This window comes from Chlamydotis macqueenii, chromosome 4, assembly GCF_036417535.1.
Source record: "Chlamydotis macqueenii isolate bChlMac1 chromosome 4, bChlMac1.mat, whole genome shotgun sequence".
NCBI classification, from domain to species: Eukaryota; Metazoa; Chordata; class Aves; order Otidiformes; family Otididae; genus Chlamydotis; species Chlamydotis macqueenii.
The window spans coordinates 16,397,290-16,685,647 of record NC_141559.1 but is presented as its reverse complement, the minus strand read 5'-3'; the positions used below and the strand labels follow the sequence as shown (position 1 = coordinate 16,685,647).

The following is a 288,358-nucleotide window of genomic DNA, read 5'->3' as shown; positions in this document are numbered from 1 at the left end:
ATGTGAATTTTGGTGTTGGTTTGAACATAAACTGTGAAAGAAGCCACAAAATGAATGAAATAGAATACTTAAAGAAGTGTTAATACAGAGACTAAGTGGGGTAAAAGGAAGCTTAAAAAATTGGCATATGTTCACATTTTATTTTTATTTTATAGCTAAGCATAAGCAAGGAATATTATTTCCCCTAAAGTGTGGTTAAAAGTGACTGTAAAAATGGCATTGGAGTGCCTAATGTTCATATTTTATTTACTTCCAGGTATAACATTCTTTTCAGTTTATAAATAAAAAGGCTCCCTTTCTGAACTGTCAGCTTAGCAAGCACAAGCTGGTCTCTGAGAACTGAACATCCCCACCTCTGATCTAGCCAGAAATAAGTTATGTTTTATATCTCTAACCCCTGACACGCTACACTTTGCATGCCAGTTTTGGATAGAGGTGTGCGTTTAATGAGTGACTTGTATATGTAAATTTTGTTTTGTGCAAATAAAGGAGACCATCAACTGTACAAATAAACATGTGTATGCAAGTCCTCCTTGTGGAGCACTATGCCTTTGAATTTGTCAGCAGTTTGCAGAATATAATAAAAAAGACAATCCTGTCTGTTGTTTGCAGCAAGTATCTCAGGAAGGTGGTGTGATGACTTCCCTCATTTATTACCAGTGCAAGGCTCAGCCTGCCCCTAGCATATAAGGCCCCATCCAGACAAAATGTACAGGGAGGAGTTTCCAGGAACTAGTTTATTCCCTTTGTTGTCTGATATTCTGCCAGGTGACGTACACGGGGAGGGGTTCACAAAAACCTCACGAATAAGTGAGGCTAATCTCCCCCTCTCCCTCTGCAGTCACTCAAGAGGTAGATAGCCTCCTCGCTGGCCCAAGCGGGCATCAGCATCTTCCCACAAGGGAGCCCAGGAGCCCAGGGGCTTCCTCACTGGGCATGGCCAGTGACATTACTCGTAGCTCCCTCCCGCCCCATACACGAATGAAGAGGAGGCCCCAGGTAACAGCACCTGGTCGGTTTGCAGGGGTCCACGGGACAGATGGAGGTTTCAATATTTGAGCTGGCTTTGCCTTTGAAAATGCATCCATTGCACTTGAAGAAAACACTTTCTCAAAGTTGCTTGAAAGAGTCAAGAGTCATTAAAATATGTAAATTGTAAAATTGTACGTGGATAATAGTCTGATTACCATTTCAGCGACAGATGTTCTAACACAGAACCAGATTTTCAAAGGAGATCCGGGTTAAATTTTCAAGTATTCAGCCCCACATCTGGAGTTGAGTTTTCAGATGAGCTCACCTCTCGCTGAGGCACTAAGTGGGCAATTCTCTGTAAAGCCCTCGACACGTAGTTCCCATTGTGAGTTTAGTCAGATCCTTCTTAATTTTTTGATTGCAAAAGAAAAGTTGCAAGCAGCTGAACTTTGGAAATCTAGCCCCGGCTGTCAGTGCTGAACACTTGTGGAAATCCAGTTTCTCTGTACCTGAGCCTGATAGGCACCGGATGCCTCAGGCACCTTCTCCCAAGGGGTTTGTAGGGGACCTTGGTGCAGCAGAGCGGATTCCCTTGCCCCACTAAGGGTATTCAGCAATGGCCTGCTATACCCCATGCTATGCATCAGTCTCTCTAGAATGTCAGGGAAAGTCAAAGAAGAGGGTGAAATGAGAAAAGCCACACTGAAACCAAAGGCAGGCTTCCAAACGCTGCACACTAGGTGCCAGCATCTGATCTTGGTCGCAGCAGTTCAGTACTGGAACTAGTATCAAAGTCATGGCAAACTAACTGTGACTTGGAACTGGCTTTCTATATACATACACATATTGTCCAAACCATGACAGAACCTCCCAGGCAACCTCCATCTGTCTCCTTACAAAGTTTCAAGTTAAAAAAGGAGCTTGTAATGACAGCTAACTTCAGGAAGAGCATCACCACTTGACTTGCACACCATGCAGCATTTGCACTTAACGCACTTCCGTTCTGATGAAGTTACTACAGAGGGAAAACAGCATTACTGGGCTGAGCTACCATTGAGCACCTTTGCAAAGACAACTGTATCACTAAATCACACAGAGTGAAGCTACAACAGCTTAAACACTTCTAAGAATAATCATCATCAACATGCTGTTGCACCGGGGAGATGCTGCAAGGAAGGGCACAGAGAAGTCAGGCTGAAGCTCCTGGTAGGCACAGCCTCCTGGGAGGGCCCGGCACAGCCACCTGCCCCGTCAGCTCATATGGTGGAATTGCCACCTATAGAAAAATGAATTTATATGCATTTCTGCTATCAAAAATAGGCATCTTTTATCAATGTATGTAAATCGATTTAAGAGGGGGAAACATGTTCAAGTATGATGACTCATTTTCACATTCATATCTAAGAGTATACGACTAATACCGAAAGTACTGAAGCCGTTCCTGCACATTTGGTTTATTACATGTTCAGATTCTAGAGTGTACTAAACACTTTCGTAATCACTTAGTGTCTGATTTGGGTTTCCTTATTACTGTGAGGTGAAACTCGCCTGCTGCCCTCACTTAGTGTTTTGCACCACTGACCTTCACAGTACACTCGTAATAATGCTAAATTGGTATTCTGGGGGCAGGCAATTCCCCTGCCCTTCAGCTGCTGAGTTGGTTTGGTTTTTTTTTCATTGTAATTTAAGCATCTCCCAACAACTCGTTTGCTAAAACTCATGACTTTTTTTTTAACTATCATTTATTTCAAAGTGATACGTCAACAGGAAAAAAAATTATTTGGCAGGTACTCCCTCACAGCTTTCTGTATTTTGTCACCACCAGCCACTACTGGCTGCCTCATTTTAAAAGCGACACGTGTATTTTCTACAAGAAAATCAACAAGCTTTATTACTGCAGGATTATGACCATCCTTGCTCACCATTTGTGGAAGATTTGTTAATCTCAAATGTCATGAATTTTTAGCACCCAGGATCGTCCATCAAGAAGTTTCATGTTGGAAGGATTTAATTTTGAAAGTCTGCACTCATAACCCTTTACTATGCTGCAAAAGCAGAAGAAAATGTGTTTTATAAATGTTGCCTAGATCTAGTGGGAAGACACTTGGCAGTGAGGAGAGATGGCTAGTACCTGATGGTTAACATCTGCATAATGTTGATAGATCCAGTAAAATGTGACATTATTACAGGTCTTTATGACAAGCTGCTGGAGGAAGTCATCTGAAATGTGGCTAACCCAGCTTAAATTGGTTCTTACAGTTGGAGTCAATGACAGGGAAGTAGGAGCTAATTAAGATGTGGGATGGGGGAGAGATTAGAAAATTGTTCCAAAATTTTATAAAGGTAGATAATCAGCAACACAATGTCTCATTGCCAGAGTAATATACAAATGTCAATGAGAATCTTTTCCTCTCTTTCTTACTAAATAAAAACATTTCTTATTTTGGTAATACTTAGTTGCTGTATTTTGTTGATTTTATTTTTGCTATTAACTATTTCTATTAAAAGCTAAATCAAGGCAAGATTTATTTGTCAGTTCTAAGTAAGGTGAGATTAATAATCACTGTTACCTGCTGTGAGGTGAGTGTCATACTCTGCATTTAGCTACTGTCCCAGTCCATCCCTGGCATTCACAGACTTCCTGTTTTGGTTGAATGTTTTGCTATGTTAATGCATTTCCATGTTGTGAAAGGCTGTGATGGAAGCAAGTAAATTAAAAAAAATATATATTGCAAGTAGGGACACACCTGTGTCTGAGACTGTGCATTGATTTTAGATTTTAGCTTTAGTAATTATTGTCTTGGTGACGGTGGACTGATTTTTTATCTTAACTAGCAGCACTTTTTTCCTATAGTCTTTCCTATCCAGACTCACAGAATTTATTCAACTTTATTTAGCCATCCATCAGGAAGCCCAGACAAATGTTGCTACTCCATTTTGTAATTGTTTCTGAAGATTAAATGTGCAAAGTATCTATAATATATGTTGTTTCTTAAGTAGAAATCTCCACGTCTCAGTTAAAACGACTCTGCTGGGAGCCTGATAAGCATCGGTCACTTGCAAATCTACTCAGCAAAGCCTCAGCATGGTTAACAAGTCCCTGTAAAATGGGTTGTTTGTCACTGAGGCTGCTGTCAAACTGCACGATGCTTTTCCACTTTGTCCAAGCAGTTTGAGAAAAATTTGATCGTTCTGTGTCAGGCAGTATCAGGCTCAGTCAGAGAAAACTCATTCGGATCGACAGTAATCTGAGAAGGCACCGTTTGGTTAGAAAGACACTTTCTTCAAGACACGCGTTTAGGTGGAGAGAGTTTACCAGATGTCACAGCATAATCAATTGCATCCTGTTGAGGTGGTACGTGAGACAACCACCGGCTCTGGCAGAGTGCAGAGGACAGCTATGCTTCTGCAGCTGGGGCATCTATGTCTGGAAGCCCTCAGCACTGATGCGCAGGAAGTGATCCCCTAGGAAATCACATCTTTTCCTACCCATGAGAAGACCACAAAGTCACCACATGTACAATCCTCAGTTATCAGCATATGCTTGCATTTTCCCCAGATGCTGATATTACACTTCACAGAGCTCTGGAATGGAGATTAATCTACTGGATATGTCAGAGTGATGGAAAAACCTGGGGTCCTGCTCCGACAGGTTTCAGCCAGCTTTTGCAACATCAGAAGTGTGTATTTCCACATGTGCCACCACCAGGACACAGGGCTACCACCATATCAGAAACAAGCCCCAGGATAAAGGCAGCATCCTTGGTTCAGAGAGGAGGTGAGGCAGCCTGGCACACACGCTGGGTGTCCTGCCAAAGGGTTGCTGACACTGTTGGTGCCATTTTTATCTTTTTTTCTTTTATCTGAGGCGTATCACCAAGAGGCAAATAGCAGAGGGCAGTCCTACAGCTGATAGAGCAGTCCTGAGATGGCAAGTACTGAGGTGGGTGGCACCAGAGACCTCCTCTTTCCTGGTTCTGGCTCCGCCCCCGACGTGCTATGCTGCATGTCTCTCTTCCTCTCCTTCTTATGTTCCCCAGCCATAAAATATGGATAGGGCCTATTTAGCTCTTAGTCATGTTGTGAGCACTATTTTATGAGTGTGTTACAGTGCTTTGAAAACTAAAGTATTCTCCAAATTACTGTTTTAATGCTGTGCTAGAGATCAATGACATTGATAAACCCATTTGCCTTGTCATTAAGTCATACATCTGATGGGCACACCACTCAGCACAGAGCTGGGAGAGCGGTGAGCTCTCCTCTCCTTCATGCCATCACCAGAGCAAGAGGCTTACCCACATTTGCTGAATCATCTGCTGGAGCTGAACAATCAACCTGTTTGCTCTATGTACTATTTCCAGTGAAAATAACTGCTCATGAGGCCACACCTCACACTTCTAGTGAGATAAGCAGTTAACCATTGTCTTAACTAAAGATTGGCATGAAGCTGATAAAGCCACTAAGCTAACTGAGCAGTAACATCGTTAACTCCCTACATGCCAATTAACTGGGAAGTTTCACAAGATGACCAGAACCTAAGGCCACCTGAAATGCAGCAAAGGCCTCTCCAGCTGTTCCTGAGTGTTTGCTGAGTAAATCCGCTGTTACTGTGCAGGCCGTGCCAGCTTTAAAGCCTTACGCTCAGCTGTTTCAACTATCTTTGTAGGCATCTGCGTTTCACCCCGACTGTAGGTGTCCCTTCAGGCTCCCCAGACATCTGCCCTTCAAAAAAAGCCCCGTCCTCCAGTGCATGTAAACACACTTCCTTATCTTGCTTCCCGTCTCCTTTTTTCTCTCCTTCACAGGAAGAAAAGCACAGATCAGTTACGACATGGATGGGGTGCCACAGTGGACAAGACACAGTTAGAGTTGTGCAAGTCCTCAAGACTTCTGTCGCTGCGACCAAAATGAAAACATGGCACTTTTGCTTTTTTCCCCCTCCAGGTGCTCCATCCCAGCAGACTGCTTGCTGTAACCCTGGTGGGATGGAGACACTGCTGCCTGAAGAGCACGAAGAGCCTTGTCAAAACTCATTTGCTTTCAAGGCCCAAATCCAACTCTGCTTCTGGATATTCTACAGTTAGTTGTCTTTCAGCCTACATTTGGTGTCTTCTTGCTTTCAGCAGCTTTCTACAGAGCTGCAGTGGTAGCCCCTACCTGGGGCAGCCTCTCGCTGTTCACGCTGCCCTGCCTGCATGTCCCCTGCCCTGCCCCGCCAGCCCATCCATGCCCCTCCTCACCCCCTGACCCTCTGGCTGCCCAACAGCAGTTCAGCTAAACCTTTGAGATGGGATGGTTTAGAGGTTTGCGGTCTTACCACTGGCCCAGACGTAATTGTCAGGCTGGTCTGCTGTCTTCTCGGAAAACCATGGGCTGAGTGGACGTAACAGCTTCTCTGCCACAAGAGTTGTGTTTTTAGGTCAGGACTGAGGCACTTTGCCAGGATAGCATTAAAAAAAAAAAAAAAAGATAGAATAATAGAACAGTTAGGGTTGGAAAGGGCCTTTAAAGGTCACCTAGTCCAACCCCCCTGCAAGAAACTGGGACATCTCCAACCAGATCAGGTTGCTCAGAGCCTCATCCAACCTGGCCTTGAATGTTTCCTACACGGGGAAAGCTTTGAAAGTGCAGTCGAATCCCAAGATTCAAGTCTCTCTCCTGCAAAACCCTCAGTCTTTGCTGTGTAATCTGCTGAAGGTTGGAGGATGATGAATGGCAAGTTTCACTTTCTCAGACTGCTCATCCAGAGTTCCACACAGGGCCCCAAACCTGCAGTGTGCAACTTCTGCTGCTTAAAATATGGCACTTTTTTTTTTTTCCTCACAGACTTAAGAGCCTGAGAAACCACCTTGTATATATTGTAACAGTCTTGGATCTGTAGTAAGTCACCAATTGCAAAGAGAAAATATTTGATAGCTCCATCCTGTTGAGTAATCAACATCTTGCCCTTGGACTACATTGTAACATTTGTGGCATGCCTCTGCAAAACAGTCTGCAAAGGGATCCCTTTGTACTTGCTATTCATACATTGCTTTTGTCTTTCCTGCGGATGAAATCTGACTGAATCTTTCACACCCTAGGAGACAGGGCAGCATTTTTTGAAGCAAATTGCAAAGTAAGGAGTTCCTTACCAGAGCAATTATGGTTTATTGTTTCAGTCAGTAAATGTTTAAAAAAGCAGCCGTCCCTTAAGAACATACCATAAAATGTGATGTGCACACAAAGTGTAAATAAATAGAAATAATCGGTTGTGCTAGAAGATCCAGTCTGGGGCTGGTTTCAGTTCCTGGTACAGTTGCAAACTTTCTGTCCACCTATGAGCAAAGCAATTAATCTTCCCTGTATCTCATTTCCCTGTCAGTGCAATGAGGAGAGTACTTCCTCTGTCCAGTGGATGAGTTCTGTGGCTCAGCAGAGCCCCAGCATACGTATCCCCTGCCCCCAGGAGGACTTTAGCAGGATCAAAGTAAACACTTGCAGTGATTTTCCATATTCCTAGCCCCATGAGCTTAACGTGATTTTTAAAAAGAGAAAGGATTTCCAGCCAACCTGTGGTTCGACTGTTACCCATTTACACCAAAGAGCCCAGAAAGGGCTCAAGTTAAGGTGTGACTTGGTTAGTAGCATTTCTTTTCACAGTCAGTTACCTGATTGTCTGTTAACACCATCTCTGTCCAGAGGACCAAAGGAGAACCTCAGAAGCCAAGATTTATTTGAGGGGCACAGATTGCAGCTGCTCCCATAGCTCTTGAAACAAGAGCAATCAGATTAGTGCTTCAGTGATTTTTTTTTTTTTAATTCTTGCTCTATCAGTTAATACCGGCAATCATGCAGCACTGACAGTTAGAAGCAGTGCTTGTTTGCCTCCCGTTGTTATTACATCTAACCATCCTCCCACAATTAAAGTGCAGGGGCTCGTTGCCCCATTTCCTCACCCACTTCTAGGAACTATCTGAAAATCTTTGTCTCTATGGGGAGACACAATAAAGCCTCCTGCTTGTGTTTTTTCTGCAGACTTTTTCCTGCTGAGCTGGTGATCTTGTCATCTGTGTAGAAAACAAGACTTATTTTCAAGGAGAATGAAAAATGGATCTCTGCAATTATGAGGGACTCACCTCTGTGCTTCACTGGTACCTTGACTATCATGACAGTGGCTTCCTAGCAACCATGCCTTTTGACTCAAGCCAGCTTTATTTATATATATTTGTATTCCTACTGGCATGGGAGAAAGGTGGCCATAAAAATATTAATTTACTTGGACATGGTAAGATAAAGCATCTTCTTTCAGAAAATTTAAAACAATATTTCATCAGCAGCCTGAAGAAACACCGGTGGCTTGTTTGTTGGCATGGCAGATGTACCTGTTTAAGCTCGCTACTTAGACATGCTTCTTCCCAGGTTAGAGTGTGCAAAAAGTACTTACTCTAAAAAGCAAAAAACCAAATCAACAACAACAAACAAAAACAACCCTCCCCCCAAGCCCCTGAAAAACAAGACCTTACAGTTCTACAGGAGCAAGTCGCCTTCCTAATAATGCACAGTAGCAATTAACCCCCACCAGTGGGTGGTTTCTGGGCTTCCCTTAACATAAGAATTACTTAAGCTTTAAATTTATGTACTTAATGCTAGTTACTTTTTGCCCAGAAGACAGGGTGGAGTTAAGTGTGCTTGAGATTTGTAGACAGAGGCAATCTAAGGCAATAAATAAGCTATTTTGCCTCCCTTCTGTCTGAAGGCTGAACTAGGTTAACCTTATAAAGCTATATAATTGTTCTGGTTGTTTGTATTTTAGATCACTGCCCTCCCTTTCAGCCCTCTCTCCTCCCTCTCCATCATCTATGAAAAACAAAATTAAGCAGAAGCTGTAAATCACTGTGTGGAGCTTACCTAACTCATCCCTCCTGTAACTGACAAGAAATGAAACCTAGTGAATATAGTTCCTGCCCATTTTCACATGGCAACAGTTTTGGCAATTCATGGGACCAGATACCCTTCAAAAATGTTTAAATATGGCTCTATATTCCTCGCTGTCACCCTTCTGTTCCAAGCCGAAGCCTTGTGACAGTGCTCCTCTTCCTCGCTTTGTTCCAGCCTTCAGACTGGTGTATTAGGTTTTTATCCATTTCAGTGTTTCTTATTTAGCATTATCCCACTAACTTTGAGTTTTTCAGAGTATTTATTGATTAACCTTCACAAAATTTCTGTGAAGTAGCAAACTGCTCCTAGTCCAATTTAACATGTGAGGAATAGAGCACTACATTTAGTATTATAGAGTACTGGATAAATGTCCTGATTCTGCTGGAACTGGGTACTGTACAAGCAGACAGTATTCGGCCAACTGTTAGAAAGATTGAAACAGGAACAACCAGTAGGCAAATCAAAGGAAGGAGGGGAAAATTGTTTCCATAAAAGCAGACATAGTAATAAAGAGACGTTCAAATAAGCTAGAGCAGTTATATAGGGTATTGCAGAGTAACATGAACAGCCAGTATTTCTGAATATCAGGCTACGCATGCTGGATATTCAAGGTGTGAGTTCAACTTCAGGCTCCTACAGGAGCCTAATGGTTCTGTAACAGGTTCACAGTCAACAAATAAATGAAAAAAAAAAAAAAAAAAAGACTAAGTGAAATGTAGCCCCACATTAAGTGCTTGAACCCTTCAGATGCTCTGAGTAGGATCCAAAACAGGTGTCACTTTGAGTAGTGATGGAAAAGAAACTGAGATGTGAGAGGAGGGCCACTGTCTCCCGAAGTCTCAGATATCTCAGGTGAGGCTTTAAGAAGTCACTTCTATCCACCTGAAACCCACAGACCAGTGGACAGCTGGACTCTAGTACCTACAGGTAATTTTTTTTCTACATTTCACCTTGTGAATTTTAAAATTATGGATTAGATCTCAGGTCTTCACCACTAATGCCTTAGCCATGTAATATCAATTCCTGTGTGCCTTGGTGCTATCCAGCTGGATTACACCGGAAATCATTGTTTTACAAGAAGGGATGTGCCAGTGAGGCACCCAAAATGTCCTGTGGTCCTGCCTGCTTGAGATAAATTGAAGCATGGATTCTTGTTGAAAGGAGCTAAATCTTTTTTTAGACAAAAGTATTCACAATCCATTTAAATCCTACTGTAGGCAGAAGTTCTTGGTCAAGACATGTCTTTGACAGCTGATCCTATTGAGCCAAACGTGTCACTGCGTCAAGCCTACAAAAGCCTATAAGGTTGCATCACAAACTATGGCTCCATTTCTTTAACAGGTTGTGCAAAGGAGAGCAATGCCTTGCCTTTGCCACCCTTACTGCTTTCATTAGATCTGATATTAAACATGTTGGATGGAGAAAGGCAAAGGATCTCTGAGGCAAAGAGCAAGTTCAAGTCAACGTGAGTTGTATTCAGGGTCTGTAAGATGAGGATAATACCATTTGCCTAACTCACCGGAGAGCTAAAGTTTTCAAAGTGTTCTGGAGGTATCAGAAAAACTATAACAATCACCAATTAGAAAATGATCATTCAACTTAGTCTTTGATTTTAGGCATATTTCATCCTCTACCCTTTCTATTACAACTGTTGAATTGCGATTTCATTTATCTTCATTGTCTGCAGTTCTGAAGTAATGGGAAAAGTTCACAGTGAAGGCTTTGAGGTGTCTTCCTGTTATTGCAGATTCCTATTAAATATATTAAATTGATTTAAGCCGATTAATTTATCAAAAGAGCATAATCCTGTTCTTTAGCTTTCAAGGTAAAGCAGCAACTATCTCAGTTAATTACTGTTTCCTTGCTGGTACCCCAGACGAAGCAAATATTCCATGGTCCAAAGTAATTTGTAATGACTGGGAACAAACATGTGCGTATTGCTCCTACTAACTAATAAGGTTAATTGGAAAAACTGGGAAAAGTGTGGACTGTAAAATAACTGAATTTTCTTCACAAAAGAACATGAATCTTCCAGCTTACAGAAAACATATACATGTTTTACTTGGTGCTTATATAAAAAAAAACAGGTTATGAAAGATCCCTAAATGACATGGACGTGGAACATTTAAGACATCAGACAAATGCATCAAATGCAGACAAAACCAGTTTTGACAATATGTCAGCCATTTTCAGTACACAAGTGTAATGCAAAGCGTACGAGCATGCCTGCATAGGGACCAAAGAGGTTCAGCTGCCCACAGAGCCCACTCGCCCTCATCACAGGCAGCTTTAGGGCCCTTCTGAAGATCTTCTGTGCCATTTCACAGACAGCTCACCTGCATCATAACAGCCACATGATGCCATTGCATAGTGATGGTAAGTGTACAGCGGGAGTGGGGAGGGTGAGTTTGCCCTGGCCATGCCGTCCCAGAGGCATATTTAACTACGGAGGAGAAAGGAGCTGGTGCTTCCTCCCTGACGTGTGTGGTCCTGACACACCTCACCCTAGGTGGACGGAGGAAACACATCCTAGGGTGGTAGAGATGAACAGGACTGAAGGAACGGGAACGGGTGGACAAAGCAAGTTGGGTGCAGGGCAAGGCTGGTGGCGTGAGGGGAAACAATGCATTTCACCTCACATGGGTTTGAATCCAAGCTGGAGATTGCGATGAAGTAGAAAGCTTTCTGAAGTATATTTCAATAAATTTGCCCAGATTCTTAAGAGATTTCTAATAAAAGAGACCTGTCAACTCCAGTGAATCTTTGATTTATACCGACTGGGGATTTATCCTTCTGCTGGGGTATTTCTAAAGTACCTATAATTTTGTTATACTAGCGAGTCAGAGTTTTTCTGATATATCTATTATTGGTTATTATGGACTGTCATCAACCCTTCAGTCAGCTGGCCATGATTCATGGAAGAAAATCACTCCTAATTAAACATTCATCTAATTATTCTTGCCAGAAACAAATGAAATATGCAACCAATATGTTCCATAACTGCTTCAGAAAAGTACCACTAAGATTTGTGAAGCCAGATGATTGAATGCACAGAGAAGCTTTTCAGCACGTTACATGAGAAAAGGATCCATCCCTACCTTTTAACTGTCTTCTGAACATTTCAAGGAATATTTAATGTCAGACAAGATTTTGGAGCAAGGCACATTAATGACTACAGTAATTGCTCTTTGGGAGAACAGATTTGAGTGACAACACTTTCTCTAACCTCCAGGGTCTTTCTTTCCAACGAACAGCTTAACGTTTAAACAAACTGATTTCTCAATATTTTACAAAAAAAAAAAAAAAAAAAGGTTCCCTGCAGAGGCTCATGTAATTATTTTTCTGTATGTAATTAAAAAGAAAAGATCTAGCATAACATTTTTATTCGGTGTGTCACTGTATTGTTAGTCTGTTTCATGCATGCATATGCATCTAAGTAGTAGGATGTTGACCTCTACAGAATTACTTCAAAATGCCTAGAGCTTATCATTACCCCCATGTCTGAGAGTATAAATCTAATTACTGAGTGCCTGGAATAGTTTTGTGAGTCCTGCAAATTTCTTTCTTACCCTAACTTATCTCAGCTTACAAAATCTTGAATATGCAGTAGCTAAAGATTTTCTTCCCAATGCATGGACATATGTGATGCACATTGCTTATATACATTTGATTGAAATCAGTTGAACTTCCCTAATATTATAAACTAGTCTAACTGAAGAGAGAAACAGAAATGAGGTTTAGCAATATTTGCCTCATCAAAAGGGCAAACATATAAGATGAGTGCATGTTTCCACTTCAAATTCACCCCAAAAGTCTGGCCTTCATTTTTTTTATTTTTTTGTTACTGTATAATCCAATAATCATTAACAGAAGGGTTGGCAAAAGTTATATTCTGCCTTCTTAAATCTACAGTAATGCCATGAAATTCTCAGTACTTGTTCACAATTGCGATAAAATTATTTCTGTTAAGAAACCTTCTCCTTCTCAATCTTAGGAAAACATAGCATGAATTATAGAAAACTAAGTAGCAATTTGTGAGCTTTATGTTTTTGAAATATGTGGCAAAAGCCTGGAGATTCAGCAGGTTGCTTCTGATTCCGTCACATCTGCAGGCTATCAGGTTCTGGCATGCTATTTCTCTGTAATTATTTATTAAACAACCTAAAACGAATGTTTCAAAAGGATTTTCCAGAGTGGTTGGAGTTTGGGTTTGTTTCTCAATCCTTCCACAGCTTTTATGTGCAGGAAATTTAGAACCACACTAGTGGAAGCAGGTAGGTCCTGATGTCCCTTTGAAATCAAGACTTACAGATGTTCCTTATGAAATCAGTGGGAAGTAGATATCTAAGAAACTTCAAAAAACTAGCCTCTATGCTCTCTAGAATAACCTCTGATCAGAAGCAAGCAGTGCAATGCCTGATATGGCTTGGGATTTTAATGTACATTGATTATATTTTGGAGATTTCTTGAGATCAACTTGGCTTTTCATAGATATTCTATTGTTCCAAGGACTTCTTTCAGTAAACATAAAATATTCCAGTTTATCACTGAAAGACTTATATTTTGAACTCATAGAACTGACTGTTTAATCATATTTGGATTCCAAACACAATCTCTTCCGTATTTGCCAGAAACAGGTAATTCAGCAAGACAAGTGATCACTGTTGAGAACAATTATTGGAGTCAAACTGTTGAGTAGATATGGATGCTGCTGTTGTTTTATACAAGGTAAATATCCGTTCTTTGTGGTTCACAACAAGTGTGTTAAGATCTGGGACTCAAACAGTCCCCTCTCCAAGAGCCACATGTGCATCACCTGAAGCTGGCAGTCGCAGTACAGGCAGCACATTATTAATACGTTTTAATGCTATAGGAATATTTCATGACTCTTGAATGCTGCCATCAAAGCTTCCTCTTTCTTATTCTGAAAATACAGTCACTTTAGCTTTATGTTTCAGTTATCATAACCAGAGATTACTGCTGACCTTAATCCACAAATCATGTCTGCCTTACCACATTGACCAGATTAGTCATCAAATAGTCAGATCTGTAGTCATCTTTCTCTCTTGGGTTCCTTATTATCATTTTATTAGCTGCAAATTCCTGCGAAACCACACAGACTTCCTTTCCAAATCTGACTACCACTGCTCCCATAAGATGGAGGAGTATTTTAGCAAGCTGTGACCACAGGAGAACGGCAATTAAGATACTGCCACTATGGCTGCATCCTTCTGCGATTGCCAGCAGGCACCAGCGAAGCGCTATGGCATCTCCCAGAGCACCCAGTGTGAAGAGCAGAGGAAGTATCAAGGCAGTAAACCCCAGCAGACGGATGTACCAGGAGGCTGGAGGTGTGGGGTCCCTGGGAAACCTGCCCCACACAATAGCTCATGCAGCCAAAGCACCTGATTTGCTTCTCCCGCTGCCTCCTGCCGCTACCAGCATTGCAGAGCGTGGTTTCCCACAGGAGATTTCTGCTTTCACTTGTGCCGCAACATGTTAGCATTGAACTTGTGACTCACTCCTCACGCAGTGAGCGCAGCGCTCTCTCCTCCCCTTGCACCGCTGGCAGCGATGCCTGCCCTCCACATCAGCCCTCTTCTCACCACCCTCCTGCACGGCAGTGGGACCAGCCCTGGCTTCAGACCCCGAGGGAAGAGGGCTACCTCCACGGGTGCTGAGTCTCATGAGACGGACAATTTTAAAGCTGTGCCCTGTGCTCAGTGTTTCCAACTAGCAAGCTCTAGACAGGTCTCTGCTTAGCTATGAAGGGTTTTTTTACAAATCCTTTCGATGTGCCTGTGTGCTGTTCGAAGGGTCCAAGCACTTAACTTCAGATTTTTGCTTCTATTCTGGGGACCAGTTGGCTAAATATTCACTTTGCAGCATCTAAACATATGGGCATCTACATTCTCTATCACATGTAGCTAAGAGTCCACCAAGCAATAAGGAGACTTATTTGTGCTAACTGTTCATTTTACATTGTTTTTAATACTGCAAAATAAGGATTTAAATTTGTTTGCATACAGAAAGCAAATTATTTTTATGTTGTGCTGCCAGAGTGAAATTTTGCTGTATGCAGCTTTCCTCTTCTTTTCTAAGAAGCTATCTAAAAATAGCTGCTGTACACCTGCCTTGTCTCTGTATACCATCCAGTAACTTTAAAACTAAACATGTATGTGGCACTGTGATAAAAGCCTCAGGGAAGCCTGGAGAGGGAACTTCACATGCACTGCCTTTGCCAACAGTCTTATTTTCTTCCCACATCAGAGAGCTTAGACTGTCCTAGCCTAAGCTTCCCCCCCAAAACATGCTTTACTTTTTGGTCAGCCATGAAGTGGTCAGGCCGTTGGACTAGAAAATCATTGTAGGTCCCTTCCAAAGGAAATTTTCTATTCTGTTCTATTCTATTCTATTCTATTCTATTCTATTCTATTCTATTCTATTCTATTCTATTCGAAACCAAAAATCCATTTTCTTATTCTTTCATTTGTGGAGGTTTGCCTAATTTTTCTATTCAGTTTACTTTAGCCTGCATTCTCGCAGCTGTGCACCAGTAGATGTAGCAGTGCAAGGTCGATCACGACATGAACCAAAACAAAAAGCACATTCCAGTGCTGGGAAGGTCCTGCACCTCACACCACATCTCCCGCTGGCAACAGGCAGTCATGAGCCAAAACACTGCTGGCGCGCTAGCTTGTATGACAGACTTGTATGAATTGGCAAATCGTGGTTTCTGCTTCAGATTGGGCCTCAACAAGTCTTGCGCTGTAGGATACACCTCAATTTCAGGAATTTACGTCATCCAGATTTCTGTTTCGCACTAGCTATTTCTGTCTTCTGAAAGAAACGCTCTTGTTTTCACATTCTGGAAAACATTGTGACTGTTGTTATGTTGCTACAGCAATACACCATTGGCTAATAGCTATTTTTGAAATTCATGTCAGGTCTGCTCAACCATTTTTATTCTTCTCTCATCCATTATATTGGATCAGCATCCTGGGCTGCAGTCGCTTTCCCATTGATTTCTGGCCCATGCTAGTTAATGTAAAGTCCCCAAAATTTCATGGTAACCTCATCTTCTCCAAAGTTATACAGATGATCTGCTCACAAATCAAGCACATATAACTGGCTACAATGACATCTGTAAATCTAACACAAACTAAATGGATCTGCAACCTATAGCCAGGACCAATGAAGATCAATTAATCTTGCACTCTTCGCCATTGCTGAAGGATTTCAAGAAATAATGTGGAAAGAGCCATACTTCTTGACTTTAAGTTGCTTATTGCCTACTGCTTGGGGTACTGGAAATGGAATAAACTATGGTTTTCCATTTGCTGGCCTGAGCAGAGGACCATATGCATATTATATGAAAGTTCTAAAGTGGCGTTTTCCTCCTCCAGCGGTCCTTTACAAGCAAGGAGCAGCTCCTGTCGGATTTCACAGGAATGGATTCTCATGGCATGCGTACCCAGCCTCTGGGCTTCTGCAGATGGGACATCATCTCTGCAGCACAATCCAAAGAGTACTGAGGTCAATTGGCCAAATCAAAGCCTAAACTAAACTGGGGACCAACTAGTCTGATCTGACCCAGCTGTGTCCCACTGCTTTTGAAAGTGTAGAGATTAAAAGGCAAAAAAAAAAAAAAAGTAAATCTGAGAAAGGTTTTCCTACTGCATTGGATAACCAAACAAAGCACACTACTGACTTTAAAATCTGTTTTGGGGAAAAGTAGCGCTGTGGCTTGAATTAAAATTTATTTTACTTACACCTGTTACATTGAAATGACAAGTGTCAATCTCTTCCCTTTAGGACATAAAATGAGGTCAGAAAAAAATTCCTTGCAGATGAAAGATTTGCAAAATTGTGTCCAAAAAAAAAGGTACTGTAGAGTAATTTTCCCTTCTGCTGGAATACCTGTGAGTATCAGTGGAGACAAGTGATTGGACTAGTCACTGGTGTGTGGTGTTAAGATTCCTACAAAAATAATAACTGCAAAATTACTGAGAGACATGGTAGGTGCACACTGTCTTCACCTATGAAAATAAAAACGTTGTGAGTAGGCTATAGTATAAAACATGTAATTGCTATCAAATGAGCATGAAAAGGTTTATCTTTAACGATTATTGCCATTTTTAGATGAAATGTTTTGGGATAAGGAAATTCTTTTTGGCATTAATCATTCAGATGTTTTGGTTCCTGCGTCAAGAGCTCTGGAGGCACCAGTAATCGACAAATTCTTTATCCCAAAATGTGCCAGACAAAGAATTTTAGGAGACTCCACTAACCTGAATGGCTACAATAATTTGTCAAAAACAAGAATGGATCAGATAGATCCTGACATGCATTAAGTTACCAGAACAGTAGGGAAGAATATACCAGAATGCCCCATAAGCAACACAGATTCAGTCACCAGTCACTTGGTGCAGCTATCAGCTTCCAAAGCAGTTAAAGAGTTGTGCCCACAAGGAAAATAAATCAGTAATGTTGTCAGCATTTCAGAATGGTTTTGGACTGGAGTCTATACCATGCCAACACGCAACAATTTAATTAGGCTTCATTCTGCACTAAGTACCTCAAAGCCCTATCCTGTAGCTGGGGAAAATGCCCATGAAAGCCAAGAGGAAAGCGTGGAGCCCTTTAGTGTAAGGAGGGAAATACGGTTTGCTTTTTTAAACAAATCTACAAATATCCCAGCCAAGCTTGGAATGACGCAGGGAGACTGTTTCCTTCTTCCTACAGATTTGTCTTTCAGTGGAATAACACACTTCCTAATTTGAAATGGCCACTTCATGGCCATGAAATGGCTACATCACTCAGATGTAACAGGGTTACATCTGAGTGATAATCTTTCAGTTCTGGAATTAAAGAAGTAGAGGAAGTTTGCTTCAGACCAGATGCAGCAACTTTAAATTCCTTTCTCTCTTCTTTCCGTATGTCTCATTCTGTGGTATAGAGAGGGTGTTATTAAGCATTTTTAGACTACCATCATAAATACATCAACGTAGCACCAGCAGCTTTGAAAACGGTGTAAGTTTATAGCAGGTGAGGATGCAGCCTGCAGTTTGTGCTCATGTGTGGGCATGTGTGCACACTGAGGAGAAAAACACATGCACAAGCACAGATTTCTAGCTTTCTCCATTTGTTTATTTTTAGCAATTTCTCAGTTCAGCCACTGTTTAAAGTGTAAGCTGTTTCAAAGCTCTCTTTACAAGTCCTACCCTTTTTGAGGGACATCGGAGAATTTTGAAAATAACTGTGTCCCATGAAAGAGATTTGACCACTTTTCAGTTAACATATAATCAGTCATCTAATAAGATTTAATCCACTTAGGGGACCAACTAAGAAATTGTTCTGGGGGCAGCTCTTACAAATAAGGAACATATTTAGAAGAGTAGTAGTAATGGCGGTTTAGTAGTAGTAGTAAATGGTTTTTGACCCATTCACAATTTATTAAAGCCTTTCTCAACTTAATGTACATTCCAATCTGACACTAAAAAACTAAAATAGAAAATAAAATCTAATGTAACATCTTTTTGATGACATAGGAAATGAGAGTGGTATTTCTTCTTCTGTTGTTCAACACTTAAAAGTGCTATTAATTTGAAAAATTGAGAAAATAAATCTGTAGGACAGAGTAAGTACTGTATTTAAGATGAAAGAATAACAGTAGATTTCTTAAACTGATTAATTTCCCTTCCTATCTCACAAAAAGAGACTTCCATATTAAAACAAAATTGCATGTTTCTTACAGCATGAATTCTCTTTACCTAACTAAATAGAAGACTCTTCCAAGAGTGCTAAGGAAAATGTATTTATCCTTAGGCAGAATATAAGTACACATGGTTAAGAAGGTCAGCCTGGTTTCTAATCTGAGTGAAATATATGTACCATATTTAGCAGATGCATGTACAAGTATGCCCATACAAGAAGAGAGAGTGAGAAAAGCAATTATAATTGCTATTCTCCAAATATATCATGAATTCTCAGATTTTCATATTATGCTTTTACAGTCCAAGAACAAACCTTCACAGGTCTTGGAGGGAGCGGGGAAGGATAAGAGAAGTTTCAGCTTCTGGTAGGACTTTTTGCTTGGGTAAATGTTAAAAAAAAAAAAATTAAAACATCTTTAGGGAACTGCAATACTTTTGTGATGTTTCCAAAAATTATATTAATCCAAAAAGCAAATTTTATTCTAGGCAAAGTTGGATGGCAAAATTTTACTCTCAGTGCAACACTTTAGATGCCCACAAATTGCGTGAATCTGTCACTGGAAGTTGAATTTGATGCCAAATATCTGTATTTTCAGCATCTATTGACAGGCCTACAAATAACATATCTAACTAATCTGCTACAGAGAGAATCACCTGATCTTTGTACCTTAGGGAGCTTTTGTATTTAAACAGCATTAAGGAAAACAATTTGGCATAAAGATATTCGACTGTTTTATACATACATAAAAACGAAACATAATTGATTTCCTTTTTGATCACTATTGAAATGAAATCAAAGCAAATCCACAGTTCTCAGGTTTTTCAGGTTTAATACCTCTTTATAGACAAGCTAGGTCCTTTACCATGTACACCATCATTACAGCAATGTCCACGGCACGTGCCTTCCATGCTTTTTTACTTTGTGCTTTTGGGATATATGATAAACACAATTAGAAAAATAAGTACTGTTCATCAGAATTGTTCCTCCTTTTTACACAAATAGACTTTTACACATCTTGAAAGGGTGAAAAGTTAAGAAATTTTATGCAGGTACTAGAACAGCACAGCTGTCAAGGTCTGATCTCTCTTCCCTTTTTTAATTCTATTGTAGCACAGGAAGAGTACAAAAATTCAATAGAAAAGAATTAAAGTAAAATCATTACATTTGATATTGCAAATCATGACCAATTGTGTGGTGTCACTGAAGAGCATGAAGTGCAGTAAAATCTAAAAGCTGTAAGTGCCCCATTATTCATTTTTACTGAAAATATAAGAGGGCTTCTTGTAAACTCAAAATTTGTCATATGGCCCTTAACGTAGGCCTTTCAAGATTTCAAATAGTTGCTTCACTACTGACCTTCAGAACAGTGAGTTATTTCTGTATTTATGGGGTTCACAGCATTTATAAATGCCTAAAGTGCTGTATTAAGAATCAAAAACACAAAGTGAAAAGTGGATCTCTTTGGCTACCAACATAAAACTAAAACCAGTGTTCAAAATGTAAACATACAGAGATTGAGAAAATAATTCCATTTAAAGTGCTTCAGTGATTTTGTGTCTTCACTTCTAGCCTTTGCAAGGATTATACTTCTAAACCAAAACCTCTCAATATAATAACTGAAAGGAATTTCTTCAAAACCTGGGATAGCCTTTGGGATATACTTTGCAGCTTATTGTTCTCTGAAGTCAAAGATGCAAACAAAAAATAAAATAGTTACCAAAGTGGACTTCATAGTAACTGAATGCTGACTGCTTGGGAAGACACTGCATTAACATTCCCCACATTCCTCAACAGACAAATTGGTTTAGTTTGAAGTTTAAATTTGCTCACACAAAAAGAAATACTGCACAGGTGGAGAGAACAATGAAAGAGATCCTGTTCCAGACTCAGTTTATGCAGGAGGTAACATCTCTGAACAGCTTCTCACCACCTGATAGCTTTCCTTATTTCACTCCTTGTGCAAGTGCATCCGTATACCCTGTTTCAATATTTTTTCAGGATCTTTTTGTAATTCTTTAATCTTGCATAACCATCTACCACCTTATCACTCTTCACCTCAGTATTTAGGATATTTGGATCACATCTCTCTCAAGACCTTTGCTTCATAATACAAAACATCACTGACAGAAATTCCTGCTGCCTTGTGATGGATGTGTGTCGCCATCCCAGCATAGACCATTTCTTTCTGATCACAAGGCGTGCCTTTGCGGTTACTCTGCCTGCCCTACCCAGTGACTGCTTAACACGTGCCGCTAGCTGCCAGCACCAAGCCAGGCATTACGCTACACCCTGGTGCAAGTTTAGCTTCTGACCGCAAGCAGATGAAGCCATCTGGCTTGGTTCCTCATTGCTCGTAATGATGATGATGGACCTCAAGCATTAGCTCCTGGCTATGCCAAACTCCGACTTTTTTTTTTTTTCCCTCTCCATTCTGTAATAGGCAATTAAGAGCTGAAATTGCACCAAGTACATGACAAAATGCCTATGGAGAGCGATGCTTCTTAGGAAGGAAACTTACAGCCTCAGTACCAAGCAGCAGCAGCAGCCTGCGCCCATCCTGTATTCCACAATCTGTAATTTCAGCTACATATCTATTTATTCCAATGCTGCAGTATTCCATTTCTGAATGAGTTCCCACATCATGGTGACACATGCCTAGCATTATTGCATTTTAGACAGCCATCTGTACTGATATATTCAGCCAATAATTTGCCACCAGGAAATTGGTTCCTGGGAATATATTTTTTATGCAGAGTGCATGCATGTCTGTCTCTAATTTCTAAAATCCATATATCCTTGACGGATCTTGTAGGAAGCGGAAATCCTATGTCATTCTGAACTGGATGTAAAATATAACACTTGGTATTAATTAATGGGCAAGAAAATTTATGCCACAGCTCATCAGCAAAACCTTAGCACTAGCATAACAATCCCCGAAAGAGTAAGTAGAAGCATGGAGATGCCAGTCATCTAAATATAGCAAATGGCAGGGAAGAATGAAATAGGTCTAAAGGGACACAGATCCTGCAATTGATGAAAGATATGGGCTAAAAATATACCTCAGCACAGATAAGTATAGAATAATGATTGTAAGAAAAATAATCCAAACGTGGGTTGTAGCATTTAGTGGAGCGATCTTACAGTACCCTGAAAAAGAAAAGAGCCAGGTAGTTATTAATGAATAATCCTTCAGTACGTGATCAGACCAGCTTATAATACCCATATGTAGCGAGAAATGGCCACCTAACTTCAGATCAGTAAGTCCATTTCCCGTGACACGAGAACATAGTCCACCAGATGGGAGACACATGAAATATTAAAAAGATACTAAACATGTACTTTAACTTCGGGCAGAAAGCCAAGGGTAGTAGAAGCACGGGCAGGCAGCTCACAAGGGGGACTGAGGAGGTAACAGTTCCTCAACTGACAAGTATGGTTCAAATTATACACAATGCAATTTTTATATCTGCTAAAGTAGGCTTTTTTCCCTCTTTTTTTTTTTTTGGTGTATGTGTTTGTGTCTAGGGAGGGGTGAGAGAGGGAAAGAGAAATAAAAAAGGAAAGCTTTAAAGGGTCATTCAAAATGCTAAAAGAGAAAGAGAAATTCTATTGCTTTAAGCTAGGAGAGGCAGACTTATGGAAATAAAGATTTTTTTTTTAATTATTAGAGATTTTCTTGTCCTTGCACAGACACCAGGCTGCTAATCAGGGGCTTTCAAAGCAGTTAATTCCACTTTGAGTAGGATTAGCTTTAATATTTAAATAAATAATCTCCATGGCTTTGTGGGTTTTGGGTGACAGGAGTCTGGGGAGGAGAAAACTGGTAATAATGGGGAAAAATGAAGCCTCCGTCCTCCACCAGATCTGGACATTAAGCAGCAAAGTTGGGAGAATATCTCAAAGGTCTTCCACAGCCCCAGAGGAAATTTCAGTGGAACTAGTCAGCCAGTTGCAATAAATGTAACTCCAGTTTGTTCTTGGAGGAGAGAAGACATTCGTAAGTATCTCCAGTCTACTAAGTCTTTCCAAAGAGAATACTTGTTCGTAGTGAAGCAGCAGTCTCCGAAGTCTCTATGAAACCATACATAAATATTGGTTTTACTTATGCAAAACTGTCTTTGGTGTGGACTGATTTTAATTTTTTTTTGGCAAATTTACACGGCACTACAAAAATGCTACATTGTAATAGATGTCAGCCAGGTTTTGTATTTCAACAAATTATTTACTGTAAATTTAAATATTTTTATGAAAAAAATCACCTTAAGATTATTTGGGGTTTATTTCCTTCCTGTATGGAGGAACTTTTCACTTCTGCATGTTTTGAACTTCTACAGACCGTCATAACAGTGTTATCAGTACGTCATAGTCAGAAGTAGAAGTGTTGCTGCACGGTTGCCTTTTATAGTATACCGATATTTTATGTAATATCCTTTTTCAAACTCATGAGAAGGATTTTTAAGCCAGTTTGGAATTAGAAAGGATAACCCATTTTCTTGATTAATTGCAGCTTACACGTAAGAACAGGCTTTGAGAAGGAAATAACTTATGGTAGCAATTTAAAGAGATGGCAAGATTTTGCAATAGGAATCACATCTTAGAGATATTTTTTAAAACAAGCCTGTTAAATTAAAATAAAACATAAGCTATTGCAAGAAGGGAACAAAAAAAGCTACGTCAAGAGAAGTGACCAAGGCATATACTTACTCAGGGGTCATCTGTCATTAACTGTAAGATCACAGTTTTGTGAACATAGAATCATAGAATGGTTTGGGTTGGAAGGGGCCTTTAAAGGTCATCTAGTCCAACCCCCCTGCAAGGAGCAGGGACATCTCCCACCAGATCAGATTGCTCAGAGCCCCATTCAACCTGGCCTTGAATGCTTCCAGGGATGGGGCATCCACCACCTCTCTGGGCAACCTGTGCCAGTGTCCACTTTAAGCTGCCACCAGCCGCAAGCACTGGTGCAGCCTTGCATGGCCTCCAGGGACAGAGTCATTGCAGATTAACCTCCCCAAAACCTGCTCCTCACTGCATGGCCCCACACATCATTGACCACAGGAGACAGGCACCAGGGGTAAGGGGTACAGGTGAGGGCAAAGGTAGCCCTGCTTCTTCCACCAGCTTTGCCAGATTTTGCCTGGTTTGCATAGCTGCAATCTAATACGTGTTCTTAGGACAAAGGGTAAAATATTCAATTTTTTTTCTGTCTGCTTCAAGTAAAACTGAGAAAACATGGAGTGCTTCAAGCCTCTTAGCTCTCCAGGGCTGCAGATCCTGGGAGAATCATCCTAGAGGGAAAAATTCTCATTTTTACTGAAGTCCCTCTTGCAAGTACTTTGGGTAAGGAACCACAGAGTTGATGTCAGCTACAGTTAGATTGGCTCCAAGGCATTTCAGCATTGCTAGAATGAAGAAAAAAAAAGAAAGAAAGAAAGAAAAAAACAAACGCCCATGAGCTGACTTTTAGGTTGAAATTTGTTGCATATGTTCAAAAAATACAAGCGACATTTGCTCCCATGGATTGCAGGCAGTAGTAACAGAAATTTGACATGTCAAATAGAGTACATGCCACTTAATCTATCCAGCTTGAGATCTGGAACACAGTGTGTTACAAAGACCTGGGAAAAAAAAAAAAAGAAGCATTAAATATATGTGAAATGCTATGGAAAAAAAAAAAGTGTAAATTCTGTTTTTCAGCCCCCAGCTTCACAATTCTTCCTTTCTGATGTAAATAGCTTCCAACAGAAAGATTTGGGAGTGCAAATTTTTATGAAATGTTGGCAATTCAAAAAATAAAATGTTGAGAGGAATGACATAGTTTGTTTCCTTCAAAATTTCTAAAGTTCTTATTTTTTTTATGAAGCGTCAAGAGATATTTCATAACAGGTCAGAATTAAACTTCCCTGAAATGTTATATATTAGCTTTCTCTTCAGTCCTTCCACAAGACAATGTGTGGCAAAAGTCTAAAAAACCCTCTGTATTTAAAAAAAAAAAAAATTGAAACAGTAATTCAAAGAGTTAACAACCTCTGCAAATACATTTACTGCACTTCATTATAAAGTTAAAGTAAATGAAGCATTTAAAAAGAAATAACAGATGCCATCATCCTGGATGGATAATTAACAGCAGACTCTTTAACACTTATATTTAAATGGGACAGAAACATTTCAAAAAGATTTTTTTTCTGTTGCAAAACATTCAGATGTTAAAAAAAAGACCATTCTCCTCCAACAACCTCCATAGGGAAATGAACTTCTGAACAAAACTGAGAGAACACTTCAGCAGCCCAGGTTTCCACAATTCTCAAGAGGGGTGTGGGCAGCATGTTGAGTTCCCAGCTGTAGAAAAATAGGGAAGGCGATACCTAACCCACTACCATTCCTCTGGGACAAAGTGTTTACCCTTCTCAGCCTTGCAAACCCCCTGGAGCCCAGCTTCCCCACTTCTGGTGGGCTTTCCAAGGCACCTCTGGCTTGCCTGCACCAAAACAGGTGCTGATACAGAGCCAAGACTGTGCTATCCTCTTCCGCACCATCAGCTGCATGGAGGCATCACCCTTCCCCAGGTGCTTAATAATAAAAACAATAATACTTTTTTCCATATGCACTTTTCTTCCACCTTCACTTAAGCAACTCCGCTTTTTTTCCATCGCCCTGGTTTTGCAGAGATGCACCAAGCCAAGGTTTGCTCAAACCTATTCATCGCAAAACTACACCTAGTTTGCCGTCACTTGGCACCTTTTTTGGCTGCAACAGTAGAAAAACTGGCTGGCGCCGACAGAGAGGTTGGAACCCTCCTCTGTTTTCTAGAGGTGATCTCTCAAGGTAAGGATTAACACATTGTTCAGGCAGTCTGTGGGAACAAAGCTGCTTTTGCCGTTCTCTGTGTCATTTCAAGGCATTGGATAACACCTCTCACTTTAATTTTAAGGAATACAAAAGCCTTTGGAAGGACGCTGAAACCATCAGCTGCCAGGTTGTAAAACTGGCTCAAAGTTAGCTGCTCTGAATGTTGAGGTCAGTGTGCGATGCGTGGCTGTCCGGAGGCTGGATACACACCTGCTCAGGGTGGACAGGCACCCAGGCAGGACATTTCAGTCTCCTCCTAGGCCCCTTCAGCACGTGGCACGGTTCAACCATCAGCTGCTCCAATAAATCATTTCAGGCTCTAAGTGTAGGTTGCTTATAAAATACAGCCTTTCAGATAAACACAGGTTTCTCACTTTCCTTTTCTGTTTACCAGGCTGTATGTGTACAGATTATCTTCTGAACTGAAACACACAGATGCTCTCCTTATTAATGTGAGAAAATAATAGTGCCAAGGGGCATTATAGATCTGTTTATTCAGTAGGGGGAAAAAAAATTCGTACAATATGATGAAGTCAGACAAATACCAGGAAATTAAGGACAACTCCTCCCCTCAACTATTTACTTGTCAAACTGATTTTGAGTTTGAATATGCAATCTGCGTATGTAGTCTGTGTATTAACAGGTGCAAATTAATAATTGAGGCTTTTGACAATCCTAGTGCTAGAAACTTAATGTACAGCAACAGCAAAGCGTGTAGCGTGTTCATAGCTCAGTAAAAAAAAAAAACAAGCGGAGACGCTGAACAATAGAACAAAACAGGCTCTATCTCACAATCAGGAACAACTGCGTTTGCCTGTGCCTACATGGGAAGCAACCCTTCAGGAAGCGTGCAGAGAGTAACTGATGAATATGAACATCCACGAACGATTATGACAGGAAGTTTACATAATGGTAACAGTCTCTGTCATACTTTGTGATTCTCCCACATGTGATATCTGATGTCTGACAGTGACTCACGGGCCAGGGCTCTCCTGTGGCTGCTCAGTTAGGTATGACTAAAAGACAAACCCAGAATCATGCAAACAGCATGCACGTGCGCCCCAATGCTGACAGATAAGTGGGCGTTTATTGATGCTGGTGTCAGACACCTGTATGCATCATCAATATTTAGAGGAAGGCACATGGGCACTGAATTGCATCTTTTATAAAACTGTGATTTTGAGATGTCTGGGAAGAGAAGTGATACTCAGAGTCACAGTCCCCCCCCTCCTGATAAGTCAATAAGTTAGCATTTCTGTCTCATTTTAATTTTCCCAAACTTCCACGTGTATGAAATTGCTATAGGCAACTGCCCAATGCCTTTGCATCTGCTAGAGCTGTTAAGTAGCTGATGAGGTCTTTTGCACAAGATCTGGCTTTCATTTAATTATTTTTTTTTCAACTTCTGAAGATATAGAATCTGTTCCAGCAATATGGTGAGTGCAAATGCTCCTATTGGAGACTTGCTGATACTCAAGAAGATGTCTTAGTCCTGCTCATAAAATTATCTTTTGAGCATAAAGGTGTAAATAAGTACATATATATGTATGTGTAGAGAAAGGATATTAAGATATATACATTTCCAGTATCTGAGATTTGTCTATGGCTCCCATGAGAGACATTTATTTTAACGGAAATTGCTATAGGATAGTCAAGATCTTAATGATGTTAGTATTGAATATCAATATCTTCTGTGATACATAGAGAAGGTAATGGGCTATATTCAGTCCTTAGTGCATGGTAAAACTACCACTGAAATTAGAAACTGTTGACTACATACAAGTATGATTTTATACTTCAGTCAACTTGAAAAATCTTTTTTTTCTTTAGTTATTTGATTTGGTTTAATACTGTTCACAGCACTTCCATTACTGAAGGGCTTCCCAGGAGTCCTGCGAATGGTTAGTTTATAGATAACGTTTCACATATTTTTTCTTTCACAGGTTTAAGTTCCCTGAAATGCAGCATGACTTCACAAGTTCCTTCCTTGTAAACTTATTTGTGAAGGGAGGATCTCCGAAGTTCAATGGCTGTCTGCTGCGGTTGAAAGTGAGGCAAAGGACTGTAAAACAAATAAAAAAGGGAGGGGTAAGATCAAAGTACCTCATTAAGAGCTGTACATTACAGCCTTGTCCAACCTCTGCCTGCGGAGACTGTATACTGGTCTGTCCCCAATTAGCTGATAGCCTGTTTCTGCAGTGCCAGGGAGGGGCAGGAGGAGAGGCTGCGGGCAGGAGTGACACAGGTGATAAATTACCTGTGCTTACCCACAGGAGTTGTATTCTGAGCCATCCTTGCAGCGGTTCGACAAAGGGGGCCAACACCCTCACTTGATTTTTAAGCAAGTTGCGAGGATGTTTGCGACGGTCTGTAGCAGCCAAGTTGCATTTCCACTTGAGTGCTCCTGGAAATGTACAGCAGATATTTAATACTTATCTTAACAGAGGCTCCTAATTGTATTTGGCCATGTAGAGACACATTCTTACACCTCTTCTGACAACTGCATGTCAAGGAAAAGACCTTGGAGGAGAGACTTCTATATCTACATTTTTTCCCACCCAAGTCTGTGACTGAGCAAGAGTGGCCCAGCTCTGCCCTTGCCCTCACACTTTGGCTACCTCTCACTAATACCAATCCGTTCCCCAGCAGAGACGTTAGCCACATCTCGAACTTTCCATGAAGAGGGCCTCCTCAGCTGGGTATGAAGGTACGGCGTGCCTTTCCTTCTTCACGTTGCAGAGACAGGAGGACTTTGGACTCATACTTCCCACCTGACAACTGTTTTTCAGCTCTGAACAGGAGCCAGAAACTCTTCTGAGCTGACAACTCCTCCAAGGCCAGTTTCACACCCACTCCTTGGGAGTGCTCCTCCAGGCTGTCACGTGCCCCATGGAGCCCTTAGGAAGGAGGACGCATCCTTAGGATTGGAACCAGCTTTCCAGCAGTGTGGCAGGACTGGTCTAAGGGGTTCCAGGTGGCAGAGGCAAGTTGGGATTTGCTCCTCTGTTGAAGAGAAGTAATCGGAAGGGAAAGCAAGTGGTTTTCCATTTTGCTGTGTGAGCTAGCTTCTGTCTTTCCTCCTACCAGGCTGCTCTGCTGCCTGTTGAGACTCTCAGGCATTGCTACAAGTTATACGATGTGGTTAAGACCCAAAGGAAGTTGAGCAGTAAGTCGCCCTTGCCTCGACCTGCTTTCAGCAGCCACTGTGTGGCTGTATCAGTGGTGGCTCTGAGGCAGCTCAGGACACTTTGACTACTGTTTCGGGTGATACAGTAGTGCCGGAGCTGGAATACTCCGCAGCTTGAAAAGTATTTTTAAAGCCAAATGACTCTGTCGCACAGCTTACACTGGACACATTTGGTGCAATAAGTAGTGATCTTGCTTCCCTATGCCGGCCCAACCAGGTGTAGCCATCACGATCTCCTCTTACAGCTGCTCTGACAAGGAGGCAGGAGGCACCAGGGTCCTGTGAAGGGCTGGATACTAATTGCTATAATTTGCAATTCTCTGAGTCTTTCTTGGTATTTTGGATTTGACTGGAGAACTAGGGTAAAAGTCATGTAGTAATACTTACAAAACATCAAGAGATTTGAGACAGGGCAATCGGCTCCAGGGCTCAAATGTGGTAAGCTCCTTGCAACAGAGATTGCTCTTTGAGAAACACCCTTTTTCCATGTTATTTCTAGGGAAATGTGCTTGCTGGTCCATCTCAGAGGCTGAGGGGAAAGAGCCTGCTGCAGTATTTGGTCTCAGAGCACAACAGGTCGTGAAGCTGCAGCTGAAGCAGAGTCAAGTGCCTGAGTGTCCGCTCAGGTGGCATCAGCCCTGGCTACAAGTTGGCTCATGGGCCCAGGTACATTACCTCCCATGCTGCAGGTAGGCACAAGGGTACCTCAAATCCTCTCTGAAACACAAAATGCACGTGGTCTTGCCAAGAAGAAAAGGAAAGAATTTCACCACCACCGCAGCTGCTTGCTGACACATCCCAGGACACCTCCAGAACCCCATCCCAGAGATGTCCAGTGGGGCTCACTCCAGACCTCACAGGCGTGCGTATGAGTGGATTGCAAATGAGGAATTTAGAGGCCTAGAAACAGCAGGTGGATTGCCTCACAACCTGGCTGCTGATTAGGTGATTAAGCAGCCTTGGCTGTTTGACGCACGTGTAAGAGAGACACCTAGGCTTCTGTGTCTGAGTACTGGTGTGCTGCCCTCCTGCAGATGTAAGCTCGACACGTATTTAGACATCTAGCCTAGGGCCTGTGGTGACTATGGAAGTGAGAGAAGTCAAGGAAATAGATTCCTGACAAACACATGAATGACTAAGCAGCCTTAGATGCCTAAATTGTTAAGATTAATCATGTCCTTGAAGCTTCCTAGACATTTTGGTTGCACCTGCCCATGGCTCCTCATCAGAGGCTCAGCAGATAGGTAGGAAAGGGCCATCTTTTCATTTTACACACTACCTAAAACATCGGTAACCCAATCACTAGTGGTGCCTTGTAGATGATATTGTTATATAAATAACTACTAATAACAATAGTTCAAATATTTATCAAGCTATAAAAGTCTCCTGGCCACACCCATGAGAGTAAGATCTGATTCCACTGGAGTGAGATCTCACTTCTTAGCAATCACACCCTTAGCAGGTTTGCTCTGTGCCTCAGCAGCTGTTCACCTGACCTGCCTGCCCAATGAAGACCTTTATATCTCTGCAGCATGGACTCAAGGAAGTTCATAGTAAATTGTTTGGGGTTTGTTTTTTTTTTTAATTACTCACTAATTGCCAGCTAATAGGCTTACAAAAAATTCCATTGGTTCTTCTCCAGCTGGACAGATCAGTTTGTAATGCAACTTACAATAATTAGGTCTTCCATGAAAAATGGGAAAAACAGAAAGCAGCTCAGTTGTGGTCTCCAGCAAAGAATTTACAATGAGGTCGAACTCCACTTTTAGGGAACAGATCTATACTGAGGATGTTTGTGAATACATTCCCCTAAGTCATTCTCTTTCTTTTTTTCCTCTCCTGTCCTATGTCAATCCAACTCCTCCTAGGAGGCAGGAACGACTCTGGGGGCATCTTCACATCCTGGTGGAGGCTGTAGCGCAAGGTGGCACTGGAGTATTATTACACCTTTTGGGTGACTGCTGGTTTCCTTCCTATTAAACTAGGATTTTTCCCATAGGGAATACAAACAAATTAGTGTACCATATAAATAATTACCTTTATGTAAATGCATGTGATAAGATAAATGGAATCTGAAATGATTAACTAACCTTCCATTTAACAACATTTCTGACATTTGATTCAAGGAATGAAGTCCAACCAGCTTTCCCATGCCTTTTACTGTGGAATAGCAAGGATGTGTAGTGGCCATTAAAGCGACTCAGCCATGCTTTGATCTTCTTCCTCATGTAGGCTGAAAATATGAAAAATGAGGGGAAAACATTAATGAAGCAAAAGAGACAATTTTTAATGTCCGACTAGAGTCAGCTACCACTAGGGGAGGAGCACCTTCTTCTGCATGGCTTGCCTTCATCAATTTCATTTGACCTGTGCTTCAGGTTAGACTTAGGCTTACTTGGAGCCTTCAGTTCCAGCATCACTCAACCAGCACAGCATCGCACAGTGGCCAGCTGGGAAGCTGATGATCCAGCAGCATTTTCCCAGGGTTGTTCCCGAGCTTATTGAAGCTGCCTGACAGTAGCTTCATGCAAACGTGGCTGTTCTGGTTCAAGGTCTGGAGCTAGCTCATTCACTGTTCGTCTGGGGATTTCTGCACCACACCTCCCTGCCCAGTGTAGACATGTCCCAGGTCTATCATCATTTTCATCTGCCAGGCATTCAGACAAAATAATTAACTTAGCTTTGCTGGCACACAATCTTTACTCTAAATTATTTGTATCAAAGAGTATTATTTCAACAAAATCTTTATATTTAATTCATGAAAAATAAACATGAGAAGACTCAACACTAACAACACCGATTAAAAATGTAGAAAAACATGACTGTTTTCTGGCACAGAGAGATAATTAAGAGGATTTTTAAGGGTTTTCTCTGTAACAGGTAGAGATTTAGTGGTATTTTGTGTTAATCACCTCTAGGCTGCAGAGACAGTGCCACTGCATAGTGCAAAATAAATGACCAGAAGGCTTAATGTTTTTTGCATTTTCATTTATAGTTATTTCATATTACAAGCTCATGCCAAAAGGTTTATTTGTTTTTGAGTTTCTGGCTCTGAGGACTGTTATCCATGCTGTGAATGTACGACTGTTCGTCCACACAGTTATTGGAGTGCCTATGAATAGTTTCCAGGTGCCATTCAAGCTTCTCTCTTTTTTTGTCCCAAAAAATACTTTTGACAGCTACTGATCAGTCCATTTCAATTGCCTACAATGCTGTATCTGCTGTGATTATCACTGTGATTCACGAAAAAAAAAAAAAAAGTCTTTTATCAGGCTAGGAATATCTTTTGCATAAGAGCATACCTGCTGTAGGAGTGTTATACAACACCTCTTGCGGTGGAGGAGTCTTACCAGTCCCTTCCCTACACTGTGAATGAAGTCCTATATTGCTCATATAAGCTCATTTATAACCCACGGTTTTTTGAAGGAACCATTCTTGTTATGTTAACCAGCTCTTTTTTATCCAACTAGAGTTTCAGCCACTTGTTTACTTCTGGGCATTATGTTCCTATGCCAAGATTTGCCTTGATGCCTTTTGCCATGTGCCTCTTCTGTTGCAAAGTTCCCAAAGGGCAGCCTGAGATACCTTTGGGTAAGACTCACAAGATGACATCAGTTGCAGCCATCCTCAATGAATTCAGGTGATGTTTAAGGCTGTTGCAGCTGCAAAGTTTCCTCCACACATGCAAAGTGCTTGTCAAATATTTGGGAACCCAGAGTCTGGACATCTGGATGTGTCACATCCTACCCGCACCCCTCAGTAGCCCCCTTTTCTCTGAAAGGCAGCAAGAAACCGTGGCTCATCCGTCTGCTTTAAAGAGTGTTAGGAAAGGGGACACCAAAAGTTTTGGGGAGCTGAGAAGGGAAAGGGCTTGTGAATTACAGGTTACTTATTTCAAATCCTGCTGCTTGATGCCCTGCTTGTTATGCCAACTTTCCATAAACAAACTTTGGGAATCCGTGTTCTAATAGTATCTTTCCATCTTCTTAATGGTTATGTTTTTTCACTCCATATGGCCACTTCATCTGCATTAAGCCTCCTCACTTATAACAAAAAATCCTTCTGTCGTTTCTGTGTTTAGCCAGGTCTGTTGCTCAGATGGTGCAACCGCTGAATGGTTAAGCTGAGTCTGTGTGAAATGTTGTTTCTCTAGCTATAGGCAAGGGCAGAAATAAATATCTTTGGTACCATATCTATTTATCTGAAAATCTAACTAGACCTCCAAATCTGTGCATTTTGTCACATATGTTAGAAACAGATCCTCTATGAATTGATTTGTAATAGCCATTCCTACCGCCACCTCCTCCTCCTCCCCAGCAGCCTGACTGCTCTTGATTATATCCCGATTGTGTCCAAGGAAAATTATCTGAATTGAGTGAGGCTGAGAGAGAACTTGAATGTTGTTTTAACACCATAATACTTTGGCTGTGCTGGACAGGTCACTTTTCTCCAATACTAGCTGATAAGGAATGTGAGGAAAATAGGTAAGAGCAGAGGAGCAGAGTGAACATATCATGGTACTTTCCCATGCAATCTCCCTTACTCCAGGTACCTCTGCCCATTATAAGTTATACATAATGTTCTTGCACATGGTAGGTCTTTTCTTCTGTGAATTTGTCCAACCCTTTCTTGAGCACAGTGAAAGCTTTAGCATAAGCAGCATCCTATGATGAGCATATTTCAGCCATATTTTGCATGACCAAGTATTTCTTGTTTCTTTTGAATTTGCCAGATGACAATCTTATCATCTGGACTACCCTAATTCCTATCATATGTAGAACGATGATCAATCATTCCTGATTCACTTTTCCCATTGCCACTATTAATTTCACAGATCTCTACTGTATTTTAATTTGGGCCTTACTCTACTGAGTTATTTCTTACAGGACCTATCCCATGCCTTCTTTTGATCACTGTTATCCTTCTCTGTTTCTCTTCTAATTCTGCTTTATTCTTTTTGAGAGAGGGAGCAGCACTGCATATGGTAGCAAGAAGATGAGTTTAGAGAGTGGCAGAAAGACATTTCTCTTCTCTTCTCCTCTTCTCTCCACTTCTCTGTTCCTTTCCTATAAACTCTAAGGTAACTATGCTCATTGTCCTGGTTTCAGCCGGGATAGGACTAATTTTCTTCCTAGTAGCTGGTATAGTGCTGTGTTTCGGATTTAGTATTAGAATAATGTTGATAACACACTAATGTTTTAGTTGTTGCTAAGTGGTGCTTATACTAACTCAAGGACTTCTCAACTTCCTGTGCTCTGCCAGCGAGGAGGTGTAGAAGAAGCCGGGAGGGAGCATAGCCAGGACAGCTGACCCAAACTGGCCAAAGGGATATTCCATACCATACGTTGTCATGCTCGGTATATAAAATAGGGGGAGCTGGCCATGAGGTTATGATCACTGCTTGGGGATGGGCTGGGCGTCAGTCAGAGGGTGGTGAGCAATTGCACTGTGCATCACTCATTTTGTAGTATTATTATTATTATTATTATTATTATTATTATTTCCTTTGCTGTCCTATTAAATTGTCTTTATCTGAACCCACAAGTTTTACTTTTTTTTTTGATTCTCCTCCCCATCCCACTGTGGGGGAAAGGGAGTGGGGGGCAAATGAGCCAGTGGCTGCATGGTGCTTAGTTGCTGGCTGGGGTTAAACCATAACACTCATTAAAGATCTTATCCAAATCACCTTTTAGTCAAGAAAAAGATTACCATTAACTTTAGGTTGAATGAGGCGTTGGCTTTCCTACTGCCCGAAGATGGAACAACAGCAGTGCCAAAACATTCTTGCTGTGATCCAGTTGATCATATGCAGTATCATACTCACAATATTCTGCGTAAATCTCGTTATTAACACCACATAAAGCCCAATCCATAAATCTAACAAACACCCAAACCTGGCTTTTATGATGTTAACAAGAACGATGCCATTGATTTCAGTACGGACAGGCTCTGTCCTCCAGGTCTTTGTTTCTCTCTAAGAGCCAGTAGAATCATCCAATGCTGCAAAAGTACAAGACTGTGCTCAAGACAGCACCCTGGTTGCCTCAGTCTCCAGGTTACTGGACATGTTCTCCATCCCTGTAATGAAACCAGAATATTTTAAATTCACTGAGAGATTAGCTGTGACCAGACTGGTCATTTTGTTGTGACACTCAAAAACTTTTGCTAGGTAGGGTGAGAGGATATTTTTCTTTGAGACGATCAAAACAGATTGTCTCTACTGTTTAATCTTCCTCTTGGTCTTTTAAAATATTCTTACATCTTTGCTCCATCCAGGCTTTTTTTTGCCTAAAGTCTTACTCTAGACAACTATGTATCAAGATGAGCTATGAGACCTTTATTGGAAAAGGAAGCTGATTTAATTGGGGACTGGGAAGCTCTGGCAGTAGCTCGGCTGCTTCACACTCAGAATTCTTCTTTTGGTTTCTGGTGATGCATTATTTCTGAATTTCTCCTTGCATGCTTTCTCTTAACAATTCCATTTCCAGCATTAACTTGCACCTTTATTACTTCAAAGCTGTAAATATGTCTCCAGCAGCCTCTGTGGCAAAGTGCTGCTGTAAGGAACAATGCCTTTTTTTACTTTATCACTGTGCATGTCTTGAAAGTTTGCCTCTCTTTTCTACCCTTGCCTCCCCTCCTGTCAAGAAACCAGATTTTTCAATCAGAGTATCTGGGCAGCCAGTTCAAAGGCAGGCTAATTCTTCAGTAGCACTATAAATAAGCCTGTCTCTTTCTGCTCCTCCAGTTCAGCAGCTCAGGCCTCCTGGTACCATGAAAGTCTCTGTCACTGGGACCTTTGCTCTGTGACTGCACTTTTTGGGGCAATAGAGTATGTAACACACTTTTGAGTCTTCATATGCCAAGATGCAGAAAATCAATTTTAATGTCCCCACAAAAAAAAAAAAAACAACTAGTGAAGCAAAAGGCTATCAATATTGCCAGACACCCTCCTGCATTGGACGAATGAAGAGAAATGCTGCAAAAATAAAAAGAGGTTCAGCGCTTTTTTCAGCCAGATACTGTTGTGACAGTAATTAGCTGTACAACACACTGCAGGGGAATGGAAACAGAAAAGTGAGTGTCGTCTTTATAATTTTCTTAAGAAATGTTTATTTCAATAAAACAAAAAAAAAAATTGAAAGATTATTATTTCTTAGCTTGCCTATTAGCAGATCTTACTCTGTTCATGTCAGCACCGGATCAGAGATCAAATGAGAAAATCGAAAAGCAGCATCTAGAAACCTACAATACCTGAAGAGAAAGTGTTGAGAAAAAATTCCGAAGACAGAAGTAATTAAATAGTGAAGTAATGGTACTATAAAGATAATCTTGTTGTTTTAATTAAAATCTCTAGGTCGTATCACTCAGCAATAATTGCCTTTATCATATCTTTCTGCATCTGAGGCACAAAACGACCCATATCTTGATTTCTTAAGCCCTCATACTAGCTTCAAAATTTATAATGGTTGAACTCCACAGATTAAAAAATAGGAAAGTCAAAAGAGCAGAGAGAACAAATCAAAACAATCAATTCAAACCAAACTGTTTTTTAAAAAGCTGAACATTAAATGTCTTCAGAACATTTCATTTCAGGGTTTTGACAGAGGCAAATTCTAAAATCTTGGAATACATGGTAGAAAAAGAAGTCAACAGCTTTTGCCAGCAAGTAACACATAAACGGGAATTATTTCAATCATATGAGAATCTTAACCTTTACCACCATGCCTTTCTATGGATATTTTGAGTTGTGCATGAACTGACACCCTTTTGTAGGCTCATACAAGGCGTGTTCTTGTTCTTCCAGTTTCCTTTGCCATGTCTGCTGCCGCTAACCTCTTCCTTTCCAACTGCATCCAGAAACAATTTCTCAGCGCGCTCTGAGTGCTGCACATGGCTATCTATTGGTTTTATTTAGCAACAGGGAAGAGTTGTGTTGTGCAAGACTTCTCTGTTAATGTACAAATACTGGTACTGACACACAAAATAACAGCACAACATTTGGCACAGTGTTGGCTTTTTTTTTTTTCTTTTTTTTTTCTTTTTCTTTTTTTTTCTTTTTCTTTTTTTCTTTTCAGGTTGGCTACATACGAAAAATAAATGGATGTTCAACAGGTAGATTTAACTGGTGTTTTGTTTTCCTCTAAATATCCTCTTAATAACAGCATCATTTAAGCAACTTCAGAAAGAAACAATGCTGAATGCAAAGAGTCAAATATAATAAAGCTGTGAGAAATGTGTTCATACAGTGCATTTAAATATGTACTAGATTACAAACTAGGTAATTCCGTAGAAACATCTACAATAAAAAAAAAAAGTTTGTTTTGAATAGCTCTTTCTATTATGAACCAGCTGTTCGCAGAATTATCACTGTGCGACCCATTTAAAAAAAGAATAACATAGCTTGGGAAAGATTACGAAAGAACAAATTTAAGGAATTACATCAGAAAAAAAAATACTCAGGCACAAAAAAAATATTGTAAATACACCAGAAAGGGACTTACAGGCACTTAAAACTCAGTATCTTTTAGGGTAACAAACATACGGACATAGTATCAGAAAAAGGAGTTGGGCATTTTGAGTGCTGCATATGCTCAAAATATATAAATTTGAAAACAGATGTTCAATATAAAATGCAAAAAAAATTTCTGAATTATTACATCTATGCTGTTTTTCTCTGAGTGATGCTTGCTCCTAACAACTACTTCAATGAAGCTTTCTAAAAATGCTGCAATAGTCACAGCTTTTATGACATTATTTTATGCTGAAAGAATCATAACTTAGTGTGTTGCTGTGGCATGTGAAATAGTTTTGATATTTGTACCACCAAAAGACATGGTCAATGTTCTGCTACTAAAAATGGTTGCATTTTGTTAGAAATTCACTGATGGTAGGATGATTGGTGGGTTGTGAATGCATGTGTAAATAATGAACTCAGAGTGCATAGAGCTGTCAATTTTTAGAAAGAAATAAATCACATTCTGAGTTATTTTACTAAATGAAGGTGTGTACATCACTTCTATATATATAGTAATATTGTATTTCTATCTGAGATAGAGAAGATTTTCACAATATTGATTTTTTTTTTTAATATTGTAACACACATGTATAGCTGTGAAACACATGGAATACACACTCGGAGAAATTTGAGGCAGTTTGTTCTTCCCAACAGTAGGAAAAACACATATTCTGCAGATGATGTCTTTAAAAAGAAAATCCTAGGGGGGGAAATCATTCTGGGAAAATTAGATAGTTTTGGAAGTGAGTTAGAGGAGCTATCCATTCTCCCTCCACAGCGAGAAACAGGCAAAGCCTTGCTGGCAGCCAGGTCTGCCACCAGTGCCCCAGAGCAGCCCCTTTCTAGCCAGGAATCAGGAGTGCACCAGGACCCCCAGCCATGTGAGAGGCTGAGGGTGCCCGGGGGTCCCCCCAGCGCCTGCCACCAGCAGTATGCCCATCCCTTCGTGGGATCTGCAGTCATCACAGTGTGCATCCATCCGCTGGAGCTCAGCCTAGGCTCCAACAAAGGTTTAGCCTCTCTGCTTCCCAGAACAATTCCGTTTTGACAAACATGCGTTATTTCCAGTGGAAAGCCATTTTCCTGTAAAATTCCCAGCTGGCTGCAATCAGGAGTTACATCTCTTTCCTTCCAAGGTTTGTTGTTTTTTGGGGGTTTTTGTTGTTGTTGTTGTTGGTTTTGGTTTTTTTTTTTCAAAAACAAAGCAATACAGGTTGCAGCGCTTGTGAAAATATATCTTTAACGTCGACGGCATGCGAGGCAACTGCTTTTTACCGGTGCGTGCCAAGCTGTGCAGGATCAGGTGTTCATTCTTCTGCCACGTTTTAAAAGCTAGTGTGTGAGCTATTGCAAAACACACCCCTGTCACAAAATAATACAGTAACAATAAAAAGGGGTCACTGCCTTTCACATGGTATACTCCATCATTATTAGGTTTTGCTCATTGATGGAGCCAAACTAGTTTCTGATATAAATCCACAGACTTCCGTGGTGGGTGTTTTTCACATTAGGAAACAATTAATTTCATGGTGTTTACGAATGGTTAAAAATAACTATACTTATTTTTCTCTTTTCTACAGTCTCAATTTTCTGCAGAGGATATCACATGAAAATACAGTGGTATAAATCTAGCTGAACCTGCAGACACATTTATTCATGATGCATTTTAAGATCTTAAGACACAAATGCAATGCAGCTTGCTAGCTTTCCTTTCCATGGTCCTGAGGCCTTGATTATGTTTTTAATTCTTTCATAAATCCTGACGTTGTTTTACAAGAAACTTCAACATCAGCATTTAACTCTTTGTTTAGGCATATAGCAACATCTTCTTACACTGACGTTCTAAACAGTTTGCTTTTTGCCAGTTCTCAAAAATCAAGCTAGCCTATGTAACCAAAATTTAAATTATAACTTTTTGGTTCATGTCTCTTTATCTTTCTACTTGCGAAATGTATGTACTGCAACATACTTGCTCTACTCGCTTGGTATTTATTATCACTGTGAGCAGTTCTTACCCCATTTGTGTATTAATTTGGGTGACTGGCATAAACTGTACCTAGTATATTTTCAGGTGTTCAGTTCAGTTAGAAATTCATCCTGTAGAAATGCCTACCAGCACTAATCTCTTAGGGCACATATGTATGCAAGATTAAGGTGAGCTATTTTTTGACTCAGTGGCATCTGGCAGAGCATTTCTTGCAACTCCAAATATGCCTGCAAGACTAGTTTACATGTTAAAAGAACTGATCAAAGTGTAAGATTTTTGTTAGCCTCTAACTTAGCATCGGTTAGATGTTTCCAGAAGCCTAACCAAAGTTGGAACAAGCTGACTACTTGCATTTAACCAAAAAAAGTGCTGTGTCCTTTTCTGTTTTCTCCTCTCTGGTAGATCAAATATTATAATACACCATCAGTGAGAAATAGTGCCCATAATGTTGGCCTAAACAAGCAAGGGAAGAATTGGAAAAAGAGAGGAGGAGGAAATTTGGAGAGTGCAGAAGACACCTGAGCCCCATCACAAATACGGCAGCCTCTGCAGGCCGGTGAGGAAGGGAATGGATGGAAAATGGTTTCAATCCCAGCTCCCTTTCCTCCCCACTGACTTTCTTTTCAGTTTAAGAATCAAGAAAGAGGTCATTGTGCTTTATTCAAAGCTCTTCAAGTCATCAACCGTCTGTTTATCCATCAGGAGCCTCAATGCTCTGACAGAGAAGATCAGTTGAAAACAGACACGATTTTCCTGTTTCCTTCACAACCTGGTTTGAGAGCGTTCCTGATCAGAGGAGAAAAAAAAACAACCCTTTCTAAGTATTCTGAGTCACAAGCCTCCATTCAAATGACTCCCATCAAAGGTGTAGCAAGAGACTTTTCTCATTTGGAAAAAACTTCAGCTCCAGAAAGTGCTACAGAATACTCATCCCACATTGCTTTCTGAGTGGGAGTGTTTCAGCCCTATGGCCGTCACTGAGCCTGCAGGACCTGGGGTGCTGCAGGACAACGGCCAAAGGACAGTAAAAATCAGTCCAGTACAGGACAGTTACAGCACCCCTCCCTCTCTCCTACTCAGTATGGATACCTCTGCATCCTCTCCTGTGACTTATATTGTTAGAAAAATAAATATCTCCAAATAAGCTGTTATTTAGAATCATAGACTCATAGAATGGTTTGGGTAGGAAGGAACCTTTAAAGGTCATCTAGTCCTACCCTCCTGCAAACTTGCTGAGGGTGCACTCTAATCCACTGTCTATGTCATTGACGAAGATATTAAACACTATTGGTTCCAGTATGAACCCCTGAGGGACACCACTTGTCACCAATCTCCCTCAGCACATTGAGCCGCTGACCGCTACCCTCTGGATGTGAACATCTAATCAATTCCTCATTCACTGAACAGTCCACCCATCAAATCCTTATCTCTCCAATTTAGAGAAGGATGTTGTGGAGGACTGTGTCAAAGGCCGTACGGAATTCCATATAGACAACATCTGCTGATGTAGTCACCCCATTCTAGAAGGCCACTAGATTGGTGTCAGGCAGGACTTTCCCTTGGTGAAGCCATGCTGGCTGTCCTGAATCACCTTCCTGTCCTCCATATGCCTTAGCATAGGTTCTCAGAGGATCTGTTCCATGATCTTCTCTGGCATAGAGGATGAGGCTGACAGGGCGGTAGTTCCCAGGGTCCGCCTTTCTACCCTTTTTAAAAACGCATCCAATGTCTCCATGTTTCCAGTTCAAAACAGACTTCACCTGACTGCCATGACTTTTCAAATATTATGCGAAATGGCTTGGCAACTGCATCAGCCAATTCCCTCAGGACTCTGGGATGCATCTTGTTAGGTCCCATAGACTTGTCTATGTACAGGTTCCTCAAGTGGTCACAAACCTGATCTTCTCTCACAGTGAGAGGGACTTTGCTCCCCACGTCCCCATCCACAAGGTGTGAGAGACCTAGCTCAGCACAACAGGATAACTGCAAAGCAGTGCACAGAGGTACCAAGAACCCCAAGAATACACCATCCTGCAGACATGGTACAGCAAAGAGTCACTCACAAAGCACACAGGCCAGGCACTGCAAAGGCATAGGCTGTCCCCAGAGATCCTCGTGGCACTGCCACAGCTGGTGTGGTGTAGCAGGACTGCAAGTGTTTCCCAGGGAGAATTTTCTCCAACTGGGCAGCTGCCCCAACAGCGCCATGCTGGGTGTCTCCTCTTCCCACAGGCCCTTGCTCCAGAGGGCTGTACACAGGTGTTGTTTTTTACTTCCAAAGTTGAAACATTTCCTGAAATGTTGTCAAAACTTGTCATCACTAAATAGGTCAGACTGGCTGGAGCACTGCGTAGGCTCCCCCTGAAACCTCACCAATGCGTCTTAAGCAGTGTCATTTAACTCCTGGGGTTTTTTGCCTTGTCCAAACCCAAGCCATACTGACAAATAAAAGTTAACTCTGAAACTCACTCTAACTTTTGTCCTAATGCGGCTTTGAGCCAAAGGCAAAGAGTTAGTGCTTTAATCCACTTCACCATCTATCCCTCTGGGGGTTCATAACTCAGCCATGAATGTTTGTTTTGAGCTGAAACTTGCAGTGCAGGTTCTCCGCCAAAGAGCTGTGGCAGGGCGGCAGGCAGCCACTCTCCAGCAGGCACTGCGGCCCCGGCAGAGCGGGCGGTGGGGAAGCAGTGAGAGACATTGGGGAGAGGAAGGGCAGAGCCCCCTTGCAGGAAAAAAAGGCAGAGCCCCCTTGCAGGGAAACGTGGCAAGGTGCAGCCTGGAAAGGGAGGGAGGCAGGGAAAAATTACAAGACATATATATGATAACACCTTCATGTTTGGCTTGTGTATGCTTACTCTATTAAGGTCCGGCTGTCTTGACTTTTCACTCTGTGAGCAATTTGTGCAGACGGGGGTTTTCTCCTGATCTTGACTAGGCAGTGTTGGTCTCAGTATAATGTTCTGAACCATCATCATCAAAACTATAACAACATCAGTCCAACTGGTTCTTATTTCTAAAACTGACTATTTTTGTATTTGTGAGCTTACATTTTTACATCTTTGCAAGGTTTATGCAGATTTTTATAATGCAGAATAAGATTCAAGCAAACAATGCACTTTACCTGAGCTCCTAACACTGGGCTGCTTGCATGTCTCAGGCTTTAGGGTGTGGGTTTTGTTTTTTTTTTTTAATGCACTCGTGAAGTGTGGAAATGCTATCTCCATTTTAAAGAAGAGGAACTGAGGTACGGAGGAGCTAAATTGCTTCTCTGAGGCCAGGTAGGATGTCTCAAGCAAAGCAACAAATGGAAATGTTTCACAGAATCCAGATCGCTGACGTGGATTTCCAAGCATGCGGGCACTAAGAGGTGAACTATGACCTTTACGGGCTAAAAAATAAAATTAGACATCCTCTTACCAAAACACAAAGTACACTATATATGCCATGTTTACCGACAGTTTTCCTCAAATCTGATTTCTGGAGTTACATCTTTAATCTCTTTAATGCAAAGCTTGGTAGAATTAAGTCAATAATGGACCTAATGAAAGATTTTCCATTTCTAAAGTCCTTTTTCTGTTGACATGCGCCTTCAAAACACATCTTACTGAACAGCTCTCTTGTTTTGCTTACATAGCTACTTCTTTCTTCAGAAATCTTTCCATGGGTAAATTAGTTAATCTGAATTTTGAAACTCCAGAAGGAAAACAATCTTTATAACCTACTGTCATCTATATATAGGTATACACACCACTATGCCTGATCAAAGGTACACCATTGAAGATTGTTGTGGCTGTAACATATTTAACATGCTTAACATTTATTTAACAGGGGAACACTTATCCAAGCCATAAATCTGACAATTTTTTTTGATTGATCCAAGCTGCAGGGACCAAGTTTCAGTACAAAATTACATGGAAAAGCCATATTCTTTATCAACTACTGACGAGTCAGTGTAAGGATAGGCATGATTAAGCAAGTGCACAAACGTGAATAGATGAAAAATTGAGGTGTTCTTGGAAATACAGCTCTGGGTGCACAATGCTGCACAAAGATCTGCCCACTTAATTCTGGCTGAGAGAGCACTACATGATCAATCAACAGCTCACCCACACAGTCATTTACCTTCAATGGAACAAGGGACAGAGCTTGCATGGGAAGAAGAGCCACTTATTCAGACAGGCAGTTGCAGAAGCTGGAAACCCGAAGGATGAATAGGTCTGATGAGAAAAATACATCCTAGTTTCCCGTGGTACCTCAGTGTTGTCTGCAGCAAGCTGCATCAAACAGGATGATTGGCACAGCCTATGTAATTCTGCCTTATACAGGAAAATGGCCAGAAAAATGTGTCAAATGAACACAACAGCCGTAATCGACCACCTGCACAGGCTCTTGCAACAGAATATAATCACCAGGTTTGCAGTTGTCTTTATTGCAAGTCCACATCATGCTCCCATCAGTATGCAAATAGCAATGCTTCGTACGTGGCTACGCTGCTGTGGCATGTCTCTGGGCCATCCCACTGCATCTCTGACTTCCTGACATCAGCAAGCCCACTTTAGCCAAATATGTTGCACAAGAATGGCTTTTGCCAGATGCCATTTAGCAGATCAAAAACACAACAAGTGGTCACTCCTGCTTCTTGAGTTGCTGAGCCATTAACAGGAAAAACAGACAATGATTCACCAAATATGCATGAGATGGGCGCATTGCAGTAGCTATGGTATGTCTAGTAATCAGCTGTCATGCCACAAATAAAAGTCTTTGCATACTTTCCAAACAGTATTTCACGATATGCTAATGACATAAAAGGTTAGAAAGCTTACTGAGATACCACCATTGATGGCTACAAATCACCCACAAGTCTGAGATTCATGGATCCTTATGTACAGGTACTTTGCACCACAGGTACATACAACATTGATAAATGTAGATGTTCAACGAAGAGATGTAGGAGGGTCATATTAGGAAAATTAACTTAAACTTCTTGAAAGAAAAGCTCACATTTTGAGTGCATCTGATATCTGTGAATATAAAAATGATTTCTCTTGTACATCGTACTCTGTCCCATTCATGGCATTACAGAAAGCGGCTCAGCTTTGCTTTCTAATGCATGTCATTTCACAATCAACTGTCCAAATGAGAAACTGAGCCCACAGGCAGGCAGAATAAGACATTACTGAGGATTCCCTTTGAGAAAGAAAAATTAACAATCATTAAACCTAGTATTAATGCAGGACATCAAAAGATGCCTCAGCTGAGGTCATGCATCTTACCCACCTTCTCATTTCCAAAGCCAAATTAGCACAAACATTCTTTGAAGTACTAGTGTTTACCCAGGAGTCGTTAAATCATAGCTGGGTACTGGTGGAGATCTAATGACTAATCGAAAGCATTTTGCACCTCATTTCAACCTGCACACTCCTTTAAACAGGTGCTCTAGTCATGAAGCCTGCTCTAGTCTGCTAGTGCCCAGCTGCAGAAAAGGGCTTGTGGCACCAAAGGAAAGCCTGGCCTGGGTAAGCCTTCAGGCCACATGATCATGCTCTGGCAGTCACCACCTGCCTGTCAGCACAGGCAATGTGTCACAGACCTGCTCTGTCACCTGAGTTTATCTGGCAGTAGGTCTGCTTTACAGTACATGGCACAGGAGCAACACGAGTTCACCTCTTTGCACCCAGTTCTGGACTCCTCTGTCTAGTCCTTCTCCATCCTCATGTTCTCACAAAAGAAGCAGGAAAAAACCCAAACAAATAAACAAAACTACTTGATAGACAAGAAGATAGCTACTGGTGAAATATCCCAGCTCTCTGACTCCCAGGAACCGGCATTTGCTGTTCCCAATGGCCCTCTCTGAACGCAGCAGCATTGGTCAACATACAGTGGGACTTTGCGCTCTGGCTTTTTCGGTGTTATTCTCTTTCCTTTGGGTGATTATTAAATGTGTTCACTTCTCCAATATTTATCTCTTCAGTCTAGAAATAGCACAGAAATAATATTTCAGCTGAAAGAGAACACGCTGACTTCTGATGTTTTCCACAATAGATGGGTTGATGTGAATATGAAAGATGATGTACTTGATTTGCTTCATTTTTATGAACCTCTAGAGAGTTCAATCTATCCAGAAGTGTCTGTCTGATTTTTTTTTCCTATGTGACTGTCAGTTCATCATCTTGTAAGACAGAGTTATTCTAAAAACAAAGATGTAGAATTCATAAGGCAACTTGATGAGTTTTACTCATCTTATTTGTAGTCAACTTCCTCTATGAGATTATATTGAGATATGTTTAATTGGTCACACCTGGATTCAGTGCCTAAACTTTGAAAGAAAGAGTTTTTCTGTCTGCTTATCAATATTTACTGAATTGAAACTGTTGGATTCAGCTTTATAAAACTGGCCTAAAGCAGCACGTGTTTACTTCATGTTTACTTACAAATGTAAACCTAATTTGCATAGTCCCTAATATTTATTTTCACTCATTTTATTTCCCAAAGGAAAGAAGAAAAAAAATGCTTCCAACATCACACAACAGAAATATTTCTCAGGCCATGTTTTCTTATTTTTTATAAAGGTTTTTTTTTAAATCCTCACAGTACAGAAGTTATACACTGAATATAATTAATAAGGATGGTCTTGATTCACTGGCCTATGGGCATAAGTCTAACTAGCACAGAAAAAGCTGTAAAATGGTGCAGAACAAGGGATCTCTTGCTTGATGACCATCAGCAGCCAGATCCCTGAAAGCCACGGCATCTCCTTACACACAAGACCCCATCTTTTACTTGAGGAAGCACTCATTGCAACCATTCAGCTTTGAGGTTTTTCGTCAGCCAAAAAAGTAGAATAGAAATTTAGTTCCTGGTAGCTCTAGCTGAAATTCTGGTAAATACGGCCTTTCCCTGCTTTTAACGGACACACAAAGCCCCGAGTGACACAAAAATATGTAAGGGGATAAAACAAATGGATGTTGAACAAGAGCTTCTGCTTTTCTTCTCTAGTCATACAAGGATAAGGTGACATTCAATTACATTAAAAATTGGCAGCTTTGACCAAAGGAGGTCCTCTTTGACATAATTAACGGATGGAAGTCCTGGCCCCAGGATGTCATTGAAAAGAAGTGCTACTCCTTGACTCCAATGAATCTGCAGGGATCTGCACGCACTCCAAACCCAGCCCTGGAAATGCAGTCATCTCCCTGGACCTTCCCAGGATCAACAGTCTGCAAGATGCAAGAATGACTTTTTGAATGGATTTTATAGGAAATGAACTGGAAAAAAATATCTCCTTTGACATGTCACTCAATGTTTGCTACATATGACATCTGTACAACAATTGTGAAGATTTAATTCACCAGCAACAATTCATGGCACATGCAGTTTTTGACAACTAGTAGAGTACTGACAAATCTACTAGAGGTAGGGTCTTCATTGCTAATGATTTAAGAATTTAAGATGATTAATACTTTTAGACAACATTTATCAGCTACAAAAACTTAAGAAGATCTACATTTTCATTTCCACCATGGCTTTGATTATTCCATTGACTTTGGTGTTTATTTTGATGACTGAAAATCAGATCTGACACTTGCTTCAAGTAGCACATTGGCAAAATTAATAATAAAATAAACAAACATCTCCTGTTAGGTGGATATTTTTTGGAAGAAATACTGAGCATAACTTGTGACTAGGGATAATAGGTAAGTAGTTCTGGTTTCTTAGTTACTGGCAAATTTTTTGCCATGTTTTTTAACAAACATATTCAGTCACATGTAATTGCATGATAAAAATAACATCTTCAACAGGTTGGAAGTCACTCTTGAAGCTGTCCCATTTGGCTCCTCAAGACCTAGAGTGATAAAAATTGAATATGTTCTACAGCCACACAATTGTCTTTCATTTCAAGTTTTATTTATAACAGATGGAGATGCCTCAAGGACTGTTTGCATCTAGATAGCTAATGGGGGAAATGCAACACCAGGCAGAGCCAGTATCTGCCCAAATTGCAGCACAAGTGCACCAGAGTTTTTAACACCAAGTTCTTTTCACAGTATATGAAATATCAGACTAGAACTTAATTTTGTAGTTCAAATGACATGAAAGTTCAGTATAGTACAGGTTGACTAAGAAGAGGACCAGATTATGTTGGTTATCTGTGCTAGGTACTGCGCCCGTAAAAATTTAGGCATACAAACAGTTTTAGCAGGCAAGACCAAAGCTACATCTCACCCAAAGTCCTGTTTACAACAGCTGCCCTAGCAAATGCCCAGGGAAAAGTAAGACTCCTCTACCTAGTATAGACAGATCAAGCATAAAGATGTGCTAGCTTGACTTAAAAGACCAGCTCCTGAACTTCTGTACCTCAAAGCAAATATTGGAGCAGCAAGTTTAAGGACACTTTTTTCCTCAGAAATATTCATGAGAAGTAGATATATAAGAAGAGATGTCATTTCAATGCTGTAATCCAAATAATCTGAAATAAGTACGGTTGTACTGTTAGTGGTTGAAGCGGACACATGATTACTAAAAAAAAAATCAGCTTCACCAAACCATTTATCCCATTTTTTTTTCACTTCCAGAGGGTAAGATCATGATGGTACAATTTATCCCACAAGAGACAGGCAGTGCCATGCACCTCTCTCCTCACGCCTATGCCTCTCTGGGCTCTTTTGGGTGGGAGAGAAAACTGCACTCACCAGCGGAGAGGTGCATTGTGCTGCTACCCGACGTCAGCAGTGGGCACAGCCACAAAAAGCCACTAGGCAGCCCAAAACAAAGGCATTCTCAAAATTGTTGGTAAGTTGAACATGTTTGTCCCAATGGTCAGTGTACTCCAAATACCAACTCTGCAAGAGCCTTCAATCTTCATTAAAATCTTATGTGTATAAAAAGGGATGGATGATTTAGACAGAGCAGCTTAATATTATTTTAATTGATATTTGCCCTTCATATGGATTCAGTCCAGTGCCTGAAGTACTAAAATACCAAAACAGAATGCATGTGGTGGGGCCAAGTGCACCCAGTCAAGATAAGCACCTGAAAGTTAGGATTTCCATGTGAATTAAAGCACTTTATCTTTTCAGGTTTGGGTCTCACTACTTATAGCACAGCTAGGTGGGGCCTCGTTTTGCAGCCTTCATCCTATGAATAGTCCCATTCACCAGCACCAGGCAGGAGAAGGACTGTAACAGCATCTTTCACTGTCTCTTTCCCCATTAGCAACTGGAGCACCAAGGCTGCTGAGCAGATGCCATTATAACCCACAGCCTGATCCTGATCTGAGCTTATGGGTGGCAAATCACGGGTAAATCCACGGCAGTCACTGGCGTTACAGCAGGAGTAAACCAGCTGTGAGCCAAGTGGGATCATGGGATCAGGATCAGATCATCTGCTTACAGCCTCATATGCTTCCAAAACATTCTCTGATGGGGCTGAAATTTTCCAGGATTGATCTCTGGCCAAAGGCGACTCTTCTTCTTCTTTTTTTTTTTTATTTTTAAAATATAAGCAAACCTTCCATTTTCAAGAAGAGAGAAGGCATTGGAAAGAGGGCAGATCAGCCCCGTGAGGAACAATTCTGTACCCCACAGCCTTTTAGTTCAAGCCTTTACATGCCCATAGTGCAAAAACATGATATATTACTGTGAGATAGTTAATTGCTAAAAAAGGATGGAAAAAGTGCTATTGGACAAGAATACTTGTTTTGTCCCACTTCTTACTCAAACACAACTCCTGCATACATTTTTCCTGTAATTGTATGTATTGTGCAACAGTGGAAACTAGAAAGTAACCACTATACAGCTGTTTACAGAATGGGAACTAATAAACCTGACTATAAAACAAATAAATCTTTCTCTCTCTAGTTTCAAGAGCATAAAAGCATCCTCCTACTTTGCAGAGCCTGTGCAGAGGCCTAACCCGCTGGCCCCACATCCAGGAGAAAGAGCAAGCTCAAAGCTACTGATCGGCTCAGAAGCAAAGAGAGGGCCAGCTCATTTGCAAGTGAACAGTTTACATAAACACACCAAAAAGCACAGGCTCACTTAAAAAAAAAAAATTGTATTGCTGTTTAAAATAATTCTTTAAAAGCTATGAGTCTGTATTCTAGAGTTTCCTGCAGACTTTTGGATAAACTACCTCTTTACTAACTCAGAGCAGAAGATGGAGAGCCTGCTTTAGTTTCTCCAGGTTGTTTCCAGCTCAGTGGTTTCTGCCGGAGCGCAGCCCAGATTCCCCGCAAGGTCAGCAGCCATTCGAAATCGCTCCCACTCCCAAGGACCAGCCAAGCCTCATTACACTTCTGTGCAAACATCCTCCTGAAATCGCAGCTCCATGGACAAACAGTTTTGCACAGCAGAAAACAACAGGGTAAATCACACCGAGCTACATGTCGCCACTTCAGAGTTTCCAGTGAATCCATAAAAAGCATGTAACAACATAGCGTAGAGGCACAAAATCTTTAAACCAAGCAGTGCTGGTCAGGTCTGCGTGTTGGTCTAAGGAGGTGTTCCAGATCCATACAAGGGTCAATTTGATAACACTGTCACACATTTAACAATTTTCAAATGCACAAGATGAGGGCCCACCCCTGGCTCAACAGCAGCATGAGATGTACAGCAAAAAGATTGGTCTACAATGGGAATCTAACACAGAAGGGGAAAAAACCCACCTTACTCCACAACGGGAAGATACAGAGCTGCTTGAAGGGGAGGTCTCATTTCATAGAGAGGATGGTACACACTGCTCCCACCCCACACTTCCGCTGCCTCCAGCTCTCTCTGCAGGCCCCTGAGGTCTCCATGAGGTCACTTCTCCTTCCTGCACTGGGAAGAGGATTGATGGATTTTCTTGGATTTCGATTATTTACCATGCATATAGCCAAGGGTAGAAATCACTAAGTTATGTTCACCACAAATATAAGCGATGCGTGGCTGACTCCATAACACAAATATTATCATCTGGGAGGTACCAGTGAAGCAGCCACAAACCTGCCAAGCTACATTCTCAATCACAGACTGCCTGTGAAATCCTGGGAAAAACACTCACCTGCCTCACAGGACCAAGGAGCAGGATTCAGATACCTGTATCTCAAAATCCCTGCCTCACTGACTCTTTAGGTATTGCTGATGTCTCACTCCTTAACCTCGCACAAGCTTTTCCTCAGCTCCCCTGAAAGCCCAATTAGACACATTTCACATTTTAAAAGTTGTCTGAGAAGAGAGATCAAGCAAAATGAGGATTTCCTTCCCACCCCAGGATGCCATAAACACCAGGCTTCAGAGCCAACCTCACATAGAATCACAGATTCATAGATTGGTTTGGGTTGGAAGGGACCTTTAAAGCCCATCTAGTCCAACCCCCCTGCAAGGAGCAGGGACATCTCCAACCAGATCAGGTTGCTCAGAGCCCCATCCAACCTGGCCTTGTATGTTTCCAGGGATGGGACATTCACCACCTCTCTGGGCAGCATCTTTGTCTCTGCACTACGTTGCTTCTGCAACCTCCCCCAGAGCCTGCTGCCACTCTGCAGCCAGCTGGCCGGCCAAGGCTGGAGGTCTCGGCCCCATAAAGCACAGGATGCTCTGAGCCTGAGCCTTCCTCGTCAAGGAGGAGGGACACCCAAAGAGACTGGCTTTCTTCCCTAGTGAAAAGGAAAGAGCTGCTGAGTTTGGGGGTGCTAGGCAGATGGAGTGCTGCTCCTGTGGTGTGGGCTGCTGCTGGAGTCCCGAAATCATGTCCGGCCCTTGCTGCAGCAGTGACGCTGGGCAGTCCTGACTCATACGACTAATGCCAAGAGAGGGCTTTGGTTTATGATTCTGGATTTCATCAAGAGTTCTTCCTCAAGTCCAAATTTAAACCTCTGCCTTCTGTCGGCAAGCTGGGGTGAGCTGCCTCCCCTGCCGCAGGGACTGCGTGCAGAGAGCGGGTTAAGGCAGAGAGGCACAAAAATAGTGTGGCAACGGGTGACCACAGAAGCACCACAGTTAGACATGGCTTGTTCAGTGCCAGAAGTACGCAAGTCACTGCCAGACAAGAATCTTCCTCCCAGAGAGGCTCCCAAAGAGCCTATCATCAGTTTTTTAAAGTGTTTGCAGTTTGCTGGCTGAAGCTTTCTGCTGGAGTTGGTCTTGCCTAGGGGCTGTACACTTGCAGGGCTGGAAAACGTAGTGCTGATGTATGCTTGCCAAATTCAGCTTGTTCCTTGGATTGTTTCCTTTCTCTAATCACTGTTTATCTTTACATGGGCCAGATTGGCCCATTTCTTCCACTCTTTCACTAGTCTCTACAACAGATAGATGATCTCTGAAATTCTTCCTTGGCTGACCACAGTTCATTCATCAAGGAATAAATTTATCCCTTTGTTGGGCAATTAGCAAGCACTCCATGAATTTCCAAAGGCATTTCTAAGACCTCAGCCACCTTGGATTTCCAGGTGTCCCTATATGTGCCCAGGCTTTTCCCCTTTTAGCAAAGCATCTCCCACCAACAGCCCAGAAAAAGAGCTGTATCCCCAGCTCTCGGAGAGGAGACAGCTTCTCCCCACTCCCCTCCACTTAGGAAGGCAAGGAGAAAAAAGAGAGCTACCCAAAACCTGCCCTCAGCAGTTTTTCTAAGCAGGGATTTTCACTGAGCCAACTGTGTTGGTGGTTTCTACTCTCTTTCTCATGATATTTGTTTTGATTCTGTCTGTCTACCTCTGTCGCTTCTATACTCCCAGGCTCATTTGCTTAATGTTATCGTTGCTTACATTTCAGTGTATACTCTACTCTGAATAGGTAAGATAGATGAATAAAATATTACCATCCCTTTTTACAGGCAAGTGGGAGAGTGGAAAAATCAGGTTATTCCTTCACAGTCTGCAGCACAGTCAGAAGCAGAGCCTCAGACCCTCGAGTTCCGTACCCTGATCACAATCCCATAATTTTCCACCTGAATCCGTTCCAGCTCTTACTGATTCTGAAGGGCTGGAGGAACGTGCTTTAGCAGTACCTCTAGCTGCCTGGGACAGCAAAAGCAACACTGTTACACGGAAGAGAGGGGAAGTAACTGGCCACTAAAACACCAGGAGGCAGATTCAGCCCTTACATAAGTGAAAGCAGCTCCGTTTTTGCCAATTCCGAATTTTGCCTCTGGTATCCATAGCATTGCAATTTTTAAGTTCCTCTGGCCAGAATGAAAAGGGTTTTGGTCACCCAAAGAAATCATAAAGCCCAGCTCCGAACTGGCTATAACGCAGCCGGCTGCCATCTATGACAGCTGGAGATGGTTGGGCTGCGGACGCAGCGCCAGCACGCAGATCCATCACCCATTGCCCCCCGCAGGGATGCAAGGACCATCGCCAGACTATTCCCGTCTTGCAGCCAGAACCACGAGGCTGAAGCAGCTCTGCTGCCGTCTCACGCTGTGCTGCTTCTGGCCTGCCTCCGCCAAGAGCCCGCTCTCCACCACCGGGAGCGGAAGCCGGGGCTGAGCGCGGCAGTGATGCACAGGGCCCCGTGTGCTTCGCCGTGGGAATTTTCACACATTAGCCTCTGCAGAACTCCCACTTAGAAATAAAAATCGCAAGTTCAGGGCAAAAAGTATTTGCCAAGACTCCTTAATTGGATGAGTTTTTATTCAACTTCCCAGTGTCTGTGTAATATATTTATATACAATTTCTAACTTCTTTCCTCTCAAGCACATATTTAACATTTAGGTGTGCAGATCCTTATGGAAGAAAAGTGCTATGATTTTATAAAAGTCTTGTAAACATTGCCTGTGTAAGGGAGCACACAGGGTGGTGATGTCCAGGCAGCTGGCATAAGTGGGTAGATGCATGTCATTGCCAGAGTCATCTCTGTCAGCAATGAGTTATACTTCATTCAAAATGGTGACATCAGCTCACAGGCAGTGAAGACAACAAAGTTTTCTTGGAACATCCGAACATTCTGTCTTGAAATCCTTATGATATTTTGTGTTACCCTGACCTGTGCTTCTCTCCATCTAAGTAAAACAAGTAAACCTACTTTTTAAAATAATCTTCTTGCCCATTTCAAAATAAAAAAAAAAAGCTGAGTCTATTTTAAGAGCCTTCAAATAGCCCCCTTTCCATTTCACACTGAGGCACAAGTGCAGCACATACAAATGTGACAGCATTTACAAAACAGAAAGCTCCATCAAACACAAGACTGTAATCCAGACGGGAGAAATCAAAAAGAAGGATGCTGGGTCCTGGGATCCTGAGGCAGCAAAACCTCTCCTCTGACCTTAAGCGAGAAGTCCTTCCTGTCCTCTGCCCTACAGCAGCATCAGCCAAATTCAGAGATACCGCAGATGGCAACGTGCCCCTTGTCCACAACTCGTCACCAAAAGACTACACCCTTTTGTGGTCATAACTTCAGTGGCCAGCATGATACCTCAATTTAGGCTCTAGAGACCTGATGAAAATTGCACATGATGACTGCTGCGTGTAGGAGGAAGATTTGTATGCCCCATCTCCTCCCTAAAACACCTGCACTATGGAAAACTCTATAATACAAAGACCACTGTTTTATATACCCCCCCCCCCCCAAAAAAAAATCCAATAAACTTTTTCAAGAAATGGTCTAATCAGATTCAGCTCCTTCAGTGCTTGCTGGAATAATCATGATGAACTCTGTCAGTGTTAATGGGGGTGTTATAAGTATCTGTGTAGGACTGCCTCTGTAATTCAGCATTAATTAGCTGAATCATTATTTTAGAGTGTTACTGAATTATCTTATAATTACCACCTAACTTGGTGCTTGTAAATGAGGCAACAGAAGGAAATGGCAATTCTTTTAAATGTACTTAAAATTAAGAAGGCATAATAAACACTCCATTCTGTCCTTTTTGGAAGCTTTTTTATCTTCCACAAGATGTAAGGCTAGTACAACTGCTTTCATCTATGCCTTGTAGATTTATTACAGTCATTATAACAAATGGAAATGCATATTATTCAGGTTTATTACCCCATAGTATATCTTTATGAGCACACAGGAAACCATGTTGCTTCTTTATCAACTGCCTACGAAGACAAAGAAAAAATCCTGCCCAGGAAAACAGAGCATTGTGATTAAAAAAAAAGATCATTTGATTCTCCTAATATAACTATTTTGCTAATAACTTATCTGCTCTGATTCCCAACGCAATCAGACCTAATTGTTGCTCAGTAAGAAGCCTCATTACGGCCTGACTGGGAAGGTAGTTAGGAAATACCACGTACATTTTGTTGTCAGTGATTCTGCTCTGGAAGAGCTCATTCTGCGGTACAAAGTCTACTGCACCGTATCCCCGTGCCTGAAACGTGCAAAGGCAAGGCGGAAGAAAGGGAATGTGTTTGTCACTGGGCAAATCAGAGAAGCTTGTAACACCTCGCTGGTGCAGGTTCAGATGCTTGGGATCAGCTCTGGATGCTGCGGATGAGATACGATAGTCACACGTTCCCAAGAGACTATTCAGTATAATCTTTTGCAGGACTTTTTGATGGCACAGGCAGTTAATAAAATCATAAAGAAGTGCCCTAAGCAAATCTCTCCCTATTCTCAGGCTTTTACTGGAAAATACTTTTTGTAACTTCTCCGCTCAGACTACAAGAGATTGTCCAGGTCAACAGATTCGAGATCTGCTAGACCAAAGGGGAGTCAATGTTGTGCAACCTGTTGTACTAGCAACCAGACATTTCTTGCGTGCCTTAGTTTTTTCAGGGTGTATGCAGAGATTTGCAGCAGGCAGTTACAGTCTGCATTCTCCTACTTTTACCACACGCTCCTTGTGCTGGAGTCACGACATACCTGTAGCATCCATTTTGTTAATTTTTCCGGCAGAGTGGAGGGCACGTTAGTACTTGATTTCTTTATCAGCTAAGTGATTTTAAATATGAAACAAATATATATATATATATAAGGAATAGAGATACTTGAAAAAAATCTTTGTCATGAACAGATTTTCAGCCTGACTTTTCTCAAATACATTGCTTCCTCAACACTAAATATTATATGCAGTTTGAAATAATGCAATAGTTTATTGTGGGTGATTGCTGGTAGGATGTTACTGATACAATGAAGGTATGAAATGCTAATCACATTTTACTTTTCTGTCTATGAAAAAATATTATTTTCATACCCTGGCATGTTTATTGCTTTGAGACTGAGCCTGTTATTTATTAGGGTTCATTCTGTAGTTCTTAGAAGTGGTAGAATATTACTACTGTGATTGCTCTTCTCAGTAGAATCACGATGGTATTCACTCTTCATGCAGAGCAGTTTAAATCAGAAGAATTCACAGCACAGTTAAACAATTTGGTAGCAAATGTAGCCCACAAATAACCACAATTTACGTGTAGTAGTCTTATAAGTGACAGGAGAAAGTTATTCTTTCCTTAAATTTCTCAATCCTCTTAGCTAAGGTCAATCGATTAAAAATGTGTGCCATAGCTGGTCTTCAGAAGCAACTTTCTAAATAGAGAGTAGTGGTCCATTATTAGGAAATACAATGGTCCTGAAAACTAGAATATAAAACACTTGGAAGTTTATATGATGACAATATGAACAATAGCAAAATTTTGGTTGCAAGGGTTGCCCAACTTCTTTCTCAAGGCAGGACTAAGGTTAAAGTTTTGTCAGGCACCTCCAGATCTCATGTGAGCAAATTTTGCTTACTTTCCAAAGCTCCAAAAGACAAAATGCAGCTCTTTGTTCAGCTTACATGCAGAACACTACCAGTCTGGGTGTATTTAGATCCGTGACTCCTACCTGCACTGCTAGTGTCGGCACAGGCAGTAGTTTTACATATTAGTAAGGCTGTCCACCTCCTTCAAGAGTCCACTTTCAATTGTGCATAATATTTCCAGCCACTACAAAACATTGCCATACTGAGTGAATTCTGTGCTTTGCTTTTGTTTTAAAATACAAATTTCAGCTGAATTAGCTCAGGTGTTTCTAAGGAGCAGACTCAGGAACAAGGTTTCTGCTGAAAAATCTACGGCCCTCCCATAACTTTGGACCAAGGACAAGAAGCTGTGCCAAGGAGCAGCTTCTCTGTGCAGGTCCACCCACGTTTGGTTAAAGGACGAGCCTTATAAAAATTATGATCGAATTCACTCAGCATGGATTTGCTAGCCTTTAACAGATACTGTCTGTGAGGATGCCAGCCCCATGGAGCTCGTCTGATCCTCTCTCCACTTTTTTGGAGAGCAGACTCCAGCTTGTGTGCCAGAGTGGGATTCAGGCATGAGCAAGGCATGTGCCAACTTGTGCACCCGTCCCTGCTGCCAAGGGGACAAAAGTCTGGTCACAAGAAGTGGCCAGGAGGTTGATGTCACATGTACCACGTTTCCTGCAGGACATGGACACCAAGTGGAGGATGAGGCCATGTGCCAGGGATGGAAAGGGGGTGGGAAGTGGCTGTGGGACAAGAAGACTGCTGCTGGAGGAATCAAAATGAGTAGCCCATGGATGGGGAGGCTGGAGAGAGGAGGTAGGAGGTGCTGAGCAAGGAGCTTGTGCTGCAGGCCAAGACCTTGGTATCGAGCCCTGGAATGGCCAAGTTGGGAGAGCATGAGGGACTAATGCTGAGAGAGGGAGCATGAAGACAGGAATGAGTTAGAAAAGATAAGGAAGGCAGAGTAATTTGCTCATAAGCATCTACATGGTGCTCATCACTACAAGTCCTGAGTACTTTACAAACATCCATTATTTTATTTTCACAGCACACCATGAACTGAGGTGATACTATTAACAGTGCTTTAAAATGGCAGTCTAAACCTGGAGAGATGTAGGTCCAAAGTTTCTACTATTCTTGGTGTCTGTTCTGAGTAATGTATTTGTTTTTCTCAGAGCTTTACAGCTACATAACATTTCAGGCATTCAAGGTTCATTAGGGATGTAGCTGCTCATATGTCTGAAAACCAGAAGCCATGGTCAAGTGTCTGTAAAATGAGGAATATCAAATCAAGAATAACCTGTGAAAAAAATTGGTTTAAGCAACTACCCAACGTCCTAACGAGTCTCTTTGGCAGAGCCAGAAGAACCAGCTCCCACAGAGCAATGCTCAGCTGAGGCTCCCTGTGCCCCAGACTTTCTCATACACCTTCACTTTCAGTTGGACATCCTAGAAAAATTTATCATGGGCTGGTTTAGAAGGAGGAATTTTAGAAGGATAATTTAAAAAGTTACGAGAAGGATAAAATGGCAGGAAATATTTTTAAAATGTTGATGAACATGCTTAGTTTCCCCGCTGCTACATCATCTCACCATCTGGGCTGACTGGTGCCTCTAACTTATTTCAGGACAGGCACAACCCAGAGAGCTCTTAGTGATATCTTCCCTGCTCCCATAAGCACAGACATTCAGCCGTCCAGAATAAATCTCCTGGGAGGTGTTTTTCTTCTCTAACACACAATTAAATGACTTCTTTACTGCCTCTTCCTGTTTATACATTCCTCCTCCCCAGTGACTGGGCTCAGTGGCTGAAGACTCATGTATTCCTTCATGGGATGGCACCCTTCCTTCCCTCCCTCCTTAAAGTTACTCACTCAACTTTTCTTCTGTGTAGCTTAATTAGCACGTTGCCAGCTTTAGGCATCAGGACACTTTCTCCTACTTAAATCCCCCTTAAAATACAGTCAGGTAACTTTGCACATTATAGAGTATGAAAACATTTAATGATTAAAGCTCTTTTTAAGGTTTACTCTGTTGAACTTGATGAGATTTTCAATACCCCGCTGCATTAAATCTCCACATACATAGACAAATGCAACAAGAGGTTTAAGGATGGAATAGTTCAGGCTACACAGTTGGCATCTCAGTTTGTTAGATTAGGGAAACGGCCTTGCACCTGCACTGGGAGGTTAACTCCAGTTTCGAAGCATTAGCTTGAATGCAAATAAAATATGTTTACTCAGCTAGGTTTGAACATGTGTTCCTTCAGTCGCCTGATAGCCTACATGATACCATGACATTTATAATCGTGTTGATTCTTACTGTCGAGTTAAATCTTAATACTATAACTCTTGGGGTATTTTTTGCATGCAAATGCAAAAAAAAAAAAAAAAAAAAGAAAGGAAAAAAGATGCAAAAGCACAATATGTTTGTGTTCTCAGGTTCATCCTGAGCTCAGTTAAAATTATCTTATTTACTCTTTAAGAATCTTGTTTCAGGAAACATTTTACATTGATTTCACACTCTTTCAGGCACAAAACTATTTGCCTCTGAGCTGGTGTCATGACAGCAAAATCCTTAATTTCTGATTTCTGAAGATCATCTTGTTAGGATTTACTGACAGCAGCCATCGCCCATCCCAGCACCCTGCTTTTGCAGAGCACGGGTGCAGACAGATCCGTATACGTCATTTCTTGGCATCGATCTGTCAAATTATTTGGCAGTTCTCTCCATATGAATTGTAGCAGTTTAGCTGCAACAACTTCCAGATCAAAGCTGTCAATCACTAGGCAATTCCCACAAGGACGAGCAAAAGGACCTGACGGGGAAATTATCTAAAGCTGCAATAATCTAGAAGAGATGATAAAGAAAAGAAAAAAAGAGGCAAGATTTCCCAAATTATATGGGCTGAAGTTCAATTACTGTTTTCCTTTGTACAATTTAAGACAGTAAGCTATCATAGCCACCAGATCTGGAGGCAAAAATCTAGAAAGTGAATTGCAATTCATCTATTTCCTTGGCATTCCCTCCCTTTCCAATTAAACACACTTTTCTTTTCTTCTCCATTATTCTGAGGAGGCAGTAAACTTCAGCCTAAATGAGCATTTACATGAAAATCAGAGCTCTCCAAGGCATCCACTGAAACTCCTTTAATACAATATTTGCTTTAATTTTATTTTCTTTCTTGCCTGTGGGAGAGTTTCAATAACATTGGGTATGATTTATAATTGTGAGCCCCCTCCTCCTGTAGAGGTCAATCCCTTTCTTAAAACTGCATCATTTGACTAGAAAGAATTCCTTCTACAAGTAAACAGCTCAGCAATCAATACTGTCCACAGATGATAGTGAGCACACTCCAATTTTTAATAGGGTCTCTCAAATGTCAAAAACCTCACTTTAATCTCCAAGAAATACAATCTGTTTACATCACTTGCAGCTTCCTGGTTGTCTCCTTCAGAAAGACTCCTTTCTTGGGCTCACTGGATAATCTCTTTTATTTTACCTTATGAAGAACCCAGCTTCATCCTACACATGTAAAGCAATCTTTACCTTCATGAACACAAGTGAATCAGGGAATCATATTCTGTGATTCTCATTTATTTATCTCTCCACTTCAAAATATAAAATCATATACAAAAGGTTAGGATCTGAGCATCTTCTTAAAGAAATGTAATCCTGCTTTCATGATATCTATCTCACTTTGTTTTATTAAAACAATCTGCCACACACTATTGAAACTGTCTGTTCAATAAACAAATACTTCTTTTAAAGAGGTTACATCGAGGAAATGTATTGCTCAAAGTATTAAAAAATTGTATTTAGCATTGTTTTTATACAGATATATTAAGCCTTTACCAAACATGGAATTATGTGCAACAAAATAAAAGCTAAAGTCTGCAGCACAAAAGCAAAACTCTAATAATAATAAAAATATTTACTTTTCTATTGCTTATCTATGCTACAACATGCCAAAACACTTCGACATCTGATGGCATAGTGAACCCAAAGTAAAAAATTTTATTTATCTATCTGAAACACATACACTGGGTCTGATTTCCTGTCCCCACATTTATCTCCACATGTTTTGTTGTATGTCTGCATAATATTACATAAACATACCATGAATTCAAACATATATACAGTAAAGTAAGCATCTAGCCACGTCTGCATGTGTATCTTCTGCTTAGCTATGAATGTATGGTTGTGTGCTTACTGATCAGACATAAAATCAATAGAAAAATTAAAGTACATATCTTTCAGTCAATATATATCCATAGGATCTTGGGGTTTGAATTTTGTAAGATCCCTCTTTCTTGCAATCTGAAGCTCTTAACAAGTCATTATTTATCTCCTAAATCAAATTATTTCCCCTATTTGCCTATCTTAGCTTCAAGACTCAGAGCTGTGGGAAAACCCACTTTGGGCTTTATTTCAGAAACAGTGTGCATTACCCCGACTCAGGTCAGCTATTCCATCTGTGTTACTGGTTGGCTTAAAAACATTCCCTTCCCTACACTGAAAATGACAGCAGTCTTCCCATTTTTTTCCCCTCTTCTTACTCTTAACAGAATATCTTTACAAGAAAGATAACAACCTTTGTATGTGTGCATTGCACGATAAAGGGCAGTGCAGAGACAGCTAACCCACCTCCAGAAACCAGGTGAGGGACCGAAAGGACAGTACCTCCTGAGTTAATGTACCTTGACATGCATTTCTGTCATGTATGTACTCTAACTCGTTTTACTTGATTTTACAGTGGCTATAGTCCAGCTATGCACAAAGAATATATATATTTGCATACGGCTTCCAAGGGCCTCACCACTTCAGTTGGCTGTATTGTAAAAGACAAGGCAGAAAGCCACAAAGAAAGGCTGCCAAGCACTGAGAGACGGTAAGAGTTGCGGCCTCTTGGGTTTGAGAAGCTGATGTGAGGGGACATTCCCAAAGAATACGCAAACATATCATCAGTCAAAGATTTTCCAGACCAGAAATCCCCTACACCGCTCAGGAAATCCTGCCAGTCTGCAACAAAACACCAAGAGGGATTGGAAACCTGAAGGGGTGAGCGAAACCACTGCACACCGTGCCAGAGACACTATCTTACCCTATGGTACTTGGGGAAAGGCAAAAACCACCGTAGCCCCCTTCCTGGGCTACAGCTTTTGGCTGGACTGCTTTAGATGACAGGACTTATCAGTCACGCTACTGATCAGTAAATCTCTGAGGTCTCTCCAGGCAAACAGTGAGAGACCCTGGAATACATAATAGAATCATAGAATCATAGAACAGTTTGGGTTGGAAGGGACCTTTAAAGGCCATCTAGTCCAACCCCTCTGCAAGGAGCAGGGACATCTCAAACTAGATCAAGGCCCCATCCAATCTAGCCTTGAATGTTTCCAGGGATGGGGCTTCCACCACCTCTCTGGGCAACCTGTTCCAGTGTTACCTCACCCTCATTGTAAAAAATTTCTGAATCTAGTCTGAATCTACCTCCCTGTATAATGAAACTATTACCCCTTGTCCTACCACAACAGGTCCTGCTGAAGAGTTTCTCCCCACCTTTCTTATAAAACCCCGTTAGCTACTGAAGGCCGCTATAAGGTCTCCCCAGAGCCTTCTCTTCTCCAGGCTGAACAGCCCCAACTTTCTCAGCCTGTCCTCGTAGGAGAAGTGCTCCAGCCCTCTGATCATCTTCATGGCCTCCTCTGGACTCACTCCAACAGGTCTACCTCCTTCTTGTGCTGGGGGCTCCAGAGCTGGAGGCAGTACTCCAGGTAGGGTCTCATCAGAGTGGAGCAGAGGGAAAGAATCACCTCCCTTGACCTGCTGGCTGTGCTTTTGATGCAGCCCAGGATGTGGTTGGCTTTCTGGGCTGCAAGCACACATTGAGAGCTCATGTTGAGCTTCTTGTCCACCAGTACCCCCAAGTCCTTCTCCTCAGGGCTGGTCTCAAGCCTGTATTTGTGCTTGGGATTGCCCTGACTCATGTGCAGGACCTTCCACTTGGCCTTGTTGAACTTAATGAGTTTTTCACAGGCCCACATTAAAACTTCCAGTCTAACCGAAACCCTATCAGTCTGCTCTGTAACACACTCCCAAAACGTTGCTTGGTTTTTTCATCATCCTAATAAAATGAAGCTTCTTGTTTTCAGATGTGTATGCTGCCCTGAAAGCAGAAGGCACCCTAATTGGATCAATGTACAAACTTTGCTGGTCTGTGAGTACGCGTTGTTGCCTTACAGTAACTTTTGCCATGCCTCTGATTGCCTTTATCAATGCCTTTGTCATAGCAAGCTTTTCCTGTGGTGCTTATTTCAATCTGTAGGCAAAAAAACTGCGGGACAAAACTCCTGGTTTTTCTTATGGAAAGCCCATTGTCCTTGTAAAGAAGATAACCTTTCATCCTCAACCAGGGCTATGGCAGAATGCTATTAACTTTAAATCCAACAAGTAAAAATAGCAGTGATGCACAGCAGTAACTGGAATAATATTTAATATTACCTTCTAGCAAGCCCTGAAGCGACATAATTATGTGGCCATTGCTGCACCAAACAAGGAATAACCACTGAACACACTTGAAGGCATTGCTGTCATTTACAGATGCTCTTTGGAGAAGATTTGTAGCACATAAGTCTGCAGCCTCCCCCTTCCTTTCGGCTGTTATAGAGCGCAGGGGGCTGGGAAGCAGAGACAAAGGAGGATGAGGGAGAGCCATTTCTCTGGTTTTGAGACTTTCTTAGATATTTGTCACCTCAAGCTAAGATTTATTTGAACTGGTCTCCTTGCTGGTCCATAAGAAGAGTGGTGCATCATGTCTTACTCTTGTCCTGGTTTTACCAAGGTCACTGGGACATAGTGCTGGAGAGCCTCAACTCTTGGATGTGTATGCAGCTTTCTCACTTCACATGACCCATATCAAGTTTCCCTTCCACCTGAGGATCAATACATCTCCATCAATCCTTTCCCCACCTTCATGGAAATAAACTTTCAGTATGAGATTTGTGAATGTTTGCCCTTCTGTTACAGTCTCTAAGGTGATACTCAAAAACTCCTGCCAGTCTCTTCCCACCAAACTGTGCACCTGAAGCCCAGGACCCAGACTGAGCTAAACAGAAATTATCAAACGGATGCTTCAAATGAAGCACATTTCTGCTGCCTCCCTTCTCCAGTTCCACTTCTCTCCTATTTTGACCACTACTTTTCTCAACTCTCTATCTCCCAAGGGCAGTGGTTCTGGCTCACACACTACAGAAATCTCACCCACCCTATACTTAGAGTTCTGTCTCACTGTTGACTCTCTACCTGCTGCAAATGAAGGGGTCTCACTGGGAGAGGGACCAGCTCGAGACTGCAGAGCTCGCCCTGCTTTCCCAGCCAGGATGCTGAGCCCTCCCATATCAATGCTGACACTGCTCCTATTTCTGTTCAGTGCCCTGTAAAAACAGAGACTCTCCCCTCCTGAAGGAGTGCTCCAAGCCTCTCATTTCGCTGTTCAGATTTCCCAAAGACTTGTGGTACCTCCTCAACTATTGCCCACCTTAGCAGATACCACTACTAAAACCTCCACAAAGACCCAAACGGAACGAGAAAATGACAGGCTTTTGTTGTGCTTCAGGTCTTCGATACGGCCGAGATGGAAGGATGTGTCTCCGTTTGTGTCGCACCAGCGTTAATGAGGAGATACCACAGTCTTCCGTGCCCACATTAACTGTCTTCTTCATTTTGCCTTTGTGGCCTAAATTGTAGCTACCTTATAATGTCATTACTTGTACGAAAACCATCCTGCCAAGTTTCACATACGCTATAAAGGTCATAGATACCCATTAATTTATACCTCATTTGCTTTTTGTTCTTAATTGCCCAAATACTTTCCGCATTTTATATAATTGTTTTCTGGGTTATGTGACACCAAATTATTCTTCACTGTCTGTCAAAAGGAAATGCCTTCTTCATACTGCCCTGAGTATCTGAAGTTCTCATATCAACCCGGATTACCTGTAATCCCTCCCTCTCATTCTTCAATTTACAGATTATCAGACTAGATGGGGCAATTTTGAACTCAGTATCTTTTCTGTACACAAGGCAGGAGGTTGCATAATCTCTTTTTATGAAAGATTTCAGTAATCTCTGGGTTCAGAAGTTTCTTGCCCAGGTCAATTTGTCTCTTTGATTAGTCTTTTTTATTTGAATCACAACTGGCATGGGGAAGTACCTTGGGCTGTTTTGATCCATTATACCTTCAGTCCTATAAATCATCTTTTTGGCATATTTAATCAGAATGGATCAATGAACTTTGTCATTCCTTGACATACACTCCTCATTTTTGGTCTCATCCCCTGTTTTAGTTCCCAAGACTCACAGCACCATTAGAACTTTTTTTTTTCCCTGTAATCAAACTGTGATAATTATTTTTATAACGGTGCAATTATCTGCTCTCTCCTGGTTTCACCTTAGCAAGCTCAGTGAGTCATAGACCTTTACATGTACTGCATCTACGCCCACTGATGATCAACAAGGAGTGACAGTCCCTGGGACTCATTTGCTCTCCACAACAGGTTTACGGGGAAGCACCTGCTTAGAAGTAGACACCCTTCAGTACAAGCTCTGAAACAAAAATGCACACACGGAGTGTACTGCCTAGTTTATTTATTAATTTGTTTGTGATTCCCAGTGAAAGAAAGTTTAATTCTTTCTCGCCTGACAGTGTAAATCATGATACAATCACAATTGTTACAATGATATAAAAGTAGTATAAATACTTTAAATCCAGCTTGGCATCTCTAGTTCCTTAAACAATCCTCTGCTTCCTTTCACTACTCTTATGGAAAAGAGTAATGCTCAGGACTTGAACAGTGAAGCTCACCTGCAGGAGTAGCATCGCAGAGAGAGGCGTCTTTCCTCTAGAAGAGAACCAAAGGAACCAGATTAAAAAGGTCAGTACCTCATCTTACATTTAGGAGTAGTCACATCTTTTGTGAAGCTGTTGAAGGCAAAAGATTTCTGATAGGCTCTTTTTTTTTCAATTTTAAGTCACACATAGAGGACATAACTGAACCACGTTGGGAGAAATTCTTGTTTGCTAAACTCTCTATCATTCCTGCCCTGGACCAACTTTGATTTTTAAACAAACAAGATTTCCTTTGTGTCCTGGCTGATCTTCCTGCATAATTTCTACTTTGTGACTGTCTAGCCAGAGCTGAGAATGGAATGCAAAATAAAGAAAGAAAGAAAAAAAAAACATTTGAAATCACTTTCATTTGGCCACATTCCTGCCTCTTTAGTGTTTGCTTTCCATGTATGTATGAAGGAATGAATTTCGTTGTTAGAATTACTCATGAAAAGCAGAGTTCAAAGTGGTGAGCGCATGAACAGCACACACAGAAGCCAAAATGTAAATGTGCATGTAGAAGAATTCATGCCAGAAATTCTTGCACATTCATGGAATGTGACTCTTCTGACCAGGCTCGAGCAGGCAAGGTAACGTCAATCTCTAGTGGCTGCTGCTAATCCATACCGTAAAAAGCCCCGACAATATAGGTTTTCTAAATTAATTTCAATAACAAATACATTCAAACAGACCACAGCGCGTTTTCCTTCCTCATTCAACAACTAAACATGATTTAGCCAAACGTCATTCACGCTCACACAGCAATCTTGGGAAGGCAACAGCTGAAAAGGAAATCTGGTGCTGCGATGAAAGGCAGTGAGCTGGGATTTGGGAAGTACCGAGCTTTGTCGTAGCCTTCTTGGGGGATTGGAGATAAATCCTGCAATCTCTTTGTTCCTCCACTCCCCATCTATAAAATGGTGATAATGCTTCTCTTCTTTCCAGAGCTGGGAAGAAGTATGTCTGCGTGGTACTTGGATGCTGCTGGCGCCAGGACTGTATGAGCACTGATACACTGGCAGCATCGTTTCTGGAAAACAAGCTGAGCGACTGCCACTTACGCTCACACCAAAAGAGAGGAAACCATAGCCAGGCAGCTGTGTTGGTAAAGAAAACTACTTTCACCTGTGAATCACCCTGTTTATTTGCATATATTTGGGAACAAACACATCCAATGTGTCAAAATTTCTGTCACTCCTGGCTTGTGGGCCAAGTATCGGCGAGCACAGTGATAAAATTTTGGAATGCGTGACCTTGGGTTACCAGATACTTCATCTAGGCCAGACAAATTCTGGTGTGACCTCCGTCTTCGAAGACAGGACACTTTCTCAGAACACCGACTTATGGTTCCTTATGGCAAACATCTTCCTTTCTTAACCAAATCTGTGTAAATCAACATGCATCTGACAAGGATCAACTCTCTGCATCGTGCAAGATCAACTGCCCAGCTTGCGCCAGGTAGTACATTGAATGAGCTCCTCAAGCTGGACCATAGCCTACATAGAAAGCGGGTATTTAATACATGAAAACAATGAACAGACTACGTCTGTTTAGGAAAGCAGTGCAGCTTCCAACAAAATGGATAGATTTTTTTTTCTTTTCTATCTTGGCACGTGTTAAATTAACACTTTTCTTGAGCAATCTCTTAACTCAGCTTCATAGCAGCGCTGTCTTCAGTCTCTTCTTCACTGTACACTTCGGGGAGAGTTCATCTGAAATCTTTTTTCAGGAAATAAAGATCTTTAAAAAATTAGAAAACAAAGGTCTTTCAACTCTCAAAATAAATGTGATCATGCAGGTTAATACCAAACGGTCTTTCATTGCATAACATCTGAGAGGAGGTAATTTCAGGATTATAGAAGAATCTGGAAAATTACATATGAATTCTCCTTTTGCTGTAGGAGATTTAAAGCCGCACCTTCATTCAATCAGGAAGGGAATTTCCTCGATACAGCAAGTTTCAAATTCTACTTATGACCTTGGTGTCATGGTATTTTTGGTACTAAATGTATTGGTACTAAGTATTGCTACTACAACTGTGAATAATCATCAAAATTAACTAGCCTATAGAGTGATTAAATAATTTCCTCCAATTTGCATTTGATATGTTTATTAAGTGCTGGAGGGTGTTCTTTGCTCTCTTATTTTTACTGCTGTTAAACACTGTGTCTGGATTTTTGGCATACATGCAGTACTATTACGGTTACTACAAAATTTTAATCAGATTACGGTATGAGTTACCATTTGACACTGTAAAAATGCCAGTAGGTAGTAGATAAATATTAAGATACAATTAGCTGCCACTACCTTTTATTGTGTTGAATTCATTAATATCGAGATAAGTCTGCGTTCTATGGCAACGACAATTTTTTTTAATGATCCATTTTTTACAAATTACATTTTCTTACATAGTGCAAGTAGTAAACAGGAGGAAGTTGACTATATACAACGTAAATAGATACAGCAATATTAAAGCTACAAAAAATACAAAGTGCTGTCTATGTGTTACCCCTTGTACCTCGTTTGCCCTACCATTGCCAACGAGACCTATTACTCACAAAAGGTAGTTCTTTGGGAGACCTTTTCATTTTGGATCAGATGAAAATATCAGTGCTAAGCATCAAAAAACCCTGTGATTTTAAACATATCGGAAATCTGTGTTTTCAAATGCATACCTTGGCCCTTTACTCGAGCAAGTGGTTGCTAATGCCAATACACATTAGAAATGTGATTGTGCTATACTTAGATGTGGTTCAACCACAGTTACAACATGGACCATTAAAGAGCATTAAAAAAGAAGAAAAAAAAAAAGACAGAAAAGAAAGTGTACAGGTTAAAAGGGAGCATGTTCTGCTGCTCATCTAAAAGATTTACCTATATTTAGAAAGCAAAATTAGAGTAAATAGATAAAATATTGATATCTCAGAGAACATACCATGGAGAAAACATGCTTGCTTATATTTCCTAGGGCTTGTAAAGAACTTTCAGCATGGCTCAGGACTTCAGCTTTAAGACAATTAACCAGTGAGCTGGAGAAGACAGTGGACTCCTCTCTCGGAGGGCTCGCACCTGTTGGACAGGGAAAGTAAACTCTCATCCGTCATCCGCAACGTTTTTCCAGCATCTTCCCGAAACACAGCGCCGCCCGGTCCACTATAAATCTTGGCTAATCAAAACCACATGAGCCAAACGGCATAAAAATTGAATCCACGGTGAATAATACAGGGTAAAGGAATAATATATGTGACCATGTGATCGCCTGCTTTCCTGGGCTGGAGCTGGAGCTGGAGAGAAGTGGGAAATGCCCAGCTGCCTTAGTTGGAACTGACTCAAAACTTCATCCGCTTTGGTTCAGTTCTCAAAATAGGGCACATGACCTCTAAGTCAGACAGTACAGTAGGCTGCTTTTACACTATGTTGCTGCTCCTGCAGCCCCTAATACCAATTTGCTCGCTTTACCGAGCAGGGGAGCAGGTAAAATTCGACACTTGCTGCGTTTCAGCGTTATCTTGTTTTGCAATGCATTATCCATAGCAAATTTACCGCTATCTTTAGGAATAGGGATGACATCTGCTACAGAGTGACTTACACTTGTCTGTCTGCTGCTTTCAGCGCCATGGGTCTGACATGAGTTAACCTCTTACAAAATCTAACGTGAGGGAAGACCATTGCTCCTCAGAGGTGTCTGTGCTGCTCCTCTTGACCTACTTGGAAAACTACTAACTGGACTCTTTGCAGTTTCCCCCATCGCAACACAGCTGCAGAAGACAGTAACAGGATGACTTTTAACGGAATTTGAAATGTGCTCTCTCTATATATATTTGTATGCTTCTGAATAGCTTTATTTCCAAACCTTGCAAAACCCCTTGCTTATTTTATCAAGGTCCTTTTTTTTTTTTTTTTTTCCCAGGGAATTGGCGTAATGAGAAAAGATAGCCTTTTCTCTTCACAGATAAAGATCCAAATTGCGTTTTATAATCTGACAATTATGTAGTTTGATTTTTTAAATACAACAGATAATCTCCCTTCCTCGTTCAAGATGAGATCTTAGTTGTTAGTGACAGCTGTTAAAATGCTGCTAAAAATAGCTATAGTGTCAACCACTAAAAAGCTAAGTGCTCCTGTGAACCGCAAGCAGAAAACAAATGAGGTTTCTACGGAATTTGTGGAAAATCTGTGAGCATCTTGCATGCACTGGGAAAGGCGCTTTATTCTTCCAGCAGCCATTTCTCTATGTAACACAAGGGGGAGGTGGGGGGAGTGAAGTCAAACGTTTGGTATTAGGACAGAATATAGATATATTCCCTCAATTTTATTTTCTCTCCTTTTTGTTCTTAAAAAAAAAAGAAGAAAAAAAAAAAAGATTATGCAACACAAAGGCTGAGGCTACCTCCAGGTGTTTCAGATGCCTTTTTCATTTACATCTTTGCCCTGAAAAAAAAAAAAATAAAAAAAAGAATAGCAGGAAGAGTAAGACAAAAGAAATGCAACCAATCAGCCAAATACTCTGTTACTCTAAATTAACGCAGAATAGTTATGCTCGGTGCAGCAGATATTGATAGAGCAGCCAGCGCGCTTGGGTGCTTTTTGCACAGCTGTGATTTGCCAGGTTACTCGCAGAGTTTGCGTGGAACTTTCCCGTGCCCGCGAACTGCAGCCTCCAACCCACCCGCAGTAGCTCTGCTCGATTAAGAAATTAGCTGTATCCCAAACCAGATGTATGATACAAAATGAGTAAAAAGAGAGTGCTCAGAATTGTTCACATTCGATGTTATAATACATCTCAGCAGGTTCCTCCTTTTTAGCTACATTATGGCTAAAAATAGAGCCTTCGTGTAGGCACAGTGAAATATGATTTGCTTCCAATAATACAGCAAACTAATTGTGAAATTAAGCTCTTGAATGCGCCGTTATCTCCAAGTCTGGCCTTACCAGCACTTTATGCTTCCCAGTTTAACATTTATCAAGTTACCCACAAACTTTGATGGATGCAAACAGCAGCTGATAATTTAAATATTCGCCTTTTCCAAGGCCCGGATCCCACAAGCAGAATTGCCTCCGAGCAGCCCAGTTTCACGTTTAAAGACTTCATGGAGGGTGTTAAAACAGGGTCAAATTCTTCTTCTCTCCAACGCCTGATTTTTTTTCTTTTCCTGAAGATGTTTAAATGAAGAGACATTTAACGCCTTGAACTTAAAAATAATCAGTTTTAAAAGATCGTAGCCACAAGTGAAATGTTAATTTGAAACCCGTATCAATGTTAGTGCCGATTTTTCTTTTTAAAATTATTTCACGTCTGAAATCAGGATGGCTCTGCTCCCCACCGCGGCCCCCTCCCCGGCGGTTACCCCGGGACGGCGGGGGCCAGGCCGGGGGGGGGTAGCAGACAGAGGCTCGGCTCCCCCCGCCTGGCGGGATTGGGGGCGGTGGGGGGGGAGAAGGAAGGCGCAGGCCCAGCGGGGGCGCACCCTCCTCCCGAAATGCCGTCCGGGTTGGCGGGGAGGGGGGGGCTCCGCTGCCGCGGCCGGGAGAGACGCTCCGCCTGGGGAAGGGCGCGGGGAGACACTCCTCCTCCTCCTCCCCCGCCGCCCGCCCTCCTTCCCTTCCTCCGGCGGCTCCGCGAACCAGGAACCGCGGCGGCGGCGGCGGGCTCCGTGCGTGAGAAACCCCGCGGCGCCGCGCCGCCGCCGGGAGCCGCCGGAGCCGGGGGGGGGGGGGGGCGCGGCGCGGCGGGGCTGCCGGGCGCTGTGAGGGGCCGGGCGGCACCGGGGGGGGGGGGGGGGGCGGAAAAAGTTTACACCCTCGCCACTCTCCTCCCTCCTCTTCCTTGGTGGCGCAGATGGGAGTTTTACCTGGAATGACATAAGTTTTGGGGTTTTTTTTGGGGGTTTGGTGGTTGTTTTTTTTTCCCCCTCTCTTCCCCCCCCATCCCCTTCCCCAAATCTCCCCCCGCCGGTGCTGGATCCTCCCCTCCGCCGGCGGGCGAGGGTGTGACCCGCGGGAACACCCACCCACCTAGGCGTCCATGGTGGGAGCTGTCCGCCCCGCCGCGCCGCAGCCCCCTCCCGCCCCGCTCCCGCCCCGCTCTCCTCCGCGGACTTTTTTTTTTTTTTTTTTTGGGTGGCGGTGCGGGCTCTCGGATGGTTTGCTGGCAGTAGCTGGGGGCCGTGCCTCCTCCCGCCGCCGCGCCACCAACATGTCGTAGGGAAGGTGAGTGAGCATGGCGCGGAGCCTTGCGCGGGGCGCGGAGCGGGGTGGAGGCGGGGGTGCAGGGGGGAGTCGGGGGGTTGTCCGCCGCACCAGCAGGCGTATCCAGGTCACGGCCAGTCCCGTCCCTATCGGTGAAAACTTCGCGGGAAGGACACGTCCATTGCTCGGCAGCGCCGCGGGGAAGCGCGGAGGCGGCGGCTGCTCCGCGAGTCGGGCTGGCGGTACCGCTTCGGACCGTGAAGCGCGGGGTCGATATTTGGCAGAATGGGAAAATGAAGGGGGGAGGGGGGCACGTGACACCCCAAATCCCGGGGATGTTTGGGCTTTCGCTGCGACTATCGAACGCAAAATCCCGCTCCCCGGAGCATATGCGGCTCTGCGCCTTTGCGTGCCCCTGCCTGCGCGCAGGGCACGATTTTCGGGCGAAGGTGCGCGGTGTCCCAGCGCCGATGCACGCCGCCGCTGCCGCTCCCCGACGGGCTCGCCACTCCCCCCCCCCCCCCTCGGGGCACCGCTGTCACCCTGCGCGGCCGCGGAGCTGTCCCCGCCGGGGGGGCCGGGAGCGGGGCACGGCGGGGGTCGGGGCCGTTTGGGAGCCTGCGTCAGCGGCTGCCGGGGGCTGGGGGCGTTATCGGCGGAGCGAGTTGGGAGCGCATCGCCTGAAAGTTTGCTGGGCGTCTTCTTTTTTTTTTTTTTTTTTTTTGGCTTCCTTAGGAAAAGGGTATTCCTGCAGCCGGGACGCGGGGGGGTGGTGGCAGCACCCCCAGAGCCGGGGGAGGCAGCGGGCGGGAGCTCCCGGCGGGATGCGCGGTTGCCGCGGAGGACGAGTCCTTGAACCCTCCCGCGCTCCGCTCTCCTTTTTTTTAAATTTTATTTCATTTTATTTCATTTTATTTTTTTTTTCCCCCAGTTAAATCACTCCTGCACCGGTACCGCGCATATTCATGCGCCGCTGAAAAGGCGGAAATCCCGGGCCGGCGGAGAGGCGATGCCCGGCCCTGCCGCCGGCGCGGCGCGGACACCGGGCGGGGGCGGCCGCGCCCCGCGCACCTCACCTGCCCGCGGGGGGCCCCCGGCCTGACACCCCGCGACCCTGCCCCGGGTGGGAGGGGGGGGGGGGGGGCCCTGCGGGCGGGGCGGCAGGTGCGGGGAGCTCCGGTTCCCTGGCGGGGCCGGCGGCCGGGGGGCTGCGCGGGGCTGCGCGGCCGCTGCGGCTTTAAGGAGATGCGTTTTCCAGCCTGTGTCGCAGCAACTTTGTATCAGTCATGTCGCCCGGTGGGTGACTGACGGCGCGGCTCAGCCAATGAGGCGGCGGCCTGGCCCCAGCCGCGCGGCGCTCCGCGTCCCGCCCGCCAATGAGGGCGGGCGGCGGGCGGGACGTAAACTTGAACTTGTGACATGTTTTTAAAGGACTTGGCACCTTTTCCCGTCCCCTCCCGGGTGCCGCTCCGTGTCACCGGGCGGCGCGGCGCAGCGCCCCTCGGGCGGGCGGGGGACGGGGCGGGGGGGACGGACGGGGGCTGAGCACCGCCCGCCCCCGCCGCTCCGCGCCGGCGGGGGTTCGGGGACGCGCCCCGCCGCAACAGGTACCGCGGGGCCGGGGCCGACGCGGAGGGCGGCGGAGCGGGGGGCGCAGCTTCTCTCCCCGGCGCGCACCGGCGGGGAGAGGGGGCACCTCGGGGCTCGGCACCGGGAGGCGGGGGTGAACCCCCTCCCCCTGTGTCCTCCGTGGAGGGGAGGAGTGGGGGAGTAGGGGTGTCACGGTGATAACCCGGCGGCGGAGAGGGTCGGGAGCGGCGTTTGCGCGAAAAAAAGAAGAAAGCGCGTTTGTGCCCCGCGTGAGGGTCGGGGCGGCGGGGAGGGAGCAGGCGAGGCGGGCTCGGCCCGGAGCGGGTTTGGGCGCTCGGGATCCCCACCCGCTGCCCCGGGCCGACCCCCGGCGGGCGCCTGCGAGAGAGAGAGAGCCGGGCAGCGCCGGCTTCCGCCACGCGTGACAACCCGTATTGTACCCGCGGGAAAGCGGACGGAGGTGCGGGGGGGCACGGACACGATTAGGGGTGCGGAGCTGTGCCTCCTGCACAGGAGCTGCGGTGATGCTCTGCTGGTTGCGTGGTTATTAACACGCGTGTATGTGTGTGCCGGGACGGGGGGGACCAGTCACCCCCGCCGCCCCGACGAAACCCCGGTTCCCTGGGCAGTTTTGTGTCAGCGAAGCGGCTCGCAGGCGGTGAGATGTAAAGAAAATTTGGTTTACGAGTGCCGAGAACTGAGAAGCGGGTGGCAGCTTTGAGCCGTCGGTTTGGTTTTTATGAAACTGGATTTACTTCAGATTTTCCCGTTCCTAGGTGACCTTTCGGTTGCAGGGATACCAGGTACCATCTGTTTTTTTTTTATTTATTTTTTTTATTTGACTGTTGCTGCGAAACTGGTTTCATGCCTGATTTATCGCAGACTGGTATTGCAAAGGGCTGCGTTTGTTGATATATTTGGGGTAAAATATGTAACTCACAGTGTCCGAGTACTTCTTGGTGGGGGGGTCTGGGGAAACTGCTGCCCTTGTAATATAAGCTTCCTTCAGCAAAATGTCAGATGTAGATGGGCTTGGTTCCGATACGTGACTCGACTCACTTTTGTTGTCTGTGGATGGTTTAGCCCACAGTCAAACCCATTTGGTGAAAGTTAGTAAAAAGGCAACATCTGTGCAGTGGGTGAAGTGTGGATACTGTGGATAAACGTCCTCGTCGAGTTGTAATAAGTTCTGCTGAGACGAACAAAACCAAACCCGTACGCTGTCAGCAACCCGTGAGATGATTCTTTCGTTCTGGTATCCACTGAGGCGCTCAGAGGTGACAGAAACCAGCGCTCCCCCCAAAAAATCCCTGTGCTACTGCATTCTTACTAATTTATATCTGTCATTTTAAACTGAACTCGTGTCAGGCCACAAATAATCTCTCTGCAGGTTTTTTTGATCCTCTCGGATATATTTACCAGACAGTGCCTCTCTCTTTCTGGAAATGCAGGACCAGGGCATTTTCATTTTTTTTTTTCCTTTGTGTGACCCAGTTTTTTATTTGCTGAAGTCTTAAAGCGTGCCTGCATATTGATTATCTATGAAGTTTGATATTTACTGCTGTGGGAGAAGTCGCTACAAAGCTCCAGTATGAAGTTAGGCCTGTGACTGAGATTTCCTGGTCCTCGGTGGTTCTGCTGGTGGTTCCGAGGGTTAAAATTCACTTACATCCTAATTTTAAGCCTTAACTAAGTTTCCTGGGTTTTCAGAAATTCTGGTCACTCACAGCTGCAATTAATTTCTCTAGGAATTAGGCTTGCTCAGCATGTAAATCGGGGGTAGGTGATTATCTGGGAGTGACTTTATGTGAAAGTAGGCACTTCTGTCTGAAAATTTTAGGCTATAGGAATGTGATTTGATACACAGAACAATGTTCTAATAAAATTTGTGCTTGAGGGGAATGTAGGCATAGGGCCATAGTTCTAAGTAAGGCAAAGAAGTGTTTGAGTCATTCATTTTCATTTTGTGTTGTTTTTATAATTTTACTTAAAATGGCGTTTTAAAGTAATGTTAAGTAAGGGATTAAACACTAAATATTGGAAAATTCATACATTCTGAAAGGAAAAAGTATTTGTATAATGTTGATATTGTAACTATTAGCACTTGAGTTTCTACTGTTCGAATGATGCTGTGAGCCAATTCCTTAACGAAAAAAAAGAAAAATTGTTACTTTTACCTGATTTTTGTAATAGTGGAGGCTAGATCATGCATTTTGCTCCCTGCCTCGAGAAAGTGGCACATGGGATGGGAGGAGCTTTTTCAGGTCTATTTTAGAACCAGGTTTACTTTTCTGTATGTGTTCTTTTTGCTGGCTGTCACGGAGGTTTGCAAAATCACGGATCCGTTTAGTAGCCACGCACCCCCACCTTATCTCATCCCCGTCCTTTGTGGCAGAAACGCTTCGCATTCAACTTTTGTGCTACTTCTCTCCCACCTCAGCCCATCCCTCACGTTTCCATGGGTGACTGTACAAGCAGTTTGTATGGCCGTCAAGGGGCAAGTCAGGGCTGCTGCTCCCTTGTAAGGCACCCTGCGTTACGCTGGGTGATGATGAGAAACCCTCTTACCACACCAGCCTCACTTGCTTTGCCGTCCCTGAAGTGTGGCAGTGGAAAGTGTCTGGAGGAGCAGAAATGTGATGAGGAATTTCCATGGGGTTTATATCCTACCTACCACCAATGTGTCCTCTTTTTGGGAGCTCTCTGGTTCCCCTCCTTCCTTGCTGTCCCCTTCCCTTTCTTTCCTCCCTGAGTGAGGGACAGCCCGCGGTGCCGCTGGCACCGGCCACGGAGGCTGCGGCCGGCAAGGGTGGGCGGTTGTTGTGCTGACGTTGCTGAGCTGTTCCTTTTGGGGAGCAGTAATTTGGGTCTTTCCTGACTCCTGAGCACTTTTCTCTTGGAAGCCCTAGGGCTGTCGTATCTGTGAGACCTTTTCCCTTGGTTTGATTGAAATTGGACAAGTGGTTGAGAGATGATGGATGGGGCAGGGAAAGGGGACTGGCAGGCAGGCAGAGAGGAGGATAGAGGGAGTGAACGGATAGGCTGTGTTTCCTTCGGAAGTTAGGAAATTTCCTTCGGAAGTCACACTGTCCTGTCATTTATTAATTTTACTTTTTTGTATATATCTTTGCTAGTTATGGAGACAAAAGGATACCACAGCTACCCAGAAGGCTTAGATATGGAGAGACGGTGGGGTCAAGTGTCTCACTCTGTGGAGTATTCTTCTATAGGTGCTGGAGAGCAGGCTGAGGACAGTAACTATATGGAGATCGTAAACGTAAGCTGCACTGCCGGGACTTTTGCCAACAGCACCACTCAAGGAAACAACAAAGAAAAACCTGAGCTACTCTCCTGCCTGCAGCAAGACAGCAGTCAGCCTGGTCTCCTGCCCTCTGACATCAAAACTGAAACGGAGTCGAAGGAGCTGTCGGCGACGGTGGCCGAATCCATGGGTTTATACATGGATTCGATACGAGACGCCGATTACCCCTACGATCAGCAGAACCAGGGGAGCCCGGGAAAGATCTACCAGAACGTGGAGCAGCTGGTGAAGCTCTACAAGGAGAATGGCCATTGCTCTTCCCCCCTCCACAGTGCCAGCAGGCCCTTGAGGTCTCTGATGTCGGACTCTGGGAGCGCGCTGAACGGCGGCGCCATGCACGCTATCGTCAAAAGCCCTATCGTGTGTCCGGAGAAAAGCCCGTCGGGCTGCAGCCCTCAGAACATGGCTTCCTCAGTGTGTAGTCCTGCTGGAGTTAACTCTGTGTCCTCAACTACTGCTAACTTTGGGAACTTTGCCGTGCACAGCCCCATCGGCCAGGGAACCCCTTTGTCACGCTCGCCAAACGTTGAGAACCGGGGCTCGATGTTGCACAGTCCTGCACACGTTAGCAATGTCGGGTCTCCGCTTTCCAGCCCTATAAGTAGCATGAAATCGCCGATTTCTAGTCCTCCCAGTCATTGCAGCGTGAAATCTCCTGTCTCGAGTCCCAGTAACATCACTATGCGGTCTTCTGTGTCCAGTCCCGCGAACCTGAACTCGAGGAGCTCCATTGCCAGCCCTTCCAATGCCAATAACAGGTCCACTCGTTCCAGTCCGGCGGTTAGCACTGTGGGATCCTCCATCTGTAGCCCCATAAACAACTCCCTAGGATTCCCGGCTTCCAGCACGCCGGCAGGACCTAGCAGAAGCCAAGATACCGTTCCCAGTCCTGAAACAAAAGACAAGGGTGCTCAAGAGCTCACGTTTCCCAAGATGGAGGAAATGGAGAGTGCCATCTCCAGCAACAGTCAGATGAACCTCGTTCAGTTCATAAAACCTGAGCCAGATGGTTCATTCGGCAGCGCGTGCGTTGGCGACAGCAGCAAAATAAACTCCGATTCCCCCTTTTCAGTACCAGTGAAGCAAGAGTCGGCCAAGCATCCTTGTTCTGGTGCCTCTTTTAAAGGGAATCAAACAGTAAACCCTTTCCCATTTACAGATGGCTCATATTTTTCTTTTATGGATGACAAAGACTATTACTCTCTTTCTGGGATTTTAGGACCACCTGTTTCTTCGTTTGACGGAAGTTGTGAGGGTAGCGGTTTTCCAAATCCAGGCTTACCTGTGGGAATTAAGCAGGAGCCTGACGATGGCAGCTATTACCAAGAAAACAGTATACCATCCTCTGCCATTGTGGGTGTAAATTCAGGTGGACAGTCGTTTCACTACAGGATCGGTGCCCAGGGCACGATATCTTTGTCGCGGCCAGTTGCTCGAGAGCAGGCGTTTCAGCACTTGAGCTCCTTCCCTCCTGTCAGCACGCTAGTGGAGACGTGGAAGTCGCATTCGGAGTTGGCATCCAGAAGGAGTGATGGGTATCCAGTTCTAGAGTACATTCCAGAAAATGTGTCCAGGTGAGCAGGCAAATTTACTTTATTTATTTTTTTTTTCCCCCTTCCTTCCCTTCTTTTTCTTCTTCCCTTGCATTAAACAAACAAGATGTGAATTAAAAATGGGGACCAGGGCCGTATTTCTCAAGCTGATGCATAATTCTTTGTTTGGATTTCAATTCTTACCATTAGATTTGCTGGTTTCCTGCTGTATTTTACTCTGCCTTTAATAAAAACAAAGTGCTGGCTTTAATATTTAAAAAGAACATATTATATTCTGTTGTTATTAGATTTGAAAGTGTAGCTTTAGTATGTTTATGAGCTCTTACTACTACAAATGTTGTTTTTCCCATAATGAGAGCTTAGTAAAATTGCTCTCATGTGTCCTATAACAGTTATTCTTTCTTAGCTGGTGCTTGAATGTGTTTGTACCTCAGATAAAGTGTTGAGATGAGGATAAGAAAATGATAGTGTTGAAAATAGTTTTTTGCGTGGATTCTTGGTTGTAAGTTTCCACCGGACTTTAACTGGTTAAGTTTAAAAACTGAACCTTACAAGCCTGTGGCAACATATTATTTCTGTATTTTAACTGTAGGAACATTTGGTTTGTATATATAGAAAAATGCCTCCAGAAGGAGGAGGGCTGTTAAAACTTGACGCATTTGAAAGGGATAAATAGATAAACTGATCTCCTCACTTTTGGTGGGAGAGAAATATGCAAGTGTCATTTGAATATATGTTTTGTGGCTGATTCATGGAAGCACGTACTTCTTCAGCAAACAGGTTCATGTATCTCATAAAGGATGCCTGCTTCCATAAACTATCTAGTTTCATGGTCAATATTACAAGTTATTAAGCGCATGTGTGTTGTAGTTCAGCATGACTTGAATTAGAACGGTTACGTAACCTCTTTGTGTGTCAAACAGGCTCACCAAAGGTTTGTGCTGAAGGTCGGCGAAGTAGCCAGTAAAAGAATTTGCGTTTACCTTTCTCAGGTCTTTTATTCTCATCATGAGATACACAGCTGCCCTCAGCGGGTGAAACGCCTACCTCATTCTTGGAGTGGGGTGAAGAGAATGCGTAGTCTTTTCCATATTTCTGTGATGATAAATATTTCTGAAAGTATAGTGCTGCAGTAAAAAACATGATACCTAAAGTAATAGTGCTTTTGAGGAGGGAAAACAGCCTGTCTACTCAGGAGGGAAAAAAAAGACTTTAAATATTTCCATTGTATTCTTAGATCTGTCCAATACCTCGACAATTTCCTTATTTTACAAGCTGTACTTTGCTTTTCTTTGGCCATTTCAAATATGGTCTCTGAAGAATGCACTTTTAAATGTATCTTTCTCAGCTTGAAAGGGCTGTATCCCACCCATCATGCTGAACGTTGCTTGTAGGTGGATATTTGTTATCATGTAGGCTTGGCTTAAAAGGATCAAGGAGGATGAAGTTACTGTTTTCTAGTGATTTTACCTAATGAAATTTTCTTAAATTGTATTTTTTATACAGTGGGGAAGGTTCACCAGGGGAGTGATGGGATGCCTGAAAATAAAGACCCAGTGTTTTACCACCTTTGTGGTTGAGCTCTGTTACTTGGGCAGGTAGCTTCTGCCAGCCATGGGAGCTCTTGCTGGAGTACGTGCTGCTTGTGCTGAGTCAAGGTTGTCACCTCTCGCAGGGAGGAGGCACAATAAACGGGGAAATACTTGTCAGAGCATCGTGGTCATCAACGGTTGTGTTTCCAATGACAAATTTCTCATAAGGCTTTTGAAGGAGTCTTCTGATCTGATGTTAGTCCATGGTGGGCCTTCTCATCTGTTTACCTTTAGGTCAGTAAATGGATAATCTGTGTCATCAGGCCTGATGATGGCACAGGCTTGATAAGCTTTTCTGTCGCCGTTCTCTAAGCTGTTATCTCAGTAAGATATGCAGGTGAGCATAGCTGTGCTTTGCAGGATTGAAGTCCTGAATTTTTTAGCGCTCAGAGCTATTGCTGCATCTGTGGAATTCTCTTTAGGTGATGGAGGTCTGCGGGGTTGCGACACTGCAGGCGTCCTGATGTGTCATCATTCCAAATCTCTTAGCTCCCCCCCATTATTTAACTCAGTGTTGCTCTTCATCTGCTCGGCAGTGGCTTGGTGCTAACAGATGCAGCTGGGGACCTGTGCAAAGCCCTTATGAGTTTGAAGGCAAATTCACGTAGAGGTCATTTTAGCAGTACGGATTTGAATGCGTGGGTGCCTGCTCAAATATTTGTCTGCTGATGAGACGAGTCATAAAGGCTCGACATAGGATGTCACACATGCAAAAACTCACTCTTGCTAATGAACCTTGACTTGATCTTTACCTTTCTTTTCACTTCTGCGCCACGTTCCAGCTAAGACAAAGGAAATCACGCACAAGTTTGTTCATGCTCCAAAGCGTTGTAATAAAACAAGCATAGTTTAAAACCATGCCAGACCCGACATCCCAAGGTGGGTTTCAGCTCTCCCGTGCCAAGATGGTGTGGGGAATACAGAGTCTCTCTTCCTTCATGTTGTCAGAACGGCAGCATCGCACCTCTGGCCTCTGCCTACAAACCAGATCCTTGTTGCTTCCATTTTTTTTTCCTGACATGTCAACCATATGAGGCATCATATATTTTGCAAACTTATCCAGCACGTGATTAACCCTTTAACGTCTATGACCTAAAGTTTCTGGTATTCTAAGTCTTCATGTTTTTTCGGGTATACTTATCCTGCTATACAATTTGCCATAAGGAAAGGGGAAAAAACAGGCTACATGGTTCTCTAAAGCCCACAGATGACCAGCACTGAGTATGTCTTGTTTTGGCAGTGTTATTTTCTGAACTTTGATATCGTGTCCTTTTTAGGCTGCTTCTGACTTGCAGCTTACAAGGTGAAAGGGGGTGGGTGACCAGGAATGAAGATGACTTTTCACACTGAAAGTGAATCTTCAGAATATTACTGTAAAAAAAAATTATCTTTTTTCCTATTGGGATATCACCTTTCTTGAGTCAGTTATACTTGCTGATAGTGTCTGATAAACATAGTTTAGGCATTTTAAATGTCTGGCTACCTTATTGACTGTGCCAGGTACCCGCTGTCAGCTAGAACATTTCTCTTTTTCTCCTTCAGTTACTTTTATTAGACATCCACAGATACTGTTCTTCTTAAGTTAGTTGGTGGGAACTTTCTTTATAACATTGCAGCTTGTGGTGGTTGGGGAGAGAGAGCCTCTTAAGCAAAAGCAGGTTCCTTTATTCCCTTTTAAATGTTTTTCTTCTGCTGATATGCATGCAGAACATGTCTTTCTCTCTGAAAGATTTTTACATGTTTAATTTTTAATAGAGGGTGAATCATACCTGTCTGTCTGTGTGTATAATCCCCCCTCCATGACTGACATTTCTAAGAAAGAATGGTTTCTAAACTGAATAATAGCAAAGTGGGCTTGAAAAAGAAGGTATGTATGATTGCGTGGTGTCGTTGATGAGAACCTACACTAAGAATCCAGCTAAGATTTCACTTTAAGGTGATTGTTCATGTGAATCAGGGTGCCAGCCTAAGCCTTATGATCGTGCAAATTATGCAATTTTCAAAATGGCCTGGGAAAATGTCACAGTTGCTTGAAACAACAGTAAAAAATGAGAAGGATGACCTTTCTGCTGTGTTAGCTCTTACTAAAGCTTCTTCTGCAAACGTGTCTTTCCCCTCCCATTTCTGTATTAACTCGTGTACGTGCACATGCGTATCGCTTTTCTCGTCGGTTGTGGTGGAAACAAAGGACTGGGACTCCTACTGTAGTTCACTCCTGGCAGTTCTACTGGTGTAATCCAGTGTGGGACAAATTCATAAAGTTTGATGTGTTGTTATTTTAAAAAAGTTTACTTTTTAACATAAATTGCATGTTTATCAATAATTATGTTTCAGTAGTTGTCGTTCAGACAAGGAGATTTATTTTCAAAACCGTGTTTCATGGTATTTCAGAGTCTATGTCTGTTGAAAGGAGTTGAAAGGCTTTCATTAACTTCTTAGGGTTTATGGTCAAATCCTTGATCAAGCATTGACAGTATTTTAGGGACTTCTTATACTTCTCTGTTCCTGAGCCATTCACATGGATGAGCATTTTCTTTTTTCATAGACCATAATTGTAGCAGTCCCTGAAAAGCCCAACCCAACCCAAAACAAAGAAACAACCCAACCCAAAACAAAGAAACAACCCAACAACATGATCTTCATTTACGTGTAACCTTCGCTGACTTGAATGGATGATTCTGGTTAAAATCTGATTTCAGGCTATTGCAAGTATTTTTGTAAATAAACCTTTATGTTAAATATTATCTAGAATAGTGACTTACCAGAATTATACCTGCCAGAGAGATAAAGGTCTGGTAAATATTATTTTTAGAATTTATGAATGGCCTTGACTTCTGTTTGTTTGCTGATGGACTTTATGGGAAAAAGACCGAGCTGTTAAAGTATTCTCCATGCTTGGCATGGCTGTTTTCCCCTTTAGCTTACAGCAATTTTACTGTGCAAACTTTTTTTCACCAATGATTCTCTCATATTGTGGACTGTAGCCTTAATTTTTTTTTTTTTTTTCCCTGAATTGAAAAGTTTTACTTGGTTTTGTAGGTCCTTGTATAATTTTGTGTAACTTTTAACAGCTCTGGGTATAATCTTGATACAACAGAGACCTCTACATACATAAGTCTTTATTTCTCACTAAAGAAGTCAGAAGTCTGTATTACTATGTCAGGCCAGGAGGTCTAAAGGTTCTCCTTAGCATACCAGCATGCATTTAACAGCCTCGTACTTTCTACAGGTGCTTTTTTTTGTTGTTGTTGTTTTGCTCTTTTTATTGAGGAGTTCAAATCTGTATAAAGTATCTTTTGAAATTTGTGACTGCTAATGATACCTTATTTTCCCTTACAATGATACATATCAGTTGACTCCTGTGCTGCGGCAGGGAGAAGTCCATGTTGCAGGGAAACTGTTCTCCACAAGTGGGAGGATCTTCCAAATCTGGGGAAATACGAGGTCCGTTGTCAATCTGTGTGCCAGTACCTAGGGGTTGTTTGTTTCTTTGTGCGTGGCGATTGGTAACACTATGTATTGCCTGCACATTTCCGTTGACAGTTGACACCGATAAACTTTGCAATACTTGGCTGTTGGAAATCAGTTTGCCATAGTTTATTCTGATAATAGTTAATAATTGTTTCCTAGCTTTTCTGTCACTTTTGGTGGTATGGAATCTGAGTATGATATCTTCTTTTGAGCATTTTCTGAAAAAGGGGAAGGTGTGATCACCTTCATGTGCAGATCTCAGCAAGCAGAAGAAATTTTCATTGTCAGGATTCTGACAATATGGATCAGTTCATTTTAATGAGGACTGGAAGACACTGATGTCCGAAATACATGCTGTATAAAAGCGTTACTGTCCTATTTTATGGGATGTGGGTTGCAGTTGTGCAGGTCAGCGTGTGTAGGGATTGCTGTAGCAGTGTCAGGACTCGTGCAGTACTCGTGTTGTCTGCAGAGGGAGTAGATTGGTAAGTTGTGATTCGGTAACTTGTCCTTACTCAACCAACACTTACCATTAGTGGAACTTAACCCTGCTGTGAAGCGCTCTGCCTAACTGAACCAGATTTCTAGATATTGGTGCTTTGGTGAAGGCAGGCTTGAGTAGCGGTTGCTGTTGGGTGCCATTCGTAGCTGAACTTCACGTTTGCCGTCGTGAAGTTTACTGTTGGGCCATGCCTTGTCTGGTCCCACTCTTGGTTTTGCCCTCTGTTTGGGCATGTTGTATGTGAGAGCCATGTTGGGTTCCTGGTGCAGTTCACTCTGAAGCTCTAACTGCCAACAAGTCAGTGCAGCGTGGTGAGCGATGTGGGTGCAGGAGCAAACTGAAGGGATGGAAAGGGAAAGGAGCCTGTGATGTGTCCTAAGTGTGCGTTTCTGCTAAAAGATAAGGCGTTGTTGAGCCATCCTCTCGGCACTTGTATTTTCAGGGTGTGTTTTTAAAAGGCAGTTTCTGTTTTTTTAACTCTATGTACTGTATCTTAAATAGAGTTGTAGGAGCTGGAATTAATAATAGACTGATTTCGACCAAAACTTCTTGGAGGACAGTGGAGTGCTCTCAGAGGTCAGAAGGTACCACAGTTTAGGATGAATATAGCACCATAACTTGTTCTCTGGCCAATGTGTCATACAGTATGGCTGTGTAAGAGTGATAAAAGTGGTCCGATGAGGAAACTAAAAAGAGTATGTGAAAAACAGGTATTAAATATGTCTAAGTTTAGTACTTTTAATCAGTTTTCACATGCAGCTGGTTGCTACCCAGTGCTTGGTGCTCAGTACATGAATTACGTTACTTCAGCTGCAGTCTCCCCTGAGTAAGAGAGATCTGTGGAGACAAAAAACAAGGAGTATTTCCATTGTGTGCAGTTGCCCGAGCCCTTGCAGCATTTTTGGGCACGTTTGAATGCACCCTAAATAGGCCCTGACATGATTTGACCCCTCGCTGCCCCACTACCGTGAGCTGCAGGGAAAGGTCACCGTCGGTGGAGTCCTCGCCACAGCCCTCTCCTGCTGGGGTCACCTTGGTTTTGCTGCTGGAGGAGACAGGCTGACCTTGGAGGAAGGCGTATTTTTTCGATGGACGCTGCAGGGGGGAAGGGATCATAGATCAGGAAGGCCCTGTTGATCTGTGCCAGCAGTTCCCGACGGAGCCTGCTCCGGTACCGCCGCTGGCAAGAGCGACAGCAGCAGCTCTTGGCTCTGCTCCGGGCCGTGCATGTGCTTGGGAGGAGGTTTTCCCTTCTCACGCTTGGATGCGGGGTGCGTGCGCATCCTCGGTAAAATGCATCCTGCTGCTCAGGAGCCTTGGAGTTTTGCAAAACCTTGAGAGTTGATTTGCTTTCAGGACAAAGTTTTCAAAGAAACTGTTTCTTTAAATGGGAAGCTTTGACCTTGTTTGGTTGGTTTGTTGGGTTTTGTTTTGTTTTGGGTTTTGGTTTTTTTTAATTTAATTTTATTTTTTTGCAACTGAGATTTATTGACGTGGTTTACCAGAGCTTAACAGTGTATTTTCTGAAAGAATGTGATCTGGGTGGTTGTCTTTCTCTGCTTTACTGAAATCAATGCTGAAGGATTTAAAACAAACAAAAAAACAACCAACCAACGAAACAACCCCAAGCCTCCAGAAAACCCCCCAAACCAAACAAACAGGAAAAAAAAAAAAACAAACCAGAAAACCAAAACCATGCTGTTGATGATTCTGCATTCTTAAAAGGATCCGTAACTTTGATTGTATCTGTTCAGTATGTGAACAAATCTTCTGCAAGGCACTGTTTCTTTACTGAGTTGTGTTATAGCAGAAGTTCCCAGATTGTTGGTAGGTCACAAGAAAATAACTTGAAGTAGAATTTTATTTCTTTATCTTAAACTGTGAATTAAGCTTCTGCAGTTACATTAGAATGTGTTGTTAGCTTGTTGCTAAGTTAAATTTCTGTAAATCTGCAATCTCTAAGCTGCGCATTTGCTGCATGAAAAAATGATAACTTAAATTTCATATTTGTAGGTGGGGTAACTTAGGGTTAATTTGTATTAAGGTATTTCTTTAAAAGAAAAAAAGTAAACTTTGGTTGGAACATCTGAGCAGAAACAGAATCCAGTATTTGTGGATAATAATTAAAATGGGTTATAGGAATTTGTACGCTCTCCTAAGATGCATGAGTACGCTGCTGATTGTGGTTAGTGATAATTAATAATAGATCAAAGAGTTACACCCCTGGGGTTAAAAAGCAAATTTCAGACTAATTGCTGAATGTTTCTGACAATTTTTCTATCACTTCACTCATTTCCATTCTGTCTTCTAAACAATACTTTCTGCTTGTGTCTGGAGGTGAATCAATTTTTTGAATGGGCTTCCAGACTAAAATGTGGTCTGGGCACATGAATTTTTTCTATTTTGATCTTCTTTCCTTGTCTACTTTCAAGAGGTGCTATCCCAAGTTTCTAAATGTGGTGGCTTTATAAACCAGTTCCCTAGCAGTTAGGTTTCTGAAAAAGAGTTTTAAAAAATCTTCCATCTTTAACAATGTTTTCTGATTCTTTTGGATTTTGGAGAATATCTTACTTCCATTTCTCTGTGTGTTTATGACCATTTCAGGTTCGTATTCAGTCTTACGTCTACAAAATAAACATGTGTTTTAGAGGTTAGCTTTGGGCAGTGTACTCTTTCAGTGGTCTGAGAGTTTTTAATCACTGGTCAGAAGACTGAATCTGTTTGTTTGCCAGGTCTTCTGTACCTGCCTGGAAGGGTCACATGGAGGGTGCACAAAAACTGTCCCCATCTTGGCTTGGGAGTCCCCCAAGGAGACTGGAGATGCTCTCTAGGCAAAGCAGCATTCTGTTCACGTAATTTTTAAATTGGGCTTTGCTTCTTGAGGGCAGATTCAGGCCCTCAAGAAGAAGGAGCAGCCGCTGAGTTTCGCTGGTGAGACCGGCCTGAAGTGTCGTGTTGCCGCGCTGTGGCAGGCAGCCTGTGCACCCCCGCGAGCTTGCGCAAGGCGGCCGCGTCGTGTACCCGTGTGAATGCGTCACCCAACGTGTCCTCACCGAGACCTGTGCTCTCCGAGTCCTTTGGAAACCTGGTTTCGCAACCGGCGAGCCCTGGTTTACTCTGGCAATGTCTCACCTTGAAAAATCAATAGTGTTTGTATCTATAGCTCTTAAGTTAGTACTGCTAGTGGTGAGAGAGTGGGGAAGGGGCTCTTTTGCGGGTGATTCGCCATATTCCTCGTTCAAACATGGGCCCTTGTCTGACCGAAGTAAGGCTGGAGGTGGGACTTGGTCTCCTAGTTGGGTTTCGTGTCCCTGGCCTCAGACTAGGAGCAGGAAAGGGTTGGCTTCTGGAAGGGTGCCTTAAGGTCGAGGCATGGAGACAGCAACCTTTGCTTTCCCTCAGGAGGCTTGAGTTCGGATGTGAGCTGCTCCACAAGGTCGGAGATCTCGCTTTTAGCACTGCTGAAAGCTTGTCTCCAGAAACCTGTCAGGCACTTCAGCGTTTTTGAAGAGTGAAGTGCCAGGGACCTTGCAAATGAAGGTGGGTGGGAAATTTGCACTGTTTCCAGGCAGACTATCTGAGCTGTCAGCTTCATTATTTTAAACTAAATTAAATTTGTGCTAGAGAGTGCAGTGTGTTAGAGCAGTTAGGGAGTTCTTCCTCTAATGGTAGCTTCAGATGTACTTTGCCAGATCTAACTTTGTTAACTTCAAAACTTGTTTGGATTAATTAAAAAAAAAAAAAAAAAAAAAACCAACAAAAACATTGCACGGGTGTTGACCCTAGGATATGTGGAAACTTTCTGGAAAAATTAAAGGGTGCCACTTGAAGACAATATAGTATTATGTTTGCCTTGTCTAAGGATCAAGGTCCTTTTTTTTTTTTTTATTATTAGTACTGTTTAGTAGAAAATAAACACACATCATCAGTTCTGGCCCATCGGTCAAAGGATGCACGCTTCTGGTCCGTCGCAGGTGTCGCTTTCCCTAACTGGCAAGAGGTCTTGTCCCAGGGTTGGGCACAGTCCTTTGTGACATGCGTGTCCACATCCGTACATTTGAGCAGTAAACCTGCTCTCCGAAGCTGTGTGCGGCAGGGCGGGGGGGTCCCGAGCCTGGCGGGGAGAGGACGGGGTGTGCTGGTGCGATTCCCCCATTTCTTGGGGATTGCCCTCCAGCTGGTAACCTGTTCCCTTGGCTTTAGGGTGCCACCATGTTTTGGTTTTGTCATTTTTGTTTTATATTTGTTTGTTTTTGAGCACTAAGTCTTTCTGAAGTTAATAATTAAAAACAAATATTGACCAATAAACATTCCTTAAGGATTAGGAGTTACTGAACGTGACTGCCTTGTCAAAATTCTGCACTGAACCTTTGTCACAGCCCGCCTCACTGTAAAATGCATCAAATAAAACCACATTGCTGCAGAATGAGCTCTATAAACCCTGTACGGCTTTACCCTGCTCCTCCTTCACATACACGGCGGCAAAACAGAATAATTCCAGCCGATCCGATTAGGATTTTTACATCCTTGTTTTAATCCGAATCCGTGTAAACTGAGCGGGAAGAAGAACAAAGTGGGGCGGTCAGACGTGTCAGCTTCTACTCAGCGTATGGAAGTAAATATTGGAAGTGGTCCAGAGCTTTATGGCTGCTGCCAACTAATGACATAAGATAATGTTGCAGTGAAACAATGCTCTTGATTTGCGCTTGTTTCCCAACTAACCTTTCTGATTCTCAAGGCTGCTTGGAATTGGTGTTTTTGAAGCTTTGGCAGCAACGAGGAGATTAGACATTGAAAATTTTGACTGATTAAATACACAGTAATGACAACTTCAAACTGCCTGTGCAGATAATGAGATAAAGGACTGTTACTCGTTTTGTATTAAATCCATTTGGTGGAATAAGCAAGGAGGACGAGTGTTTTGGATGGATATGTTATTTTAAAAAGGGAAAAAAAATCAGAGGAGCTAACTTGCATAGAAATACAAGTGAAAAGAGTGAGTTGTTGATGTACTTTTTTTTTTTTTTTTTTCTCCTGAGATCAAAACTGCAGCCATTGTGGGTCTGCCGATTGCCCTACATTTCTTTCCTAACATAAACAAGAGTTAGCTGTGTGCAGAAGGCTACTAACAAACTTGCTGAGTTTATGTTGGCGTTCTTATTTGGCTCAGAGATGCGCTTTTGAAGTGAATCTTCCAGTTGCCCCCATCTTCTGTGCTGTGGTTCGCGACATGGGGCAGTTGAGGAGTGGAAAACCGGACACTTCGTAGGCAGCAGCGAATGAAAACGGCACTCAGGGAACTGCCTAAGGCGGTCCAGCCTCTTCTGTCCACTGTTTGCAGATATTCTCATGTTTATTATAATACTAATCTGTAAAGGAAACACAATTGTTTTGATCATAGGTAGCTGCATTAAGTATTTACAAGCAGCTGTAACTTAAGCAAACTAATTTAACAACTTAGAATTGTCATTTCACGAAAAAACCCACTTTGTGGATCAATAAATTTTTGTAAAGTGAACCTATTGATTTGCTGCTAATTATATCTTCCGGATGTCTGATAAATTAATTTTAGCTGAGTTGAATAGGTGATGTATTAGTGGCTTGTAAAAGACTTAGAGCCATTAAGTCTGTTTGTAAAATAAATATAGGAAAGAAGGAGCTATAAGCCTATCTCAACTTCTAGCGAGTCAGCACTGTAATACCAGGATTCAGATGAGTTTTGAGCTCATTCACGAACTTAAGAGGAGCTTTGTGTTTTTCTTGTTTTCACGGCCTCTGTGCTGTGATGAACACGATACTCCATGTCCTCCTCCATTGCTCTGCGTCCTTCCACCTGCGTTAGCCCTTTCTATGATCTCAAGATGCTTTAGTTTCTGCTTGCTTCAGCACAAACACCTGATATTGTGCTTATTAAAAGGAAGTCTTACTTAAGGTTGTAGCAAGGTCCGCGAAGCTGACTCTGGTGCGGCACAGAAGCTGGGTCCTCTGTCTGCCAGGCTGATGTTCAAAGCTGGCGTCCTTCAAAGTGTGAGGAGATGGCAGCCCCAGCCGTGCTTTTGGGTGGTAGCGCTGGTGGGGGTCAGTGGGTGTTCCTGGGGACTTCTTTACGCCAATGCCGGCAGCACGAAAGTTGATAGCGCTTTCCAAATTCTGCTCAGCGTACCTGAGGCTTTGAGGTTGCGCTGGGTCTGACTCCATAGGAAGACTCCATAAGAAGTATATTGGCTTTCTTTCATCGTGTGGCGTACCCCAAACTCAGGGGTGGTATTGATGTTGGCATGACTTAAATCAGTAAGTCAATAGAAATGAATACAGTTTTCATGCTGAGAAAAAAAATATTCAGGACCAACTAGGAATGAGCTTGAGGTGAGGGATGCAGAAGAATAAGAAATATGATTTAATGAAAAAGAAGAGGAGGATTGTAGGAGCAAAGAAAATAGCAGGTATTGGCACAAGAGGATGTAAGCTTAATATAGTGCACCAGATCCTAGGAAAACTTGTGGTTTTGTCTGACATGACTAAAAATTGAGAATATTCAACATCTCATCAGTTAGGTTTACAAGAAATAGCTTTGACTGATTTTTATAGATCTATTTCATGGAATCAGTTTGAAACACAGTGGTAAATACAGAAATATTTCCCATTTACTGTTTTTGGTACAATCTAGCCTTTGTCTGATGTTTCACATGAGCAGATTAAGGTACTGTGTACCTCTGTACTAGGCACGAGAGTTGATAATGTAATTTGTTAAATTATCTGCTGTTCAGAGGACAGAAATGTAAAAATCATCTGCCATTTGTAGAATACTTTGCATTTCTGTTGTGGCTTTTTTTTTTTTTAAATTAAGTGTATGCAAAACCAAGCAAAGGAGCAGGACTCTTCGTTTGTCTCTGTTACTTTGTCTGCGCTGCCTGCAACGTCCAAATTACCTGTGCTGTCACAAGTCCCGCAAATGTAAACTAACTACATATCCAACTCTTAATCATGTTTCTATGTTACATCAGGTCTGTGGATTAGGAAAGTGAGATGTCAAGAGTAAATTTAGGTTGGGGCTTCTCTGCCAAAGCCTCAATGCTCTGACCAGTAGCTTAGTATGAATTAGTCTGTTTCTTTAAAGGCTTGAAGTAAATATTGAGTAGGGTTTCCTAGCAACATTTGTAAGGTTAAGTAAAAATCAGATTTGCCAGGTATTGCTTCCAGAGCACGCTAGTCTTTCTGTTTCAAAATAGAAAATCTTCAAAATGTATGCTTTTGATCCATCATCTGTAGTATTAAATGCTCTGCAGAATGTGGTAGTATTGTAAATAAATAATTTTAGAGTCATATGTCAAAGGACAAGTCAGCTGAAATAGCGTTCTTTCTTTGGGCCAGTTTTTCTTTTGCTGTGTATTTCTGCTGTGCCTAAACTAATGCAAACTAACCTTACTTGACTCCTGCAAGCATTAGCTATGTATATGTGTATAAATATAAAAAATACAACAAAAATAAAGACAATAATTATCATCCACTGTTTAGGCCTGCTGAAAAAGTTCTTATTTAGTGTTGTTTTTGTCAAAGTAAACAGAGAAATGATGTGCGTGTCCGAACTGGTCTCTGGGTCTGAGGTGCAGGCGGTCGAATCTCTTACAGAAGTCTTGGTTTTAATTCAGCTTTGATTTGTAGTGACGGGAGAGAAGAGCAGCGTGAACACTTCCGACGGTGACATAAAAGTAGAGGATTCATATTCTTTCAGCCTGTTAGGTAAATTGCATGCAAGGGTCTCCACAGGTGCTTTGAATGAGGTATGTGTACCTGTTTCGGGTGGGACGGTTTTCTCTTGAGAAACATGGAAGGCTGGAATTTAGGTTAGCCCAGGACAGATAGATCGAGAGTGGAGGGGAGCAAGGAATGGAAAAATTTGGTTGGCTGCTTCCAGTCCTAAGTTTTTAGGTCTATAAATAGAGTCTATCAGAATATTTCTAGTTAGTTCTGGGGAAAGTCAGCTGCTGTGCTGGGGATTGGCTGTGCTCCCAGAATGAGGAGGGGAAGGGAAAAAAAAAAATTATGATACGAGGCCTATTGAAAATCTAGCAACTGACACCAGTGAAATCAAGAAATAGGAAGATCCTGTATTGGGCTTCAGTTTATTTTTCTGCAGCCTGTGTCAGTGCTGGATATTCTGCAGAGCGATTCTCTTTGTAGCCCGTATCGGCTTCCAGGTTAACCGAGTGCAGGAGGTAGGTCCACACGCAGCACCTGGCAGGGTTCATCGTTTGAAAGCCAAGACTAAAGCCTGGTATTGGGAAGGAGTATGGAAGTAGAAGGAAGCGGCACGTTATCCTCATTCGTGGCTAGCCTGGACGGCCTGCCCTCTCTCTGGGTTAGATGCATTGTATAAAGGGAAATGGAGAAATGAAAACAAAAGCTGAATTTTGAGCTAATAAGATTTAAGTTATGTTGTAAGATGTGAATTTTTAAAATAAAAATAAAAAAGTCTTGCTGATAATTTAATATGTGAGCTAGTTGAAATATATTATGATACCAGAAATAGACGTTTAAGGGAGTCATGATGAGCTTTGCAAACAGTTAAGATGCTTTCTAGGAAATATAAATTATATACTTGAAAAATATTCTGAATTGGGGTTTAAACGCAATGTACAAGTAGAGTGTAAATAGCTAGTAAGTTGAAAAATTATAATATTTTTAGAAGGTTCTTACCATTACGGGGTTGCCCAGTGAGATGGTGGATGCCCCATCCCTGGAAACATTCAAGGCGAGGTTGGATGGGGGTCTGAGCAACCTGATCTGGTTGGCAATGTCCCTGCTTCTTGCAGAGAGGTTGGACTAGATGGCCTTTAAAGATCCCTTCCAACCCTAACCATTCTGTGATTCTAAAACTCCCTCTCCCTCAACATAACCACAGAAGGATGATCCTTCATACTGTAGGTGGAAAAAGTAGCTTTGGTCAAATGAATAGCTTTATGCAGGTAAGCCGAACTAGACTACTCAGATGAGTGTTTATTCACACGTTAGAGTTCATGTGAGCTGAATTTATCTGAGCAGTAAATGAGATTTTTCAGTGCTGAACTAATCCCAGAAAAATACGTGCTCGTGTCGAAAATAAGTGTTTATGACGACTGTTTTGTTGCTCAGGCTTTGCTGGCCACTTATTTTTTCATTTGTCATTTTTCAGATATTGGGAAAAGTGGTTATATTGAACATTTATAGGAGGAGGAAAAGGGATGGCGCAGTGTCACTGCTTCTCAGTGGTGCTGGATGCCTTTCAACGTACCTCAGTGTCACGTACCAGTAAGGTGCTTACTTGCTGCTTCTAGATTTCCGTAAACACTAGATAAAAAGGTCACACCAGTGTTAACTTTTTTTGGAGGGAGGTTGCCTTTTAAAAAATAAATTTAATAACTTTTGTTTGTGTTTATAATAAACCATGAAACTTGAAAGGCATTTTTAATGTTATTGCATGAGTAGGTGCTTCAGTTTCTCTGTATTAGTTGGAATAAAATCTCGCACTGATTTCTTCAGCTGTCCTGTTAAACTTTTTTGATTATTTAAATATCAATAACAGTAGCAACATTTTAGACATTCTTGAGTGACTTTAAATGGGCAAGTATAGGTAAAATTTTCTTCAATGTTCAGCAAAAGGCAAGTGTTTTGGTTTTGAGGAAATTATGTTAAGAAATACTTTGTTATTGACAGTTTTTGAAGAAAAGAACTAATATTTTCTCTTGTAATGATGTGGGAAAAGAGCTCCTTAAAATAAAAAAAATAAAAAATTGTTGCTGTTTGAGTTAAGAAGGATGTCAGGCAGTTGAAATCTGCCCTCATGAGAATGGATGACAATTCCCACTCACTGACCGCGGGGCTGGTATTTCACTGGGCGTTGCACCAGAGAATGGCTATAGGAATTAACACTCTAATTTGTTGTGACTCTTTGTATTGCCTTGAAAAAATGCTGAGGAACAGCTCATCAGTGGAGGGAGGAGGGGAAAATCAACCTATGTATGGCCAAGGTAGATTTAACTTGGAATAGTGCACTGAATTTGAAAAAAAAAAAAACCAAAAAAAAACCCAACCCTACCAATATCAGCTCTCTGTGTTGGAAAGGCTCCAGGAATCTTTCAGCTTACAAGTCCATTTGTCTAAACCTGAGAAATTGGAAACAGAAGATAAACAACTTATTAATATTTTATTTCTTTTTCAGATAATTTTCTGTCATGTATTTGGAAACATGACTGAAATATTGGTCTCGTTTGAGGAAGCAGCTTGAAAATTCACGTTAACTATTCGTTGTGCCACTTGTTAATTTAGATTATGCAAACCAATGTGATAAACTGATCTTGAGTGAGATCAGATTAGAGTTCTAAAATGATGCTTTTATGTGGGTCTGATGACAGCGGATGTTTTAGCTTCTCTCCAGAGCAGTACATTTAAGATGTGTGTTATGTACCCCAAAAAAAACCCCAGACCAAACCCCAACTCCCCAAAAAACCTCAAATCATCTCTGGATTTAACGGTGGTTTATAATCCCCATTTTCTGAAATAGCATTTGCTTCAGGTTTTAGAAGCAGACAGAATTGCATCTGTAGATGGAGGATTTGATCTCACATTGGTTAGAGTCCTGACGGCTTCTCCTGACACGTTGCTTGACGCATGGTCTGGCAGCAAGGCTCCTGCACGGAGCTTTATATTTGCTCTGGTGGCCCCATTAAAATCAGTGGGACTGGCCGTATAGAAAGGCTTTGCTTGAGGCACTGCAGGTTGAAAGTTCTGATGTTGCTAACTTACATCGACTGTTTTATATTATGCTTTCTTTTTCCCCGAGTTGTTCTGGCACTTTGGTTCTTGTCATGCACAGCATGCATTTTTTCACACTTCCAATCCCTGACTGTGATGGCTTGAATCCTTCATTATTTTGTGATTAATTGTAGAGATACAAACATTATCAAATCAAAATCCCCGAAAGGCCTCTTTTAAAGGTTCTGCCTAGCTTTTTGATTTAGCTGCCCCACAAATTACTTATCTGGTGGCTGTGTGGTTTTTAACATCCTGCTAAATTTGGAACGAGTCCATGAAATACTTTCTGCAATATCTGGGGAATAGAAAAAGCTTGATAAGTTATTTCGTCCATGGCTTGGGTCAAGCCTTTCAAGAGACAGCAGTGCTGAGTGTTGAAACCATTAAGCACGAATCAGTGGGTGTGCAGGATCATGGCTTCTATTGTCAGTTATTGTATTAAGGTGTTCAGTGCAGATTTTCAAGTGTTAGAGGTCCAATTTTTGTCTTTCGGGTACGTGTAAACTAATAAACTACAATTGTAGCTGTATAGGAGAAAATTGTGATGCAGGTGAGGAACAGCATGGCAAGGAAAGCGCTTTGCATTAGCCCTTTTATGTGTTGCTACATGGGGTGGTTTTTGAAAACAGATTCTGTCCCTTGGGATCTAATAAAAGGCTAGAGAGTTACTTGGTTTATAAACCTGTGTGGGATATTATGTAGATATTCAGAGGAAAAAGGTCAAAGAATGTGTCCTATGTTATCAGTTCCTCAATGGGAAACTATATTAAAAACTAGAAAATATAATGCTATATAATTTAGAAACACAATATATAATGTGGGTTGAGAGACAATTACTGTGTTTTATTTCTCCGTGTTTTCCATTTTACTGAATGCATTTCAGCAACAATTGGGTTTTGGCTCTAATGCTTATTTGTAGCAGTTTCATGACGCTACACAGCAAATTACTGTGGTGTACCAGATAAAATCAACTCTTCACTTCATTTGTGAAAGTTGTATGACAAAAAGCTCTTTACTGCTGACTTACATAGGTAACAGCGCGTTTTGTCCGTATTTACGCAGTTTTGTGAAATCCCCATGATAAATTCTAAAGCAGTTTTAAGACAGACATATTTTACGTAGCTTGTCTGTCATCTTTCAGAGTTCATTAATTTTAAACCATCTAATTTAATTAATGTACAGATACACAGACTATGTTTCTCAGGAAATCCTGTCGCCTGGGATGCAGATATGGAAGGAGCTGGTCTCATGTATCTAAGTCTTCAGTAGCTAAGACCGGCAAGAAATTAAAAGTGTATTGGTTGTAACTGTTTAACAACAGAAATAGGTTTACTGTCAGTAAACTTCTTGCCATGAGTCTTCATGTGCACCTGAGTTGGTAAGTGTCTTCCTGGTTTTGATGACCAAAATTGAAGTGCTAAATGGCTCATACTGACATGTTAGAGAAGTTTGGCAGATGGGTTAAAAAAAGGAAGTTTTTGTTGCCATTGGGTGGAGGTTTATCGCAGGAGCTTGGGATAGCATCGTTAGCATGTATCCCAGAGAGGTAACGCACTGCTGGCACATGGTTTGGGACAAAATGGGTTGCGGAAGGGAGGCTAAGAGACACTGTTAAGACTCACTATTGGTAGAAAGGATTACGGTCTACTTCAAACAAAGAAGTCAAATGGGTCCATCTGGAGAAAGTAGGCAGGCGTCTTAAAGATGCATAGTAATGGATGGCAGTTTTCTGCCTTCATTTTCATCTGGCTATTGCTTAACACCGTTGCAGGAAAATCTAGAAGTAAATTGCTTTTCATTACTGGAAAGTTCATGTCAGGCATTCCCAGTGCTGTGCTGAAGGTATTGGTGCAGCAGTTGCAACCAGCCCTTCTCGTCCTTGGCATCCATGACGACCTGAGCCATGCTGACGCTCTTGGATTAGTGGAGCAGATTTTGCCGTTGGGCACTACTGACTTCTGGAAACATGTGAGAAGGGGTCCGCTCCATCCTGCAGAGCCACTTAGAAATGTCTAGAAAGGCTGGAAGTGTTCTCGGTGCTCCATTCCAGGAGGGGCAGAAGTTTTGGAGACAAAGAGCATGTCTGGGAGGTGGGACACAGTTTTGGCAAGCAAGATGTCGTTTACGTGTGGGCAAAAGCCCCATGTTTCTTTTTGACGATGGACTCAAGCATGTTTTGATTGAAGTGGGCAAACCAGGTACAGGAGGTTGCTAATGGCTGCAAGTAGCACAGGATAAAGGCTGCCAAAATGGGGTCCATATTTATTCTGTGATCTGTATCCCAGAAATTAACCTTTCATTCCTGTCCGTGTGTATGGATTTCACTCTTTCTCCCTCTCCCAATTCACTGGTGGCTCAGAATTGCCCTTGGGAGGAGCCTGTATCCTCCACCATGTGAAGGAGGAATGGAAGGGGACTCTTGGCCAAACATGACCTTTGTGAATGGTGTCCTTTTATCGTCATCTTTGGTTAAAACTCTGTATGTTCCCACGTGTCTTCCTTCAGGTTTTGCTCCTTGATCAACCTCCTGATGGCCTTTTAATTAGACCAACGAGGAACAGGTCTGTCCAGATTTTCTGGTCTCATCAGGAAGGCTTTGAAAGACTTTCTCTGCAGCAAAAGGAAGCATATGTGCGCTTATTGGCCTTAGCAGCAACAAGGGCAGAGCATGCTGCTCCATCTGTACAGTTTCCTCTGGTAATTTGCTGGATTTTCAGTCTCCTGTGTTTTCAAGGTTTTCTATCAGCTGTCACCCTTCAGAAAGGAGAGTGAGAAATGATGGAGTGGTTTTGGCGTGGTCTAGATAGCCGTAATTCTGAATTGTGCTGGGTCTGAAACACGCTGCAGAAGTGTGTTCTCCGCTGGTAAAAGCGAAATGCCTGCACAGAAGTCTCCCACTGATCTTGGGTCTGAAGTTTCTCTGTCTTTGTAGTCAACAGGAAATGTTGGATACAAAAATATGGTTGTTTAAGGAGAGATTCTATGTTGAGGGGTGTGTATATGTTGAAAAGATACCCCTGTCTGTCGTCCTGGCAGGGGTGGGTTGGGGGGCAGTCCCTCCAGCACCATTCTGCAGAAGGCAGTGCACCTTCGTTCTGCCACAGCACTTTCCCAAGCTCAGGAAATGACATTTAAAGGCAGCTACTGCACAGCTTCTCTTTTCTACCTAGAACAAATTTTGTGGTACCGTAAAATAAAAATTTGTCTGATCTTGGGAGTTAGTTTTAGTTTAGAATGGGTTAAGGCTGGTTTTTGCCACCTTTATTTATATAAAACTAAGGTAGCAATGCTTGTAAATAATTTTCCCCATTATCTAAGCAATTCACTTTCCTGGTGATACTGACAATGTCACAAAGCCAAGCCTGAGTGGTGGAAGAAGGTTTCTCTTGCATGATAAATTTAAATTCTTCTTGCTGCTCAAAGTATATTTTCCCTCTTATCAAGGAGTGTTTGAGAGCAGTGTTGCCTTTTTCTTTTAGGAGCTGACGGGTTTAATTAAATCAAATCAATACTTTTGGAGAGCATTAGACAGAGTTTGACTATTTGTTATGTGGAAAACCATGCTCATGTTGACTTTTTTCTTCAGGTCTCTATATGTGTTATGAAATTCAAAGTACCTTAAAATCAATATCTATTTTTAATACACAGCCTTTTCTTTATTGTCTTACTGCTCTTTCTCCCCTGTAAAGGCAGCTCTTTTTCAATTTTTATAAAACTTGGGATCATAGGTGACACGTTTTCATAGAATCATAGAATTATAGAATAGTTTGTGTTGGAAGGGACCTTTAAAGGTCATCTAGTCCAACCCTCCTGAGATGAAGTTCAGGAAGTGGGTTTATTTTTGCAAGAAGGAGAAGAAAGGCAAAAAAATAGTTAACGTCAATTTTCATCACATTTTCCGTTTTTTTATTCTATCAAAATGATTTTTATATAAAGCACATATTAAACCATTTCAGATATGTTGTTCTGTTCTGTTGTATTTCCTTTCTTTCCTCTTTTACTGTTTCAGTATGATACACGTACGCATTTCCACTGATGAAATTTTAAATGTGGAACCTATCTCAGGTTGTTGACCACAAAATAGTAAACAGGCTTTTCCTCTCTTACCTTAAAAAACTATTCTGGCTAATTTCCCTTGTGTTTGTTGAGAATCCCCAGCAGGGCATAAATGTGTGTGACTGCACTGAAGGATAAATTAAGCAGTGCAGATAATGCCAATCCAAGCCTGCCCTGTTATTACAGTGCCTTACTCCTCCAGTAAACCTTGAGAAAGATTTTATTTACTTGCTAGGAAATTCAGGAAGTGTAATGAAATGGCAATTAAAGCATAGAAGTTATTTCACGGCGCTGTCGCCTTGTTTGAACTCAGTGAGTTTCTTTAAGAAAATGCTGTGCTCAACTGAGCTGCTACTGCAAATGAGACAGGAATAAAAATTACTCCGGCTGGCCAAGGAAGGGATGCCGTTGGTTGAAAACTTGTGTGGTTTTGTAGGAATGCTGGAGCAGATGAATGCAGAGACTCAGAATACCGTCATTGGAGAGCTGGTTTGTAGGGTCCCAGGTTGAAGCTAGTGTGAACAGAATTAAAAATAGCAAGTATGACAGACCCATTAGTTTGTGAACATAATGTATGTTTGGGAAAATAGAAACAAAAGCTAAAGTTTAAACGAGATTTGTCCTTGAATTGGTAATAGTATTCAAATGGAAATCTTAGCAATGTGAGGTTGCTCTATGGAGCATAAGAGGAGCTCCAATGAATAATTAAACAAGTGATAGCTAATAAAATATACAGCACATTGCTTCGAACTTAGAAATTGTAACTCTGCCTAAGGGATGAATGTTTTTCATTACTTTTTAATTGTTGCCAGTGTTGACCTTCAAGGTCTTTTTCTGGCAGATAATTTGTTATGGTAAGGATGAGGTCATTAAGTATTTTAGCACAAGCTGCATGATGCAAATAGTTTCCTAATATTATAGAATGCTGATGTGGTAATAGTTTGTTTTCTTAGGAATTTGTTCTCCATATTTAGTGATTTTTCAGATTGTATTTTAAAAGAGCAATTCTGCTGTAATCCTGCAGGACAGTGGTTGTAGGTAGGACAGCGGTTGTAGGTAGTACAGTAGCAAACCTCTGCAGATTCTGCTGTGAGATTTTTGTGACAGGTTTTGAGTTGTAATAAAAAGGTATTACTGTAAAGTCTCAGCATGATTTTTTGACTCCTAATAATATTTGTATATACCAAGAACAAATAACGACTTCTCTCCTTTGCTCTGTTCGTGAAAGCATCTGCGTCGGAGCCCGCGGGTTTTCCCCACGCTGAAGCGAAACCTCTGTGGCGTCTGAGGCTCCGGGGCCTGCGTGCAAGGAATTAAGTGTTACTAAATTTTGCTAGTTTTATACTGTAACTCTATTTTTACTATTTTAGTGTTTGCATAGGTAGGCACTAAAAATATGTATTGAGTAAACACCAAATGCTGTCAGGATTTATGTTTATTAAATCTTAGCTTAAATTCTCTACAAGTAATTGTTTTAGTACTCAGCCTTTTTTGTCAGAGCGTAGAGATGCCTACTCAGAGAGTAATGGCAGTGGGGAGGACCAAGCCAGTGTATAATCTCTTTCTTTACATTTACTTGCCGTTATTATTTTTCTGGCCTAGGATACTTGGAACAAATTGAATTGCTTGTTTGCTCAAATGTTTGTTGATAGAAGCATTTATCGCTCGTGTGGTCGCTGACGGAATATGAACAGAGCTATACTGTCTTGCATTCATCTCCGCCATGGGCAGTCGCTTGCAGTCTATAAATAATTTTCAGGGTAAAATTTACCTTGCTATGGCTTATAATCTAAAGAGAGAAGCCTGCTGGTGCATGAGTTTGGGGCAGAGAGCCTCAGCTCGCAGCTCACCCATCTGCCGGCAGCCTGTGGAGGCGATGCTCCGCTCCGGCCTGCCGGTTCCTAAGGAAGGGGTGGAAGGAGGGGAGGAAGGGCCGCCAGCAGAGCATGTACTTTGATGGATAGATAAGGGTGAGCAGCGCCGGCAACCAGTAACGCGGCGAGAGCGCTGAAACGGAGCCTGCTCCCCGTCAGCCCCCTTCCTGGGATGAGGGCGATGTGGCTGTCTCGGGTTCCCTCTCCACCAGAAATGGGGGGAATAGGGGCAATGACTGTCTGCTCAGGTGGAAGCTGAGCATCTCGCAGTGACAGCCCCATGTTCTTCCAACCTCAGGCATCATGTCCTTGGGTTTTCCTGCTGAAAACGCACCACCGTGTTTTGAGGTGGTTAGTCTTGGTGGGCTTTCTCCTGAGCCCGCTTCAGGGTTTGGGCTGATGTGCATCAGGGAGGAGCCCTGGCAGCGAGCACAGTGGACTGGCCCAGCTCGTCCCAATTTGTTTTTTTTTTCAGTGTGCCCCCTTATTGAGCTGTTTTGTGGAAATTATTTGGGCTTTTAAAATCTGCTGCATCCTGTAGATTAAAAAAAACCAAGAAGTCTTTGCTGTGAATTGCATTCATTTGTCCTCTGCTAATCTGCAGACCAAATAATTTTCACATAAAAATATTTTTCCTCTATTCTTTTATGATTGAAAATCTAGCATGTCATTTTCTGTCTTCTTGCGAAGAGATACCAGAATCAGATCTGTCACTCATGCTCATGAATAAGCCCTGCACTCTGTGGGGAGCTCCCTCTTCCCAAATCAGTAAGGTTGGAATGTTTTCCCCCAAGTAGTCATTCAGGAGAATATTCCACTTAATGTAAGTGGGAACAGAAGCCTTTTGATGGTAACCATCAAATACATTTTAGCATTGTTATCCCAAAGATAATGAGCTAATGAGAGCATCTGAGGTGGCTAAGGGTGTGATGGAGCTGTGATGGTGTGCTGGTCTCTGGGGCGACCTGGGGCCTGCCCTTTTTTTCATATCCTTGGAGCAGAGGATATGTTGGTGGATGCAGAGGATATGAAACACATGAAATGAAGGTGGAGTTTTCCAGTGCTCAGAGGTGTACGGCGGTGAAATAAGTTTATTTGAACATGTAGATTGTGTTGTTTTGTTACCTTCAGCTTACTTTCAGTGATTTGTCACTTATATGTATCTCAGAAACGTTAAATAGATATTTATCTAACTTCTTTATGATCAGGAGGACTAGAATCTGTAGGATCGTCGAAGTTACTGACAGCATTAGACGAGGAGTTAGTGCTGATCAAAATGGGCCTGATTAATTACAGAGCTCTTTGACGAAGGAGGGATCAACAGTTGCAACAGTATCAATATTGTTTTATCTGTTGAGAAAGCAAAGCGGTTTAGTGACGGAAATACGTTGTCTGTAGTGGAGGCCGTACAGTCTCCCTGCTTCTCTGAAGATGTCCCATCTCCCTGAGGACTGGAGGTGGGACAAGCTACGCAAGGGAGCTGCCTTTGGAGTCCAGACCTTCTCCTTCTAGGTTGGTTGGAAAGGAAACCACCCCAGAGGGTTGTGTTGGGGTGTATGGCTGATCCTGCTGGACCTTTGTCTTCAGCAGGTTTGCATTCATGATCTAAATGTCACATGTACTTTTAAATTCAAACAAGGATGTCTGAGCCCATCAGAAAATGTTCTTTTCGGAACGTTCACCACAAAAGAAGGCAAATGCTGACTTTAAAGAAAGTTGTGGTTTTGAACCCAAATTAATCAAGTATTTGAATAACATATTCTGGAAACAGACTTTCTCAAGTCAGCTGGGAAAGGTAGTGCATGGTGCAGCATGCATAACAGCGATGCACCAAAGGAACTGTCAGGAATGCAGTCTCAGAGCATGAGCAAAATTAAGCATTGTCTAACCATGTTATACACCCTGCAAACCAGTAGATTAGAAGTGATGATAATTATTATCAAAGCTATCATTGGTTTAAAAATAGTATTAACTCCTTGAGAGGAAGCACTGTTAATCAACTTGTACTAGAATAGGGAATTCAAAAACACTGGCAGATATTATATTACTCGCAGGAAATACACTACTGCAAAAAAACAGAGACATAAAGGCAAAGATTTGTTATAGATTCTTATGTTGTAGAGAATTCAGATGCCTCTATTTGTGGCTTAACTTGAAGCACACTTCATAGCAATGAAATTCTGTGTTCTTGCAGAATTTATTCAGAGGTGAAACTAAAAAGCACTTTAAAAAATCAAACCCAAAACACCGTAAATGACACATGAGATCTGAGACACCTTCAGAAAACAGTCAGCAGTTGTAAAAGTGTCCCATTGACATGTAAAATATCCCCTTTACTTGCAAAATTGTTCAGTTCTCCCATTGACGTTCCCTACTCTTTTTGCATTTATTTCGCAAACACTGCAAAGAACGTTGCTAAATCAGAACTGTGATTTAGCACGCTACAATTAATTTGCATTATGGTATTCATATAAAGGGAAGAAATTTGCCAATTATGTGTTTACTGAGCCTGTTAAACAGTATCTGGTTTACTAAATACAGTTTTCTCTGCCTGTGGCATTGTAGGAGAATTATCCCTTGTGTTTGTCTTGTGACCTTGGGGTCTCCCTGTCCCTCACATTTTTTTAATGATGGGCAACTTAATTTGTAGGTGCAGTCTAACAAGAGACTAGAAATATGTTAGAAGATGTAACAATGATCTCCTTTTACCAGTTTTTGCAAGCAGTTTATTATTTGTGCTTATAAAGTGAAATAAACTACCCTAGTGTTTATTTACATATATACATATCTATATGCATCTATCCAGTGTCTCTGTGTGTGTGTATATATGTACTGTAATGTTCAGAATATTTTTTCAATAGCTAGAATTACATGTATTTGTTCCCTGTTTGTGTAATGCAATAGCTCTTTCTTCTAATAAATCACAGACAAAATGCTGCATGACAAGGGAGGGAACCGCCGCCTCTGTGGAGTGCGTTGTGTACGTGCTTGGATTCCTTCAGCGTCGCAGTAGCCCGTACAGCAAAGTCTTTACAACATCCCTGGTTCCTAGCTGAAGCAATTTCTTGCAGTCCTCTTATTTTTTTTATTTTGAGCCTCGGGTGTTTCCACAAGATGAGTGTTGTTTTTTTTTTTTTTTTTTTGTTTCTTCCTTCATGCCTCTGTTTATATCTGTAAAGTAGGTGTAGGGAGAGCAAATGCCTGAAGTATCAGGAGCTGAAACGGGATGTCTTAAGGCTGGCGCAAAGCCAAGATGAAATAAATCTCTCTTGGCAGCAGAGGTGCTTGAGACAGCCCTGTGATACTGGATAACTTATTTTTTTTAATCGGTTGGGCTCGTCCCTACCTTGGGTGACCTCCTTTGCTGGGCAACAGACAGGTCTGTGCTCAGCTGCCCCGGCCTCGCTTGTCCCCCCTGGTGCGAGGGCAGGAGAAGAGGAGGCACATGGAGGAGCGATGCTCCTGGGGTGTTCAACGTTATGTCTGTCTTTTGGTTAGGAGATCGCCCGCGTACCCCAGGAGGAGCCAGCCGGTGCTTGGCCTGGGGAAGCTGTGTGCCAGCGAAGGACGGAGCAAAACCTACTGTTGCTCCCTGCTGTGGTTGGTGTGCTGATGGGTGCCCGCTGGCTTTGCGGTGCCTGCCGCGGTCGGCATCCCGAAGGAGATGTCCCTCCATGCCACTGTGCTGTCTTTCGCCCGCGTCCCCTGTTGGGCACCGCCAAGCTCTGTGCCAGGGTGCTTCGGGTGTTGGTGTCAGTGACAGGCGGCAGCTGTCAGGGTGTCTCACCGCTCCCTCAGGACGCGTGTCCACTCTGTGTGGTTGGGAATGCATTTATCACACATTTCGCTTTCTGTGCCAGAGACAATCGGTGGGGAATAGAGTTCGGGTTGGTATTTTCTTAGGGGTCTTTCCAGAGAACTGCAACGTGTGACTGCTGGCTCTGGGGAGCTGCGCAGCCCCTGCGAGCTGTGCAGATGCGGGGTGCCGAGTACAGGCCCAGGAAGACGCTTCTCTAAAAACTTTGAGACGGAAAGGAGAAGGAAGGATTAGTGTCAATAAGTGGCTGCAAACATTTTTCTATGGTTTTCTTTTTTTTCTTTTTTTTCCTTCCCCTAGCAGTTTAAGCTGAGTGTCTGGCCTGTGTGCTTGGCACCCTTCCTCTCCAAGCTGTGGAAATCTTCTTGGAAGTTGATGCTTCCACTGCCACTTTCCTTTTTTTTCCTTTTTTTTTTTTTTTTTTTTTTTTTCCTTTTCTCTAGTTCTGCGTATGGATGCTGGTAGGCAGTGAGCTTCAGGTGAGAGCGGAAAAGTGATGCAGAAAGATTGCTGGTTGAGGAAGGCTGCGGCGGGCTGGGGTGGCTGGGAGCGCAGCAGGGTCCTGGCCTGCAGCAAAAAAAAGAAAATGTTGACGAGTTACTGATTTTTAAATGAGTTTTTAAGTACTTAAGAACAGTTGCTGCAGGTACTGTGCAACATAGTCATGCATGTGATAGAAAAAATAGGTAGAGAACCTAGTCAGTATATGTAACTAAAAATGCGGACGTTTTTGCTTATAGCAATGGCATTTCATAAATTATCTAATGAAGTGAAATAATCGGTAGAGTAGTTAGAAGCTTCAGTGTTTTTAAAAACTATTCTCATTGTTTCCTAGTGGTATATATAGAATAACACAACTATTGTATAATAGCAAAATACATAGAATTGTATATATGTATTGTATAATTGTGTAGTATAATAATGTGCAAGATACATCATTATTTAAGTTTTTCCAGCTCCTGCCTTTTAAAACTTAAGTTTAGCATTTCTACCTTTACAGAATTCATTAAACAAAGATTACCAGATTGGAGCAACTTTTTTTTTTTTTCCCAAAAAAGTTTTGTAAACACAAATGAGTACAAATAAAATATTTCATGTTTCAGACCCAGTATAGGTGGAAAGTTTTTTAAGAAGTAAAAGCATGCATTTGTAGGGGACACTGAGTACTTGAAATTTGACAGAACAAAAACATTCTGATGTTCCCTAGTTTAAAATAATATTTCACTTCTATTTGTCAAAAGGCTCAGATGAAAATCGTGTGCTGCAAGGTTAAATGTATTTGGTAGGTCATTTGTTTGTATAAACAAGAAGGTGATTTTATAGTTGATGGCATTATAAAGAATCTTAAACCTTGAAAAGACCAACAAAAGTAAAAAAATCCTTGATTTTGTACGTTTCTGTGGATTAACGTACAGTTCCTTTCTCGAAGGTACCCAGGTTGGTTCTCTGGCAGCCTGATGGGAGGCTGCTGAAGTTAACTGGAAGTAGGCTGTTAACTTCTAATACATTTTGGATCAGAGCTCCAGTGAATTCTTTTCTTCCTTGTAGGAGACACTTCAGCAATGTGTCAGAATTTTTTTTTTTTTTTTTAAATCTTTACAAGGTTTATTTTAGTTTTGATTTCAGCAGTGAGAAAAATTTGTAATTGGACATGGTTATCAAAATATGTAAAAATGGTGCCTAGAAATGTGTTCTTATCTCGTGTAATTGCTTTATAATTGTTGGGGAGGGGAATCAGATTAGGGAGGATAGATACTTCCAGTGCTGAAGTTAATATATTTTTGCAAATAGTGCCTGTAAGTCTGCATTCTTTGAAGTCGGTGGGAGTTTTGGGGTTTTGCAGTGTTGGAGCTAGTATTTGCAAATTCTCAGCTTTATGTAAGCAAGTTTGTGGGGTTTTTTAAACAATAATCAAAACTTTTAATCAAAGCTTTCATTTATGTTTAGAATTTTTTTTTTAAGTAGGAAGTGTTAATCTTGAAGATACAATTTTTTTTTTTCTTGATTTCTTCTTCTCTCCTATTCTGCATTATCTCATTTAAAAATAAAATAGAGAAACACTTCTGTGAAGCTTAAAAATCGGTGACTGTTTTTACACATACTTTGGAGAGAGATTTTTTGTTTGTTTGTTTTTTTAATCGAGCATGTTGTTAGGAGACTCACCAGGACTTGCTGCATTTTGTGCCTGAGGTTAAAATATTTGTGTGGGACATTAGGAAAGCATCGAGCAGTTTGCTTTTTTTGCCAATTGCTAACTTTAAACTAAAATTTTTGTATACATAAAGTTACTGTTTTGATGTCAATAACTTCATTTGGGAGAACAAATCATTCTTTAATACCAGTAAACCAGTAAACTCTTCCAAAGATAAAAAGAGTGTGTAAATGCATCAAAACTTGTGCTGTAGGTTATGCTGTAAATGAAGATTAGAAAGGTAAAAACTGACATTCTGTGGAAGTTGTGCTTCACAACCATTATGGAACTTCTGAAAAACATGTCCCAGATATGTTGTTTACATGCTACTTCCAGCAAAAATTGTTTCCCGGCATTTGGTACAAGAGCAAGTATTTTTGCTTCTGTGCAAGCTGGTTTAATTTTGAATTTGTGCTAACCAAATTTTCACTTTCCTTGACACCGTGTCTCGTACTTGTCTGTTCCCTTGCTCCTGAGTAGCTGCAGCAGTTATAATCTAGGTGTACTATGTACTGTGTCTACAGAAGCAATACTAGCCCTCATTAGGCATTATTAATGCTTAATTCCTGTAGTCTGCTTTAAAAGTCTGTGAGTTCTTGAACAAAATAAAATCTTCGAGTTCTATAATTGCAGAAATGGAGATGTGGAGAAGTGGTTTTCCTAAAACCACCCTGGGGTGACCTGCAGGTTAGGGGCAGAAACTAAATCATCAGCCTGTGGATGCTTGTACCCAGCCCTGTGCTGTACCCATTGGCAGCTCCCCATCACTGGTGGGTACCTGCCAGGTGAGCCTCCCTCCTGCCCCGGGTATGGGAATGGTGCCCTTGTATCCCCCTCTGATCCGTGCCCGTCCCAGGACGGTGCGTAGCAGCCAGGCCTCCAGGGAGCAAATAGGTTTGGTCATCTGCTCAGAAATCCTGTTTGGGGGAAAGTGGTGCTCAGACTTCTTTATTCCCATTAGGGATTGTTTATTCTGGAGGATTTCTGTATTTTTGTTGTCTGCTTGTGCGGTCTGGGAGGGAACTGGCTACATGATATGCAGGTATGTGTCAAAGCCGTTTTACATCAGCGGCTTCGATTTTTGGTGTGAAAAGCAAGTGTACTTACCCTGTACTTCAGACTTGCCAAAATCAAGTACTTGGTAAAGCAAGCAGCGTATCAAATAGTGATTTTTGTATCTTTACAGCCTTTACTGGTATCTTTCAAAATTGGGATCTAACATGAGACATTTAGTAGGATGCAAAGGTCATTTATATAAGGCTGTTGCTGACTTGCAGTAATTACTTGGGGCAATTTTACTTCCTTTAGTGGGGAGAAAAAAAAGACTGTCAAAAACTTGAAAATCAGTGTCTCCAGCCCTTCTGAGACTGGAAGCAAAGCTGTCTGTTTGCTGGAAAGCTAGGAATCCCTCCGTTCTCTTCTATGTAAGTTGAAAAGTCATTTTTAGACTAGAGAGTCTGCAAGATATCACAGTTTAAAGACTGGCTGCTATTAAATGCAGAGTTAAAAAAAAGCATTTAAGTTTTGGAAATTGAGTGTAGAAGTCAAAAAATCAGATAAAGATGCTGCAGTTTGGGTAAAAGAAAATAACCCTTTTCTGAAAGTAGGATTTTTTTAGAAAATGCATGGAGCTGCTGGGGATACTTAGAATGTCCCCAGACATAAAATGGGCAGGGTAGGAGCGAAATAGTCGGAAATTCACTGAAAATTTCCAGGCTACATCACAAAACAAAGGCACATCACATGGATGTTCACTTTGTGTAGGTGGGATCAGTGTTCCTTTTATTTTTGTTTTAATAGCGGAAGGAGCACTCAGGCTGTACTTATTTGTAATCATTGATCCTTAACTCCCGTCCATATTCTCTGTATTTCCACATGTGTTCTCTTTCATAATGCAGCATAGCTATTTTCTTTGTCCTTTAACGACTTGTTTCCTCTTCAGTCATGCTTTCATTCACTTCCTTTTGGCTCTTTCTATTAACTGTAGCCTATTCTAGTTCCCTCTTGTTTCTGCTTTTTACCCTATCTTTCCTTTTCTCCCTGGCCCTTAATTCCTCCTGTCTTTCTGTTCCTCCTTCCTTTTTTGCCTCCTGCCACTGGGTGGGATGGTTTTGAGCGACCAAGTTGTGGGAATTTTGCATGACAGATGTGGAATTGAGCAGCGCATGGAGAAATTTATCCTCAGGAGTCCATACTAATTTTGAATTTCCTTATTGCCAGCAAACAGCTACCTTTATGGACTAGGAAGCCTTAGGAAGAAGCCCTCAGAAGTGGGGGTTCGGTCCTGTTGAAGCCCCCTCATTGAGGTGGGTGCTGACATCTCTGCAGCTCCCCAGGGCATGAAAGCGTAGAGTGCGTGCACTCATATCACGGGGAGATAGAAATACCAACCGACCTGCTTAATCCAGCACCTTGTGTTTCTGCTGGAGTAACTTGGTTTAATAAGTTAAAATGTCAGTGCTGTGGCTCGAACACTTGCATTTCCTCTCCCTGCTTTCTTTACGAGGATACTCCAGGGTTTTTAAAAACATCCACCAAAAGAAGGAAAGCTCGCAAAAAACCATGCTTTTAATTGCAGGCAGTTTTTAATATTCCTGGGATCTGTTTTGAAGGGTACATTTGACGGAGAGAAGCCCGGCAGCCCCACACTGAATCCTTTGTCCTTCCTGCGGGGTGAAACAGTAGATAGCTTACTGTAAGTGTGGCTGGCTGCCAACCCGTGGCGCAGATTCTTTTTTTAATACTGTAAACTGGCAAGAAATCAAGAATTGCCGTTCTTCCTTTTATTTACTTTCCCTTCTGTATTAAAGAGCTCAGTAAATAAGAGAAAGTTAAATGTTGAGTGAAGGTTTTGTACTGATTAATCATTGAATAGCAAAGAGTTATCGGTCTGGGGTTTTTTTGCCCCCTTTTTTTCCTGATTTCTTTTTGGTCGTAACTAGAAATATCAGTTGCTTCATCTGGAACAGATTATCGCAGGGAAAAGTCTGTGCAGAGTTTGAAATGAGGACAGAGCAGAATGCATCCATCATGCGTAGTTTAAAATAATCTGCAAGACTGCTTCTGATTTGATCCTTAGATGTACTTCCTCCCGATTTTCTTCCAAACTTGTGTTAATAATGAGTGCTCTGTCTCTAGAAAAGACTTTTTTGTAAAGTGTACCCCCCGCCTCTGCTTGTAAGTATTTTCTTATTTGTACAACTAAGCTTCCTGATCTTAGCTGCTGAGTTTTTTGTTTTGCTGTTATATATAAAAGTGGTGGAGGGGTGTGGAGTTCCTTCTGCTGCTTCTCAAACCCAAGGCATGCCTTGCAAGCTACTTTGCTTTCACGCTAGAAAAGGAATCGGCGTTACTGCTTTTTCACGACTATATTGCTCAATTATTGGCAAAATTATCCCCAAGGAAAATAATTATGTTGATATTGGTATTGTGCACATTTTAATGGTTTATATGGAGAGAAGTACATTTCTACATGAATGATACAGGAGGTCAAATTAAATTTAAAAATTACTGTTGCTAATAAATACAGACTTAATGTGAAAATTAGCCCACAACAGATTGTTTTAAATCCCAAAGCGTACTGTGGTTCATTCAGAGGTCTGTCTTACTTAAAACATATTGAACATTTAGTAATATCAACGTATATCTGTTGCTAACTGGATAAACCTACCATATAGGTCATGTATGTACAGCTCTATTAAAGGCATTGTTGAAAGAAAACATGGATTCATGGTTTTGTTTCTTTTATACTTTTTGGCTAATTGGAAGTTAAGATTTCTGGAAGTGATAAGGTATATTTTTGTTTTTAGAGCAGTGGACTATGACTGAAGAAATCTGGACTTGATCTGCGAGATTTCTTGCAATAACTCAGTGAAGTTATTGTTATTTCTTTTTCTGAGTTCTTCATCTGTGAAATGGAGATAATCTTGTTCTCTTACCAGACAGCAGTATGGTAAAGATAAATTAATTAATATTTGTGTGACAATACAGTGGTACTTAGTGGGTTCGGTATAAGTATTCGTAATAATGATTCGTGTTAAAGAACGATTGAAGAACTGCATTAACTCGAAAGTTTGAAGTATGTTCTCCCACAAGCAGAGAATTTCTGAGGCTTAGTTCCCAATCTGCAATGCCCAAACAAGAAATACTTATGCAGGAAATTCAGTAGTTTACAAGTTTCCTTCCTTTTGTTCCTTCCTTCCCTTCGTTAGAATTTTTTTTTTCAGACTCTGCTGGACGAGTCAGGATTTCTGCAGTAAATTATTTTCAATATAAAAGGAATAGGCGCACTTTTGCAGATGTTTGTGTAGCTGATTTGGTACAAAAATTAATGAGTAAATAAACTATTTCAAGATGATTAAATTTGAGAGATGATACAAAGAATTGAAAGCAAATTTTCTAAGCAATAATTAAAAAAACCCTCTCCTGCAAAAGCACGGATCAGAAAATATCCCCGGTCTCAGTGGTAGCCGTCAGAAATCTTTCTCACATTCTCCCTTTTCTTTTGTCTTGGAACTGTACCTCCAGCTCATTCAAGATATGTAGGGAAGATTTCTTGAAAAATGACAAGTAAAACTTCACAAACTCGTTACCATTTTAAGGGTGTTGGATAAGATGCATAATTATCTTGAACACAGTTTCGGTTTTGCTGCCTTTTCAGTATAGCACGCCACAGAGAAAACTCAAATTCATTCTTCAAGCACCTCTTTCGTTAGATGGAAAAGTAAGTAGGTAACAACTCTGTTTTCACTCGTGTTTTGCAGTCTTTATTTTTGGTAAATGCGGTTGTTTGTTTTAAGGGGAAGTGGCGTTGGTTTCATCGCTGTTTATCACCCACATAAGGGGAAAATAAAGAAATAGCTGGAGAGAGTTTAACTTATAATGTGGCCATGTGACTTTAGACTACTAATATGTGTTTCTCCTTTGATACCATGAGCAGATAATCTTGAATAGCTAGCAGATTTCAGTATATGTTTTTAAAATGCAGGAATAAGTGCTTGATATAAATATCCCAGTGGCTTTGATTAACAGAGGACAGTGTGTAGCAGTAGCATTTCAGAATGACTCTTGCCGTGTTCGGGCAGTTCTGTGATCTAAAAAGCTAGATTTTTCTACTCCTTTAGATGTATATTTAGAAGAGACAGAAAATGGTTTTATCACTTGCTTCTTACTGACATCCTCAGTTCTTACAGTAACAATTTTCCCTGGCTGTTGCAGCATGAGCCAGGAGATGGCAGATCCTCTGTCTGTACGTAGATGTGATACCTCAGGAACCGTCTTTTATCTGGTATACCTGTAAGGCAATTATCATGAGCCAGATGAACCCTCCAGCCCAGGTTCCTTGTTACGGGTCAGGCCAGAGCGAGGCCTTTTCTGGTCAGGGAGCCAGTCTGTGAATTAATGTCAGTGAGAATTATGGGTAAAATCCCCAGCGATGGCTAGTGTCCAAAGTCAGTAGTGAGACTGGCAATTTAAACGTCTGTCCCTCCTGGACAAAACTGAGCTGCTTGCGTCTCGCTCTTGCTCTCATCCTCACAGGATCATTTTGAATTTGGCCAAGTAAAACCAAGCAAGCCAGTTGAAGGAGGAGGAAAAAGCCTGTCTTCCTCCATCCCTTCAGTAAGGCCACGTTTGTCCTCAGCAGTAGGTTTCCACTTTTGTTCCCCAGCTCCTTAAGTCGGAGGAGGGGATGCCCTGCTGATCGTCTCTCTCAATGGGTCACGGCCTAAGCCGCTGTCTGTGTTATCCCCCTGGCAAGGCCACATCCCACTCACTGCATTCACGCTTTCCCTTCCTTTGCCAGCTCATGTCTGATTTTCTCCTCTTGAGCAGAGCTTACACCAACCACTGTCCCAGCCAGCTCCTTACTCCCTTTCCAGAGCCGGGGGCTACCAGACAGAGTGACGCTGACGGCCCCGGGAGCTCCCTCACCTCCCTGGCCTCCTCCTCTCTGCCGCCGCGCCCACAGTGGTATCAGCCATAAAGGGATTTTCTTTATTGCATTAAGCATGTGAGAGAAGATTTAGTAGGTGTGTCGCAGTGCCATTAGCCTCCCGTGACCCGGTGCCTCAGCAAATGCTTTTGTGGCTGTGAAGAATTTGTTTGGGTTTGAGCAAATTTGTCTTAAAGTATTAGAAGCATCTTGAGAAACTGTCTTTTCTTACCCACGGTACCATCTTCTTAATGCTGGGTGGCTGGACCTCCTGGTGGTATTTGAATCATTACGCCAGTCTTGAGTAACATCCCATCTGGCAATGGGAAACTTAAAAATACAATTAATTAAGTTTCCTTGAATCATATGGTGGTGAAATCTTTTCTAACAAACTTTTACACAGGAAAGAAATTTTATGTTTGTGATAATGATGTTCATGAAAGATGTTTTGGTGTATTTAGTGCAAAGTAACTTCTGGAGAACAATCACAAAATCTATTTGAAAAAAAAAGTGTTGCCGGGTACATAGACAAAAGAAATTGATCAGAGTTTGTTAATGTTTGTCTACAGTGCAAACCAGTTAACAAGTTTTTCCTTACACAAATGAGCAGCATCTCCTTGGAACAGCTTGAAATCATTAAATAACTTAAAGGCTCTTTTCTTTGATGTGAAGTTCACTTTGTGACACCTAGGTGACAGGGATGTTAGTTAATAATTATCTTTATTACAGGTGTTACCTTGTTTAAATATCTGCAAAAATACCTTGTCTATGACACACCAATGCTGCTTGAGCACATGTATCAGCTGTATGTGAGCTGCCTTCAGAGTAGGCATGCTTATAATGAATAACAGAAGATGTTTTACCATCCTTCAGATCCTAAAGGGAGCTGTGCTGAAATGTCATTGAAAAAGACTGAAGAGTCCAAGCCTAGCTTGGAAGGTAAACAAAACAGGATTTTTGGGTGGGATACAGGTAGGATTTGACCACCCGAGTGCAAAAATGAGATCTAAACCAGCAGGTTAGTCTCCTGCTAAGTTCCAGATGACACAATGTCTAGAAGTGGCTTGGTCTGTGTTTTTTTGGTGTGTAAGTCTCTGTTTCCTCTATGACTATGGAAGTTTTTTTCTGGGAAGTGCTCAGTCATCGTGCCTGTGGGGTTAGATTCCACACAAAAGTACAGGAGAGGTGTCTAGTTCCTTTGGAAAAGTCATCGGAAGAAGGAATATCAGTGTCTCTTTTAGATCGATACACTGCGGTAGGACCTGTTGCCCAGTATTTGGAGTCTGAGGTGCAGTTACTGTCTTTGCTTTGGGATGTTCTAACATTTTTTCACAAGGGAGTGTCCAGGGGCTAGAGTCAATCCCAGAGCAAGTGCACACTCACTGCACCTGACTGGAAAGAATTCTTTTTGACCCAATAAATCTTCATTTGTCTCAGGCAGAGATGGAGACTTGCTCTGGCCATGCGATGAGGAAGGTGACTCACGCGTTCCTGCTCCTATTCCAAAGACCTTTCATAGACTTGACAGGCATTAGCTATTGGATAAAATGTGGACCCTAAGTGGAAGGATGTACTGCTAAGATGAACTTTCATTGCCAGATACAGGAAGGACTTAAGACCTGTTCTCAGCAATTTTTTTTCTACTAGCAAATGTAAAAAGCTTTTCACTTAGCATGATAGTTTTGCGGTGCTCTTACTCTAAAGTTTTCATTCTCCTTCTGCATTGCTTAGGAAGAATAAGCACATAACTTTTGGCTATGGATGATTATTGATGGAATTTAATGTTGTTTAATTATGATAATCAAAGGGTCAAATAAGTCTGTGAATTGCTAGGTATCATTTCATCTTTAGTTCAGTGAACATGGTCCCTGGGGTTGAAGATCAGTGATTGTTACAGTTCTTTTACCGTCTGGCACTGTGACAAAAACACCCTATCTTGTGTTCCTCTAGCATGATGAAAAAATAGATAAATAAATAGGATTTATGAGTTTTCTTTACAAGGCTTTTCCACAGGGCAATTGATTTTCTTTTTGCCTGTACAAGACAGACCAAGATAAGAAAAAAAAAATGTATTTCTCTCTCAGTTTCCCAGATCCAGTGTAAATGAAACAAGACTGAGATGTACTTACAGATCTTTAAAATACCTTAACAGTTTTTATTTAGCTTTTGGAAGAGAAGATTCTGGTCCTGTATTGTTAGTTACTTCTGCAGAATGAAACAGAGGGTTTTTTTCCAATGATTTTGAATGCCCTTGGGCCCCCTTATGCAGAACTTTATAATACTTCATAATAAGCACCCTGCACAAGGCTTTTTGGGGTGCAAACCTTTCTTTTTAATTAGGTTGCAGATAAAGCAAACGTTCAGCTCTGTCACATTAATCTGTTGGAAGTTTCTGCAGTGACTTTTCTCGTCAATTGTGTATTCTCTGTCAAGGTTAAAAGCACTGTTCTTCAAAAACGAACACATAACCTTTTGTTTAAGGAAGTAGTAGTCTACTTTGGAAGAGACGTACAAAGTTTAAATTGGTAGAATGAGGAATTCAGTGTAAATCAAAAGGCTTTTTACACATATGAAGAAATTCCATTTAATACTCAGCTGAGGCTTGCCATGTTGTGTGATTAGATAAATGCAAAATTAAATAACAGAAGTCAGAATCAGATGCATTTTAAGGGTTTGATTTTGTTTTTGTTTTTAAAAGTGCATTGTTCTTCCTAGGATAATATGCTTTGGGTAAATACCAGGTCTGGCTTGACACTGCAAAATTGACTTGTCATCTTACTTAAAAGCTGCCTTCCTATTAAAGGCAATATATTATCATTAAAATAGTGTTTGCCATTAAGAGAAATGCAAGGTAATGCTGTATTTAACTTCTTTGTAAGAGCCAGGCTGTTGTGATGAGAAACTTTCAGTAAAGTTTCTAATATAAAAATGTATTCTGCAAGTATATAACTTTCTTCAATATCTATCACTTGGAATTAGATACTGGTTGTCTTCTTGGAAGGAGGCGTGAATGACTTTAATAATTTTCAAAATATTAATAGAATTGTAAATTTTCAGTAAAAGGCAGGTACCAGTTGCATTTTTTAGTATATAGATGACTAAAAGCTGGTATCAGTGTATTAGTAATTACTGTGTATTTGTCAGGTGAAAAGTAGTTGTTTGCTGTATTAAAGATACTAAATTTTTTGAAGTGCATAAAAAATGTGCAGTAGAAAGTTTCCACGTGTCTACAGCTTTATGCATGAGGGCCTATTTCTGTAGTTGTATGCGGAGAGCAGGAAGTAGAGTGGGATGTAACCAGGAAGATGCTGCAGGACTGACCCTGTAGCAAGACGCGGTGTGGCCTCGGTCACCCTTCGGGGCATGGTATGTTCTGAAGAGCGTCTACTGGATTCAGGGGGGTCATTGGTTCCGGAGAGCAGTCAAACTCTCAGGGCCAGTGCTTGTTTAGCTGGGCACAGGTGTATCTGCATGAACGTTTTGGCGTGGGTCAGAAGTACACTTGTGAAGCAAGTCCGCTCATTGTCCCCGCTTCCTGCAGACGTGCGCTTGTTGCTGAATGGGCTCAGGGCGCGCAGACACGTTTGTTTTTGGGTGCTGCCAAGCCAAAAGACGTTTTCAACTTGATAATACCCATTGAGCCAGCAGGACCAAACTGGCTTTAGCTGGAAGTGAAACTGTCTGAACGAAATGTGGACACTGGGTCCTCAGTGTCATATGTTTTACCCTCTAGATTTACTCCTATGGTGTTGAGCTACTGGCTGTTGTCGTAGCATCCGGTCTCTGCCAGTGACCGATAGCAGATGCTAGGGAAGACGGTAAAAGGTAAGCCCGTAGTAGTGCTTTCCCAGTATATTTTCCCAGCTTTCAGCAATCTGTATCTCACAAACTTCCTGAAACAGAGATGGTATCTTGGGTTTAATAGCCCTTGATAGATTTTTCTTCCATTAGTTTGTTGGATTGTTTTTAAAACCATGTGCATTTTTATCATCCGCAATATCCTGTGCAGTGGGTTCTACAATGTATGTGTTAAGAAGAAGTACCTTCTTTTGTTTGTTTTGAATTTGCTACCTGATAATTTCGTTTGATGCTCTTTTGTTCTTATCTTATAAGAGACAAATGATTCCTTATCCACTGCCTTTATGCTGCCCCATTTGTCACAGATCTCTTTGATACTACCCTGATCGTTTCTCTTCCAAGCTGGAAAATCCGTGTCTATTTAGTTCCTCGTACAGAACTCATTTAATACCTTTGATCATCCTGGTTCTTCTCTCTGCGTTTCCTAGTTCTGTTATGTCTTTTTTGAGACTGGAGGACTGCATGCAAGCTAGATAACATATTCAGTGTGCAGTGTCTGTCATTTAAATACTGGCATAATGGTGTGTTCTGTGGTGGTCTACATTCCTGATAACTTTAACAATATTTGATTTTTTTGACAGCTGCTGAAACCAAACCTTCATTTTCTTAAACATGTCCCTAATGAGTGCAAGATCTCTCTCTCTGTAGTGGTGACAGCTCACCCAGAGCCCACGTTGTATACATTGGGTTGAGGTTGTCTTCCTCCCCACCCATCCTCCCCACCACTCCCTACAATTCTTTATACCTGTCAGCACTGAGTTTTGTTTTCTGTTTTACTGTCTATTCCTTTGCCATGTGAAATTGTTTGTGATTCTCTCAGTCAGCCTTCGTTTGTATTGCTATGAGTGACTTAGTATCAGTAGGGTACTTTTATTTATTCAGCTATGTCCCACAAAACTCCTGTGGAATGCCAATACTGCTGTATTTTCATAAAGACAACTGAATGTTTAATACCATCTTTTATTTCCCATCTTTTAAGTTACTTATTTCTTTGGAGATCAAACTGGTTGATTGATCTGCTTCCTTCCTTCCTTCTACTTTAAAACCATTACCCCTTGTCCTATCACAATAGGCTCTGCTGAACAGCCTCTCCCCATCTTTCCTGTAGGCCCCCTTGAGGTACTGGAAGACTGCTATAAGGTCTCCCTGGAGCCTTCTCTTCTTCAGGCTGAACAGCCCCAGCTCTCTCAGCCTGTCCTCATAGGAGAAGTGCTCCAGCCCTCTGATCATCTTTGTCCTTATGTGCATTGATTCTTTAGCAATGCTAATAGATTCATGAGGCAGTTGTGCAAATGCTGTGTTGAGTCTTCCCCAGCATATAGTATCTCGCTCTTTGTTTAAAGACTTCTGTTTTTTGTAACAGTTCCTATCAATTTGCTCAATGTGTATGTCAAATTAATTGTTTTGTGGTTTTCCGGATCCCTCTGAGTGCCCTGTCAGGAGGTTGGCACTGGGTTTGCTATCTCACATTTTTCTGGTTTGGAGATGGGTTTAAATAAGATTAACGTGAGCAGTAATAGCTCAACTATGCGTACATGAGTTCCTGCAGAGGCTGAGGAACACCATCTCATGCTTGTAATTGGTTACTGTTCGTTTTGCCCGTATTTCTCCTCTGACCTTTACCACTGAAGCTTGAATGTCAGACTGATTCTCAACCTGCAAAGGCAAAAAAAAAAAAAAATTCCAGTCAGGGGATTATCTACCTAACCTCTTCCACAGTGAGCACGGAAGCAAAAAAAATAATTCAGCGTTGTTGTTGTTTGGGGTTTTTTGTTTGGTTACTTTTCTGCTCCAGCCTTTTCTGCTCTGTACAAGTGCAGAGGCAGATCCATGGCAGGGTTTCTTTTCAGGCAGAGGTAGATTAGATTATCCAGAGACAGAATGGATCCAGAGACAGAATGGATAGACTTCGCTCCTTCAGGAGAGTCCATGAGCTTTCTGTTCCCTTTAATCCCAGGCAGCAAGAAGGGACCAGAGCAGAGCTTGAAGTGAAGTCTGGAGTGAATCTCCTTCCAGAATGCACTGAGTTGTTGAAGGAACTTGAAAAACTTTGGAGTTCTGTGGGCTTTTTTGTTGTTCAGTGTTGTTTGTTTTGAGTGGGATTTTTTTTGCTTGTTTTGGGGGTTAGTGTTTGGTAGTTGTTTTGTTTTTTTAATTCTCTTTAATATTTCCTTTAATGACATCTAGGAAACTAAACATGGCAGTTATCTCAGTGCAACATTAGGATTTCATCATTAAAGTCACAATGGCAGGAAATGCAGAAGTTTAGGTTTCGGTAGCAATATTAGCTCCATATGGACTGTTTTCACTTCCTGCTTTTCATAATCAATTCTTACTTACGTACTTTGTGACCTACATTAATATCTGAGCAACTGGCAAAACGTGGTGATTTTTATCTTAACAGTGTTCCTGGGAAGTGTGTGTGGTGGGGGAATAAAATTTTCGGTAAAGAGAGAAAGGAGCAGCATAGGATCTCTCTGAAGTGAAGGACTGTTGGGGAAAACATGCACCCAGACTAGCCACCCAGGCAAAGATGAGGACTGGACACAAGAGGCAACAATTTGAGAGAAGTTACAGGTCTGGTGGATACTTGCAAGGAGGGTATTTGCGCAACAGGCAGGAATGGACTCGCCAGCCTTGACGAGAGAAGTGCTGGTCCTTCAGGAGATGCTTGCAGATCTACACAGCTATTTCAAGTCTCGGAGACTAATTGAACATTTTAATTTTTGTTTAGTTAATAGGTATTTATAATTTCTGCACTGTATCAATGTTGATGGTTAATTACTTGTACATTTCATTAGGAAAGCAAAATGAGACTGTGCCTGTAATGTCCTTGGCGTGATCTGGTTGGTGCTGGCTATCATGCTGTGCACAAGTCAGTATTGCTCGTGAAGAAAATCAGACATTAAATGAAGTCAAAGCACGCAGGAGTCCTGGGCTTTGAATTACTCTGACCGGCTCCATGCTACATTTACCCTCTTCTGTCTTAATGTGTTTTTAATTCTGTGTGTGGTTCTATTGTGGCTGAGATATTTGATTAGCCATGGGATTTATTTTTTAAAGTTGTCGTGTATTCATAATTCAGCAGTGAGTAAATGATCCACTGAGCCATTCTTTTTCTTCCTTCAGTCATTTTCAAGCAATCTCAAGTGTGACTCCTTTATAATATGAATGGTATATATTTCCAGTTGTGATTGAACGGTTTGGATAGTGGCTGAGGTAATGAGCTGAAGGACTCAAGCTGATCTCATCTTTCAGCCCATCAGCCTGTCCGAAATTTTAAGTTAATCACTGCTCACACAGGAGTACTTGCTTACCTAGAATATTTCTTGATACTTCAGAATTTTTCATATCAACATGAGGTGAATTTAATAATGAATCAAATGCGACTTTGTTATTTGAAAGAGTTTGCTTTTACCTTTTTATGTTAAATGAATTCTCTAATTTTCACTGTGTGAAGGTTCCTTGTTGACTTGATAACTTTGGAGAATTTTTGAGCAGTGGAGATCAGGTATAGCATTTGATGAAAATAAGTTTGTTTATGAGCAAAGTTTACATCTGATTATGCAGACATCTCTGCATTAAAACTGTTTTATGGCATGTTTCATAGAAGTACTATTTTAGTAAAGAGGGATCTCGTGTGACATTGCTTTTTATCATTGTTGAGAAACTGTGATGTTTCTCTTTGGGTGTGAGCCACAGTGCACAGATTTGTGGAATTAACGTTTGTAAACTCAGAAGAGTTTTCAGGTACTCGTGAGGTTTTTATGTTCTTGTTTATTTTTCCAGAGTTGACTGAGCTGAATTGATTTAACTTTGCATATAACATATAGATGTTTTGGTAGGTCTGTTAAGGGTCTGCATTTATCCCACAGACAGATTTTTGGACGACACTGAGGCGTCCAGGTTAGCAGTGCAGCTGCAGTAGTCTCTATCTGTAATCCACAGGAGCAGAGAGATACTGCCAGAAGGTAATTTGCAGGTGCCTTTGTTTCTGTTTTCAGTGCACTGATAATGAAGAAGAGAGCAAATCCCTTCCCTTTTTAAAAAAATTCTGATGTACTGTCATCTTTTCAGCGCTGGAGTTTGGCATCCTAGCTCCAGAGAGGTTTGCTCAGTCACAGCCTCGTCTGTGTAGGATGCTGTTCTCCTACTGTTGTTTTTTTCTTGTTAGAGCTTTGATAGTGCGACTGTCAGGTTGGCATCTCGCTCTATTTTGTATCTACAACCAGCAGAGCTTCATTTTTGCATCCCTGTCATGTACTAATGAACTGAGTCTTGAATTCTGCTGTTGCTCCTTGAAGACTAAGTGCCAAATTTGTTTCCACACAAAGCTCCTTCACTCAAGATGTGAAGTAGATTCAGATGTGCTAGCATATACACTTTGTAAAGTTTGTCTTTTGCTGCTTTCTGGCTACTGATGGAAAGACTTGATTGCAATCCATTTTCTGGCTGTGAAGTCTTCCTCCGTATAAAGGTTTATAAGAGCAGTAGGGTGGCTCTTCATCACCAGTAAATATTCTCAGTAGCATGTGGCACTTGGAAACACTAATAAAATATAAACTTCAGAAAGATGCCAGTATAAAGAGGGATGTTAACTTTTGCACTTATATTAGTTCAGAAATAGTAATTTTCAGGAGCAATGTCTCTACTAGTCATATGTTACCGATTGCTTTGTTTGCAGTGTGCTTTACTAACCTGACTGTATGACGTCTGTAATATGACTGGACTTCTGCAATTTTGCTGCTCGTTGTAAAAATGAACAGTGAAAATACATTCTAGGAGTCTGCAAATACCCTTCCTGTTGTCAAGTGATAAGTCCCAGTAGCGGTCTGTAAGCGTTGTATGATGCTTGTAGAGCTAGCTGTGGAAGAGTTGACATGGTTGAAGGTGGACATTTTGGATAAGTCTATTAGCGGAGTTGGGCTACAGAGCACAGAAGGATTTTTGTGAGTTGGGCAGTTGAAGATCCATTTCAGGGGCAACATCAGCAATACTGTTTCAATACTTTATTGGGAACCTAGTGCTGATCTTTCTGGATCTAGCAGATTGTCCCTTTTTTGCTCCTTACACAGTGTTTGTGGTTTTTAGCTAAATTAGCAGGTGAATTTAGCCTACCCTTTGTAGTCACCCACCACTAGACATGCACTTAATTGAGAAATGCAAGTGTAGAGTAAAGCTCTCCTTATGCTGCCTGTGTTATTTATGATAGCAAACAACCTCGATAACCAGGTTTCTATCTGACTAAGTTTCTGTAATTTATAATTTCATCAAAATGAAGCAGAAAGAGAGAGCTAGTCTCAGGTAACATAGTCAGTCCATTGGACAAAGGAACTTACCGTAAGGTAAAGTTATTCAGCTGTTGGATGGAGCTCTTTGGTTTCTCAGAAGACTTCCTAGATCCTAGTGCCAGAGGTGGGAATGATTATTGTGTAATGAAGCTGCAAAAATTTATCTGTTGGCTTGTAATTGAGGAGGTTTTAATATAGCCCTTTGATAGGCAGGGAGGTGGAAAGATTTATAATTTTGAAGATGGAGTTTCATGAATTTTTTAAAAGACATGATAGGACAGGGTTACTTCTAGGAGGAGGGAGGTGGGCTTGATTACCTGAAAGGTTTGTCTGGTCTTATGTTTTATGTTCCTGGTTAGAGGAGAGAAAGGAGGAGAGAGGAGGACCTGCCCATGTGAAGGAGGTTTGTTTTGTCAACAGAGAGTTATATAAGTGGGGAGAGCCTGTGAGAGGAGCATATATACTATTAAAAGTATATAATACAGATGCATAAATATAGTGCACAATCAAAATGGTAGGAAATATTGCTATTCTGGATAGGCTAAGAAAATATTTGCATTCTCCAGTTGCCAACTATCACCCTTTTACAAAAAAAAAGATTAAAAAAATACTGTTTGAGGCATTATACTTTAGTTGCTAATTTAACATTTTCAATTAAAATAAAAACGTGTAACAGTGAATATAAGAACTTCTGAAGTTTTTACCAAGAAAAGGAACATCACATAATGGTTACTGATCTCAGGTATCTTTTGATAAGAGATATCTTGAACTTCAGTTGAGTAAAAATACAACTCTGCTCCTTATTACTTCAGTAAAAGCTCTTAACAGAATCTAACTTTTTTTTTTCTTTCACATAGCAGAGGGAGCTTAGGATATACTTGGAGGTTGATTCATTTTTCATAGCAAAAGCTAAAGTTGAAATAAATGTTTTGAAAAATAAAGGAGTAACCACCATTCTTGGGTTATGTATGAGTGATTTCAGAGTACAACAGTTTATTTGTAGGTCAGATTTTGCTGTGTAGTTGAGTCTTGTCTCTTCTAAATCATGTTCACTCTTACTAGCTGTGATGAAAGCCATAAAGATTCAATATACCTTCACATGAGAATTTGCTGGCAAAATAATAGCGGTCTTTGACTGAAGTCTGAGTTCCAGCTGTAAAGTCATATTTAAATTCATCGAATGAAAAAACTGGAGGTCAGTCATCAAAATACGAGGAACCCATATGTTAGCTGCTTAGTTACTTGTCTTAATCTTTTGAAGTACACATAGAAGTAGGAGGAGTTGGCTTCTTAGGATCTGCTTTTAAAACTTATGTAGCAGTAGAAAGATGTAGAAAGACACATAGCACATCTTATTTTGTTGCTATATTAAATACTTAACTCGAAAAGAAAATCATGGAGATAAAATACCAACCAGCATAGCATCGTCACGGCATTCAGTCCCCAGATGTGTGTTAGGCATACAGATAACTGCTGTTTTTCTGGCTGATATTTCTAATTTGCTTTTCAAAATGTAATTTAAATACTCCTGGAGTATTTTAATTTTTCATGCTGTTTCCTCTGTCTAATCCCATGGGATACGATGTAGAACTGCTAGTAAAATTTGTTTGGTTTTGTAGGCTTGGGGGGGATAGGTGGGGGTTAGTTGCATTTCCTTAGGCATTGTTAACTATGTGTTTAAATGTTGAAACTGGGCCAAGAAATTCCACCTCATAATTACATTTGTGGTTTAGTGGCAGAACATAATACCATTGCCTTTAATAGCGGATAGGAGAGAACGGACGAAAAAAATTTCTATTAAGTCTGTTTGTAAAGCACAGACCTCAGGGATAAAAGCCTTGTTTTGAATATGAAAATCACATTCCTAAATTTATTTTCAGTGCTTAAGGCAGATAATAGAACAAATGGTTGATTATTAAAGTAATTCTATGAAAGATTGTTTGAAATATCTTAATTTTGTAGAACGAAGTAATCTATTAGATTAATAATAATGAGGAGGACTTGTTACAGTAGGTCAAGTTGTTGACTTTCAGATTAGTTCTTTTCTATTTAGACAAAAAAGTAGCATCGTTACAACTGGAATATGTGTGTTCAGAGCAGTACTCTGAAGCCCTGATACTAATACTATATATTGAAAGAAGGATTATTTTCTCTTTATTTCTTTGTATTTAATTTCTGGACATTGCAATCCATTACATTCTGCGCCTCTAGCATAGCAGGCTAGGGAGTATAAAATGGCAAGCCACCAAAAGGAGGAGTTTTCCTGCATTTAATGCGTAAGCAGCTGCCGTGCTACACTCCGTAGGAGCCCCCTGACTTTGAAATGAAGGGCTGGAGTTTGGGTCTGGCAGCAGCCGTCAGGGAGGTGCTGTACCAGAGGAGGAGCTCCCAAAGGTGATGTGATCGGACTCAGCTGAGAGTCAGAATTCTTCCCTGGCGTCTTCTGTGGCAAGCAAAACAAAAAAAAACCATAATAAAATACAGAGAGCTGAACAAAGGCAAGAACTTAAATAATCCCCTAGTATATGGTATTGGTTGCACAAGTCGACTAGTCATGGATGGAGCAGCTCCTCAGCACCAGGAAGAGGGAATAAGTAGCTACTCCATTTCTAATTCTGCAGACCAAAGCCAGAGGTGCTTGCCTGTACACAGGAAGGGTCTTTTTGTCCCAGCATGTTCCTGTGCCAAGAGTCCAAGATGCAGCAGGCATCCAGTGTTTGTGGGAAGAGCGGAAGATTAGTTATGTTTACAGATTTATTTTACTGGGCTTGTCTGATGAGTTCACCTCAGGTAGGACAGTTGCCTCTTCTGTACTGTGCATTGGAAAATATCGATTAGATAAAGTATCGATTAGAAAACAAATTTTGATGTGCCTATGCTAACGTTATTTCTATTAACGTGATTAAACAAATCACATTCTGTATCAGAATTAATAAAAAAAAATAAGGAACTTAACGCTGTGCCAAGTTTGTTAAAATTTTTTTAATTATGTTGTTCTTCACCCACCTTTGTGTTGATTCAGCAAGAGTCTTCATCACTATTATATCCAAGGGTGAAATCATAGGGTCTGTATTTTCAAGGTAGTCAGACACCTGCAGATGACAACCGTCTGTCTCCTGGGCGAATTTTTTAAAGTATGTAAGGAGAGTAGATGGGTTCACTAGTGGTTAGGCATCTAACCCACTTAGACTTTTTTTATTCCCTATATATGCATTTTAAGGTATTGAAAAAACTTGAAAATTCAGCCCTAGAGGCCCCATAGAAGCACATTAAACTTTCTAACCAATATTTGTTACATACTTCATTTTCCATAAAGAGCCACGTCAGTCTTTGTGCCTCCTCAAATATTTGGCTCTGTTTTGGGAGATGGGCTCGACTAGTCTCCATATGAAATGGATGTTTTAATGTCAATATGAATTGAAATGGAAACGCACAAGTTGCTATTGAATTTGAGGCATAGTTTACCCCAGTCTGGGCTTAATTCAGCGTGTAATTAAACAAATTTGTGACTTTAAGCATATGATTATTTGTAATTAAATTACTGGGTCTCAGTGCAGTTGTTTGATCTTACCTGCCTGAAATGGCCTTTAGGATTAGGGCTTTGATTTAAAGATTGTGCTTCACAGAATGCATGAGTTCGTCCCTGTTCTTATTAGAAACTTTAACCCACAGTAACATCTTAGAAGCAATATATACTCATGCTGTAGAAAAAGAGAAATGACAGTTTGTTGTAGCTTCTCCGAGGGTTTTTACCTATTTCTTTATACAAACGGTTAGGAAAACAGCACTGAAGAGTAATAATGAATGTATTTGTGTGGTTTCAGGTCTGCCACATCAGTGTTCTCCACATGAATTTGCTTTGCAGTAGACACTGCATGCTGTAAACTTTTTCTGAGGCAATATTTAAATGCACTTCTGGCAGCACAGAAATATAAATAAACATGTGGTGTTAACTTTTAGTATTATTAATCTGAGCGAACTTCAAAGGTAGCTTAAAAAAACTGTAGAGTTATTTTTGTTGTATTTCAGAGTAAATGCACTGTACAAATAGCGATGCTTTATCAATCATACAACAAAAATAAGAGTAGAAACGGCGTTTGTGAAAAGCTTTGTAGAGTTTTGTACTGATATGCTAATCCATTCAGATTTTATTGTTAACATCTGCACTGAGTGATTGGAAGACTTACTACGTTGGAGGCCTTTGAGACAAGTGTTAGCAAATTCATTCTCAGAAATGTAAAGAAATACATTTTAGAATGTAGGGAATTGAGCAGTTGAGCTATTAATAAAATTAAAATAATATGAAATGTGAGAAGATGATATTAGTGCTATTTATTACTAAGATAATATTCCAGATAAACATTACTGTGTTGTTGAGCTAGAGCTTCTGTATTTGTTAAATGATAATCATATATGTAAAGAGCAAAGAAGAGTACATTATAAATTAATTAGCTGATTATGACCTTCCTCCATTTCAGCCAGTGGCATAAATTTGCTATTGACATCTATAAAGCCTGTGTATTTGCTTCTGCTGCAGTTTTCCTGCTGTATGAGGGAGCTTGTGGCAAGCTTGTTTTAGTGGAATTTCCCTACACGTGGTGGCAGTGTGCAAGATCTCATTACGCAGAAACAATACTTGCTCTGTTTGCTTTTTGTTCGATAAGCCACAGTGTAAAGAAGTGGCCTTTTTTTTTGTTGTTGGTTTGGGGTTGGATGTGGGGGGTTTTTTTGTGTTCATGGAAGCAGATGAATAAGGTGACTGTTGTCTGTCTGTATTTGTAGCGTGCAAATGTAACTGTACTGTCACACTTAATAGAGGTTGTTTGTACGTCCTCGTGATGCTTCTTGTTAGCAGTGTTACCTGATCAAGTAAGTCAGGCTTAAAGTGATGAACTCAGTAAACATTCTAAGTGTGTGTGTGTGTGTGTGTTTTAATGACAAGTGGATGCAATCTTCAAGTCTCTCTAGAAATCACGCACACTGAGTAGAATGCAGGATTTCAACAGTGTTGTTTTGCAGATATGGTATTGGGTTAATGACGTTTGCAGTGCATTAAAAAAAAGTGCTTAATTGAATGAAATTAATAATAAAAGCTGTTAAAACTGTTCTTTCCACTGAGACCAAATATTTTCCTGTCTTTCTCCACCACTTTTGACTGTGTCAGAGACCTGCCTTCATGACATTTTTAAATAAAGCAAAAGTATCCAGCTAGTGGAGGAAACGGTAATTTACACTACATATACTTTAAATAGAAAAGAATATCTCTTTCAAAGGGTTACATTCACCAAAATCCTTACCAAAACACATTTACTAAAATCCTTGATGTTTGTTTGCGTTGCTGGCCAGGGCGGGAGGACCCCGGGGGTGCTGTGAGGCTGTGACCGGCCGCCCATGTGGGAACGCATCGCATCGGGCAGCGCGAGGACAAGGGGACCTGCACACCCCCCATCAGCCTCCCTCCCGATAACGCCGAGCCTGGCCAGAAATAACTGCCTGTAATGCAACCGCAAGTGATCCAAAAACTAAATGGATTTCACAGACAGTTCTAACAGTTACGGTGATGTTTCCACATTTTTTTTTCTATTACTGAAAAGTCTAGCAGTTGATACACATTTACAAAATAAGCTCTTTAAAGAGAAAATGACCACAGCAATTTTAAAACCCTAAAGACTTGTACTGTGATACAAGCTCAGCCCTCTGGTTTGAGCTGACTCCTCCCTTTGACAGATGTATTCTAACAAGAGCTATCCAGCCAAGAGATGCTGTGGTTTTTGCAGTATGACTGATTTTTAAAAATATTTATTTAAATAGAGAAACAAATCTATTTGTGCGTATTTTTATGTAAGGATGAGCACACACATGTGCCTTTTCTCAGAAGCCTTCTTTGTGGCATTGTGCGAGGGCTGTCTGCTTCACTTTGGACTACAGAAAAAAAAATGTCTGTACAGTCGAGTTTGGCCTCAGTGAGAATGCCAACAGAGTAATCGTGTTTGCTGTCTACACTGTATTTCCTGTGGTCTTCTGTTGTTAAATTATGATCTCTGTCACGTCGTTTAGAAGTATCAATTGCTTTCATATGGTAATGCTGAAAAGAATCATATTTAAATAAAATGCTTCTTTGGTGCTTACTTTTAGAAATACATGATTGTGTAATTCCTAGGGAAGTTTGAGATGTGTTCTTAGGTGTTTTAGTGTTTCTCTTTTTCTGCACTGTTGAACATCTTGGTAACTTACTGCCCTCACGCTCGCCTTTTCAACCCAATAAAGCTGTAGAGCCTTCCTCCTTCCACACACCCGTGTGTTTCAGGCTACTGAATAATTGACTGTTGTGCAAATGTTTTTGCTTCTCATACTCTTAAAGAGTCTTCCAGGCAGAAGCTGGGACAGAAGAGTCCCAGTTTCTAGAAAGGCACAAGAAGCCTGGCCTTTTCTCCCTTACCCCCAGCAGATCTGAGAACGGGGCTCACAAGAAGGTCGAGAAGGAGCTCGGTAATCTTAACTTTTCTTTCCTTGCTTTCTTAAAAATACATTTTTGGTTTTTTTTACCTCTCGACTTCTGCTAGATCTGTGCTAACCACCTGTATAGCTGTGATAGTTATCATCTTGAAGATTGAGCAGCTTGAAAGTAGGGTGCATTTTGCTTCTGGACTGAACCCTTCATGTATGTGAAGGAGCAGAGTAATTAAATCCTGCCCCGAGTTCCGTATTGAGAATTAATGGAATAGCCAATACCAACTTCGAAAATTAGTTTGTGTTCCAGAAATTTTAGCTGTTGGAGTTCATCAGCCTACTAGTCTTGCCTACTGGTATCTTTTAAATAGTTAGCCCCGAGATGCAACATAATATCTGTAGAAAGTTATTTTGTAAGCATTTGATTACTCTCCTCAGAGAGATTTGGTGCTTTTTCCATGGTTGAGCAGATACAAATAACATAACAGATACTTGGTTGCGTAAAAGGTTCCAGAAGGTTTAATAAACTACCAAAAAGCCCGGCTAAATAAATAACTTACACTTTGGTGCACCTGTTTTATTGGAGCATAAAGTTACTGTTTTGAGGAGTTTATGTCTATAATTTAAATTGCAATATGTAAAACCGTTTTCTGTTAAAAACAATACCTTCTCCAAAATAGGGGATGTTACTGCAGAACTTTGACTAAGCCATTATTCCCAGCTATCCTCAAAAACTGTGTCATAAGAAGTTGTAAAAAAGTAGCCTACAAAAGTTTCATTTGGCAAGAAATAGCTCAGCTGCATTAAAATTTGTTTCTAGGTTGTTACTAAAATATATGTGTATGCCCGTGTGTTTGTAGCATATGTTGTACTTCAACTGTATTTTTAATAGCCACGTAACTGTTTTTCTCTGTACTTTGCCAGATGAATTCTTTTCAGTTTGAAAACTGTTATGTTTGCATTCATCCCAAGAAAGGAATTATTTTGGGAAGGTTAGAAAAATGTGCTTAGGCATTCTGTGAAAAAAAATAATCAATTTGAGTTCTTAATGGTTGTAACTGAAAGTTTCAAGGAGTAAAATAACAGTCTGTATCCCTCCTGGGATGGGAGGACATGGGATGAAGCACAGCTATCCATTACATGCTAAGGGAAGCTCTCTTGACATTGTTGTAGGATGGTCCCTCACCACAGCGATCGTGATTTCCAGTCCTCAGAACATGCTGTAACTGGAAATAGCATTTTGCTTAGCATGGACTTAAAATGAACTTACTTCACCTCTTTTTTTTTTTTTGGGCTGAGAATTACGACGAGAGACCCTCTCACCACAAATGTTTCTTGTTCTGTGTGCTGCTGTGCAAGGATGTAGGAAAAACCTTCAAGAATCCAAGGAAAATGTAGCAGTTCAGTGATCATGAATAGTTAAATCTGTAGCTTTCTGAACCACCTTTAGATTTCTTAATTTTCTTCTTGTTTTCAGAGTTTTGTTTTGTTTGACATATTTTAAGGGCCCTCTTTTAAGACCCTCTGCAGTCAGGAAAAGTGATGCTGGTTTTCATGGGATTCATGCACCTCATCCCTGAAGGTTCCTATGAGATCTGATGTCCTTCACAGCACCCCGGGGACTGCTGCACCGCATTGGTGCTGTGAGTACTGGACAGCCTAGGAACATGTGGTGTGGTTTGGCCACAGCTTTAATTAGGCTTAAGCAGAAAAATCTGTGATAAATATAAGGATGAAAGGACTTCTTGTGACATCTGATGGCTTTAGATCAGATATGCTGTCAGTCTATTTCTATTTGATGATGCTTTCAGTGTACTTGGAAGGAGGTGGGGGGAAGAAGTGTGGCTAACCGAAAATAAACTGCATAGGGGCAACACTATATTGCAGGAGTGCTTGCTTTCTAAATAAAGAATTTCTATATCTCTTGAGAGAAATTAGGAAAAGGACCATAAAGTTTCTGTTGGCCAGCAGAAGAGAACCATCTGCCGGAGTTACGAACAGTTGGCTGTGTTTAACAGCCAGTGTTTGATGGTCTCTGCTCTAACCAGGAGGAATTGAGTTTATTCAAGGCAGGTGACTAAAAGTGAAGAGTAGCATGCCAGAGTTAAGGAAGGGAAAAAAAAGAAAAGTGGAAAAAAGCTGTTTAAAAACAAAGTTGTGGTTCCATAAGGACAGTATTTTTCTCCTTCAGTTTTTTTATCATAAATTTCTCAAATCGTTAAAAAGCACTTGCACATGCTATGTCATCATGTTGGTGAATCATTAGCTTCATCTGCAGAGAGAAATACAACATTTTGGCACTTCCTTTTCTTTTTCCTTTCTTTCTTTGTGGTTTTCCATTTCTCTTCTGCGAACAGTTAGGATGAACTAAAGCATTCTCTGTTTTCCATTAGGTCTCATTTGCTACAGTTTTCTGCCTTTAAATTACTTCTGAACCACAGAATCTGGCAGGGCTTATTGGAAGGCATTTGAGGACAACTACTTGATCTGGAGTACAGCCATGTACGGTACTTGAAGGCATAGAACAAAGCAGTATAAATTGAGAGTATTTTACTGAATGTTTATGGCTCTTCCAGGGCAGCCAGTAGAATTACAGAAAAAAAAAATCTTAATTAGGGCATAGTATGTAAATACTCACTTTTTATAGCATCAAGGAATGCTTTTACCTTCTCTGTCTTAAAACAAAGGGCTGTTTAATGGCTTTTGCTTAGTGGTGTCCCTAATCTAACATTTCTCGTCTAATTGTTGGAGATCAAGTACACGAAAAGAATTGCTAACATCGGGGATATTGAATAGATGATTTAAGGAGGACTGGCTAAGTTAGTAGATTAATGATGCTCCCACAACTTTGCAGCCTAGTTTAAACTCCGTACTAAAACAAAGTAAATGCGAATTTTAGTAATATCTAACAGGAGCTGGTTTAAACGTTTGGACCAGTTCTATCCTTACGTGCACCCACTCTGCCTCACTAGATCCTGTGAACTCCTGTTAGACACTCACTGCAGGTATGCAAAACCAAGGTGAATACCTCCAGTCCACTTGAAATTTTCCCCTGGCAAAAGAGAGTGCCCGTGCAAATTATGTAGATCAGGTTATGCCTAGGCAGGTTCTAAATTTCTTGCATGTTATGGGTTAAATGTCATGAATACCAATGGAGACTGGCTTGAACTCTTGGGGAGCTTTGATAAATAGACAGTACTGGTTTTTCTGTGTGTATTATTTCTCATAATAAAAGGAACAAGTACAAATGTACACATTTAGATGCATGAAACATCTTTGGTTTTAGTATTAAGATGTATTTGTTGCTGGAAACCCTATGTTTGTATTTAAAGCACACTTTTTAGGTCTTAACTAACAATGCAGTTATTTAGTGTTTCAAATTCATGATATTCTATAATTTTGTGGCTTCCTTGCCATTGGTAATAATGTAGTAATGAAAATGATATGCAGTGCTTGAAAGGTTAATATTACCAGTTTGATTAAAATACAGTGTTTACACCTTAGAGATGGATGCTGGTTGTTTATTTTCTGTGCTTTCTTTGTCAAGTTTATAGTTCTTCAGCTGAGGAAATGCTGGCTTGCAAAGTGTGCCATTGGTACCTGAGTGTCCCACCCTTCTAGTCTTGATGTATCTTGCAAGCTGATAGTTTTGTCTGTTTGCCCCACATTGTATCACATGGCTTTTGCAGGATCTGAATGCTTTCTCTCGTGACTTTAGTACAGACAAAGCAGTACCCAGCACACTGAAGAAGCACCCGACAGACTCCCGGGATCGTCTCAGATCCTAAGAGCGCCTATTTGGAAGCGCGTTATCTGGAAAATCATAAAGACTCTTCTCATATATCACTGTAGCAATGTTTTCATTTGAGGAAGGACATTAATGAATGTTTTTCTTTTGTTTTCTTTACATTGTGAGTTCCTGCCAAAGGCAAATGCTGCCCTGATGGAGAACACTAGTGAAAAAACTACAAGGACATATTGTTGATTTTCATTCACAGCCATGCTTTTCTACTGTAATATTGGCATGCCATGTAACTCTGTTTCTCTTCTACATCTTGTTAATGAATAGAATATTCCGTGGAGAAGTAGCTTTTAGTTATCTGGTAGCTAATTAGGCAAAAATTACTGTGGTGTCAGTATTGTTTGAAATATAGCAAGGGGTCACAGGGAAGGGAATCTGTTTTTGCTTTACTAAAATCTAGAATGCTGTTTTTCTTGCTCTCCAAGAACAGGTTGACATCTTGTGTCTCTTACTTCATTGGGCCAAATCTGGAATTTATTTAGATGTCAGTCAGATACAGTAGTAACACATTCACATGCAGCAGTATGAGATTTCCCAGACTACTTTAAGTGATGCCAATTAAGCTCACAGCTACATGAGTCACCTAGAATAAAAAGAGAGGAAAGTGACCAAAAAAGCACATAGCCATCTTTGCGTGCTGAAGATTTAGGAGGTATGTCTGAATAGAAGAAATGAGTGTGAAATTTTTAAATTTTGTATGCTGAAGTGCCAATTAAATGTATGCTGATGAAAAGCTGCTTGATTTTTAAAAGGTTATACATTTTTAAAAGGTAAATACCCAATACAGTTATATTCTACCAATATTAGAGAACATGTCAGAATTGGTTTTTCTGAAACAGAAGGCAAAACCAGCTTAAATGCAGAGTTTTCCAGAGTTGTTCCTTCTTTTGTACATGCTATCTGACAAGCTATATGTAAAAAGAATTCACAGTAAATGTGAAAGTTGCCAGGGAAGGTTCACCTCTTAGCACAGCCACTCTGGAAAAGGTTGTAAACATTACATTCTGAGCAAGTTCAGAATAAAAAAGAAAGGATTTGCAAAAATACCTCTTCCTTTCTGTTCTGGTTCAAAATTTGTCGTCTGTGCCACTGGGACTAACTGCAAGCTTTTTTTTTGTTCGGCTTTGTGTCTAAGTGGCCCTTTCTGTTTAGCATGGCATCTTGGTACTTTACAGAAAGTAATTCTGCTTGGGAAGAAGAAGTGTGAAGGTGATTTCTACAAATCCTTTATATTTTTTTTTTTTTTGTAAAAGCAGAGAGCTGTTGAAGTAGAAAGGAGAAACTTGGCAATGTTCAGTATGTTCCTAATTTCAGCTCAGCTGCAGAAGAATGAGAGGGAGACTGGAGCAGTACAGTGGTATTATTAAAGATATTACTGTCCTACTTTGGTAGTGTGATATAGTGTCAGCGTATGACTCAGTGTTGAGGGAATATGGTTGAAATTACTGTATTTGGTGTAGTATACATCCTTGCAAGATGTAGGCACACATTTATGTATACTGGCAAAATGTGGACATGGGTAGAATGTAACTGTAAACCTACTGTAAACCTATGTGCATTGGCTACCTTGCAGGCAGAAAGGCAACAAAATACATTATGAATGGAAAAAAATAGAAATGTGAAAGTGGAATGGGCACAAGCAGTCTTGTCGTCTGTGATGATCTCAGTGAGGGCAGGGTAAAAACCACCGTCACGGAGTTAGAAAAGGTCCGTGGGATTTAGGGGCAACTGTAAAAGAATGCATGTCTATGCACGTAAAGGTGAGCAGTGAGAAGAGGAATTGGGCTGGAGAAAGGGAATTCCAGATGGATGAGAGAGCGCACGCTGAAGGGCAACCCCAGCTGCGCGGTCACGAGGATTGGATGGGGAGGAATGCATGAGTGGGCAGTAATGGGATGATAGACACGAGATTGGAGAGGCAGGGTGGAGCGGGGCCAAGAAGAGGTTTTGAAAAAAAACAGGATACTAAATATAAATAGGATTCAGACATTAACTGTGTCACAGTGACATAATTACAGCCGTTATTTGTTTTAGTCTCTGGAAGGATGCAACCTCAGTCCTTACGGCTTTAGGTTACAGGGACTGAGGGACAAAGTTGAAAGAAATAAATAGTATGAATGGAGGCAGGAAATTACAAAACCTTGAGTAGTGATGTAGATAGAGCATGTTGCTAATGAATTAAGTAAATAAATTCAGCACTATTTAGTTAGTTTTAAATTTAGAATAATTTGGAAAAATCCAAAAGAAATTTTCAAGCTTTAAAAAAAAACAAACCTAACAACTGAAGACTTTGGTTTTTGTTGGTATGTGATTTTTTTCAGATCTTCATATTTGCTGATGTGTTTTCAACATATCTGCTAACTTAAATGCATTATCTCAAAGTCCATTAATTCATTTTAAAAAACTGTCGTTCAGATTCTGTGATGTGAATGTGTTTTAAATTCCTAGATAGGTTGATTAGGACAAATTACATTTCAAATCTTGGCCAATCACTGTCTTGTATTTATTGGCTGGAGAAAAAAATATAGTGTTGAAATAGCAGGTTACTGCTGGCTGAAAAATGTACCAATCTAATTTTCAAGTGGTAAAAATGTGCTCATAATAGAATTTAAACCGGGTTTAGGCTCTTACTTTGCTGACTTTTTCATCCACACAGAAAATTGCGCGAGTAATGAAATCACTTCTCTCTAATATTTTGCAATTATAGCCTGCATTCTTTTTCAGATAGCTTTTTTTTTTTCCCCCTGAACCAAATTCACAGGTGTCTTACACTTCTCTGCGTGCTCTCTGCAGCCAGCATGGTTTTAAAAAAAAAAAAAAAAATTTCCTTTTGACTGGTGGTACTGCAGACAATTTTGTGAAATCCTTGGCAGCTGCAAGGTTGCTTTCTACCGGAGTGAAGTGCCCTCTCGAGGGGTGGGCTGGCTGTGCTGGATGACCCGCTCCAGCTGGGAGGAAGCAGGTTGCAAGGAGGTGAGCGAGATCAGTTGCTGCAGCTGTGGGGCTCAGGCTGCTGCTGAGGAGGAACGGGGATCTCCTGCAGCCTCCTCCCGACTTAGGGAGGGGAGTGGGAGCAGTGCTGATGGTGTTCCTGAGCTGCAGAGGTCAGGTTAGTAATCTGCTCTCTAGAGAAAGACTTTGGAATTATTTTTGGCAATGCACTGGGTCTCTCTGGGCTGTGGCAGGTGTCCACAGAGCATTTGTTTGATGAAGTGGTGAATGCACCATGGTGCAGGGCTAGGCTCACTCAGGCAACTGTATACTAAAACCTACGTCCTTGATTTTAGGGGCTTGGGAATTACCACTGTTCTCTATGCTGCAGACATGCTTGCATCTCTTGAGGGTGGTCAGTGTGTGCTACCTGTGCACTTCCAACCTCTGATGGTCTGTTCCCACCTCCTTTCCCCTCTGTCTGATGAGTAATGCAGAAAGTCAGGAGGATGGTGGGGTTCTTCATGAGCTCGTGGCACATTTGGTAACTGCAATGCCGTGTCTCCATAGGACAGCAGCTCCTGTGCTGGGAGAACAGCTCGGGAGCGATGCCTTCCCCGAGGTGGCTCCTTTGGTGGCTTCCCTCCCTATAGGGCAGCAGATCCTGTGTGGGCAGGATCAGAATGAAACTTTCAGGGCTATATTGTCAGTTCGTTGGGGGTTTTTTTGAGCAATTAAAAATGAGTGTATTGATCAACTTGGTGAAGGCTGCTGGGAAGCTAAACAAGAGGTGATGAGAAGTTACGCCTGGGACCGCAGCGCTGGGTGGTGGTATGAGGATTGCTTTTGGTCTTGTTGTGCAGCCATACTGAGCTGCGTTATAATTCTCTCTGTTATGTGAATGTTATATTTTGGTTGGAAGCCCAAGATAGAGAATGTGTGGGGTTCTTTTTTTTCTGAGCTCCTAGATAGAAAAACAAAATCAAATGTGACATAATATAGCACTGTGCTCACTGGGGGCCTCAGGCTCTACTGTATTACAAATAATACTTGAAAGTTGGTGTATGCTGGTAGCCTGACAAAAAAAAAACTGGATTATCCTCTATCAGCCTTTCCACTAACAGAAGTTTTAACTTGTATTTTTGGTTAACCTCCTGAAAACTTAAACTGGTAAGAGACAAGCACACGATTATTTGCACTGGGCCTGCTCTTCATCTAACAAAGGTGCTTTCATCTGTCTGTTTAAAACTCACAAATCACTTCAGGTTTTTTGGACTCTACTTAAATAGCCAGAACAACTACAGAAGTTACATCTTGTCTTTGATAGGAGAGGTTATTGTTTTTTACTTCATTATTTATCCTGTTCTCTTTTAATCCCACTGCTACTTCACCTCCCAGCTGCATGAGGGCAGAGAGTCAAAATGGAGGGAAATCAGGTGAGGGGCTGCATTCTGTGAGGGGACTGAGAGAAGGTCGTTGTTACTGACGTTACAGAAGAAGTGGGTTGGGTTTTGGTGGTTTGTTTTGGTTTTTTTTTGGTTTGTTTTCTTAATTGCTGTCCTGCACTCTCTACTGGATGTCCATGAAAATGCGCTTTCCCCCACCCTGGGGTGCCTGCCACCTAGTTTGGTCAGCTCTCCATGTTTCCTCCCAGCAATCAGTGCCCTCACCCGCTGCTGGGCAGCCCTGTGCCCCATTGCTGTTCTGTTGCTTTTTTCTGCTGTGAGTGACTTGGTTTAACACCAGTTTACTTGCAGCCTTTATAAGCTGATGTGCTGTTGTTGCGATCTCTCCATTTTATTTCTACTGCCTTAAGGTATGTATTTAAGCAGCAATTGCGTGGTGTGGTTAGTAGCACGTGGTGCATCCCTGTGCTAGCTTGGTTTAGCTGCTGTGGATAACAGAAGTCCTGCTCCTTGTGTAGATGTGATGACTCTCCTTGCTTATCTGCGAGGTTCTGCCTCCATTTTCTTTTGACTCCTTTGCACCTGTGTCCAGCCACCAACAAGCTGCTGCCCTCCTTCCCCACACCTGTTGTGATACTCTTGCACTTTGATTAAGTGCACCCATTGGTGACAAAATGGTGACCTCTGCTCATCAGCTGGGCCTGATTTTTTCTTTCTGAATCTCTTCACTGAGGCTGTTTTGTGTGCTGTTGGTGTTCAGTTCGGTTGTTGTGCATGCCCGATCCATGGAAACGTTCTAGGTCAGGCTGGACGGGGCTCTCAGCAACCTGATCTAGTGGAAAATGTCCCTGCTCCTTTGCAGGGGGGTTGCACTAGATGGCCTTTAAAGATCCCTTCCAGCCCAAACTGTTCTGTGATTCTATGCAAGGCACAGAGCCTGTGCCATAGCTGAATCTACTGCGGGGGCTCTGGTGCTCAAGCAAAGAGAGTCTGGTCCTGGTTTCGTTTGGAGAGCAGGGCGCTGCAAACTGAGCTGCCTGGGGAGTGCAGGCAGCCTCAGGGCAATCCCCTCTAGTGACTGCAGATTCATCTTAAAAGCACAGTTTTTACTGAAGCCACTATTATGTTACTGATTTGCTAACCAACCTTCACTTTTGTTTCCACTTTCCACCACTGATGCCAGTTTGGAGATGCTGTTTGATGGCATCTTGTGTTTTTTGATTCACATGCTCCTTGCGTGCGTCCTCATGCAAAGAAGATATAAATCAAAAGGCACGTGGAAATGCATCTTAATGCATTGCTTGTATTGCTCAGTCTGCTTGTATCATCTCTCTTTAGCATCTCTTCCCAAGTGTCACTACTTCTGTCACAAAGGCAGCTGTAACTTATATCTGTTAATTATATTTCTGTACCCTAACATGTTGAAAGAAGGGAGATTGAAAACCCAGAAAAAGCTGCTAAAGTAGAGGTGAATGTCTACTCTGTATTTCCAGCACTTAAAATGAAAACAAATAGAAAAAAAAGCTCTCTGAGATTTTATTTGCCTCTCATTGTATTTCTTGCTCAGTATTGAGGCACCTGATGACATACTTTGAAAAGTGAGAATAAGTAAGTATCTGTAAATCACTGTGCCTTGATGTGTGAGACTACTCATGTGTTTCAGCTTGTAAATATGATTTATATTATGTTGCAAAGGATCTGAAAAGTCCTCCCTAAGCCAAAAAGGAACAAACTATTGGCATCTGCAACTTTTTGGCTCATCACTGCGCTTAACAATACTCACAGTTTGCAATATTACGTGTTAATGGTTTCATGTGTGTGAAATGCCAGTAAAATAGCTCTACTGCTAGTGTAAAAGATCTTAACTTTGGGAAGGTAACTAATGGGCTTTTTTCGAGTCTGAAGAATGGTACCGTTTCTTGTGGTGTAAATTCATGATCTGTTTGTTTCCCTACAACTTGTGTTCCATCCAATAAATTGCGGCTGGCTCGTAACAGAGAGCAAAGCCGGTGAGTCAGCCCATCAAAGTGCTCTCTGTGAGGCCGTCCTGCAAAGGTTGACGTGCTGGAGCGGTGACTGCCGACTTTTTCAGTAGACGGTCTTGACCTGGAATTGTGAAGTAACATTTGCCCCTTGACACAGTTTATTATAATGGGCTTAAATGTGCGTGACACCTCTTTAGAGTTTAAAGTCACTGCAAATACTTCTAAAAGCAAGTTGGCTAGAGCTGCTGTTATTGCACATGACGTGCTTTATGTCTTGGTGAGTATTTAGTCCTGTCCTCCTGGCTGGAGGTCAGCTCCTAAAACAGCAATTTTTTTTTCTCTCGCTGCAGTATTTTTAGAATTAGTAGTGGAAAAATAATGTGTAAATGCACAGGAGTTCTTTTGGGACTATTGGCATACGTAACTTGTAGTATCTTATTGCTTCAGCCTATATTTCCAGCAATACTTCTCTTATTCAGGCAGCGTCACTGGGACAAGTTGCAGTTTCAGGCCGCTTGGCTCATGCAGCGGGGTAAGAGCAAGCCGTGTCTGCTGCAGTTGCTTGGTAGCACTTTTGGGCTTTTCTCTGAGTAATGGATTTCATGGAAATAACACAGGTCACGGGATCTTATCGCCACTGCCCAAGAATGGGGAAAAACCAAGCGTGTATTACTAGGCAGGGTTGAAAAAGCAATTAAGGTACCTGAGTATGTAATTCTGCATATGATAGGATTTCCAGAAACGCCGATCGTTTCAGATGCACAGTCAAGTTACAGGTCATCAGCTATTTATGGTAATTGTATGTGCCTTGTTAGCCCCTGGCAAACACAGGGTCACTTGAGTTAAAGAGTGTGCATGTGCAATTACCGTGTTCATCAGTTGATTCACAGTAACTTGTTACCACGCAGTTGGTTTGGGTTTTTTTTGTGCTTTCCCAACTTTCAGCAGAGGCAGTAGTATTTTAAAATTACACGTTCTGCGTCTTTAGACACGTATAAGCCTTTGAAAACTTGGCCCAAACCTTCCCTGCTGCGGGGATGGGCAGCATCCCGGGCCGGGAGCTGCAGCTGTGTCTGCCTGCGTCCCACTGAAATTATTTCTAGCAGAAAAGTCCGTAACACTGCAAACAAAGTGAAAACTTTAGCTAAACCAAGTTTGATTACTGTGTCTATTTTTGGATTATTGGAAATGGTGCTCAAACATAAAAATAAAAGTTGCTGTCTCGTGACATGGAGCTGCTGCAGTTCTGTGGATGGGATTTGTGGATGCTGGAGGGGTGGGAGAGCAGGACGCGGCCCGTTTTCGCATTGGGAAGCCATCTGGGATGAGGCCAGCTTTTGTGTGTGTGTGTGTGTGTTTCTGGATTAAAAGCCTCCTTTATCATTTTCTTTTGGAAAATAGAGGAGCCTTTCTTGTTTTTGTCTGAAGAAATTTCTCTGAACGGTTCAGGATGTCTAATTCGCAGCATCTGGGTTGCTTTCTGTTTGATACCAGGCGTTTTAAACACAGCTTCAAAAACAGTGGGAGAAGCAGCTACAGTGAAAGTAAGTTAAACTCTATTTGCAGTACAAAGGTGCTCTTTTTTTTTTTTTTTTTTTTTTTTTAATTTGGATTTGGGTCATTGCTTTAAGTGGATGTTACAGTGCCCAAGATGGGGCCTGAGGGCTTTGTGGTTGTTGTTCAGCAGGACTGGTGTGGGGCTGCAGGGGGGGATCCAGGGGCTGCCACTGGACCTGGCTCAGCGTGCGGACCTGGGGCTGCTGCAAAGGGGCTGAGGGGCAAGGGTCAGTGAGTACCACAGTCTGTCCCTGTGCCAAAGCCGAGGCAGGTATGCCTCAGTTTGGCGATGCTGAACCCCAGCATTTTCTGTGTCTCTCAACTGTCGTAGGCAACTGGTGAGATCCTTTTTGCTTCCTTCTCCAACTTCCCTGCACCATAATCCACTTGGCGTGGGGTGGCTGAACTATCTGAAAGACTTGGTCTTTCTGCTGAGGGTAGTTAATTCTGTTCCTGATTCATTAATTTCAAAAAAGCTACCTGAAAGTTTGAGTAACGTGCAAAGTCCTTGTCTGAGTCTCTCTGCCATCCTTAGGGGGACTCCAGTAGGAGTACAGGCAGAAAATGTTGCATGAGGGATGAAGATATGTTATTAGAATTGTGTAATAAAAATGCATTACTGGGCATACAGGGTTTAGAAACGTGTTGTGTAGGGATATTTATATAGTGCTCAGGTCGAGAGCCAGGCGTTGTGTTACGCTTTTGGGCCACCTGGGAGGGTTATCACTAGGGATGGTGAGTCTGAGTGTGGTGTCTCTGCAGATCTTCCTCACTGCAGGATCTGTGCTCGGCTCTGCCCCACAGCTGGAAGGGCAGTCAGGTGCTGGTAAGGGTTAGCACCCAGCGCCAGCTGGAGTTGGAGAACTTCTGCATTTCTTTAGTATCGCAAAGGCAGTTAAAAACCCATAAAACCCATAAATTGAGGGTTTTTTTTTTTTAGTTGAAAATTCATCTTTAAATTTTTTTCTTACTTGACAGGCCATCAGCAGTCTTCATCAAAGCCAAAACAAAGAGGAGGATTAAAAATAAAAAGAAAATATTATGTAATTGCTTTTTTTTTTTTTTTTTCTATGAAAGCTGTTTTGTTGTGACATCTCTGAAAGCATTGGTGTTTTATACCAGCTTTGCTTGGGTAGAAAGCTGTAAAGTAGAATTTGCTAGAGGAATAGATTGGTTTATTAGAAATACTGTAATGACACCGTGCTAAAAGCAATTTGTATTCAGATCAGTATTTGTTACTTATATAACGAATATGACTAACTTCATAAGTGACCTAAGTGAGCTTCCTGCAGTGTTACAGTAAATAGTAATAAATAAAATTAGAATAAATAAAAATACTCTGTATCCGTGTGGCTACCACTTGGTCTGGAACTTGCCACTGAAATGGTGAACTTGCTCTGCAGCCTCTCAGCTGGGAAGGAGTCCTGGCAAGCAGCCCTCTGTTGCTCTGCGTTCCTGGGTGTACTTGAGTGGTTGGGGCAATGCTCTTCTCAAGGGTTTGCCTTTTGTTGAGGTGAGCACTGTCAGCACAAGGTTATGGAGAGGGGTGCCTATGAACTTGCTTTTTCCTTCTTCCTACTGAAGGAAAACATGGAAGCTACCCAGGGGTAGCTGGGTGGGGTTTTTGATTTCGTTTTTGTATTTTTTCTTGAGTGGTGGTGTTTTTTTGTTTGTTTGTTTGAGAATTGTGGAATAGTTTGGGTTGGAAGGGACCTTTCAAGGTCATCTAGTCCAACCCTCCTGCAAGAAGCAGGGACATTTTCCACTAGATCAGGTTGCTCAGGGTCCCATCTGACCTGGCCTTGAACGTCTCCAGGGATGGGACATTAATCTCAAATTGAAAAAGGGGAAGAAAAGGTTATCTTTACAAATAAATGTTTGCAGCTTAACTCAAATCTGTGCTGGATCATTTGTTAATTAATCACTGTTAATTTTTGCCTCTTTAGAGAATTTTTACTCTTTGGACTTGTTTTTTATTATCTTTTTATGCCCATGTTCTTGTTACATATTTAAATTAGTTTGATTCTGTTTCTGAGTTCTTACCTTTGCGTGTCCCGGTCTATTTGGCAGTTTCGCTTTGCAAATTAATGGAAGGTATAGCAGCCCATGGAAGAGTGGAGTTTGTAAGATCATTTAAAAGGCAGTAAAAAGTGGTCTTCATCAGGTCACCATTAATTTCTTGACTTATTCTCCTTCAAAAATAATTGCCGAGGCAAGGAAAAAAGGTCAAAAACCAGCACTTTCAGTTTTTCCCGACAGTCATTTGTGAACTAATCCCAGACACAACTGAATCTGGGAAGTTGTGTGGCAATACACGGTATAGGCAGTACAAATATTATGCACATAGCTTTAAAGCATTGATGTTTTGATTGTATATATTCTGTCCTCATGTACATTATAGAAACAACTCATCAGAAGGGACCAAGTCAAGAAATGCCATCTGGCAATGTGACCAGTGAGATTACGGTGATAAAAAGAGGGACATATAGTCACTTGGCTTTGGACACTGCTGGCTTGTGGGGGTTTTTTTGTTTTGTAAGGGATATTCCATGTGAGACGCTGTTACCTGGGCAGAAGGAGGGATTCTGGTGCTGCAGTTGCTTGAATGTAATTGTGTTTTCTCGTCTCCCTTCTCAGTCTAAATAAGACATCTGTTCATTTTGTGTTAGTAAAATAATATTTTGGTAGCAGAACATGTCCTTCTGGCTGCGTCCTAATTTGTAGGGGCTAGTTTGCAGCCAATCTCTGGCTAAAGGATGTTTACAGAGGATGTTGTAAGGCCCAAATATAGTGAATTTGGGTCATACTGGAGTTGTAAATGTTTTTTTTTTTCTAAGCTGATATAGTTTCTGATAGATCTTGTCTGTCCAGAGTAGCTAGAGCTGCATATGTAAATAATTTCGTTCTTACCCATTCTGTTTTTGTGATGTTTTTGTGAATTTTTTGTGAAATACTCTTGTATGGATGGCCTTGTGGATCCATCCGCTGTTGCTATGCATTGAACTTTGCAAGTAGAATGGCATCTTTCTGATAACTGTGTTCAACAGCATTCCATGATTTGGTTTCTCCCCCTTTCTAGAGCTGCAATAAAATAGAATTTTATTTTTTTTTTTCCCATTGTTGAAACCTATGCCTAAACATTACTTGAAACTTTTTCAGCTCTGGTAATTTCGATCAAGATTGTAGGCATCCAACAGGCCTACTGCAAAACTCTTTCATTCTAGTTGCTTTGAGACTTCGAGAAACAGAAAGGATTTGTTTTTTATTTTTTGGTGGTTTTTTTATTTTTTTAATATAAGGTCTGTAGCAGTTATTTCTTATTTGATAGAGCAACTGATATAGTTTGAAATCAGAGTAGACCAAAAATACCTTCTTGTTCAGTATGTGGAATTTCCCACATGTGTCCTTAGTGTTTTAGTTGTACTCTAAGAGTATATCAGAAAAATGCTTTGTTGAAATAGTAATGTCAATAGGTTTCTATAGCACCTGTGTGTTTGGCGAAAGTCTGTGAAATTGCAATTATTTTTGGCATTCTAATTTAGTTTCACTTCCACCTTGAAATAAAACTGTGAAAAGGTTGAGTAGGCTTCACTGTGTACTGTTCGCTGTGTAGGGAAAAAAATAATGAAGCTGATACCTTTTACCTCGGGCAGTAGTTTTCAGGATTACTTAAGAGTACTTAGGACTCCTTTTCCAAGATATCTTTTGGTGTTGGAAAAACGTTATAGAACAATACTGCTTTAACTGTTACTGGTATAGCTAGAATGCGTGTTTTATATGTATTAAGAACAATTCTGTTATTTCCAGAGATCCTTAACTTCAGAACTGTGTGTGATGTGGAAGCATAATAAGATAAAAGTTTGGGGAGATTGTATATTGGCGGGGGTTCTATATAATATATAGAATATACACTATATAATTTGCAGCTATTTATGTTGGTATTTAGTCACACTTTTAGAACTCAAAAAATGCAGGAGAAAGATATACACTTATTTACCAGGTAACAGGCATGGAGTCAGAAAACCAGAATATTCAAGCAGTTGCAGAGTCTCATTTACTTTGTTTTAACCCCTGTGCAGTAATTTGGTAGACAGGCTCCTCAAGCTGCTTCTGAATTTTACAGAGCAATTTCTGCCTTATTTCTAACTGCTCAGTTTTTTGGTTTATCTTGGCTTCTCCTATGAGTTTTGGTTTTGAGTGTTTAATCTTCTTACTTAAAAGTCACTGTTTTGCCCCTTGAAAATCACAACTTAGTTGAAATCCAGAAGTCCATTTGGGGCTTTGTTTAATCTCCAAACCATCTTTTCCAAACTATTAGGTTTGGGATTTTTTTAATTGGAGAGGAGAGAATAAAAGGTTTACAGCTAAATGAAGAAACTGTGTCTCTGTTTCCAAACAAAGTAGAGAAGGGAGGGAGGTCTTGCAAATCATTGCAAGAGCAGAACTTCAGGTTGGTGCCCGTCACTGTGTCCAACGCTAAGCTGTAGGCAACCTGTGTCTTTCAGAAAAGTTACTTAGATTCTCAGTTAAGGAGATGTGGAAACAGTGCAAGACAAAATGCACAAAGATGGAAGCTGCTGTTTTTTGGTTTTTTGTTTGGGGGTTTGTTTTTTTTTTATTCTGATGACTTGATTGGGTATTTAATATTTAATTCAGTCAATATTTTCTTTTGAGGTATGTTTAGAGGATATTGTGAAAATGAGAATGGCAATTACATGTGGTTGCAGAAGCAAAAGGGAATTGTTCTCATTTTTTATTTTATTTTCAGCTTTTTTTTTTTTTTTTTTTTTGTAAACTGAGTATTCAAGACAAATGCTTAGCTACTGCACAGTGCCTCAGAATACTAGGGATATATACAGAAAACCCACAAAAGCAGAGAAAGCTGCTGAGGCCATGCTTCAGTGGGTTATGATCTACGCTAGGGTGTGAGAAGCAACTTTTTGTAAGCTTGTTGAAGGAAAGCAAAACATGCTTGAATTTTACTCTTTTTTTTTTTCCCCCACCTTCCAGATGCTGGATTTTTACTGTGCTTGTAAAAGAAGTCATTTTTTTTCTTAAATTTTTGCTCCTCACATGGGTGCTTAGAGGCAGGTGAAGCTGCTCTGGGCTGAGCCAGACAGGCCCAGCTCCGTGAGTTTCCCTCCCATAGAGTCAGTAACCGGCTCTGTAGGGACCCTGGGCTGTTGAAGCCGGCCACCTCGGAGCTGGTCTCCGTTACAGCTGCATTTTCAGGCTTGTCCATCACCTCCCAGTCTGCTTTAGTGTTTGCTAATGCTTTTTCTTTTATCCTCCCAGTTTCTTAATCAAGATGTTGTGCGAAACCGAGTCAAGTTCCGTGCAGAAGTAGTGTATCTCATCAATGCTTGACTTTGCAGCTAAAAACAAGTCAAAAACTAAAGTTCTGTCAAAAGAAAAAAATTAGTTTGACAGAACTTACTTTCCATGATCTTGTTTGATTTTAATTGCTTTAATTACTTGATGCTTATTAATTAAAGTCTTTATTAATAAAAATCCTAAATAAAACTTCTCATTTTGGATGGGCTCAATATCCAGATGACTGCCTATCAAAAAGTTGATCTCCCCAGTTACTCATTTTAAGTATGGCTGCAACCCTAATTTTCTTCTAGGCTTTGGAACTCTAGGACTTTCTGAAAAGGCGTATTAATAACTCAGATAAATCTCTTGGGTGTGTTTTGTTATTTTGGATACAAGTTATTTGGACCCTAGTGATCTTGAAGAGTTAAATGTTAATAGCTGTTTAACATTGTTTAACTCTTCAGCTACAGAACAAAAATACCCATTCTGTGTCTCCTTTTTTGTGTGGTTTTTTTTTTTTTCCCCCCCACTATTAGTTCCACAATTTAATATGGCTATTTGTCTCCTTTTGCTTGTTCCAGTAAAGCTAAATGAGCCTTTTTGTTTTATTCGTGGTAATGATGATTTGTACTTTGCGTTTCTTATCTTTTAACAGTTCTAATTAACTAAACTTTCTGTTGGCTTCCATTTTTTCACATCTATACCAGAGTGACGAGTGTAGTTGGGGGCTACTTTTCCCGCGACACTTAACTAAGTGTTTTTCTTGCTGATTTTGCAATGCAGTGTATAGTATTCTTAAAAGTTCCAAGTTACCATTTGCATCTCTAATTATTTCTTAAGTAGTTTTGTCTCAGAATTGTTCTGAGTTTTACAGAACTGCGTCTGGTAAAGCACTGTGCATGGGTTACAGGATTGGACTTGATTTTGCTTACTCATTCATGACCACTAATTATTATACTGTGAGAATTGGTATCTTAACCAGGGTGAAGCCTTCCATAAGTTTTCTGCATACTGAGTGTTTTATTTATTGAGTTAGAAAATGGATGCTCAAATATGCAGGGATGTTAAGTAGTGCTATTGCTCTTAGCACTTAAATTCCAATTAGCGAGTTACTGCGTAAAAAGTTAAAGCAGCAGCTTGGCCTTTTCTCCATAACGGAGAATAATTTGGATCTGAAGGAGATGGTCATCCTGGGCTGTTACTGTGTATTTTGGGAAGGGTGGGGGTGGAGGGTGTTTGTGACCTTTATCAAATATAGCTAATGATTGTCTTGCTTGCTTGGATCCAGCTAAGCAATGAAATCCTTTAAAGGCCCCATACTGTCTGCTGCTTTTCTGTGTGTCATCTCCTAAGCAGTCTACGGCTGTTCGTCCTTGCCGTTCCAGTTGTGCCATCCCTTACAGTATATAAGGACTTTTCCCTTTTCCATGTTAAGAATTAGGTCTTTGGGTTGAGAGGAGGGAGACAATGCTGAAGGTAAGATGGGGATTCAGACCCAGGATGATGGGAGCTGACTTCATCTCCTGGCTAGGAAGGCCTTTTGGTTGTTTTCTCTTGCTTTGTTTTCCTACAAGCTGTATTTGGATGCATTTTCCATTGAAATATATATTTCTGGTGGTTTTGTCTTTTTCATGAACTTACAGGTAGTTTTCTTTATTTATAATCAGCAGTAAATCCATGGAAAACATTTTTGCAGAGGTTATTGTTTATTTGTGCAGGGAAAGAGACACTTAAAACAATCCATCTATTGCTCAGCACCTTGAAAGTTTTATACTGCACACAAAGCAGAACTTTGGAAATAGTCCAAAACTGTATTGACTTGTTTTAATTTCATCTTTTGATCAGCTTTACCTAATGGAGGAGTTAATTCCACAGAGGTATAGAAATGTTTTTCCTGTATGTGTTGGGTACCGTTCTTAGCAGAGTGAGACCATGGTCCAGATTTTGACAAACCCTTGGAAGCTGCTGCAATTCTGCCACTAAAGCTGTAACAGAAACCTCAGAGGATGCTGCAAAGCCAAAGTTGACATTTGTACAGTGTTCTGCTTCATCATCCATTTCTTGCAAGGTCTCCCTTCTGAGATCTGAAAGGTTTTTACATATAAAATACCTGCTTGCCTTAAAAGACAGTAGTTGGTGCTTTATCACTTTATCAAGGACCAGGTGTTCTGGGGATAGGGTTGGAGCACTGAGGAAAATTAAGTGAATGATGCTGTAAGACTTTGGAAATGTCTTTTGCAACTTTGGTTTATTCTAATCTTCAGTATATTAAAGGAGTAGAGAATGTATTAATTAACAGTATTGATAGTGTGGACTTGTTTCTTGTAACTGACTGGTATTGGAGCTGTGTAACCATTCTGCCAAGTCCAAGTGTGTGCAGAAAATACATAGTGGGCAGCTATTATCCCTACGATTTTCAGGGTAGTGTTTTGGGATATGCCTGGATCTGCTAAACATGCATCTCTGAAGCATATTTGCTGGCACAGCGACACTTAAACTTGTGCTGCTTAAAGATTTTTATAGCTCTGAAGAGAGCATTGCTGCTGTCTTGTGCCTTCTCAACTTCCCAAGGCTTTTGCTGAAATATCTCTCATGGCCACTGCTCACCTCTTTGTTTTTCGATGTGTGAATCATGTCAGTCAATAGGCAAAAAATCTCTCAATGTATTGAGAGATGTTTTGTATTTCTCATAAGTATGTAAATGAATATCCACAGTAAATGTTCGAGGCTGCTCGTATTGTGCAGTAGGGAACAGTTTATGTTGAGGCAGTAGGAGTTTTTGTTTAGGTCACAAGAGGAGGATTAGACCAAGTTATTTACAGTATATTCCAAAATAATTATTCTCTTACTTAATGATTATGTCCTTAAATGCTCTTATTTTTTTTTTTGACTCTCTCATCATTCTGATCTTTCTACAGTAATTTCTTCTTAAGCCATTGAAGTACATGGAAGTGATCTGTATTCCTTTCCATTCTCAAATTTGATGGGTGAAGAAAGCAAAGGAAAAGATACAATCTGTCATTTTTATTTATTTATTTTTTTTAATAAATAAAAAGCTGGATACTGAAATGCTTACTGTATGGAGTACCATCTTCAAATGAATTCTCCAAACTAAAACCATCTTGCAATGGCTTATATATTTTATTTGTTAAAAAGAAATGAAAAGAAAAAGCACACATTCAGGCTTTTTTTCTATTGCTGCCGTCACCTAAGGTGACCTGTTAGCATCGTGACTCAGAGTTCAGTGGAAATGCAACTTGCAGATTTTGAGGAAAGATATAACTTAATGCAAAGAGCAGAATTTCTGCTCTTTCAAACCAGAGCTTTTGTATTTTAAATATACGAGGCTGTTCTTTGCTGCACTGCAACGAGCTGAAGGTGAAGCTGTTTCCCCGCTCAGCTGATGATGCCATGAGGTGCTTTTCGGTGGCATTGGCTGCCTGCGCTGGTGGCAGAGCCATGGGACCAGGATATGCTCTCCTCTGCTGAGTGGATGGAGCATGTTGCAGGAGGCAGGCGTGCACAAGCATCTCTTCTTTCCTAATTTCACAAAACACTTCCCAGATTTCTGCCTGTGCCATGTGAAATTGAGGTTTTGCAAAACCGATGAGCAATGGAAGGTTTTGGTATTAAGGAGTCTGTGGTGGGTATGCTCCTCTGGTGAAGGAGGTGACCCAAGCTCAAGGTGTAGAGCATGCTCTGTGTGCTCATAATGCTTTGCTGTTAGGTTCTAAGCTAGCTTTCATACTTAACGTTAAGGATCTTTTTCAGACGCACTGTTTATAAATGAGTGTAAATACGATGAACATTGAGTACAATTCTGCCAAATTGTTGGGCTCAAGGTGTTTTTTTTTGTAAATGAGACTTTTGAGACTGTACTACAGTCAATGTATATGTGCTTATTTAATGCATATAGATGTTCTTTATTTTGAGGAAGTGTTAGTTTTACATTAAAGATAGCAGTTAAGTATTCCTTCTGCAGCAGTAAATATGCACAGGCTGCAAGTTTTACTTGCTGATGCTCTTAACACCGACTGATCTCAGCCACACAGTGGAGGATTTTAACCCATTGTAGCTTGCAGGAGCTGCTTGCAGGACAAGGAAGAAAATGTTGCTGGTTATTGGTGCGACATCATTTTTTGTGAAAAGCTCGTGGACTCTTAGTTAGAGATCTGTCATGAATGGGTTAGTATTTGTATATTGATTCCATTTACTGAAAAGATGTTTGCAAACTAAGGATCTGCATATGGATGTGATAGACATGACTGCAGGCTGATGGTTGCTTTGAGCAAGGCTGTACGACACGTCGGTTGTTCATAGTCAGGAGCTATGGCACGTACATGAAGGATTTTTCATTGAAACAACTTCCTCTGCGTGACAGTGCCTTACTTCTCTGAAACATCATTGTGACATCTTGAGGAACAGAGAGAAAATTAGGAGGAGGTAGTACAGTAAATTTTTAAATATTTACCTATAGATATTTAGTATAGATCATGTTTTAGATATGGGAGAGGGGAAACGTGGTGAGACTTCGCTAAGTTGTTTGTAAGTCCAACAGGAAGGCCTTCATTGAGGAAGTCTCACTTGAAGCTTTTATAGGACCTTTCTGTTGTAAATGATGCTTGAGGTAGCCAGGCATAATTTCCTGCTTAGCTGGATAGAAAAATAATAGTGTCCATTTAAATGGATGATTATGAAAACCATTTCTGCTGCTGGTGATATAAAACTATGTTTTGAATGGAGGATTCACCACAGCACTGCCAATAATGAGGATTCCAGTGTATTCAGGAAGGGGCTTGGTATACACTTCCATTTCTTTTTAGCATTGTGAAATAAGCTCATTTCTAGCAAGTTTCTTAATGCTGTCTTTGAAAAACTGAGTAATAATGAAAATTGAGTAAATTTTTTTTTTCTCTACATAACTACATTCTGTAGTTTACATAGGATCAGTTTTATTAATATTAAATTAACATTAAATGTGGTCCTGTAATATTCTTTCTTCAATTGCGAGAACTGTGGAAATAGCATTCATTTGGATTTATTCATATTGTGTATAGAAATGAAGAAAACAATAAATTCGGAGTCATAATCTTTTTTTTTTTAATAAAAGAAAATTAATCAATGCATATAGCTTAAGCCAGAAGAAGCTGTTGCCTTCATGAAGTTAGCAGATTAAGGTGAAATAAGTGAGATGATATTTTAACATTTAAACAAAGCTATGAGCCCAGGAGAAGTCAACCTTCTGAAGGGAGATGGTGAGCTCAAAGCTTGAGCTGCTGGCAGAAGGCATTTGGGAGCCTGATGGTAGATATTCCCACCCTGGCCACTGAATTTCAGCTCGCTGACCTCACTGCTGTGCAGCACTGAACTCAACGACACATGCTTAGCAAAAGCACAACTTCTTTAGCTGCACTATCTTCCAAACGAGGCCATATGTCTTTTTTAGAGTATAATAAAAAATGGAGGATCTACAGCTTCTCTTCCCAGCTTGTTTCTGTGGTTTATTACCCTGCCTATTAAAAGGTTTTTTCCTCATTCAGTCACAGATGCTTGTTTAAAAGCTCTTTAAAAGGCCTTTTAGTATGCACAGTCTCTCTTAAGAAAAGCAAAGTGACCTATTTTTCCTATTTTTGTTTTCTGTTATTTTAAGTCCTCAAACCATTCTTTTCTGCACCTCTCCCAGAAATGTATTCACTTGTGGATGTTTGTGTTGTCTTGTGTGTTAGTTTGCTTTCACTCATTTTATAATTTACTACTCCAAACAAATTAATCTAAGGATTACCATGGTCTGGTTTACTCCAGCAGTTCATGGTGAGTTCCTGTTGGGTTGCTGTGGCTCATTTTAGCCACATTAAAAACAAACAAAAAAAAAAAAAAAAAAAAAAGAGAGAGGTCATCCCGTGGGTGGCACTCCTTTCTAGCTGGGGATCAAAAGGCAAAATGTAAAAAGTGTTTGTTGAATGAGTTTACCAGTCCAGAGCACCGCTGTATTAATGCCATAGCCTCTGCTAGTCTTGAAATTCATTGCTAATCAAATATCCAGAAAAAATACTAATGATTTGAGAGTAAGCACAGTGCTGTGCCAGGCCTAGACCCGAGTCCCGCAGAGCCAGGTGCAGCAGCATGCAGTGATGCTCCTTCACCTGCCCGTGCTTGCGGAGATGGCAGCCTGTTATTAGTCTGTTTTTCTAATGTGCATTTTCTCTGGTTTGTACACTAATAATCTAAGGTAGAATATCTTGAAGAGTAAGAGAATACATTTTGCAGAAATCTTGAGTCCATATTTACGTGTGAGCTTTTGTCAGTTAGACTCGGCATACATAAGCAATGGACTCTGTGTGTGTGCGTTTTGAGGCTTATCTTCCAACAGCCTGAAGGCTTTTCATTGCATTTGTTTCTTTTTACTGGCTTTTCCCAAAACTCCTTTACAAACTATATTCTTTGTGGCGGATCTCTTATTCAGTTAAACTCCTGAATACAGGCTGGTTACAGCCTACTTAGGCTTGCTGATCTAAATATGCGTATCCCTAATAGCTGTATATTAGGAGGATGCTTAAACAACCGATGGGCTGGAAATTATTAATTACCTTTCCGTGATGCAAGCCTCTCATTCTGGATCTAATCTGCTGCTTTGTTTGGTATATTTGTCTTCTCTGCATAATCCTTAACAAAGTTACCTAGCAATGGGTCTGTTCTTTTCGAGTTTTCCTGGGCTTTCTGTTCTTCTTGTCAGCTTTGTTCATAAACTATGTCATTTGGGGAAAACTGGCCAACGTCTTTATTTTTTCTAGAATCCTTTTGTTCTGTCATTTGTCACTTGGTATCCTTTATTTTTTGGTGTGGCCTCTCATTTGTTACCAAGCTAGAATGGGCTTTTACCCAAAGTGTGGAGCGTTATTTTGCAAAATAGAGCTGTGGGTTGGAGTCCCTGTCTGCTAATTCAAAGTCAGTTCCCCATTTCTCCCAGCTAGACCATTGCCAATACAGACACTATGCTTGCTGGAGCAAGTCTTGCCGATTCTGAAGAGACTTAATACGTTGGGCGTGACCCTGCTTTAAATATTTGGGGTTTCCAGTTGAGTTTTGGTGACAGAGAGAAATGGCATTGGTATTGTCTGGGCGTGGATAGCTGCAGAAATTTGAGTTCTAGGGGGAGATGTAATCACCAGTGGGCTTACTGGCACCTGTAAAGCTCGTTAACTGTCTCATTAGTATTTTGTTTTAGACAGGCAGCAAGAAAGGTGGCAGTTCAGCTGAGTGGTGTCTCACGCGTGTGTGACCAGACAGAGATCATGGTTCTGCATAGACAGTTGCTGGTTACTGGTGTGGTAGCTTAGTTGCTCAGCTTTCGTGTTGGAAAGCAACCTGTGCATTTAGAAACTCAGACAACTTGTTACAGGCTATGGGAGGTCTAGAGCATGTATCTTCAAATCTGGAGACTTCTGTTTCTATAGCATAATTATTTTCATTTATATAATAGCTGCTTAGTTGATTACATCCATTCTCTAACACAATTTGATCGCAGACTCCTCTCGGTACCCCCTATGCTGCAAAGAGTTAGCTGGCAGATCTGTCCAACTGCAAGATCAAGTAAGCAACTGAGTCATCCACGTATGTAAAAGAGAAAATGGGGTTTCATGTAAAATGTTGTATTGTCTCATAACCTGTTTAGGAAGTGTAGAACCTGTAGCTTTAATATTTGGAGGACATGAATTGTCTCGCCCTTTTTCAGTAGTGCTGTTTGTATCAAAAGCTCTTCTCTAAAGCAGGAATTTTTGGTTAGTTTTCCCTTTTAGTCAAACTCCTGGCATTGCTGTATAAGCAATTGGGGAAGGGATGGGGAGAATGTTAATATTTTCAGCAGCATTGCTTTATGTGTCACAACAGCAGCTTGTTGTACCATAGCTGTTACCTTCAGTATGGTGTCCTTCTGACTAGACAACTTAATCCTCAGCTGCAGAATTTAGTGATGCTGGAGATGTGTGCTGTACTCATTTCGGTGCAAAACAGTTGACTATGGATTTCAGTCAAGAAAAAAACAAGAGACCTTACCCCTTCCCTTCATCTGTGAACTATGAGTGATTATATTTGTACTGCTCCTTTCCATGCCTAAACTTCCAGAAGTTATTTAATATCCTCCGTTGCAGTTTTTTTTTTAATTTTAAAAAGGAAACATTTTAATTGCTTCCATACGTGTTCTAACTTGAAAGGGTAAAATTATTGCATCATCATTTTATAGCGCTTGGCAGAGATACTACTCGTGCTAATTTAGTCCCAAATCATACCAAGTTAAAGCACTTTTCATGCAATCTTGATTTTTCAGTACATTTTTTATACTTAACGCACAATTTATATTCTCTCCATAAAGATTCAGAAGTCTAAATGACCTTGTCCCTGTTTGGATGCCCTCCATTTTATCTAGTGCAGATTGTCAAATGTAATGCGGTGGCTCTTATGATAGAGTAGTCCCAAAAGTGAAGGTTCTGTGAGAAAAATACATGAGGGTAACAGTGGTGTACGAGAGAGAGAAGGAGCTGTTTATAGTATTTCATACTAAAAAATGCTAAATGGCCCCACTATAAATGCAGTTGTAAAAAAAAAATAAAATATATATATATATATATAAAAAAGTAGGGGAGGGGGAGCACTCCGGGAATTGTTTTGTATTCATGAATTCAGTTTTGGTTTGCTTCTTTTTTTCTTTCCTGAATATTGCAGAAACTTTCCCAAGGAAACACAAATATTTGCTTTGAATAGTTCAGAAAGTAGCTACTGGTTTGTAGAAAGTGGGGCATAACACTTTCCTGCTTGTCTGACTGTAATAAAAACCCTGACGCTGTCAAATTACAGAGGGCATATATATAAAATCAGTCTCTGCTGCGTGGGTTTTTTGTTTGCCTTGAAGTTTGCCATGAGCCGTTGTCCTTTCCCTTTCTTAGAAAGGAACTTCCTTCGTGTCACTTATTTAAAACCAGCTGTAAAGTTCGAGCAGTCTGTATCCTGTGCTGCTTGGACTGCGTGTTGCGCAGCCAGACCTGGCTGCTTTCTGACCTTCCAACAAGTGATGACAATCCAAGGCTGAAGTTCACTAAGCTTGCTACGCTGAGAAAGTTGCTTTCTCTTAAGTTTATTCTTGCTTTCATTGCTTCCAAGTCAGGTAATGCAGCTTTTTATACACACCGAATCTGCCAGTTTTCTTGGTTTTGATAGAGAACTTAATGACTTTGGAGAAGTTTTGCACCATACTAGTGCTGCAGCAGTATCTTTCTTCCCAGTCAGGTGTTGTGTTCATGTTTAATTTTTCAGTAGTTTTATCTAATTTCAGGTATATTTTTAACATAAACATTTTAGCATATGAAGGAGAAAATCCTGTGCCAAAGAGGAAGTGAGAATACTTACGTTTGAAGCAAAAAGGTGTTTCCACCTATCGGGTTTTCATCCTGCGTGGGAAACCAAAAAATGGTCATTTTGCCGTTCATATACTGCACCTCGTGTACTTCCATTGCTGAACTTCAGTTGTTAATGGTGTTCAAGAGTGCTTGTAAACAAATCAAAGGCATGAGTTAATTTAGTCACTCAAGTGGTAGAATCTTTTACTGCATCTTTTCCCCAGCATAATGTATGTTGCTGCAGATCTCTTAAAAGACATATGAGCACAGCTATTTGTATGAACTAGAAAACCATCTGTTCAGAATTCACTGTCTGAAAACTTGTTTCCTGCAATGGTTTTTCATTGTGATTTCAGACCCTGGTATATTACAAATTTGCATCTATGGAGGTGAGGCAGAAAAAAAAGCGTGTCTAACTGGGGAAGTAATTCCTGTGTGAGTCACAGATTTTCCTTCCCTAGAGAATAGAATTAATAAAATGTTGTGTTTCGTGCTCAGGTCAGTAGCAGTTGCAAGTGAAACTGTTGCATGTGTATGCATTTAGGTAAACTCCAAAGAAAGTCTTTATTACTGAATTTCTTGTGAAGCAGAAGTTCCAGGAGATGATATTTATCTTTGAAGAAGTAGTAAAATACAGTTGTGGTCATTCCTAGGGCTACTCTTCCATTTGTGTCATGACAGAGTTTTATGGGTCTTTGCTGGCAGAGACCTTTGTGTTGCTCCAAAATCAGAGGACCCGCTCCTTTTTTGATTCAGCCCTGGATTGGAGGCAGAGGTTTCAGATTCCTTTAGAGGTTTATTTTATTAGCAAATATGGGAAACCTTTACCGTGAAATACTAAACTTTGAGAAACAGGATGCATTGACTGTCAAGTTTGTACGTCAAGCGTACAAACCTGAGATCCGTAGTACTAGAGTAACATTTGTCAGAAAAGTAGGTAGATGCAAAGTAACTGAGAAAAAATGTTTACCAAAAGTAATCATACCAGACTAAAATTAAAATTCAGTGGAGCCTTTAGTAGAGTGGCAAACTGAAAATATATGATTTTAAACTAGAAGGGAATTAAAAAAAAAAAATAAAGTGTTGGATTAAGACTGACTCATGGGGAGACACAAATCAGTTGTGCCAGAGTGCTTACCAGCAGATCAGAACTGGTCTTTGTCTTCTGTCATTTTCTTCTGCCCAAACTTACGGCAACAACTAAAAGTTGAGAACTAAATGCATGATCTTGCATTTCCTACATATGAGCCTTGTCCCACTTCTATAATTAGGTATTCAGTGCCTATACACGACTCTGATCCTTTTGTGTGGTGATGATAATCCTCAGCATTATGCTAAGGGAGCACATTTTAGTGAAGCAGTTCTATTTTTATGAAAATGTGAGGAAAGACTTGGGACACCATTAGACCACATACAAGTAACGTTCTGAAAATAAATAAGAAGAGCCATGTGGTAGGAGCTGTATGATGTTTAATAAAGTGGTTAGCGCTCCAGAGAGCCCATCCGATTTGCAAGCTAAGGGGAAGTGCAGCCATCTTATGAGTTGAGGCTAGTAAAGCAGGTAATACCTATCTGAGGGAAAGGAAGACTGAGAGAATGTATGGTTATCTGTGTTTTGTTTTTAACTAAGGCTTTTAGAGGGAGTAAGGACTGTTCTAACATGTTTTGGGGGTTGTTCTGGGTTTTTTTGGGTTTTTTTTGTTGTTTTTTTTTTAACTGAAGAATAATAATTACCCGGACAAGGATGAGTGGGTATAGCTTAGGTTGTGTGAATTTAACCTGGAGATTGAAAGGCTTCTAGTCATCAGAGGGGCAACGTTCAGAAGCAGCTCTTCGACCAGGAGTAATAAATTTAAAATATTTGATTAGCTTTAAAACAGGGCTTGTGAATTTGCGAAAGGGATTATCTTGTAAGGTGAGGGACTGCACAAACGATGGAGTCTCATCCAGTTTCAGAACCAGTTCTGAGCACAGAACTTCAGTGCTATAACAGAAGGATAACCTGCCTGCTGGTTCTTTTCGTTCTGGTACAGATATGGAAAAGACAAAGTTCAGACTTGTTATTTATTAAAATTCAGTGAGAGAAATATCTGTTTAACTCATTAAGCAAATGCCTCAGAAAAAAAAAGCTATTCTAGTACAGTTGAGACAATTCAGTTATGGTAAAAAATTTTAGGGTGTGTTTGTGTTCTAACCATATAATGAAACAGTTCAGACAGTTATGTTGGACAACCCTGCACCCTTCTCAAATAAATTTAAATAGAATTTCAGAATAGGGTAGTGATTGTTCTATTATTATTTTTTTCCTCATGTCCTGTGTAAGATTAATATTTTTAATCTCAGACTGAAATAGTTTCTGTGTCACTTCATAATTGCTTTTAATTTTACAAAGGCTTTGTGTGAGTAGGTACTTTTTATGCGTTGAAGCAGTGTAGCTGAATCTAGTGCTCCAGTTTTGATTTCAGAAGATTTCTTTTCCTGGATTACTGCAATGACCCAGCAGAGACTGGAGAAAAAAAATGATAGATTCTTTTCATTCATTTTATTTCTGTGTTTTCCGTGGCAGTAAATTCTGTGGTTTTGGCTTGGTGCAGGAACATGCAGAATTGTATTTCTGGGTAGATTATCAACTTATTTTTTTTTCCAGTAGGAACTTGAATTATAAAGAGGAAACTTCTACAGACATTTGAGGAGCAAGGTTGAATGTGTATATATAAGTCTTATTTTTCTGCAATGCAGTTAGAGGACTGTGCAGAGAATGTGGTAAACCTTTGGCAGTATTTTCAGAGCAGAGCACTCGTGCTGAATAAAAACTAAGCAGTCAAGGAAAAAAAAAAGAGAACAAGAGAATTAAAAAAAAAATTGCCTTCCAAATACAGTCAGGAAAGCTAATGAGCATATGACATCATTTAACTAGTTATAAAAAGATTACAGCTCCTCTGATCCAGGAAGCAGACCCTCAACATTTCTGATATTCCCTCGATGAAGGAGGTCTAGTGTTGCGCTCCTGAAGTTTGTCCTTGCCAGTAACAGGGCAGAAAGCCCCTCGGTGCTGGCAGCGAGCGTTGCTGCTGGTTCTCCTTAGGAGCAGCACCCGTTCCCAGGGTTGGAAGCAAAGGGCTGTGGCCCCTCTCAGCTGGGACGGGCAACAGCAGCCCGAACCGTCTGGCCAGAAATAGTCTTCTGCGCTTGGAGTGCCTCCCTTTGTGTTTGGTGAGTGGCAGTTGCTGGAGAAGATGGATGTGTGCTACTCGTGCGTATCCGTGGAGGCCTGCAAGGCCCCACAGAGTGGCGTGAGGTGTACGGGGCCTGGAGGGACGCATCTGCCTGAGTGCCCTCCCTTGGCCACAGCCTCTGCCCCAGACCAGCATTAGCACGCAGCCTGGAGTTGGTCGGCTCCTCTGAAACCCAAACGGCCGTCAAGCAGACCTTATTCACATTCGCCGTACCATCACGGTGAGGGAGGCAGGTCCCCAAGACCGTAGGTGAACAGTAATTTCACTTCTATTCTCGCAGCATTTCAGATGAAGGCCAGAGCCCTGGTTTGCATGGTTGTCAGCTCTTGGTACTGTGCATCGTCCTCTGTCCTGGTGGTGTGCTGCCACCTGCATTACCTTCCTGCTTCCCAAGAGCAGCTTTCCTGCATAGGCCTCCATGTTCCAGCCAAAGAGCTAGTGAAAACCATGGAAACATCACTTAAGTTTTTCAGTCTTAATAATTATATTTCAACCTAAGAATGTATTTTTAGGAGGGGGGGAAAAAAGAAGTTATGTAACTCTTGATTTATTGCATTGGCTTAAAGAGCTAGCAAACCTGAGATTTTTTTCTCTCCTGTCACCTTGTTGTAAGCATTTCCCTTTATGGCATCAGGGAGGCCAGCGTGTGATTCTGTTCTCGAGAGCAATTCAGACATTTTATAAACCTGCTGAGCGTGTTCCTCTCCGTGATGTCTAGATTGCATAGCAGGAAACAGCCACTGCATCAAAGCGAACCTCAGAGTGGAGATGTACCTTGACGTTGACAGAGCATCCTGAAAGACAAGGAAAGCATCTCCGTCCTCCCTCTATGGGCAGAGGTAGTTTCAAGGCATTAGATAGATTTGTTCTGAATTAGAGAATTTTGAAGTTAGTTACATAGGAACAGGGCACTTATCTGTAATGCGCGTATGGAGATAATTAGGAGTCACTCTGCAGAGGAATCCTGAGTTGGAAAATGTGGTGGAGCCGAGACAGAGAGAAGTGAATTATGATTCTGCAAAAACAAAATTACAGGTTAGGAAGTGTGTGTGTGTGACTGGGAGTAATTTGCATAATAAAAACAACTTGAGAAAAGCAGCAGAGAAGTTAACATGCGTTTTGTCTGCTTCATCTGAGATTTGCTTTTATTCCTGTCCAGCAACTACAAACCAAAGAGAGAACTTTCAGTGTTCAGAGAAGGGATATGGGGGGGGGGGTGGGAACTACAAAAGAAAAATAAGTACTGGATATAATTCAGAAAAGACACGCAATCAAACCGAACAGATTGCTCAGGAAAAGATCTATTCTGTTGCTGAAATCCAAGAAAATGGGGGAAAAACAGGAAATAGTGAAATCTGTTATCGACCATCTGCTAAGCCTAGGAACTTGAGAACCATTCCCATGACAAAAATACTAGATTGTGAACTTAATTTTATATTTCATAATACTTCAAGTACAGACACAGGAGTCCAATGGAGAGTCTCCTATTACTAAATGTTTAAAAGAGATTTTAAATTCTACATATAAACCTGAGCATTAACAGGTTTGAATCATTTTTCCGAGATCTTTATTGATGGCTTTAACAGATCATGCCTCGTAAGGACAAGGCAGCCTTTTCAGACTTTCAAGAGGAGAGGGGAAATGAGCAAGCTGAATTTTCTTTGGAAGGAGGCAGCGGTCTTTCTCCTCCAACTCCCATTGCCCTCCCCCTTCGTTTCTTCCTCGTGAGCATTGCCACATCTGTGGAAATGAAACGAGGACCTGGTAATCGTTACCATCTGACGGTGGGTCATGTGGATGCTCAGTGGGAACTGTTCGTGTGCTCTGATGTTCAGGAGCTGGGCGCTTCCCCTTCCCAGCGCCACCTTGGTGGTAGATGCCGTGTTTGTTCTGGCCTGCTGTCTTCTTGCCTCTCCTTTTACATACATGTAAGAGCCGGAGAAAGTGCGGTCCAGAATAATTCAAACAGTTCGGGGTGCTGTGAGCAAGCCATACATTCTACTGGATTCTGTGTATTTACGATTACTCCACATGCATAAAGGTGTAAATACTGTCTTCTGTAAGCATTTTCAAAGTATGTAAATGACATTTAATCACAAAAAATTGTAACTGATGTGGCTATTCAAAGGCTACATTGTTTGTTAAATTGTCAGTATTAATACACTCGGTGCCCTTTGCAAATTGCCTTAAATGTGGGCTATTGCCTAGCTTTTTTGGACTCTCTTCATGGTTCAAACATAAAAGTGAGAGAAATCTTTGACAAAAGCATGTGTCTGTATGAAAAGTATCTATTATAGAGCATGTGGAAAATCTATGATAAATTCAGTTCTTTGTGGTGGCATTGTACTTCCTTAACTCAGATCGGTCTTTCTGTCAAAACTTTTCAGCCTCGTTCAGGTTCCTGAAATGAAGGAGTTACAGTCTCCTTCCTAATGGTAATTTTTTTTCAGTTATAGGCTATACTTGAATTTGCTTCTCCAAATTTGCTGTCCAGATGATGTTTCATTCATCCCGTGCACAAAGCAGTGGTAGATAAGATTGTGTACAGTCAAAAAGCTATATAGTGAGAAGTACTTCTGGGACCTCTTAAGAAAGTTGATGGAAATAAATTCAATTTCATGGAACAGCATTGGCGTCCATGTGCCTCGTTGCACCTTAAAAATGGACCTTGCTGCTTTTGCTGACAGACTCGCTGTAAAAAGATGCTGTAAGTAGTGAGGTGCAGGGAGATGTTCATGATGTCCTGGAGTCTTTACCTTTCTGCCTCATCCTAGACTTTGGCCTAAATAACCCTGTGTGTCAAAGCTTTTTGCCACCCTAGCCAATAGTCTTTCCCCTCCTTTTTTCTGCTGCTGCCTTCTGTCTCGGCTGGCACGTTCTCACCTTGCCCTTCTCCTTGTAATACTGCATTCACATCCACTCGCTGCGTCTCGGCAGCCTCGAGTGAATATCATTGCCTGTCCTGGTCGCTTTGTGTTCAGGTTGGGACCTTCCCTTCCTTTCCAGTCTGCGTAGCAGCAATGCATTTGCTGAGATGGAGTGAGACGGAGTGTCCTTCATCTCAGTTCCGGCACAGGAGTTCACAACGGCATGGATGAGCATCTGTACAGAGGGAGAGAGAGGAATGAATGCTGTTCAGTCTTCATCTACAGCTTGCTCAGTGTAGATAAAATGTTGAGGGAATACTGCTGCCAAATACTGTGACCCACTATTGAGTGCGTGCAAACACTGCTCTAAGGGAGTGAGTTTGAGTGGATTTTCCCCAGGCTGGAAAAAGCACCGCCTCTGACACCAAGGTCAATTCAAAGCCTGTATACTAAAACATGGAAATACTGTTTTTCAAAGGGTCAATTATAGGAAATTTGAAAACTGTCAAAGAAGTGTTTTCCCTTCACTTTGGTTTTCCAGGGACAGCTATAGCTGTTCTTCCTGAACTTGTTTTTCATGAAACAAATTCTTTCAACCAGAAACACACCCGTGTTGGAAAATGTTAATGCTTAGTTTTAAACAAACAAACAAATAAACAAAAACTTATTCTCTCTGCTTGCTGGTAGAAATAGAAACATTGGGCAGTTTTAGTTGTAGCTGATGTTCCAATGGTGTTATTTAACTTCGCCAGAAAGTTAAAAAATGCAAAATGGATTGCAGGGGTAATTAATATGTTATCCTTAACATTTTATTATATTTTGCAGTTATAGCTGTAGAACTCGTAGTCATCCTGCATGTGTACCAGATGTTGGTTTTCATGAGGATTTCTGTGGGCTTTTTTTTTTTTTTTTTTTTTTTCTTTTGAATTCTTTCAGTTGACCCTGGGGTATCATATACTCGCCACAGAAGGGTGGGTGACTGTGGTGACTGCCTGTTCAGTAAGGGTGCCTCTGCAAGGCAATAACCTTCTGGGCAGTTACGTACTGGCATTATACAATTTGGGCCCCTGTACAGCTCCTGCATCCTGGTGAATTGTGATCAGAGTCTGTGCCCTGATGGTGTTTAGCTTCTGGCTTCCAGCAGTGACAGCCTGAGCCTTTGATGAAGGAATAAACTCTGCAGACGGTTTATTTGTGTGTGTGCATATACATATGTGTATGTATACGTACATAGCATTTTAAAAAAGGCTGAGATGCAGTTCACGTGCAAGCTTTGTCACGCTGCAAGTGCTTGCCTTGCTGCTGTCCTCCAATGCAAGCTGCTGTGTCCTTGAAGAGTGTGGAAGAGATGGAATAAAACATCCCTTGGCCTTTATTTATTTTCTGCCACTTCGGCCCACTGCCCAGATGTACAGTTATTACAGTTCCTCTCTGCATACTGTAAATTATAATCACTGCTTAACTATTCCCTGGCATCAGGTTACACTGATTTGTGTGTTTTAAAGAAACCTGTATCTTGAAGCAATTTTAGGTTTCGGGGTTTTTTTTGTTTGTTTGAATTTTTTTTTTTCTTTTTCCTTTCTCCAACTCTAAACCAGAAAGGATTGCAGTATGGAAGAGGGAATATAACTGAAATTTCATTTAAAAAAAACACCCTAATCTTCTCTTCTACTCCCTTGGTTTTGAAGGTTTTGGGGGTAAAAAAAAGTAAAGTATGTGTAATTCACTAGTACTTATATGTTTAAGCTTAGTTTTACTGGTCTATCCTTAAATGAAAAAAAAAGTGCTCTTCTTTAAGGATAAAAAGTACTCTTCTGTCAGGAGTTCATGTGCCTCCTGGCTGCTTACTTGAACAGGGTTTTGCTCTGGCTTTGTGGCTAAAACTTTCTGTGGATTGGTTTAAGGGAAGGACTGCTTTATCACACAGCTCAGTACCTGGTCTGGCATCCTACATAAGTCATGAAGTGAATTTCTGGCCCGCATTAAATTAGGTAGAAACTTTATCGTGGATCTCGGTGAGGCTCAGATCTTACTTAAGAGTATGAGACGAAGACTTAAATAAGTGCTCACAGCTTTCTGGATTCAGTGAAATTGATTCTTTGTATTTAGGTTGTATTTTTAATTCTTGTATCAGAAGGTTTTTTGTGTAATTTTTTTCTTTTTCGTCATACTCTTAACCTCATAGTTTGTGAGTCCTGAGAGACTGAGAAGTGTGCTGTCTGGATTTGGGTGGATGTAGCGATCTATAGATGCTGTTGTGTAAGCCTGTGAATTTAAGTGCTTGTGTGTTTTGTTTTGTTTTTCAGCCTGCCCTTTCAGTTGCTGGTAGTTAAACTGGGTCTCGCATTCTGGCTGAATGCCAACTCCACCGGAGAGGTTTTCCTCTTGTGATCTTCAGGATTTGGGTATTTGACTAATAGTAGGAACTTGGGCCTTAGTCTGGGCTCAGAGATTTTCCTGCCCATCCAGCTATTGGATTATGTATCTGAAATTACAATGTGGTTTTATGGCTCAACTCTGTGATGCCATAGCAGGACCGCTCTGCTGGGAACAGTGGTTGATCCCACAGGCGAGAGCAGCTGCAGAGGCAGAGCCCTGGGTTTGCTTGTGCTACAGTCCCTGTAAAAGTAAATTGAATAATCAATTTGGTTATAATCAATAACTTTTTAATTCTGAGGCTCAAAAACCAGTGAGTGCCCTAAGTAGAGATAGGGCAAATTCACATCGCCATGAACCAGAAATTGGAGTATCCCTGGAGATTTTAATAAAAAGAGCTCAAGACATATCTGTCAACTTCTTTAGCTGCTGAAGAGAAATAGGAATGCTTGCAAGAAATTTCTGATATGGTTGTAGAATGGATGACTTAGAATTCTGTTTCTATTCTTAACTAAACCAATGGCTTATCCCATCTCAAAGGGCCAGTAACAGAAATCATGTCCCTTTAGACGGAGGAGTATCATTGGCTCAGAATTCACAAGTGCTTCACAAGGGAAAACTGTTCCCTGACCTACAGTTTATTTGGCTTTCTGGTCTTATTTCTGTCTCTCCAGGAAGGTGTTGGTAGGGCGTGGTGAGTGAGATGACTTTCTATAGCATCTGGGGTGTGTTTGTCGTTGAATGTGATCTTTGTTTTATATAATAAATGCATGAAGACAGAATAATAAGTGATGGAAGAATAAATGTATGTTTTCAGAATTTTGGGGGTGGGGAGGGTCAATCCTGAGAGTTGAGAACTGACGCTGCAGTATCACCTCCTGAACGGGAAATCTCTGCAGCATTCTCTTGTTGATTTTTCTTGTTATGCCATCTTCCTTCAAGTGGTCAGCATGGGACCCTTTCCTATATATTGAAATGTTAATTTTTTTTTATTATTATTATTGTTTATTCCATATCTGGTGAGATGGGAGCACCTCACTGTCAGGTTATCTGGTAGCTCTCAGCTGCCTTGGAAACATGGATTCTTCTAGGCATGGTTGTTTTCATATCAGTAGAAGTTCCCTGTAGCATTTCATTGTACTCTCTGTATTTGACATCTTAGTGGTCTATCTCAAGGTGGAAGGTTAAAAGAAAAAAAAAAAAAAGGAGGAAACAAGCTCCATATTTCATAGCCACTTAATTTGATAGTTATTTTTACAGTAAAATGGCAGCATGAAATTTGTAAGTAGTGTAGAATCAATTTGACTTAAGTACTTGTGTCCACTATTAGTTTTCAAGGAAACCAGTACTAGAAAGGAAGTACTACTCTGTCCTACCTGCCCCCATAATTATATTTTTTGTGTTATATTTTCCTAACTCTGAGATCTAGAAGTAAAATTGTACTGTACAGTAAAAAAAACCACCAACTGTATGGTACTGTTTCTTTTGTATAAGTACATTTTTATTTTATTTGTTGTTATAATAATAATTTTAGTTATATAATTATGTATATATTAAGTCTGGGCATGATCATCGAACCTGTGGCACTAAGGCAAAGCAGCCTTTGTTGTGCACACAATAGCTTGGTCACGTAGAACCATTTTACAGGTCTATATGGCCATTGGCACCAAGACATCCTGATGATCCTTCATCCAACCTGGGCTCCTTGACTTTTGGAGTGGCCTTTTAAGTTGCTATGAGTTACAGCAGACTTGAAGTGACTTTAATTTGTGATTAGAGATGATGTTAAAAAATTACCTTGCCCCCCTCATTCCAAGTCACTTGGAAAATTGGGCTAACTTTTCTTCTGCATGTTCTAACTTCACTGTGTTATGGGGGTAATCTCAGAGCAGTGTACCTAAGAAGCTCTATGTTAGCATGGTTAACTACAAAGTTGTTGTGATGGCATCAAAACTGCTTTTTCTTGCTTTCTGAATCTTCAGTTACTACTTTTTAATAAGCAAATGTGCAGAATTTTGACCTTGATTTGTGTCAGAAAACTGTGCTGCAAGTCTTCATTCCCAAACAAAAGCGTGTCTGACTATCTGTGCTAGATTTTTGAGATAGACATGCGTCAGTGTAAGTACTGTATTTACATTTATCATTTAAAAATGTGAATTGTGAAGAACTGACATTATATTGAATATTGCATATTGATAGAAATGTTACATAGCTGCTTTCTATGTGGCTGCCTGAATGCTCACCACTGTGACTGGATTTGTTTTAGATATACTCTGTTGGGAACTGAGGAAATGTTTAGAAAGAGGGGGGGGGAATGGTGGCGAGGTGGGAGCTGTCTGTCTTTTTTCACAAAACTGGTATCTTAACTTTTCTAACTGTATCTTTTAATACTTGATTCATTATAACTTTTGAAGATCTTGCCTGGAGATTGTCCTATTTGTTACCCTTTTTTTTAAAAGTGAAAATACTGACATAATTTACTGAAACCAGGCTCAGTGTGGTCAGTATAGGATTTGCTAGAATAGGATATTTTTGCTGTCTCCAGCTCAAAAGAGTTTTCTTTACTTAAGTAGCAAGCTGTTAATATAAACCCAACAGATGCTGCTTCTGAATTATAAATGATTACACAGTCGCCTTAGTTTGAATAAAGGTCTAGGATGACATGCTTTGGGCTACTCACAGAAGTAAGCTCCAACAGGTAACCACAAATGCCAAAGACAGTATTTTTACTTTAGTGCAGACATTGCATATATGATTTCTGACTGAGATGGGAAGTGGTAAAACTAGCTCCAAGTTTTCTATTTTGATGAAGAAATCTAGAAGAAACCTGGGGAATTGTATAGAAAAATACATGAATGTGTAGCACAGTATATTTAAACTTTTGATGACACGCTTAAGCAAAAGTAAAAATTTTTAGACAATGAATATAACATTTCTTGTTTCACCAGAGCCAAGATAATCAAGATGGCATTGCTGATAGAAGAGAATAAAACTCAAAGGCAAGTTTCTACTTCAAATATACTTATCTTTAGAATAGCCTAATGTGCCAATTCTACTCTTAAAGGAAAAATAGTTTACATACCTGACATCTGAGCCCTTTAAATCCTACCCAGAGATGTATTTAACATACAGAAGAGTGGAAGAAAATGTCTGAATCTTAAGAGAAGGAAATAAGGAAGGGAATACAAACTAAGGCAGTCACATGGGAAAACTCTGGAAAGTAAAGCTTAGAAATTGAAAGTGTATGTAACTCTTCTAGTCTCCTTAACATACTGAAGTTTAATGCTTGAATTATGGTATAACACTGCAGAAGAGATATTTTGATGTAAAGTAATTAACAATATTGACTGAAGACTGGAGAGGGAAAAAGTTTAAAAGACTTGTGTATTCATTCCTAGCTGTAGTAGGGAGATGGAAAGAGACTGAAGAGTTATTTGCAATCTGTGAACTCTCCTCAAATAATCTGAAAATTAGCTATAAAAGGAGTAAATATCCAGTGAAGAGCATGGCTTGCTAACATATTTTGATGCATACATGAATTTACAGCGAAAGCTGTACAGCATTACGATTAGTTCTTGTAACTTTTGCGTGGGACGTTTGGTCTCTTTCTCAGTTGAGCACAGTTGAGCAGATACATTCAGCTTCTAGCACTTGCAGAAGTATTCTGCGTGTCAAGGTAGCATCCTTGTTGATTTATATTGTCTTTGTAGAGCAGAGAAGTGATATCTCTCTCTCCTGGGGAACCAGCAGTCCTGTTTGTGCACGTATTGATGGGCCTGTTTGGAATTTCACCAAATATATTTAATCCAAACTGAATGGGAGTTTTGCCATAGGCTGTCATGAACTTTTACAGATCTAGTATTTAACATCCTTTCAGATCTGTGAATCTCGCTGTTAAGGCGGGGGGGGAGTGGGGGTAGCTCATACAAGTTTCCTGAAGTATGCATTGTATAAAGCATAAATGATTATAAGCATATGTTACCTTTCCTTGAACAGACTTGCATATGCATAAAACTTTCTTTAGAAGTAGCCTTGAAAGCTATAGAGCTTCCATTATATCATTCAGACCACTAAATTAGATTTTCTTCTTTCCCACCTCCCCTCTGTGTTACTGTAAAATGACAAGAGATGGAGTAAATATACCCCTTAATTTCTTTCTTCCCTATCTTTTCCCTCCCTTCTCCCAAGAGATTTCAGGGAATAATTGTTAAACATTGATACTCATTCTGGCTCTGTGATGCATAAAATGTGAAGAGATTGCCTTCAGCTGAAAGGCAAAAAGCTAGGTTATTGGAAAATACAGGGAGGGAATAACTGTATAAATAAATGATATGGTAGTGTGTTAAGGAGTTGATCACACATCTCAACACTAATTTTATCTTACTGGGAAAACCAAAAGAGCGCCGTTTTTCTTTCAGTGGGTACTTGTATGACCTATTCTGTATTTCATATACACTCCTTGTAGTGAGTTAAGGTTTGTGATGGGGGAGGATTATTCTTCTTTATGCACATCAGTTGTCCTCTACTCTGTTAGCTCTCCTCTGCAGACTGATGGTGAACTGTAACAAAACTTTGGAGTGGCTCAGAATTGCATTTCCATGCAGTCTGAGAGATTGCATGAGACAGTTTTGAAGTGGATTGCATTGGCCCTAACGGGATTGGAGTTAGCAGCATACAGCAGCTGAAAATGCTCTACTTGGCTCTGTTGCTGGGCTAAGTCTCAATATTCTGCTTTGTTGCTCTTGCATATAATTTTGTTTTTAGATGGCATTGTTTATGAGGACATAGAGAAGAGGAGTGGGAGACAGAGAGGAAAAGAAAGGTTGTTGGACTGTCAACCTTAATATACAGAAGTAAGCTCCTGAAGTGCTGGATTGCTAGAGTCATCCTCAGAGATCTGGACATGTGGGTGGGTAAACATTAAGATCAAGTGTGAAATAAGTTAATGTCAGAGTATTGGCAATTTATAATGAGGTTTTGCATTTCTTACATTTTTCGAGTAATTCCTCATGTAGTTTATGGATATTCGCATGCTCTGTTGCATGAAAATGTCATTCTGATAAACTCGCAGCAGAGGAGAATGCTGCGAAATAAAGTGAGGGCTTGAGACAGGTAAACGTGCCAGACGGTGTTTCAGATGGGCTCCATCATGTTATCTTCCAGGAACAAATGTGTGGGATGCAGTAGTATTTTAAGCAACAAGCTCATTTGGACTAACGTAACTGCATGCGCTTGAAACAATTGGGTAGACAGTAATTTAGAAAGTGAAGTTCAGTAACAATTTGACAGGTAGTGCTTTAGTGTCACTCATCGATCTCATAATTTAGTTATGAAATATTTTTGCAATTTGTCCAAAATATCTCTGCCTGGTAGAGCATCAGATCAGATGGCTTCTTGGGTAATTTTTAATAAGGAAATTGCAGAAAACTGGGAATGAAGGTTACAGCTTCAAGTAGTAGTGGTTGTTTTACCAGAGCACCTCAGAGCACTCTTCAGCAACTCAATGGTTGATAAAGTTAAGCCAGGGCAGGTTTGCCATTCCTCCTCACCCTGCTCCCCGTTCTTCCCCCCACCATCTGCTCAGCATAATCATAAGAGAATAATTTTGCCACTTTTTCACTTAAATAATTTAATGTTTGCTCCACTTGAGAGGGGAGGAATTTGAGATTTGGAGTGCAGACTTATTCCCAGTAGTGTTTTGGATGTAAAGGGAAGCTGTGGCAGACGTCCTCCCTTACAGGAGGAGCAACCTGGGAGCAGCACTCGGTCCCTGCTTCTCTGCCAGTCTTCAGGCTGCACCCACCCTGGTGCTGTGCAGGGAAAGTGGAAGCATATGCCTAGGGGAAAAGGTCACAGAAATAAGAGATGGAAAAGATCTGCAGGACTGTCTTAACTACGTTTCTGTCCATGAGACATTGTTTCCTATAATGCAATCTTAAATCCTTTCTTCATTAAAATTTTAAACCACTCAGCTGCAGAGTAAAATGCTTCTGTTCCTTTTCTCCTTAAAAAAATAATGCGCACGTGTCTACTGAAATTGCATTGTTATACTTAAAAATACCTTCACAGGCTGGTTTTTAATGAGCAATTCTTTTTTGATAGTGGTGCACTTTTTCTAGAACAGTGAAACAGCTCATAAATAGTTAATTGGAGCGATAGCCATACTTGTGCACTTGAGTAACAGTCGTGGTGGGTAACTTCTCAATCATGCACACAGGCGCACTGCAGCCTTATCGGCAACAGCAACAGTATGTCAAATTTTGAAGAGGAATGAGAGTCACCGACAAACTTTCCCATCCAATTCTAATTAAGTGTAAAGCTGAAGTGCATTTGCTTAAGACAACAGTATCCAAAGCAATGCACATTTTTTTTGGTAAACGTTTTTTTAGGACATGATACCCATTAAAATAAATTTGGTCTAAGTTAAAATGTTGTAGTCCTGGCTTTATGTGAAAGATTGTGTGCTGCTTTTACATCGTCTGCATTTCAGCTGTTCAGTTTTTAGTTTATTCTTCTCATCTCTTTCACAGCACTGGAATTTAAATATGTATATCGTGTTTTGTTAATAATATGGCAGCGAATTGAATAACTATTTTTAATGAAAGCTCTTCAGGTTTAATGAGTAAAGAAGTAATGTAAAGTATAATAATCCAAGTCTTAATATTTTCTTGATCACAAGTCAAGCCTTCTATATAATTTATTAAAGTAGCATAATGTCCTTAAATTTGAGGTCAAGATTTTGCAGGCTTAGCAGAGATTTTTATGCATAAGGGAAAGATGAAACTTTAAAAATATTATTTCAGCGGTTTCATAATTTAAGATTGTGACCTCATGCTCTAAGGATAATTATGGCACATCACAATCAGCAATTTATCAATATTCATTCATAGACTTCTTAGACCCTCTTCATATCGTGTTTTGTTTGTTTGTTTTTCTTTTCATGCAACCATAGCGACTTTAAAATAGCTAGTGAACACCTTGAGAAGCACAGCCAATTGCATTATTTATCTTGAGGGGCTCTAGCAGTATGTACAGTATTTATGAAAGCCCTTTTAGTTCTTCTCTTTTCCTATATTTTTATTCAGTTATACTGCCTGCAGCTGGTTGGGCCCAGTGTTTTTTGGGAGCTCTCGCAGTGACCACAGGCAGCCCCTCGGGCCTGCATTTGTGGCTGCCTGGTAAGAGCTTATCAACTAGGCTTTGACTGTGGCCACCAAGAGTTTGCTGTGGCTGCATGAGTGGTTCCTGCAAAAACCTAGGGGGTTTCCCTTGGTTTAAACTGTAACTATGACGGCAGAACAGGCGTGAGAATTTAGGGAAGCTTCTATGGGTGCTTAAAACTAGTCTGTGGCTGTAAATTCAATGGTGTTGTGTCGTTCCATAGTCAAGATGGTCAAACACCGAGAGCCAGCTACAACGAAATCCCAAATCAGTGGCTTGAACACTTCACCAGTTCATTAAAATGTTCATCTGGCATCTCTGATGAAGCATTTAATGAAGTTACCCAGCCTACCCACCCAAGAGCAGCTGGCAGCAAAATAGCACAGGCTCTTGTGTCTGTCCTGTAAGTAATGCAGAGAGGGGCAGCAGTGGCACTTCTGCTGGAGTAGCTGGTCAGACGGCACTGCCTGGCCTGACAAAGGCACAACCGTTTACAGCCATCAAGGACAAGAAGATGATTCCTCAGAAGTTCAAGAATGCAGAGATTCAACTTTAATGTAATCATTTGCTTCTTGCAGGATAAGGAAACTTTGACCTTTGCTGGAATAATGGTCAGCATACCTGGAAGTTTGGTTGGGTTGAAGAACAGTTAATGTAATTTTGGAGCCATGGAAATCTCGGAAAAGCTCAGAATAAAGGCCTGTATATTGTCTTTGTCTAGTAAACCAAAGCCTGTAATACTGCTCATGTCAAGCATTTCTTCAGGCTTCAGCAAAATTCAGCTGTCCGAGCAAGCTCTTGAATTGGCAACTCTGCCAAGTGTTTTCAGTCAAGGCATAACATCGCAGCTTTTCACTGTCAGAAGGGCACGAAGCAGGTCTTCATCCCCACCCTGATCTGCCTTGGTATCTTGTAGGCAGAGCTGCTTCCTGGCATGTTTGGAGACTCTGATAGGGGAAACTGCATTCCGTGTTACAGGATGGGGAGAATTTTCAGCTTTCAGCGGTTGTTTTTTGCGTGAAATCCAAGGTCGTGCAGCTGATAACCTACAGCCTGCTGTCTGCCAGTGACTGCAGTTGGTTCCCAGATGCTGGAGAGCAAGGGGGGGCTGACTCTCCAGATTGTCCTGCCAAACAGCTTGGCCTGAGCACTTTTGTGAGGAAAACTGAGGTCCTGCTTCAGCCTCACTCCACTAGAAAACACGCACATTAGGAGCACAGACTTGACATTCGTAGGCAATTTTTGCTACTTCTGCAGCAAGTTGTCTGGGGGATGTGCCTGACAACAGTCACGAAAGAGGATAACAAAAGGCAGAGCAGCATTTGCGAGATTAAAGCAGTGTTTCTGGAATGAGAGGAGCACTGAACTTCAAACAAGTGCTTGGTATGCATTTACTTTTATTAACATTCCTCTGTATGACTGTGAAATTTGGATAACAGCCTTGTTTCTTGCAAGCATTAACCAGTTCCTCTTGAATGGTCTTTGAGTCCTTGGTGGTGTAAAAGACCTGGAAAAGGTTTTAGGTGTCAAGTTCTTACAAGTGTTTTCAAATACTCAGCTTAGAAATACTGTTTCTGTAGATACAGGAGCACAGATGCAGATTTTCCAAGAGAAGAATGGACGGTGTGCTGCCTGAAGACACTTTCTATGGACTCATAAAAATCAGACTGGCTCTTAGGGAAGTCCAGAAAATATTGCAAGGACGTGTTGTCCACGTTTGGAGTCCAGAACCACACAAAAGATGACGGCATGTCCATTGCAGATTTATTAACTAGACTTCTATACATATTTGTAAAACTAGAATAAATTACTCGACAAGCAAAACAATACATGAATCAGATGAGTATCTGTAGCTGTTAATGTACTGCAAAAATGGGGTTAATTTCTTGCCAGCTTGAGTGAAAAAATGCAAACTCTTCCTGCACACAACCGTAGAACTTAATTCGTCATCATAATGGAAACTCTTCTTTTGAGAAGCGCACAGAAGACTTCAGAGATGTGTAGGTGCAGTGGTTAGCACTGTGTCTAAAGTGCAACGTGTCAAACGCTGCCTTGTGTGTGCTGTTTTTAAAGGAAGTGGATACTTTGCTTCAGTGATTTTTTTTGAATTACAAAAAAAAAAAAAGTATGAGGCAAAGCAGTATCCATATCTGATCCATTGGGGCAGAAGTCTTCTACTTGCTTTGAAACAAGGAGCGGGGTTTCCTGTGGGGGCAAAGAGAGGAGTCGTGGGCTGCAGTATGGCAGTACAGCTACCTATGAGCTTAATTCAGATGAGCCAGGGCGGTGGCTGCTAACAAGATTCGTAATTGCTGTTTTCACTGATGATAAATGAGTTTTGAATTAAGTAAATAAAATATTCACTCCTGTCACCAAGTGGGACAGAGGTTGTGGACCACGAAAGGGAGAGAGGTGGCGACCTGGAGGAACGAGAAGGAGGGTCAGAAGGCTTTGTGTCAACTCCCAGGGTGTGTTTGAATGTGCTTGGTGGGACAGAGGGCAGGCTTCTGAGGGGGTTGTGTGCTGATTAAGCTGATGATGCTTTTTGAGTATGTGTGAGGGTCCAACTTTTCCTATCGAGTGACTGGTTACGGTAGCAAGTCCAGCAGAACTCTAGACAGAGCCTAAGGAAATTAAGCTTTATGTGACTGAGCTATTTGTGTGTTCCTGCCTAATAAGTTTTGAATGTCAGCCAACTTCAGCTAAGTTTGACAGTGGGTAGCTATTACCTCTTTTGGTTTTAGCTGTTATCTCTTACCAGTTCCATTAAAACAAGTGACTGGATGGAGGAGAGGCGCCCAATTAGTGCCCGCAGTAGAGGAAAGGTTTGCATTTTCCTTTTACTAAACCTTGCAAGCAGGAAGGATGAAGCCTTAGGAAACAAAGTTTCATTATTCTTGCTCCTGAATAACAACTTCATAGTTTTAAAAAAACCCAAAAAAACCCAGCAAGACCTTTTTTGTGTACTTTGGAGCTTAGCACTTGGTTTATTTTGTGTGTGTTAATTGGGAATATGGGAAGCAGGTATGGAAGTAAGGAGAAGCTGTAGGTCTCCTAATGCTTTGTGACTGTGGTGGGCTGCTGCGCTGGGAACTGTGTGGAGTGAAGCGATCTGAAGCCCGAAGGGGTGCAGGTGGGGACGCCAGGTGCTTCTTGGATCTTCTGTCCACGTAATAAAGTTAAATTACACAGTGCTTGCTGCAGCATTCGAAACCATGGGTCCTCATGACTTGTTCTTTTTTGAGTTGTCATCTTTCTTCCCAAGTGCTTATTCTGCACATTGCACACCTGTTTATAGCAGAAATAATTTCGGTGGCTACAGGGGGGAAAAAAAAGCAGATTGTTTTAGAATAGGCTGAAGTTGCTTAATGGAGCAAAGAATGTGTGTCGTCAGGTTCTTTCTGTTTGGTTTTGATTGCACTCTGTGTGGGACCTGTTGTGTCAGTGAGTGATACGGTGGCTTAACAATGAACACAAATATCACGGCCCTTGCTATAGAAAATTTAAAGTCTGTGCCACACACAGGCTGCCTAAATGAGATCTCATGGGTGATGGCTTAGTGAGTAATAATGTTTGCTCGCTCTGCTATGCACCTTGATTGCTATGTAAATTGTGTAAATTTATGCATAAGCACGTAATTATACACACTCAACTGTCAGTTTGCCTCTACAGTAATGTGCTTTTGTGCGTAAACAGTTAAACAGCCTTTCTCTGAAATGGGAGGGATGGTGGTATTTTTAATTATTATACCAACTCTTATTCCCACTGAAGTTAAATGCAAGCTGCCTTCCAAAATCAAAGTCTGCTATATATTGCGAGAGAGTTTTGGCAGTATGCAGCAGAGGATTTATGAGAGGAATTGGGACTGTGTTAGTTGCAGAATGTAACTTCCTTGGTCTGTGTTTTGCTTGATACTCCTGTTTTCTTTTAGTCTTTTCTATATGGGTTTCAGCTATTCAGCCACAGAGAGCAGTAGGTACAGTACTGTGTATCATTAGTATGTGAGCAGTAGAGTGAATTTCAGCTGAATAAAAATGAATTCTTTGACTTGCAATTGTGAACATTTCTAGTTTGCCTTGACAATCCTGTCAAGACAAATTTGAACTTTGTCAGCAGTTGTGATTGCTTGTGGGAGAATTACCAAAAGCCTTTGCTCGAGGTATCAGTCAGAGATTGCAGCCCTCATCTGCTATTTGACCAAAATTTTCCGTGGCACTCAGCAGGCTATTACTTGTCACTCTGACATATAATGGAGGGGTATTTTAATTGGTTTAAAAGTTAAAATCTCTAGTTATTTAATACAGTATAACTGTATTACATGTCGGTGGTTACACTTGATGTGAAAATAGGGAAAAGGGAGTTGAAAGGACTTGGGGTTTTGTATATTTTAAAAATATGCATGCAGTTGGTTTTCCCTTCTACAGGCTATCAATAGAATTTTTATTTACTTAATGGGAGCAGATATTTCCTATTATGTAATTATTGTAAATTTTAAACAGGATTCTTGAATGTTAACTGTGCTTTACAAAGATGAGTGACTCATCTTTCCTCGTACTCTCTTCCCCTCCAACCCCTGGTCATTCAATTTATCTGGCTTTCTCAGTTAGAAAGAAGGATGGAAGGAATATCTGCAGACATTCTAGAATAGCAGGATGAGAAATAGGGGTATTGAATACTCATTGATGTCTCTCTCTTTTGGCCCATACTGCCTGGCCCTCCACATAAACTATGGGCAAGGGAAAACAGAGGGGCTTGAAGTGTATAAATAAATGTGGTAATCAACAATATCACTTCCAGCAGGAGTGACTGTAGTTTACCTTGCTGTAAAGATAAAAGTAAAGATCTCCACAAATTGTCACTTTGGTAGAGGTGGGACAAGTCCCTGTCTGAATGGGAGTTGCTGTTTGCCGTATCCCCTGCTAAGCACAATTTTCACAAGCAGACACGAAGCCTGAGAAGGCTGTTTCACCTGTGACAGAATTCACAGGTTGGACTGGGATCAGAACACTTCTAAAACTTTGATTTTTCTAATAGCATATTTCCTGATGAGACACCACAGAGCCCTGTACCAGCAGCTAGTAATTTTAGACCAAGGAGTTACTCGCATACTTGCTCGAGCTGTGCAGGGTAGATGTTTGCCTCCTGAAGCTAAGATAGGAGGAGGGTTGCATAGCTATTTCTTTGCACTGAAGAGAAAATGGGAGTATTTTTCTTTTCTATTTCGCCCTGATTGATGAATACTCTGTGAAAACATGTGAGAATCCTCTATGGAAAGCTAGCCTATAGGGAACAGTTTAACAGAGGACCTTCACAGTGTGCTGCTGAAGAAACATAGTGTATGGGTTGCGTTTGAAAACCAGGTTATACATGGCATTGCACACCTAGAACTTAAAGCTAGTGTGTGATGAGTTTGGGTTTTGTTCTACATTTCCAAAGCATCAACTCTTTATTCCCAACCTTGGTGTGGCACCTTTGTATGAGATACATTGCTTGAAGAAATGATGGCTAGAGAACTTGCGAAGGTAATGGAGGGAATCCAATTGCAAGCTGTTGATAAGCATCCTGAGAGTCAGAGAGACTGGCAAGTGAGTCCTAGGCTAGAAGACATTTGCAGATAGGTACAGGCAAAGGCCACTGGAGCTGTAATTGGCCAAGCAAAGAAGCTGCAGTCAGAAAAATGATGCATTGTTGCAAGAGGGCCAGCTTCACCACTCATAGAAATAGGCCACATGAAGGTCTGCCTGAATACCTGTTCCTATCCTAGTTTTCTGTCCTTGTTTTTTTTCCTTCTGCCAGAAGCTGATAGGTGTGAATCCTGCATCTATTTGCCTGTATTGCCTACTCAGTGTAGGCATGTTCTGCTTACCATAACCCTTGCATGTTCCTCAAACGTCACAACTGTCTTTATCATGCTGTCAGAAGGTAGTAGAAGCCTATGAAGGCAACAAAAGGGGAACAGTAAAGGAGATAGATATGGAAATCACCCTGACTTTTCCACCTTCTAGTTTTAGGAAGGTGTTTTGTTAGGGCTGTGGGACCAGGAAGGTGGAAAAGACAAATACAGAGACTGCCCCAACGTCAGTGTAGTTCCCAAGCTTAGAGCTGCAAGAGTCGTCTTATTTCTTGTATCAAGTAATAATTGTGCGCATTAGAACACCATGAACAGCTTGAATTTCTTAAAATGGAAAAATTTTAGTTAAAATGAAGCCTTCATTATTTCAAATAATGTTTTAGAAGTCACAGAATATATTTCAAAATAATGTGACTATTTGCCTTTTAAAATATGTTAGTCAGAGACTGTGGTAAAGTTGGCGTTTGGCTTTTACTGTATAATCTGAAACAAGTGCCAAGCTGGAAACTTCCAGTAAAATGTAAAACACTGTCTAACCTTCTTAAGGATTATTACCTTTGGATTAGTAAGATCATCTTCGGCTGATTTTTTTTTTTTTTTTTTTTTTTTTTTTTCTTTCATTCCCCCTGCCCTTCATTTTACAAATGCATGCAGAGCTCACTACATGTTGCAAGATATTTAAGCCTGTTAATGTCAGGAATTTCTCTGATATACTTATGGGCTTGAGTCTTATTGCTCAGTTCTGCGTTGTTAACTCATACTAAATGGTACTGTGAGCTGCCTGTTGCCTTTCATTTTTCCTTATGCTTTGTTTGTGAGGTTTAGATTAGTGTGCAGACTTTCCTACTTCTATTTTCTGTTCCTGTGTGGAATTATAATATAGCACACACTGATACCATAATGCTAATATTCTTTCAACATCCATACTAATTTTGTCTTGTTGGATGTGGGGGGCACAAGGGAGCTGAAAGGGCAAACCTCCCCTCTTTCCCTCCATAAGATTCTTTTGGCTCAAGCAATAATTATACATGTTGCCTTTCGAAGCCCGTGGGATTGCTCTTGTGAGTAAAGGTCTGCCATACTGGGGCTTTTATTTGACAAGTTGGAAAATAGCCTTTGTTCCCATGGTAACCTTTTTTTGTGCTTTGGTGCATTTTTTCCCTATGGTTTCATGGTTGCTCTGGAGGTTTTTCTGTTGTGGTTTTTTTTTTCAATCCCCAGTAGACTGGGGATGGCAGTTCAGTTTACTTTTTGCTATTATGAAATATTTTAATTATTTTTTTTCTTTGTTTGATTACGGAACTCTTGTAAACTTTTTATATTGTGTGGTTAGGGCATTAATGGTGTGGTGGCTTTCTCTGTGAGCATATAATGCGCTCAGAAGACAAAGCAAGTAATTTCTAATAGGCAAGTACATATGACTGGACCAAGCTGCTTCTATTATAAACTAATATTTTTTATATAGGTATTTTTTTAGGACTTAGGAGGCCAAGACCTTGCCAGACATACCAGGTAGATTTTTGTCTCTGCCACAAAATGACATTTCTTAAGGTTGAAAATGGTCAATACTGTGGTCATCAGTATCATTTCAGGTTGCTGTAATAAGGGTTTCATAAAATAAAGCTTTCAAGCAAGGCAGATATTTTTAGGAGTTGCTTGTTTAGACTCTGGGGGAAGAACTTGAAAAAAAGTAGTGAGCTTTATTTGAAAGAGGAGGCTTTTAAAAGAGATGTTCTTATTACTGGTAGCATCTCTCTGCATTTGAGTTCTCTGTCTATTTTTCTTTCTTCCTTGCTTGTTCAATTTTTCTTTGTCTTAGAAGTCCTCAATAGCAGAGCAAAGTAGCCACACAGTCTTGTCTTGCGTGCCGTTCCTCATGGTAATGATTTCCCACTGGTGCCCCCATCACCAGGGGAGCCTCACGTGAATCACTGCGTTTTACATGGTTTTAAAATACTGCTGACCAAGAGCACAGCAGAGCCTCGCCGAGTAAACGCTACTGTGCTCTCGTATGAGAATGATCAGGTTGCATGATTAGTTTGCGTGTTTTTCAGTGGAAGGTGAGATGGTGCTATGAAAAATTGGATTTTCAAAGCTGTGTCTCTTCAGGTGAGCAGGTGCAGAAAAAGAGTTAAATGAACTGCCTGTCCCCTGCCTCCCCCAATAGACTTTCAATAATTAACTAGATCATTTTCCAGATAAACTGTTCCTGCCTTATCTTGCTATACAATACATAGCAATTTATAATCAGGAGCACAAATACCAACATTGCATGCATTTAAACTGCACTAATTCTATAACTGGACCAAATATGAAAAGTTAGAGCAAATGCCCTGTTCTCTCGCTTCCAAAGTTGGATGTTTGCTCCTGATAGGAAACTCCCCATCTAGGTTAACCATTCCGTTTCAATAGATAACTATATGAACTAAAAAAAAGAATGCAGAACAAGTAAATTTTATTGCCCTGGGGCAGCTGGATCTTGGTATGTTGTGACAGTAGTCAGAGGAGAACAGTGCATTGCAGAAGAATATTAGGAGGATGTTATACTTTCCTGATCACTAAATCAGTGAATAAAAAGATTTATTTGCCTAGGAGATAAGTATTTCTCAGTTTCAGTCCACCAGAACACATTTTTGTTTATGGTTAAGTTTGTATTTTTCTGTAGTCAACGGATTATTTTGAGGTTAGATTTGGGTAACCAACTATAGTTGCTACTGAAATATTTTAGTAGAGAAGGTCAAGGAAAAGTCAGGGCTTACAGCCAGATTGAGGAAAATGCTGGGTCCTGTCAGCATCCACGAAGGTAAATGAAAATTGAAGGAGCTTAGTACACTTGCTTCATTTTGTAAAAGTCAACATATGCCTTAAGGTTAAACTAAATACGGGAACCTGTTCGCTGGTGACTGCAGCACAGGAGAACCCATCAGCTTCTGTTTGCAGAATAAACATTGCAATTTAAATGTCTTCTTAAAATCCTAAGTGAATCTTTTTAGATTTGGTGGGGCTTGGGAGAATGGGTCGAGGTTTTTCTGTTATCAGTGCATATGAGAGTTTGCTTATTACCATAATTAAGATCCAGGTATGGAAGTGTTATGTATGACCCTTAGGCATTGCTAAATAAAGTAACTTAATGTGAAAGCTGGAGCTGCTGAGGAAAGAAACCATCTGATTTCTCAGTTTGCTTTCTCTTAACTAAATGTGCTTTCCCCCCAATCCCTACGTGTTTCATCATACTAAAGAATTCTTAAGAGAAAAAAAAGGTATAAATACTGGATTAATTTTGTAATCTATACATTTGTATTAGGGTTGTAGAGTTTGAAGTTTAAACAATTGAAAGTTTTCTGTCTTGGAATAGAATACCTCTGTGCTTAGGGAAAAAGAAATAATTAAAACTAACCACTAAATTAAATGTAGCGTCACAGTTACTGAATTTTCTGTTTGTTTGTTTGAGGGTTTTTTTTTTTAAATTTTCTTAAAAATATACCTTCAAAGTCATAGGTGAAAAAATAAGTTTATTTTGGTGAGATACTGGTCCATTTCTTTAAAATATAGCAAATAATTGTGGATTGCCTGAGTTCATCATCAACTGAAACAAACCAAACAGAAGTGAATAAATGGTAATGCAGGTAAGAGCTTCAGCATCTTGATGTTTGGGACATTTCAAAAATAATTAACTTATAGCACAAGAAGACACTATTTTCTAGGTAATTTTTCTTCCTTAATTGAATTTCCTTAATATTTCATATTGAAAATATATTTTCAATTGATATTTTTGTTATCTTTGTTATTCTAGTAGAGAAGACAGTAAACAAAAAAAAAATATATTTCCCTAACCATTTATGTTACTTATGGACTGATCAATACTCTAGATGTCAGAATAAGTGTGTACTGCTTCAGAAGTTAGGCTTGATGTCTATCATCCATATAATATCTGCTAAAATACACAGTTAGCCTTTCTAACATATTTAGACCTTGTTGAAGATTTCTGAGTCTTAAAGTTTTTGGGTTTTTTTGTGGGTGGGTTTTTTTTTGTTTTTTAAATGTTTAGTCTTTAAAAAAAAACAACACTTTGGTGTTTTTGTTTTTGGTTTTTTTTTTTTAAAGACTGCAAACACAAGGGTTGGAAGTGCCTGTATGAGTCCTATTGTTTTATCCAAGGAAACATAACCATTTCTGTAATGTCTGTCTTCATCTCCATAGGAGCAGGATAATGCTCTGGAATTTGCAGCTATATTATTTACCAATTTGTATTTGTATGCGTCTCTGCCAAACATCAGAGGGGAAAAGCTGCTCCAGCAGCATGCAGGAGTGTTGCTGCTGAGGCTTGGGGATGGTTTGGTTTCAGTGGTCCTTCCATAGCTCGGTGTTCACGAGGTCCCACGTGACTGCCTTCTCCTCTGAAAATCTGATCATTTTATCTCTGCACCTTTTCACTTCTCTGTGCTTTCTTGGTCTGCTGACGAGAAGATTGGCTTATATAGTCTGACATTTAAGAAATACCATTTTCCAGTCTACTAATCTGCTTTATGCAAGTAGTTATAGGAGAGAGCCAGGGTGCCTTCCTGCAGTGAAACTTTTAAAAAAAATTTGGGGTACACAACGCAAAACAGATACTGGTCAAACCTTAGTATTGCCAATTAAAACTAGCAATATGGAGCAAAATCTGGGACATGATACCTGCCAGCGGTGGAGGTCGTGACCGGCTTCACTGTGTAGTGGTCAAATAAACTATTGAACAACTTTTGATCAATATAACATATTCTAAATAACTGTTAGAATTATCTTGGGCAGTGAAATTACTGTTTCTATGTGAACGTCATAGGTTAGCCCCGCTTGGGACCAGACTACACAGTCTCTTTCTCACTCCCCCCACCCTCCAAGAGAAGAGGGAGAGATAATATAAGAAAAAAGGCTCAAGGCTTGAGATAAGGACAGGGAGAAATCCTTAAAGTTACTGTTACGGGCAAAACAGACTTTTTTGGGGGAAAACTGTTTGTTTATTATTAAAATAAAAATAACATTTCTCCCTTTTTTTCTGTTTTTTTTTTTTTTTTTCTCCTTTCTTAAATATGTTATTGCAGAGGTGTTGTCAGGGGACATTGTGCTACCAATTGGCTTGGCCCTGGGCAGCGGTGAGTCCACCCTAGGCCCAGCTGAGTCTATTGGACAAAGGGGAAACTTCTAGCAGCTTCTTACAGAAGGTCCCACTTGTAGCCCCCACTTCACTAAACAAAACCAATACAGTGAACATGTAGAAAAATAATGAAGGCAATGTGAAGAGGAGAGATGGTTAGGCTATCTACTGTGGTGGCTGAGTAAATGCTGAGTTGAGGAAATAAAGATACTAGAAGAGCTGCTAGAGAAATGACCACTCAAAGGAAGCACTTATGGATGTAAGATTAGCTGTGGAAATGAGGAAGAATTCAGAAGACTAGTTGGGGGTGGGGAAAGAGTGTGTTTCCAGGGTAGCATAAACCTTGGAATCCATCTCTTGATTTTAGTGCCAGGTTGTGAGAAGTTGCATTGTCGTTCAGCGTGGGAGTTTCTTGTCTCCCTTGGGCGGCATTGTCTGGCCTGCTGTGTTGAGGCTGGTGAGGGCCAGGCGTGTGGGTGTGCTGCTGCAGTGGCATAACCGGCTTGGCAGCACCAGGGACTCTTGGGCTTGGTCAGCTCTTGGCCGCCTCCTGACCATCTGAGCTTACCTGGGTACAAATAGGGGGTGAAGCTCTAGTCTGCATGCTCAGCCAGACCATCCACATCATGGTTGTGAAATCTTGTTAAAATACACAGTTCTTGTTTTGGGTCATGGGAAAGTTAAGTTTCAGTACCTGTGTGTGCGAAGTTAACAATAATGTTTTCATGTGCCAGTCCCCAGTAGATGACTCTCGCTGGAGGTTACATGCCTTCGAAAGTGAGATGAGAGAGTAGAAGGAAGATGCTAACAGTCTCTACTTTTTGAATCACCTTATTATTCTTCCTCTTACAGATTTACTTTCTTTTGGTGAAAACATGATGCTGACCTCAACTTCTTTTTACCTTTGTTTTCACATAACTGGTGTACCCAGATTCCTTCTGTTTGTTTTACTACCAGAACATTTCTGTATGGAAAAGAAAAGTCAATGACGTGGAATTAAAAAGGACACATCTAGATCTCATAATAATAAAAACGCTTGGAACAAATGAGTTTGGAATTCATATTGTGGCTTATGCTTTTTTGGAATGCTTCATTTTATCGTCAGAGGCATCGTTTGTTTAAACTGTGCTCCTGTATGACATCTGGTTTGAAAAGCATAATAACCTATATAATCAGCTTTTAAAATGCTGGATTATCTGTGAGTTTATTGACTGTTCTTTACAAAAATCTGTTATTTCTAATTAATTCTCCATATAACTATTACTAAAGACAACTTGCAGAGACGCAAATGAGCTGGGTGGCAATGGCTAGTCAAGGTCAGCATTTGCACTGTTGAGGATAATAAATCAGGCTTATTCCTAATCACATACCCTACAACGTGACAAATGTTAGTGGAGCCATATAAGCAACCATTTTACAAATCATTTAGTAGATACATTTGGCATTGTTAAACTGCTCCATGCTGCCCTTGGCTGTAAAAGTGTTGTGATAAAATGTGTGCTCTGTTAGATCTGCTGTGTTTGAATCCTGCAGAGAGTGTGTGTGTATGGGGGGCATGTGTTTGCTTTTTTTTTGCTTTTTTTTTTTTTTTTTTTATATTGGAAATAACAAGAGAGGCGTGACAGTAATAACACCTAATCAACCTGTGGAAACCATAGCTTCTGAAAGCAGTGATGAGTAGCCAGCTCTGTGGCATTATTTCGTATTTCTTGTGTTTTCAGTTAGAAGTTTGTATTGAGAGTAGGTTGCTGCTCACAAGAAATTTTCTGGGTCAACAATAGTCCATTGTGTGACAGTTTAAAAAAAAACCTTGTTAAATATCAGAGCAATAGTTGTTAGACTCTCATTTGGATTTGGGCAAATGTGTAAACACAGTGTTTTCACTTGGTGTGAAGTTTAAGACTCAATCCTGCTGTGGCCCACAGATGTCATTAGATTGAATGTGTTATTCAAATAGATATTTGGCAGTAGGCGAGTAAATTGTAAAGTTCCTGATAATTTTTTGTGGTATCTGTTCTTATTTGGACCAACTCTTGAATTTTTTTAAAAGAGAGAATGATGTATTACCTAAATAATCTGGATTATTGTAACGAGACTTCTCATGTGGAGCAAAAAAAAATAAAACTGAGCTCCAAAAAAAGAACTAAAATTAATGTATATATCTGTTATAAGCAACTGAATTTAACACTTAATAGGTAAAAACTAAGTGTTACCTGCCTGTAACTTTTCCCACATACCAGTTTACATTAGGTTTACTTGGTAGAAATATATGGGATGTTTTTGTGGAAAAAGTAATGAAAATGGAAATATTTAACTTGGAGCAGTCATGAAGAGCATTTTGAAAGTGGAGTTTTAGTGTGCTGTTTCTCCCTATACATATTATATGATATAGAGCTATACTAATTAATTAAATGATTGGTTTAATAAAAGCAACGAATAAATGAAGTGTACTTCTGTGTCATAAACACTGGCTGTCTGGCCTTGAAACGAGGGCAGAGAGGTAGTTTCCTCACCAGTCAGATCTTGATGCGGATCTTGTTAACCATGGTCAAGTTGCTAAGAAAGGAATGACAGCCTGAAAGTAAGAGAGATTTGGGAGGAAAAGGTATAACCATTCCTTGTTGAGAAATAAAAGCTTCAATGGGAGAATGACTGAAGCTGAGGTTTAGCATATTTTTTGGACTCGGCCTTTTGTTATTTGCAGGTTTGTACAAATACCACCTTACCTTTGTATGAGGTAGCAAAATAGCATTTTGAATTGTCAAATACTTTGGTGTACAATGGGTGAAAGAGAACTTAAGATATTTTACAAACAAGCCAAACATTGTTCCTTAGAAGACAATCATAGCTAAATCTGGCTTAAGTTGGAGGAGATTTAAGTACCAACAGCTAGTATCAATGTTTCTTTGCAATAGAGTTATTTGAGAATTGCTCCATGTTAGATACTTCTATTAAGAATGAAAATACCTCATTTGTATTTTAACATATTCCGCTTTTAAACTGATTAAAAGGATGTATGGGAGGTAATTAAATTTTATTCCAGGATGTTAAGTTTCTACCTATGGAGCTGTGGCTGAGTAGTTGAATACATGCTTTGTATTCAAGCTGTACCTTTCCCTTTCAGCTATATTCAAGCCCTTCATCTAGAGAAGCACTGAATAGAATATGCTATAGATTATGTCTTTGGTGGACATTTAATAATAGTCATGGATTGACTGGTGCCTCAATGTGTCTTTACACATGTGCCTCATGTGTCAATGTGGCTTTTTTTTTACCCAGTAAATCTGTGTGAGTGAAATTTTATAGGGTAACTTGTATCTAAAAAAAAGGCTCTCCCACCTTCTGCAAATCCTACATGACAATTTATTTTAAACTAAAAATAATACACGCTTTATATGTATCTACAGTATGTATATATAGAGGGAGAATGTGTGTATATGTGTGTGTGTGTATATAAATAGACAAACATCCACACTGCTGTGATACCCTGGAAACCTCAATTTCTCCACAGGAAGAGCTCTCTAAAAGAATTACCTTTTCTAAATATTTTTAAAAAAAACAACCCATACTGACCATTTTCAAGGTGGAAAGACTAACAAAATTTTTCCTGGTATTAAGAAATGGGAACATGCAGCATCACTATTACAGATGCCTCGAGACATCTTGGTGGTACGTCAGAATTGAAACGTTTCCCTTTTCAGACAAAACACTGCTGCTTGCAATGAAAAAAAAAAAAAATCCGAGGAGTTAGTTTTCCACATTATTGTCCAGGTTACTGACATTTTCTCTAGAAAGCAGACACCTTTTGAAGAATTTTGTTTAATGAGAGGCTTAGCGTTTTCATGCAGTATGAAATGTGCTAGAGGGAGAAAGTCCCATTCACTGCCTAAACAAATCCAAATGCAGAGCTGAATACCAGCACAGACTTGGCGAATCCTGAAGACAGACCTTTTCCTTAGTGGTAGATAAATGCAGTGTGCATAGTTATGACTGTGACTTGAGCACGCAGAACTTATTTTAACATAGATTTGGTGAGACTTTCCTTTGTCTCTATGACAGATGAGCTAATGCCATCACCTAGCAATTATCAAGTAGTGTGATGTTATGTAATGAAAGTATAAATAGCACGAGGACTAAAACTAGTAAATCTAACAGACTAGCGAGCAGACAAGAGCAGGAATACTATTTGGAACATTTTGATGAGCATCTGAACTCTATCATTTAAAAAGATGTTTAGATTTGACATTACAGTAAAGCTGCAGGCCAGGAGAGTTGTGGTCCTTGATCCGGAGTGACATTTGTGCTGTGCCCCTGGATAAATCACTTGGCCTTTGGATACCTCTTTAAAGGCAGATAGAAAATCGGAAAAAGGCAAAAGGTGCGTACTTGAAGTTTCCTAGCAAGCTGGTTATCTTCTGTTTGAATTAAGACTACCTGTGAACTTTGTGTCTCAATGACTGACCGACAAATAGCCTGTGACCTGCAACTTGAACTATCAGATTATTTCACCATGGGTGTAAAGTCTTTTAGGGTTGTTTTTGTAGTTGTTTGGCAGCGTTCAGAGAGATAACATGTGAAGCAATGCAAGAGGTCACGTTTACCTGGAGAAGAGAGGCCTGTGTGGAAGGAAAGACGCTCCCTAACCCTCTGGAGGCGTGGGAGGCATGCAGAGCTTTCATCTCCTTCAGCATCTTGCACGTTTCTCTGAGCATGCAGATTACATTAGGGTGGCATTTCCAGTTCCCAGGGGAAGGAGGGAGGGAGGAGACTCACTGCATCATGAAATGTGACTTGTTTTTGAAGAGCACTGTCTTTTAAAATTGCCAGTGGAAAATACTTCCTAAAGATACCTCCAGAGAGTCGTGGTTTAAAAAATACAGCAACAGAAATGCCCTATCTTTTAAGAAGGCAGTAGACAGTTGAAGCTGAGTTAGCAAGATGCATCAGTCTGCAAAACTTCAGGATGGTTTCTGAACTTCCAGTTCTGCTTTTCTGGTACCTACAGTTATATGGAAGGCTCTTCTGCACTTGCAGAATGTAAAAAGGCTTCAAAATTACTTCAGAAGTAAACTGTTAAGTTACAGAAATATTAGGTATAAGCTCAAGGACCGCTGTAGTGGTAGGCAGGAATGCAGACAGGAGAGTCTGCTGTACTACCTCATAAAATGGTCTTTGTGGTTTTATTACCGGTATTCCTTAGCTGTTAAGACTTGAAACAAACAAACAGAAAATGTATAGCGATCAGGTTGCTGCCAGAGTAGTTTCTTTGTTTGTTTCTTGTTTATTTTCAGTTTTAATCATCTGCTACCAATAAATTCCACTGCCCTTGTGGTAACTTCTCACATTAGCATTGATATATTATGGGTGTTTTAGAACAGACAATGAAAATATTCACTTACTAATTAAAGCAATTCATGTATTCAAGCAGGCACTGCCAGAAAGAGTTGTGGTTTCCTAATTGTTAGTGCCTTGAGCAATATACCTGTTATAAATTCTTAATTCAATATGCATTATGGCCAGTGTGATTTCAAATATTCATAGCTGTTTGTTTTGTTGTTTGTTTTTTTTTGTTTTGTTTTGTTTTTTGGTTTTTTTTAACTCCAGCTCTTCATTGAGAAGTGTATCAACTGGATCTTCAAGACCTTCCAAAGTATGTTTGGTGTGCGGAGATGAGGCATCTGGATGTCATTATGGGGTGGTTACATGTGGCAGCTGTAAAGTTTTCTTCAAGAGAGCAGTAGAAGGTAAGGAAACACAGACCAAAAAACATCAACAAAAAGAAAAGACAAAATACTTGTGGGTTTGTTTTTTTTTTTAATAGAAGTATATATACACGCACACTTAGATGTTTTCCTATGTGTTTCTGCTGTTGATAAAATTCTATGTTGTTAATCTGAAAAAAAAAAAAAAGGTTGAATGAACTCCAATTACATGTGGTGTATTTTACGTAGGCTACGCCAGAATGTTTGGCAGCATGCACTTTCTAAAGGATCCATTGTTTTACTCAATGCCAGTGCTGAATCAGTCTGCTTCTCCACCCTTGCAGGTGGCTTTTTGTGATTTTTAATGGACTCATATACAATTGATGTAAACATACCCCTGTTTCTCCTGTACTAGAGGATGACTACAGCTGTCTCAGCATGCTTTGGCAGCCTTATATGACCATACAATTCACTTAGGTCAGGTATCTCCCTGTGGGTACCTCCAGGGCTTTCGACTCAGTAGTGCATCTGCTTTGTCTTTCAGCAAAAGAGAAAGGGCTTTACAGTACTATGGTAGATTGTTGAGGAAGCAGGAATTGATCATGCTGCTTTTCTTAGAGATTATCTTCATTAAGAACAGGAACTTTCATGAGAACTATATTTTGATAGCTTTATCATCACAGGAGTGTTTTCCTGACATCTCCCTGTTTTATGTTAATTATGGTATAGCTAGCCTTTGCTGAGCATCTCAATAGAAAGAACTTAGGATCACTCAGAGTGCTACAGGCCCTCTAGTAAGTTTTTCTCTTTCTGTAACTTGGGTTGTTAGGGTAAAAGAAAATGTTTGACCCTTACAGACTTTGTACGCAACTTCTTCAAGTGGTAAAAATTAAGTTCTTAATACCTGATAAGGCATAAGAGTTCATGGCATGCAAATACATAAATTGTGTATAGGATTTTTGAAGTCTCGTCAGATGAGTAGATGTTCTTAACAACCGCTGATGAAGCAGGGAATATCTACTTACTGATTTATTTGCACTAAGAAAAGCCTAGAAGAAAATAGGTGTCCAGCTTGTGCACTGAGAAGAGTGAGGCAGTGTTTGATGTGATTGATTTCATGGAATCATAGAACAGTTTGGATTGGAAGGGACATTTAAAGGTCGTCTAGTCCAACACTTCTGCAAGGAGCAGGGACATCTCCAACCAGATCAGGTTGCTCAGAGCCCTGTCCAACCTGGCCTTGAATGTTTGCAGGGATGGGGCATCTACCACATCTCTAAGCAACCTGTTCCAGTGTTACCTCACCCTTGTTGTAAAAAATTTCTTCCTTCTATCTAGTCTAAATCTCCCTCCTTCTAGTTTAAAGCCATTGCCGTTTGTTCTATCACAACAGGCCCTGCTAAAAAATTTCTCCACATCTTTCTTATAAGCCTCCTTTAAGCATTGCAAGGCCACAAAAAGGTGTCCCCAGAGCCTTCTCTTCTCCAGACTGAGCAGCCCCAACTCTCTCAGCCTGTCCTCGCAGGAGAGGTGCTCCAGCCCTCTCATCATCTTCATGACCCTTCTCTGGACCTTCTCCAACTGGTCCATGTCCTTCTTGTGTTTGGGGCTCCAGAGCTGGACACAGTACTCCAGGTGAGGTCTCATGAGAGTGGAGTAGAGGGGGAGAATCACCTCCTTTGACCTGCTGGCCCCGCTTCTTTTGATGTAGCCCAGGATGCGGTTGGCTTTCTGGGCTACAAGCGCACGTTGCTGGCTCATGTTAAGCTTCTTGTCCACTGGTACTCTCAAGTCTCTCTCCTCAGGGCTGGTCTTGATCCGTTCTCCGCCCAGCCTGTATTTGTGCCTGGGATTGCCTCAATCCACGTGCAGGACCTTGCACTTGGCCTTGCTGAACTTCATGAGATTTGCACAGGCCCATCTCTCCAGCCTGTCAAGGTCCCTCTGGATGGCATCCCTTCCCTCCCACCACAGCTTGGTGTCGTCAGTCAATTTGCTGAGGGTGCACTTGATCCTGCTGTCTATGTCACTGATAAAGGTGTTAAACAGGGCTGATCTCAGTACGGACCCCTGAGGAACACCACTCGTTGCTGGTCTCCACTTGGACATTGAGCCGTTGACCACCACTCTCTGAGTGCGGCCATCTCGCCAATTCCTTATCCTCCAAGTGATCCATCCGTCAAATCCATATCTCTCCAGTTATAGAGACAAGGATGTCATGTGGGACAGTGTCAAATGCTTTGCACAAGTCCAGGTGGATGATGTAAGTTGCTCTTCTCTTATCCACCAGTGCTGTAACGCCATCGTAGAAGGCCGCCATATTTGTCAGGCGTGATTTACCCTTAGTGAAGCCATGTTGGCTGTCGCCAATCACCTCCTTATTTTCCATGTGCCGCAGTATAATTTCCAGGAGGATCTGCTCCATGACCTTGCCAAACACAGGGCTGAGACTGACCTGTAGTTCGCCGGGTCTTCCTTGTTTTCCTTTTAAAAAAAAAAGGGGGTTATTTTTCCCCTTTTCTAGTCAGTGGGAACCTCACTGGACTGTCATAACTTCTCAAATATGATGTGCAGCAGTTTGACAACTTCATCTGCCAGTCTCCTCAGGACCTGTGGATGCATCTCATCAGGTCCCATGGACTTGTGCATCTTCAGGTTCCTTAGATGGTCTCAGACCTGCTCTTCTCCTACCGTGGGCAGTTCTCCGTTCTCCTAGTCTCTGCCTTTGGCTTCTGCGACCTGGATGATGTGGCTAGAGCATGTGCTGGTAAAGACTGAGGCAAAAAAGTCCTTGAGTACCTGAGCCTTTTCCATGTCCCAGGTAACCAGATCTTGCATTTGCTTCCAGAGAGGGCCCACATTTTCCCTAATCTTCCTTTTACCCTTGAACCCTGACGATTCTGTGATTCTATAGAAGCTTTTTTTTTTTTTGCCCTTGATGTCCCTGGGGAGATTTAATTCTATCAGGGCTTTAGCTTTCCTAACCTGATCCCTCCCTGTTCAGACGATCTCTCTGTATTCTTCTCAGGCTCCCTATCCTTGCCTTCACCCTCTGTAGCCTTCTTTTTTTTGTTTTCACTTGGTCCAGGGGCTCCTTGTTCATCCATGCAGGCCTCCTGGCATTTTTGCCTGACTTCCTCTTTGTTGGGATGCTTTGCTCCTGAGCTTGGAGGAGGACTGACTTGATGAACAGGAGTCTGATATGAAGAAATGTCATCTCCTTGCAAATACTAAAATCCTTTAACCATAAAAGTGTTGATAAATGATGTCACTGAAAAGACAAGACGTTTGTATTTATAATACATTTTTACTTTATTGTATGATTTTTTCTAAATTACAGATATGGCCAGTCATAAAGTTATCTGAACTTTAATTTATGATCATTAATAGAGTCATTTGCTGAAAATACACTATACTATGAGGGAAGCTAAAGCACCTGGCCAGTCTTGTCTTCTCTTTTTCCACTGAACCAGCTTTCTCCAAGGAGAGTAACAGGCTTGAAGTCAGAAATCACAGCTGTTCTTGTGTATGCTTTGCATTTTTAGTCTTCATTTGTTTGAATTCCAGGCAAGTATGAGGTAATCTGTCCTAAATCAGAATTTATATCGCTTCTTAAGTTGCTAAAGTTAATCTTTCATTCGTCCTTTGGCTTGAAGGTAAGAAAAAAGGAAGGCATTTTTTTTTCATCTCCAAATGGTGCTAAAGACTACAGCAAAAATTACCGTCATCCAGCTGCTTTGCGTATTTACTGTGAGATTTTTGACTACTTGAAATGGAAGAATTCATAAGTTGTATCTTACTAGTTATAGGGAAGCATTTCTTTTTTTTTTTAAATACAAAGATATGATGTTCAGTAAATTTCAAATTTTGCTGTTGATTTCTGCTCCAGGAGCCTTAAAGCTAGTTCTGCTGTTTTAAGTCAGAAACATAGACCTTCACCTTTGAAGCAGAAACGCAGTCACAGCAACAGAAGTTTCTAGGGTTGCATTTCTTTTTCACCTGAACATTTGCTATTTGCTTATTTGAAGTAGAGGGAAATTCGTCTGAAGGAAATTTTTCAAAGTCTAATCTGATGCCATCTTATTTAAATGGCCTGCTGGATATAGTAAATGTGCTGTGCACCTCAGCGAGCAGCCTAATAGTAAAGAAATCCTACCTCTGCTGTGTGTTTGAACAGCAGGTTATCCAAGACTCCACTCCAGTAGTAGAAGAGATTAAATTTCTTGTGTAGCAGTCTGCAGGGACTCAGCACAGCTGTGGGAACTGAGGCTGCCTCAAAGATAGGGTTACAGAAAAGAAGTGCTATTCTTCATCTCCCTTTGTGCCAGGCTGCTCTGAAAACACAGAAAGAAAACAATTTGGCCTGCAAGGTCGAGGGTCCAACCCACCAGTCACCTGGGGTAACGTCCAGTCTGCCTTGCCAGGCACTGAGTCTGATCTTTTTGCCATTACCAGAGGGCTCCAACAGCCTTCTAGAGACTCATCTTCACATGAAGGATTGGAAGCTATTACCAGCCCGAAAATTCAGTGGTAGATGAATTCAGTTCTTTGGCAAGCAAAGGCACTGTGCAGCCATGTAGCAATGGGCCAGATGTGTAATATCCCTGGGAGTACTCTGTAGTCTCTGCTTCCAGAAGGCCACACAAGAGGGAAAGTGGTATGTTATGCATAAGATGTTTTTTCAGAAACAGGTAATCTTCCTACAGTTTTTCCGTGCGCTGTAAGTGAAAACTTCCCAAAGCTCTACACCCTCCAATAGAAAATAAAGAGAAACTAAAGCCTCTCTGTGTGCCTCCTAATTCTTTTCCTTTGAACTGAGGTGGAAAAAAATATCAAGGTATGACAATTTAAATACTGGAATGTATAGCTCTTGAATAATTTGCTTCATTAGCATAACTTGATTTTTTATAAAATACTGCTGGTGAACAGGAAGGTTTAACTTATCATGTAAAGAAGCAATTTTTTTTTAAGCTGTAGAAGCTTGTCGTAGTTCAGCCCCGATCAGGACCAGACTACGCAGTCTCTCTCTCACTCGCCCCACCCTCCGAGAGAACAGGGAGAGAAAATATAAGAAAAATGGCTTGAGGTTTGAGATAAGGACAGGGAGAAATTCTTAAAGTTACCATCACAGGCAAAACAGACTTGACTTGGGGAGAACTATTCATTTATTACTACAAATAGCAGGGTAATGAGACAGAGAACAAGATAACCTCCATCCACCCCTCCCTCTTCCCAAGCTTAACATTATCTCTACTACCTTCCCCCACCCCGAGCGGCGCAGGGGGGGAAGAGGGAATGGGGGTTGCAGTCAGTTCTTCATACGTTGTTTTACGCCGCTGCTTCATGGTCGAGGGAAGAACTCCTCACATTCCTCCCCTGCTCCAGCGTGGGCTCCCTCCCACGGGCCACAGTCCTTTGTGGAACTGCACCGGCATGGGTCATCTCTTCCACGGGTGCAGTCCCTCTAGAACAGCTGTCCCAGCGGGCCCTCCACGGGCCACAGCTGCCTTCAGGCATCCACCTCCCCCGATACAGGGTCCTTCACGGGCTCCAAGTGGATCTCTGCTCCTCCGTGGGCCTCCCTGGGCTGCAGGGGGACAACCTGCTCCACCATGGTCATCACCACAGGCTGCAGGGGAATCTTGGCCAGGAGCCGCATTACTCCTCCCCCTCCTTCTGAACTGACCTTGGCGTCTGCAGCCGTTCCTCACAATAGGCTGGTAGATGTCTCTCAGGATCTTTTTTTACATCTTATTCACTTCTCATCTCCTTTCCACTTCTTGTAGCCGGGCTGGACCGAGTCAGGCCCAGTCGGCTGCCTGGCGAGAGGCCAGAGGGTGAGGCCTGCAAGGCCCATGAGGCCTGCGCCTCCCCCTCTGCGCCTCTGCCCCCGCTCAGCTTCTTCACATCTTCTCTCCTCTTTTTTTCTGTTTTCCCCTTCTTAAATACGTTATCACAGAGGCGTTGTCATGGAACATTCTGCTACCAATCGGCTTGGCCTTGGCCAGCAGCAGGTCCGCCCTAGGCCTGGCCGAGTCCACTGAACAAAGGGGAGCAACTTCTAGTAGTTTCCTACAGAAGCTACCTTAGGCCCCCCCCCGCTAAACAAAACTACGACAAAGCTGAAACTGATACATTATAGAAAGTAGTTTTCCATGACATTTTGGAGTGCGTGCACCCATGAATTTTGTAGGTCTGTGCTACTAGAGTTAATTATACAGACACTTCTTCACTCTCCACTCTTCTGCTCATTCACTGTAATGGAGTCAGTGTTTTTCCGTCACAGGCTGCAATTTTCCTTTTATCCACTTTCCTAAGGTCAGTGGCCTCTCTAAATTCGACATCACTCAGTATAGACGTCCATATGTTTTAATAGAAATTTCTATGTGGGATTTGAAGTTGACTCTGTTCCTGACCTGTTGTGAGAATCTGTTTTACAACCTATCAAACAGAAATATTAGGTGAAGAGCAAGCAGATGGGTGATCTGCTGAGGGCAAGTGAGCTGGTCAAATTCATGTAGCAGCTGCTACTCTTACTTGCCATGCTATGGTTAATAGGTGTAAAATAAAATTTAAATAATTAAGTCATCATAGGTTTGAAGCTGCCGCCAGCCTTCCATTCATTTATAGATATAAAAAGGGCTTTTCCTGGTTGTTGCTCTGGCAGGCAGTATTGCTCAGTGAAATTAAGTCTTCATTCCTGCTCCTGGTTGGCTTTAGCTACTAGGAGCTCAGGAGGCTGGTAGGAGGAAGGAGCTAGAAAGGCTTGCACTGGGACCCCAAAAAGGGAGAAAAATAAACCAAACCAAAAAAACCAAGCAGCAAGAAGTAGGACACAAAAATTGAAAGATTAATACATGCTCTATCCTTTATTACAATTGGATATTTTAAAGCTGGGGAGAGGTGAAATGGGAGGAAAAGTTTTTTCCTTGTGGCTCTTGGAATATGTGGCCTGCATGAGAAACTCCAACTGACACTCAAGAATAAATGCTGGATGTGTGTTAAATGTCAAGTGCAACACTGACAGAGCAAGCACATTGTGGTGGTGTTTCAGAAAGAAGGGAGTAGGTTTGCAAATTGTCTGGGTGATACAGTGTTTTGGTTTTAAAACAAGCAGAGAAGAGTGAGTGTAGCAGCTGCAGTGCCACAAAGAATCACAAGTTGGTTAATTCCTGGGAAAATTATGTGAAAAATATTTTATATCAAGGAAGCTAAAAATCAGCATTCATTCCTTTGCGAAAACATTAATAATTTCTTCCTTCCCCCAAGACTTACCAACACTCACAGTTTTTTTGATTGTAACTGGTATTTACCATGTGAGTGAGTGTTGCTGTGGAGAGGGAAAGATGCATACAAGGAGGAGAATTTAAATATGGGCTGCTGTCTAGCCTTGAAAAACAGTTGCACGATGATAGGAGGTCTGCATGCAGCTTTTCTTTCTCTGCACTCTTTTGTTTGTCTTTTGTTCTTTGTTTTATGAATACTAATTTCTAGACTGCTTCATCTATAAAACATACATTCGTAGCTGATAGCAGCCTGCACAGGCACAATATGCAGTAAACAGGATATATGCAGTGCTAAGGCTGGTTTATCTTGGGTAATGGCCTTCCATCGCCACAAATTCAAGCATCACACAGGCTTTCATGTGCTTACCTTCTACATCCTTGTAAGAGAGGGGAAATTTTGGCGTTCTTATGATGTGACAGGGAACTGAGTTGCAGTGCTTCATTTTTTTTCAGTTCTTTTTTTAACACATCACAGGGTGGTGTTCTGGTAGATCAGTGTCTTAAGGGAGGGATGGCCCTGTGAATGCATGCAGATGTAAGGTAGCCACAAATATTTTAGTTAACAAAAGTTGAAATGTCACAGTTGTTAGTTTAGTGCTTTATTGAGTACTTCAACTTCCTTTTCTTTAAAAAGGAATGGATTTTTATCATGTGCTGCACAGGGAAGGTATATAGGATGCTTCCTGGGAAATTAGTCTTTCAGGTCATAGTTCCAAGATGACTGAGTCATTTGCATAATGTAGTTATACAAAATCCATATGTCCAGATGCACCAGGTATTTCAAGCAAACAGGGAAGTATTCAGACCACCATGATACAAATTATGCTGAGAACACTTATGTGGAGTATTTTGTATACTTCTGGTCACCAGCATGTCAAAAACAGTTTGATTCAGAGTCAATTAAACACGTTAGGAGAGCTTCTGAAATGATCTGGGGAATAAAAATTTATCTTGTGTCAGGTGACTAAATGCTTTTAGCTTTTTTTAGCTTACCCAAAAAGAGTCTGAGATGGGACATGATTGCTGTCTATAAATATTTCAGAGTTGAGGCATAGGCAACTGAGAGGGAGAATTTATTTTCAACTAAGAACTGTACTGAAATAAGAGTGAATGGGTAAAAATTACATTAGTTAGTCTGATATTTTGAGAAGGCTGCAAACGACCAAAAAAAGGAACTTCTAGGAGCACTTTCCTGAGAGGATTTAGCAGGATTTAAGTGCCTGCTTTGAAATGGAGTGTAAGACAAGTAGCCGATGTATAATATGATTTGGTTGTCTGTGATAGTAAAAGATGAGCCAGAGAGGTCTATTTTGGTTAATATTGTGTCCTGCTAAGGCTGGAAAGTTCATCTGACTCCAAAAATGAAGGAAGTAGGAGTAAAAAAAGAGGGGATGAACCAACTAATGCATTTTCATGATATTCCACATGTAATGATGGTGGATGACCAGATCTTCACATGGATAACAGGACTCTAGTTTTTAAAAATTGATGTAAAGTACTCAGATCTTGCATAAGGCAGAATTACTTTGTATTTGTACTAGCAGATGAATGTCTGTCTCCTGCAATGACTCTTCTCATTCTGAGTTCAGAAAAAAGCTCAGGAGAGTGAAGTCCTTTTGAAATAACTCCATCCTATCCAGGTAAGCCCCTGCAGGTACCTCCAGACCCTATCAGGTGACCTCTGGCTTGGTTACATTTGCTGGTAGTCCTCTCAAATGAGAGCCTGGCTACCGAGAAATCCTCTGTCATTGGTCTGGCTTCTCAAACACTGTGCTCTTGGGGGTGTTTGGTGGGTTGTTTTTTTTTGTTTGTGGGTTTTTTTTTTGTTTGTTTTTTTTTTTTTTTTTTTTAGTGCCTAGTACAATATGACTGTAAATGGGTAACTAAAGCATGAACGAACATTTGAATTGGAGTTTGCAATTGGGCACGAGTATATGTACAAGATCTTCTATATCAAACAGTGTAAAGCATATCAAATATCATAAAACATCCTTAGTCAGATGCTTTAGGTCCTTGCAGCTATGGTACTGCTTCTTAAGAGATACTACTTTATAAAACGCTGTTATCTACCTGCCTTGACAGCCTATCAAAATAATGTTATAATTTTCACTTTTAGTAGCAAATAGCACTTCTCTTCCACAACCCTCAAGGTTCAGAAAATTTTTAGAGCCTGAAAAGGCTTTTCCAGTCTCAGGTTAAGTAGTTAAGAGCCAAAAGGGGAAAATCCTCCAAGGTGCCTTCAGGGAAACAATGTTAGAGATAAGGAATTCTGCGGTGTCGCAGCTGAAAGAAATTCTAAATAGATAAAACCTCAAAATAAATATATAAATACATAAAGCCAGAAACAAAACATCTTTTTGTACTTCCTAATGTAGTTTTAAATAAGAGGATGGGAAAACAGTCTTCGGACGAAAAAAAGGAGATAAAATGTACATACATATCTGTCTGTTATAGATAGAGGGAACAAGGCATCTGCTAGCATCTCGGATATAAATAGAGTGGGAAAAGGTAATGGCAAATCTCCCATTGCCTTAAAAGAAGCCAGGATTTCAGCCTTTTTTTTTCAGCACAGTTTTAGGTTGTTGAAAATTGGGAGTGCCTCTGTTAGGTTTGAAGTCTAGACTTAGACTGAGGCAGTTTTTCCAGGTTTTTTAGAAACAATAAGGGCCTATGGTCAGCTTTGAAGCCCACAGTTCTTTATTATTTAATGAGAGGAAATTTTTAAAGACAGACTCACTACCTGATTTTAACCTATAAACATGTTTGGTGCCATCTCTCATGGCTGAGCTGTCAAATTCAGGGCCCTAAGAAAGGGAATGTGAGTCTGTCAGTCCGTTTCGACCTGTTTTGAGTGTGATGGTGATGTAGGGCTTTTGTATTGTCCTTGTCCACACTAAGAGCGAGCAGAAACAAGCAAGTTTCTGTTCATTCTTGTCAGGGGTCAGGTGAAGGGCTGCAGGGAGCTGCCGACACTGTAACAGGGAGCTCTGCGCTTGCTGCAGAACCGATGCAGCGGTTTGGGCGGTTGCTGGAGCGACCAGTACGTGAGCTTTCTCTGTAGCGTGTACCTCATCCGCTGAAGCCGAAAGTTTGTGCTTAGGCTCTGCACGCAGCAGGTGAGAGAGCATGTGCTTGGGACTCGACTCGTGCATGCTGTGGCTCCTGTGCAGTGAAACCTGCTGATGTCCTGCTTCTCTTCACAAGCAGCGTGGCAGACCGTTTCTTCTCCTGTGGCAGGGTCGCCTGAGGTGGTTGTGTTCTCTTTCTGCTCCTCTGTGTGGGTTCTTATATTAGGTGCAATTGTGGATTTCAGGGGTTTTGAGCTGCTTCATTTTTTTTCAGTTTGCTTTTTAAACAATACGTTGGCAGAGGAAAAACCAAGTTTGCAAAATCACAACTAAATAATGAGTGCTAGTGGCCTTACATGGTCTTTGTTCGTCTGCACCGCATGTAATGAGTTCTAATTCAGCCTTAATTACACAATCACATACAACTTTTTCCATTAGACCTCTGCCTTGTTCATGGAACAGATTGGATAATGTTCAATTAATGAGGAGCTATTCAATATCTTGTATTTTTCTCATTGCTCAGTATATGGTTCTGTGCCTTCACTACTGATTGCTATTCATCCCTTGCTCAGAAAGACATAATTACTAATTTCTTACAGAGCTTTTCTGTGGTGCTCATCACTATAATATCCAAGTGCTTCACAAACATTGTTTAATTTATCCTTGCAATACAAGATAAGATGAGTAGTTATTACTCCTGTTTTACAGTCAAGGAGTTAATACACAGATTAAGCTCAGGCATACCCAGTGATTTTGGGGTTCACGATTTATGATATCTAGGACCTCAGGAGGCAGAAGTACTTGGCATTTTATAGCACTTCATATGTCCAAAGTGCAATTCCTGTTGGTTTTACTTGGACCTATGATTGCTTAAACCACAGCAAATTAGACTCTGGATCTCAAGTTGGATATTCGAGGAGGATAATTAGGGATTTTTCTTGCTTATTATTATAAAGTAAGTTCATGACAAAGGAGATACAGTCCAGTTCTCCAAGGCACCATTCAGCTACCTCGGCCATTGCTTTTCTCTCTCCTCTCTATTTTTCTCTCTTTCTTCTTTAAATCTCTGTAATCCTTTATGTACTTTGGTTTTGGTAGGAAGCGAATGTGGACTTCGAGGACAAGACTTCCTTTGACTTTGATGGTCCTGATCTGTCCAAAATCACCCTCTGCATTGTCCCCAGGATAAGCTAGAGATCTGGCAAGGTGGGACCGAGGGTATAGATATAAGATGTACTGTAGTTAGACTTTTGTTAATCTGCTGTGGGGGTCAGAATTCAGGTTTTGAGGTGTTGGGAAGTCTGAGACTTCTTACCTGTTCAGTGAGAGCAACTGGAGCAAGGTTCCTCAGTGGTGGTTCATGCAGGATACATTGGTGGTGGTGCTTCCTGGAAAATTACTTGCTGCTAAATGGTGACAGGGTGCCTCAAGGACAGCACCTTCGGAGCTGTGCCTAAACCATTTGAAGTGAATTTGGGAAGACTGTAATCCACCATCTCTAGTACCTACTGATACTTGAATTAGAGGGAGTTTGTGTTAGGGTTCCTCAAATTCATCCTTCCTTATCTTTGTTCATACAGTACATCCCAACATGTTTAGTATTTCAGTTTGAACCTTTACACCGTATGAGTTTTCTGCACAGATTACTGAAACACATTATTATGGTGTCGTTAGCTTACAGTCTTTTCTGAATATGCTGCAGGTTTTCCACAGTATTATTTTTCTTTTTAGAAGCTATACTTTTCTTGTTTTATTTCAAGTTTCCTTCATCTGATATTGGGTATAGCATTTATTTAATATGGAAGATAGGCTTTAATCACTTCTGGAGATTCAGAACATAGACTGACTTTCAAGTCACAGGGGAGAAAAATGCGGAAATGGAAATGGCCTCTACAATAGAAAGACAGATGCATTATTTTAAAAAACAATGTGATGTCCATAAAACAGAAAAACAGTATATAACATTGAGTAAGAAAAAAAAATGGGTTTCTTTAAGACTTCTGGTACTGTTCTTGCAAGATGCCAAAAAAAAGGTATTGCCATTTGTGTGTTGTGTGTACTGACCGTTCTGATAAAATACTTTCAATTCTTGTAATTTAATGTTTCACACCTTTTCCAGAAAAGGTGACATTACTGTCAGCATTAATTGTATCAGACTTCTACATCTTTTCTCATTTGTCTTTAATTCTTCTTGATTCTCGCTGAAAACCATATCCAGAATAGCGGCATTTTCTCCACTTATTTCCTCTTCATGGCATATATGCATTAATTTGAGCTACTACCAGGCATAAGAACTAGAGCATAGTTTTGTCATTTGTACCTGCTTCATCTGGAAATTGGTTTATGTTGCACTCCAGTACAGAAAGGGACTGGACTTGCTATGTCGTTCTTAACTGTTGCACCACTGCCTCATTTTTTTACATCTAACAGACAACTAATCCAACTCCTGTACTGGAAGTAGACATATGGCAAACAGTTCTTGCAATGTCAGAACAGCAATGCTTATTACAGAGCAGGGTGAAAGACGATATTAAAAAAGGTAATGTTACTTTCTTAGGGAGAGACTGTATGATACTGTGTGTGGGAACAGATCAGAGGAACCAAGCTGTAACTTTTTCTAACGCGAACAATTTAAGCTGCGGTTTGAAGGTTTCCAAACGTCTATGCTCTGCACAAGTACTCTGCTAAGCCTTTTCTTCATTAGGCCAGGACAGCATTTTTAATTTAAAGCTAATTCTGGTGGGGAAGAAGTGCAATAGTCCTGTACTTTCAAAATTTGGGCATTTATGAAAGTTTTCTATAAACATAGAATCATAGAATGGTTAGGATTGGAAGGGACCTTTAAAGGCCATCTAGTCCAACCCCCCTGCAAGGAGCAGGGACATTCCTGACTAGATCAGGTTGCTCAGAGCCTCATCCAGCCTGGCCTTGAACGTTTCCAGGGATGGGGCCTCCACCACCTTTCTGGGCAACCTGTTCCAGTGTTCTATAACTCGCATCGTAAAAAAATTTTTCCTAATTTCCAATCTAAATCTACGCCCCTCTATTTTAAAACCATTACCTCTCGTCCTATTGCAACAGCCCCTACTGAACAGTCTCTCCCCATCTTTCCTGTAAGCCCCCTTGAGGTACTGGAAGACTGCTATCAGGTCTCCCCGGAGCCTCCTCTTCTCCAGGCTGAACAGCCCCAACTCTCTCAGCCTGTCCTCATAGGAGAGGTGCTCCAGCCCTTTTATCATCTTTGTGTCCCTCCTCTGGACCTTCTCCAACTGGTCCATGTCCTTCTTGTGTTGGGGGCTCCAGAACTGGACACAGTACTCCAGGTTAGAGAGGAATCTAACTCTATCATCCCATTTCTGAAAGAGCTGTTTTTTGTCTAGGGTATTTAGCTGTAGATGAGTATTATTATATATATTTTTGCAGACTTGTGCTCTAATTTTTTTTTCTAAGAATAATTATATATTTGGAGCTAAGCATTCAATTATTTATTCATCCATTTTACCACGTGGACTTCGCAAAAGGACTTGTGTTAGCCTATACACCATATCATGCATGCAAATTCCACTCTTAACAATACTGCTTGAAATTGTGTAAGTGATAGGTGCTAATTTTCTCTGATACAACAGAATGATAATGGTGGACAATTGGGGAAAAAATAATAGTAAGTACTTCTTAGGTTGTGTGCACTGGCATACTAAACTACTCATAAAATTAAACAAGGGGAATGAAAAGACATTAACCTATTTTAAAATGATGTCTTTTATTTGCAGTCTTTTTAGTAATAGCAGAAGACAGTATTCCTACAGTGATAGCACCATATTAGTGGATTAAAGTCTGTATCAGGTTGTACGTTTATTTGTTTGGGGAGAAGGGAGTTGTTGTTAACTTCATATGCAAGGTGCACACTGCCAGGCAGTTGAATTCTAGCTACTCAAGTGTTTTGTAGAGCCCTGGGAACTACAAGCGATATTTCATATTCTCATACTTCTGTGGTGTCATCATGCAGGTACTCTGTTCTGAATGTGGGGCAGCAGACAGTCTGTCAAGTACATTAGATATGTGTATATTTTAATACAGCAGCATTGCATATGGCTTTATAAAATAAAGTGCTGGAAAATAATGCAAGCACTTGGATACAGTGGTTGCCCCGAGCTGCATCTTTTCTTGTTGCACTTCTACTTTGTGAAGATATCCACTTCCATGTAATAAGTTTAGAAGGAATACCTACCAATAATTCCATGTTAATTATTAATTTAAAAGTAGGAAGAGGAAATATGACAAGGATGAGATCTCTCACTGACTGTTTAATAATAAAAGATCATTCACAGAAAGCTTATAAAAAAAGTGAAGGACATAAAAGCACAAGCAAAGCATATGTATTAGTACATACTTAAAGAGTTCTGTGATAAGACAGAAGAGGGTTGAACAGCAGCGGTTTTTTGAACAGTATTTGGGTAAATTTGCTTACCTGAGCTTTCTTTTTTTTCCATAGAGTTAGAAAATGTTCCAGAAATAGAGAACTGAAGGACAGGATCATCTTTCTGACTTTCATTTCAACTCTTCCTATTGCTGTTCTCACACTGTATTTTCTATTACCATTCCACTAAGAACAGGAGAAAGTCCTTGTTACTGTCACCATTCTTTCTGTCCTTGAGGCTTTCAATAACAAGTTCCCGGTGGAGGAACAATAAGCCACCAAGAAAAAAAAAGTAGGAAATGCTATGTGTGCTTCTACAAGCGCAGTGCCCATATAGAATCAGCAGGCAAAGACAGTTCTGAAGTATGGCCATATAACGTAGGTGGGGGTAATCCGAAATCCATATGCACGTGCATTACGTGGATTATGCAATCCAGAATCAGTATGCATATGAATTTCTTGGAGGCTTCACTTAAAGTGAAGATTATCAACTGAAGAAGTGAGGGAAATCTTTAGAATTAAACTAAGATGTTGGAGAAATTAAGATTTCAGCTGAAATCAGAAACAAAAGTTTAGAAAAGAGAGGGGAAGAGGGCCTCTGGCATCCAGAAAGGGGCACAGAGCAGGCCATGGTAAAAACATTTCTCCCGTTCCAGATGTATAGGTAACATCATAAAGTGGGACTTGCCAAGCCTAATAAAGGAAGATTAAATTTAAAAGTGAGAGAAGGATACTTGTTCAGAAAAATCTCCTGGTGCTCAGGTCCATCCTGTTTTTGTCACAAAATGAGCTGGCACGTGCTCTTATGCGTGTTTAGCTTGTGTCTCCTGTGTTTTTACCATTTGCTCTGCGTGCTTCCTCAGCTCTCTGCGTCTGGTAGGAGAAGGGTTTACAAATAGCAAACCCATTTGAGAAGGTGAGGAACATGTGCGATAATCCAGGTGCTGCCAAAATTCAGCCTAAGGGGCATTGAGGGCCATGTGGCTGATTCTGTAAGAGGTAAAATAGCAAACCTGTCTGCAGAGGAGGGCAATCAAAGGTTTTGGGGACAGGGGTGTGAAGAGGGTCATCTGCAGCGGTGCAACAGGTATTCTGTAGCGTGTTTTAGTAGACTGCTCATGAACTTGGTGATGGCTGAAGTCAATCTGTTGCTTCCCTTTTGGTTCTTTAAGAGGTGAACTTTTTCTCAGTTAAAATGTGCAGTGCAAATTGCAAATATTACGCTTATTCTCCATTTGGTCAAATTTATTGTGTCTATTTATTTTCATTTTTTTCATTAATCAGCCTGTTAGAGGTTTGTTTGTTTTTTTTTTTTTTTTTTCGTGGTCCGCAAACATACTGTACCTTTTGTTTGCTGGGAACCCTTGACCCTCAGCAGAACTGTGCCTTCTCAGTGCTTGATTAGCTGGGTTAATTTCATTTTGCACAACTGTAACTAATGGCCATTTAAAACTGCCAGAAGCCCGCCTTGGGTTTCTCCTCGTGCCTGACTGTATTTGTGAGCAGCACATTAATCACTGCTCTCTGTCACGCTTTATTGCTTAATGATGAGGGTTAACTGACCACTTCCTACTAATAATGAAAAACAGAGGTCAGCAATCACTGACTGAGCAAAGAGAGGATCTCTTCCGACTTGTACTTTTTACTCCTTCATCCTCGAGCAGTGACAAATGTGTCCGCTCCACCACTTAAACAGGGACGCTTATCTTTAAAGTTCATCTTAATTATAGATCAATCTGTGTCACATGTTTACCCAATCGAAACAATCAAAACCACTAAGCCAGTTAGCTAATTAGAGTTGATGTAATCGTATGTGCGGGAAAACATTGTTCGATTTAGCAAAGTCTGCTTTTGGAGTGTGTTCTTACAGCCCTAATGTAACATGTGGATGCGGCACTGGAGCTCCCCAGCCCAAACGTTTTTATGATGGTTCAGTAATCCGTGTCCCTTTCAAGTGTTGTCATTTAATTTCTGTGTACAGTGAACCATAGTTCACCTTACTTGCACGTTTTGATGATGCCGATTCCCAAATTCATGTTGAAGGATACTTTCAAATTTTTTTTTTCTCAAGTTTGTAGTTTTACTACTGATTTTGATTTGTGCAAGCTTCAAGGACATGGGGCATCACGCTAGCTGCTGTGGTGGATGGCCTCCCTGGCCCGTGGGTGCCTGTGCTGAGGTGGGCAGAAGTTACTCCCCTACCTGAAAAGGCTGTGGGGACAGCGTGCACTGAGGCGGGGGGGACAGCCAGCATTCGTCTGCCTTCTGTCAGGTGTCGTGTGTGCTGGCCTCCGCCCACCAGCCAGAGGTGTTGGGGGAGGCTGGACTGCACAGGGGGTGTGGGAGCGTAGAGCTTGCTCCTCCAGAGCTGTGCTGCTCAGTGGTTAGGACCTTAAAGCTCCATTTCATCTTCCTAGAAATTTTAGAAAAGCAGAGAAAGTAAATTGAAAGCCAATGTTGTCGTTTTCTAAAGTAAATATTTATATGAACTCCTGAAGCTGAACACCAGGTTATGAGAGAGATTTTGCAGTCTCCTGTACCAGCATGGCATATCACGTGCTGCTCACGTGGAGCTGCTCTAATATCTTCCGCTCTTCTCAGGAGCGTGCAGGCTAAAGAGGGAGAGGTGAAACAGGATGCGTGTGGGACATGCATCACTTTGTGCAGCACTCATCTACTACAGTAGCGCCTACTGTCACGCCATGTAGCTGTCTGGTAGAAGTTACCTGGGGGCCAAATAGTGTTTCTTGGGGTTTTTTTTTTTGCATCCGTAATTTTCTATGGCTGCCACCAGCTCTTTTCCTCCTGCCTACAGAGAGCAGTGGAGGTGGTACCAGGCCTGTTTTGGTCTCAGCCCCTGAAATAGGTTTAGCACATGAGCTCCCAGGGGCCATGACAGCTTGTGAGCAGAGGTGGAAGCACCAGCACCTGGCTGCAGCTACCTTACTGGGAGCCACTGCCTCTCATGGAGACTGGTACCTTTTCCTTGGAAAGCAATCTCTCTCAAAAATGCTAAACACTCAGAAAAATCAAGTGTGTGACAGGTCAGGCTCACTGCATTAGTAGACGCTTTTAATATTTTTTTTTTAGCCTTACTCTCTTTTGGCTTTGGTTTCCAATCTGTAGAGATGGTTGCCCTGTCTTCTAGGAGAATTGAGTCTTAGGTTTCCTGTATTCAGCCCTAACAGTACAGAGATAGATATTCTCTTGACTTTCTGCCTCTGAGTAATTTTCTTCTCAGCCACTTCTGTTTATCCAGTTACCACACATCTGCATCTTCTGCCTCTTCTGCTTTTGGCCAGCACTCACCTCTGGGCCTTTTCTTTTCTTGTTTATAGAATCATAGAATGGTTAGGGTTGGAAGGGACCTTTAAAAGTCATCTAGTCCAACCCCCCTGCAAGAAGCAGGGACATCTTCAACTAGGTCAGGTACCTCAGAGCCCCAGTCTACTTGATCTTTAGTCATCAGCTTCCACACTGTCAGACTCTCCTGACCGTTTCCTCTCCTCCCCAGTTTCTCCAATATACCACTGCCTGCATCTCGTTCCTTCCTCCACTGCTTTTTTTGGGAGCCTTTCTCCTTCCAAGTCAGCTGCCTCCCCAATCTCCTGTCCTCTCTCATCATTAAGTTCCTGGTGGTTCCCTTTGCTTTTGCAACCTGTGCCTTGCTCCTCTTCCTCCAAGCTCTTCCCTTGTTGCATCCTGAGAGTGTGATATGGATTTTCTGTGTGCAGTCCCCATGCCAAAGCATTGCCTGGCACATGGAAGAGATGGCTGGAGCATAAGCTCGGCTTAGACCCTCTGCCCTGGTCCATGCTCTTTGCAGAAGGAAACTTTGGAGGTTGGCAACCAACCTCCACCAAAACCTTTGCAAATCATATCACGTACAAACTGCAACTTTTCAGTGTTTTATACTGTGATCCGTTATAATTTTAAGTGATAATGTATGAGATGGCAAAAGGCACATCTGTGGTATCAGAGCAGTGATGCTTCAAGGGTCTGTCTCAAAGTGTGAAGGCTCTTGAGCTTCTCAAATATATCTGCGAAAAATGTAACACGGGGGAAAACCAACATGTTTCTCCCTACCCTTATTCACAAACTTACTTTGCACTAACCTTGGTACGTCTAGCTGATACATTCTTACACTCACAAAATAAAATTCAGCCTGAGGCAGACATCCAGCATGGAAAGTTTCAGCCCTAGCTGCTAATGTTTGGTAAAGTTACAAGCAATAGAAAATGAGGTCTGAAAATGAGAAGTGTCAGGCACCCTTAACTGTATGTAGTCCTACAAGATCCACTGATGATAATCTGGATTTTGACAGATTTCATCCAATGTGCAGATTCGTTTTGATGTATACTATACAAAGAAGGCGGTTGGGGGGGGGGGGAGAGTCCCTTTGGTAGGACTCTCAGGCTTATAGATACCACCTTGTAAGTAGTGAAGGCAATGATCAACCATGCAGTCATTTTACCTTCTGCCAAACCTTTAAAACTCTACTGCAGAAGGTCTATTTAAAAATCATCATATGAAATCAAGGCACTGATGCACTGAAGCTCAGACCTGTTGACTTTGTGCCAGTTCTTAGCTCATAAATCTAAGTGTAGGTTGCAGGTAAGTGTTGAATTATTAAAATATTGCAGAAACTGTAACATAAAGCTTGCTTTACTTGCCATAAACAAAAGCCTAGGCTGGCAATTCAGATATGCATATCCAACACAATTTTAGTAATAAATGCTTTCCAGGAGGAGAGATATTTATTTCCAGTAAATATTGCAGACTTCTGTCTTGTTCCAGGTCTCCCTCTCCCATAGTTTGGGGTTTTGTTGCTTGTTTGGTTTATTTTTCCTATTTATAAGCTAAAAATCTGTCCAGGGTATTTCAACAAAATGGAACTATGAACTTTGCTTCTTTGGACCATCAAGAAGTGATTTGAAGCACAAGCTGGGTGAAGGGCGTTGGGGTGGAGGGTGGGGGCACATGGTTACCTTTAAGATAACATTTCTGGGCGGCCTCGCCTGTCGGTAGATAGGGAATCCTACGTGCCCAAACACGGCTATTGGCCTGGAATGTTGTTTGGGGATTATATAGCAAGCTGCATCCCAGCAGGCTTGTTTGCAGGCTGCCTGCAGCTGGGCTTTGCTTTTTTTAGTTTTTTTCGTTGTTGTGATTTTTGGTTGATTTTTTTTTTTTTTTTCTCCTCCTGGATTGCGTGTAAAACCTGTGTGAATGGTAATCACCCATTCCCTAGATCAGACTCTTGCAGTGTCTACATGACTTTTAAAGTGTCTTTCAGTAGAGCCCTGCTGACAGCTCAACAGTTATATAAAGTGCTGCCTTCCTAAAAATCACTTCCCAGCAAGGCAAATCCAGTTACTTTCCTGCTGGGATATAATTTGTCATTTTTCAGAATCGTTCCAGCTGACTTACGCAGTCCAAGGTAAAAATGTTTGCTTAGTCAGGTCTCTACCTGGGAGGGATAACCTGGTGCTATATATTTGTGGCAAAGACTGCAGAGACTTGTGTACACGGGTAACACTGTTTATTTTGAATAGTCCTCTTGTGTCACAGAAAATAAACTTTAGACATTAATAACTTGTTCAATTATCAGCAATAAAATGTGACATTTAAAGCAATACAATCTCCATCTTTTATGGTAGCTCAGTTACTCATAATTCATTCCTGCGAGGATTTCACTGGTATGTAGCCTATTTTACCCCCCTGCCCCCCACACCCCCAATCTTATTATCTTCATCAGGTCAAAATCTTTGTGTACTCTTTATTCTTAAAACTAAGCACATGCTTAAAGTGCCCAAGGCAAAAGGGCTTAAGGCACGTGACTGGAGACTTGAACTAGGCTGTTATCGTTTCCCGTCTCTAATTATCGGAGAAGTCACAGACAGGTAAAGGGCTACTTTAAATTTTCTTGGTAAATCACTCCCTCTGGCTTCTAATCATTTCCGTTCCACTTCTCTGGACTTCCTCCAGTTTGTTTATATCTTCCAGTAATGAAGTGCCTGAACTGCATACAGTATTCCAGGTGTGGCTGCAAAAGAAATGCATAAAGAGAGCACTGCCATGCCAACATGCTCCGCTGTGTAATGCTCCTACAGGAAGAGCCAGAGGTGTTACTGACACTTAGTTCTCCTCTGCCACATTGCTTCTTACATCCCAATTATCCTTTTATGCCTAGGTGCCTTTCAGTGTTGATGCTTTCCAAATTTTGCTTTGTTATTTTGCTTTGTTGTTAACTCTTTATTTTGAATTACTCCTTTGGTACATACAGTAGCATTTTTCCAACTGTAATTTTATTGCTTGTTTCCTGTCTTTGCTTCTAATTTCTCTGCGCACTTTTTTTATTATTCTTCTATCCACACTTATGCGACAACTTCTCCTCCTTTCCTCTTACTTCCAATGAGAAGACTGAAATAAGTAGTAGTCCCCCTGATACTCCGCAGAATATCTTCCCAGAATGATAAACTGCCTGCATTTGGCAGCATCTTATCCTCAGTAGGAATTTGCTGTAAAAATTCTTAATGACAAACTTGGTATAGAGTCTTCTCATCAAGTAAATCTTGCCAAATAATAACAATGAACTGGATTCTAGATTTCTTGCTTACTGTATAAATGTTTTTTTCAGGTGAGGAACAGAAGGAGAGAAAGGTTAGTGGATGAGAAATGTAGTGGAAAAAATGAACTGGGCATTGTGCATCAGTGAATAAATAAAATATATTCCCTGCATGAGTGCATCTCCAACAGTATTCCGTATTTGTGTATTTCACCCTTTAAAGTAAGTATTCCTGATCTGCTGGGTGGCTCAACGTATATAGGGACTGTTACCTTGGAAATAGGAGGGCTAAGGACACTCCTAGAGGCAGAAGGAGTGTGCTGTGCCTGGGAGGGAACTGCCAATCAGCATTAATTTTTTTTCTGCAAAGAAATAGTGGGGTTTTTACACTTATGGCCTCATTTCACCTTTTACTTCATTGCAGGCATTTAAACTTGAGTAAAACATAAGTAAAGCGCTGTCATTTCTATTGTGCAGAGTCTTTTACTTGCTTTATACAGGTATAAAATGGCTTTGTATTCTTGGACTAGTTTCAACTTTTCCTTGCCAAGAACACTACTGCAGGAGAATGTGCGGACCTTCAAGCAGTCCAAGAAAACCCATGAGGATGATGGTTTACCTCTTTCAGAAGCTGGAGAAGCTTTGCAGAGGCATTGTGTGGTCATATGCTCTCCCCACTGTGACCTGCATGCCCTGCCTTCTAGCTTTTCTTTGTCCTCCTGAAACTCATGCCTTCCATGCCTCTACAATATTTTGAGTTGTATTCTCTTACCATTTTTTGCTGAGTTACGTAGCTGATGAATAAATTCAAGACCAGGGCATAGGTACTGTCTGGAAAAAAAATGAGTTTCCCCAGTTGCATTACCACTAGCACAGAGAGATCATCTGTACCATATGGGTCAGGGCAATCTCAAGCATAAATACAGACTGAGCAGAGAATGGATTGAGAGCAGCCCTGAGGAGAGGGACTTGGGGGTGTTGGTTGATGAGAAGCTCAACATGAGCCAGCAATGTGCACTTGTAGCCCAGAAAGCCAGCTGTGTCCTGGGCTGCGTAAAAAGACGCATGGCCGGCACATTGAGGAAGGTGATTCTGCCCCTCTACACTGCTCTGGTGAGACCCCACCTGGAGTACCGCATCCAGTTCTGGAGCCCCCAACATGAGAAGGATGTGGACCTGTTGGAGCGAGTCCAGAGGAGGCCACAAAGATGATGAGAGGGCTGGAGCACCTCTCCTATGAGGACAGGCTGAGAGAACTTATAGTAGCCTTCCCTTACCTAAAGGGAGCTTATAAGTAAGATGAGGACAAACAGTTTAGCAGGGCCTGTTGTGATAGGACAAGGAATAATGGTGTTAAACTGAAAGACAGTAGATTTAGACTAGACATAAGGAAGAAATTCTTTACAGTGAAGGTGGTGGAACACTGGCACAGGTTGCCCAGAGAGGTGGTAGATGCCCCATCCCTAGAAATGTTCAAGGGCAGGTTGGACGGGGCTCTGAGCAACCTGATAAAACCTTAGTATTGCCAATTAAAACTAGCAATATGGAGCAAAATCTGGGAGATGGATACGTGCTGCTGGTGGAGGTCGTGACCAGCTTCACTGTGTAGTGATCAAATGATCTGTTGGACAACTTTTGACTAGTATAACATTTTCTAAATAACTATGAGAGTTATCTTGGGCAGTGAAATTATTGTTTCTATGTAAGTTGGAACAGGTTGCCCAGAGAGGTGGTGGATGCCCCATCCCCGGAAACATTCAAGGCCAGATTGTATGGGGCTCTAAGCAACCTGATCTGCTCCTTGCAGGGGGGTTGGACTAGATGACCTTTGAAGGTCCCTTCCAACCCAAACTGTTCTATGATTCTTTAGGCTTAGAGGGACTGTAATAATGGCAGGGCAAGTCAGGCTCAAGTCATCTTTTCATAGCATCTATTCTCTTTCAAAAACTAGTTCAATTCTGCACTTCGTCTTGTCTTACAGCTGTTACCTTTGCTCTTCTGGTTAACTAAAAGTCAGTCTATCTCTTTGGAAAACCCCCGAAACCTAACAATGACCAATCTTTCCACATAACTTCTTATTTATTTCTGCATGTGAGTTTTGGCTGTGCTCCAACTTTGAAATCATTATGCTGCTTCAGAGTGTAAATAAGTGGGACTGGATTAATAAATTGTGTGAAACATGGTGCCACACTTCATTATAATCCACTTATCAAAGTGGAAAAACCTTTTAGTACATAAAGTGCATCTGCTTTTAATTTGCATTTTGATCTTTTCTTTGTGTGTTTTCAGGCACGAGCATACTTTTTCAGGAAGGCTTTTAATGCTGGTGCCTGGCAGTTTCAAAGTTACTTCTGAAGATGGCAAACAGAGCTAGGAAATTTGGGATGTGTTAGGAAAAGCATAGGACTGAATTATCCTCTCATAATTACAAAATGAGGTGCACTACATCACACTGAAATCTGGCGTAAATAGAAGGAAGATCAAGTTTTTGATGTGTTTTTAAAGTTTCCATTTCCTTAATTCAAATTTTATCACTTTTACTTACAAAACATGTTTCAGACAAGTGGAATTTTGCCTTTAGTCACTCTCATTTTTCAAAGATAAAAACAATTGCATTTCATGCCAATAGTGAAACCTGCTATTTACAGAATACAAAAAATACATTGTCAACCATGTGAAACTGAGGTTGGGCTCGTACAACAGCTTTACACTGAGTGACCGCCACCCTCAATCATCCGTTTGCTTCACTGACCTCTCTTGCAAGCTTTAGACGTGATAGCTGCTGCTGAAGAGAGTGGGCTTTGGCAGCAGCTAACTTCTGTCACTTAAAATACAGCAATTTTGTCTTCTGTAAAGGCTAACCCAAAGGATTTTTGTGCTGTTCGTACATACGCTTCTTGTAAGCAATGGCATTTCAGTTCACGTGAGTTTGTATTAAATAGCTACTTTCAGGAAACTAAAATTAATTCAATCTGCTTAGTACTACCGGAATTTTAATTATGAAAATGGAATTAGAACTGTAAAAAATCTGTTCAAACGTGCCCCTTCTGAAGTTAAATGTGAATAGACTGAGGAGGTTTTTTTATTTTGTTAAATATATTGAATGCAAGGGGTGAGGATACATACCATGAAGGAGCAGGTACCCTAATCCAGGAGTGAATTCTAGATATAAATTGTATAGTAATTGGTCTTTAGTTTCCACTGAGCAAAACAAATTTTGAAACAGCAATTAGGCAGAATGGTCTTTGAAAGTAGAATGGAATAATCTCACTTACGCCTTGAATGATGTTGTATTTACACTGTGAGATTATTTTTTTTCTGTTGTCCTGTGTCTCTTGTTTAAGTTTTGTTTTCAGTGGCGACTTGTCATTTGGGCTGAAATTTGACATATTTGTTTTTACCTGAATATCCATTCCCTTGTAATGAAGGCAAGGCCTGATCCCTTCAAGATCTCACTCGGACATGTCAGTTATGTGTCTGAAAAAACTTGGTGTGCTTTCAAAGATGACTTTTTTTTTTTTTTTTTTTTTTTTTTTTTAAACCGTAGTAACATTATAGTTGTTGAAAATGCCGGATGCAGATAGTCATCCGTGGCTTTAGTGGTTTAGGTCCTAGGATGGTTTCGGTGTGAAAGATCACCACTTGATTTATTTCTGTGGCAAAGCAAATTGCAATTCTTAGTGAAAAGGTGCTGTAATGAAGGTGTGGGTCCGGCACACAGCCTGACAATTGTCACTGAAAGGCAAACTTTGCACCCACTTTGAGGTCATCGTGGTGCTGGTGCCGCGGTCAGAGGTGTCGGATCCAGCACGCCTGGCTGAAGAGGCCCACGGAGGTGTCACTTGTGAGGTGATCCACAATAAAATGTGGGATAATTAGACGAAGCTTTGATTCATCGGTGGTTTTGCTGCTATGTGATGCTTTGCTTAGCCTCGTGAGGTCAGACGAGTAAGTGGAGGGTTTCACCCTGTATTCGGGGGCGCGGAAGGGTTACCCTGTCCTGTTCAGGGGTTTGTGGGCAGGGACTGTGGATCGAGCTACCTGGCAAGTCTGACCTGAATTCTGAGGGTGGAGAGGGCTGAGGCCCGTGGCTCTGCAGCCTCGAAATTCTGCAGCGGCTTCGGGGGGGGTGCATGGAAAGACCCACTCATCCCTTTAACAATGGAAATGGTGATCGTTATTTGTGTAATACCCTTTCTGCTACTTAATTTACATTTTTTTTGTTTTGGATTGTTACAGTATTTTAACAGTAAATGTACTGTGAAATTTCATTGTAATTGTCAAATCTTTTACTATCCCCTCGTCCTCTCTTGTGACTGTTTCTTCAGATTTACTTGGAATAGCAAAGCTGAGGTTCCTTATACAAATAAATAAATTGAGAGGAAAAATGAAGAAAATAAATAGGCAGACAAGTACATATTTCGAAGGTTAAACAGACTCCTTTTTAAAAAGCCAGCAAACAAATGCAGGAAACTTTTAAAATTCACTTTGGTGAGCATCTGATATTACTTTGGTTGACATTTCTGTGTTTGGGATCTCAAGAGATTCTGCTAAAAGGCTCTGTTGTGATGGTATTGCTTGCAGCATTTAAAAGAAAATTATTACTGACCAGGGTTCCAGAGGAAAAGATTTGTCAACATATGTGCTGACAATATTTTAAATTGTTGCTATTATTCATAATAATATTCATTATTTTGAATTTAGCATATTTCCAGTCTGAGTTGTAGTAAACTGTACATGAAAAATGCAAAAGAAAAATATGCTTTGAAGATAATGTGTCATTCACACAGAATAAAATTTATGATCTGCTGAGCATGCTAAACGCAGGAACATAGCAGACTTGAACTTCAAAATGTTTGCAAAAACCAAAGGGTAGCCACTTTTTTTAAAAAAAAAAAAAAGTTAACAGAACATTTTCACTGAGATCAGGAGTTGGGAAAAGTTCTACTTTTTGGAACAAACTGTTTTTCTAGTAATAACTTATATAAATAGCATGCATCTCGTTGAAGGAGTTGGCCCGGAATTGCATGGGCTTTCAAAATGCAGAATTAGTGCTGTATACCTTGATTTTTCTGTCTGTCCTGTGAGAATATAAGTTGTCTCCCAGTTTGCCTGTTCCATGTGATTACTACAAAGATAGTTTGATACATGCCTGAATGTGTCAGTAGGATAGTGGGGCAGACTAAGCAGTTTGAAATAGTGAATAGAGGGTAACAGGCTTCAGCCCTATATGCAGTTACAAATACGAATATTTTAATGGAGGTGAATGTTTTCAGTGGAGTATTCACTGAAGGAGCATGGCTTCCGGAGCCATACAGTCAGCTAGAAATCCTTACATATTAGCAGTTAGTGCTCCACATTCCAGAATACACCCCCCACACACCCTCTCAAGCATTCCCTTAAATGAACTTGATATTTCACACAGATCTTATTTTACACTGTATGCTTCCTGAAATCCAGTTGTAACAGTGAGCTAATTGTAGAGCACGATACTACATCATGTATGTAAATGTAGCAGAGCGGTTGACCACTTTCATCAGTAAAAATGGAAGGGCATTTTAGTTGCAGTTGCAGATTTTTGCATGATGCTTATTTAAAAACTCTTTCCAGTCCTTCTAGACTATTTCTTGTACATTGAAATTTTCCACTAAAGTGCATTGAAATTTGTAGTATGTCAAGAATGCCTTATCAGATTTTTAGCATGAGAAAGCAGAACTAGGCATCATGCATGCAACATGATCTCTTATAAATCTATCATATATACTAGTCTGCAGATAACAGCATCTAGAGACCTCAGAATTAGCCTTCAGTTAAAATTTAAAACAAAATGAAAATTTGGAAACTTGCTGTGAGGGAAAATGCTGTAAAAGATGAGATGTGATTTTTGTCAAAACAGCATCCTCTAGAACTCTTATTCTCACTCCTTATATTACTGTATCCATTACAATCTAAAATCAAAAGCAGTTGAACTGAAAATTAGTCTCAAAACAAACAAAACAATTTAGCTCAATAACAGGATTATTTTGGTGTTTGTAGATATTCTTCCTTGGTTTTCCTCGTAAACAGATTTCCAGTGCTGTGTGATTTCACTGAATTGGAAATGCCTTGCAAAGATCAGATACTTTTCCTATTCCTTTTCTGTGCTGTCTTGTATCGTTCAGCATTTTTTTTTGACACGTGAAAAGAGAATTACCGCCTAGTCAGTCATGTGGCTGTGTTTAGATTTCCAGCATGCTGAACTGAAAGCTTTCTTAGCTCCTGTGGATTTTGGGAGGCTGCAGCTGTCCTCTGTGACCGACTGTTGACGTGGCTGGTTGGTACAAACTCTCCCTCTTTTTTGGAGATGACAGTGGGAGCCCTGGGGGGGATGGTTTCAGTACCAGTTTGGGGCATATCTTGTGTTGGTGGCTCAGTCCCTCTGGGTAACGGGATGGCTGGAGCACCCGGAACAGGCTTGGAGAGGCTCTCAAAATTCTGCAGCATGTTTTAAACATGGCAGAAGAAAATGCGCACATGTACCACAAAGATGAGATATTTAAGTGTATTTTCCTGCTCACTTATCTCACTGTTGTTAACATGTTTCATCCCTGCTAGATGGTTTCTCCTGCAGAAAATAGTAGCCTTGTTTGGGCTACATCCCATGCTCCCTTGCCAAATTTCCTCTCTCTCCTTGATCCCTCTCATCGGTGCCCTTTCAGTCTGCTTAAAATAGTGAGTGAGAACCATTTTTATAACTTCTCGTCTCCTTTGCCAGGATCACCAGACTGTACCAATTGTTTTTGTTAACCTGATCTCAGCTCAGTGTGAAAGCAAGTTTCCTGGGAAGGTGAAGGTGCAGAAGAGAGTCTCCGTGTCAAAATTGGCAGAGCACTGGAATCTGTGCTCTTCGGTGTGCATGTGGAGTGCGTAACAGTATGTCAATTTGAAACACATATAAAGCATCCAGGGACACAGCCCTCCCTGCTCCACTTCCAGAAAAAAGGGGAATCGGTTGTGTATGTATAGTCACCGTTGGAGGAAGCGCTGGTAGTTCCTCTGTGCTTTCAAACTCTGACTTTCTGCAGGAAACAATTACGGTAGTTAACGCAGAGAGCATTAAGTCATCGTTCATGACATGATCACCACCTAAGGACAATCTGCAGGTCTTTCTCTGGGATGCTGAGTACGAATTGGTAACGTATTTCAGGTTAGACAGAGAAAGAAGACTGGGTGATCACAGGCCAAGGCCAGTGCGCTGGTTTTGTCAACACTGTTTAATTATACCATGTTATGATTAAATAGCAGTTAAACATAAGACTTAAAGCACACAGAAAATTTATAAAAATACTGTGTTGCAGAAGACTGCTGTGTTCATAGACAATCCTCACTATTTGAGCACCAACTGGCTCTTTTGAAAGAGCCCTAGCTGGGTTTTGTAGACCCTGCAGAAAATGATGCTGTTGAGACACTGTTTTTATCCATGTCCCAGGTAGTTTTAATATACTTTGCTTCCATGTATGGAATGAACTGTAGCCATACCTTTGACTGCAGTGTAAATGTAGCCTATGAAACCAGTTACTTGCTAAATGGAGGAAGTAATACGTTTGGAAGGTAATTGAGAAGACTGAAGAAAGAGTTGTGGAACAGAAGGGTAAAAGGCTGAAGATGAAAGTAGGTAAAGGAGAAGTTTAGAAAATAAGTTTTATTGAAGGAAAGAAAAGGGGAGAGGGGAGTATAAAGTAAGGAGATTTACAAAAATATCAAAATATCATAAAAATGGTACATAAATTCAGTAATATAAAAGAGCAGAGAAATTGAAAGATATCTTGAGATCTAGAACTAGTAGAAGGTAATTGAGAATGAGGAGCAAGCAGGAAGTTCCCAGATATGATGAATATTTTGCCAAAATCAAAACAAATTTTAATTAAGTTTCTGATTTATCGTAAAGGAAGGGAAAATTCTAAATTCTTGCTTCAGAGAAGGATTTAGACTATACCTATGCTGTAAACACACTCTGTAATAATGTTAATAATAGATATTGTAGTCTTGAGCGACTGGCAGATACAGCCTTTGTCTGCGGCCAAAAAGCGTATTGTCTGGGAATGATACGGTCAGATGAGTAAAGCTGTAGAGTAATAAGTGTGATAGTCTCTGAAGTGAAGTCAGACTGAATTTTGGGAAACCCTGAGATTCAATATCTAAAATACAGACCCCGAGCATTCGCTGTATAAAATGAAGGGGCAATATTCGTATCTAAGTTCTGTACCTTGCCTGTGGCATTTATAAGCTTATTCTGCATTACACGCAAATCTCAGCATGAGGAATCAGGTTTATGAGTTTATTGTGGTCAGCCTGGACTGGTTTAAACAGAGCCGAGGAAGTTAATTATCAAATGTCTCAGGTGGGTCTAGCAATAAGTAACTAGTTATGGAGAGAAGGACTCGCCGTGGCCGCAGCCTTTGGTGCTGCAGCGAGGGGACAGGTCCCGCCATTGCATGCGGATGGCTGGCTGGGAGGGACTGCCCTAATCTGTTTCCCAGGTTGTTCGAACCAGTTCAAGAGCAGTAAAACAAGGTTATGTAATTGACATGTGATGTAGCCTAAAATAGTGACTGCAAACATAGGCTGCTGTTGCTGGGCAGTTGTCAACTGCTTAAAAAAAAAAAAAAAAAAAAAAAACACGCCCTCAACTGTGTAACAAATGGACCTTTTAAATGGAAATGGGGTTCTGATTTCCACTGAATAATGGGCATTTTCCTTTTTTTTAATTGCAAGAAATAGAGGCTCTGTGAAAACTGAAATTTGGAAAGAGATTTGTCATTGTACTTACTGTGCTGATTTCTTTGAGAGTACCTACCTACTGCAGATGGTGAAATAAAAACCTCAGGTATATGCAGTTTGTACCTTGATAGTGTGATACAACTCCTGTCAAACAGAAAATCCTTTTCTGTATATGGAAAATCATTGTGACAGATCTTTACAGTATTTTTATTTATATACTGGCCTGTAAAAGGTAGAAATAGTTTATTTTTATTAATTAAAAGAGCTTATATGGATTACAGAGATAACGTCCGTTTCACAAAATCTGTGAAGGCTTTGGAGCTGGATGAAAGGAGCACATCGCATAGCTCAGTGAGCACAAATGAGAGGTTAGGATGTGCAGATTATGAGATTTCTTGCTGTAGTAGGCAAAGCCCTTCATTAGGACTATACCAGAAAGCATAAAAACCTGGTGTTAAGTTCTGTTTTCTGACCAGATATTCTTGAGGTGAGAGGCCTCCCTTAGAAAATCCTGATGATTTTCTGCAGCGTGTTTTCTTTGTCTCTCCTTCAACAGGGAAGGTCTGTAGCCCAGGTCAGACGGGTTGCAGGGGCTGGGCTCATGTAATCTGGTGGGCTGGTAGGTAAAGGGAAAGGACAGTCTTGAGTGGTAAATAACATTTATGGAATTGAGGGAAACAGTGTAGGATTACAGCCATTCAACCCAGATTTTCTTCTCCCCCCTCATTCACTGGTGTAATCAGGAGTAACTTCATTAAAATAGATGGTTATACCGGTAAATACTGATGGGAGGAGCAGGAGGATCTCTAGAGGAGTTCCCTGCACTAAGGATGCCCAGGAAGTAGTGTTTAACACGTATACCTGCTCAAGCAGGTGCCTATAGGTACTGCAAGCCATAAGGCTTTTACACATATCATTATTATCGTGGAGATAATCTTCCCACTTGGGAAATATGGAGAAATCAAAGCCCTTATTTCAGCCCAGAAGCTGCAGAAGGGATCCCAGCTCCGACATGCAGATCTACAAGGCAGAGCTGGAGGTGGCTTCCAGCTCCTGTCTCCTCAAACCCTGGAAGAAGGCTTGACTGTTCTGGCAGTCTGCAGGGAGAAGACAACTTTGCCTGCAATTTTGTGAGTCAAAGTATTAATTCTCATTGTGGAAAGTGTTTTGATGTGCTTCAGTGAGATGCTATTTTTAAAGCTGAGTTTTTTCCAAACTGCTTCCGCTTTGTTTGGTCCTTAGTTGCCACTCCTGTTTTCTCCCTTTCTCATCCTTTTGTGAGACTTCCTCAATCGCGTCTCCTTCTTGGGACCCAAAGCACACTTTGGTTTCGGACGTCATACCTGGACCGGCCTTTGGACTTTTCCCTTACCTTTCCCAGGGGATGTTGCAGTGGGGGTGTAGCTCTAGCAGAGGGAAAAAGGAGAGTTGGCTCCCCAGGTAAAAGTGGGGAAGGACACATGGAAGGCGGAGGTGCCGCAGGAGGGGAGCTGGGCATTAGTGGCGCACAAGCGAACGTGAGTCAACCACTTAATGCCATTGCCAAAAGCCAGATCTGGTCCAGGATTGCATTAGCAGGGCTGCTGTGTGCAAGGTGCAGGAAGTAACCATTTTATTGGGCTTAGTGATGGTGGAACTCAGGAAGAAAAATGCATCCGTTTTTGAGCACTTTGTTTTATGAAAGAAGCTGGAGGAGAATAAGAGGAATGACGACAGATTTAAGAAACATGACCTACAAGGAAAGATTGAGAGAATTGGATTTGTTTAGTCTAGCAAAGAGATGGGGAACATAAATCTTTCGATAGGCATGAGATTGTTGTAAGAAGGTGGCGATCTATTACCCTCTGTGTCTTAGGGGGAGCGCTGACATCTCTTTCCATTGCAAAATATTCCTGTTTGCGTTAAATGCAAAGGGAAAAAAAACACAGCTTCAAGGCTAGCTTATCACTAGCCTAATCACATGGCTTGTAGGGAAGTTGCAGAATACCTTTCCTCAGAAGATTTTAAAGGCAAATTTAGAGAAAGGAAAAAAAAAAAAAACACCAGCCAACAAACAAAAAAAATAGCCCACCGCTTGCCCGAACTGTTAGGGTAGTCTTATCATGCTTCCCGAGTGGGCTTAAGTTAAACAGTCTTTGGAGCTTCTTCCAGCACTATCCTTTTTTTTTTTTTTTTTTTTTCCTTACCAAATTTAACATTTGATCATAGTAGTGCTGTTTTAACAGGAGAGCAGAAATGTAGAAGACTCGATAATGATTTGCAGTTCCTGACTCAGATCTCAAAAAAACTGAGGGGAAAAAAAATAATTTTTAGGAGGAAGATAAAATGTTGAATATTTCAGAAATTTCTGTAATTTTCCAATTTTGCCTTCGATAGTAACAGAAACATTGCTGATGAGAAATATCTCTACCTCATTGCTATTGCAGCCTTACATATCTGGCAGTATCATGGCCCCTTGAGTGCAGCACTGCTCTGCACATGTACAGGAGCTCATGTGAGCAAGTCAGTTTTTGGGACCAGCAGCTCAGTCGTTGTGCTGGAGTCTTAAAATGGGGAAAGGCACAACTTCAGCTGCAGCCTCATGTTGGCAGTAATTAATAGGCCAAATAAGAACAGCTTTTTGTCTCCCTTCCTTTACTGATGAATTTTTCTTGTTCAAGAAAATGTAGTAAGAAGGAAGATGGAATTTTGTTAATGCTTCCATTTTGTTTTCTTTTGTAAGGCCATAAAAGCAGGGAATTAAATAATCTTTGCAGGTGAGAGTTGGAAACATTAAAGTATTTTTGTGTGTACATTTGGATGTGTGATTCTGTGGTACGTAGTGACGCAACAGCCCTGAAAGTGCAAACTCAAATATTCCTCTAGCTCTACTGTGAATAGGACAGATCTCTATTTCTTCTTAGTGTGTAACCGTGTAGTACCTATTAATTATTTATTTTGAACAGCAAATTTCCTGGCATCTTTTGTAACTGTGTATTTTAGATGGAACATGAATTAGATCATATAAGTGCACTTAATGGTGGCACATGTAAAAATTACTTTCATCTTAATGCATTTAGCACGTGGGAGATGAGAATTCGATATCTCCTCTTGTCACTTTCCAGCCTACTTGTGGGTGATTAAACTGGGTAAAAAGAACAACTGGATTAAGCTAAACAGAAACTACACAAGCAAATCGATATGTGTCTTGATGGAGGTGGAGATCTAGCACCACAAAAACATCAGGCTCTTTGCAGGATGGTCTCCGTCACCTCATTCGGATCCTGAAGAGCCCTGAAGATCTCAAGAGCCCTGCATTAATTTCAAATGTGTAGATTTTTGTTCTGATTCTGAAGTTGAGGGGCATGAGTGAGGCTCATGCTACACAAATGGAAGATACTGATTCACGATGAGACTTTGCTTTACTAACTTATTTTACGAAATTGATTTTATTTGAAACATACCATATTTGATTGCATAGAAATCTGAAGACTTTTTTCATCATAGATGATAAACTTTTAAACTCAAAAAACTGTTCATTATTATTTCATAGGCAAACTCTCTACATGGAGTACAGCTGAATCCATTGTGGTTTTTAAGGGATTTCAAGTTACTTCCATTAATGTAAGCTTTAAGATGACTATGGTTTGGGGTTGTTTGTTTTTTGGTTTTTTTTTTTTTTCAGAAATTAAAAAAAAATTACAAGACAACATTTATTTTTTGAAAATACTTTTGCCTTGCTTAGTAGAAGCTTCCAGATTTTGGACCATACCTTAGTATTCAGAGATGCATGATTCAAAAATTAATGAGCTTTTACTAGTTATATTTTCTGAAATTATTTGGTCTAGAGTAGATTGGCCAGAAATTAATAATTGCAGGCTATGTAAAGCATTTGAAGTGTGACTTACCGAAGTACTCTGCTACTATTGTGGGACTTCTTATGAAGTCACAGTGTGACAGTGGTAGAATCAAATAAACATTTCCACAATATTTAAGAATATGACCCAGGTAATTATCCTGGAGTACATAAATGTTAACCTCTTTTTATTAAACCCATTAACTTTTTAAAGCAGTAGTGAAAATGTTGACTTACCAGGTGTACAATTTAGTAGAGCAACCTCCTTCAGGGTGATTTTTTGATGGGGTTCATTTTGCAGTATCAGAGCTGACTTGTCATATTAATAGCTAGCATTCGCCTATGGAAGCCTAAAAATGGTATTGCAGTACACTGTGATGTACAAAGGACATTGTATGAGCACTGAGCAATTCTACTTGTATTACTAGCAGAAAATAACCATTTTTCTCCCCTCCGCACAAAAAGGTAGTATACCAGTATTTGTAAGGGCATATAAACTGTCTTTATACTATATTTTAAACACTTTTGTTTTCTACTTTAATTTTACTTGCATGCTGTCTGTGTGATATTTCTTTAGGAGATGTGCTCAAGTCAGTACAGAGCAAAAATGCAAATAGGAATTAAGTTGACTTTTGTGTATCTGGTTTTTGTATAGATCACATCATAAAGTAAACATTGTGCGATAAGCGGATTTTCATTTTGTGGTTAGCTGAGAATTTTATCTTTTTATTGTGTAGCAGACCTCCTTAAAGACCAGCTAATAGATACTGGTGCTGTCACTATATTGTATAACTTTATTTTATGCCTGATGTAACTTTATGAGCTCGTAATTATTAATTATTTTGCCTAAGTTTTATTGGGTTTTGACTGTGTCACAGTGCTAGGTAAGAGCCCTTATTAAAAACCCTTATTTGCCCATCTGCTTGTTAAAACATCTAAAGCATTATCTAAGTAATGATATGTTTGTGGATAATACAGTAACACTTCACTTATTCAAATAAGATTGGTTCTCTTTGTCCAAGATGCTCAGTGAAGAGATGCAAGAAACTTCAGTTCACTGTCTAAATAGATAATATTGGGTAAGGGTGAAGGAAGTCAGATGCAGAGATAGAACGTTATTTATCTGAATTTTTAAGGCAGATTCCTGAACGAGTCCAAACAGAAGCCAGGTCTCCCGTGTCCCATGAATATTCTCTTTGTCCTTCCCTAAGGGAGCACGTGTGTATTGTGGAAAATAGCTTGGCAAACATATTTTATACTTCTTGTCCTACAGCGACTCTATCCCTTTATCAAGCCTGCATCTCTGCTCCCGTTCCCCACATGCGTCAGCCTCCCATGTGTTTCAGTGCAGCTCTGCTCCTGAGCCCTGCCCAGGCGTCCCCTCCCATCCACGGCTGGTGTTGCTTCAGTTGTTGGTGTGAACTTTAACGTTATGTCTACAGCTCTTGGGTTTCTGCACATTGCACCTGCTTTGTTCACGACCTGCTTAGAGTCTCTTTGCTTAGTCACTGGTCAATGTTACTGTGTTTGCAATCTGAATATTTTTTTTCTGCTGCCTTGCATTTCAGATGTCTTTGGTTATGAACTTATGTTTAGTTTACAGAGTAATGAGTTTCTTACCTTATGTCTAAAATGCCTGTCCCTGAGACTCAGCAGCTCTTACAGCCCCCACCACGTAAGCCTGCAACACGCTGTTTTATTTTACACAGGACTAATTTCTTGATCTTTCCATGCTGGCAAATCCTGCAGCTTGCCTACAACAGAGTCTGTTGTACTTCTGTGTGCTGTGTCCTCTCCTTTCATCCTTCCTCTGGAAACCCTCTACATTGCTTTGTTGCATCTGCTGCATACTGTTTGTTCAGGCTGCCCCAGATCCTTGTGTGCCATCTCTGGATCAAGGCAGCTAAAATAATCTTCTCCTCTCGCTTCTCCTGTCATGCTGCACCAACCCCTTGTAGCTTCCTTTGTTCTTCCACATCAAATTCAAGCATTTACTTTGAAAAGTCCACGTGGTAGTGCCGTCGTCTGATACCCTGCATCCGTTTGCTCTACCTGTATTTCTCCCACAAAGCAAAACACCTTTTGAATCTCCGAGTTGTTAAATGCCAGCCTATTTCTCTGGTTGTCATGTGTTTCCCTTCTGCTAAATGTTGTGTGTTGAATACCTGCTGTCTCCTCAGGAGTGCTTCTGTGGGGCTGTACAGAACTGAAATAACACGGCTGTGATTTAAGCCTGTTTTGCTAAACCCTTCAGAAACCTTCTGCTGTATAGAAGGTAACTGACTAAATCGGAAATCAAACACTCCATGAACTGGTTGAAGAGACTGAAATATATTGGGAAAGTTGGCCTCTACTTTGTATTTCTGCTTTAGATTGTGAACTTCTTTAGCATGAGAACAGCCCCTGGTTTTGTACCAAAACTAAGAGTTGTCACGGTGCTCTATGATACAGCACTTGTTTGAGCTTTTTCAAATCTTCTTACCAATCGTTTTGTTTTTCACAAGAAGAGGAATTCCAGTCCTGCTTAGAAAAAAATAATGAAGTATCTCTTGTGAGTGACACATCAAAACTCTCCCAAATTAAACAGAAGAGATGCTCATAGTAAGGCCCATGACAAGTCACCAAGATTATTGGGAAGGTTAAAGAACAGAATTGGGAATGTCTGCATTAATAAGAAGCTCAAAATGACTGCAAAACAACAGAGAAGAACAAATTGGAATTATGTAAATAACATCCTCTAATAATGTGTTTTGGTTTTGGTTCATTCAGGGCAGCACAATTACCTGTGTGCGGGGAGGAATGACTGCATAATTGATAAGATTCGGAGGAAGAACTGCCCAGCCTGTCGACTACAGAAATGTCTGCAAGCTGGAATGAATTTAGGAGGTAAGCAGAATATTAATAGTTTGGTCTCTTAATTTGATTAGACAAAAACATTGGAAATTTGCAGCCTTTTTATAGTTCTGGCAACTGCATGATCTTGGAAGTTTAAGGTGGAATTATCCTGAATAAGTGCTTAATAGCTAATAAAGTCTATATATCAGGTATATCAGGTCTTGGAGATATGTATTATATGGCTCAGAAAAAAAGAAAAGTGGATGTTTTATGATGACAGTAATTTTTAATGGATTCTCTCATATCTAAAAGTGTTAAAGTTTCAAGTGTTGTGTGCTTTTTTTTGATGATGAGCATTCTCTCGAGTACTGAACAACATTTTACACCATTGTGAAAGCAAATTCACACGTAGTGAAACCTCTCAACTTTTTTTTGTTGCTTATTCGACATTTGTATTGATTTATTTCTCTGACTGTTTGGCTATGCAATAATTTTCATGTTGTTACTCCATCATTCCTATACAAACAACAAAAAGGCAAAACCTTTTCTTAATAATTACCAAAATTATTTTGAAAACAGTACGGTAGCAAAACATAATAGCTTTTTTTTCCATTGTTTTAATTCTTCAGTTGCAGTGTCTACACAATTCTGGCTGTGCTTCAGTGGGCATCTTGTTTCCAGTCATCACCTGAGAAAATTGTATTACAAATCATTTTTTCCCACCACTCTTAGGTTTATGATGTTGACTGTTAAGGGGGGTTTGGGTACTGCTGTAGGTCCTTTCCCTGATGCAGAAAGTCACCCTTCCCTTAGACTGTTTTCACTGTTCCAGAAAATTATAACACCATCATATTAATTCCTCCAAATAATTTCCTGTCTCGCAATTTGCTTTTTATCTGCCTGGACCTATTCTCCTAGTAGCTTAGTTTAGTTCTACAGACAGATTTAGCTGCTTGCCTTTCACAGGTTACATGCAAAATCCTGCTTCCTGACTGCTGCCTGGTACCTTTTTCTACTCCGCAGACTTCTTTTTCTGTCTTGTCTCCTGGCAGAAATACTCAGGCAAGCCACTCCTTACTTTTTTGGGGGGAGAGCAGCCCTGTTAAGACCTCTTTCAACCCCTTTCCCAATTTTGAGATGCTGTGTTGCCCCCTAGGCTCTTTGTTACTGCTTCTCAAAGGAAAATGGGGCCAGATTGTGGCATACTGAGGGCTGCCAGCTTTCCCTTGATTTTGATCTGCGCTATTGAATCTAGTGAGGGAAGCAGAACAGCACCTTTGATTAAATGGGAACTCAGAGGTAGTAGCTCCTTCTTCCCAAATAAAGGTGCTGAAAATGTGTGCGGAGCCGGAAGCCCAGCTCCCTGGAGCTCTGGAAATATGGGTGCAGGGCATCCTCTCTTGTCGTGCCTTGCGCAATGCCAGCTGAGCTCCTGCAAGCCTGCCTTCCTGGATGGGCACGCATGCTTAGCACCCTGGGGAAACACAGGACTGCCGTCCCCCCTGATAACCTTCTGAAACAGCAACGCATGGCACTTCGTCTGCAGTGTCACGAGTTCATCACTGAGATTTCCTGGTGTGTCTCAAAGGACGTGTTCACACGGTGTCATCTGCTGAAAAACAAGGGAGGGGTAAACGTTGCTTGAGGGAGTTGCTTGGGGTTGTTTTTTTTGTTTTTTTTGTTTTTTTTGTTTTTTTAAATTGTCTGGAATGTGGTAAATGAGGAATGCACTGAAAAATCTTCCCTTGTGTTGGAGCTTGGTAGTCAGCTGGAAGTTTTAATTAGTGATCTGCATTCAGTGACCTAAAGGGCCAAGTCTGTCTCAGCCCTGTACAGCTGGCACGCGGCTGAGCTTCATGGTTTAGCTGTTTTGGTAATTTTCTTCATGTAGAGAAACTAAGGTGAAATTCTCCTTCCTGGTTTCATCCCTGTATGCCACATAAAGGAGCTAATATGGCATAAACAGGTCCTTCCATCGCTGGCACGAATGAGAGTGTGAGGAGAACAGCTCTGGATTTCCGTGCAATAGGGTGCCTTCTGTGTGGTCCAGGAGAGAAAGGCCAGGTAGGAGGCAGAGGACATGGCTGCCAGAGAGAGGTAAAGTGCCTGTAGCCCCAAAACAGTGTTACTCTTTAGAGGGCCACAGGGGCTGCCAAATTTTGCTAACAGACCTTTCAGCCTTTGAGCCAGCCCAGATCTGGCAGGAAATGTTGGTAGCTCACGGCCATTTGCTGCTTAGGCTGTCCTTCTTTCCTCGTGGTGAGCTTTGCGTTGGGCATCTGCAAGAGGAGCAGCACAGCATCTCAGACTTAATTTTGGGAACTTCTGTGTGCTGTTGCAGGGAGTTTCTGATATGATGGAGAGCATAATGAGAAAGGAGGTGGAAATGGCGAGAAGAGATATTAATGCATATCTGAAAACAGTAAATTTATCTTCATATGAATTTCCAAGGTTTGATATTAAATAACATTCTTTCATAATTATCTTCAGTAGACTGTATGTTCATATTATTATGAAGATACAGCATAGCTTATAGTTTAATGTGCCTAGTTTTGCCAAGAGTATATTACTCCAATAAAAAATGACGTTTACCTGTTTCTAATTTGGATTTTTAAGCAAAACATGCAAGTATTTTGTTAGGCAGTGTGATCAGTAAGGAGCTGGACAAAAATGAGTTTATAAATGCAGTTTAGTTTAAGTCCTGTTTGCAGCATAGTACACTCTATAGCTGAGTCACACTGCACGGTACTGTGCTCTTTGGTGCCGTAGAACTAATTTAAGCTCTCACTCTGCAAATGAAAGCAAATGTAAACACAAAAACCAAACTGTATCAGAGATGCCTATGTGTTTGGTTCGTGAAGAACAGAAGTAAGATGATATGCAAAAGGGTCGTACGCATGGCTCAGGACTGAAATGTGTGCAGGTTGCTGAAGCCATGGACATTTGTTTGCTACTTGAACATAATTATAATGTTTTATCCTTCCATTAAAAAAAAAATAAACAAACCCAAACCTCCAGTTGATCTAGAAGAAATGTTGCCTTAGGAAACAAGGTCCTGTCTCCCATAGGCTGGAAAAGAACTTGACTCTCCTTTGCAGCTCTCTCCATCTACAGATGAGAGTGAAAGACTCAGGCTGCCACCCAGCTCCTCCTTGTACTACAATACAGGGTTTATAAAGCAAATTGCGTAATTTGAAAGTTTGTGATTGTCTTCCTACTGTTAGTGAAGATATTAATCTCTGTAATGGAAAACTGGAAATCGGAAAGAGAGTTTCTGTGTTTCCTAAAGCACATTTTTCCACAATCTCAGATTAATCTACTGATCTTTGTTGGCTTTTTTTTCCCCCTTTTGATTATATTCTTTCTCAATATTTCAGAAATGTTCTTTCTTTTGTTTACTGTGTCAAAGTATTACAGGTTTGTTTTGATGGCATATCATCTGCTTCCCAGCATGCTAACTTTTTTTTTTTTCTAAAAAAATAATATTTTGATGTGTGGCAGCATGCCATGCTTTAAGCACCTTTTTAAAAAAATATGTGTAATTCAGTGATACAAAATACACCTTTTCATGAATGTTCAACAAAATCAATTTGGCAGTCTTATTGTTTACCTCTTCCTTTTGTTTGTTGAAGAACTGGAGTGTTTTCCAAGCTCTTATATCCTCTAATAATCTTTAGAAAATTATTCATCAAGTCAGCAAATAATTTACCTAATTATGTTATTTTCTCAATTTTTGTTTTGATTTTATAAGAAGCATCTGCAACCTGTAATTTCTGCAAAGCTGAAGTTGCCAAATACCACATTAGTTCATCTTGCTCATTTCTAGAGAGTGTGTCTGTGCACTGCAGACAGACATATCCCTTCAGCAAGTAGGACTCCAAAACTTTTTTGGGAATCAGAGTTTATTTGTTGTTTTCGTGTTGTTGTTTTTGGGTTTTTTTGTTTTTTTTTTTAAACTCCAGTGCCATATGCTAGACTTAATTATTGGAAGAGATTCAGAGTGAGCAACTGTACTATGAAGGTATGCTGGCCCATTTTTGGTTTATGCTCTTTTCAAGATTCTGTAATTAATTTTCAGTTAATTATGAACCAGAATGACTTCATGAATTCTTTAGTTTCTTCCAGCATACGCTGTGATCAGATTTGTCGAGTCTCTCACTTCTGCACGCGACATTTTCATTTGACTCCCACCTCATGCTGCTGTTCCTTAGTTGTGTCTGTCCCCACGGCAGCACCGGGGGTGGGAGTTGTGGTGAGAACCGCCCCCACCCCAGTCCCACACTGGTGCTCAGCATGGTTTCTTATGCCACCACCAGCTGCATATCCAGCAAGGCAGCTGGCGCCTCGCAGCAGCACCTGGGGTGCTGCGTTGCAACCAGGGTGGCAAAGAGCCTCCTGGTTTCATTCCCGCTGTGTGCCGTGCTCTGTGCTGAAGCCCGGAGAAGGGAAACTTTTTGCATGGTGTGACTTGAGGGGACCCCCACCCGGCACCCTCCCCTTGCATTGGCAGCTTAGTCCTTGCCCCTCTGATGTGACCTAGTGACCAAGCATCCCCCCCTCTTCTGCTGCGTGGTTGGAGAAGATCCCTCTTCTGCCGTACAATGTGCCGTATGTGCTTAGGGCACAAAAAAGTGTTGAGAGGTCCGTACCGTGTAGGACTGCAACACTTTCCTGACTTGGCTGCCATACAGAACACTGCTGAGACGTACAGGTACTGATCTCTCGCAACACTGTAAGCTTGCTGAAGTACCCTTCGGATATCAAAGGGAAATAAAATAGATTTCACCTTGCAAATTATATAGTTCATCGCTCTGCCTGCAGAGACTGCCTGTGAAATCCGAGTCTTGCGTTTGCATATATTTACATATGTAAGACACTTCTCGCACGAGATGCTGTGTGTGATTTGTAGTCTTCGCTTGCAGATATCCTTATTTTTTATACATTAAAATATTTCAATAATCTGAAAAATAGATTAAATGAGAGAATCAGTAATAAGATATGGTACTTCACCTTTTTGCCCAGCTTTCCGTTTTCTGTTTAATAACTCATACTAGTAGGGATTTAAAACAGGGGTATTATTTTCAGTTGCTGCAGCTTGTGTGGTTTATGTTATCATTGTTCCTGTCGTTTTGAGAGAAAGAAAGCAATAGGGAGAAAAGGAAGAGAAAAAACCCACGAGTATTAGAAAACTGAAAACTAAGAAAAACTTAAGTACAGCAAAAATATATCCTCTTGGTTTTCTTTAAAAATTTCTACCAACTTTCTACTAACCAAAGTTTCCTGAATTTGAAGGAAAAAGAACCCTATGTGGATGAAACTAAAGCAAATTTGGGTGCATGTATAGTTAACTTTTATTTTTCGTTTAAACTTTAACTGCCAAGTATTTTGAAATGCCAATTAACTCTTACTGCATTTTTATTTGCGATTATTATGTTGCATTTTCTGCTGAGGGAATCTAGTCGATTTATTTTTTTAACTTGAACATTCAGCTGGGTTTGTGTCAGTTCTTCTGAGAGACTTTTACCAATATACAGCAGTATATTAAAGTGGGGTTTTTTGTGAGTTTTGTGAAGCAAAACCTCATTTTGTCAATTTTCTTGCATTTTACCTGGACAATTTAGTTGTACCTACCACTGTCTAGGTTGTTGGTATTGTTTCAAAGAACATTCACATTTTTCTAGGTGTGATAATGTCAAAAAACATCTTGTGTTAGACAGAAGTCCATCAAGTTACGAGATTGTGTTAAAATCTGTGCTTTCTCTTAGCAGAGAAGTGAAGCACTGATGTGCCTGCTTTTACATGCATGTACAGTGTATTGAGCCCAAGCAAGCAGTGTAACCTTTAAGACATAGCCTGCAGCTGTGCTGCCTTGTGCTGTGATTTTGTTAGGTCTCCCAGATTGTCTCATGGGTGTAGTCAGAAGAGGGATCAGGAGGCAAATTCATGTTGCTGCATGGAGTCCATGTTGGTGACTCTTCTGAAGAGGACATCCTTCTGCCTGAGTAAGGGTCAGTAGTGCTCGAGGCGCCACCACCACCACCCCACACCTTGTGAATAGATTTAAAAAAAAAAAAAACCCCAACAAAAAAAAAAAAACAAACAAAAACCAGAAACAAATAAAACAACAAAAAAAACCCCCACAAACAAAAAGTCAGTCCCGCTGATTCAGATCTTGTAGGAACAAATTTGTTCAACAATGAACTTCTATTTTGCGTCTGTCCATCTTCATGTTACAAGATACCTTCTGCTCTTGCCCTGCTCTCCGTGTGACCCTCTAACTTTTCAACTTGAACCGTGATCAAGACTATTGTAGATAACTATCAGAACAGTCACTTGCTGCAACTATTAAGAAACTATTTGGGAATGATGATTGAAAATGCAGAATTTTGAAGAGGGCTGGTAATGTCAGTAATCTCCGAGGCATTGATTAAAAAACAGTATTGAAAGCATGTCCTTGGACTATGCATTTTGCTGATGATTTTATTTCCTATGTGAAGGCAGCTCAAGAAGACGCACTGCGGTAGTGTGGAAACACCCAGCTCGCATCCAGTGATCCTTGATCCAACTCCTAATCAGGTTCACGTTCTCAGTCCTCCTTTGTTTTTTCAAGTTTTACTGGTTTCAGCTCTGCCTTCTGAGGAGCGCCTGGCTGCCAGCAGCATTTTTCTTTCCTGTAGGAACAGCCTTTTCAGGCTTTTGGCACGGGTCTGCTGAACTCCAGACTTCCCTGTTGTATCTGCTGGACGCTCCATCATGCCATTCACGGCATAACGCTCCTGGTTGCCAGCCTCGCTGAGGAGCTGCAGCTTTTCTGGGCTCCTGCTGGGCGTACATGTCCCAGCCTGCCTCGTGTCACGTGGCGGCCCTGTGCGTGCAGGCGCTGTGGGGTTTTGTTTGATTTCAGCAGTGTACAGCACTTGCTCTATGGGCTCAGGGGTTGCTCTTTCCTTAGTGATTCTTATTCTGGATGTGGTGTCTTGCTTTGGTTGAAAACACAAAATGGAGGGGGTGATCACAGCATTCTGAAAAGGAGAGTTTAGGTCCTCCCAGAAGAAAAGTCTCCTAGTGTTGTGCTGTTGTTAGATGACACAACTGAAGCACAGTAGTGGCTCTTGCTTGGATGCCTTCTGCCAGACATTCGCTGGCTGGCTTGCGTGGGTGCCCTGTGCAGTGCCCATGAGCTTTTAAGCTTCTTTGTCTGTTGTCAGGACTTCAGCTTTTACATCCAGGATGCTCCCAGGGTCAGTGATATTTGTGGCCTCTTGACTCCCCAGGATCAAGGCTGACTCCTCTTTTCCCCCTGTGCCTTGGTACACCACTTCTCTGTCTTGTAGGGCTTTGAAATTTAACAGCCTATTTTCATGAGGATCCTGAAATGAATTACTGTTTGTCTTTGTTACTGTATTGGGTTTATGTAGCAAGGTTTTGGTAGCGGGGGGCTCCAGGGGTGGCTTCTGTGAGAAGCTGCTAGAAGCTTCCTCCACATCCGACAGAGCCAACCAGCTCCAAGATGGACCTGCCACTGGCCAAGGCCAGGCCGATTGGTGGTGGTGATAGTGCCTCTGTGATAACATATTTAAGAAGGGGGGAAAGAAAATGGGCAACCACAACTGCTGGAGAGAGGAGTGAGAATATGTGAGAGGAACAGCCCTGCAGACACCAAGGTCAGTGAAGAAGGAGGGAGAGGAGTAAGGTCGTTCCTGATAAGATTCCCCTGCAGCCTGTGGTGATGACCATGGTGAGGCTGGCTGTCCCCCTGCAGTTCATGGAGGCCCACAGAGGAGCAGAGATCCACCTGCAGCCCATGGAGGCTTGCCCCCCACCCCCCCCCCCCCCCGCCCGAAGGAGGATGTGCAGGTTGAGCCCAGAAAAAAAGGAGGGGTGGGGGGGAAGGTGTTTTAAGATTTAGTTTTTATTTTCTCATTATCCTACTCGGATTTGATTGGTAAATAATTAAATTAATTTTCCCCAACTAGAGTCTGTTTTGCCTGTGACAGTAACTGGTGAGTGATCTCCCCTGTCCTTATCTCGAGCCATGAGCTTTTCATTATATTTTCTCTCCCCTGTCCAGCTGGGGGGGGATAGTGATAGAGCTGCTTTGGTGGGAACCTGGAGCCCAGCCAGAGTCAACCCACCACAGTTGCTTGTACAGATGCATAAATGCAAGCAAGCCCGAAATCCCTCTGTTCAATGCTTTGTCTCGTCGTGCTGGAGCAAACCAGAGTGCTTCAGCATTTCTGAAATTCATTACATGTAGCTCTTGGTGATGTTTTGTTTTTTCCTGAATCAACAAATTATCATGCTTCCTTCCACAGTGTTCTAAGTCCACATCCTTCTTACTCTTCTCCACAGTAAAAATACAGTCCATGCTATGAAAGCATGCTCGTGTCTCCTGTTCCTCTTTCCAGAGCTGCGGGTTATCGCCGGAGTCCTTCTGAAACCCCTCCTGCTGTGGTCTGTGGTCATGCATTTCCATTACTTGCTTCCGAAGCTGTAGGAGCAGGAGGAACTTGTTCTTTTAGCTTCCACTGAGCCATTGCTTCAGTGAGTTTCCACCCGAGTAAGAGGGCATGAAGATTTAGCTTGCCATGCCTGACACAACCTTGGCCAAAGTATGGTGGGCTCACCATGCTGAATAGTGTTTTTTATCAAAACCCTTGTTAGTTGCCTCCAAGTGTGCTGTGGACCAGTTTGGAAGAGCCTGGAGTAGAGCAATGAGAAAGATCAGCATTCTTTAAAGCTTGACTGGTGGGGACAGATTGAATTATTTGGTATTGTTTAGTCCAGAAAAAGGCTGGAGGGAAAGTTGAAGAGAGGGCCAACAAGTGTTGCTTTAGCAACAAGCGTTGGTAAAGAGAAAAAGGAGGTGTTCTGATTCCCATGTCTGTGAAAAGCAGGACGAGAAGTAATGAGCAGTGAGGAAATGGAAAAGTGTCTGTTGCTGTAAGGCCAGGAAAGCACTCGAATAAATGGTCTGGGGTGGATGTGGAGTCTGTCATTGGGTGTCTTGGGTGTTTTAAAGATCAGGTAAGTCAAACATTTGTCGGAAGTGATGAGGGTGCAGTTAGCTCTGGTCTGAGCAAGAGAATGGATGGTGCAACTCTCCTAGACCTCTTCCAGATGGTGATTAATATTAGGTAAGTGGAGTTAACCTAGATAATTTGTGTGCAAATGAAAAAGAAATGTGAAAAATGTTATTTCCATGAACAAACAGACTTTTTAGATTTTGACATTACTGACCTTCATTGAATGAGCTATTCTGTGTCTCTGTCCTCTGTGGGACACTATGTTTGGAAGAAGCAGTGGTGCTAAGGCTGTGCAAGTCATGTGCTCTTTCTTCTGACATTGTGTTGCTTTTTTGACTGTCTGCTACTTTGGCACTTCCCAGGTTTTAAATTGACTCTAAGGCTGTGGCTTACTCCAGTAATGTCACAAGGAAAATGTATTCAATCGCAGATTGTGCCTTAGCACGTGAATCTGTTGTTTTTTCCCCTAGTCCCCTTACATCTAATCTGTTTCAGAACTACCTTAGTAACTTGTATTTTGTTTTGAATCTTGTTTCCTGCTTTTTCCCCCACCAATTCCCAAGTGCATGCCTTTCCATTTTTAGTATCTGCGTTTTGCTAAAATAAGTGTGAGAAGTGGCAAGGATATCTGGCTCAAAATGCAGAATTTGGAGTTCAATGTTAGTGGAAAGAACAATCCACAGCAGGTGATGAAAGAAGCATTGAGCACATTTAAGCCTTAGAAATACACAACAGGCAAGAAGGTGGTGTTTGACAAAGGGGAAGGCAAGGTGAAAGCACCAGCTAGAGCATTCCTGACCACCTAGTACCACACACCTTCCTGCATGTTGGTGCTGATGATTTGTGTGCTTTTGTGGTTCTCTGCCATCAGTTTTCCCATATTCCCCAACACTGTAAGGTTTTATTAATGGAAATAATCTTCCCTGCATAATGTCCCTGCAGAAGATGCAAGTCACCCCAAATAGGCAGTAAGGGGACTCGTCAATAGGGAGTAGAGAAGATACTGATGTGGGACAACTCTCCTGCCCTCAAAACCGTGCAGCTCTCGTACTGGAAAGAAAGAGCTGAGGAAATTCACGTGTGGCTTCAGAGTCTGTCTGCACAGGGACCAGGAACATTCAGGCATGTTGTGTAGACATCCTCTTAGAGAGGCACATGTCAATTTTAGTCATTACTGGCATTTCATACACAACTACTTCAAATTCAGGAGAATTTAGAAATGTGCCATACTGCCAGTCGTAAAGAGATACTCAGTTTCATGGTTGAGATCATACATATGGGTAATATTGCAGAGTTGCATTTTCCCTAAAAAGTTGGTTAGTATCACATGCAGAGTGTTTCACTAATGTTCAGGGTGATTTATTAAAGCAAGAGATTAACACAGTTATATTCTTTTTTTTTTTTTTTATGACTAATCATGAACTGGATGGTGAAAAATATGGCTGAGATGACTGCAGATGATAAACAGCCAGCTTGTATTTCACAGATAGTGTTGCTGTTCCGGGAAGCGGAGTAGATGATTTGGAGATGATGAGGGTCAGACCAGCAGCATTTAATGTATTAGAAATAAGGTAATTTGAGAGAAATCTGAGTTGATAAAAACTAGGGATATGGAAATCATACAGGTGAGGAGACGAAATATCTGGAAATTTTTGTTTGGGGAAAGATGCAAGTGGGGATGTGGTGCATTAGGATGTAACCAGAAAGAGCGCAGAGGGAAGTGCAGAGCTTACCAAGCTGAGATCTAGTAATAGTAGTGCAAGAACCAAAATGAAGCATTTAAAACATGGCTTACTCTTTAGCATGGAGTGGAAGCCTGAGCGTTCAAGACACAGGATGAGAGGTGCTGCAGCGGAGTTTGCTTGTTGACACTTTTGAAAAACTCTGAAAAGCTTGTTGAGTACCTATGTCTCCAATGTAAATACAAAGAGGAAATTTCACACTCAGTAGATGTCTACAGGACTGTGTCAGGGGCAGTCGAAATGGTTTAGTGTTATGATCAGGATGAAGGGCGTATAAATCATGGAACAGACTTAGAAGCTAGAGAGAAGACTTGGACGAGGAATGCCTGCAGAAGGTTGGATGGGAATGGGTGTCTTGGGGGGAAGGTTGTCACTTGGCACATGGCAGAAACCGGTGATCATAGCCAAGAGCATTCAGCCTGGTACAGTGGAATATTTCAAAATCTGTTCTCCAGAGTTTCCCTAACTTTGTTTTTGACCAAATTATTACTAATGCTAGTAGTTCAAGCTGCTGATGTTTCGTTGCTGCAGATGTCTTAGAGTTGTAGACGACAAATACTGGAATTGTAGGTGACCTACTCTTCGCGTTCATTCTTGGTATTTTACTGCTAATCTTAAATCTGTTTGGTGAATAGTCAAAACTACTGATGCATTTAGTAGACACTGCTTAGCTCAAAGATCGTTGAATTTGCCATACGTTTGAAGAATGAATAAGTAATCAGTAAAATAAGAGTTTGGGGAGTATCTGAAAAAGACTGATTAAGTTTGGCTTTCGTCAACTTTATAATTTTCATTTGTAAGCTTTTTTTAAGGCCTTGTTTATTGGATGATTTAAATATTTACTAAATACATTTCTTTTGAAATTAATGAAGAAGTACAAGAGGGAGCTTTATATATCAAAAATGTTAGCTGTGAGAATGTATTATGTCAGTTTGGGATTTTATATGAAATATATGTGGGGGAAAATTTCGTACTTTAGCCATTTCTCATTAAAAAGCTTTATCAAAAACAGCTTGATTTGATTTTAACAGGAAACCACTAATTGGCATTTGGTAAAAGTTGTTCCCGCACGGGGAGGAGTACCCCTATGAAACTGTTATTTTTCAATTAATTATCACTTTGAGGATTGCTGAGAAACAAGCAAATGTGTTAGACGTTTTCCCTGACAACCTAAATATTCCTGTAAAATGCACTTTGGAACTCATTTCTTTTGTCATTCTTGTCCACTGTCTCTTCACAAATGTGTAGCCTGAAGCTCAGCATGGCTGAAAAAGGGATTAATTCCCTCTATTTCTTACCCAAACCCTCCCCAGTGCCTTCCCTTCTTGATTGCTGTAGACATCACTGTCCCACTCATCAGACAAGTAGATATCCTGAGCTTCATCATTGAGTCAGGCCTTAAAATAGGCAAGATTTGATCTGTGCTTTTACTTTAGTTTTTGTGAGGCAACTGTGATGGCTTCTGTGCCATCTTTGCAAGGCTCCTTCTTTTATCCGTGCTACAAAGGCCATTCTTGCGAGCAGATCTCCCTGGCTATGGATCCGCAGTCCTGAATCCTGCGTCCAAAAGCCAGCTCACTGCAGAGGAACCGTGTCTGTTCCATAAGATGTGTGCAAGCGCTGTCATGAGGTGCCACCTCCCTGTAGGTGCTTGTATTTCACCGCTCAGTATCTCTATCCAGAAGTATAATCAGAAGGAAGTGCGGAATTCTCATTAAAATACAATAAGATTTCTTATTAAGTGGGTATGTAATTACTTGAAATAGCGTTCTCCAAAAGTAGCTGTGAGTGGTTTGCTGTCACACTGAAAGGCATCTGAAGAAGGGTCGTGTTGAGGGTCAGTTCCAGGTCTACAATTTTACTAGTTACTTGCATAACAAAACAGAGAGTAAATACATAAATCTGGAGATTTGGAAAGTCTCCTCTGTGGCCAGAACCAGAATTCAAAAGCATCTTCAGTTCTAGTGTCTGAAACCAACACGATGGCATTTTCAGTAAAGTGCAGAGGGTTATGTCAAGTGCAAGTTGAGGTAAGCAAGAATGAAATACCTGAGAGCAGCTGTTTAGAGACTGCAGTGGAGGAAAAAGCATGACTGCATGATCATTATATGTTAAATTTAGAGTCAGTGATGTAAAATCATTGCAAAAATAGGCAAGCCTCGTTTGACACTGAGGCATTATTCTCTTCTTCTCAGAGCTGGCAAGTGTGGGCCTGATTATTGTGTCTGGTTGATCAGGGTGGTGGCAGTGGGGCAACCTTATGAAATTGTCACCTACATTCCTGTGCCAGTTGGTGGGGTTAGCAGTACCTGTGTCCTTTGTGATGGACGTGTCTCCCATCTCTTCTTGAAGATCTCCAGTGTGGAAGTATCTGCTCTGGTCCCTTGATAACCAATCCCAGTTTTTCATGGACCTTTACATTTGGAAGAGTTTCTTTAACATCTAAACTGAATCTTCCGTCCTGAAATTTCGTATAATGTCCCTGAAGAAAGGTGAATACAGACTAGAGACCACCCAAGGAAGAACAAAGAGCAAGGATAATAAGAAGCTTAGAAAAAAAGCATAGTTATGTAAGGAAGAGTTGAAGAAACTCTATTTATTTTGGTGTAGAAGAGAGAAACATACTAAGAAGGCCCTTGATACCAGTCTTTCAATACAAAAAGTGGTGTAAAGGAGGGGATAGGAATGATAAGTTCTTCTTTATGGCCAGTGGGGGAATGATGAAGAGCAATCAACTTTACTGCAGAAAAAATGATGCGATGTTGGAGATGTTATGGGAAAACTGAGTGCTTAGATATTGGAGGAAGATGGAGGATATTGCAGAATTTCCTTTATTGGAGATTAATAACAACCTGAGTTGAGCAAAGTATAGTTGATCCTGGACAAAGCAAGAAGATAAACTGCTTCACATGCATTGCTTCTGTGCTTTACAGTGTTGCACTGGATTGGCATTGCACGGCATTGCATATTAGAATCTGTTCTAAACAAAATGCAAACACTTCTGAAATTGTTGCAGAAGTAGGCAAAGTAATAAGCAGGAAATATTTACCTACTTACAATCAGTTTCATAAGTAGTTTAAAGCCAAATAGAATAAGGAACTCAAATAGATTTAAATAAATATAATGAAAATAGTGTACAATTGTGTAGATTGAAATGTGCATTTTGAAGCTTTTTCTTTCATCTGTGCGGTCGCTCCCTTTTTGATGTACTGTATGTGAACCAGGAACGAGAATTACGTTTGTGGATGTGCCTGGATCTTTGCAGGGTCTGACTGAAGGCAAATAAAATGTGACATACCCATAGATGAGACTTCATGCATGTTTATTCCTTGTCTTTAAGCTGTCCAATCCTGTCAGATTAAAGTGTTACTTATTAATTAGTAAGCAGTTGTCAATGATGTTGGCAATGCCAAACTATGTCATTATTTCAGTTATGCCTACCATTTAATTCTGCTGAATTCAATCATTGGCTCTGAGCTTATTCTCTAGTAAAAGCTTGCTTCTGCTGGTGGAGGATAAGGAATTAGGAAATTTTCAGACTATACTGATTCCTTGGGCTTACAGCAGGTGATACCATTTTTTATCATGTTCTATCTCCTCTGGGTCACAGCTGTCAGAAACAGATTTTAAAATGTATTTTGCCATGTGAAGGCGGGACCTTTTTCTTCCTCACCAGGTGCAGTCTTCCTTTTTTTGGTGTTTTTAGACAAACTGCTTGGTCTCTTAAGCATATCTCAAATGCCACTGCAGAAGTCACCCTTGAAAGGTCACTGCTTTGCAAGAGCAAAGTCCTTTTAGTAGTATGTTTCACGTGATAATCTCATACTCTCCTTTTAAGTCCCCGTAGAACTTGTGCCCTACTTCAGTGGTTGCTTTCATTTGCTTCCTCCCCTTGGTCTGTCCAGTCAAACCAGTGACTCACCCACTTGTTCATGTATCTCCCAGATTTGTACCTGGCCCTTGCTCTTACGCATGGTACAATGCTTGGGGTCATGTTTAGAGGTTCTTTGTCTACCGCGGCTCTACCTGAAAAGCAGTGGTTTGCTTCCCAAAGTGGGTAACTGGTTTATGGAAGTGTTAGGGTCCTGTCTTGGCTGTTCTCTTCTTTATTTCCTGAAGGATAAAGGGTGCATGCCTGAATGCACGTTGTAGAGTGAATGGGATGATGCTGTAAGATCTTGTGTTTGCATTACTGCTTTTCACTTTATTCCATGCATTTGCATGCATATATGTGTATATATAAAATGTCTGTATTATCTAGAAATTTCTCAGCAAAGTCTCATACCCATTGTGCTAGACATTTAAGTGAAAAAATGTCTGTACCAAGATAGCTCAAAATTTTCATATATGTCAAGATACAACAGATCTGAGGGAAGGCAAACACTATTTGTGGTAGCAGTAAAATAACTAATGAGAACAGATGTCAGCTCACTGAAATAAGTGAGGCAAAGGCACCAGGCAAATATGATGAAAAGATTCAGGGGAGGAAAAAGTGGCGTTTTGATGTGGCATTTATCTATATAAAGGTGGAAGCAAGCGCCAGAGTGTATGTGCTTGGTGAGGGCTCAGAGGAGAGTCTAGCCAAAGCCTGTTACGTCTGCTTCAATGGGAGAATCGGCAGCGTGATCCTGTGGTGACTGTGGTGCAGCAAGGTGCTGTAGGTTGCTCTTGGAAAGGAGGGGCAGGCGGCAGTGGAGGGATGTGCGGGAAAGTCCTCAAGCATTTGGCATAGAGTGGGAGGGAGAAAGCTGATGGCTTTTGACGTTGGAGGTGGTGGTTGTAGTTCAGGTGCAGAGCTTGAGCAGGGAGATCTACCCTCAGACCGCCCAGATCACTGGTAGTACTGTGCATACTTTAAAATAATCCCAAATTATACCTTGTTTGAACTGCATATTGTGGGGGTTTTTTTTCCCCCTTGTTTTTTTACATGTATTTACTCCAATTGCCACTTTTTCTTCTTCTACTTCTTTTTTTTTTTTTTTTTTTTTTAAATCACTACCACTTTCTGAGTTCTGTGCTCTGTCCATTTTGGTTTCCCCCTTCCTTCAGCTGATGTTCTCTGCTTTCCACGAGAGGTAGCATACGTTCTTACGATATGTTTTTGGTATCGCTTACTGATTCAAATATGTTCTGCAACATGGATAGAATAAAGATCTGTTGGGTCAGGATGAGTTTGATCCTGGCTCTGCCAGAGCTTTACATATGTGGTAAATAAAGCTCTTAGTCATCTATATCATGTCTTCAACTGAGCAAAGAACACCTGGCTTTTGATGGGCAGCAAGGCAAGCTCTGAATATCATCTTTTTAAAAAGAAAATCTGATTTCAGGGGATTATCATTGCAAGTCTTGTAATTCAGTCTACATAGGACTATGGATAATTTTCTAAACTTCAGATTTTGCTTAAGAGTACTGGATGCCAGCATGGATTTGCAGAGCATCTTAAATTGTTCATTTGCTAAATTTGAACACTGATACAATTCTGTGAACAAGATACTACTCTGTTATAAAACTGCTGAGTTAATTCATAATATTTATGGGTTCTTTTATTTCCTGTTGATAGCATTTTGTTCTTTGGGATTTTTGATCCCATTTTTTAAACAATAATGCTGATGAAAATTACTGATTTTGAGCCTGTGAAAAATAGTTATCAGATGTGTGGCTGTGTGGAGTCTGTAACTTAATTTGTGTATGTTCCCTGAGGACAAAGGCAGACTCAACTTGTATAGCGGATGTAAGTTTACTATGGTATTTTTAAAAAGAGTATATGGTAGCATACCTATCTTGTAACTACCCTAAAACCCTCAAGCTTAACCTTTAAAAACGGGGAATGCCATAGATTTGTAGCTGATGTTCACATTAATTTGTGTTCAGTTAATGTCCTGTTATTTGACCTAGAGTAGCATTCGCTGTTGCAGATGACCAGAAGCCTATTCAGTGTTTTACAAATGACACAAAAACTCCCAATCCTGAAATCGCAGGTTGAAATTGTTTTGGCATTGTGACAGGAGTCTTATCGAAGAAGGGTCAGTACTAAGGAACTAGTTGTCCAAAGCTGAATTCACCCCAGTCTCCTGCCGATAGCTGTTTTCAAATGATTAAGTCCCGTCTTCTTGCTAGATCGTAAGACTGAGGCTGTAGTAAGAGGGGAAATGTATTAATTTGCCTTACAGTCTTAACAGTGCTCAAGACTGTCTTAAACTGGTTTTAATATGGCATCTCAGCCTTCCGCAGTGCCTCTGCAGCACTGCCATTGCCCTTTCTAGGCAGGTGGGACTGGCATTGAGGGTGATAAACCAGCAAACTGGTGTTTGCGGGCTGCTCTCGTTGAGGCCTTCCAAGCACGTGGAACAAGGTGTGGTTTTGCAGAATTTGCAGGCTTTTCTTCGAACATGTTGGACGCAAGCCTGCTCTTATTAAATCTGGGTAAAACTTTGCCTATTGCTTCCGGAGGAAAAGGCTCTGCTCTTTGTGGTCGGACTTGTAGCTTATTTATTCCTCTGTCATACTGTGATTTATTGTTAGAGCCACAGAGGAGATCTCTTGGATGTGCCTTTTTAAAGTCCAACTTTATGTGACTTTTGAGATGCTTCACCCTATTTTTCATTATTTTTATTTTAATGTACGAGACTTTCTAAAATACTTGTTTGACGAAAGTCATGTCAGATGTTTGAGATGTTAATCTCTTATATATCTGCAGTGTGTCTTTCACTATTGTTTGCTTACACTATTACTCTGTCTCAGATGATTTAAAAATACAAGGATTATAATACGATATCCTGGCTGTGATAACACTGAACAAGTCAGCCTGCAATTAGAGATTACATACAGTTGCTGGTTGTGCAGCTGTTTGGATGAAAGCCTTGTCCTAACCCCAAATAGGGTTAAGACTTCAGCTTTGCCGCAAAATGCCCCATGCACGCCCCATCCCTTGTTCTGCGTGGAGAGCCTGCGACTTCTTGGATGTTTCCATGCGGCAGTCCTGATGCGCGTGGCTTTTACACAGCGATTCGTAGGTGGCTTTGTCGGTTTTATAGTTGGCATTGCAGTTAGAGAGCAAATGTGAAAAAACAGCTTCAAAAGACCGACTCGGAGTACGTACTGCTCAGAGTTTGTATTTCATCTTTAGTTGTTGGTTTCTGTGGGAGTTACCAAACCAGTTGAGCTACAGCACTGGCGTGAAGCCAAATGAAAAATACAGTTTTCTTCACTGTAAACATGACTGTCAAGCAGTAATGTTTTTCTCAGCTTCATTTTAAAGTCATTATAATGGTAGAAATTGAAACTAAACACGTTTTTATGCCAGTATTATACATGGAAGAATGTTGTTTCTTTTTTCTGTTAATGAAAAAACTCTTAGAGAATAGACATGCAAAATTATGTCTTAATAAGTGTGTAATCATTTATCTGTGTTGCTAGATACTTGATGGAGTTGGTAAACCAATACATTTTTTATTCTGGTGTAGTTATGGTGAGAATGCCCCCCCCCCCCCCTTGGAAACAGGAAAGATATGTACAGTTCTTTATTTTTAGTCCTGTTTTGATAACAGAAAAAAAAATAATGCCTGATAAAACTTAATAAATAACAGCAAACACAAATCTCTATCTACTCCTTCAGGCTTATTTTTAAACGCTCTTTTCAGTGGCTGATAGCTCTGTTAACTCAGCGTCAGATATTCTGCTGAACTTGGCCATCCTTGCTTTGCTTTTGGGATTTATTTTGTTGAAAAATGTGTGAATTCAGCTTTGCCTTTCTAAGATAAGTGCAAACCATATTTAATGCTCTCAATGATTTCACCAGGACGTCACGATGTAGGTGCGACTGCACCAAATGGGGAACAGCAGCATTTTCACTTACTTTTCAGAATTAAATTTGTCAGAGTTGTCTGCTTTGCCTGTGACTCCCTCTGTTTTACTTTGCAGAGTGAGGAACAATCTTGTTTAACAAAATGACTGATCAGCTGCTGCTTTGTGAAATAGCTTTTTGGGTACTAGGAACAGAAAATGCATCTTGAGGAATGGATGTCGGCATCCATGTAACTTGGTGCACCAGAGGATGAAAAATCCTTCAGTTGTGCTTCATTGTTTGAAGGAGCTTTTTTAAGAGTTTCATAATAGAAAAGCAAGAAATAGGTTTGGAAAGGACTTCTATAAGGGTCTTCTCATCTGTCCTGTCTCTTGAGACAGAATCAGCTGCAGTGAAACCTTTTCTGACAGATAACTTGTCTCACTTCTTCCTCATAACCTCAGATGACAGCGATTCCTGTGTTTCCGCTATGGCATCTGTGCTAATGCTTCGGGTAATTAGGAAGCTTTTGTTAAGTATATGTGGGTAGTTGAAAAAAACCAGAATTTTAAACTAAATTTTACTAGAACCGGCACACTTTTATTTGCATATCTAATCCTTTTATTAAAAAAATTCAACCTGCCCCACTTGGTCTGGATGTTTGCAGGCATAGAGAGATTAAGACATTTTTGAAAGCAGGCATACATGCTGTACGTGAATTAATTAAATGGTGTCCAGCTTTCTGAAGGAAAAGTGGTGAAAGTAACAGAAAGATCTCTAAAGTTCTCTGTAGATCTTGTGAGCCATATTGATGCTGAAATCAGCCAGGAAGATCCTTCTTACGTTGTGTGATAGAAACGACACCAAACTGCCGTTCAGATTTTGCACTTACTGCTTGGTGCAATACGTGCTGCAGTAGCAATGAATTGCGTTCAGGTTTTGAAGGATGATAGTCAAGGAGTAGCATCTTTTAAGATCTTGTGTATGAGTTCTAACATCACTGTTTGGGATCTTGGGATGAGCCAGCTCCTCAGAGTTCAAGGTACTGTCCCGGCAAGGAAGTGTTGAAAACAACAGGCTATTGTTGCACATGGGCGTGCATTGTCCTGGCCCTGGGGTGTCTGTATCCTGCCTCGCAGGCACTACGAGCTCAGCCATAGCTGCTGGTTCTGGGCAGGCAGCCCCGATTTCAAGGAAACAGTAAAACACTAACGGCTGCTGTCATCAGCAGCGGTCTTGGGGCAACTGCTCCGCTGTTGAGGAGGGTTTTCTTAAAATGTGGGTTTTAAGGGGTTTGTAGAAGAGTAATGAGATCGTTCTGTGGATCTTCGTAGGGAGTTTTCTGCACTGTAATAAGAGGAGCAGCAAGAAGTACCTAGAGCAAGTTTGAAAACTTCCCAGGAGGCAGTGACGTGGCATGCTGAGCTGGAGTGGAAGAGCATGTTTTGATAATGGAGAAGAGAGCAGGGGTGAGATGGAGTTCGGCCAGAAGGGATCCTGAAATTGCAGAAAAGGTGTTTTATGTAAGGAAAGATAGGGAGGGGAATTGATGACAGAGGAAGAAACTGGAGGAGATAGACTTGGGACAGGACATGGACAAAGAAGGGTGTTTTCAGTGGTATTCTAAGTAGGAGTGAGATAGACTTGTATATACTGATCCCACTAAAAGGGAAGTTGCAATAATCAAGAGACGGGAAGATAAAAGTCCAGACAAGGGTTTTAGTTGTGTACAGATAGATAAGAAGACTACATTTGAGAGATGTTACTCTGAAAGAGCTGCAGACATTTAAACTTTAGTTCATTATTTATTGCTTCTAAAGATTATTTTAGCTACATTTTCCTATTGTGAAAAGGGAGGCAATTGCCTTTTTTATTAGTTTTTGTGTGTGTGTATTTTCTTTTTTTTAAACTTAATTGTCTTGCATTTTATTTCCCATTCTTTCCTCGTGCTACAGGATCATTTTGCTGGGGTCGGAGCAGAGCTTTCTGCCTGCTTACATATCTGTGCTCCACATGGCAAAGTTGGGAAGGCAACCCACAGAGAATGGCTGGGATCTCTGCAAAGAGTGGAAGCACACTAGCATTACTGTCTTCTAAGAATACTTAGTAAAGAGAAGAAGAGAGGGTAGCATTAAAGGGAAAAAAAAAAAAAGACGACAAATCATTAGAGAAATGTTAATAGCAGTGAGAAAGGTGTTACATGAGGCTCAGTGTTTTTTCTTTAGGTAAATGTTTTTAGCATTACCTCAGAACTACTCAAGAGAAGAGGATGAAGCTGTTATGGAAGTATCAGAGCAGCAAAAGGATTTGACTAGCTTAGACTGTTCAAAATGGATTGACTGCATTTCAAGCTGAAGCACAGCCAGGGTGGGCACTAGGACTCAAAAGCTTAGGAGAGCTCTGGGTCTGCTATTTTCAGGCGTTGCCAGGGAGATTACTTTTGATGACCAAATGCAATGGAGAACATGAATTGCAGACTTGTAGATGATAAGTGATTCGTTTAAGCTACAACACAAATAAACTGCTGAAGTGTTTAACTGACGTTGACCACAGTAACTAGGATGTTTTATGTATGTCTGTGTGGAGACAGGCACTGGATATTCTGTCACTTATAAAAACATCCAGTAAAGCAATGAAAATGAGCTTATATGTGTCTTTTGGTCCTTTCTCCAGCATAATGATGCTGCAGCAGTGAGGTATTTCTTAAGATCCTGCACCTGTTTCACTTGGGAACTTTGAGATGATACCTCTTCTTGCATTTTCTATAAAGCCACAGTTACGCCATCTTTCTGTACTGAATTGGTTCTTGTGCTGCTCATCTTCACAGCTCGGAAGTCAAAAAAGTTGGGGAAATTGAAAGGGATGCATGAGGAGCAGCCACAGCAGCGACAGCAGCCGCCACCCCAGAGCCCTGAGGAAGGGACGACGTACATCGCGCCCGTGACAGAGCCCTCTGTAAACACAGCACTTGTCCCCCACATGTCTGCGCTCTCACCAGCACTTACTCCCTCTCCTCTTAAGATCCTTGAAAGCATTGAACCGGAGATTGTGTATGCAGGATATGATAGTTCGAAGCCAGACACAGCGGAGTATCTGCTTTCCACCTTAAACCGCCTGGCCGGCAAGCAGATGATTCAGGTGGTGAAGTGGGCAAAGATACTTCCAGGTAGGACCGTAAGTCATTTGGTGAAATTTCTCTTCACTGTTTCTTTTAGCTTAATGAACTGTTTGCTTGACAAATTGCATCTTTAATCTGTGGGCTGTGTTGAAAGCCCTCACAGGGGATGCGAGATGGACACCTGAGAGAAGATTGTTGGGTTTTTTTAATGCATGTAATGTTTGTTTCATGTGTCTGCAATAGATATTTAAAAAACTTTCATTTTGAAAAATAACCTTAAGAAGAAAACAGGTTTTGTCACTGGAATGAAAAATTAGGGTTTTGTCTTTTTGAAAGTATACTTTGTGGGAGTGTTGCTCTTGTTCGTTAATACTCGAAAAATAATGAGCAATGTATTCAGTGCTGGCTTGGCCAATCCTTACAGAGCGCAATGTAGTTCATGGGTATTTTCTGGTTTAATCTCTAGGATTTAGAAACTTGCCTCTCGAGGACCAAATTACTTTAATTCAGTATTCATGGATGTGTCTGTCATCGTTTGCCTTGAGTTGGAGATCGTACAAACATACAAACAGCCAGTTCCTCTATTTTGCTCCTGATCTGATCTTCGATGAGTAAGTATTCCTTAATGGTCCTTTTCAGTCCAGGCTGGAAAGATTACTCTGTCTTTATTTGGTTTACAGGCATACCTACAGTCTGAGAAAAATTCAACTAATTCTGACTATAAAAGTAGCTTAATCTTGGGTTTTTTTTTGTTTTTTTTGTTTTTTTTTACCAGTGACTCAATTTTTCAATTGGCGATGGTGGTGGTTGATACTGACGTCCACTTCTCCTTATATACGTGGATGTGTTCTCAAACTAGGACCATCCTGCTGACTTGAAATGTACTGATACATGATCAAGATTTATAGGAAAAGAAAACATTTTTTTTTTAATCTACTGGTGCTTGGAAAAATATCTAACTTCTAGGAAATGTGAATGTTTAAAATGCCAGTTTTTTTCAGAGCAGTCATATGAAGAGGCTTTTGTTAACAATATACAGCTGTTCAATGTGTTTTCTTGACAGCCTTAATTACCCTTCTTTGCAACCATGAAAGAAGCCAAAATGTTTTTTCAGTAATGAAACATAACTTCTTTTATGGTGCATTCAGACAAAAGGAAGGATCAACCAAGGAATAATTCCTTCTGAGTATGTGTGTTCCTTCATATTTTAAGTTTGTGTTTTAGTGCTTTGCTTTTGATGAGTGTAATTTAATTTCTATTCCGTTTGCCTAGTGTTTATTCCAAGATAGTAAAGTAAAAATTCAAGCAAATACAGAGGCAAACTGGGGTCACATCATATGCTTATCCGAGAAGGTTTTAGTTTGTTTTTTTTTTTCCTAGAGGTAAAAAATGAGACATAATCAATAGGATATGGGTGCTCTTGCAGAAAACAAAACAACAGGGCAAAAATGAACAAAATGAGCAAAAAACAACTTACCACTCAATCTCCTGAAGCATTCTGAAATATTTTTTTCTTGGAGAAGGTGCTTAGTCACTGTTCATCTTAAAATCTCTCTTTGATTTAGGAGTTCCTAAATAATTAACGTATACAAGATTGGTCCCAAAGCAGTGTGCAATATCAAAGGAGGGTGGTTAGGTATGGGTTTTGGTGTTTGTATTGTTTTGGGTTTGTTTTTTGGGGTTTTTGTTTTTTGTTTTTTTTTTTTTTAAGAGGAGGAACTGGTGATTCACTTCATGTGGTTTCAAATGTAGTGTCAGCCATTTTCTATGTTGAAAGCACCTCCACTGTGACTTGGACATCAGAAGAAGTATCTGTAGCTAAAGCTAAGTGAAAATACGAACTTCAAAGAGTTTAATTCTCCTGGGGAAATGTAGACTAAAAGTTCAAACACAGAAGCAGCTTTCCCTCATGAAAGAAGGAAGTCAGGGAAGGGGTCAAAATTTATTGGACAAGGAAATCAATCCCACTTGTAAATAAAAGTGTATGTGTAGTGCTAGCATTCTTGATACTGCAGTTAGAAGGAGCTTCCAGAAGTTGAGATCATTTGTGAGTTTTATGCTGCAAGCCTTGACAGTAGGTGCCTGCTGAGGCTGAGGTTGGCATCCAGTTGGGAAAAGGAATGCAACGTCATGGAGTGCAAAATAAAAACATCCAAAACCAGATATGTATGTATGATAGAGGTCTGGTCTTCTACATATTTAACAATGTACTTATTGCAGAGCTACCAAAGGTGGTAGAAGGTTTCAACAGGGGAAAAAAAAAAAATTAGCAGGAGCTGTGTTGAGCTGTGAGGTGCTGGACAGAAGCTTTTGAAGTAGTTAATCAGGGCAAGAAATTTCCTTGGAGATAAGAGTAGGAGTCCAGTGCTTACTCCAGAACAATAATGGACACATCTCTGAAATATGAGGGTTTTTCTCAATTCGCTCATGTTTCATACTCTATGGGACTGCAGTCGAGCTCCATGGAGGCTGCCCGAGGTGGTTGGGAGCTGGCTGGGCTCGTGCAGCCAGGTGAAGACTGTGCTGGGTGCAGTGGGGATTTAATTGTAGCCTTCTGCTTCCTGATGAGTTGTTATAGAAAAGGTGGAGTCAAACTCTTAATGGAGGTGCCCAGGGGAAGGATGAGAGGCTGCAATTGCAAGTCTAGGACAACAGACTGCCTCCTGGGCAGCAGGAGAAGAAATTTCATAATGAGATGGTGAAATAGCAGAGCAGGTGCCCAGAGAGACCCTGGATACTCTGTCTTCAAAGGTGTCCAAGCCTTGACTGGTCAAAGCCCCAAGCAGCCTGCTCCAGCTTTGATGTTAGCCTTGCTGCAAGCAGGGAGTTGGACTTGAGACCTCCAGAAGTCCCTCCCAAGCTAAATTATTTTGTGATTCCAAGTTGAAGAATCCCAATTTTGAGGTAAGGTCAGAAGTGAATTATTGGAATTGTATAAGTCAACCAATACAGTTCAGTGTCAAAAGCATTCAGGTAAGCACAAAACATAATACATACTCCTGCTTGTGGAAGTACACTGCTTTGAAGCTTTGCTCTGGAGTTGCTGAAGGCTGGTCTTACCTTTAGTTTTTAAGTACCATGAACTTGGTTCTTAAGGCTACAAGCTCAAATCTGAGAAGCTGCAAAATTCCAAAATGAAGGCTGTCTGTGAAATCGTAGTTTGAGCCCTTTGGGTACATGCTTTGAAGACTGTATCCATAACCAAACCCTTAAGTTATGTTACCTCACAATATTTTTCCTAGGTGACTCCTTTCTTTTTGTGTTGATCGGGTTGGATGAGTTGTAGGGATGATGCAGGATTATGCAGTGAGGGACTGTTGGATTTTTGCTTCATGTGCTGCCAGCAAGGAAGCCTTACGTTGAATGGATTGAGGGATTTGGGAGAACAGAGCGATATTAATGAGGAAGATTTTCTTAAGACATGGAAAAAGACTATCCCTGATTCAAGACCTAAGCTCTGAGGCATTTCAGGTTCCTACTGCAAAGTAACAGAAATCCCACAGAAAAAAAAATGACTGTTGTTTATTTGACGAGCGAGAGGGAAAAAGATTTCTCACAAGACTTTACCAAAGACTTTAGCTGAAATTTTCTAATCTAATTCAACCTGAGGAGGCATGTGCATGGGCAATTTAAGTCCAGAGCATTAAATTGGTAAAATTATACACTATTGAAAGGAGGAAACTGAGTGGTGCTTCTTGGAATGGGTGCAAGAACAAAGCAAGGGACATAGCAAAATACAGTGTTTTTGAATACTATCTTATTTTCAGGGATTCCGTCTGAAACTGTGCAAAATGAAGGGTTTGCTACAGGGAACAGCCTAAAACATGATTTTTAAGATATAGTCCTGGAAGTTAGAAAAGTTAGTTTCAAATTCCCTTGGTCTCTCTGTTACTGAATTAATTAATCATTTAAATAATAGCAAAAAGAAGTCTTTTTCTGTCTGTGTCCCTTTGAAGGAAAAGGGCCCAATGTTTTTTAAGGCAGTGTGACAATTTAGGTCCTAGAAGAAATCTGATCATCTGAATCTTTCAATAGTAGGAGTTTGTGTTTGCAGTGCAGAAATCAGATGCCTAAATCCCAGAGGATGGGAAGGCATGCTTCTTGCTGATGTTCCTTTGATGGAATCGGGCAGTTGCTGTCCTGCTACTGGCTGCAACTTCCCAGGTGTCTGCTTCCACTCATACATTAAGTCAGGGCATTGGTGGCAGCCTTTGAGAGGCTCAGGAAGGGATAAAAAGCATTTATGAGTGCAGCACCGCCAACAGAAGCCCAACAGGAGCCAAGATCCTTGGGAACCTTGCTCCTCTGATGTGGGAATCCAGTGGGAGCGGTGGGACGCAGGCTGCCTTTGAGACCACAACTTGTGCTCTCAGCACATATCCCCCTCCCAGCTGGAGGCCAGGAACTGCATCCTTCATGGCAAGTTACCTTGCTTATCCATCCCTTCCCCTAAGGAAGAGGAATGGTGGCTTTTCACCTCTCCATAGGGCAAAACCCCAGCTAATAGCATTGCTGATTAATATTAAAAATCAATCCATGTGTTGTCTTTGAGATATGTTGGTTTCTGCTGGTGTAAAGAAACCAGAGAGCCAGCCTAACGCTGGAGTTACCCCACAGGTCTCAATTTTTCTTCTGATTTGAGATCTTACGTTGTCTCTTTGTAGACCCCTAAATCCTTGGGGACTTCTGAAGAAGAGACTCAAATTCCAAAATAGTTTACTATTTTTAGGCAATTTACTCAAATTATCTTATTTACTATGCCAGCCTAATCTAGCTGTAAAATAGCACTGATGTGGGATGCTAAGAGAGTTCGGTAATGCTGAGACACTTCAGTACATTAAAGTACAGCATCAATATTTCGACAGTATTTTGCAAATGCATCGAATGATTAATGTGCTGTGTGTTTTCTTGCTCCTTTGATTTTTCTTGTTGTCATCTGCAGCATAAAGAATAAATCATAGGTGCATAAGTGTGCAGATTCTGAATTTCCTAGCTGTTGTACTTTCTTCTGTCATTGGATTTTTATGGAGATTTTTACCCCAGTCAAGGGCTTGAGGGTTTGCCTGGGCATTGCATGAGATACCCAAAATTATTAAAGCAAACTTGAAAAACCGAGTCTGAAAACTGGGCCCAATTTTCACAAGCATTTGGATCAGCAATGTCTTTTTTCCATTTCTGAAATTATTGTATTACATCATAAGCAGCTCAGTCCTTACAGTAAAAAGGTTTCAGTAGAGGCTGCAATTTATTGAATATTGTGTACAAAACATTAAGAGCAGAATATACCGACTGATATATTGGTTGGTGCTTTTAACTGATAAGGTGAAGCTTCAGGCTATAGATTTTGAACTAAGAAGTGGCTGTCTTTTCGTTATTGGTGTTTTGGGCAATTGTGACACTACTGGTCACAAAACTTTTCAAGTTTGTAGTGCAGTATGGATGGCTTTTTCGTTATAAAATTCAGTCGTCTACTCCAGATATTTTTAAATAACCCAGTAATACTATGTATGTGATGTAATCTAACAAACTAACAAAGGTTACTACAAGTTAATGTAAATCCTCCCTATGAAGTGCAAGACTTAACTTTCAGTAAAATAAAGATGTAGTATTGCAAGGTTCTTTCTTACTGTGTCTTTGGTAATAGCCCCAAGTGTAAAGTTTTAAAATTTAAAAGCAGATAGAAGTTGATATTAGCAATAGAGGAAAAAAGGAGAATACATTTTTCAAATGAGAAAGTTGATGTAGAGCAAATGAGGTAGAGAGAGGCAGAAAAGCAGCTTCGGTTATGGGGACTTCTGTGATGTTCCTGTGCTGATGTTGTCATGGCATGTGAATGGGCAGAGGATTTTGTAACATGGATGAAAGTCGTAAAATTAAATTAAGAATTAAGATGTAGCTCAGCTGAATAGCTAAGATTTTATTTTAAATCTGCATTTATTAATTATGTGTATTTTATTAGTAAATAACATGTTCATTGTCTCTTTATTATGTTTCTAATATCCTCTGATAATATGCTTATGGAAGCTGAGACCATTAGGATTTGGTGTTGTGTAAGGCAGTGCAAGGGTGCAGCTGCCTCTCTGTGCCCTTTCAGTGCTGAAGCCTGCAGGTCTTTCTGGCATTCTGATTTCTCTAGTAACAGCAGGAAGATAAACGTAATAAAATAAGCTGAATATTTAAGAACAGCAGACTTTTTTTTTTTTTTTTAACCTTATATACCTGGGGGGGGCAGGGGGGGTGATTTATTTTATTGTTTAAAACATTACTTTTTCCTGTTTATATTTTGCAGGATGATGGCTTTTAACCCTTTTGGTTACTTTTCCAATGTTAATCCTCTCATGTCTAAATTTAGGTACTTTTTTGTAATCTCTTTCATCTGGCAGTCTCCAAATCCCTCATTTTTAATTAGTATTGCTGCAGTGATTGTTGATAAGAGTTGTCAACATTCATTCTTTGCTAATAAATTGTGTATGTGATCACTGATCTTGTTAAAAGGTCAGCAAGCACTCCTTGATATTCCTCCCTGCATGATTTTTGCTTGCATATATTATTTTGGAGTACTGCATTCATACAATCTAAACTATCAGTGCAGTGAGACATGGATATAGAATCATAGAATGGTTAGGGTTGGAAGGGACCTTCAAAGGTCATCTAGTCCAACCCCCCTGCAAGGAGCAGGGACATCCCTGACTAGATCAGGTTGCTCAGAGCCTCATCCAGTCTGGCCTTGAACGTTTCCAGAGATGGGGCCTCCACCACCTTTCTGGGCAACCTGTTCCAGTGTTCTATAACTCGCATCGTAAAAAATTTTTTCCTAATTTCTAATCTAAATCTACCTCCTTCTATTTTAAAACCATTACCCCTCGTCCTATTGCAACAGGCCCTACTAAACAGCCTTTCCCCATCTTTCTTGTAGGCCCCCTTGAGGTACTGGAAGACTGCTATCAGGTCTCCCCAGAGCCTCCTCTTCTCCAGGCTGAACAGCCCCAGCTCTCTCAGCCTGTCCTCATAGGAGAGGTGCTCCAGCCCTTTTATCATCTTTGTGTCCCTCCTCTGGACCTTCTCCAACTGGTCCATGTCCTTCTTGTGTTGGGGGCTCCAGAACTGGACACAGTACTCCAGGTGGGGTCTCACCAGGGCAGAGTAGAGGGGGAGAATCACCTCCCTCGACCTGCTGGCCACGCTCCTCTTGATGCAGCCCAGGATGCGGTTGGCCTTCTGGGCCGCAAGGGTGCATTGCCTGCTCATGTTAAGCTTCTCATCCACCAGCACTCCCGAGTCCTTTTCCTCAGGGCTGCTCTCAATCCATTCCCCTCCCAGCCTATATTTGTGCCTGGGATTGCCATGACCCAGGTGCAGGACCTTGCACTTGGCCTGATTGAACTTCATGAGGTTGGCACAGGCCCACCTCTCCAGCCTGTCAAGGTCCCTCTGGATGGCATCCCTCCCTTCCAGCGTGTTGATGGCACCACACAACTTGGTGTCGTTGGCGAACTTGCTGAGGGTGCACTCTATCCCACTGTCCATGTCGCCGACAAAGATGTTGAACAGGGCCGGGCCCAGCACGGACCCCTGAGGGATGCCACTTTTGACCGGTCTCCACATGGACATTGAGCCGTTGACCACCACTCTCTGAGTGCAGCCATCCAGCCAACTCCTTATCCACCGAGTGGTCCGTCCATCAAACCCATGTCTCTCTAGTTTAGAGAGAAGGATGTCGTGCGGGACAGTGTCAAAAGCTTTGTACAAGTCCAGGTCATAAAACTGTCACTGTCATAGAATGATAGAATAGTTAGGGTTGGAAGGGACCTTCAAAGGTCATCTAGTCCAACCCCCCTGCAAGGAGCAGGGACATCTCCGAGATCAGGTTGCTCAGAGCCCCATCCAATCTGGCCTTGAATGTTTCCAGGGATGGGACATCCACCACCTCTCTGGGCAACCTGCTCCGGTGTTCCACCACCCTCATTGTAAAAAAATTCTTCCTTATGTCCAGTCTGAATTTACCTCCCTCTATTTTGAAACCATTACCCCTTGTCCTATCACAACAGACTCTACTGAACAGTCTCTCCCCATCTTTCTTGTAGGCCCCCTTGAGGTACTGGAAGGCCGCTATAAGGTCTCCCCGGAGCCTCCTCTTCTCCAGGCTGAACAGCCCCAACTCTCTCAGCCTGTCCTCACAGGAGAGGTGCTCCAGCCCTCTCATTGTCTTTGTGGCCTCCCCTGGACTCACTCCAACAGGTCTACATCGTTCTTATGTTGGGGGCTCCAGAACTGGGCACAGTACTCCAGGTAGAGGGCCTCATGAGAGGGGAGTAGAGGGGCAGAATCACCTCCCTTGACCTTGGCCACACTTCTTTTGATGCAGCCCAGGATGCGGTTGGCTTTCTGGGCTGCAAGTGCACATTGCTGCCTCATGTTGAGCTTCTCATCCACCAACATGTTCAAGTCCTTCTCCTTAGGGTTCCTCTCAATCCATTTTCTGCCCAGCAGCCTGTATTTGTGCTTGGCATTGCCCTGATCCACGTGCAGGACCTTGCACTTGGCTCAAACCTGTGCATTATAGATCTAATACGCTTCAGCTAGGTTTTCTAAGTCCTGTTTTGCTTTTTCTTTGTAAACAGGTCAATGGTTGGGCAAAGCAATACATTCAACTTCTTTGCATAAATTTCTACAGGTTCTACCTTTTGATTCTTTTTTTCTCTAAATACTTCTTAAATTTCTAGGGTGTTTTAATTAAAACAGTGGAACTGTAAAGGAAAACAGGAGATAAAGTAATTTTAAGAGGATCCATAAGCATTTGAAAACTGTCAGAAGAAAGCATATTTTCTCATCCTTTAAACTGGCTGGTTGTAAAGGAGGCGTAAGATCAGGCCATGGGTGAAATGACACTTCTTCATTTGGCCATTCCAGCAGTCAGTGATTTGGGTACTTTCTGAATGGGACATTGCATTTGGACAGTTGTGCTTAATAACCCTTCAGCACCTTTCTTCTGGGAGTTTGCCTAATACCTGTTTGAGTACATTTATAATCTTGACATCTAAAATGTTCTGTGGCAGTCACTTTTGCAATTTAATTATGCGTATTTTTTTGTTGGAGGTGTTTCTAAAGCAGGTAGCTGATAATTTAGTGGAATGCCACTTCATTCTTGTGTTTGTAGTAACAGTGGACAGATTCCTTTTCATCCTTTGTACGGCACTTATTACTTACAGATCTCTGTCAAGTCCCGATATTTCTTCTGTGAGCTGAAGAACCATCTAGTCAATTTAATCTCCCCTTGTATCCATTGTTTGCAACACCTGGCCATCCTCATCTCCTCCTTCAGTGCTTTTGCTAGCCCAGTGTATTAATTCTGGGAGGAGTCCAGACTGACATGCTGTGTTCAGAGCACAGTGGATTTATGTAGTAGCAAAATTAGGATTTCTGTCTTGCTCTCAACTCTTCTTTTCTCACTCTTTCCTTTTTTTTGACCATTAGTAAACACTGAACAAGCATTTTCAAAAGACAGAAAGCTGAAAAACTTGTTCCAGGTTACACTTAGGACTCTGTATTGTGTGATGTTTGTTAATTTAGAGACAGTTATTTTGTATGTATGGTGGAAGACGATTATACTGTCTGCATTGTCTTGCAGTTAGTGATCTTGACCTTCCATTTTGTCAGCCAACCACACGATTCTGCAAGATTTTTCAGGAATTTTTCACAGCCAGCTCATGATTTCACCACCTCGAGTCATCAGCAAGCTCTGTCACTTCCGTAGGTCTGATTTTTTTTTTTTTTTTTTTTTTTTTTGGATGATGTATGAGTACAGTTTTCATGCCAGGCCCCACTGCAGAGCTCTGTGAGACTTCCCTGGTAACCTCCATTACTTGTGAGAGACGTCCATTTATTATTACCCTTGGTCTCCTATTTTTAAGCTGCTAATAATCCATGAAGAGGCCTCTTCCTTTATCCCTAAGCTCTCTTTAAGAGCTTTCAGGAGATCTTTTTAATAGCTTTAACATCCAGCTTTGCATCCCTGTGTACCTCCTGATGTAAAGCGCAGTGTGCAGGAGGTCCTAGAGCAGTGATTACCCATACTGGCCCGCTGACAGAGGGTATTGCAGCCCATACTCAAACTGCATGCCCCAGTTTCCTTTGTGTGGAAACCAGGGCAGAGGAGAGGAGGAGGAGAGGGTTGGTTTTTGCTTAGGTCTCACCCCATATGGCCGTGGGATGCAGCTAGACCTGGCATGTACAAAGCATTTCCATCGTACAGACATTGCCTGCATTGACCAGAACATCCCTGAGCTGTCATCATTGCGCTCTTACAGATTCGTGAGACTTGACCTCTCTTTGTTGAAGCTGTGCTGACTTTCTTCCCTTAGAGCATATTTATTTATCTATTAATGCTCCTCTTTCAATCATTTTGCTAGATATTGAAACGAGACTTACTAGCCTCTGGTCTCTTGAGTGCTCCCTGCCCTCTCCCAGCCCTGTTTTAAGAAATCAGTCACGTTTGTCATCTTCCACACCTTTTATAAGGGCAATTTGAGCAATAAGCTGCACAGCACAGTTAGTAGTTCAGCAATTCTGTATTTAAGTTACTTTACAGCTCATGGACGGATGCCATCTGGTCTCGATGATTTATTACTATTCATTTTACTGTATTTTTTTTTCTCTTTCTAAACCCCCTTCTACTCACACTTTAATCTGAAACTAGTTCTCAGACTCGATTACTGAAAAGGGAGACTCTGCTGCAGAGCCTTCCTGGACTCCTTTATGGAGAGCACTGATGTAAAGATTTTATTTAACTTTTCTGCTATGGCCTGATTTTTGTCAAACACTTCTTTTTCATCTTGATCATCTGTTGGCCCAGTGGATGTTCTGGCAGGTTTCCAGCTTGTGATGTGTTTGAAAGGGTTTGACTGTTAGTTTTTATGGCTTTAGCACAAAGACTTGCCCAATGATTTTACATTTAACTTGACGTAATTATACTTTCTTAGTATTGTCTCAGCATGACTTTGAGACATCCACAAGCCTTTTGGATGTCTTTTCCCTTCTCTCAAGGTCCTTGGTAGGAAGGGCTAGGATGGAGGAGAGGTTTCTTCCTTTCAAGTCTTTCTGCATGTCAATGAGCTGTTTGTTGGCATCTCCAAATGACTTCCACGTGCGTAGTGCTTCCTTTCACAACTTCCCCTATCGAGTTAAGTATTAATCTTCTAGATTAAAAGAAAAATTAGGAAGCAATTTCTCTAAACCGGTATGAGAGCAAGGCATGCCTCGGTTGGCTTCCAGAAAATACCAGGCTTTGCATGACAGCGTGAGCAAAGTCTTGATTTCTGAGACATTGTTGGCATAAGAGGAGAATTGCTGCTGCATGTGGAATATAACAGTAATTTTGCTGATGAACTACAACAAGTGACAGTGAGCCCTGGCATAACGGATGTATAAAATGATACCTAATGGGCACCTTTTCTAGCTGGTGATACCTTTCTCTGACGAACTTTAAAAGAGTATTTATTGTCACGTGTACATTATCATCACTTATTATTTAATGTGGTATTGAAAAAGCGCTTTGGTAAAGGCATAATTATGTATTTTCTCATTTGAACTGTGATTTGTCTCTTTTGGAATGCAAATGTGAACCAAAAGAGAGTATTTGGTATCAGCATTCTGCTAATTGCATAATTAACTGTTAATTCCAGCAGATAGTTGGGGCTTTTTGCTCTTGATTTTCTTGGGATTTTAGGGTAGCGTAACGGGTGGATTATTAAGTTGGATTTTAGTGCAAGTTCTCTATTACTGATTGGGAACTAAACCTCTCCTTTGGCAATCATTATCCACGAGCTGTTGCCAGTTGCTCTGTTGATAGGCATATAACAGGAGGATACTTAGCTGAAACTTTAAAGCAGCTCTAAATTTCTTAATATCGGTTACCTGGGATTGTATTCTCTAGGAGCACCAGGAGGGCTTTCTTGGGAGGAAACTAATTTCCAGAATTGACTCCTTTAAGTTCAGTGTAAAAATTGCCAAATTTTGATGTGTGGGTGGCTGAAGCCTGCAAAATACCAGCAATGTCTGTACATCTGTTTTAATGTGAAATCACAGAATGGGTTGACTTGAACCTTAAAGATCATCTAGTTACAACTCCTCTGCCATGGGCAGGGACACCTTCCACTAGACCAGGTTGCTCAAAGACCCATCATCCAGCCTGGCCTTGAACACTTCCAGGAATGGAGCATCTACCACCTCTCTAGGCAGCTTGTTCTGGTGCCTCATCACCCTCATAGTGAAAAATTTCTTCCTTATATCTAATCTAAATCTACCCTTTTCCGGTTTAAAGCCATTACCCCTTGTCCTGTCACTACATGCCCTTGTAAAACGTTCCTCCCAATTTTTCTTATAAGCCCCCTTTAGGTACTGGAAGGCTGCTATAAGGTCTCCCCGGAGCCTTCTCTTCTCCAGGCTGAACAGCCCCAACTCTCTCAGCCGGTCCTCACAGGAGAGGTGCTCCAGCCCTCTTGTCATCTTTGTAGCCTCCTCTGGACCCCCTCCAGCTGGTCCATGTCCTTGTTATGTTGGGGGCTCCAGGTCACAGTACTTCAGGTGGAGTCTCATGAGAGGAGAGTAGAGGGGCAGAATCATCTCCCTCAATGTGCTGGTAATGCTTCTTTTGATGTAGCCCAGGATGTGGTTGGCTTTCTGGGCTGAAAGTGCACATTGCTGCCTCATGTTGAGCTTCTCATCAACCAACACCCCGAAGTCCTTCTCCTCAGGGCTGCTCTCAATCCATTCCCCGTCCAGCCTGTATTTGTGCCTGGGATTGCCCCAACCCATGTACAGGACCTTGCTGTTGGATGGTTGAACTTCATGAGGTTTGCACGGGCCTGCCTCTCCAGCCTGTAAGGTCCATCTGGATGGCATCCCTCCCTTCCATCGTGTCCACTGCACCACACAGCTTGGTGTCACCAGCAGACTTGCTGAGAATGCGCTCTATCCCAATGTCCCTGTCACTAACAAACATGTTAAACAGTGCCAGTCCCAATACCAGACTCCGAGGAACTGTACTTATCTCTATGTGGATGTTAAGCCGTTGACCGCAACTCTTTGAGTGCGACCATCCAGCCAGTTCTTTATCCACTGAGTGGTCCATCCATCAAATCCATGTCTCTCCAGTTTAGAGACAAAGATGTCGTGTGGGACAGTGTCAAATGCTATGCACAAGTCCAGGTGGCTGAAATCAGTTGCTCTTCCCTTACCCACCAGCGCTGTAACCTTGTCATAGAAGGCCACCAAATTTGCCAGGTATGATTTGCTCTTAGTGAAGCCATGTTGGTTGTCACCAATCACCTTATTTTCCATGTACCTTAGCATAGTTTCCAGGAGGATTTGCTCCATGATCTTGCTGGGCACAGAGGTAAACTGACTGGTCTGTAGTTCCACGCATCTTCCTTTTTCCCCTTTTGAAAAATGGAAGTTAAATGACCTTCCTTAACTGGTTATCGGTGTTCAGCAGTGGTGGTCTTCAGTCTAATCCCAGTTTTGTTCTGAGTTCGACAACTGCTTCTGCCAAGGTCACTGCTGTGGTATCAGTGTTCTCAGCTACTCACCCCTCAGTCTGCAGCATCCCAGTCACCTGGAGAGAAGGTTGTGGGGTTAAATGTTTTACTTTGGTAATGGTGGATTGACACATTCTTGTGGCAGGGTTGGTGGAGGGATGTCATTACTGAAATACTTCTCTTTCAGCAATTTTTAGAGAAGGAAATCTTTCTTTTCTGCATATTGTGCTTCCTTGCAAGGAGCAGCTTTTGCATGTCAGATTCCTGCAGGAACACAGCAGCAGGAGGCATCTCCAGAACCTTTGAGCCAATTCCTTGCTGCTGCAGGAGGATCTCACCATAAAAGTTCCTTGTTTTTAAAGTAGAAGGCAGTGCCAAGGGCCTTGCTACTGTGTCAGATTAATAGGGCACAGAGGGAATTTTTTTTCCTCACATTCAAGGTAGAGAGAAGAAATGCTGACTGTCAGTAGTGGCTAAAGTCAGGTAGGACAGGGCAGAGGATTTGGGGGCAGCAGGAAGAGCTGAGGTGACATTTGGTGGCAAGTCTTACAGCTTTGCTTTAAGCCATGGCTTTAAGACAGAGGCTGGCAGCTGCCTGTCTCTGTATGAAGGAGCCTGTATGTGGGCAACAGCTGTATCAGACTGTTCAGCGATACCCACCAAAATGGCCTGGGAATCTAGGAACATGCTGGAAACTCCAATTGTCACCGGGGGACAAGGCAATGGCACTTTGGTTTTGATTTATTTTTTTTCCCTGGGCCTGGTATGTGGACAGTGTTTTCCAGCAGCATGATAGCGCAGGCAGCCAAGGGCTGTTGATATTGTAACCTGGTTGAGATCCACCATCCCTTGCGTAGGCAGCGGGGTGGTCGTCTGAGGCTGTCACCATTGTGCTACCTCTAGGCCAATGCTTCCCTGGATAAACCACCTAATTCACAGCCTGTGTTTATCCATGGCAGCTTAACCAACTGCAGGGTAGTAGTTGAGTTGTCTGTCCCTTACCACTTAGGGAGAGCATCTGCTGCCTTGCCAGGAGGAGGAGGATGTCACTGGTGGTGCCAAAGATGGGGTATTTATTTCTGCTGGCTTACTGACAAGTTAAAGGGAAAATGGGCATGATCCACATTTCTCTCTAGCGGAAGCCAGTGCTGTGGATTTCCACAGGATTGAGTGCCCGCATTTGCCATTGATGCAAGGTAACAGGTATTTTTTCCTTCTTGGAAGGAGGTGGCTCTAAAGCCGTAAGAGTTGAAGACTGTGTGTTCAAGGGATTATGCTTTTGTCTCTTTCTGCTGTGGCTTGCAGAGTGAGCAGAGATTAGGAAGTGCTGAATAAGAAGTAAGTGCTGAATGAAGAGTCGTAATTGAATTTTGCCTGAATTCTGCATGTATTTTGGCTTAGATTTTGATCAGTGCAATAACTTAACGATGCAGTACTGCTGACTTTGGTTGCATTTGTAATGACTTCAAGATGGGAAACAGGTGTCTGGGTACAGTCCATCGAGCAGAGTGATGCGCGGTGTTTCCCAGTGTCGCCGCACACAAAGCAGTGCAGTGGTTGCCTCTTTGCACAGAAGAGTAGGTTCAGTTTTGTGCTAGGTAGTGTCATTCTGTTCGCACCATTCCTCATGATGGAGCTGTTGAAGTAGAATACTCCCTCAAGAAAGAGTAAATTGATGTTATGATCGTATGGATTGGTTTTTTGGTTTGTTTTTTTTTTTTTCTTTTCCCAAGAACCTTTTTCCAGAAAAGTGTAACCCCTCCTAAGGCAGGTAAGATAATTCAGACAAAGGGCTTTTCTGATTAGATGGTTTGAGCAGCTGAACAAGGGACTCTGTGATCCCATGTCCCTGGTCTTTTTCCCCCCTTTATCCACAGCTTGCCTTCCTTGCCTCAGAGGTTTCTGATGATGTTTCACTCCTCTGCCAAGTTCAAATTGACCCCCTTTTGGCATGGTGGAAGCTTTCTGAGGTTTCCAAACTGGTTTTAACCTTCGTGCCTTTGGCAGGTTTTCTTGTTGGGTTGCATTTGTGTGTTTGTTTTTGTTTTGTTAGTCTAATGTGTTTTCTGATTTTCCCTGAAATAATTTTCACTGATAGACAGGCTTCAAGTGGATACAGGTTTTAGTCTAGCAAAGGAAAGGCTCTTGATTACGAAATTGGAAACAGTTCTTATAGAGGGGAAAAAATGTAAAATCAGGAAACACAAAGAATATCTTTGGCATCAGACTTTTTCTACAAGTGTTGCTTGATCTTTTCCCAAGTCTTTTCTGAGCTGCAGAGGCCGAGGGACTAAGTCAGCTGCACGTGTGTTCCTCTGAGGTGCTGTGAAAGGGGATTCTTTTGCCCAGTTTTTCTTGGGATTATCAGCAAGCCACTTGAGTACTGATGGAACTTCAAAACACTCACCACAGCTTTCCCTTTCTTCACTTCCCTGTCTAATTTAGGAAGATGCCTTTTGCTGCAGCTTTGAATTAGTATCTATGAGAAAGTAAATAAAGCATGGTATCAGGTGTGGTTTGGGGCTGTTTCGCCTGTACGTGAGTATTCCTTAGTGCATGAATTCCTCTTTTTAGTTACAGTCAGTTGAGTTGCAGTTTCCATCCTCAGCAAGGCGATTTACAATGCTAGACTTTATGATGACTTCATAAAGTATAAGTTACTTATTCATAACAAGTTGTTTCTGTACAGCATGCCTGTAGTTTCACAATTTTTGATGTGGCTGTTTGGTTTTTGTGGAGTTTGCATAAGGTTATTAATGAGATATATGACTGGTTTGGTATTTAGAATGCCTTGTCTTAAACAGTTTCCTTAAACCATCCCTCCTCCCTCAGTGGGACTGCTCAAGTCTGCATCCCTGTTGTAGTTGAGTGGCTCATCCCATGATGATTTGGGGCATCAGTCCTGTTTTGGCCAGGTGCTCAAGCCGTTTGCCTCATTGCTTGCTGCTGTGTAAGAGGATGGCTGCTTCCAGGGTGCAGGGGAACAGGAGGAGCTGGGTTGGTTTGCCGCTTTCTCATCCTCATATTCAGCTCTGTGTGGGTAGATGTTGAGGATGAAACAGGCTGAGGTGTTGGGCTGAAACCACAGAGCTGGTCTCCGTGCAGCTTGCCCATGTAAGGAAGATAGATGGTCTCAAGTCAATTTGGGAATAAGGGTGGCAGAGATGAGAGAGGCAATGACAGAGAGATTGTGTGGGGTTAGGAGGACATCCCAAATCGAGTGGGGAGAAAGAGAAGATGAACTCAGGGAGGGTACTAGGGAGTCTCTCACTGGGAACACATTTGCTGCCATTCATGGAGAGAAACCCAACAGCAGGAACAAAACCCCTCATCCCACTGAGGTGGTTGAGATGCCTTGGAGGGTTTCACCTGCGGAGATGCCCACCTCATCTTCCTCTGGGAAACAAGGGGGGAAAAGCAGTGGCAGTTCAGTTCCAGTGGGGATGTGGTGAGCAACTCGGTGACCCATTAACACAAGGGTACCCATGGCCTATGGGAGCTGATAGAAATTCGGCAGAGCAGTAGCCAGGGGAACGGGCCGCTTGTGGCTGCTCTGCCTGCCCGCAGCACTGCAGTTGTGGGAAAGGTCAGGCAGAATGTGAGCTGGGCATTAAATTAAGCCTGTAAGGAGACACTTGGGAAACTTAGGATGGATTAACCTAAGATGTAAAGTTTAATGTGTATTATTATGAAGGAGGATTAAGCTAAACTGAGCTAATGACGCCACTTTTGAATGCATATCCACACAGCGGATTCAGAGCTTTGGCTCCATGCTTTTTATTCCTTGAATGTACTTGCCTCCTTAAATGGCCCCATAAAGATTTGTGCCCTTATATTCCAGATCTTCACATTCTCCATTTTCCATGTTGAGAAGTTTATATGCTATGTCAGAGGTAGAATTTTGCTTCCTCCCGTCCCCGCCTTCAAACAAAAAAAAAAAAAAAAAAGATGGGAGGGAAGGCAACGTACAAGTTTGTTTTAATTTTTCCTCATGGTGGTAATGGCATTTGTGATGACTTGATGGCATTTATTCTTAGCTGAGGCATTTGGTAAGGAAGAAATAACTTTGTTCGTGCTATGTTGACATGCCCGGATTTCTATGTGCCCCATCTCTTTTAATATATGAGCCATTTCTATTGCTTTATTTTATTGTTAATCTCATAGTATTGGGATGTCTGCGATGTCAGCATCTGAATTTTCCAAAAGCTCTGTACCTTCTTATTTTACACTGTCTGGGTTAAAAATCCAATGCAAAGTTGAATACTATAAACTGCCACAAAATGCTTATCTGACATTAAACAGAGTCATGAATTAACTAACATAATTTGTAGTTAGTAAGAATTCGTAGATAAGTAATAAATCAACTGAATTGAATTTTCAGGAGAGAAACTTGATATGAAATTACAGATTTGCTGTACATTAAATAAACTACTTAGTGACTAGTTCTGTATATAATTTTATTTCGCTACAAACAATGTCATGAGGTTTACCTTCATGGTAAACTAGAGATCAATATTTGTAAGTAGATAAAAGACTAAATATTTAAAAGATAGACAAAAAAAAACCAACCAAAAAACTCCTGACTTTTACTAAAATTCTTCTATTTAGGGAATGATAGAAATGCAACACAAATACAAAGAAAAACATAAGAGAGAAAAAGTAAAATGTCATAAAAAGCACAATGCAATTTAAGAGGGGGAAAAAAAAAGGTTTTGAGTCTGGATACTTTTCGATTAGCTGTCACAGAGAGTAGAGAGTGTTTTGCTGTGCTGTTTAGTGAAAGCATAAGAAACCTGAGACAAAACCTCAAAATGTTTCGGTTTATGTGCTGTGTGGCTTGTGGTATCGGGTGAAAGGTCTGGTGCTTCTCGTGTCTGTGGAGGTCAAACGCAGGCAGGGCTGGTGGCAGCTGCTTTCTGTTCTGAGGCTGGAGAAACTGTGTTGTCCTGCAAAAGTGATAGTGTGTGTAATAGCCTGCTCTTGTTCTGAGTCCTGCTAGTCTTTAGCAGTCTAAGATAGACCTTAAAATGTATTTTTTTTAGAAATACAAATGTCCCCTATTAATCATTTGCCTTTCAACTTCAGTATCTATCCCTCTCAGCCTGCTGGGAGAGGTCAATTAGTAGCCACCACCATCTGTGTCTTAGACCTGGATTTGGTGATTTTGGGAAGAGGGAGGGGAGCAGGAGCAGCAGGAGGGACATCGCCCTCTGGGGTCTTTCAGGGTCTTTTTCCTCAGCTGTCTCTGGGTCAGCTCAGAGGTGCCTGCAGCCGCTTGGTCTCGCGGCAGTAACGACTGGTCGGGTGGAGGACATGGGGCTGGCTAAGGGTGATGTCCCCAAAGCGGGATAGGCTGAGTCATGCAGTGGCCAAACGTGAGGGAGCCCCCATCCCTGACACACTGGGTCATCCATGCTAAGGGCATGCCCAAACACCGGGAGAGAGCCAGGTGCTGCTGTGCTAGGTTGACTACAAGCCTTGGACAGTGGCCACCACCCTCAGGCAGACCTTGGGCTGGAGCAGGACCCCAAGCACAGCAGCTTCAGAAGGGCCCGTTTGTGTGCATCTTTTAATTCTGCAAATCCTTTTCTATTTCACCGATCCCAGTTACTCAGGGTTGCTCTGTGTGCGTTCATAGCATGCGACTGGCATTGAGCATGCAAGTGACATCTGTAAGTCCTCTGCAGTGCGTGGCCGGGCTTGTGCGCTCATGGTTGTCTGCATCCAGCAGCAGAGGCTGCTCTTCTCAAACAGAGGGCCAAGTGGTATTTCAGTCACTGTCCAAAGCATTCAAAGACTATTTTCTTCTATTCGTTTTCTTCCCTGCAGTCCGTGATGCATAATAAAAACAAATAAACATGGCATTACTACTGCTATTAAAGTAAAAAAAAACAAAACAAACAAAAAAAAAAACCAAACAAAAAAAAACCCAAAAAAAACCCACCACCAACAAACTGGAAGTTCTTAGTCTCAAGAAGAGGGTGGGGTGGGGGAAAAGTGCCGAGCCCATATAACAATGGGGAGTCTGCTTTATTAGTATTAAGCAGGAAAATAAAATCTACTCTGGCAGTAGTGAAATAAAACACCAGGAAGATTACGTCAGTCTTTGTTTGCACAGAGTATGATTCTTCTCTTTCAGTGGCCAATTTGTATATTTGAAAAGACAGTTGCTTGGTTAAAATAATTAGCTGAACTTCATCCAATTCCCCAATTATGTGAAAAAAAATTTGAAGAAATATAGACAATTGTTGAGCAACTAAAAAAAAAAAAGTAGTGGTCACTGAACAATTATAGCGCCTTGTCTAAATACTTGCATATATATCATATTTTCAAAATGAGACAGGCAATTCTCAGTGACTCTTTGCTGTAGCTGCTGTGGTTTGGTATACCAAAATCCTGACTAATTCTGCCTGAAACATGTGCAGGATAGTTAGCCTGGAGTTGCCACAGGGAAAAGAGACAGGGTCTAAAGCTAAGTATATCAAAGTATATTTAAAAAAAAAAAAAGTAAACTGGATGCAAGTCATGTGTCCTTATTATTTTATGATTTAACAGGCAAAAATATGTATTAATGAATGAGATCATCGTATTACATAGGCCTTTATTTGAGACTATCTTAGAATATTATTATTATTATTATTATTATTTTGGGAAAAAACATACAGAATTTTTGAATATTTCAGTGTTTGATTAAGAGACCATTGCAACAATTTGACTAAGAATTCCCCGTAGGAGATCCGGTGCAGTATATTAACAAGATCTTCAGTGACTGGGAAATAATTTCTTCTTCTTGTTCCTGCACTTTCATCCTTGGAGCTAGACCTGGTGCATTTTCAGGAAAAGTAGTAATCAGAGATTTTGAAGTGGCAGTTTCCTTTAGAAGGATGCATAAGCGCTTACTGGCTGAGGTAGTGGTCATCCCAGTCAATTTTAACTTCAGGCTCCTGAGTAGACATAAAGGGAGTAACACAAGTCATGCATTGTGTTTTATTTTTGTTAAACCACTTCCCCGTTTTCCAGACCTGCCAGCCATATTTTTATGGGACTGTGTTATTTAGGATGAGAAGAGTCGAGATGTCTCCTGGCATGGTGGAAATCCCTGATCCCAGGGCCCTGCTGGCTTGTGGACCCGACTGCGCGTGGTGGGCAGCAGAGCTCTTTGCCATGGGTTTTCCTGTGTCGGTGCCTGCCAGGCAGCCTTGGAGGCTGCTGGGCTGGAGCCAGGGCTGAGCACCGTGAACGATGTGGGCTGCAGGTGTGGGGCTGTCAGTCCTCCTTGGCCCTCCTTTCCCACAGCTCACCTCTGCACCAGACACTTCTGAAGCCCATTTCCACCTGTACATCAGCTGATGGGGGATGTAGCATTTAAAACATGCGTGCAGTGGGTGTAGGTTCCCCTATTACACCAGTTCTGACCCCTTCAGCAGGCTCATTTCCATCAGCCAGAGCAAAGCTGGGTGAAAGCTGACGATTGAAACACATTTTAAAACGGTTTTGCCAGTTTGTTAACATCGTCAGTGTATAAAACTCAAATTATGTTTGTTTCTGTTCCTTTTATTGGGGTGGATGCAAATGCTGCCTGTGGTCTGCCGGGTAGCAAAGTGAACTCAGCCATCCATTGCAGATGGCACAGGGGCTGAGCAAGGTGATGCCCAGGTCCCCCAAATCTCACAGGCAGTGGGTTTTTCTGCCGGCTCAGAAGCACGGGGACCAGGCAGTCCACCGTGGCAGGCCTCCAGCTTCATCTCTGCAGTCCCCAGCTGCCTTACCTAACCTGAACTTCGCATCTGCGGTGTCTTACTGACCTCTGTGCCATTGGTGCTTGGTCTCCAGGTTGCACCTCCCTTTCCCCGTGCATGGGCTGTCCCGTGCACGTTGCGCTCTCCCGTATTTATCCTCTGGATTTTGTTTCTTTCTCTTTGCAGGGAACGGATGCGCCAGTCTGCTATGTTTGAACTGTGCCAGGGGATGCACCAGATCAGTCTGCAGTTTGTTCGCTTGCAGCTTAGCTTTGAGGAGTACACTATAATGAAGGTTTTGCTGCTGTTAAGTACAGGTAAGTTAGATTCATGGTTACATGGGAATACTTGAAAATATTCCAATTCCAAATTCACTGATGTGGCAAAAGAGCAAAGGGCTGCAGGAATCAGCCTGGTTTTATGTCTTAGGGATTATCTGCAGATCTCACTCTCTGTTAGCGCGGGAAGTGTCTTTGCAGTTTGAATGTGTCGTGTACGTTGGAAGGACAGGCGTGGCCAGGCAAAGGGCTTTGGTCCCCCTCTTTGTACAGGAACCGCTCGAGTTGGCCAGCTGTGCCAAGAAAGTCCAACAGCTGTGGGGATTGGGGAGAAATCCCCAGTGAACACTGAAAGCCAATGGTGTGGGTGACTTAATGTCACCTTCAGGATCAAAAGATGTACATTGCCTCTACTGCAAAATGGGTGATTTTCCAATGCCAAGTGAATTGAGAATGGTAAGCCCTTTTACAGGGCTCTGAAAGTTTAATAGATGACAGCGCATGCTTTATTCTTCTCTCGAATGTCATGCTTTGAATTTTCTTAAGATACAAAATTACACCTTGGTGTTTGTTACAGCCCTCTGTGGTCATTAGCAGATCTCTTATCTTGCTGAAAGTACTGAAAAACTCCCATCCCAGTACAACTGTATAAATACACAGGCAGTTTGTATGTTACTTTTCCATCAGTCCTGATGAAAAAGCCAATAATTTGTAAACAAACTTCTTCTGTATAATCACGCTCCTTTTTGTGGGATCCACTCAGTGACATCACGAGGAGATAACGCATCAGCTCGATTGTGATGTCACTTCAGTGAACTCACTGGGCAAGAATTTCCCCGGCAGAAGGAGGCTGGATGTGGGGGCATTGCGCTGGGAGAGGAGGAGCAGGAGATCAAAGGGGCCACTGCGTTTATTCTGGCTTCCACTTGCAAGCTGTCGGCGGCAGGATGCACGCCCCAGGCTGCCGAGGCTGGGGGCTGCCTGGGCTCCTGCTGCGCAGAGTGTCGCTCCATTTGGTGACGAGCAGAGCCCAGCGCGCCCTTTGAGATCGTGCTGTCTTCTCCAATCACCCCATCTTTCTGAGGAGCAATGAATGCCCAGCAACAGGCGTTAGCTGTGCAGCACTAGGAGGTGCTTATTGCTGAAACCGCGAAAGGACACCAGAGCGGACTGATGCAGCGGCAGATTTAGACACCCAGGAGCCTCCCGAGTCCAGCCATGGCATGGGCATGTTGGCTGCAGGCAGAGTGAGGTGCCTACAAAGGGATTTGCAGTATCCAGCAAAGCCGAGTGGCAAAGCCTTCAGGCAAGCTCATGGGACTGGCCCTTTCTCCTCATCTGCAATGCCTTTCGTTCAGACCTCACCCATCCCACCCAGCCGGTAGCTCTGTGGTTAAAGTCCTTGCCTTTGAAGGAGGACGTGAAGCTGCAGTTCCCATCCCAGCTGGAGGCGATTGGGATCCACTAACAGAAACTGTAAGGCTGTAAGTCTTTTGGGCTCGGCTGTCTCACTCCCTTGCATTGAAACCATTCCAGCTCCCCGAGACAGGGAGAGATGATGCTGGTTGGGGAGCACTTTGTGTCCTGGCCCACGGGGTCTGACCCCCAGCTCCTGCTCCACTTGAAGGTTCGAGGAGATAGTCTTTTGGTGAAACTGGGACTGTGGGGAGCTAATATGCTCTGGAGTAGCCCTGGGGGCAGATGGGCTTTTTTGAACGTCCCTCAGTTTCTTCCAGAAGCAACTAGCAGTGCTTACCGTAGATGTTGTCAGAGGGGTCTAGCTCCCAAAATGTTCTTGAGTGTGTGTCTGGATTGGAGATCTGACTCTGCAGCTTTTAAATCAGCCCCAACAGAGGAGAATCTTTAGAAAAAAGAGCCTAAAGGCATTCTAAAAACATAGCAAAATTTCTTTAAGCTAGGTATTTATTATTCTACCCTCTTGAGGGTGTTAACTAATGACTTGCGTTATTGCGAGAATCTTTTAGGCAAGATCAGCCTGGCCAATTAACTTCAGTGAGCTGGGTCCCTTTGAAACACACAACATAGTCACTAGAAAACCTACTAAATATAACTTGCTTTGGGAGAATCGGAATATTTATGTTAGAGAGAGAGAGAGAGAGGAGAGTGAAATGGAAATGAAAACAGTGATAAAAACCAGAAAGTGTCATGTGAAGGGCAGCAAACCTGATTTCAAATGGTTGCACCTTGATAGACGCTTATGACAGAAAACACCAGGTTTGCTTTCATTTAACACTTTTTATTGAATCGTGTGATGAGCAGAGTACAAGTTATTCTGAAACTTTCATGATGACCACATCAAGGAAGTTTCACTCCATTTACATGTGGAAGAAACCACACATTACAACTCAATTGTTTTCTTGCTCTCCACAGACCATAGATTTTGGGAGCTTGCCAAAAGCATTGCTGCATTTAATAAGTAAAATCAGAAATGCTGGGCAAACCTCCAGAATTTCATGTTTTGCTTGAGTTCTCTTTATTTATGGTCTTTCTTTTTCTTAATAATCTGGCTGGGGTGATGGTATAATAATTTTCAGACAGAGCAGTAAAATACATAGTAGTAGACAAAGGAGTGGCTCTAACAGTCTTTAAGCAGCATGTAGGAATACAGGCCTGTAAATCTTAAAGGACCTGTAAAGCCTGTGCATTTTGTGTAAGGGCCACAGTATGCTCTGGTGGCTTTACTCATCTTGATTGGTGTCTCTGTATTCATTCAGTTTGAACTGAACTTGCACATCTGTTCCAGACAGTTTCTTCTATCCATCAGCTGACTGAGAGATTTGGCATCTAGAATTTAAAAATTAAATATTATGTTTATATTATATATAATATATATAAATAATATATAATGTATGTATTATGTATAAAAATAATAAATATGTATTATTTTATTATGTTTCAGCCTCGAGAAGAGAAGGCTGTGGGGATACCTTATAGTCCTCCAGTACCTAAAGGGGGTCTACAAGAAAGCTGGAGAGGGACTTTAGATACAGGCATGTAGTAATAGGGTAATGGTTTTAGACTGGAAGAAGGTAGATTTAGATTAGACATAAGGAACAAATTCTTCACACAGATTGCCCAGAGAAGTTGTGGATGCCCCATTCCTGTAAATGTTCAAGGTTGGGTTGGATGGGGCTTTGAGCAACCTGGTCCAGTGGAAGATGTCCTTCCCCGTGGCAGGGGGCTTTTGGACTAGGTGATCTTTAAGGTCCCTTCTAACCCAAACCATCCTGTGGTTCTACGATAATATAAATATATTTATCAAGTGGTGGGGCAGATAGGTGTGCATTACCTGCTACGCTTTTTCTAAAGATTCCTCCCTTCCAGCACTTCGTGGTCTCAGTCCTTGCTGTTCATGTGGCAGTAGAGCTCCTCCTTGTTTTCCATTGCTAAATTGCTCTGGTAGATACTGGTGACAGAAGATACTGATGCGTTTTCTTAAAGCTTCTACTCTGAAGCCATTTGAGCGGTTGCTACATGCTTCTGATGTGATTGCAGTGGGATAGAAGGCAGTTCACAGAATTTCAAAGAGAAGGGAATGGATGAACAAGACAAGATGTTAAGTCAGGGAAGATCACATTTTTTTATTTCATTTTTTAGTAAGTAATTTCCCATTTAGCTTACTCTGACATAGCTTTCTGGCTTGCTTAGAAAAAAAAACAAACTCACTCCTGTACAGTGGAGTATTTTATTTTCCATTATTCCTTTATTAGGAGATGGAGAATACAATAATATTTGATGATTAAGCAGTATTCAACCAATCCAGGTATTAAAACACCAGAACATTTTATGTAGTGTTGTTAATAACCTCTTTGGGGTTTTCCTAGAGATCTGATCCTATAAGCCAATCCTTTTTGGGGCAGAAGCTGCTGTAGTGCAAGGGTATTTGCAGTCAGTAAAGAAACAGTGTATCTGCTTGATATCAGTCACAGTAAAAAGTATCAGAAAACTCTGCTTTTAGCCCATTTGTGAAATGATCCCTCTGGCAGATGGGAACTTTGATAGGATGCTAGAAATGCTTGCCAGCTGTATGTCATGGTCAAACGCTGGGTCAGGATGCCTGTTTGGAAAATAGTCTTCTGTTTCACGTGGAATAAAGTCTCTGTTTGTTCTAGGTGTTATGCAGATGCTTACTAACATTCAAAGAAATTTTAGATGTTACTTGATGGCATAAAAATGCGTCACTTGGTCTAGCATTTCTGCACATAACAGCTGTAATTCTCTACCTTCTCCTCTTCTGCCAAGTGTGGGGGAATCATTAAAGAATGATAAGTCACATCTTCAACTTCAAAAAAAAAAATCTTTGATCCATCTGCCTTTGGTTTTGTTTTATTTTTTTTTTCTTTTATGGTTGCCTTGTATTAAAAACAGTTTCAGCATGAGGTTAGCATGTGTCGTATTTCTGAGATGTTATCTTGCCTCTGCCACAGGTTCTGCAATCACAGATCTGGAGAGGATGCTTGAATCACTTGAAAATCTGTATGATGTTGTTGATTCCTTACCAATGTCTGTAAAATTATGGACTTTGCTTAAAGTTTTAATTCTTTCATCCATTAACTAGTGTAACTTTTTAAGTATGCACATCAAAAGAATAAGCAATGCAGTTAATATTAATATAAGACTGTCTTTTCAATGACAGTTCCCAAGGATGGTCTCAAAAGCCAAGCTGCATTTGAAGAAATGAGGGCAAATTACATTAAAGAACTAAAGAAGATGGTAACTAAATGTCCAAGTAACTCTGGGCAAAGCTGGCAGAGATTCTACCAACTGACTAAACTTCTTGACTCCGTGCATGATGTAAGTATAACTCCTCAGGGAGTGCAGACAAGTAAAGCAAAAATCTCTCCATTAAGGTAAACCAATAGTTTTTAATTGTGTTAACTAACAGGGAGAAAAAAAAATTAAATTCTTTTTAAAGGAACATCTGAAAGAAGTTTTTAGATGAATTTGAGGGCAATTGCCAAGGAAAAGAAGAAAATATAAGTCATTAAGGGCTGGGTCCTGCTGCCTTCTCCTGTGTTAAACGGTAGTGTGCTCCTCCAGTGGCTCACTTAAGGTCAGTAAAGCTATCAGTGGGGTCAGAGTCTCTTCAGCAGAAGTGATGTTAGTTGTGACCTCAAGTTAGACACAGCACGAGTGTGCCACGCAGAGTGTCCCGTAAGTCGCTTCTCAATGAAGAGTGCCAGATCAGTATGTCGCGCTTCTAACATGCCTGATGTGCTAATAAACATTGAATGAATTTGTGATCTTTCACAGCTGGGTTTGTAATAATCATGACTTTAAAAGGCATATTAAGACCTTGGAGCCATCTTGGGTATTTGAAGCTCTATCTGAGCTTTTCAAGTACAAGAATCACTGTATTGTTAGGTTATTTCTACCGCCCTCTCTCGTTCCAGTGCAAGGTGTTTGTTTTACATACATCAGATGTGAGATGCAATGAATGACATGGGAAATTAGAAGGTTAGTCCCAAAACTCCTTGGCTGTTAGTGCCTCAACCCAGAGCAATTCTGAAGGGTTGTGATAGGTGCCTAGTGCATGGGAGCAGCTCGTGATTTCAGAAAGGGTGTCTGTAACGTTGAGCTGGGAGCAACCCGGTTCTAGCCAGTAAAATGGTAAGTGCAGAGATTTACCTCTCCGGATGCTTTGAGCCACAGTGGGAGGGTGTATCTCCATGCTCTCTGTAACAGAGCCTGGAGTCACCACAGAGGAAGCCAGTGACCCAGCTGTAATGGTCTCCTCAGCTTGCAGGGATTTTCCCCAGTGGCCCCTGAGGCTGGCCCTTGCCTGGGCCCAGCATGGCTGGCACTCGTCCGCCCTGAAACTGCACTGCGGTGCAGCGAGTGACAGGAGACTTGTGGGGCCAGTGCGAGCGACCTTTAGTCGTGTTTGGGTACAAGAGAGGAAGCGTCCTGTGAGCAGAGGCTGAAGCGCAGCAGCACGCGCTGATCACGCCCCAGAAAAAAACTGGTAAACTGCAGCAAAGAGAAAACTGCCCTACTGCATCCTGGGTGGGCAGGGAAGTAAGTGAAGAACCTACAGCACTTGCTTTCAGAGCCCGCATCTAAATGTACTTCTTTGTACTCGACTTAAATTTCATTTTTGTAGAGACAGTACAGTACAGTGCACTTCAGGTCAAATCTGTATAAGAGCCTGAGGTCTGTTTACAGAATGTACATATGGAATGATTTTTCAAATATTGTTCTGTTGTTCATTAAAACATTGCAGATCTTAGTGGGAGGCAGGGAGAGTATTATTAGTACTGCAGTAACAGCTCATTCTTCAGAGATCGGGTTTCACTCGCTCTGTGCCAGCAAAGGAAGTTGTAGTGTTTTAGTGGAAAGAAAGGGGATGGGTGATAAAATCATTTGCAAGATATTCACATCTGAACCTCGGGGCAGCATAACAAACCCCTGCATTTATGGAGTTTTCTAATCCTCTTCAGAATAGGCAGTGTCTAGGGTTTGTTATGTAAACGGGCGTGTTTGTGTGGTTAAGGTGACTGGGTGACGGACTCGCACTTGCTGAGAATGCTACCGTGTCCTACAGACATTTTCCAAAACATAGCATTAACCACTGGGAGCTGAGCTAACTGGAGGAAGCAGTCTGCTCTTGCATTTTATTTAATTTTTAATTAAGCTATTTTTACATTACTTTTGTTTTAATAGAGCACTTTCTTACAAAGGACTTTTTAAAGAAAGTCCCATTGTCAGTGTTCTCTGTTAAAAAAGGGGGGTTGTCTGCACAACAGTGCTTCCTTTCAGAGATTATATTGGAGACTTGTTCAACAAAGGCACTTGTTTGTTTTTTCTCTTTAAAACCAATTCTTTGCTTTTTGAAAGCCATCAGAATAAATTTAGAGTGGTGATAATATTAATAAGAAGCGAGAATTACTCTTCTCCCCCCACTGCCTGTTAGTGCAGAATTTCTCCGTTCTATCAATGTAAATGCAAATTTTCTGCTCAGTTCCTTGGTATAGGAAGAATGCTTTTTCAGCTGTCACCTCTGTGTTTTTAACTTACTCCATTATAATTTTAGAAGATCAGAATGTATTTGGTGCTGAGCAGTCTAACTGGAGCTGAGGTGTCCCATCTTCACGTGCTGCTGTAGCCACAGCATTGGCATTTGCAGCGCAAGCCCGAAGGGACTGGTTGCAGAATTCATGCTTATTCAGCCCTCCTGCTGCCTCCAGCTTTTCCATCAGAGCAAAGCAGCATCTCATCATTTGTGGAGTTTGCTTTACCTGACTGTAGCGATAAAGAATAAAAAAAATACTGCTCCTTTGCACCTTCACACTTGTTTTCATCGACCTCATTTTTAAGTAATCTTTCTGAGGACTCAGTGAAATTAAAGCACGTGGAAATATCAGATTACAGCCTGTGTGGCTTATATAATATGAGGAAGAAAAAAACTCCAAACAAGGTGGTTTTACATTGCTCAGTATACGAAATCATTCATCCATACGGCAAACATATGTGCAGGTAGAAAAGTGCCGAGGTGAGGAAAACAGAAATTTTCAAGAAGGCCAGGTAGGCACTTAAGTATTTGAAAAAATCAGCAACTTTATTTAATGATCCATAAAGCCTCAAAGCCCCAAAAGTGCAACTGAAAAATAAGAAATGGAAACCCATCCCGAGCAGACAAGGTAAACACGGTTTCACGCGCATGCATGCGCACACCTGCGCTCGGCCTTGGGAACATGCCTGCAGGCTGCCATGTCGTTTGTGTCACTGCTGCCGTGCACCAAAATGCTCTATATTTGTGTGATGCTGTCTGGAGGCAGTGGTTGCTGATACAGCAGGCGCTGGCTGGCAGCGTCAGTCTGGGTTACACAGCGTGCCCGTTCTCTCCACCAGCACGAGGTGACAGAGATGAGCAGGTTGTTGCCATTTACTGGCTACTGTGCTATGGCTCAGCCTTGCTTGTGTGGATGGACCCCAGCATGGGTATCTTCTAGGACTGTTGAGGGCAGCAACGTAATCAACGTATTTCTTTCTTGTAGGGGTTTTATTTCTGCTGTTGTGGCTGTCTGCGTGCATGGTTTCACAAAGCAGCATTGTGTGTTGAGAACCATAGCGTAGCAAGGACAAGGGACCGCTCTGCCCAGGACATAAATGTTTGGGTCTTGTGCCCATCAGTGCCCATGGGCATTTCAGGGAGAGATGCATATGCAGCGCTGGGATGTAGGTGAACTGCATTATGTGATCAGACAAACGGCATGAGGGAACATTAGAAACAGATGTACGACACATGGTATCAAAAACTTCATTTGGATCCTCCTCAGCATCTCCTGTTGGCTTTGGCAGGAAGGCTTGTGTCTTGCATGGCAAGCCTCATTTCATAGAGAGAGCATAGTGTATGGTTAGGCGGTTTGCAGAACAAAAGCTGAACTTGGTTTCAGTCTGGCTGATACTAAACAGACTTTGAGTTAAGAGGGCTTTTGTTTTGATGCCATAACATTAAACCCTAATGTGAACCTTCCCCTTGTCTTGGCAAGGCAGAGCACTGCACTGTCATTTGCTTGTTGTTATTTTCTGCCAAACAAAAATAAATTCTTCAAGGCTCGTGCTGCTGAATAATTAATTTTTTATGGTTCCTGAAGGGAATACTTTATAGCTGAGGTGAATCTTTCCATAGGCTGAGAGCACCAGGATCACACTCACTGAAAAAGCTGACGGTGGGAAGCAGGGCACAGATCCTTGGGAGGCAGGTTTGCCAGGCGTGCTGTGGTGGATGCAAATGTGCCTCTGCAGGTGCTTAATCCCCCAAATAGGAAGCCGCAGATGAGCCCCTCAGCTGCTGCCGACACCTTTGGGTGCACTTACTCCTGCTACAGATCTGCCAAAGTTGGGTCCCACAGCTGATGATCTGTTTGGAGCCTTGTTTTAGTCCCGGTGCCTGAATTCTCAGAGAAGGCATTTTCTTGGTTTACTCAGAGGCACGATCAAGCCCCTGCTCCCAGTGTGGCTCCTACAAAAGCAGGAGTGATGTAAGAGTGTGCATGGGTGTGCGTTGCAGCAGCTAATGTGCATCTGTCAGTGAGAGATTGATTCCCAGCTCCCTAATCTAGACAGGGGCTACTCTGAGGGCAGTCTTGCTCAGTTTGTGGTGGTTGGATGTCTTCTCCTTCACGTTAATAGGTGTTTGTTGGAGGAGAGCAGAACCCTGCTACGGTCGACAGAAAAGCAAGGAAGAGGGAGACTTGGCCTAAAATTTACCCTTACAAAAGGCTGGGGATGCTTCATTGGTGTGTGGTACTCCGGGTTTGCCTGCATCCTCCAAGCATACACAATGAGTTCAGCTCGGGTTCCTCCATGTCATGTCCAGGTGTCAAGTGCTGTGGTTTCAATGTGCACATTTTTGAAGAAAACCCAAAGAAATGAGCACAGTTCCTAAATCAGATCAATGCACCTGTCCAGGCAGAGCTAGGTTCCACCTTTGCTCTGGTCAGATACTTGGTGCCTAATCCATATGCATTTTATCCACCTTCTACTCGTTGCTAGCGTGAGGTAAATACACTATGTAAATGTAATCCAAGGCTTCATCGCTTTGTCTTACCTTGTTTTCCCTGTGTTTGTGGAAGGTTTGACTCTTTGGGTTAGGGTTCAAGATTTCATAAGCAGCTAGGAATTGGCCACTGTGGCACCAAAGGACATCCATACCTCTGGGAATCAGCCTGCGAGTCATCCCCGGGGGAAATGATTTACTTCTTGAGCCCTCAGAGTAATAATTAATTTACATCATGGGATTTTCATTGGACTGGGAGCAGAAGGGAATATACTGGTAATGGAATAATCAAGACCTGACTGGCAATGGTTTTCCTTAACCTTACCAGTTGTGAAACGGGAGCTTTGGTATCCAGTGCGTGAAAGGGGGAAAGCGGGAGGTTGCAGTAGTCCCAAACTCACGCAGGGCTCTTTGCTGCCCCGGGGAAAGGAGGCTGGCTGGCCTCGGCTGCTGCTCCTTGCCTCAGCAGGGCAGCGGGCTCCGCGCTCGTGCGCAGTTTTGAAAGCAAGAGGCAAAATGCAGCTGCTCAGCTGATGGGCAAGCAGCTTGTCCTTTCGGGGAGCCTGGTTTGGGGCAGGAGGTCGCTAAGGCTGCGCAGTTGCATCGTGTAGAGCTGCAAGGATGCTTCCTCCCAACGCACATCTGCTCTGTGCTCTGTACGAAACGGGCAGAGGCCTGTTCCTGAGAGGGACAGAGAAAGTTTTTGGAGTGTTATTTCTATATGAGAACACTGAGGTTTCTGACAGTAATAGCTGTAGCTAATAATAGGAAGAAATTACTCGGTATTGTGTTGTTACCCTACTGCTGTCTTAATTGCTGTATCAGTAGGCTTAATCATAAAGATGCTCCTGATAGAGAAGTGACTGTGGGCTTTCGTACCACACTCTGAGATTGTGAGAGATTTTGAAGTCAGAAAACTTAACTGAGTACAGAAATGTGTGCACCCTTGCAAATCAGACAGTTCTTACCATTTCTGGAGATACAAGGGCATGGCGAGACTGCCAAACTAAAATCAATTCTTTTTGCTGTAAAAATTTTGCAAGTGCTCGAAGGTCACTGTAACTGCATTAACTTCAGGGACTTCATTAAAGGATTCATTTTTTTAATTATGAAGAACAGTATGGGTGAAAAAAGTCCATTTTTTGGAAACCCCATCTTAATAACAGAAAATGATGTTTGATGAATAGTTGTATTTCTCAGATGTGCTTAATACAGCATGCAAATGTGGAGATTGATTAAGTAAAATCTCAAAATTACCAAGACTGCTGTAGCCTTGGAAAGGTTTAAACGCAGTACACTCTCCGTCGGGTAGTGATGAGAGAAAGCTTCATAATTAACAACTGGAGTGGCAAAGGGTTACAGCCCACAGCTGATCCGCTTGCCGGCAGAAGAGCTGTCATGTCTTGCAGTGGTCTGGGTGACACGGACATCATAATTTTGACCTGTGTTTCTGCATCCCTGTGACCCAGCTGACATTAATTTATTTAGTGGCATTTGCCCGCCCAGGGAGGCTGCAGTCTCCGTTCTGGGAGATACCCAGGACCCAGGTGGACAGAGCCCGGCCCTGTCTGCCAGGGGCAGGCGCTACCGGAGCTCCCATCCCCCGGCGCTGGCCTGATTCCCCCGCGTGCAGAGGGAGGCTTGCGATGCTGTCAAAGGTACCGAGCCGTATTGCCAGCTCCAAAGGGACCTGAACAACTGCCTACTAAAACAGTAAGAACGATGTCCTGGTTCCATCTCGAGGAAATCGGAATTATTTTAGTTAACTGCACTGTCTGTGCTCTGCTAAGCTGTAACTCTTCAGAAGCATGCTTCAGCAGCTGAAATAATTGGAGGTTGTAAAAGTAAATATGTTTCTAGTCCCTGTTGGCACTGCTTGTGAAAACAGGGGTGCTTTCAGTCACACTGGTTAATTAGGGTTGCCTTTCACATTGCTGTACTGGAGGAGGCGTCAGCATTTCCAACACAAACTACCAGAAGTGGAGGGCAAAAGCAGTCCGGTAAAACGTATTCAGGAGTTCTTAGAGCACAGGGATTTTTAGAAGCCTTGGAAGCACAATCAGAAGTGATCTAGAATATTCGTGAACTGATTTATAGAGATGCTGGATAGCATGCATTACCTCACTTGTAGCCTGTGGTGTATCAGTCACTGTCACTGCAGTGACAGAGCTCCTCTGTTACAAAAGAAAGCAAACTTTTTCATTTCCTTACTGAAGAGAGACCTTCTCTTTTAAAGCAAAAGATGAGCTAAATTATTTACCTGTTATCAATCAAAAATATATCAGATGAATGTTACTTGGGGTGCAGAGGCAAGTACTCGGATTTCAAAATTAACATTGCCTGTGAAACCTGAATTTTTCATCCTTTCAGTGCGTCTTCATGCCAAGGCTGCTGGGCTGGCGGGGGGGGGGGGGTGGCACCTTCGAAAATGTACGAGGACGTGCCTGCAGGAAAGAGCACTGCTCATTGCTCAGCTTGCGGTCTTGCAGCCTTCTCTAGCTGGCCTTGTCACATCCTTCACGTTTTAGTACCTCAGAGTTGGCCTTCGATTTGCCCACGTTTGTTCCTCTTTGTTTTCAATTAGTGCTAGAAATAACTTCCCCAGCCCCAAAAGCCACGCAGCTTTTAAGGCTGTAGTTGAAAAGACCCTGACCCTGCCCGCAGTCCCGTGTTCCTTGTGACACAGGCAGCGCTTTCTTGAAGTGGCTGATTGAGGTCAAGTATGTTAAAGTCGATGACTTTGCTTAAGCAAGAGAGGAACAGAAGTTTTAACAGACTAAATAGATAGAGAATATGTATTAGCCTTAAGGCTCCAAACCCAAGTATTACATGATGGGGGGGTTCTAGGTATTTTCTTGTAAGTGGCTGTATAAACTTAACCGTTCTCCTCTGTGGTGAGAGTTAAAATGTGCTGGGTTATGATGGTATCCGTGATCAAAGCCTGGTTTCCCCCACTGGACTGCTAACGCATTGTATAGAATAATTGTGCTCTCTTCATCCATGTTACTGTGTTTTAGTTCCCCACATACTCACCAGACATACAGATGTACTTGATGCTACTAAAAGCTTGCTAAGAAGGCACAAGTAATAGTTTTTTTCCATGTAGGCTTTTCTGTGCTACCTCTCTCACTGCTTTCAGAGCCTTCACACGCGTGTGGTGAGGCAGGAGTGGGGTTGAGTTGCGCAGCAGGCGTGCCAGCAGCACAGGATGGTTGGCAGTGCGAGAGAGACCCCCACCCCTCACTTACATTCAGTGATGTGAAACTACTCGTGTGGAAGTTTGGGAAAAGCAGTATGCTCATCAGGTTGTTATCAAGGTTGTGTTGGGGTGCAAGGCTCGGTTTGCTTAGGTGCTGGTATGTGATGACACAGGCAGGGAGGCCGTAGCGGCGACTCTACCAAGCCACAGTTTCCTTCACTTTGGTTTTGTGTTTGGAGTAGTAGTGGCATGCAGTAAATGCTGAAACCACCTCCTCCTAATGGGTAAAGTAAACCTTTTGAACATCAGCGTTTTTTTCCCTTGAAAACCAAATTATGTCTACGCTCCTTGTTTAGCATGCATCTGTTTAATTAATTAGCGCTGCCTCGTGACACGCCAGATCGTCGAGAATGAACTAAGCAAGAGCAGACACTCGCGCAGTGCTCAGTAGCAGAAAGTCGTGTCTGAGTGATCTCAGCCCTTCTCTGTGTTGGTCATAAACTGCTGGTATGTTTGCAAGAACAGCTGTGAAAGTCCTGAAAATCAGTAGCAAGGTATGGTGCTACAGGATGGTAGTCTGTTGCTGCCTGTATTTTTAATTTTTTTTTCCATTTCCTTTTCTGCCTTCTAGAAGTCCACTTCTGGCAGTGGACCATCTTTATTTATGTCTTTAACAGAGGCTTTACTGCAGAGTGCAACTCTACATGTTAAGAATTGAAATTACAAACTTGTGTTTGATAAACTACACAAGCAGAACTGGTTTAAGTATTTTGCAAGGACATAAGGCACCAAAATCGAGCTGTACATAACTTCTGAATTTTGAAACAGCAGAGGGTCTGGTTTTTTTCTTCAGTCACACCATGCAGTAATTGGGTGAACTGCAGTGGAAATGCATACGCTGACTGAAACCTCGATGCACTTCATTCACGGGTGCCTCAGAGGCTGACCTGCCTCTTCCTCTTGACTGACTTGTGTTGTGTTTTTCTTGAAGATTGCAGATTCAAACATACTGTAAGGCTTTAGGAGATGAATTTAGATCACAGCAACCAAAAAACCTAATTTTGAAATAATATTCTCTGTCTACTAAGGGTCAGAACAAGTATTCCTTGATTGTATCACAGTACTATGTAAAACTAACCCAGTAAAAGCCTGCATGCCTGTAAATTGAGCCATAAGATTGCTTTGCCGTGTTTTTTAGCATTAAAATAGAAGTAATTGCCCGAGCAGTGATGCTGGAACACATCTTCTTGTCTTCAACGTTCTCTTGCTCCAACGGTGTGTTGTTTTATAGCAAAGATAAGCTGCAGTTTGCAATTTTGTGTGGAGAAAATGGCCCAAATCAAGAGACAAAACAAATTAAAACACTCAAAAGCCAAAATTAATGTTCCTTCTTGTAGTGTGATTAAGTTTCTCATACCATGTAGACCAAAAATGAAGCTCCCTAACTGACAAATGAGAAGAACACAACTTGAGAGGAGGTAGATGTCAGACTAAATTTATTGGTGCTTTGAAGACACACATGATTTTTTTTCCACAGAAAAAGCTCATGGTACCTCTATGCCATTTAGTACTTCAGCTTGCATTCCTGTACAGCTGGAGACCACCTTTCTTAGGATTACAGGTGCCATTTGGGGGAACAGTGATAGGGTTTCACCTGTGAAAACCGTTGCCACCCAGAGGAAGCCAAAGCAGTGCCATGGGGCAGCGTAGGCACAGCTTTGTTCTGCTGGTCGAGGTGGTCCGGCGCTAACAGATAACTCAGTACTTGTGGTGTGACAGGACAAAGCTTCCTCTCTGTCATTAAAGAGCTAATTAGAAATTTTTATCTTTAAAATTCTCAGCATCATGCTTAATCCACTGAGAGAAAGCACAAGTGTGGTATTAGCCACCACTACAAAAACAGAAAACTTTTTTTTTAAAATTCAAAAAGAAATACTTCCCTAAATATTGCCGCTATAGTTTAATGTGTAGTAAGCAGGAAAAAAGCTTGGGATTTGTGTATTGAAAAATGGATTTATATATAAATAGAAATGCTTTACCAGATGAACAACTTAATGTGGACTGTGATACTATGAAACCTGAATTGCTTACAGTGTGATACAGCATTCCTGTTGTTGAGCTAAAACCATCAGCTGCTCTGGCAGTTGTAGGTTGTGGCCCCTGGAGAGTGCACTGAAGGTAACCAGATAATCTGATTTAATGACCATGTATCCAGCTGAAATTTAGAGATACAGTAGTTTATGGCTGATCTTTTCCCTCTGGACAGAAGGCTTTATTGTCATAGAATCATAGACTGGTTGGGGTTGGAAGCGACCTTAAAGATCATCTTGTTCCAACCTCCCAGCCCTGGGCAGGGACACCTTCTACTGGACCAGGTCACTTAAAGCCCCATCCAGCCTGGCCTTGGACATGTTCGGGGATGGGGCATCCACAGCTTCTCTGGGCAACCTGTTCCAGTGCCTCACACCCTTACATGGAAGAATGTCTTCCTTCTGTCTAATCTACATCTACCCTCTTCCAGTTTAAAGCTGTTAGGTCTTGTCCTGTCATTACAGGCCCTTGTCAAAAGTCCCTCTCCAGCTTTCTTCTAGGCCGCCTTTATTTTCAGTGACATTGAGTACCAGTAGTTTTCATGGCGGCCAGTTGCCTGTTAGTGAAATGAAAAGTGCAGTTATGCTTAAAAATCAAATCTGTGGTATCTTGGTTTTTCCTCATTAGCTGATTTTTAACGAGTTAAGTAGCACTTTGGGATTTGAATTCTTTTGTTTGCTTTGTAAGCCCTGGAAAAGGACTGCCAAGTCAGAGTAAGATGCCATTTCTTGGTAATAGTCCATTATCCAGAAGCTGTTGTTTGCATGCAAAATTCTCTGTGATTTCCTTAAAAATTGTTTCTTTCTGTATTTCAGCTTGTTAGTGACTTATTGGAGTTCTGTTTCTACACCTTCCGAGAGTCTCAGGCACTGAAAGTAGAGTTTCCAGCCATGCTGGTGGAGATCATCAGTGACCAGCTACCAAAGGTGGAATCTGGGAATGCCAAGCCCCTGTACTTTCACAGGAAGTGATAGAAAATGTCTTAAATGGAAGAACTTTGCCTTAAGTTTCCCTGTGTTATTCCACACCCATGAAGGACCCAAGAAACCATATTTTAAACATGCTATTTACACTCGTTCAGCAGTCTCTGAATAGTCTAAAATCATATGTAGGGTTTGGGGGATGGAAAGCAGTTGACTCGGATTTGGCAAGACCTAGATGTTTGGAAATTACCCCATAACCCTAAAACACTTAGAAAATGTTCCTGTTCCTCTGGATGAAAAGCCATATCTAGTCAATAACTCTTTGATTTTGATATTTTAACAGATGGAGTTTTAAATATGCCATGTAGTTTCTGGTATTGTTTGCTTGTTTTAAAAGGGTTCGAGAACTAATGAGAACTTTTTAAAGCTTACCCTTGGTTTGCACATAAAACGTAAAGTCAATATGGGGCATTAATATTCTTTTCTTGTAAAAAAAAAAAAAAACAAAAAACAAAAACTATATATATACACACATATATACACACACAAACACACACACACAAACCCTAATGTGTAAAGTAATAACAGAACATTTGGTGTGGAATACTCTGTTATCCCCACCTGTGGCATTTGTTATCCCATGTTATCCCACCATAGATGATATATACACTGTGTTAAGTGTCCAGTTACTATTTAATTAAAAAGGATAAGATGTGAAAACAAATGCCCTGGTATGAATTTATAGTATCTATTGTGCTGGCTTTACAAATAATTTTTTGCAGTCTTTTGCTGTACTGTACATTGCTGTATGTATAAATTGTGAAGGACCTGAAATAAGGTGTAAGGAACTTTTGTAAATGAGACAAAAAAAAAAATCTTTAATGGTTAATAGGATGAATGGGAAAGTATTTTTGAAAGAACTCTATTTTGCTGGAGACTATTTAAGTACTATCTTTGTCTAAACAAACAAGGTAATTTTTTTGTAAAGTGAAATGTTCTGCATGCATAATGAACCGTTTACAGTGTATTTAAGAAAGGGAAAGCTGTGCCTTTTTTAGCATCATATCTAATTTACCATCCTGCAGTATCTGTTGTAAATAACCACACTTAACCTTTTCAGTTGTATTTAAGCCTTTCTGTTTCCCTCTATATTTTTCTCCCTTTTGTCTCGCTTGCAAGCGTATGTGACTTGAGCACATCTTGGAAACCCTGCTTCATATTTCTGTAGGAAACTACACTTTGTTGTGTTTGCCACTTCACGAAGGTTTCATTTAACAAGACAAATTACGGTCTCTCCAAAGCTTTTGCCAGCTTAATGACAGAGTGAGTTCTTGCCCTCTATTCCCTCTCTCTCTCAGGGGAACAGGGGTGAATAAGATGCTGAATGATTTTTTTTCTTTTTTTTTTTTTTATTAAGGTTTCCCAGATTGTTTGTTTTTCCTTTGAATACTGGATACATAAAACATCTTAAAAGGTCAGATTATTATTTCAGATGAGGGAGAGCGATTTCTGATTATGATGAAGGGAACATGCAGATCATTACAGTAGGTATCCGGAACAGATGTGTACTGGTGAGCGGGATGGTAAGGTACTGATAAGAGCAGATTAGCTGAGTAGAATTTTTAGTGATAAACTCAAACCATATGTAATTTTGTAAGCATTTTTGTAATAATCAGAGTACATCTGAGAAGACAAAAGTTCACACTACAAGTTCAACTCAGTTGGTCTGATTTTGTCTCAAAAATGTTTTCTCTAATAAGACTGCAAAGAAAAACTTTTTGAGGTGATTTTCACTATTTCACAATTTATAAGCAAATACAAAATCTTGGAGTAGAATAGAGGACAGGTGAACTTTTCTGAGGCTCAACTGTTGCTACCATATGCTCATGTTTAAATAGAATAGTTTTTCAGAGTCATAATCTATAGTGTTCTCTCTGGGTGCCACTGGTATTTTTGAGCTCCAGTTTGTCCCTTGGCCGGTCAGAATGTAGCATTTCTTTTAAATGGTGGTCAAATTAAGAATTCTACACCCTTTCCGAGTCCAAATTTGGATGTGCACTTTGGTGCACTGAAGCTGTCAGTGCTACTTGTCTTTTTAAATGACACCTGCCTTATGCAATGGGTAATCTGTAAAGACTGTATTCAGAGAGGTTTTTTATATATAAATATATACATACATATATTATTTGCATTTTTGGAAGTCTAATTCATAGGCAGATCTTTAAATACTGACCTGCACAGCAATATGAAAGCCAAACTTCCAATGTGAGATACACAGCATGCAGACTGGTTGTTTACAGTAAAGACACAGTCATACATCCATCTTTACATTTACTTTTTTTTTTTAAAGTCTAAAATACTAGAAAATTTCAAAGCCAGGTTCTGGGTGAATACAGTCTGCAGCAGCTTTTTATAATAACAAAGTTACTGCCTCCTTTTCTGTCTCTGAGTAACTTTGCTTGATTAAAACAGCAAAGCCATATTCTACACTTCACTGTTAAATGCCTGTCCCAGTCCAAATTGTTGTCTGTTTGCTCCTATTTTTGTACCTTATTACTTTTAATCTTGGTTTGGTACAATTCATAATTCACAGAAACTTCATATAATTAAACACACTAAATTAGTTTTAAAAAGCAATTTATATCTTTATGCAAAAACGTATGTCTGTCTTTGCAAACAACTGTAAGCAGATTATAATAAATCCTTTACTTTAATCACCTGGTGTTTATGAAACCATTCATTGATTATTATTTTTTGCTAGAGATCATTGCAGTAATAGATACAATTGGATATAGATGTTGTAAGAGGCAGTTATTCTCTTATCAAGGACACTTACGCAGAATAGCCATCACTTTTTTAATCTAAACCTGTGTACAGCAGAAGAAAAAAACCAACTCCTCTAGTTTTTAGCTACTGGGAAGTTACGTTCTTTTGAATTTGTTTAGAATGAAATAGGCATTTGTCTCCTGCAAAATACAAGGCAAACTAAAACACCTTTTAGCAGTGGGCTTCTGTTCATTGAGCTAAATTATTTTGTTGTAAGAAGGAACGGGGATATACAGCAAGAGCATTGTATACGCAGTTAAAAATGTAAAAATAGTGTTCATGTACTGCAGTGGGTATTTCAGGAATACTACACATCGTGCAGCTGAACGGTTGCGCAAAATAAAATAGAACAGACTAAAGTTTGCAATATCAAAATCTTATTAAAAAGATACTTTACAATCAATAATGCAAAAAGCTAATTCACAGGGTGGTGTTTTTCACTGACTTGTTTAAACATTTATGAAATTAAACAATTCTACAGTTAATGCACTTTTAATTGTTTATTAAAGATTTGACTTTTTCTTTTTTTAGAGCAATGTTTTCAGCTGGAGGTCAATGACTTGATAAGATAGATAGACAGCAGTTCTGAGGCCAGGAAGCTCAGAGGAATGTTTAAGAATTCTTGGAGTTTAACTAGATTCCTGGATGAAAAATAAAAGCAGCCAGCAGTATGGTGTAAACAGTAAAATCTATGCATAATGATGCATTTATAATTAGGGGTTTGCTTCTGTATGTTTAAAGCTTTTTAAATAAATAGAAAATATTGTTTGGTCTTTATGTTAATGTCTGCAAGTACCTATTTTTCTTTTTTCTTTTTTTTTTTATACAAATTGTACAAATATACATGAATTAAACTGGTTTGATTGCAAGTATTTCTTGCATTTTAATCTCAGCTAGGTGCCGGTGCAGTGATATCCTTAGAGGCAAGCTTCTGCTCGTCTAGAAACGATCTTAAGTAACATAAAGTAAAGTAACTAACAGTGTAATAGAACATCTTTCTTCATACATCCAGCAATTCCGTTTCATCAAGCTCTGGTAATTTGGATGACTCAGCACGTACGATGGCTTCAGCCAGAGAGCAGCTGCTCACGCTGCACAGTAAGGAATGCCCAGCCCTGCGGAATTTGGTTCACTGAACCTGGTGACTGTGCTCGCCAAATGACGCGCTGACGCCGGTACACAAACACAAGCTACATCCCATTCAAAGGAACAAACCCAGGAACTTCCCAGAGCCAGATAACTCTGGTTCCAGTTTCAGTTAAGCTAGAGCTGCTGTACCCATTGACCAAAGTTAGAATTTCTCTCGTGGAAACAGAGATTCACTATTTTATCTACAGAAGGTTTCCTCAGCGACTAGATCAAACTGCGTGCTCAGAGTCAGGTCTTTTCCAATTAAAATGCTAGTAAGATGATAGCTAGAAGGGGAAATAAAACTCTTGGTATCCTGGTTTGTTCCATGCACTACCTCAAAAAATTCACCACGAGATCTGCATGAAGCTAGGTCTGTGGTGTAAGACCACCCTTTAATTGCATTTCATTATTTAATAACAAGTTACACAAACTTTTCATTGCCAAAAATCCTTGTACCTGCCTTCTGTTTGCTGAATTGTCAGAAGGAACAAATAGTAGAGGATCAGCAGTGTTAAGAAAAATTTCCCATATATTTACAAGCAGATGTATCTATCATACACTGGTCTAGAAATGAGAAAACGCTATCGTTAAAAACATAACAAAACTTGTAACCTGACCTCAAGCTGGGACACTGCTTTCTTTGAGGTTATCTACAGAGACTGGGAGTTTACAATGAGTACAATATTGCTAATATAGAAAGGAGTGAAAAAAAAAAAAAAAAATGCCCTTTCATTTCAAAGAAAGATTTTGCTAGGTAAAACATGCCATGCCGTAAGGTTTTCGAAGAACACTTTAATTGTAGATGTCAATAGGATGAAGTTTGCTTGGTGCTTACCTGTGGTTACTGCAAACAGAGGTGAGGGCAAACTGTTGAACTCCGATGTAGAAAACAATGTCCAAGGCACACTCAGCTTAAAAGGTGCAACTCCAGTGAAGACTTCCAGTTCAGTTAAACTGTGTTTAGCACTGGTGCTGTTACAGCCTACACGAGCCCTCTGTCAGCAACTTTTCTCTTTAAATTACAAATCAGGTAAGAATTGTGAAATGGGTTAAGAGAATGAGAACAAGGAACAGAGCACTGAGAAGGGAAAGTTTCTGCCCAAGTCTTTTCCATGGTACAGCTCCAGAGGCTGAGCTAGTAAAAGCTGTAAGCAATGCAGCAGGAACACTTTACTTTCATTACCTGGCAGATAAATCAGCCAATGAGATTTTTATTTCACTCCTGATGAAAAACTGAGCATCAGAAGGAAACCTGCCATGAAGGTGAGCTGGGACAATGATTAATAGCATTCAGCAGCCCAAAAACCGTAGGGTTTATCCCCCAGCAGAGTGAAAATGCTGCCCGGCCAAGGCCCAGAGCTGCACACTGTCTGGTGCCTAACCCAGACTGTAAATTCCTACTGATCCCAGCTGGTCAGGAGCCTCAGCTTTTCCATTAATTATTCAGCAAACACACATTTGATCTTAATCCCCAGGCTGAGGGATTCAATCTCTGGTCCCACAGTGATGACAAGGCAAATGTCATTTTGCATAAAAAGCACAAAATACTTGTTTTGTTTTGGTGTCCTCCCCCCCCCCCCCAATTCACCCTCTCTAGTTTTCAGCCTGTGTCAATACATTCACTACCAGGAGACTCAGCTTTCGAAAGCTGACAAGTACCTGCCGCTACACACAACCACCAGCACACAGCAAGGGAGGGGGGACCCAACCTGTCCCACAGCTGTGACACAAGAGCAGTTCCCCATGAGAGGATGCAATCAGGGCAGACTCGCAGAGAACAACCTCTCCTGCTACCAGGCCAAAAGATGAGAGCCCTCTGACCAGCTTCCTCCACAACTGATTCCCTGTCCTCCTTCCTGCCTGAAGTTAACTCTGCTCGTCCCGAACCTACCAAGCTATGGAAAAGCAGACAGACAAGAGGTGTACCTCAAGGCCCAGCCTCAGGAAAGAAAACAATCTCAAAGGATGGGAAAGGGGCCCGACTTTCTTTATATGATTTTTAATTTTTACCATACCTATACCATCTCTATTTCCAAACACTCAGTAGGAGGGCATCGTTTACAGCACTGTTCAGCAGTGAGGATGAAGACTGAGATGTGCCATGGCTGCTCGGCTGTACAAGTCTCTAACTCAGCGTCAGTATGACCAGGCTGACGTGGAAACCCGTATGGTGGTAGCAGTTACCACAACTAAATTCCTAAGAGGCAGTGTGGTTAGCCCGAAAGCCAGATCTGATCTGGCTCAGCTCACACCACTGCCTTCAGACAACATCTAGGACGTGAGAAAGTTTGAATTAGCATTACCTCACCTCAGCGTACCATCTCTCAGTAGAAAAGTTTTCTTCTTGTTTGGGTTCTATGTGGCTCCAGAAGTAACAGGAGTCTCAAAACATCTCACCTAAAGGCAAATAGGGTCACAGGTCTGGATGGAAGAGACACTAAAAGTCCTTTATCCCTTTTTGATATATCTGCCTTTTTAAACCATCTCAGTTAAAAGCGGGAAAAAAAAAAACAACCAAAAAACCAAACCAAAACAAACCACAGAGCTAGAGCTGAGAAATACATTGAGAATTTTGGAAGAGAGCAGCCAGAACAAGAGCAAACATGCACTGCACATTTAAAGCAACAACAATACAAATGGAAGTGACTTACAAAGCCTGTAAGCTTCAAGTTATCATCACAGCTTCGCTGCCCACAGAGCCAGCATACCTAGCTGCCGTGCCTACGAGGCTAATACCAAAGAAAAACATTCTCGCTCTTCTTCAAACATTTTCACCAACTAGTAGCTGTGAAAA

The 288,358-nt window shown here is 41.3% G+C and overlaps 1 protein-coding gene across 3 annotated transcripts; it reads left to right on the top strand.

Annotated features, from left to right (window-relative positions):
* The first annotated feature begins 70,714 nt into the window (after window positions 1–70,714).
* Window positions 70,715–285,210, top strand: NR3C2 (nuclear receptor subfamily 3 group C member 2). 3 transcript variants are annotated; one of them, XM_086746351.1, is made up of 9 exons: window positions 70,715–70,899; window positions 75,603–77,364; window positions 185,784–185,923; window positions 222,585–222,701; window positions 244,029–244,367; window positions 244,786–244,930; window positions 265,780–265,910; window positions 270,529–270,686; window positions 281,500–285,210. In XM_086746351.1, the coding sequence occupies exons 2-9, from the start codon at window positions 75,605–75,607 to the stop codon at window positions 281,653–281,655; spliced, it is 2,946 nt and encodes a 981-aa protein (XP_086602477.1). In that variant the 5' UTR covers window positions 70,715–70,899; window positions 75,603–75,604; the 3' UTR covers window positions 281,656–285,210. The 3 variants fall into 3 exon arrangements, with proteins under 3 accessions (XP_086602477.1, XP_086602478.1, XP_086602476.1); XM_086746352.1 differs by lacking the exon at window positions 70,715–70,899 and adding an exon at window positions 72,449–72,485; XM_086746350.1 differs by lacking the exon at window positions 70,715–70,899 and adding an exon at window positions 73,208–73,271.
* The last annotated feature ends 3,148 nt before the right edge of the window (window positions 285,211–288,358 follow it).

Bases quoted from the DNA above. Each gene is read 5' to 3' on its own strand.
- NR3C2 (XM_086746350.1), top strand. From the start codon at position 73,208: ATGAAACTGGATTTACTTCAGATTTTCCCGTTCCTAGGTGACCTTTCG. The intron at 73,272-75,602 runs GTACCATCTGTT...TATCTTTGCTAG, and splicing joins TTCGGTTGCAGGGATACCAG to TTATGGAGACAAAAGGATAC. The intron at 244,931-265,779 runs GTAAGTATTCCT...TTCTCTTTGCAG, and splicing joins CCTGATCTGATCTTCGATGA to GGAACGGATGCGCCAGTCTG.